At 33.8% G+C, this 253,893-nt stretch overlaps 1 protein-coding gene across 2 annotated transcripts; it reads right to left on the bottom strand.

Annotated features, from left to right (window-relative positions):
- Nucleotides 1-40,390: 40,390 nt before the first annotated feature.
- Nucleotides 40,391-253,309, bottom strand: LOC114333930 (protein limb expression 1 homolog). 2 transcript variants are annotated; one of them, XR_007695672.1, is made up of 6 exons: nucleotides 252,534-253,309; nucleotides 195,687-195,850; nucleotides 122,804-122,945; nucleotides 62,201-62,586; nucleotides 43,985-49,448; nucleotides 40,391-43,895 (listed from the first exon to the last, which is right to left on the bottom strand). XR_007695672.1 is itself a non-coding variant. In XM_050641226.1 (5 exons), the coding sequence occupies exons 1-5, from the start codon at nucleotides 252,724-252,726 to the stop codon at nucleotides 49,443-49,445; spliced, it is 891 nt and encodes a 296-aa protein (XP_050497183.1). In that variant the 5' UTR covers nucleotides 252,727-253,309; the 3' UTR covers nucleotides 40,391-49,442. The 2 variants fall into 2 exon arrangements, 1 of the variants encoding a protein (XP_050497183.1); XM_050641226.1 differs by having other exon boundaries at nucleotides 40,391-49,448.
- Nucleotides 253,310-253,893: the final 584 nt, after the last annotated feature.

The following is a 253,893-nucleotide window of genomic DNA, read 5'->3' as shown; positions in this document are numbered from 1 at the left end:
TAGAATAGAATAGAATAGAATAGAATAGAATAGAATAGAATAGAATAGAATAGAATAGAATAGAATAGAATAGAATAGAATATAATAGAATAGAATAGAATAGAATATAATAGAATAGAATAGAATAGAATAGAATAGAATAGAATAGAATAGAATAGAATAGAATAGAATAGAATAGAATAGAATATAATAGAATAGAATAGAATAGAATAGAATAGAATAGAATAGAATAGAATAGAATAGAATAGAATAGAATAGAATAGAATAGAATAGAATAGAATAGAATAGAATAGAATAGAATAGAATAGAATAGAATAGAATAGAATAGAATTTATTTGGTCAATATACAAAACTTGTTTTGTTTTTGATAAATCAAAAGAATAGTGATAAATATTACATACATACATTATAAAATTTTAGTAAAATTTAAATTTAAATATTATAACAAACTGATATTTAATACTAACAATTTTAGGAATGACAAACACACTAAGTAAAAACGTAAAAACTTGAAATAACATAAAATCATTCAATATTGCCAAAATAGGCAAAAACTCTGGCCAAACTAGCACTATTGTGTAAAAGCTGTACTTAGGTACTCTGTCTTTGAATAAAAACGATGCTTATAAAGTGTGATTTTATTTTAACTTTAAACGATTGTAAGTGGAGACTTTTTACTTGATCTGGCAAAAAGTCGTACAAACCAACATCAGTCAAATTTGTTATACTTTTTGTCAACCAAAATCGTTGTGCTCTAATAGCATCTCTGGATCTTGTATCGTGATCATGGAAGTTGGAGTTTATGTTAGAGCCCCCGCAAACTGCAGACTTTTATCGGCTGATAGTTTGGTCGGGTTGGGCTGTTAGTGCGCATACCGAGCCAACTAAACAGTCGGGTTGATAAAGGGGGCGCAGACTAGCAACAACTCTCTGCCAACTATTCTCGAACGATTTACTGAAGTTCGTATTTGACTGTTGAAGTGAGTGGTTGCATAATGAAAAAATTCTCCAGTTATGTTCTCATACAACGGAGGAGGAAAACCAAGAAAAGATTCCGAGAGTATTGGGTGCATCCAATTCTCAGTGATAGATTATTGAGTGGAAAATTTTACACGATGCATACTAAATTACTTGATTACCCAAAAAAGTTTTTCGCCTTTTATCGGAGTTAGGCAGGGATGTATTATGTCTCCATTACTCTTTAATGCATATTAGTGAAGCCATTTTTGAAGAAGAATTACTATCTCAAAGTGAAGGAATAATAATTAACGGAAGATCTACTAGCAACATAAGATATGCAGATTATGACAAATCATTATTGGAAAAAGAAAAACTCTCCTCCTTTAGCAGATGCATTTATTGATACAAACTTATTTCAAAATGATATTGTTAAACTTAATAAAATACCATTGTATGCACACAGTTTCGATTCTATAATTGACAAACCTATCACCATATTCCCTCGGTATTCAGATTGTAATATCTTAAACCAAGCCATAATAAAATCCATTGTGAATAGTCTCGGGTCGAACTTAACTAAAATATATACAGATGGGTTAAAAACGGAGGTAAATACAGGTTCGGCATTTTTTGTTTCAAACATAAATCATATTGAAAAGTACAGAATCTCAAATTATTGTTCCATTTTTACCGTCGAGTCTTTTGCTATTGAAAAGGCACTAAAATGGTGTGCAGCTCAAACATGCACGAATGTGGCAATAATTTCAGACTCAAAATCAGCATTAAGTACAAGCTATTAGCGGTCACCCAATAAACCAATTCCGAAATGCCTTAATTTTAAACATTAAAAAATTAATTATGGATCTTAAACAAAATAATGTAACTGTTTCGTTTATTTGAACGAAAGGACATTGCGGAGTCGAAGGTAATGAAATTGCGGATATAGCCGCAAAAAGTACTCACAGTTGCCACCATATTGACAAAGTATTTAATTTAAAAGATTTGAATAATGCTCTCAAACCTAATATCAGAAGAAAATGGGAAACTAATTACAAAAGAATTGCAAATAAATCTACAAACCATTATTTCAGTATTCACCCTACACTTCCAAAAAATATCCCTCATTTCACCTTTAATTATAATAGAGCACAAATTTCAGTATTAACTCGTTTAAAATTGAACCATGGTTGCTTTCCATCTCACTTATATAAAATTGGAATACTTAACTCTCCTGTCTGTAGTTGTGACAATATACATAACTAGCTTAGGACGTACGCAACGCGTATATAATATATTATATGTATAGCACTTCTGTTTGGATGGGGAAAAAGCATTTGGATGAGGTCGCGACCGTCATCGCTATGGTAAGATATTAGTAATTTATATACTATAAGTTGAATTGCCTATAAGTTCGATAGAAGTTATAAAGGTTGGAAGGGAGATAGTGTGTGTACACGAAGACGCTTGGTTCGCCAGAAGTTTTCACTTCTGTCACCACACCCACGAGTGCCTTAATTTTTTTTTAGATTATTTGGGTAATTATGAGCAAAAAAGGTCTCTTGTGATTTTTCTCTAGAATTGATTGTTGTCGAGTTATATGTGATTTAAAATTTGAAAAACGCGAAAATGGCCATTTTCAAGACTTGAGAACTCGGTTAAAAATTATTATTATGAAAGTCAGAAAGTGACTAAATCAAAGTTTTAATTTACCGAATCGGAATAATTTACCCAACGGGGGTGACGATACAGCCTGTACTAATACCATTCGGCGCTGAAATGGTATGTTTTTTTAATTCGTCAAAAAATCGTCACTATCTTTAACAAGGTTCTGAAATTGTTTTCTTGTGGAATGTCTAAATTAAGTATTATGTTTATATGGGGTCGAGTTGTAATTATTAATTCAATTATTGTTTTAATGAAAATTACATTTTTAATTAACTAATGTTTGACGTTTAGATTTTCACTCCGTATATCGTTCTCAAAAAAGATGATTCTCTAAATTCCGGGAAGATTCTATCTAGGTTTTGAAAAGAAAATATAATTAGATATATCTACCTTATTATTTATGATTATTAACTTATTTATTACAAAATTTTTTACTTTTTAGTTTAATATTTCGTTTATTTAATATTACTCAAAATGTTCACAGATTAGTTGTTTCTAAAAGTGCGTGATCCCAATTTTTGCGCCCTCGAAAGTTAGTGTGGGTTCAACGACAGCTGCGGCACCCGTTGTAGCCACGTCTATGTTAATAACTGGTGCGACTATTAACTGTTGATCTTAACTTTAACCTTTTCTTTTATAATTTTAAGGAGAAATAAATACCTGATCAGAGGACAATTCTGCCTACAGTGCGATAAACTTATAGCTTATTCAGCTCCAATCAAAGATTCACTAATTTGTAAATTGAAAGCAAGTTTGTTGAATCAATAGTAGCAAACGAAAGCTTATAGTTAAGAGCTAGAGCCGAAAAATCATCGTCATAAGTAATATGGAGTTTGGCATGTGAAATGTGTCTATTGTAGATTGTATGACCCCTTTCAGGCTGACACCTCAGTGGATACAGGAAGTAGCAATAAGAGATGAAAGGGAAAAGTCATTGTAGTAACTAAAGGTTTTCACCTCCTATTTTGTTAAACCTCCATCGATTTGCATGAAAATTGGTGACTAGTTAGAGCATACCTCAAGAAATAGAACTGATTTGGTACCAACTTGCACTTTTACCCTGGGGGCGGATACAACCCCTTCTCGGGGATGAAAACTGTTTTATTAAAAATAACCCCACAAACCGATAGAGGGACAAATTTTAAGTAAAATTTGTTATATCCTGTTATTAAAATAAATCAATACTTTTTGAGTTAGGGACCGTTCAAGTATTACGTAACGCAGGTTGGGGGGAGGGGGGTCAAAAATCTTCAAAAATTGCATTACGCAATAGTTAAACTCCCGTAAGAGTGCGTTACGTAGGGGGGAGGGGGGTTAAAAATCTTCAAAAATCGCGTTACGTAATACTTGAACGCTCCCTTATTAAATATCAAAGATTTCTCAATTTAAGAGCACATGCGTGATATTACGGATGATAAAAAGAACATATTAATTAATTGTATGTTAGTAAAATATTATTTTTATATTATTTCGATATTATAAATGTAGCAAAAATTTATTCGAATATGTCAAATGTACCCATTATTGGACACCCCCAGTTTCTGGACATATTCAGTTTAAATTGATAAAAAAAATTCAATTAAATATCGAAATAATATAAAAATAATATTTTACTAACATACAATTAATTAATATCGATGGTGAAAGTTCCCAACCTCCTATGTCAATTTTTGGATATTTTGTTTTGTTACCCTAAAATTTAAGGAGAAATATGTATTTTTACTGTTTATAAGCTCCTATGTCGTTGTTTCATATATGGCCATCTATAAGCTAATTAATGAAATAATGACATAGGAGCTTGTAAACAGTAAAAATACATATTTTCTTTAATTTAGGGTAACAAAACAAAATAGCCAAAAATTGATATAAAGTTGGGAACTTTCACCATCCCCATCCACGTGACTTATCCCATTGCTAGCTTCAATTGGGCTGTTAATTCTTCTTCTACTTTTACTTTTTTGTGTTGTTCTGTAGATATTTTCGATAGTTTTAATTATTCCCAGAAGTACCTCTCTTGCGTACAGTGAATGGATAAGGTCCCATAATTTGACCATGTCAAATGCCTTCTTCAGGCCCACGAAACACAAATATACCGGTTTGTTATATTTTAATGATTTCTTTTAAACCTGCTTCATTATAAATATTGCGTCGTGTTGTATTTTCATTTAAATTTGAATTAACTTATTTACACGAGGAAGGCAAATAGTCCCAACTCTAGTTATTTTGCCTTTTATCGCGATAGAAAAGAGGTTTGCTTTAATGAGTGCAAAAACTGGAGCCTAGTAGGGTTCGTCAAAAGTAAGAGAAGCTAGTGGCTCTACAGTCAATGGCTCGCAAGTTGTTCTACAATCAACAGCTCGTAAGTTGCCACTCAACCAACGGCTCGCTCGTTTGCCGGTGTAAAAGCCTAGCTGGTAAGGCTTTTTTCGTGTATGGACTTGGTGCAGTGTTAAATGCAGCTGAGAGCCCTCTTGAAGACCAAATGCAGGGATTGAATTGGTAAGTGGACCTCTTTGCGCCTCATTTAATTATTCTATTCCTTTTTTGCTCATGTTTAAGTTTTTTATTGAACCGGTGTCAGAGCTCCTTTAGAAAACAAAGAATCAGCCCCTATTTGAGATCCTAACATCAAAGATCGCACATTTTGGTCACTTCGAACGTGGATATTGTTTTTTTGAGGTGTTTTGATAGTCGGTTTTTTAAAGAATTTAAACTTTATTGCTTTTATAATTAATTGTTCAATTATTGTTGGGGTGGCTTGTTTTTCCTCGCTTGTATACAATATTGCTTGTTAACAATTAATTTTGAATAATATAATAAAATGTGTATTTTGAAATAACGCCCAAAAAACATTGCGTACAGTTTTTGATTTTTTTCTTGTGTAGCAGGTAATGTCAATTGGTTGACCTTGAATGGTTTTCAGGTATTCAATACATAGAATTTTGTGAGTTTTCAAATTTTAAAGTCCTCGCCTTTACGGCAGCTTGATAAGGATTCTTGTTTTTTGATAAATTTATTAAGTTTAATTGTTTAGGTCATTAAACTTGTAAAATATTAGCTATTTGAATTTATTTATAGTTAAAATTGCGTTCTCTTTATGCCAGTGGCAGCTTGACCAGGGGATCGTTGATTATTTGTATTTTTAATTTTATCGTTGATTACGTTAAACAAATTTTTATTCTTTTTTCTCCATAATGGCTGATAAATTGAAAAAATATACGTTTCAAAGGAGAATGGCAATGAACGATTTAGAAACGTTATTGCGTTTATCCAATTCTTCTCTTACAGAGGTTCATAAGCAGTCGCTTTTTCGTGTTCGGTACTCAGAGTTAGACGATGTTTTGGAGAGTTTTAATAAAAATCATCAAAACATCGTTACAAATCTTTTGAACTCTGAACCTACGGATGCTCAATTAGATTCTGAGGACATTATTCGTTCCCAATTTTTAAATGATTATTATCAGATCAAGGCTAATTTCGCGGATCTCTTTGAAAATGATGATAATAGTCAAAAAAATGAGCAAAATATCGCCGCTTCGAATGCAGTACAACCTCCTAGTAATGTTCGCTTGCCGCAGTTAGAATTAGTTAAATTTTCCGGTGAGTTTACGTCAGCAATTACTTTTTTTGACTTGTTCGATGCGCTTGTGCACCGTAGACCTGACGTTGATGATACGGAAAAATTAACGTATTTGATTCAAAGTTTAGAAGGGCCTCCTTTAAGGTTAGCTAAATCCTTGCCTTTAGCTAGAGAAAATTATGTTAGGATTTATGATAAATTAAAAAATAGGTATTTAAATAAACGTTTGCGTGCAATGGCACATTGGTGCAAAATTGAAGAAGCTCCCGCAACTATGTTTAAGAATTCTGATAGTTATAGTAATTTAATTGATACCTTTTCGGAAAATTTATCAGCTTTAGAAAATTTGGGTTATAAAATTTCGGATTTTGTGTTAGCTTACAAAATTCTCACCAAGCTTGACGAGGAGACTCACCAACGGTTTGAATTATTACATGGGTCTAGTGAAATGCCTACTTTTATTCAATTATCTGATTTCCTGGAAAGTCAATGCATTTCGTTTGACTCATCCTTGTTGTCGCCTTGTTCTCCCAAGGATTCTAATAGAAAAAATAAATCGCCTTCTAAACACAATGCAAATAAAAATGGTTCTAAAGTCAATAATCGCTATAGTTTTTTTTCGAAGCCTAATGCGACGACTTGTTTGTTATGTTCTGCCGATCACCATTTAAAAGATTGTTCTTTATTTTTAAATAAATCTCCTTATGAACGGTACAACGCTTGTAAGAGAATGCGTCTTTGTTTTAAATGTTTAGAAAAACACGATTCTCGTAGTTGTAGTGTCACCTCTCGTTGTGGTCATTGTAATTCATCCCACCATAGTCTTTTACATTTTAAAAGTTCTGAAAGTGCCACTCACGGCGATACTTTTATTGCTACCTCTCCGACTACTGCTTCTTCTGATGCTCAGGTTAATACTGGAACATTGAGCTCACACGCTGCATCATTAGGTAGTGTTGCCTCAAAAAACTCGAGCGTTTTGTTAGCTACTGCTGTGGTAGAAATTATGGATGGTTGTGGATTGTATCAACCTGTTCGAGCTTTAATTGATGGGGGCAGCATGACCTCTTTTGTATCTCAGTCTTGTATTCGTCAGTTAGGTATTAGACATTCTTCTGCTACCTTATCGGTACAAGGTATTGGTGCTATAAAAAGTACAGTGGTTGGTCGAGTTGATCTTCAGATAAAACCTGTGGATAGAGTGGATCCTATTTTTAATTGTGAGGCGTTTGTGTTGCCAAAAATTTGTGAGGACCTACCCGTTGTTAGTTTGGATGTTGGGCATTGGTCTTATACTGCTAATTTAAAGTTGGCAGATCCTCGGTTTCATCTATCTGGTAAGGTGGACTTATTGCTTGGAGCTGATATCTTTTCTCAGTTATTATTAGAAGGTAAAGTTCAAACTCCTAGAGGTATGCCTGATGCTCTTAATACCGTTTTTGGCTATGTCCTTATGGGTCCCTGTAGTTCGGTTGCTATGACATCTGCCACCTCGTTGTTTTGTCACGTGGATCAAATGGTTTCGTTGGAGGAGTCTGTAAGGCAGTTTTGGAGTTTAGAAACTGTTCCTGAAGTAGAATGTTCAGCTCCTGAAGATATTCTTTGTGAGAAAAATTTTGTTGAGAATATTTGTCGAGACGGCTCTGGTCGTTATACCGTTGCTCTACCTTTCAGGGAATTATCTCCTGTTTTTCCAGGAATGTTTGAGTTAGCTGTAAATCGTTTTCTTTCCTTAGAAAAAAGGCTTTTGAAAAATCCTAGTGTTTATCAGGAATATTGTACCTTTATGAAAGATTATTTGGATTTGCATCATATGGAGCTTGTGTCAGAAACTTCTCGTCCATTATCTTGTTACTATATTCCTCACCATGCTGTATTAAAACCTGATAGTTTGACTACCAAGTTGCGAGTTGTATTTAATGCTTCTGCTCGAATTGGAAATCAGAATTCTCTTAATCAGTGCTTGTTTACTGGAAAGAAACTACAACAAGATATTTTAACTATTTTATTGGGTTCTCGACTTCATAAATATGTCTTATCCACGGATATTAAGCAAATGTATAGGCAGATACGAGTTGAGAAAAGTCATTGTGATTATCAGAGGATTGTTTTTAGATTCTCTCCTGATGAAGAGTTACAGGAATTTCGGTTATTAACAGTTACTTATGGTGTATCATCAGCTCCTTTTCTTGCTTTAAGGACTTTGTTGCAGCTGAGTGAAGATGAAGGTAGAGAGTTTCCCCTTGCCGCTGAAGTTTTGCGTACGAGTACTTATGTTGACGATATAGTGTGTGGTGGTGATACCTTAGAAATTGCGCTAGATCTTCGGAATGAGTTGATATCCTTGTTATCTCGAGGTCAGTTTGAATTGCGTAAGTGGTCGAGCAATGATATGCGATTATTAGAAGGTCTACCGGAGTCGCATATTGGTAAGAAACCTATTTCCTTTGATGATAATAGTTGTTCGTCACCTCTAAAAATCCTTGGACTTGTATGGAATGCACAGTTGGATTGTTTTTCTTTTGAAGTGACAGCTCTGGACAAATCTTGTACTAAGAGAAGTATGTTGTCTGAATTGGCCCGAGTGTTTGATCCTGTAGGGTTTCTAGCTCCCATGACTTTGTTCACGAAGCACCTTATCCAACGTTTATGGTTGTCCGGAATCGACTGGGATGACTCTCCTCCAGACTCAATTTGTAAAGTTTGGAACCAGTATAAGGAACAACTGTTATCCCTTGCACAGCTTGAAATACCTAGGTGCATGTTCGTGTCCAGGTATATTTGTTGTGAGGTACATGGGTTTTGTGACAGTAGTGAAAAGGGTTATGCCGCTGTTATTTATTTGCGTTTTGTTCTACCAGATGGTCAGGTTTGTGTCTTTTTTGTTTGCGCGAAGTCAAAAGTGGCTCCCATAAGAACTGTAAGCATTCCACGTTTGGAGCTGTCCGCTGCAGTTCTACTATCTAAACTCATGCAGTTTGTAGTCAGAGTATTAGATCCTAAACTTAAAATCGCAAAATTTGTAGCTTGGTCCGATTCTCAGGTAGCTCTAAGTTGGATAAAATCCTCTCCTCATCGTTGGAAAACTTTTGTTTCTAACCGGGTTTCATATATACAGGAACGCCTTTCTCCTAATAGTTGGTTTTATGTTCCTTCTGCTCAGAATCCCGCTGATTTGGCTTCCAGAGATGTTTTACCTGCTCTAATGTTGGAGCAATCTCATTGGTTTGCAGGTCCTGAGTTTTTGTATAACACCGATCCCATTCCAGACGCTTCCTGTTGCTTTTCTGAGTGTGCTGAAATGCTTGATGAGGAGCGTACGGTAACTTTGGCTTGTGTTAATGATGATAATTTTCTTGAGAATCTATTGAATGACATTTCCGATTTCTCGTTTATACGACGACTTATAGCTTGGATCTTGAGGTTTGCTTTGAATTCAAAATTCCCCAATGATAAGAGAGAAGGTCCCTTAAGTTCAAAGGAACTTTATGAGTCGTTGATTATGCTAGTTAAATATACTCAACATCGATATTTTGAAAGGGAGTTCGAGGGAAATGTTTTTTCCAAACCTTTGCGAAAGTTGTCCTGCTTTATCGATGATCAAGGAGTATTACGGGTTGGCAGTCGTCTTAGATATTTGTCTGTTTCGATTGATAAGAAATTTCCTTGCATCCTACCTCGCGAAAGTCCATTAACTTATTTGCTGATTGATTATTACCATAAACGATACTGTCATGCTGGGCTGCGTACAGTTAGTTTTTTGCTTGCCCAGTCATTTTGGATTTTGTCTCCTAAGCGTGCTATACGCTCGGTTTTGTCAAAATGTATACAGTGTTGGAGGCCCAATCCTAGAAATTACCAACCTCCAATGGGTAACTTACCCCTAGTTAGAATTTCCCAGGTTAAACCCTTCCTGAATTCAGTATGGATTTTGGTGGACCGTTTTATGTTGTGATGAATCGCTATCGAGGAGCTAAATCTTGTAAGGTGTATCTTTGCCTCTTTGTTTGCATGGCCACCAAAGCTCTTCATTTAGAGTTAGCTAGTGATTTATCGAGTGAGACTTTTCTCTCTGCTTTGCAGCGTTTCATAGCTCGTCGTGGTAGGGTTGATAATTTATATTCTGATCGTGGCAGTAATTTTGTTGGCGCTGCTAAATACCTTAACCTCATGAAAAATGCTGCTTCAAATGAAAATATTTCCTTCCATTTTAATGCTGCATCTGCTGCCCACTTTGGCGGTTTATGGGAGGCGGGAATAAAGTCAGTAAAGACGCACCTAGCTCGCGTTATAGGCGATCAGATCTTGTCATATGAGGAACTAAACACGGTCGTAATTCAGATTGAATCGTATCTTAATTCTAGGCCCTTGACCCCTATAAGTTCTGATCCTAATGATTTGTCAGTTCTAACGCCGGGTCATTTTTTAAATCTAGAACCTCTTTCGGCTGTGTTTGAACCTCTTGATGGAGCGTATATTCCTGCATCTCATTTGATGAGATGGAAGTTAATAAATCAAATGCATTAAACTTTTTGGGAACGCTGGAGCAAAGAATATTTGCATACTTTGCATCAGCGCAGTAAATGGACTTCATCCGATAATTTAAAACCTATCGAACTAGGAACGATGGTCCTTATAAAGGATGATAATATCCCTCCGTCGCAATGGCGTTTGGGACGAATATCCCAAGTATTTCCGGGACAGGATGGAATTATAAGAGTTGCGGATGTTAAGACCACAAAGGGAATTCTTCGACGCCCCCTGGTCAAGCTGTGTCCTCTGCCTATCTAAATAATTCCTAGGTTTTTTTATTGAACCGGTGTCAAAACTGCTTTAGAAAACAAAGAATCAGCCCCTATTTGAGATCGTAACATCAAAGATCGCACACGTCGGTGCATGATTTTCCCGACCTAAAACCTTGTTGTTCTTCTGCATATGTTATAATTCTATTCAGTTTGTTTGTTATTACTTTGGTTGTTAATTTTAATGTTGTGTTTATTAAATTAATTCCTCTGTAATTTTCCGGGTCAGATTTGTCTCTCTTTTTAAAGAGAGGTATTAGGATGCCTAATTTCCATTCTTGTGGTATTCTGTTTTGTTTTATTACTTTTTGGATTAGTTTTAGATAATAGTTGTTTGGTTAAATCTTGTTCTCCTTACTTTAGAACTTCATTCGATATTCTGTCCTATTCTGGTAATTTTCCATTTTTGAATTTTCTTTATGCTTCCTTTACTTCTGCTTCCTCTTCAATGTTTATTTCTTCGTCTGTCAGAACTTCAGTTGTTGGTTCATTATCGTCACCTTTAGCAAATAGATATCGAAAGTCGTCTAATCATGTTTCCTTCTGAATGTGTTTAGTTTTTATTAATTCACTCATCTCTTTTCTTTGTCCTTTGATCATTCTCCATATTTATTTTTGTGTGCCGTAGAAGTCGTGTTCTATCTGCTTTTAGAAGCTCTGTCAATGTTCCCATTTTATTTGTCTGACTAAAGGACTTAATGTATTCGTTTCGTTTTTTATTCGTTTATGATGGTTATTTGCTTGTTGTGTTTGTTTTGTTCCGTATTGTAAAAAGGCTTTCATCTGTTCTTCACATTTTATCTTCACTTCTTCTCTAAACCATGGGGATTTCTTTTTTGATATGTTAGTATTCGTCACTTTCCTCTCTCCAAGTGATTTTTTTGCTGCGTTAATTATGTTATTTTTGAGATTTTTCCAGTTTTCCTTGACGTTATCGTTTTCTAATATTCCGTTCTCAGGAATCTTCTTTGATATTCTTTGTGCGTATAATTATTCCGTGCATTCCACAATTTAGTCCTTCGACTCTTATTTTTGTTTGTAATGGGGCTGCTCTATTCCTATCTCTAGTGTGGGCAGAGCAACACATGAACAATCAGGCTCTCTAAAAATTCAATTTTTTGGCGAATAAGAACTAGTTTCTAAAGCGATTTTAGTTTTTAGTTACAGTGTGTCAAAGAGGATCAGTGTTAATAGAAATAAACTTTTGAAACAGACTGTAAGTACAATAATATTAAATACAATATATAAACTTAAAACAACAAATAAAACTTTATTCAAAATCAAGCCTAAAAAAGTAGGTCATGAAAAAGCCACAGGAAGATGTAAAAGTGCGCCTTGAAAGACTCGATAGATCACGAAAAGAAAATAATGTTATAGTACAGGGAATGACAATAGATACGGGAGATAGAAGATTACTAAAAGAAACAATGGAGAACTTTATGAAAAAAGAGCTAGATCTAAAATATAAAGATAGAAGAAGCTGTGAAATTAAGAAACAAAACCTGTTTAGTCAGATTGCCAAACAAAGAGGAAAAAAAGTAATGCAAAATAAAAGAAAACTTAAAGAAGTGAAAGAAGAAAGAATATATATATATATATATATATATATATATATATATATATATATATATATATATATATATATATATATATATAAACAATGATTTAACGAAAAAGGAATTACAAATACAAAAAGAAATAGTCAAAATAGCAAATGATGAAATAAAGAAAGGAAAACGTGTCCAAATTAAGCACCATAAACTGATAATAGATGGACAGGAGTGGAAATGGAATAAGAACAAGAATCAGTTGGGGATTTTTCAAAACGTTTCAAAAAACTAGCAACTGATGAGAGAATACAAGACAATATTTATTTGGCGACGGACAAGGCCAATAAAAAGAAAATGGTTGGAGATAAATTGATGTATCAAAAAAAAAAGAAATAAATAAGAGCAGACAGGGAAACAAAAATAAAAAACGAAAGCAAAAAAATAAAAAAACATAAAAAACTGAAAATAAGCACATGGAATATAAGAACGATGTTGGCACCAGGCATAATGCTGGAAATAAGCAAAGAACTAGCTAAGTATAAAATAGATATTGCAGCACTGCAAGAGATACGGTGGGAGGGACAAGGACATATTGATAAACAAGACTTAACAATATTATACTCAGGAGGAAAGAAGCAAGGACAAAAAGCTAAGAGAAAAAGTCATAAACTTTAAACCGATATGTGAAAGAATCGCGTATGTAAGAATAAATAATAAACCATTCAATATATCACTATTAAACCTATACGTACTTACAGAAACAAGCAATACAGACGATAAAGACAATTTTTATGATAAGATAGAAGAAGAGATGAAAAAAAAAAAACAAAAAAGATGTTATAATTATACTAGGAGGCCTCAATGCCTAGATTGGAAAAGAGGATTTTTTACAGCAAATTGCAGGAAAACACACCGTACACAAAAACACTAATGATAATGGTCTAAGACTATGTAACCTAGCAACAAGAACAAACATGATAATAAGCTCAACAAAATTTGAACACCCTAAAATGCATAAAGTAACATGGAGGTCACCTGATCAGAAAACGTATAGCCAAATTGATTACATACTAATAAACAATAGAAAACAATCATCAATGAAGGACGTGAGAAAATTCAGAGGTTCGTGTGCGGATTCGGATCACTATATGGTCACAGCCACCATAAGACAAAAAGTTAAAATCCAAACGAAACAGAAAAATCAACAGAAAAAATGGAATGTCAATAAATTGCAGAATGCAGATATTAGAAAAAATATGAAGAAGAAGTAACAATGCAAATAAGAGGGAAATATAAAGCAGGGGACATCAAATCAGAATGGGACATGATCAAAAAGTCAATAGAAGAAGCTGCAAAGAAGCAGGTAGACAAACACCAGAAGAAAACAAAAAAGGAATGGTATAACAACGAATTTAAAGAACTAATAGCAAAAAAGGTGCAAGCAAGAATTAAATGGCTGAGAACGGATAAAGAGGAAAGTTATGAAACATTGAGAAAGGACGCTAAAAAAATTATAAGACAAAACAAAAGAAGATGGGCAGATGAAAAGATGCAAGAAATAGAACAGGAAAGAACAAATAGAAACACAAAACATTTCTATAAAAATATTAAAGAACAAACCAAAAAATACAAAGGTAAAACAAATGGAATAAAAAATAAAGAGGGAATAGTCATAGTAGAAGACAATGAATATAAGCAGGTATGGGCAGATCACTACAGAGAACTCTTGACGGAGGAATACAATGGAGAAGAAATGCATGAGGAAGAGGAAACAGTGGAGGAAGAAGCAGACGAAATACACATTGAAGTCTCAAAAGAGCCAACAATAGAGGAACTCGAGGAGGTAATACAGAGGAGCAAAAATGGAAAAGCTCCAGGAAAAGACGAAATTAACATGGAACTTATAAAATATGGAGGAAAGGAACTGAAGGAAAAGATACTATCACTATTGAAAAATATATGGAAGGAAGAGAAGATGCCGGCGGACTGGGAGATAGGGCAGGTAATAACAATACATAAAAAGGGAGACTAAAAAATTTGTGAAAATTATAGAGGAATAACATTACTAAGAACAACGTATAAAATATTGACTTCAATAATAAGAAAAATATTGTCGAAGATCACGAAGAAGAGAGTGGGACAATACCAATGTGGATTAACAGAAGGAAGATCGATATGCTATACACACGATAAAACAAATAATGGAAAAAGCAAATGAATACAAACTAGAATTTGAAATGCTATTCATCGACTTCAAACAGGCATTTGATTCGATTAAGAGAAAAGAACTAATGATTGCCCTGGAAAAATTAAAAATCACACATAAACTCAGAAAATTAATAAATATGACAACGAGAACTACCAAAATTAGCATAAAGACGCAAAGAGGTGAGACAGATGAATTCATTATAAATAAAGGAGTGAAATACGGAAATGCCTTATCCACGACACTGTTCAATCTAGCTTTAGAATATGTACTACGAAATATAAACAAAGGGAACCTAAGAACAAGAGGTGGACAAATAATCGCCTACGCAGACGACATTGTTATGATTGCAAAGAAAAAAAAACATAATGAAAGAAATGCTAGAAGAAATAAAAGAGAAAGGGGAGACAATGGGACTCAGATTAAATGAAGAAAAGGCAAAAATATTAAGACTAGGGAAAACAGCAATAAAAGGAAAAACCAAACTAGGAAATTCAGAGTTTGAAGATGTAGAAAATTTCAAATACCTGGGAGTGACAATAAGTAAAACGGGTGAAAGAATACCAGAAATAAAGGAAAAAATATTGGCAGCGAATAAAGCATATTTTGCAAATAAAACACCACTTAAAAGCAAAATACTGACTATTAAAACCAAGATGGACTGGCCAATCGGCTCTAAACGAGTTTAGTTGGTAAAAAGTTTTGCACCGACTTTTACTCAATTTTATGTGTTTAATCCAAAACATTAATTATTGTAATTTGGAAGATAAAGAAAATAAACAGTGGTGAACAGATTGGTGATATTTTCTCATTGCTGCGGCGGCGGGTTCCAGCCAACAAGGAGGTATTCCAGCGTTTGTTATTCAATTGTCTAGTTTTTTGCTGTCTGCTTATTAATAACAAAGTAATTAGTACGGTCAATTGCCTCGGCTTTTGACATACCAATAGGTAGGCAACATATTTTACAATATGAATTGCTGTTTGCGGATACTCCAGGAGAAATATAAACATTAATCTTGACCACTCCATTGCTTTTGACTACAAAAGCAATACAATTATGGATAATCAATCTACAGTCAATAATACCTCATCAATGCCTTCATCTAGTAACACTGAATCTTCAACACCCACATCATACGAAGCTGCTATGAAATCCAGACCGAAGCCTTCCTTCCCGAAAAAGGAACAAGCAATTATTTATCATTCAGAACAGAACTTAAAACTATTCGATTATGTAAAATCCACAGGTGATATTGTTGGTCCCAAAAATATAATATTTGCATCTAGGATCTCGAACAACCGGATTTGCATATACCTAAGCAAAGTTGAACTTATTGACCAGCTTATTTCAAACCATCCCATTGTTTCAGTAAACGGTCTAGACCTACCTATCAGAAGATCAGTTACTCCAGCAAAACGTATCCTAATCTCGAATGTCAGTCCCTCAATTTCCCACAATCTCGTAGAATCTGCTCTGCGCGGCATTAGTTTACAACTCGCTTCTCCCGTTTCTTTCTTAAAAGCTGGAATCCAAGGAGATGAATATAGCCATATTCTTTCATTTCGAAGACAAGTGTACATAATCCCACCTACCAAAAATTATGAGCTTCAGACCTCGCTACTCATTGAATTCGATTCCACAACAAACCGTATATTCCTATCTACTAAAAAGATGAAATGTTTAATATGTAAACAAACAGGTCATACAGCCGCAAATTGTACAAATTGTCAAAACACTAATGTTCCTTAATCTTCCGGTGAACAATAATGTGTGTGCGGTGAACAAACAAAAATGTCCCCTCCTATATAACAATTATCTGGTGAGCCTACACATGGACATAAGAGACCACTCTCTAGCCCACTGAGCACACCAGATTCCTCTCCTCTCGATAATCTTACATCTAATTCTCAAACTGAAAGCTTGTCATTGATGCCCCCTCCTAAAGATTTTTTAGCAAGTAACATAAAGCACGTAAAGAAAAAGTCAAAAATGGATCCGACAGATAAATCCAAAATATCAGAAAAATCTAAGCAAATAATGAGAGATCTCTACACCAACAACCCACAAAGTTTCTCTACTCCACTAGATAATCTCATAGCCTTTCTTGAGAAAGCCCCAGGAAGTACTAATCTGACAGAAGAAGCCCACCAATTTACTTCTAACATTAACTCGCTATTATCTGACATGTATGAAATTTATCCACACCTAACCACCAGAGGACTAAAAAATAAATTCACAAGAATATCAAAGAAGCTCAAACGGGAACTATCTGCACAAACAGACGATACAGGTAGCCTTTTATCAGAAACATCTATGGATACCTCTGACGGTGATGACTCAACCGATCATTTACAACAACCTGAAACATCCAAAAATCAATAACTTTCACACTATTTCAATGGAATTGTGACGGATTCTTCTGCCGCTTAGAAAGAATCCAACAACTTATTAGCGACACTAATCCAAATATATTATGCCTACAAGAAACAAATTTCAAACAAAATCATAATATTGTTCTTAAAGGTTATGAAGGCTATCATCACATAAGAACAGAATGCCTTAGAGCAAGTGGAGGAACCTCAATTTTTGTCGACCAAGACGTCTATTCAACACATTTACCTTTAGTTACAAACCTAGAAGCAATCGCAGTAACCATATGGTGCCGTAAGAGAATAACTATCTGCAGTATATACATCCCACCAAGTTACAATCCAACTGAAGCTGAACTAGTAGACTTAATTTTTCAACTTCCAGCACCATTTTTAATTGTCGGAGACTTTAATGCCCACAATATTTCATGGGGATCACAAACCACATACGGTAGAGGAAAAGTTGTAGAGAACTTACTAAACATTACTGACACATGTTTTCTAAATAATGGTTCCAATACTCATTTCAATATTTGCACCGGAAATTTCTCAGCGATTGACCTAAGCCTATGCGATTCCAAAACATATTCTTCTCTTACATGGAATATTGTAGATGATCTACATGATAGTAACCATTTTCACATCCTCATAACGAATAACGAAGAAAAATGATCAGAAACAATAGTTAAATGGAAGATTTCTAATGCGGACTGGGCAAGTTTTAGAACTGAGATTAACCATCAAATAGAACAATTTTCCTTCTCTGGTAACATAGATAATGATGTAGATAATTTTAACAAATTCATTATCTCTGCTGCTGACATTTACATAGGAAAAAGTATAATAACTACTAAAAGAAAATGTACTCCTTGGTGGAATGAACGTTGTACAACTGCCGTAAAAGAATACAAGAGCGCTTTTAATAGGTATCGTCGAAGCAAAAGTGAAGAAAACCTCATTAATTTTAAAAAGCTTAGAGCCAAAGCGAGGTATGTCTTAAAACAAAGTAAGAAGCACTCTTGGAAGAACTACGTTTCCACTATAACAGATAATACTCCTCCTTCTCAAGTATGGAAGAAAATTAATCAAATGAGGGGAAAAAATACACAGACAAAAATTCCAACCCGTGTTGAGCTGCCCCCCCCCCACTTGCAAAAATTAAAAAACAAATAGCCCTGATTTATGAGCTATTTATGAGCTCTCATATTCCGCAAACTAAAAATTTTGAGCTCGTTCCACTGAGCAGGAATTTAATACCCTAGTGGGGGGGGGCTGAGTCAGCCCCCCCACTACTTAAAAATAGGAATATTGAATCGGTTTTTGCGGCAGAATTACGAGCTATTTATGAGCTCTTGAAATTATATAGTTTCGATTTTTGAGCTCATCCCCTTCACCCCCAAACAACCCTTTAATTCAGGGGTTCCCAAACTGGGGGGGGCGCCCCCCCTGGGGGGCGTAAGGACATGTCAGGGGGGGCGTGAGACAAGTCGAAAATTAAATTAAATTCAGGTGCCTACCTAGTCTTTCTAAAATTCTAAATTAACCATGATGTTTAGAAAATTAAAACAAACCACTGTAACATCTGACTTTACTACATAAATTTGAAATCGAAGGCTTGAAAGAATGAGTTAGCCGTTCAATGTGGCAATAGCGCGCATAATTTGACAACCGAGCGTTTCCAAGCACTGCCTCCCTCCTTCCCTCCTAACCGCCAGACGCAGGCCAGCTAACCGCAGACGCAGCTCTTATCAATTGTGACTCAGTGTTTGAGATACCTTGGCGTAGCCTGCACTTATTTTTGCATTATAAAAGCGTACGTGTTGTGAAATTTTAATTGTGGTAGTTGACTTTTATTGATTTCGTTGATTTGAGTGAGGGAAGATAATTGTAGTCAAGATGAGCTCAGCAAAGAAACGCAAGTATAATGATGATTATATCAAATATGGGTTTATTTGTATGCGTATAGATAATGTCGAACATCCTCAGTGTGTAATTTGCTATGAAGTATTAAGTAATGATGCAATGAGACCTAATCGTCTTGAAAGACATTTGTCATCCAAACAACCCTTTTAAGGACAAACCAAAGGAATTTTTGCTACAAAATCTGAAAATTTAAAACGCATGAAGTTAGATAGTACTGGTTCTACTGCTCAGTCATCTGAAAAAGTTCTTGAAGCTTCATGTGAGCTATCACTTCTGATTGCTAAAGAAAAGAAGAGCCATATTATTGGAGAGACGCTTGTTAAACCGTGTTTGTTAAAGGCAGCTGATATTATTCTTGGAACGCAGAGTAAGCAAAAGTTATCTCAAATACCTCTTTCTGACAATACCGTGAAACGTCGCATTGATGATATGGCCGAAGACATACAAAACCAGGTAGTTGATGCAGTAAAACAATCGCCATTTTTTGCTATTCAGCTAGACGAGAGTACCGACATAGCACAATGTTCTCAGTTAATTGTTTATGTTCGGTATGTTGAAAATGATAGAGTGAAAGAGGAGCTACTCTTTTCTACAGAGTTGGAGATCACGACAAAAGCTATTGATGTTATGAAAGCAGTGTCAGACTTTTTTGACAAACAGGAAATCTCTTGGCAAAAACTAATCGGTGTATGTACGGATGGCGCGCCTTCAATGCTTGGTTCTCGCTCAGGATTTGTACAATTAGTAAGAGAGAAAAATGCTGATGTGACTGGGATACATTGTGTCATACATCGACAAGCCTTGGCAGCAAAAACTCTTTCAAATGAATGCAATGCTGTCTTAAAGTTGTGTATTAAAGTAGTGAATTACATAAAAAACAGTGCGTTGAATACTCGACTGTTTAAAACTCTTTGTGAAGATTTAGGAAGTGATCACAAAACACTGCTATTTCATACAGAAGTACGATGGCTCTCAAAAGGGAACATGTTAGCAAGATTATTTGACCTTCGAGATGAAGTAATCACCTTCTTGGAACAGCAAAAGCAAAATGAACTAAGCGTGGCCTTCAAAAAAAGTTGTACCCAAGTAATATTGGCTTATTTGTCAGACATCTTTGACTCGTTGAACAGCCTTAACTTAAAACTGCAGGGTGGAGACTCAAATATAATTTTACTCATCGTGATGCGATTAATATGTATATTGAGAAACTGCAACTTTGGAGGCGTAAAATATCAGCAAACCCCTGCAATTATTCGAGTTTTCCTAAAGTAGAGTCAATGTCAGAAGAAACACGCTTCAGAGATATTTATGAAGGATCAAGTTTGAAAATCCAAATATCAAACCATTTGGAGAGCCTAATTGAAGAGTTCCAGAAATACTTTCCAAACACTTGTGACGATAGTATTTTCAGAATGTCAATCGACCCATTCCATGTCAACATAGACTCCTTGCCTGAATCACTTCAAGAAGATGTTTTGCAAATAAAACATGATTCCTCTGCCAAATACAACTTTGATATAATGGACAAACCTTCATTTTGGTTAAAATATTTCAAAGTGTATCCTAGTGTATCACGGGAAGCTCTTCGTTTATATTTGCCTTTTTCAAGTACCTATTTGTGCGAAAAAGCATTTTCAACACTTGTGGCAATTAAAACAAAGTATCGAAATAAACTTGATACTGCTAGTGACTTGCGTTGTGCACTTACTAAAACTCAGCCACGAATAGGCATACTAGTAAAGAAAATGCAAGCCCATCCATCTCATTAACCAATCTAATCTATTTTTTCTTTTATTAATAATTTTTGTATTTTATTAAAACTGATATAATTGTATTTTATGGCAGTATGTATATATAAATAAATGTTTTGTTTTTTATGTAACACTTATTTGATTTTGTTTTGTTCCCAGGCATATACAATTTATTGTTAAGGGGTGGGGGGGGGCGCGAGAAACTTTCATTTCAACAAAAGGGGGCGTGGTACAAAAAAGTTTGGGAACCCCTGCTTTAATTGATTTAACTTAAGAGAAATATGCTGAGAAAACTTAAAATATATCGTATTGCGGATATAATTCCTATAGCTTATATACTCTAAGAATAAACTATTAAATCAAGGGCATTTCGATTATTGAGCTACAACCCCTTCGCAAGAAAACCACCCTATCTTCCCGGCTTAAGAGAAAGTTGTACTTAAAATGCGTTAAACTAATTATTTGGCGACTACATATCATTTAATAATTTATATGCTTCCAAATTACGCGCATTTAGATCAGTAAATTGCAATTTATTTTGTATAGTGCAGTCACTGAAGGTAAAAATCAACGATTACCTTCAATTTCGGTGAACCTTCATCGATTTTCACGAAAATTGGTCAGTGGTTAGAGGATACGTCAAGAAACAAAGGTGACATGGTACCACCTTGCGCCTTTATCCTGAGGGTGGATACCGCCCCTTCTCGGGGGTGAAAATTATTTTATAAAAAATAACTGCACAAATCAATAAAAGAACAAATTAAAAGCAAAATTTATTATATAAAGTTAATAAAATAAGTCAATACTTTTTAAGTTATTAAAGATCAAAGATTTTAATTATTTGTGAAAAAAATGCATGTTTTGAAGAGGTTTTTTGTAAATCACTGAACAACTGTAAGTTTTTACAAAAAAGTTAATAGTAGTTTAATTCGTATAGCTTATATTCTAAGAATAAACTCTAAAATCACGCGCCTTTCGATTATTGAACTACAACCCCTTCGCAAGAAAACCATCCCATATTCCCGGCTTAAGAGAGGGTTGTACTTAAAATAATTTAAATTAATTATTTGTCGACTATATATTGTTTAATAATTTATGAGCTCGCAAAATATACGCATCTCAATTATTGAATTGCCATTTTCTTTCTATAGTGCAGTCACTGAAGGTAAAAATCAACTGTGACCTTCGATTTCGGTAAATCTCCATTCATTTTCACGAAAATTGGTGAGCGGATTTTGATACTATCAACTTTTTCTGGATCTTATTTTTGATGGGTATTTCTAAGTACTTTGACAAGTATTTAGTACCTAAGTGTTATAAAATGCATCTTTTTCCCGTTATTTAAGCTTGAACCCTTAGATTTGAACAGTCGCGGAAAAAAATATACATTTAATTACCAATAACTTACTTTAAATTAACATTAAAGGTTTTTCAAGTAAGCAATTTATTATATTTTTTATTAGCTTAAATTTTAGTGATGAAAACTTTTTTGTAAAAACTTACAGTTTTTGAGTCATTTATGAAAAATCGCTCTAAAGCATGCATTTTCTTTTCAAAAATTAAAATATTTGATCTTTAATAACTCAAAAGTATTGATTTATTTTAATCACATTATATAACAAATTTTGCTTACAATTTGTCCCTCTCTCGATTAGTGGGGTTATTTTTAATAAAGTAATTTTTACTCCCGAGAAGGGGTGACATATACCCCAGGCTAAAACCCCAAGTTGTTATTGTCAATTCGTGAAAATAAATGGAGATTTACCAAAATCGAAGGTAATAGTTGATTTTTACCTTCAGTGACTGCACTATAGAAAGAAAATGGCAATTCAATAATTGAGATGCGTATATTTTGCAAGCTAATAAATTATTAAACGATATGTAGTGGCCAAATAATCAATTTAAATTATTTTAAGAACAACTCTCTCTTAAGCCGGGAAAATGGGGTCGTTTTCTTGCGAAGGGGTTGTAGCTATATAATCGAAAGGTGCGTGATTTAAGAGTTTATTCTTAGAATATAAGCTATACGAATTAAACTACTATTAACTTTTTTGTAAAAACTTACAGTTTTTCAGTGATTTACAAAAAACCTCTTCAAAGCATGCATTTTTTTCACAAATAATTAAAATCTTTGATCTTTAATAACTTAAAAAGTATTGACTTATTTTATTAACTTTATATAATAAATTTTGCTTTTAATTTGTTATTTTATTGATTTTTGCAGTTATTTTTTATAAAATAATTTTCACCCCCGAGAAGGGGCGGTATCCACCCTCAGGGTAAAGGCGCAAGGTGGTACCATGTCACCTTTGTTTCTTGACGTATCCTCTAACCACTGACCAATTTTCGTGAAAATCGATGAAGGTTCACCGAACTTGAAGGTAATCGTTGATTTTTACCTTCAGTGACTGCACTATACAAAATAAATTGCAATTTACTGATCTAAATGCGCGTAATTTGGAAGCTTATAAATTATTAAATGATATGTAGTCGCCAAATAATTAGTTTAACGCATTTTAAGTACAACTTTCTCTTAAGCCGGGAAGATAGGGTGGTTTTCTTGCGAAGGGGTTGTAGCTCAATAATCGAAATGCCCTTGATTTAATAGTTTATTCTTAGAGTATATAAGCTATAGGAATTATATCCGCAATACGATATATTTTAAGTTTTCTCAGCATCTTTCTCTTAAGTTAAATCAATTAAAGGGTTGTTTGGGGGTGAAGGGGATGAGCTCAAAAATCGAAACTATATAATTTCAAGAGCTCATAAATAGCTCGTAATTCTGCCGCAAAAACCGATTCAATATTCCTATTTTTAAGTAGTGGGGGGGCTGACTCAGCCCCCCCCACTAGGGTATTAAATTCCTGCTCAGTGGAACGAGCTCAAAATTTTTAGTTTGCGGAATATGAGAGCTCATAAATAGCTCATAAATCAGGGCTATTTGTTTTTTAATTTTTGCAAGTGGGGGGGGGGGCAGCTCAACACGGGTAAAATTCCAGCTATTTTACATAAAACTAATTTAGTTACGGATGACCAAGAAATTGTTAACGTAATTGCCGAAAATTTGTATCAACGGTTTAAAAATAAGTACATACCCAAACAAGCAAACCCTTCTGTACAATATCCTTCTCAATCACTCGAATTTGACTCTACTGTCTTAAACACTCCTTTTACACTTAAGAAATTATTAAATGTTCTTCCAACTTGTAAGAATTCGGCTGCAGGTCCCGACAACATCCCCTTCGTATTCCTCAAAAATCTCCCTACGTCTGCCATCAAAAAACTTCTAATACTCTACAACATAATATGGACCGATCAAAAATTTCCAACATTATGGAGGGAATCTATCGTTATACCAATCAAGAAACAAGACAAGTCCTCTACTAACCCAAATTCGTACCGTCCTATTTCACTAACATGCACCTTGTGTAAACTCCTAGAAAAACTAATAAACAAAAGACTAATATGGTATCTAGAAAAATACAAAATTTTAGATTCAGCTCAATCTGGATTTCGTCCGTCCCGAAGCACGGCTGACAACTTAGTAATGCTACAAACAGAAATCACAACCGCTTTTCAAAACAAACCAGATTTAATAGCAACATCATTTGATATCGAGAGCGCTTTTGATACTTTACTACATTCTACTGTATTAACCAAATTAAAGGAATACAATATTTCAGGAAATACATTATCTTTTATCGAACAGTTTCTCTCTTGTCGCCGCTTTAAAGTATTAGTTAACGGAAAAGCTTCCTCAACCTACGTTCAAGAAAACGGAGTACCGCAAGGTTCGGTTTTAAGTTCCACTTTATTTATAATCACTATCAATGATATTTGCAATAATATTCATAGCCCAGTGAAGTATAACTTATACGCAGATGACCTCATTTTATATTGCCGCGGTAAAGATACGTTCACAACTACAAATTTAATCCAAAATGCAGTAAATGAACTAATTTCTTGGTCTTCAAATTTTGGTATTAATTTCTCTGCTGAAAAATCAAAAGTACTCAAATTTAGTCGAAGAACACGTAGCATTATATCACCTCAAATTACATTAAATGGTACTCTGCTCACGGTATGTAATAAACACAAAATACTAGGTTTAATATTTGATAATCGACTAACATGGAAACCACAGATTAAAAATGTCAAAGTTAATTGCCCAACCAGATTAAATTTATTAAAATCTATAGCAAACCATCACTGGGGAGCTGATGAGGACGTCCTAATTAAGGTGTGCAGATCTCTCATTCGCTCTCGCTTAGATTATGGATGCTTTGTATACATGTCAGCATCAAAGTCTTATGTAAGAACTCTTGACACTATTCAGAATACCGCATTACGAATCTGTCTTGGAGCTTTCAGGTCCAGTCCCACCGAAAGCCTTCGTTGCGAGGCAGGTGAACTTCCTCTTTCACTTCGTAGGCAACAATTGCTTCTGACATACTTTGCTAGGGTGTCTTCTAATCGAAACAACCCTGTATATGAGCTAATTTGTAAACCCTATAACTGCACGCCCAATAATAAATATCAGACACTACCTCAAATTTTACTTCCTCTCTCACGACCTGTTGATTTATCAGTAACAGATACTCATATAATATCATCAACTCCTCCCTGGATTAACAATATCCCAAAAATTAACCTTTCGCTTAACAACTATCCAAAAAAATTAAACCAATAGCCAAATTCTGAGACAATCGTTCCTAAAACTGGTCAACACAAACTCATACGACGAGATTCTCTACACAGATGCATCTAAAACTGCAAGAGGAGTTGGGTATTCTGTAACAACTGCAAATACTGTTCTTCAGAATTTCTGCCTTGCAGCATCCAACTCCATCCATACAGGAGAACTATATGCCATCCTCCAAGCATTAAAATGGTTATCTAGCCAAACTAAAGCCAAAAACATTGCAGTATGTACTGATTCGATGTCCTCCATCGACTCAATTAAAAATATATACTCCCAACATCCATTAGTTCACGCCATACACGAAGAAACAAACCGTCTCATTTCTTCTGGAACAAATATTACATTCATCTGGACTCCTTCACACGTTGGAATTTCAGGCAATGAGACCGCCGATACTGCTGCAAAAGAAGCAATTACAGCCAAATCAGACATCAAACACGTTCAACTAGCATCCGATCTATAACCACTTTTCAGGTCCCAAATCAAAAAATCCTGGCAAAACCAATGGAAGAGATCAACCTCGAAATTATTCAAAATACAATCTACTGTCGAAACCTTTCAGCTACCTAACTTAAGCAGAAGAGACAAGGTAATCATACGCAGGTTGAGAATTGGTCACACACGGTTGACACATGGACACTTCATGGCTTCAGAGACATCAAGGTTTGTGAAAAGTGCAGTGAATCGCTAACCGTTCAGCATATTCTCACTCAGTGCACCGGGTTCGAACAAGAATAAAAAAAAGTACTCGATACAGGGTCTTAGGCTACGGCTCCACGGGCGAGAAATTGACGCTAGCAGTAGCGGTAAAATTACGGCAGCAGCACAGCTGTGAAATCTTGGCTCCACGAGAACGACAATTTACAACATGCATAGCGCCGCATCTTGGTTTGTAGTGGCTCCATGCAGGGTCGGCGATAAATTTTCATAGGTCCACTGACATCTTCTACGGTCTTTCGCATCAAGGAGTTACTTAACATTTGACAATTGAGCACATCTTCGTTTAATTCACAATGACTGTGGTCATCCATAATTTCCGTCACTATGTACGTTGTCCCCTTGGGTTTTTAAAATTGCTTTACATTTTTCTTTCGTCTGCGCACAACAAATTCAACGCTTGTCATCATGCCGTCATTTTTTAAAGATTTGTGAAAACGATATTTGAAGCCATTCAACACAATCAATTGTTTTCCTTTTTCACTAAGAACAACTTTCACAGAATTCATTTTGGCAATCAACTCAAACCGTATCTTATACAGATAGATCGAGCTCTATAGTGTTGCCCTTCCTTATTAATTTATTTATTTTTAGCATATAGGCAAAACGCTCGAACAGGTCGAATTTTAAAATAATCATAGTATATTATAGCATCAATGTTTCGAACTTTACGCGATCCTTCTTCAGGTGACAGGCATAACTTTGATTTTTTTAAATGGGAAAGTACATCATGTGACACCTCATTTAAAAGCTTTTGAAATACTGATTACAAAAATGTATAATACGTTAATCCTTAACGTATTATAATCCTTAAAGCGTAGGTGCAAAATTGAAAAAAGTAATTTTATTAACGTTTCGACGCCCAAATCGGGTGCCGTTGTCAAAATACAAAATACTACTGATTATTTTGACAACGGCACCCGATTTGGGCGTCGAAACGTTAATAAAATTACTTTTTTCAATTTCATTGTGGCTTATTTCCCATATAAATAGTTAATCATAAAAATGTCACAAGGAAATAGCTTCAGAAAAATATTACAGTATTATCGAGGGTCAAAAGCCCCTGAGAACTTCTATAATGTTTATTTTAATAAGTCACAGAGGTGAAAAAAAGATAAAATATAGTCTGATTTTTAATTTCAAATATATCATTCAAATGAAACTTCTTGTTTATTCTAAGGACTTTCAGCCCTCCGTATTAATGTAATCTTTCATTCTGTGTTTAATTTTTTCAAAAATTTGGTTTTTTCAGGATTTGAAAAAAAATGAATGCGTTTAAAAAGGCTTCGATCGAAATTTTGCGCCTACGGTCTCAAATAGGATTAAAGTATTATCCATTTTTGTAATCAGTATTTCAAAAGCTCTTTAATGAGGTGTCATATGATGTCCTTTCCCATTTAAAAAAATCAAAGTTATGCCTGTCACCTGAAGAGGGATCGCGTAAAGTTCAAAACATTGATGCTATAATATACTATGATTATTTTAAAAATCGACCTGTCCCAGCGTTTTGCTTATATGCTAAAAATAAATAAGTAATAAGGGGGGTAACACTTATTCCAGCGCACTGTATGTATTACATTACAAATTAAAAGCTATTAAAAGGTAATTAGAAGGATTACGATGCCCGGAATTCAATTAGACCATCTAAATATTTTGACCCTTCCTAATTTAGATATATTTATTGGACTCAATTTACCTCCGCCCCTGTAAATTACTGTAAAAATAGGTCTGGACCTATCCATCTGCGACATGACCTTGACGACGCGTCTTTTATCGATCTTGAGCGATAGTTTACAGCATCGTGGAGCCGCCCAGTATTATCGCTGTTGGTTTCATTTATCACTCTTCATTTTACTGCTACTGCTAGCGTCAATTTCTCGCCCGTGGAGCCGTAGCCTAACGAATGTGATCCTCAGTGACTTAAAACATATTCAGAATGTATTTGACTTTCTGCGTGAAACAAATATGTACTATAAAATTTAATGTTTCTTTTTAGGTATTTTCTCTCTATTGTAAACAATAATCTAATGTAACAACTTATGTAACAAAATTGGCCCAGTGTCAATAACCTTGTTGTTGAGACACAATAAACAAAAAAAAACCAAGATGAGAATGTATAACACCATAATTAGACCAATATTATTATACGCAGCAGAAACAATGACGATGACTAAAAAAGATGAAGAAAACTTAAGAATAGTGGAGAGAAAGATCATGAGAACTATACTGGAACCAATCAGAACAGAGGAAAATGAATATACAAGCCGAACTAATGCAGAGATTAGGAAAGTACTGAAAGAAGATATCGTGACCAAAATAAAGTAATGCAGAGTTATATGGTTAGGTCACATCTGGCGCGCAGGGGATGAAGCAGTGACATATGCTATAATAGAATGGAGTCCAGGAGGAAGAAAGAAAAGAGGAAGACCAAGATCAAAATGGTTGCGAGAAGTTGAAGAAGACTTAAAAAACGCAGGAGTCAGAGAATGGCGGAGAAAAACTAGAGACAGGAAAAAATGGAGAGAAATTGTTAAGAAGATAACATAAGCAAAAGGGACTGATCCTCCCAAGAAATAGGATCTAGAAAGATTTCGCGACTTAACCCCATATCGGGGTATACAGTCACCATATATATCATAGGGCTGCTCTCTTGGTTGTGAAATATTTCATGATAATGCTTATTTTACTTACATAATACTAGACTGTGGTCGCTACCTACATCTGCTGAGTTGAGGCATCTTACATCGATTATTTTTGATGGATGTATATCTCTGTTGGTCACTACATACATTCTTGAAGCTTGTTATATATATTATTCTTTGAATTTATTGAATTTGAGACTAACAAGTCTTCTATGTATTCTGCTGTTATGCTTTTTCAATGAACAAACCCTTTTGTAGTAATGTTTTTGTATAAAATTTTTTAAGTCAAAGAATTATTATTCTTGAAATTTCTTTTACCCTTCTAATCTTTTTCATAATATGAATGCTTTTGATATACCTACAGAGTGTTTCAAAAAGGTATGTCATAAATTAAATCACGCATTCCGGGGACAAAAATAAATTGATTGAATTCAACTTACCTTAGTACAAAAGTGTACTCAAAAAAGTTACAGCCCTTTGAAGTTACAAAAATGAAAATCGATTTTTTTCAATATATCAAAAACTATTGGATATTTTTTATTGAAAATGGACATGTATGATTTTTATGGCAGGAACATCTTACAACAAAATTATAGTAAAATTTGTCCACCCCATAAAAATTTTATGGGGGTTTTGTTCCCTCATACCCCCCAAACTTTTGTGTACGTTCCAATTAATTAATTATTGTGATACCATTAGTTAAACACAACGTTTTTAAAACTTTTTGCTTCTTAGTATTTTTTCGATAAGCCAATTTTTATCGAGATGCTGCTTCTTTTTAATATGTTTACATAAAAATTCTATGGGGGTTTTGTTCCTTTAAACCCCCCAAATGTTCGTGTACGTTCCAATTAAACTATTATTGTGGTACCATTAGATACACACAGTGTTTTAAAAACTTTTTTGCCTCTTAGTCTTTTTTTGATAAGTCATCTTTTATCGAAATGTGGCTTCTTCTTCAAAATACACCTAACAATGTAAACTATAAATAAATTTTCAGATTATTAACAGGTATATCATACAGGTACTTAAGGGGGGGGGGATGGTTTGAAATATTTAATTTTTTTTGTTATTTCAAATAAAAGTGCATACTTTCAAGAATATTCTCTGAAAATTTCAAAATAATCGGAGTAAAATTACCAGAGATACAGCGTGTTGAATTTCCCTACGTTCGACTCGCTTTGCGCGACTTCGCGCCAGAACGCTTGAGCGTGGTGAGAAACGTTAAACAACTGTTCGCCTTCTCTTTTGTAGATTACTCCTCGATTCAAAAAACATATTCCAATGTGCATCACTTTACGATTTGGCAGACAAATAAGAAGATGAAGATGCAGTTGTCAAAACTTTAAACGCATTTTTCTCAAAACTGCTTTTTCAAATGCGGTGGACATTGTAACTGAAAAACTGCTCGGCCGATCTACCTGATATTTTGCACAGATTTTCTTTAGACATTTCATGAGGTAACAACGTCGAGATATTTTTCTTTTTTTGGTTATTCTTTGTTCAACAATAATAAATCTGTTGATTTTCACAAAATTTTTACCAAAAATTTCATTTTTTTGATTTCTGAGTGATACCAAAAATTAAAAAATCATTAAAAATAAAAAACTCGACGTTGTGACCTTGTGAAACTCATAGCCTAATTAATAGGCCAGAGAACTAAGGATTTTCCCGTGACATCCGTTGATACAGCTATCTAAGAACTGCTTTGGGTAAATTTAGTTACAACAATATCCAATATAAAAATTATGCAAAAGATTTACCGTACTTTTTAACTTATAAACAATATATAAACAATTAAAAATCGCTGTTTGATTTTAAATACAAAAGGTGGAGACCGGTAAATTATATGAAATAGTGATATAATTTTTTAAAGAAGCATAGAAAATTCTTTAAAATGACAGTTTGCAAAGTTATTTTTGTTAATTTGTTGCTTAGTTATTGGGAAAATAGCTCCAAACGTCGATTATTTAAAAATGATTAATAACTTTTCTGAAAATAAACAAAAAACTTTAATTTTGCGTCAGAGTAGGAGCAATGTTACAAGAATTTTGTGATTAAAATTTCAAGAAGGTTCACTTAATAGTTATTGCAAAATTGCATTTGTTATTCCCAAAAAGGTTTTATCTACAACGTCATTATGCGTAAACTGTTAGGTTTACATAAATTCTAAAGGCACCAAATTAAAGAAAAAAGATCATTTTATTAAACTGAATCATTTAATGGTTAAAAAATGTATGCTAAACATTGTAAAATATTTTTGAAAAAGTGGTATGATTTTAAGCTTATAAACAATTAGAATAACTCAGACGCATTAACATATAGAAAGTTAATATTTTTCTATTTGACATGTTGGAATTTTTATACAAATTATAACAAAAAAAAATAATGCCCTTAGGCACTTAAGACCCGAGTTAACCATTTTTTTTTTCAAAAATTCACTGTGGCTTTGTTTATAAACATTAGGAAACTTACAAAGTAACATTTAAAAAAATAGAAGTTTAAGTATAAACAAAAAAAAATCAAGACGATTCTTCTGAAAGTGAGCCGTCCATGATGCGCCAAAAATGCAAGGTTTAAAAGCAAAGTGATTGTTTGATTTTACTGTCGAATAATGAATTCAGAACTAAACATTTACAAAAGTCGCAATAACTCCGGTTCCAATCAACGAAAATTGATGTTCTTTTTTTTAATTTGGGGTGCCTAGGTGCATAGATTATAAAAATACGATCAGCTAATTTGTGATTTGTTTATTTAAACCAGTATTTTGTTTAAACCATATAAAATAAATATTTTTTGCCAACTTTGATATTTTTATTATTGTTATTAGTATAAAATTTAATGAAATGATAGGTAACATAAATATTTATGTATTACGGTTATAAATAATATTATTTAACAGTAAATTTAAAAAAAAAATATTAATTTTTATTTAAAATCAAATGTATGCATTGTTAATTTTTCTTGAGGTATCCGTAGGTATATTTTTTGTGACAATTACTTTTCTTGACTAAACCCTACAAGGCTACGAATATTATAAACTTCGTATAATTATAAAATATGTTAAAATAAAATTAAGTTTTTCAATTTTTTCAGTTTTTCAAATTGATAAAATTTGATATTTGATAGTTGCATCTTAGGTTTCAGACCATGCAGAAATTTTTTATGAATAATACCTTTGTTTTATGATTACTTAATGAAAAAATAATAAACAAAATGGGTGTCGGTTTCAGATTTTTAATTCCAAACATCTTTTTGTAATAACAGTTTTTGATATTGTGAAATACTATAAAGCGGGATTTATAATTTTTGACATAACTGCTATAAAATTGATAATAAAAAAATGTGGTTCCAGATTACGTAGATACAATGTATAATGTATATTATTTATTTTTAGCACATAAGCAAAACGCTCGGATAGGCCGATTTTTAAAATAATCATAGTATATTATAGCATCAATGTTTCTAACTTTACGCGTTCCCTCTTCAAGTGGCAGACACAACTTTGATTTTTGTAAGTAGGAAAGTGCATCATGTGGCGTATCATTTAAAAGCTTTTCAAATATTGATTACAAAAATGTAAAGCAGTTAATTCCTTTTTGAGAGCGTAGGCGCAAACTTTCGGTCGAATTATGTATGTATATTTAAATCCATTAATTTTTTTTGATTCCTGAGAAAACTAATAAGTATTTTTAAAAAATTTAAACGCAGAATGAAAGACTACAATATTAGCGAGGACCAAAAGTCCCTTATAATAAACAAAAAGTTTTAGCGCGATAATTCGATGAAATACAATTATTTTGACATAATATTTAAAAGTCAGATCAGTAGACAATTACCATGGTATTGAATCGTCGTCATGGAAACCAATATCGTCGTCGTGGTAACCCACTATATTGAAAGTGTGGTTTTGACAACCTTGTCAAAGAATTAATTTGTGTATTTTCACTTCTAAACAAAAATTAATATAACTCTATTTTTTGTGGCTTTTTTCCAAACGTACAGCCCTAGAAAAAATATTGTTCCAAACTCATGCGGAAAGTGTCTTCCCCGCAATCTACTGCTTGCCCGAACTCCGCTATCGCGTCGTTCGGGTCAACGGCAGTCTCGTGCGTGAAAGTATCACTTTCCGCACTAGTTATGAAAATAACTATTTTTATCTGAAAATCATGTGTTTCGATTTTTCTTAAATTATGCTTATTATTTTTGGTACCATAGCTTTCTAGCTAACTACGGATGGAGCGGTAGATCGCGTACATATATGAAAAAAATAACAGGGATTGAAACGACAAAATGCAACGATCGTGCGACCATACACTGAATATGCAATCACATGCATAATAAACTAAAATAAAATAAAACATAATAAAATAAAATAAAAGTAAAGAAAATTACGTAAAATTAAATATAATTCGACCGAAAGTTTGCGCCTACGTTCTCAAAAAGGAATTTACTGCTTTACATTTTTGTAATCAATATTTGAAAAGCTTTTAAATGACATGCCACATGATGCACTTTCCTACTTACAACAATTAAAGTTATGTCTGACACTTGAAGAGGGATCGCGTAAAGTTCGAAACATTGATGCTATAATATACTATGATTATTTTAAAAATCGGCCTGTCCGAGCGTTTTGCTTATGTACTAAAAATAAATAATATACATTATATGTACATTGTATCTACGTAACCTGCAACCACATTTTTTATTATCAATTTTATAGCAGTTATGTCAAAAATTATAAATCCCGCTTTACAGTATTTCACAATATCAAAAACTGTTATTATGAAAAGTTGTTTGGAATTAAAATTCTCAAACCGACACCCATTTTTTTCATTATTTTTTCATGAAGTAATCATAAAACAAAGGTATTATTCATAAAAATTGCTGCATGGTCTGAAACCTAAGATGCAACTATCAAATATCAAATTTTATCAATTTATACCTATATATTATAATGAACCCATTAAAATTGACAAACTTAATTTTATTTTAACATATTTTATAATTATACGAAGTTTATAATATTTTTAACCTTGTAGGGTTTAGTCAAGAAAAGTAATTGTCACAAAAAATATACCTAAGCATACCTCAAGAAAAATTAACAATGCATACATTTGATTTTAAACAAAAATTAATTTTTTTTTAAATTTATTGTTAAATAATATTATTTATAACCGTAATACCTAAATATTTATGTTACCTCTCATTACATTAACTTTTATACTAATAATAATAATAAAAATTTCAAATTTGGCAAAAAAATATTTATTTTAAATGGTTTAAACAAAATACTGGCTTAAATAAACAAATCACAAATTAGCTGATCGAATTTTTATAATCTATGCACCGAGGTACCCCAAATTAAAAAAAAGAAGATCAATTTTCGTTGATTAGAACCGGAGTTATTGCGACTTTTGTAAATGTGTAGTTCTGAATTCATTATTCGGCAGTAAAATCAAAGAATCGCTTTGCTTTTAAACCTTGCATTTTTGGCGCATCACTGACGGCTCACTTTCAGAAGAATCGTCTTGATTTTTTTTTGTTTATACTTAAACTTCTATTCTTTTAAATGTTACTTTTTAAGTTTCCTAATGTTTATAAACAAAGCCACGGTGAATTTTTGAAAAAAAATGGTTAACTCGGGTCTTAAGGGCCCAAGGGCATTATTTTTTTTGTTTTAATTTGTATAAAAATTCCAACATGTCAAATAAAAAATATTAACTTTCTACATGTCAATGCGTGTAAGTTATTCTAATTGTTTATAAGCTTAAAATCATACCACTTTTTCAAAAATATTTTACAATGTTTAGCATACATTTTTTAACCATTATATGATTCAGTTTAATAAAATGATCTTTTTTCTTTGATTTTGTGCGGTTAGAATTTATGTAAATCTAACAGTTTACGCATAATGACGTTGTAGATAAAAGCTTTTTGTGAATAACAAATGCAATTTTGCAATGCCTATTAAGTGAACCTTCTTGAAATTTTAATCACAAAATGCTTGTAATATTGTTTCTACTCTGACGCAAAATTAAAATTTTTTGTTTATTTTCCAAAGAGTTATTAACCATTTTTAAATAATCGACTTTTGGAGCTATTTTCCCAATAACTAAGCAACAAATTAACAAAACAAACTTTGCAAACTCTCACTTTAAAGAATTTTCTATGGCTCTTCAGAAAAATTATGTCACTATTTCATATAAAATGCCGGTCTCCACCTTTTGTATTTAAAATCAAACAGCGATTTTTAATTGTTTATATATTGTTTATAAGTTAAAAAGTACGGTAAATCTTTTGCATAATTTTTATATTGGATATTGTTGTAACTAAATTTACCCAAATCAGTTCTTAGATAGCTGTATCAACGGATGTCACGAAAGAGGCCATTTAATTGCTAATTTCTCTGGTCTATAAATCTTTTTGAATTTTTTATTTCGTATGATCTAGTGACGAGTTCTGATGTCCACCGCAAAATCCATTTTTTTGTGAGCTGACTGTCAAAATTTGTCACCAATGGCTTATTTTTCAATATTTTGGACTAAATTTTTTTCTAAATATTCTTTGAATTGTACTTAATACGTTTATTTAATTTAAAAATAAAATAATTGTACCATAGCTTCGAAAAAAATTCACAAAAATGTGCCTGATATGTTGATTTCAATCCATACCCCCCCTTAACCATATACAAATATGTGGTGGATTCGACAAATATTCAAAATATCTCGATAAACACTGGCTTATCGAAAAAGTACTAGCACGCAAAAATTTTTAAAAACATTGTGTTTAACTAATGGTGCTACAATAATAATTTAATTGGAACGTACACAAAAGTTTGGGGGGGTTTAAGGGAGCAAAACCCCCATAAAATTTTTATGGGGTGCACAAATTTCACTTTAATTTTTTTTTTAAATGCTGCTGCCATAAGAATGCCACATGTCCATTTTCAATGAAAAATCTCTAAGAGATTTCGATATATGAAAAAAAAATCGATTTTCATTATGTAACTTCAAAGGGCTGTAAATTTTTTTGTGTACACTTTTGTACTAAGGTAAGTTGGATTCAATCAATTTATTTTTGTCCCCGGAATTCGTGATTTAATTTATGACATACCTTTTTGAAACACCCTGTATTCTGCCACTGGTTTCTTCCAGATTTTCAATCTGATTCTTTTTTCTTGTAGTATCTACTGGCTTATTATCCTTTTCTGTGTATAAATTACTGCTGTCGATGAGTGAACACTATGCGAGAAGTACTCTAAAGTTAAGATTTCCGTTAAGCCGGCCACTCACGGTACTGCGATGTCGTTCGGCAAGATAGTCGATGAAATCAATTCTGCAGTACTGCACCAGACAGGCCAGTCTGTCTGTGGTCAAATTGTACGATTTCGTTGGATGCACGGTCACATACGATCAAAATGTTTGCTAATTAGCCGAATTCGACAAAATTGAACGACGCCGCAGTATCGTGAGTGGCCAGCTTTAGACTGGGGCACGTGTCATCCATCGATCATGTTATTATTTATGTATACTTGGATTTGATTTCTGTTTTCTTTTGGAACGGCTTAAAAAACTGAGGCTTGGTGTTTTGGAAAAACCATGATTTATTCTGTTGCGGGATTTTACGCAGGTAAATTACTTTGATAGCTTAAAGTTTAGTACCTAACCAATTCAAGTAACCATCCTGTTTTTATATTGACGTCTTTCTTCCATTAAATTTAAAATTTCCTCAGTCATCCGTTATTAATTTTTTATCGGTTGCCGTCAGAATATATTTTTGACTTTTATCTATTTCTGTTTTAGTAATAATCATTTTGTATCCGTTTCAGTGTTTTGCAAAAATTGTTCTTTAACATTCGTTGATCGTACCCTCTGACCACTCTAGCGTAATCGCGACATGGTATGCACAAATAACAAACAGTACTAAACAACCATCACTATACAGTAACAAAACAGACTGGAGCATTTTCAAGACTAAACTAGATGAACTAATTGACATTTAAACATCCCATTGAAAACAGAAAGTGACATCTACGCAGCAGTAGAAAATCTTCAGAAATCTATACAAGAAGTTGCTTGGTATGCTACCCCTGACAGCTACCAAACAGAATTTAAAGAGCATTGCCCAACTGTAATAAAGGAAATGATTGATAGAAAGAGAAAAATAAAGGAGGAGTGGCGAAGAAAAAGAACACCTGAGAACAAGACAAAATTAAATAAAATCACCAAGGAAATTAAACTACAATTGCACAATATCAAAAATAATAAAATACAAGAATATCTTACAGGTTTATCAGCAAACGCAGATAGTGAATATTCCCTTTGGAAGGCCACGAGAAAAATCAAACACCCGAAACAACAAATACCACCAATACGGAACCAAGAGGGAAACTGGTGTAGAAATAATAAGGAAAAAGCCGAAGCATTTGCAAATCACCTCACTAATGTATTCCAGCCACATCCCATGGAAGATGGTGACACAGGAAGAAATAAATGACTTCCTGGAATCGCCCTACCAGATGGACTTACCTATACAAAAAATCACCTCTAAAGAAGTTAGAAATATTATCCAGCATGAAATCAGTCCAAAAAAAGTCCAGGGTATGACCTGATCAACGAGAAATACTGCAGCAATTGACATGCAAAGGTCTGAAAATGATAACGCAAGTATTTAATGCAATATTTAGGCTAGGTTACTACCCAGAACAATGGAAAGTTGCTCAAATTATTCTTATACCCAAGCCAGGGAAAAATAAAACTCAGGTGACTTTATACAGACCAATAAGCCTACTACCTGTTCTATCAAAAATCTTAGAAAAACTTCTCCTTAAACAATTATTCCCAGTTATAGAAGAAAGGAAACTAATTCCCCAACACCAATTTGGGTTCAGAACACAACACGGAACGATAGAACAGGTACATAGACTGGTAAAACACATCAGAAGTGATCAAGAAAATAAGGTATTGTTCTGCTGCATTCCTGGACATCCGTCAGGCCTTCGACAAGGTATGGCATGCTGGTATGCTCTTTAAACTAAAGAAAAACCTTCCCCATCCATTTTATCAAATCCTAAAAAGCTATATTTCCAACCGACATTTCCTAGTCAAGCAGGATAATGAATACACAAGCCTAAGACCAATAAAAGCCGGAGTACCACAAGGAAGTGTCTTGGGACCGATATTGTACTTGCTCTACACTGCTGACCTACCCACAAGTAACAGAACAACGTGTGCAACTTTTGCTGATGACACTGCTGTACTATCCTCTCACCATGATCCAAATACAGCATCCAGAATCCTTCAGAAAGACCTTAATAATATACAAAGATGGCTTAAAAAATGGAAGATAAAGGCGAATGAGAGTAAATCCATCCATGTAACCTTCACCATGAAAAGACAAACATGTCCTTCTGTAACACTAAATGAAACGCAGCTCCCACAAACCGATACTGTCAAGTACCTAGGAATCCATCTTGATAGGAGATTAACTTGGCAAAAGCACATTTTTACAAAAAGAAAACAACTAGGAATAAAATTCCGAGAAATATACTGGATCATCGGTCGTAAATCTAAACTAGCTCTTGAAAACAAACTGCTGATATATAAATTTATATTAAAACCAGTGTGAACCTATGGTATCCAACTTTGGTGGACAGCCAGTCAAACTAACCTAGAAATATTGCAGAGATTCCAGAACAAAGCCCTTAGAACAATGCTGAATGCCCCTTGGTACGTGCCAAACTATGTGATAGAGCAAGAACACAATGTGCCATCCATAAAAACAGTAATAACAGAATATTACAAAAAATATTCCAAGAGACTAGAGTCTCATCCTAACGAGTTAGCCAGCAACCTCACTGATGACCACAATGATGTACGACGCCTGAAGAGATTCAAAGTAGTGGACCTAGCAAGAAGATTCGAATAATCTGTGATAACTAAACTTTTTAACTTGTTTTAATTTAATTTATGTAAAGAGGGTGATCACTGGATCTCCCTCTACAGGTCAAATTTTCAATTTTTGTCAAAGAATTTACCTATTGTTCTTAGTTAAGGACAGATTGTAAATATTACAACATTAAAATAAAAAAAATTCGTTAGTCTATTATTGATTTCATCTCTTATACGTTGTATTACGAGTAGGTTCCTTAATTAACTTGTATCAATTTGTGCATCTGTCTTTCTTCGTTTAATTATTTTCATTTTGTGCCTTATTTTGGTCACTACCAGTGGCGGCTCGTGATTTTTACAATAGGGGAGGCGGGAGGCTATACCTAACTGTAAAATATCTAGACAAATTTGCACTAGCAAAAAAATGCGCCAAAAAATGTAATTTACGGCCCCATCTTTTGACCATTTTTTATTTACATTTCATAATATCATCCTAATTCATAATTTCATGATATCATCATTTTAAAAATAGTCTAATAGTAAAAGTTTAATACCAAAGTTTGTGTCGTTTATTTGTTAACAATTCCATCTATTTGTAAATAGATACCTATGCATATCAAAATAAATACAGATTTGAAGTTTTGCAGTCCATACATAATGAAGCTTCAAATTTTTTAAGATACTCAATTGAATTTTTTTAATTCTAAACGCGGCCTACTGCGAATTCAAAAACACGATAAATTACCGATATTTTGCTTTGAGTTAGAGATATCGGAAAAAGTTATTTGAGCAAGTTGTTCCAAATATTATTATAACCCCACATACCAAATTTCATAACAAAATTCGCACTTTTTTTCACAAGATTTTTCATTATTTTTAGTCAGGGCCCTAAAATTCGTTGTCCCGAGACGCACCCAACCACCCAACGGAGCTGAGAAGCTAATCTGCCTCCCTTGGTATATCTCCAGGCAGCGTGTGATGGCGCCGTAGATGCCACTGTTAGGAGACCGGGTCTCCTTAAACGCCTGCTGCGCTGCACGGAGCATTAGTAACTGAGAATGCTTGGCTTCTCGGCTCCGTTCGTGCATCTCGGGATAACCCAGGGTCCTGCCTACAATAATATGTAATAAAACTGAGACGCGATCATGCGTTCTAATGCTAATGCTCCGTACGTATGGATAATTAGTGATAATATGGAATTTACACGTTGTATAATAGTGAGAGTAATTGTTGTTTTCGCGATTCATGATAAACAAAACAGTATAGAATGTGTAAAAAATTTATGGGGAGGCTGAGCCTCCCTTGCCTCCTCTGACGAGCCGCCACTGGTCACTACTGTTTCTTACAATTCTGTTTTCTTGATCTGCTAGTGACTTTCACGTGTATAGTCTTCTCTTTGGCATTCTAAACAATGTGTAGGCTATAACAACATTGTTGTTTTTGGCAAAATTCGATAAAACTATCACCCTTTCGTTTCTGTTGCCCAGTCCATATCCTCCTGTATATTTTTCTACTTTTTTTCCCCAAACTTTGCTTAAAATCTCCCATTGTAATTATACCATCCTTCGTTTTAATGCATTTTAACGTTTTCGTAGAATTGAACACTAGGTTGGAATAAAACACTAGATATATTTATTTATAAAATTTATTTGATTAAATGTTTAAACATTTTTATTTAGCATTATACCAGCAAATAGCGATATGTAATCAGTCGATATTAAAAACTATAATAAAAATAGCATTAGCTTACATTACATAGATAACAAAACATAATCATTACATTTTTGTTTTTTAAAGCAGTTAAAAATTATTTGAGTAACAACCCTTATTCCACATTTTTAATGCTATTACACCTATCTAATACATTTATCACAGGCTAAAATGCGAAAACACTTATTTCACTAATAAAAGTAACATATTATACAGATGTGGTCTACCAGAAAAAGTGTTGGTTACATTACATCGAATTAATTTATAATTTAATTTGCTGTTTTGAATCTACAAGTATTTACAAAATTAAATTAGTATATATTATAGAGCTGGCGGTATCTGTTAAGGGATTTCCAAACCGTATATGCTATTTTTTTGGCTTCAATCGCTTCAAAATATTATTGGAAATTGAAGAAAATCGTCTGTGTAAAAGGTATATTTATATAAAACCCCAATAAAGGGCTACATTAAAATAAATATACCTTTTACACGGAAGATTTTCTTAAATTTTTGTAATTAATGGTATACAGCCAGTTAGAGGAAATTTATCTTTATGGATTATTGGAAATGACGAGTTCACTATGCGGATACTTCAAAAGGTCATAGACCCAGGCATTTAGCACAAAATAAATCGATTTTTAAATACAGCACCTAGAGACTTGAAACTTTTTGCATTGTGTCCAGGATGATGTCAGGAAAAAAATTTACTATGGAAAAATGTGTGAAAATGCATAATTGCATTTTAAAGTGCATGAAATAAATTTAAAAATACATAACAATGTTAAAATACGGGGTTTTTGGTGTCGCTGAACACGACTTGAGGGTGTCAGACAGGGATGTATACTATCTCCACAATTATTCAATATATATGGGGAGCATACTATGGGAAGAGAACTTGAAGGATGGGAAAAAGGTATCTCAATAAATGGTCATATAAATAAACAACCTACGTTTCGCAGACGACACATCCCTTCTTGCAAATAGCCAAGCAGAGCTGATTGACTTATACGACTGGTTGAAAACGAAAGTCAAATATTTGGTCTACAATTAAACATGTCAAAGACAAAGATCATGATAGTGGATAGACTACATAACAATCATCCACACATAACCACAATTGACCGGTTTGAGGCTGTGAGCTCATACTTATATCTGGGATCATTAATCACAAACACAGGGTCACTACAGGAAGAAATAAAACGTAGATGTGATCTAGCAAAAGTTGCCACAGCAAAAATGAACACAATATGGAAGGACTCAAATTTCAAGGTAGTTAAACATGAGGTTAATCAATTGCTTAATATTCCCAATACTGACCTACGGATGAAAATCTTAGACCATGAGAAAATAAGAAAGAAGAAAGATAGACGCCACTGAAATGTTCTGTTGAAGACGAATGCTACGAATTCCTTGGACCGATCATAGGACAAATAATTCAATTTTAAGAGAGCTAAAAGTTAGTCAACGACTCTCCAGTAAAGTCCATCTCCAACAATTAAAAATACTTTGGACATGTTATGAGAGCAAACACAGAAAACATGAAAATACTTATTATATAAGGGAAGGTGGAAGGCCGAAGATCACGAGGAAGATCTGGCAAGGGAATATGCAAGGAAGAGAAATATGCAAAAGACCTATGCATGAGTTAAAAGAAATAACCAGAGAGAGATCTTTGGAGACGGACAATACACAACATCACCTCGACTACTACACTCCCTCCGGGGGCTCAGGATTGAAGAGAAAGAACACGACTACGCCATCAGAACCGACCAACGGGGCACCTGGTGTCCAGGGTCACTGCTAAGGCACGTCGTTTGGAAATTTGAGGGTTATCGGCACTAAATTAATGCAATTAGATTATTTGGAGATTTTTGGAGTCGCTGAACACGAATACGCCATCAGAATCTACCCCCGGAACACCTGGTACCCAGTGTCACTGCTAAGGCACCTCATATTCTAGAGTCTCGAGGGTTTTCGGCATTAAATTGATGCAAACAGATTATAGTGGGGATTTTTGGGGTTGCTGAACACGAATACGACATCAGAACCGACTCCCGGAGCACCTGGTGCCCACGATCACTGCTGAGGACGTCACTTCTGGAGTTTCGAAGGTTTTCGGAACTGAATGCAAGTAAATAGATAACTATACTAAATTTATAATCAAGATGCAGTAAAAATAAACAAAACAAGACACGTTAAATGCTACTAGGAGCACTCCCGAATCATAATTTACAATGTATAAACTTTGGAAATCATGTTTTGGGATTTACAATGTATATACATTGTAAATTATGATTTGGGACTGCTCTTAGTAGCATTTAACGTATCTTGGTTTGTTTATTTCTACTGCATCTTGATTGTAAATTTAGTATAGGCGGTTTTTGGGGTAGCTGAATACGAATACGCCATCAGAACTGACCCCGGACCATCTGGTGACAACATCACTGTTAAGGCATGTCATCTTCTGGAATTTGGAAGGTTTTTGGGCACCTAGTGCACGGGGCGTCGGTTCTGATAGCGTATTATTATTCAGCAACCCCAATATCCCCGCCCCCCGAGTAATCTGTTTTTATCAATTTAGTGCCGAAAACCCTCGAAACTCTTTACTATTTTTCTGTATTTCTAAAGATTTGAGTCAACGTTTTAACCAGGTTGCACAAAAGAAAAAAGGTGAAAATTTATATCTACAAAGTACTTGGCACAACAAAAGTATTTGATAAAAAAAGCAGACTTCAAACTTTTGTACTCGGCGTTATCGAAATGCCTCCCACTTTTTCAGGTAAATATTTTCATACATGAAATGCCTCCCAGGTACAATCGAAATTCCTCCGTTTCTTTAATCATTTACGCTGATATTTTGTCTACTTAATCTCTGTATAATGACACAACGTTGCCAAATCATAATTTAAATAGGTAGTATCTATCTATTTTGATTTTTCTAATTCTTAATGCAGTGTACATAAAATTTGTTTCACGTAAATATTTCACAGTACGACATATTTCTTTTTAGAAAAGAAAGTTTTTATGGTATGTTTAACAGTAAATGGTTTAGTTCAATTAGTTACCACTATAAACATCCTGGATTAACCGATAATAGTATAAAAGGCCCGGTTTCAGGTAAAATTTATTTCAGGCTTTCTTATGGGAGTACCGTCTAGTAAGTGTTAATTGCAAAAGACCAACTCTGTCTACCTCGGTGGCTTATCGCTCCGGATGGGTCTTAACCATGGGACAGGTCAGATAAATTTAATAATATTTACGACCGCACTAATTGAACTCAACCATTTACTGTTGAACAAACCACACCCAACGATCTAATAACCAGCTTTTCTGGGAAATTCCAATTCCGATTATAATCTCTTCCAAATTTTTTATAGTCCATTTTATAAGTCCATTTTATAATTCCATAAATAGGTACTTTTACCTTAATCTTTTTGTTTGTTTATATTCTCTGGGCAATTCCAATTCCGATTCTAATCTCTTCTTAACGATTCCATGAATAGGTACTTTTACCTTAATCTTTTTGTTTGTTTATATTCTCTTTTGTAAATTGTGCTAATGGGCTATGTTGTATAAATTCTTGAAAGTTTATTAGTTCCTGCATCAGTCAGTTTGTCTATTTCAAGCTTGTCAGTTCGTCGATTTCAAGATCAAATTGTGTTTGTCATAACATCCGAAATAATGGAATCAACGATAAGAGTCAGTCAAAAGCAACGGCGGATCCAGCGACCTTGCAAGGGGCAATGAAATAAAAATTTTCTCGTCACTCGCGTACTCAGGATTCTTTTTCGGTATGGGCTGTTACTTTATTTTTCTTCATATACCATGTCCTTCTAGAACGTTGGTTACTATCATAGCTATCTAAATTTTATTCACTGCCACCCTAAATCAACCAAGAAAGTGCTTTTTCGTCCTGGACTGCGTTTGCCTTCTATTTTCACTTGCATAACATTTTGTAGCAGCCTATATTGGAAACTTCTCATTACATGTCCAAAATACTCCACTTTTCTCTTCTTGATGTCTTCTATAATCTCAGTAGTCTTGCTGAGACGTTCTAGTATTGTGGAGTTTCGAATCTTCTTCACCCAAGATACTTTTAAAGTTCTTTTATAGAACCATATTTCGAAAGCCTCGAGGCGATTTATCAAGTAGATCGATTTTATTCACAGTCCAAGACTCGGCACCATACAGTAAGACCGAGAACACGTACTTTGGAGAAGGAATTCTGTTTTATGTTTCATTCCGTTATTCAGTTTGTCAACAGGACTTAAAACTCACTATTTATTTTCAATCGTAATTATCTCTTTCTTAAAAAAAGGCGACACCAGGCGAAGTCTCAAGGAGGGGGCAATTGACCCCATTGACCCTCCCTTGGATCCGCGCCTGGTCAAAAGGGCAAACCTTTACTATCAATTGATGGTTTTACATTCGGTTTTCAAAAAATGTTGGCCAAAGATACAGTAAAACGGTGGACATGTACTAAAAAAACCTGCAAAGCATTTGTGAAAACACAGGGATGTGAAAAAGGGATGAAGTTTGGGCTGAACACTCTTCATCCTTACAAAGAACCACAAACCCATGCGAAAGTTTTCATTCAAAGTATGATTCTTCTTTCTACTGCCCTCATTCTAACATTAATAATTTTATTGATATAATTTTACAATTTCAAATAAATACCTACATTAAATTGTTGCGGAAAGTACAGCAAAAATAAATTTTCTAAATGAAAAAATTTTAGAATTAAGAGAATGTAAAATAAATTAGATTATAATTTGTCAAAGTAGTATCATATAAATTTAGGAAAACTATTTTGTAATTTTATATTTTTATACACATTTTGTAATATTTTCCAAATAAGTTTTTTGTGATGTTATTTTTAATAAATCTATAAAATACTTATTATGTTTTTGTATTTTTTGTTAAATTATTACTAACCAAAAATAATGGTTATTATAAAATATATTATAATGGTTATAAAACTAATTGCATATGTATAAGTTAGTTGAAATTTATAAATACCGTCTAGTGTGAATAATGTTTAATACATAAAGGTTGAAACTAAAATAAATTAAATAACAAAATACCAATTTTGCCAAAAACTTACAAAGGGACGAAGATGTGGCAACGTCTCACCTTCACATAAAGATTAGAAGCATGTAATTTATTTAAAGCTTGGGAGGCAATTCGTATGTGACCATTGTAGCGACAGGTAAGAAACCCTTTTTCGGGAGGCATTTCATATGCGGCCTTTGTACTACTGTTGTAAATGCCGGTCAACTTTGATCGATCATAATTTTGAAACTACTTGACCAACCTTAAAGTTTTTTTGATTACGCATCTTGCGCTGAACCTTCGATATAAGGAAAATAAATGTTAATTGACAATTGAAAAAAAGTTATTCTATTTGTTTATTTCAAGTATTTAAAAACTGCTAAACTTTTTTGTTGGCTCTGCATAATTTTGAAAATTAATTGTGTTGAGATTTAGTGTGAAATGTGTTTTTTATGTTAAAAAGAGTTTCGGTGTAAATTTTGAAAGTTCTTTTAGTTTGAATTTTTTTCTTTCTTCCATTCTTAACGTTTCGTATTGAATAAAAAATAAATTATTGAAGACATTTTTACTAATTTTGCAATAATAATAATTATTTTTTCAATTTGCAATCAATTCTGTCGGAATTAGGATAGGAAAATTAAATTGCAAAACCTCTATTATATTCACAACATTTTTCTAAAATACATAGATGCCGAGATATAGTAACCAAAATTAGAGAAAAAAATTTAATGTTTCCAATTTTTTTTTCACAAATTGTTTAATAAAAATTTTAGACCACCTTTTGACGTGTCCGCGTGGTTTAATTATTATTTTCAATAATACTTCGAATCGATTAAAGCAAAAATAGTATACGATTTAACCAAATGGGGGGTGTTTTAGAGCAGATACCGCCTAGACTAAAATTGGAGAGACCCGTTCATGTCAATTTTTTAATTATAAATGTATAGGTACATATTAAAAAACAGTATTGAGTAATAAATGATTATTTGGAGACTGGGGGACGTTAATAATTGATTGATTGTTTTTATTTAATTTATGACAGTTTTGATTTCTCTTCTTTCTTCATTAATTTATAACAGTCAAATGGATTTCCTATTTTTGAATCAAAGTTTAGATGCATTCATTTTTTGACTACCTTTTTGTTGGACCATTTTGATGTTTTTGACTATTATTGTATTTATACATGATGGTTTAGTTCTCACTCTATTATCTCTGTATTTTAATTTGGGTTTTTTAATTGTAGCCAATTGATTAATTGGAATAAATGGCAAATGGAGAATAGTCAACTTTGGAGACAAATCCCTAAATAGGTCGATTTTTATTTTTAAATTATCATTTGTTTGGCATATATTTCATACTAGTGAGGTTTTCCATCTGAGCATCTGAGCATCTAGCTCATTTAAAAGGCTACTTAATTATCTATTCAGTGATATAAACATTATTACAATTCTGCATAGAGGATGACCCAAAATTTTTTAATTTTATTATGGTACCGAGGTAGTAGTAGTGTTTATTTATCCATCTGTGACCTCTATATTGGGTCCATATTGTTGATATGAGTATTAGGCCTGGATCTCGCGTATCAAAAATAGTTGATTAATAGCTCTTCTTCTTCTTCTTCTTTTTCTTCTTCTTCTTCTTCTTTTATATAGGCAGTACTGCCTGTTTTTCTTCAACGGTGCCTTTCATTCTGCCCCCATAGGCGTAACCAGGACAATCCTAAGGAGGGGTTACAACTACTGGAAAGGGGGGGTTACAACTACTGGAAGGTCTCCGAGGGGTATGGTGTTAAGCATATAGAGCTCAAAGTACATCCCAATGGGAGGGGTTATAACCCCCAAAACCCCCCCTGGTTACGCCTATGTCTGCCCCTAAGTTGTCATTCCATCTTTTCCTTGGGCGTCCTATACTTCTCCTGCCTAACGGTGACTTGTCCCTGGCTATTCTTACGTGCTCATTATGTGCTCATTCCACTCTTCTTTTCTGTTCTTTACCCAGGTATTTATATTGTCTACCCCACACATGCGTCTGATTTCCTCACTTCTTACCCTATCCTGTAGTCCTTTTCCACCATCCTTCTTAAGATCTTCATTTCGTTGGTTTCCAGATGTCTTCGTGTTTTGCTTGTATCTGGTCTTGTTTCGACCGTGTAAGTCATAACTGGCCTAATAACTGACTTATATATTCGGGCCTTTGTTTCCAATCTTAGGTGTTTGTTTTTCCAAATTGTGTCGTTTAGGCATCCGGCCGTTCTACTGGCTTTAATTATTTGGTCTTTTACCTCTTCTTTGATATTGTTGTCGGCTGATAGAATAATTCCCAGATATTTGAAAGTCATTACTTGTTGTATAATTTGATTGTCTAATTCCAATTTGCATCTTATTGGTTCTTTGGCAATTACTAACCTTTTTGTTTTTTGGGCTGATATTTTCATATTCATTTCTTTTGCGTTAATTTTGAACTCGTGCAATAATCTTTGTAGGTCGTCTTCGCACTCTGCTATTAACACAGTGTCATCAGCGTAACAGAGTATTTTTATCTCTCTATTGCCCATTTTGTACCCTCTTTTTTTCTTCACTTGTTTTATTATTGCATCCAATATTATGTTAAACAGTAGAGGACTTAGTGAATCTCCTTGCCTGATTCCTGTGTTTGTTTCTATGGGTTCTGTTATTATTCCATTGACTTTCATTTCTATTTTATTTCTTACATATATGTTTTCTATCAGTTTTATGATATCCAGTGGTAAATTTTTCTCATATAGTAGGTGTATCACATCTTTTAATTTGGACTCTGATTAATAGCAAGCTGAAAATTTGTTAATAGCTTAACGGTGTCTAGTCGGACAAACTTTTATGTATGGGAAAATTGGAACAGGGGAAGTTTTAATTGTGGAACAGGTTAAAAATTGGGAACGTCAGACTACAAAAACGTCCCATGTATTTTGTCGGACAGAACTTCCAATTGATTTGTTACCCTTTCATTATACTCTTATGCAAAAATCAGACTGGTATTTATCATCAACTGGGCATTTTAATAAGTCCGACACGTAGAACATGTCAAATGACAGGAATTATGTTGGTGATAAATAGCAGTCTGATTTTTGCATGAGAGTTTAATGAAACGGTAACAAATCAATTGGAAGTTCTGTCCGACAAAATATATTGGACTTTTCGTAGCCTGACGTTCCAAATTTTTAACCTGTTCCACAATTAAAATTTGCCTTGTTCCAGTGTTCCCGTACATCAAGGTTTGTCCGACTAGACACCGTTAAGCTATTAACAAATTTTCAGCTTGCTATGAATCTACTTTTTTTGGTACGCGGGATCCAGACCTATATGCCAAAAAATCATGATTTAAAAAAATCGACTTGTTTCGGGATTTGTTTTTCAATTCACCTATTCTTGAAGACATTAATTTATTCCAAAATTTTATTCCTCGCTGTATATTATGTGACATTATTTTATTGATACTGACGTCATATAGTATATTTAATTTAAATAAAATTAAATACTACAAATCATAATAAAATTATGTAAGAAGTTAATTTTAAACCAGCATTAGTCTCACATGATTGTAATGATCAGTAATAAGAACTTAAACAAGATATAGTTGCATTTATAGGTTTAAATATGTTTATAATTTGTGACGTCAGCACCAATGAAACTGATCCTACATTACATTCATATTAATTATGTTATTTTTGAAATGGATAATCAATTTTACTTAGTAAATTATTTCTCGGCAACCTCTATACCTGTATGGGGATAATGCGTCTCAAAACAAAGGGAGCCGTTTCAGAACAGTCACAGGGGCTTTTCTTGAGATCAATCTTGATGTTTAAGGAACACCAGCCACAAAATTAGACGATATCTTCCTTTTTAATGGTGAATGTGGTTCCTCTTCAACATGAACGTATTTACAACTACAAAAAGAATATTTTATAATTTATAGTCAAATAGAACCTACTAAATCAAAGTACAAATTAATACTAACGTTTTATTCGGTTCCTTTTATAAACAAGTGCTCTAAGGACTAGCAAAAAACAACGAAACACTTTATAAAAATATACAAAAAGAAATTCGACGTAAAATACGAGAAACAAATAGTCAACTATTATAGCCTAAAGGCGGGTATACATATGCGCTCTGCTCGGTGTGCGAGCCGTTCGCGCGCAGCATATTTGTTAGATTAGTACGTGTTTTCAAGTGGCACACAAACGGCTCGCACACGGCGCACCACGATCTAACTTCTGTCGGCTTTTCAACAAATGCTTTGATGGTTCGCAATACGTATTTGGACGGGTTTGCGAGTGGTTTATTGGTTTTAGGGCGCCTGAGTTGAATATTTGTTAGTAATGGAGTGGTCGGAAGGAAATATCAAACTTATTGATGTTTACCGTGGAAAATGAGATGATGACATTGAATATATTTAAACATGTTAACTTGCAACCCCCAACTTGCAACCAACTTGCAACCAACTTGCAACTCAACTTGCAACCAATCGGAATGAAACCAAACACTTCTCGATGAGAATAGGAGAAGCTACTGCCGACGTCGGCCGATATCGGATCTGATCTGATCGGAGAAAAATGGATCCAATGTAGGCACCCACATTTAATACTAATTATCTACAATTACTAAATGTTCGTAAGTTTCCTCTGGATCGCGGAAGGTTCGTCAAAATGAAAAATTTTAACGAACATTAACCGCGCCACGAACGCGCGGCGCTCACACGGCGCGGAGTTCGCGGCGCGGATATGTATCTCCGCCTTTACATTATCACGAAATTGAAGAACTCGAACATATGTAGGTACGACAAGTTTAACATAATATATAAAAAAAGTGAAAGAAGTGGCTGGTATCTTCAATAAGAGACAAACTGCACTGCTACATGATGAATATGGTAAAGTAATATTTGAAGTAGAGGAAAAACTTAAAGAATGGGAAAATTACATTACGAACCTATTCGAAGGCGATAGGAGTTGTTCGCCTCGGATAAGTCATACAAGTCATAAAATCATCAAAAATTGGTAGAGCGACAGGTCGTAATGATATTCCAAATGAAATATACAAGCTTATAAATGATGCAATGTTTTAGAGACTATAACTTCGTTTTTCAATACCATTTATACCAGCGGACACCTACCTTATGGTTGATCCATTTCATTGTTCATAGCTCTACCTAAACAGGCAGCTCTACCTAAGAACACAACAGCAAAAACGTACTAATTATAGAACCAACAGTTTATTAAGCCATTTATTGAAAATTTTTAGTACATGGTACATTTAGTATATGTATATTAAATGTGAGGAATACCTAAGTGCCACACAGTTTGGTTTTCGTAACGGGTTTTTAACGATAGAGGTATTGTTTGGGATGAAAATACTTGCTCAAAGCTGTCGTGATATGTCTGTAGACAAGTACTGTTGTTTTATTGACTTCCAAGAGGCCTTTGACCGTGTGAAGTAATCTATATTGATAGAAGTTCTATGAGACATTGGCTTAGACAACAGATACGTTCGTATAATTGCAATATTAGTATAGGAATCAAGCAACATCGGTTTTAGTAGACGAATTAGAATCACAGGCTCTTAATATTAAAAGCGAAGTACGGTAGGGATGCCTCTTGTAGCCCCTGCCTTTAACGTTTACTCCGAAAGAATTTTCAGAAATGTACTTTCTGAAAAACAAGAAAAAGTAATTGTGAACGGTGAAGTCATCAATAATTGCGATGACACAGTACTCCTAGCTTCTACTCAAGAAGATCTGCAAACATTACTTGATAGTGTTGCTGAGAGCTGTAAGGAAGCAGGTCTGGATCTGAACATATGGAAAACCAAAATACTCATAATAAGTAAACAACAGAATATAAAACCGTCTATATATGCAAATAATACCAAACTTGGGCAAGTTGATCAAATTGTTTACCTCGGATATCAGTTAAATTGTAATGCAGAGAGAGTCACGGTGAAATTTGATCCTGAATAGAGCATTCCAAAGCCGCTTTTAGAAGGATGTTCAATGTATTATGTTGACCTATACTTGGGATTGAGGATCCCTCTACTTCGCTGCTGTGTGTTCTCGGTCTAACTTTATGGTGTCGATTCTTGGACTGTGGTTAAAATTCATCTAAATCGCCTTGAGGCTTTCGAAATGTGGTGCTATAGAATAATTTTATAAGTTTCTTGGGTGGAGAAGATTCGAAACTTCATAATACTAGAACGTCTCAGCAAGAGTACGGAGATTATAAAAAGCATCAAGAAGAGAAAGTTGGAGTATTTCGGACATGTAGTGAGAGGTCTCAAGTATAAGTTGCTACAGAATATTATGCTAGGGAAAATAGGAGGCAAACGCAGTCCAGGCCGAAGAAGGACTCCGTGGTTGAATAACTTGCGAGATTGGTATGGTATTGATACAAGCCTTATATTTAGGGCGACAGTGAATTAAATTAGGATAGCAATGATGGTAACCTTCTTCTTCTTCTTCCTTCTTGTATGTAGGCTCTAGCCTGTTTCTTCTTCAATATTAGCCTCCTAAATTGTTTAAGTTATCGCACCCTCTTTTTCTTGGTCTGCCAATACTTATTCGTCCATTTGGTGACTAATCTCGTGCTATTCGTACTATCCTATCCTCTGCCATTCTACTAATGTGTTCGATCCACTCCTGTTTCCGTTTTGTCACCCATCTATTTATGTCTTCTATATTGCATGATCTTCTTATGTATTCGCTTCTCTCCTTATTTAACAGACTTTTCCCTGATATTCGTCGGAGTATTTTCATCTCTGTTGTTTCTAGTAGTCGTCTCGTTTTAGATGTGTCAGGTCTTGTTTTCGCCGTGTATGTAAATATAGGTCTAATTGCTGGTTTATAGATTTTGGCTTTTGTGTCATGTCTTAGGTGTTTTTTCTTCCAGATTGTGTCATTAAGAGATCCCGCCGCTTTACTTGCTTTTAAGCTTTGTTGTTGTACTTCCTCTTCAACATCTCCGTAACTGGTTATATCTATTCCCAGATATCTAAACCCTGCTTCTTGCTTTATTATTTTTCCATCAATTTCGATTTTACATCGTAGTGGGTATTTGGATGTTTTCATACATTTGATTTTTTCTGCTGATATAATCATATTGTATTTCTTGGCTGTTGTATTGAAGATGTGCGTTAATCTTTGGAGATCGGTAACCAACGTCCTGAAAGCTATTGGTACATGAAGAAGAATAGGCGGCGTATTAAAATTACCTTCTATATTTCTAACCACTATAAACAGAAAAAAAAAAGCTTAGAAGTGAAGAAAGATAACTCGTTTACTGAAGGAAATATTGATAACATCCAGAGACTACTATCTAAACTAAATAAATAAAGATTACAAACAACAAACGTATTGTAAAGTAGTCACAAAGAAACGTATTGTAACGTAAGCCCACAGACTATTAGAATGTCAGATCTTAGAACTTTACGCCCGAAGCGACAACAGGAATTGTCGCGTTTTATTGACCGATAGAAATATTTACATATTGTAATGATGTTAGATATGCCGGTTTTCATTATAAGTGAAGCCGTGTTGACATGGGCAGTAGCAATAATGAGCAAGAGCCACACTGGTGGTGACATGAATCTAACTTCACGACTGTGGTAAGTAGTAATGCCTCGATCGTGAAGAGTGAAGAGAGTTTACACGGCAAATATACTGATGGCCAATAAAAAATGCAATACCTCGAAGGATAAATATTTTTTTAGATATTTATTTATAGAAGTATACGCCTACGGGGAAAATTTCATAATATTACAATTATTAATATCCATGCCCCAACAGAAGCAGCAGATGAACTAGTAATAGATCAATACTATGACCAACTACAAGTAGGTACAATGTGAAAACGTACAGAAGGGAGATGCAGTTATAGTCCTGGGTGATATGAACGCGAAGCTGGGAAGAGAGCTAATATATGCAGCAGAATTCTTTGGTAAGCATAGTTTACATAATATTACCAGCAATAACGGTATAAGAGTGGCACAGTTGGCAATGGCAAACAAACTCAGAGTGGTTAGTACGTGTTTCCCCCATAAAAATATTCATAAAGGAACCTGGATGATACCTGGTACTAATAAATTTAATCAAATTGACCACATATTAATCTCTAAGCGGTGGGCAACCTCCGTAACAGATGTTAGATCTTATAGAGGCGCAAATTGCGATCCAGACCATTTCTTGGATATATCGAAGATAAAACAAAGAATATCAATGGCAAGAAAAGAGAAAGGCGCCAAACAAAGAAAATGAAATACATATATGCTTAAAAACTCTAAAAAGAAGAATGAATACCAGCAGAAAATAAAATTAATATTAAATGAAAGAGAAGAACAAAACAACATTGAAGAAGAATGGAATGTCATCCAAACGACAATTACAAATACAGCAAAGGAAACATTGGGTGAAACCTCAAACAAAAGAAACGAGGGATGGTTTGACCAAGAGTGCCAACAAGTAATAAATTACAAAAATATAGCTAGATAGAAATGTCTACAAAAAAATTCCCGATTGAATAGAAGGGCATATGAAGAACTGAGAAAAGATGCAAAGAAACTATGTAAAAGGAAAAAGAGGGAAATGTTGAATAGAAAAATACAACAAAGAAGAGAGACTAGAAAATTTTACAAGGAAACCAAACAATACACGCAAGGATACATGACAAGAACAACAGTTTGCAAGGACAAAAATGGGGCAATTATCAGCGAGAAAGAGGAAATAATTAAAAGGTGGAAGGAGCATTTTCAAGACCCCCTTAACCCAGAAAAAGAACAAAACCAGGATGAAGAAATAATTCACCACACAGCAGAACAACTAGTTGAGCAACCAACATTGGAAGAAACGATAAACGTCATAAAACGTATCCATAAACTAATCGACCGCATATGGACACTAGAAGTTATCCCAGAAGATTGGAAAGTAGGAATCATAATTCCTATTTACAAAGAGGGAGACAAACGGCTCTGCAAAAAGTACAGGGGCATAACAGTTTTAAATGTCGTCTACAAAATATTATCAGGAATTATATACAGTCGCCTGGAATCGTTTTCGGAAGAAATGATTGGTGAATACCAATGAGGTTTCAGATCAAAGAGGTCAACTGTAGACCAAATACATATGTTAAGAACTATACATGAAAAATGTGTTGAATATAATATACCAATTTACAACTTGTATATCGATTTCAAACAGGCGTTTGATGGAGTAGATCGACAAAAGATGTTAAAGCAACTATCTATGTTAGGGATACCCAATAAGTTAGTTAAACTTATACGGATGACTATGAAGGGATCCAAAGCTTTGGTGAAAATAGATGAGGTTATGACAGACGCGTTTGATATTGAGAATGGAGTTAGACAAGGAGATGACTTATCAACAACACTTTTTAATCTAACTTTAGAAGCTGTTTTTAGAAAATTAGATATAAACGGCTGTATTAATAAAAGATCTATGCAAATATGCGCATATGCGGATGATGTTGCCATAATAAACCGCAACAAAAGGGTATTAAGCGAAAAAGCTATAGAGCTGAAACAGGAAGCTGCTACGTTTGGTCTATATATAAATGAAAGCAAAACAAAATATATGGAGTGCACACAGTCGAATCAACATGAGAATCTGAAGGTAGACAACCATACCTACGAATATGCCTCTACTTTTCCCTACCTAGGCTCAATAATAAATGACAACAACAACATCAGTCAAGAAATACAAGCACAGATTCTAAGCGGTAATAAGTGCTTTTATGCATACAAAGACTTAATGAACAGTAAATTACTGAACCGTGAGTCTAAGCTTAAAATCTGCAAAACAGTAATTAGGCCAGTCGTCACATATAGATGTGAAACGTGGACCCTCTCAACCAATGATGCAAATCAACTGCGAATATTTGAGCGCAAAATACTAAGGAAGATATTTGGACCAACCCAATGCAGCGATGGTACGTGGAGAATTAAAATGAACCATGAGCTGGATGAACTAATGCAGAGCGCAGATATTGTTAGATTTGTAAAGTCACAAAGACTAAACTGGCTCGGCCACCTAGAAAGAATGCCAGATAATCGAGCTGTGAAAGTAATCCAGAGATGGAAGCTCCAAGGAAATAGAACAGGAGGAAGGCCCCGTAAAAGATGGATAGACGACGCAGAGAGGGATCTTAAAGCCATTAACATCAGGCAGTGGCGAAGGAAAGTATCTGACAGGGCAGAATGGAAAAACATTGTTAAGCAGGCCAAGACTCACAAAGGGTTGTAGCGCCATTAGAAGAAGAAGAAGTAGATTTATAGAAGTATACATTATATTATTATTATTTGATAATATGTCATTATAAACAAATTTGCAACGTGATTTTCGTCAAAAAATTAATAATGAGTGGCTCCTGCTTGATTTTCTATACACTCATTTACTCTATGGGTAGGGTTACCATAATTTATTAAGGCCAAATCCGGGCAGGGGTAGTCCAAGGGGTTGTAGAAAATGTAAAATGTGAATTTGACTGTGTTGCTACCCCTACATTGTACCTACTAATATGCGAAATGCTTAGTTTGTACTGGGCTCAGGGATAGGATGTTATTCATCTGTTCTTTCGTACTTTTCAGAAGACATAATTTTTCTCAAAAGTGTCTTGTCATTTTTTATTTTGCCATGGAATTCGGAACATGACATTACAGAATTTGCTTTAATATTGAGAAGCTCCTTTACAACAGGCAGAGATTATCTTCCTCTTTCAGCCGTCCATATAAAATTCATCATCGAAAATATACGGAGTCGAAGTACCAGGCAGACAAAAGATGAATTCTCCTATTTTAAAAATATTCGTAAAAGAAACGTTGCGTTTAGAAAATGCTTCAAATTTTTCTTGCCATTTGTCATGAGTGTTTTGGGTTTCTTCTTTAGGTAGTAAAGTCCATTTAGGTTTCAGCTTTTTTAGAACTTGGAGAAGTGACGAGCGCTCATCAAATAATTCAGAAATTTCCCACCGTTGGGATAAGTGTTTTCCATTTTTTTTAGTAAAGAAAAAATCCGGACATTTCTCATATCCGGACGCCAATCCGGACATGTCTTTCAAATCCGGACTGTCCGGACGAAATCCGGACGTATGGTAACCCTATCTATGGGGCATTAATCGAATTTAAATGGTCTATATAATTTAGCGGAATACTCATCTAGATTGTCCTTTTGGCATGCCACAGGTCTTCTACGTTTGCTGGAGGACGTGGCAATTGATTTAGGTTTCGATCTACCATATCCCACATATTTTCGATGGGTGACAATTCAGTTGATCTTGATGGCCACTCCAAAGTCTATACCAGATTCTTGTATGAACTCCATGGTTTCATGGGCAATATGAGATTTTGCGTTATCCTGTTCAAATATTGCATTTAGGTATAATGGTATGTATGTAGGGATGTAAAACCAGTTGCATTACTTCACTAATATATCGTCGAGCTGTGAGAGTAACGTTAATAAGAACTAGAGGTGATCTTCTTCCTAACATATAGCTTCTTCTTCTTAAAGTTCCATCTCCTATCGGAGGTTGGATATTACAATGGCTATGGTCACTTTGTTGGCTGCTGTTCTGAACAGTTGTAATGAACTACAGTTAAACCATCCTCTAAGGTTCCTCAGTGAGGATATGCGTCTTCTTTCTATGCTTCTTCTTCCTTGGACCCTTCCTTGCATAATAATTCTCAGCAGCTCATATTTTTCTCCTCTGGTAATGTGACCCAAATATTCCAGTTTTCTTGTTTTTATACTGTTCATAATTTCTAAGTCCTTATTTAAACGTCGTTGCACTTCAACATTGGTAATCCTTTGAACCCACTGAATTTTCAATATTCTTCTGTAACACCCCATTTTGAACGAACGCTTTTATTTTTCCTATGTCTCTTCAATGTTCAAGCTTCCATTCCGTATAGTAATATAGAAAATATGTAGCATCTTAGAGCCCTCAATCTGAGAGGCAACTGAAGCTCTTTGTTTGTAAGCAGTGTCTTCATTTTTATAAATGCTTGCCTTGCAGTTTCAATTAGGACTTTAATTTATTTGCTTTGGTCATTTTTGGCATCAGCCCAGGTTTCCAGATATTTGTATGTCTTTACTTTTTCTATTTGGGTTTGCTCTATCATTAACCTTTCATTGCCATGTTGTGTTTTTGAGACAATCAGAAATTTAGTTTTTTTCTTGTTTATTTTTAGTCCATATCGAATACAATAATCGTTAATTCTATTTAAAAATTCTTGTAGAGATTCCGGGGTGTCTGCCATTATAACGGTGTCATCAGCCAATCTTATGTTATTTACTATTCTTCCGTTTATAGAGATTCCATCACTTAGCTCCGCTATCGCTTCCTGAAATATGGCTTCACTGTACACGTTAAACAGTAGCGACGACAGAACACAACCCTGTCTTACTCCTCTCTTTATATCAATATTCTTGGACTCTTGTTCTTCTATCTTTATATTGGCCTTTTGATTCCAATACAGTTTTATGATAATTCGTAAATCTCGTATGTCTATATCTCTGTTTTTCAATACATCTATTAGTTTTTCATGTCGGACCCTGTCGAACGCTTTTTCGATGAAACAGGAATAAATATCCAGGTTCATATCTAAGCATCTTTCAGAGAGGATATTAAACGCAAACAATGCCTCTCTTGTTCCAAGTCCTTTGCGTAACCCAAATTGGGTATCATCCATCCAACAACATATATCCATAATGCTTGGTTGTCTTGCAGTATGAAGTTCAACAGCGAAGTCTATATTTCTTCTCACCTCGAAAACTTCTTACCCTTTACGTCCATTAGAGCCCATCAAAGCGTGATATTTCTACTAGCATGAGATTAAAAACTCGACACGGAAAATATGAGGCACATCTGCATAAATTAGGAATAGTTAATTCATCAGTTTGCTTTTCTAATAATGTTTCGATTTGAAATTTGAATCATATTTTCTTTGAATACAAAATTAACGAGAGATATAATATAGACCAATTATATTACAATCGACGACAAACACAATTCGTATAGAGTATCTACTAAGTTGTCATGAAATGAAGATAATTAAATTACTGATTAACTATTTGAAAGAAACAAATATAGTCATTTAAATTAAACAGGTATAAATATAACAAAACTAATAGACTAAGGTAAAAACAAATACAAATCTGTGGCTAACGGACCTGCATCCAAGCCACCTTTTCACACACATACAAAGCCTTCTTCTTCTTAACGTGCCCTATCAAGTCCCCTTGACGTTGGCAATTAACATGGCGAAACTGTCTCTGTCTCGAGCTATTCTAAATAGGTGTTCTGCTTTCTTTATTCCTGTCCACTCCCGGATATTCTTCAACCAAGAGGCCTGCTTTCTACCAATTCCTCTGCGTCCTTCGATTTTACCCATCATAATAAGTTGAAGAATATTATACCGGTCTCCCCTTACCACCTGTCCAAAATAGGCCATCTTTCTATATTTGATGTTATCAAGCAGCTCGCGGGTAGCATTTGCTCTCTTAAGGACTGCCACATTTGTCAGCATAGCCGTCCATGGTATTTTCAGTATACGTCTGTGCAGCCACATTTCAAATGCCTCCAAACGGTTAATGGTGGATATTTTTAATGTCCATGCTTCGACACCATACAAGAGGACTGACCAAATGTAGCCCTTAATCATGCGCTTTCGAAGTTGAAGTTGCAAGGTATCATTACAGAAGAATGACCTCATTTTTAAAAATGTCGTGCGGGCCATCTCGATTCTACATTTTATCTCTTTATCTGGATCTAGTTGTTCAGTAATATGGCAACCAAGATATTTAAAACTGGGTACTCTTTGAATTATATGACCATCAACATATAACCGTGAATCTTGATGGGACAAACGGCTAAATACCATGTATTTTGTTTTTGAACAGTTTATATTTAGGCCAAACTCTCTTCCCACTCTGTCAATGGCATTTAAAAGGTGTTGTAATCCATTCATGTCATCACTTAAAATAACTGTGTCGTCTGCATATCTAATTGTATTTATCAGAATTCCATTAACTTTCACACCCCATTCCAAATTAAATATTCTATCTGAATATAAATTAAATAACAGTGGGGACAGTATACAACCCTGTCTGACACCTCTTTGTACATACAGAGCCATCCAAACAAAACCTAGATTCATCACTGAAGCAGACAAAATTTCATTGGTCATTCCAGTTTTGCCGAGCTCTGTACCATTCTTAGCGTCGAGCCTTATGCTGGTGTCAAAGATAATATATAAAAAACCTTTGATTAACTGTTTTTATTGAGACTACCCTTCCTCTAGCTGTAACCAAATCATCTCTTACTTCATGTACACTGCCCGTCTATTTCTGAGAGCAATGAATCTAATATGGCGCTAATCATGGCCTTGCAATATTCTAGGACATCCAGATCCTCTACGACGTCGATAAGTCTCATCATTGGACCATCTCAAAACTCTTAATACCGTTGATGGATTAGCTTCAACTCTTCGTGAAATTTCCTGTAAACCAAAACCAGCCTCTTTTATACCCACAATGCGTCCTTTTTCGAAGTCGCTTAAATGACGAAATTGCCAACGACCGCGAACTCTTGGCATTTTAAATATTTTGGGTAAATCAAAAACTATTTTGTGAAAAAAAAAAAAAAAGAAAAAAACTTTAGTTGCAGAAAAGATAGCGAGGTAAAAACTATAATAACATATAACGAGTAATACATATATATTTTTAGATAAGACTTACAAAGAAATACTTTTGATCCAAATAAATAACCGGATACAAAGTGTTGCATTTTTTGCCATCAATATATTTGCTTCAGTGACGAATATGCAGACCTTGGTGGCAGATGCATGTCAAGTTATGTGTAGAGTGAGAGCAGACAGGATTTCACAAAATTTGCCAAAAGAGAAGAAAAAACGATGGTTTACAAGGGACTGGATTCAACCGAGAAGTCATACTAATTTAATTAAAGATATCTCCAAGTAGCCTGAAGATTTTAAAAGTTTCCTTGGAATGTCGAAGCACCATTTTCAATATATTGAAGCCATGAATACTTATACGACGAAGCTCTCCTCAAAGAAAATTCCACTTATTGTCAGTATTTATTCCAAAGAATCGCGTAGAAGTTATCTCACAGATAGATCAATTTCTAGCCATATTTCCATTAAGAGAAAAGTTCATTATAAAATGCTCAGACGAAGCACAAATAAAATTATTATCAGGTATCTACCTCATAGAAAACATATCTTGTAAAATAGTTTTCAAAACCGCGACGACTCCAAGAAGTGAATTCATTATCCAGAAGACCAGCCCAACGTCCACAGCTATCCGCGAAATACTTCAGTACTCGACTTGCTTTTGTAAGGGAACACGAAAATTGGGATAGCGCAGACTGGAGTAATGCTTTGTACGCGCATGAGTCCAGATTTTGCTTGAGATCACCAGACGGTCGCGAAATAATGTGGACAAGAAAAGGGGAACGATTTGCCCAATGAAATATTGCCGACAGAATAACCTATGGAGGAGGCCCAGTTATGGTTTGGACTAGCGTAAGTTCTGATTAGCTTTCTGAGGCTTTCGATAAAGTACGCCACAAACAACTAATGGACGTCCTCAAAGCAAAACAAATACAATACAATGACCTTCGAATTATAACAAATCTATATTATAAACAGCAAGCACACATACGCATTAACGAACACACATCAGAAGAGTTCGAAATCAAAAGAGGAGTGCTACAGGGGTGTGTATTGTCACCACTACTATTCAATGCATACTCTGAAGAAATTATGAAAAGAGCTCTTGAGGGAGAAACAGCAGGACTAAAGGTAAATGGAACACCAATTAACAACATTAGATATGCGGACGATACTATCATAATAGCAGACAACCTTAAAGACCTCCAAAAGCTAATGAACAAGATAGTTGAGTATGGAGAAGAATATGGATTACCAATAAACATCAAGAAAACTAAATTCATGAGGATATCAAAAACCCAAAATAATGATGAAAGCCTGACAATTAAAGGTAAAACTTTAGAACAAGTAGAAAACTATAACTATCTTGGCACAATAATTAATCACACAAACGATTGCTCCAAAGAAATCAAAGTTCGAATAGAGAAAGCAAGAACAAACTTCAATAAAATGAGAAAGGTACTTTGTGCAAGAGAACTGAAATTAGACTTGAGAGTTAGCTTTACGGGATAGAAGCATGGACTCTTAACGCATCGACTACTAAAAAGTTGGAAGCATTTGAACTGTGGGTGTATACAAGAATACTGAAGATATCATGGACCGAGCATACAACAAACAACGAAGTCATGAGAAGAGTCAACAAAAGACTGGAAACATTGGAAACCATCAAGACACGAAAGCTGCAGTACCTGGGGCATGTTATGCGTAATGAGAGATACAACATACTTCAGTTAATTATACAGGGGAAAATCCAGGGCAAGAGAAGTGTGGGAAGGAGACGAATTTCGTGGTTGCGTAACTTGAGGGAATGGTACGGATGCACATCAACCGAACTGTTTAGAGCAGCAGTTCTGATGCCCGTTCTTACTTAGTTCTTGTGGATGACAGGTATATGATAACCGTTTTAGATGAGCATGTGGTACCTTTTACCTATTTATAATACTGAACTTACCTGACTATGCGCCAAGATCAGAATGTCTTTCTTTTCTTTGGGAAACCTAAGTTCTCGTCCAGCTAATCTAGCAGATTCAAGCTCTCTCTCTGCTTGATTCAGTTCCTTTCTAATCGATCCTGCACTCTCTTGTTCCCTAGCTATCCAGTCTAGTGCCATCTGTGATCTCATATCATCATCTAATGCTCTATTTGAATAATGGGCAACAACTTCTTGTCTACTACACTGCCTCTCCCGCATGGCTTTTAAGCTCCCATTCCAATGTAATAACTGAAAAACTGTCATTAATTCTTGAAATTCTAGCATCGTTCGGCCTTTGTTAGATTCCAACATAAACCTAAAGGCTCCGATACCTGTGTTTGGGTTATCGGCTTCTTCACTTTCACCTGTAACAGATTAAAAGATATTTAGAATATGAAAATATTTTAAAAACTTTTTACATTTTACAAAAAAATATACACTTTAGGCGGCACACATAGTGGAAACGGTTTCCGCTTACGGGCAAACCGCGCGGTTCTAGCGCGCGGGTATGGTAACACAGTGAAGACGGGTAAAAGCGAGAGAGATCGTTCAAATTTGTCAGTCGCGTCTACTACTTGTAGCAAAATGTCGTCTTCCGATGACCATATAATTGCTTTAGATTCTGTTTTGACTAAACTGAAAAGAAAGAGAGTTGGTGTACATCCTATTAATCGAGAAAGATTAATTTATGGAGAATATCATCATCTAGTTCAAAAATTAAAAGAAGATAATGAACGATTCTTCCAGTATATGAGAATGACTCAAGAGACTTTTAATTATATTTTGGAGAAAGTGGAGTATCGTTTAACTAAAAACTGGTGTAATTTACATAAATACATATTCATTGTAAAATCACTGAACTCGCGCGACAAAAAGAGGGAATAAACTAAATTCTCATTCGAGTAAACATTAAAACCGCGCGGAAAAAACTAAATTCTCATTCTAGTAAAAGCGGTCAGGCGGGTTAAAGCGGTTGGCCCGCGCGAACCTGCTTTGACTATGTTCGTGTACATTTAAAGACGTGCATCCATTTTGAAAACGTTTAAAAGCGGGTCCGCGCGGTTTAACCGTAAGCGGAAACCGCCTCCACTGTGTTCGCCGACTAAGCATCAAAATTAACGCACCACCTTAAAAATGGGACATTTTTTATGTCTCGTATTTCCTAAACGTGTTGTCCGATTTGAGTGTTTTTTTAGTATATTATAGCTTTATTCTTCAACAATATCGGTGTAATAATATTATTGCTACAGAAGTTAGTGTCATTGTATACCGGGTGTAACAATGATAGTGTGTTTTTTCCTCAAAGTTTGGAACACGAACACCCTGTGGAATATTCTATAATTTATAAAATATTGAAATTAAAACTCAACTGTTTGAGGCTTTCTTAACATTTTGCTTTTTGACTCATGCGCTTATGTGGGATAATAAAAAAGTTAGGTACTTTAACAACTAGCAATGTTATTCATCAATACAGAGTGTTTCTAAATAAGTGCGACAAACTTTAAGGGGTAATTCTCCATGAAAAAATAGTGACCGTTTGCTTTATAAACATATGCCCACAAATGCTTCGTTTTCGAGATAAGGGATGTTGAATTTTTTCTTACAAACTGACGATTTATTTATTGCTCTAAAACCTGTTGAGATATGCAAATGAAATTTGGCAGGTTTTAAGAGGTAGTAATTGCGCATTTGTTAACATACAATTAAGAATTTTTTATTCACTATTGGCGTGCATACGGGATGTATCTAAAATGTTTATACCCGTATGCACGCCAATAGTAAATATAAAATTCTTAATTGTATGTCAAAATATAAGCAATCACTTCCTCTTAAAACCTACCAAATTTCATTTGAATGTCTGAACCAGTTTTAGAGCAATAAATATATCGTCAGTTTGTAAGAAAAAATTCAACATCTGGTATCTCGCAAACAAAGCATTTGCGGATATATGTTCATAAAGCAAACGGTCATTACTTTTTCATGCAGAATTACCCCTTAATGTTTGTCGCACTTATTTAGAAACACCCTGTATTGATAACATTGCTAGTTGTTAAAGTACCTAACTTTTTTATTATTGAACATAAGCGAATTAGTCAAAAAGCAAAATGTTAAGAAAGCCTAAGGCTACAGTTGAGTTTTAATTTCGATATTTTATATACGCTAGAATATTCCACAGGGTGTTCCAAACTTTGAGGAAAAAACACACTATCATTGTTACACCCGGTATACAATTTCACTTGTTTAGCAATAATATTATTACATCGATATTCTTGAAGAATAAAGCTATAATATACTAAAACAATCACTCAAATCGGACAACAGGTTTAGGTAATAAGAGACATCAAAATTGTCCCATTTTTAAGGTGGTGCGTTAATTTTGATGCTTAGTGTAGTTTAAGGCAGCTTATGTTTTATTTCGGTTCAGAGATGACCCACCATCCCCATACGTCGGTTTCGGTCTCTCCAGTCGTCTTCAGTGGGGCTATATGAACACTTCTGAATTGAAACGAGACCAAGCTGTCTATTTAAGCAGTATCGCGTATCGTACGCTGTAGCGACATCTATTAAAGAAATGAGAAGTGCCAGATGTAAGCAATAAATCTGAAAATTCTCGTGGAATTTCTGGTAACATCCTTAATCTCTGCTTTTTACAATTTATAAGGTAAGGAGACGACGAATAAAGGACACGAACGGGACTCAACAATATGCAGTCACATTCCGTAGGAAAAATTCCAACGAACATTGATTCTGTGTACTCAAAATATGAGAAAAACGAATAATTAAAGACAGCTTATGTTTCATTTAGGTTCAGGGATGATCCAACATCTCCATAGGTCCATTTCGGTCTCTCCAGACCTCTTCTATGCTATGAAACATACGCTGTCTTTAATTGAAGGGCTTGGTGCAAAAACCAGCTAAAGACCATTTTTTCCAAAAATGAGATTTTCGCTGATTTTGACTCAAAAAAATACTCCGCATCGTTTGCTGCATGAGTTGTCCACGTACGGCTCTTTCATACTTTACGATTTTGGCCGTCACGACAAACGGTCATACGACCGTTTGTCGTGCTCATCGGACTTTCACACTTTACGACAGTCTTCATCTTATTGTCGTAGAGAGCACAAGGCGTAGAATGAATCGGGCAAAACTTTTGGCTTTATGGTTAATTTATCGCCGTAAAAAAGACAGAGACGTAATCGCCAACATTGGGTGCATCCAATCAATGGAAGAAGAGAGGGAAGAAGTAGGTTTATATAATACACTTTTTGGAGATTTAAGAAATGACCAAAATAAATTTTTTAATTATTTCCGTCAGTGACAAAGAGTTTCCTCGCCCTTCTTATATATTGGTAGTATTTAATTGCTTTCCCAATCTTTTGGGATCCTTTTCTCCTTCCATGCATATTTTTCCTTTGCATATTGTCCATAGCCAGTCTTTCCCTTTCTCTCTTAAGTATTTGATCATTTCTGGTGCAATTTCATCCTCCCCTGGAGCTTTACCTACCTTTAATTTTCGTATCGCCTCTACCAGTTCTTCTCTTGAAATCTCTCTTAGGTGTTCCCCCATATCATTTATTTCTCTCAGCCTTTCTTGCGGTGTACTTCTAAATGTTTCTTCATACAAGTTATCAAAATACAAAACACTAAATTACATAAATTTTGTTTTTATTCGCCCTGATCATCTTTGGTAATCCCAACTTACATATTAAGTTAAATGCTTGCTTTAAGGATTGTTGTCCCAGTTCAGTAGCAATATGTTGTATAAAAAAATATACAGTGCTAGTCAAAAGTCTGTACCCCCCTCGTATCTTTTAAACGGCTATACCCATAATACTGAAATTTGGAGGGAGGAAATAAACGGACGTAAGCTTCTTAACTAGTCATGACAGGTGAAGTAATAGTGACAGATGACGTTACAGAGCCACTGTGACCGATAATTTTAAATGGGACTTTATGGCAAGTGATACCTCGTTTGAAAGGTATTAAAATACCTATTCAGTCATACTAATTGTTTTGGGTTTAAGTTGATTTTGATTTTGGTGAATAAATTAAATTAATATAATATTGTAGTTTCGCATTTAATTAATAAAAATTCAAATGTCCGCCTATGGCTTTTTTGTCAAATAAGTTGACGTTTTTCAATTCTCTAGTAGTTTTTACGTCAACGTCAACCTTTTTGACAAGTAATCATAGGCGGAATTTTGAATTTTTATTAATTAAATGCGAAACTACAATTTTATATTTATTTCATTTATTCATCAAAATTAGCTTAAACTCAAACAAAATTAGTATGACTGAATAGGTATTTTCAATACCTTTCAAACGAGGTATCACTTGCTGTAAGATCCCATTTAAAATTATCTGTCACAGTGGCGCTGTTAAGTCATCTGTCACTATTATGTCACCTGTCATGATTAGTTAAATAGTTTACCTCCGTTTATTTCCTCCCTCCAAATTTCACTATTATAGGTATAACCGTTCAGAAGATACAAGGGGGGTACGGACTTTTGACTAGCACTGTATACCTATTTTGTTAATAAATACAATTCAATTAGTGAACAATAATTATTGTTATAGGGCTCAATTTTCATCTTTCAATATTTAAAAGATCCGTTTAAAAAACTGATTTTAGATTATTTAATATACCGATTATATTAATATCTACATATTTGAATAACCATTAATAAAACATGAATTTATATCTACGTTTATGTCACTGGACACTAAACTGTGCTATAAAAGAATCTTTAAAATATTAACAAGAAATTTTAGATATTCCGTATGAAACATTTATTATTTAATTTTTATAATAGGGTACATTGATAATAATGCCTTTTATAGTAGGGTACATTCCTCGGCACTTTGAAAAAGTCATAAAAATTTGTTAATGCTGAAATTTTTGTCCTCACAATAAGATAATACCAATCAGATGCTTACATTGCTTACCTATGTATTGTATCTATGTAGGTAAAAATTCCCCATCTATATTGTCTGCCATTATGTAGGTACGTGCCACTGGATTCACTGGTTTTACACGACTAACTGTCGTTAAGTATGGAAGCACTGATTTATGCCCGTGGTTCACTGATAGCACGGCACGACACAATCGTCATCCATTGCAGTGACATTGGACGACAGCCGAAGAGCAACGGCACGGCAGTTAGTCGTGGTCATCCTGTGTGAAAGGCTCCGTACATTGCTGTAATGGACTAATGGAATGTACGACAAACTGTCGTTACGACCGAAGTCGTAAAGTATGAAATAGGCCGTATATTGAATAGTTGGTTACCTACCTTAGGCCTATTTCATACTTTACGACTTCGGTCGTTACGACAAACGGTCGTAACGACAGTTTGTCGTACATTCCATTAGTCCAATACAGCAATATACGGAGCCTTTCACACAGGACGACCACGACTAACTGTCGTGCCATTGCTCTTCGGCTGTCGTCCAATGTCACTGCAATGGACGACGGTCGTGTCGTGCCGTGCTATCAGTGAACCACGGGCATAAATTAATGCTTCCATACTTAACGACAGTTATGTAGCACCAGAGAACCCAGTGGCACCTACATAATGGTAAACAATATAGATGAAGAATTTTTACCTACATAGCTACAATACATAGGTAAGCATCTGGTTGTTATTATTTTATTGTGAGGACAAAAATTTCAATAGACTTTGTGAGGACTTTGTCAAAGTGCCGAGGAATAGACCCTATTATAAAAGGCATTATTATCAATGTACCTATTATAAAAATTAAATCATAAATGTTTCACCGAGAATATCTGTTGTTAATAATTTAAAGATTATTCTATTGTACAGTTTAGTGTCCATGCACATAAACGTAGATATATATGTATATTCGAGTTTTATTAATGATTATTTAAATATGTATAGATATTAATATAATCGGTATATTAAATAAAATAAAATCAGCTTTTCAGACGGATCTTTTAAATATTGAAAGATGAAAATTGAGCCCAATAACAATAATAATTATTGTTCACTAATTAAATTGTATTTATTAATAAAATAGGTAATTTTTTCCTCAGTCTTTTAGTGGGTCAGCACACTGTGCGTCAAGGACACTATATATTTTTTATTCAACATATATTGCTACTGGACTGGGACAACAAAAATGGTACAACAATCCTTAAAGTAAGCATTTAATTTAATAAGCTGGGATTACCAAAAATGATCAAGGCGAACAAAAACAATATTTATGTAATTTAATGCTTTGTATTTTGATAACTTGTATGAAGAAAAATTTGGAAGTACACCGCAAGAAAGGCTGACAGAAACAAATCACATGGGGGAACAATTAAGAGAGATTTCAAGAGAAGAACTGGTAGAAGCGATACGAAATTTAAAGATAGGTAAAGCTCCAGGCTCCAGGGGAGGATGAAATTCCACCAGAAATGATCAAATCTTTAGGAGAGAAGGGGAAAGACTGGCTGTGGACAATATGCATGGAAGGAGAAAAGGATCCCAAAAGATCCGAAACTCGCCCGAAAAGGGTGAGGAAACTCTATGTCACTGACATGCGGAAATAATTAAAAAATTTATTTTGGTCATTTCTTAAATCTCCAAAAAGTGTATGATATAAACCTACTTCTTTTCTTCTTCTATTGATTGGATACACCTAATGTAGGCGATTACGTCTCTGTTTTTTTGTTACGGCGATAAATTAACCATAAAGCCAAAATTTTTGCCAGATTCATTCTACGCCCTGTGCTTTCTACGACAATAAGATGAATACTGTCGCAGAGTGTGAAAGTCCGATGAGCACGACAAACGGTCGTACGACCGTTTGACGTGACGACCAAAGTCGTAAAGTATGAAATAGGCCTTACGTGACCCATTCTTGTGCCAATCGGTTTGTAATTTTATTGAGAAAATCTATCCTTTTGATCGCAAAATCGGCTAGGTGCTGCATATAACCGGTTTTTGCCCCAACAGGTACTGAGAGCTATATAAAGCTATAAAAATAGTACATCATTTTCCAGAACCAGGACACAGCTTTCTACCATGTGATCGTGACTTTGGTACTATAGAACAGGGGTCACCAATTAGTTTCCTTAAGGGGCCGTTTCGAAAACCTCTGACACTTCCGGGGTCCGAATTTAATGCTACCTGTGTCTGGTGAAACAGTTAGAAATCGAGGAAGACACATGGGTTTAAATTACAATTTAACACCACATTTTATATTGTACAGTTCTTGTACTGATATATAATGTTATTATTAATACTAATACTGTATATACCATATTTAACAGTTAAACATCAGATTAGCACTGGTCTATTAGAACACTTTTTATAACACCTTTAGTAACTTATTAACTATTGCTAAACTTCAAACTTCAAATTTAACCTAGGACAACTGTATTGAAACGTATTTTAATTTAATTTTTAGCTTGTTAAGTTTCTTAAGGGCCTGACGATGGCATATATATTGTGAATGCCGAAATCGGTCGCCCACAAACTGCTTTAAATAAACACCTTTAATAAGATTGTGAGTATTAGACTCCTTGTACCCTAACATATTATACTATAATTTGAATTTAATGGCGGTCCGCACAAAACTAGCCCACGGCCCGGATGCGGACCGCCAATTGGTGACCCCTGATATAAAACAAAAAAAGCGCAAGAAAGAAATATTATATTTGCCTGAAGAGTGGCACTCTATGGCAGAAAGCCGAGGTAAAAAGTTTGTTGTTGAGCGTGTTACACAAGAAATGATTTTTGATGTTAATTCATTTTTGGAGGCACACTTTAAAAAGACTTCAGTTGTCAAGAAAAAACCATTTACAATATCCAAGTACCGAATATTTATTTATAATTCTACAATGCCAGAAAATGTGTGCGTTACAGAATCTCACAATCCTACTAGTGTAACCTGTTACCCTTTATTTAAAGACCCAGGTACATTCATAAACCTAAATACGATTCCATTGGCATATAAAGAAAAACTCCCACTTAAATACAAGAAATACAACAGTAGAACAGTATTATACCAATAGTAAAAAAATATCTACCTACTGCTTATCTTCCTTTTTTGACGCTATTACACGAGAATAAAATAATGCAGATAGTCATTATGACTAAAATACACTATTTTTACCCGCCATTTTGTATTTTATGTAACAAATCACATAATTTTTGTAGTGATTTACTTTAAAATATATACTACTATATTTTGTATTTACTTGCTATTTTAGTTTTTTCCTTACGTATTTCCTTAAATTTTCAGATTTTCTAGATTTTGGGAGCAAGAACCGTCCACGTGGAAATTTCAAAAAAAAAATTTTAACTTTTTTTCAAAAATCTCAAATTCAAAAAGTACTACATACAAAAGCTTTTGATTTCTGTTTTCCACAGAAAATATAAAATTATTAAATTTTATAAAACTACTCGACTTTCTCGTTTTTTTCGTTTTTCTCAAAACTATAAGAACTGCACGTAGCCGGTTTTTGCACTAAGATCTTCAATTTTTAATTTTACTCATATTTTGAGTACACGGAATCAACTTTTGTTGGAATTTTTCCTAGACGAATAGACGAAGTGTGACTGCATATTTTAGAGTCCATTTCGTCCTCTTTACTCGTCGTCTCCTTGCCTTATAAATTGTAAAAGGATGTTACCTGAAAGTGGTTCCACCAGAATTTTCGGATTTATTGTTTACATCTGGGACATTTCTTTCCCCAAAAAATATAGGTTTACACTGAGAGGTTTATCGAATTTAATTAAATAGGAAAAATTTTAAGCATGTTTGTTTAATAGAATTAAGGAAGTGTATGGTGGTACTCCACCCTCAGGAACATCCTAGGTTAGTTGGGGGTAGTTACCCCTATGATAGGGGTTGATGAAGTAAACACTACTCGCTGTATACGTATTTATTTACCAACTCTAAGTATAACAGTAAAGAGTTGGTGTGCTTACGGTATAACCATCTGATGATGTATTTGCTTTACGAATGATAATTGATAACAGATCGAATTATAATGAATCACGCTTCTTTTGCTGGATGTATAAGTAAAATGTAAGGTGTTGTTGTTTTGAATGCTGATACAGCGTGGCCGTGAATTACAATAATATTGACTAGCTGACAAAGCGTTATTGCCGATTAGTGTACTTGTGTTGAGAAATTTGTGTCACCTACTTAATTGAAAACAAACGTGGTGTTTGTTTTTCTAGGACATTTAAAAATTAAATGACTATGTCTTGCTTTTATTTTTGGATGCTGATAATCCTGATACATCCATCCCCTTACGGGAAAAATTTTCTGACTACCGACAAGGAAGAAAATTTTTGTAGATAGCGCCACCAACTGATTACTGTGTTTTAATCAATACAAAATTAAATATTTATTTCCTATAACTAATAAGTAAATACAGAAAAAATGTTCGAAACAACATTGTTCCCGTTTCACTTGCCACTCACTGTGTCCTCGGACTGTAAGCATATAATCTATTCTTATGTATTTCCTTGATTTTATTGTTTTCCATTTTGATCTTACAATTAACGTTATTTACCTCTGTTATTGTGAAGGGGCCTACATATAGACTATCAAACTTACCATTCTCTTCCCTTTTTACCAGGACTAGGTCTCCTATTTTAAAGTGTTGCGGTGTTGCTTTGGGCTTATTCTTTTCTTGCCGCTCTTTTTTTGTGCTTTAGTAAGAAGGTTCTAGCTCTCTCGTGTCCGCTTTGTAGAAGAAGTGTCCGATATCACGAATTCTTCGACATGTCTTCTTTTCGGTTTGTTAATTTGACATTTATGACATTGTTTAACGTATTTTCTTACGTCTTTTTCCAAATTTTTCCGTCTGAATCTTGCTTTTAGCTTCTTTATTAGTCTATTAACCCCTACGTGTCCTCCAAACATCGGGTGATTATGATATTCTTCTATTAATCTATGCTTTTATTTGTCATCTTCTATTGTTTCTGGTACTTAACATATGTATATTTCTATATTCTTCAATATTTTGTTTCCTTCTTTAATAAATTCATTAATTGTGCACAATTTAAAAATAATATCGTTTACGTATATCTTTACTTTACGTACTGCATTCCCTACTGTCAGCTTATCAAGCTGTGCCAACATTTTGATTTAAATCGAAATGATTGAATCATGTGGCTATGCTCTTGCTGCATTTTATTTTGTTTTCGGCCCTAATGCTCAATCTTGGTGAGATCAGTTCTGCTCCAAAAGACAAAATTGGTAGTCTATCCTCTAAATTATTTAGTACCTTTCTTACTGTCTGTTTGGAGGCTTCTGCCTGTAGTGTGAGTTCACTTTCTGCCTTCGTTTGCCTTAATTCTTTCTCCTTTTCTCTTGCTTGAGCTCGTGTTGTAGCTAGTATATGAGTGTTGTCTATGTATAAGTTCTTTAGTTGATGCAATGTTATTCTTGAAAAGCTGTCTGCGTAGTTATTTTTCCCTGTTAAATACTCTAATTCGAAATCGTATTCCTCTAAATCTAATCTGAACCTCGTGAGTTTTGAGGTTGGTTCCTTCATTGAAAATAAATGCGTTAGTGGTTTATGATCCGTTTTTACTAAAAACGTTGGTGCTCCATATAAATAACATTTGAAATGAATAATTCCCCATTGAATCGCTAGTAATTCCTTGATGATTATAGGTTTATTACATTCTCCCTTAACTACTTAACATTGAAAAGAGCCTGACATATATACCACCATATGGTCCATAAAGCTTGTTGCTACTCATTTATTCATAATACTTATCTCTCCTTTATTCCTGTACTTCGTAACGAACGCATAAATTCGATAGTCTTACGAGGTATAGTAAAATTGTCAAATAAAACAGTATGTCAAAAGTCAAAAATATTAAATTGCAATAAAAATCATTATATCAATCATTATAAATCATCATAAAAATCTGTTTGATAGAAATCGGTAAAAATAATAATTGGATAAAAAGTCGGTAAAGATAAAAATATATGCTAGTAAATATATAAAAATCATATAAAAATGTAAAAATGTATCAATACGTCCTATAGATAGCCATAATACTTGAAAAAAAATTCTCGATAATAGATTCTAGATAATAGATACCTAAGTAATTAAAAATAGATTAAGTAGATAAAAATAGGTAAAAATTAGATTATGTGTATCTTACATTACGGTTCTATTATTATTATATTATATGATTATACGAATTAGGACTATATCCTGGAAGTACCATAAGAATAAATAATATGGACTTACCACTTTAAACGTCTATGTTCGTATCACCAAAGTATTCGATGCACGTCACTTTTCCATACCATACTCTATTTCCACACGATGCTCCATACCATATTCCATTTTCCATAACCATACTCAGCTCCGTGTCAGGCCTAATGTCTCCATGTAGTTTCTATTTACCGTTTCTTGGACGGTCAAGGTACAGGACACCTTGTCCTTCGACGTTTTCCTTCCATACTCGTTCCAGACTTCCAGTTCCTGTGTTCTTCCCTGGTCTTAGATCGCCATATGGTGGTACTCCACCCTCAGGAACATCCTAGGTTAGTTGGGGGTAGTTACTCCCTATGATAGGGGTTGATGAAGTAAACACTACTCGCTGTATACGTATTTATTTAGCAACTTTAAGTATAACAGTAAAGAGTTGGTGTGCTTACGGTATAACCATCTGATGATGTATTTGCTTTACGAATGATAATTGATAACAGATCGAATTAGAATGAATCACGCTTCTTTTGCTGGATGTGTAAGTAAAGTGTAAGGTGTTGTTGTTTTGAATGCTGATACAGCGTGGCCGTGAATTACAATAATATTGACTAGCTGACAAAGCGTTGTTGCCGATTAGTGTACTTGTGTTGAGAAATCTGTGTCACCTACTTAATTGAAAACAGACGTGGTGTTTGTTTTTCTAGGACATTTAAAAATTAAATGACTATGTCTTGCTCTTATTTTTGGATGCTGATAATCCTGACACAAGTGGGACAAATGTCAGATGAATGGAGAAGCAGTATATTAGTACAGTTTTACAAAAACAAGGGAGATCTAGATAAATGTTGAAACTACAGGGCCATAAAAATACTTAGTCACAGCATGAAAATATGGGAGAGAGTAATAATTGATAGACGGACACGTAAAGAAACCGAAATATGCGATAATAAGTTTGATTTTATGCATTGCAGATCAACAACAGATGCAATTTTCATTATAAGGTAGCTAATAGAAAACAGAGGAGTAAAGAAACAAACGCTCATGTAGTATTCATTGATTTTTTTTTAAATAAACATCCCATTTAATTTGCAATTTGTAATGTTACAATACTAAAATGTTAATGACAGTTACAAAACATTTAGGAGAACTGTCCTGTGACAGTTTATTTTTACTGATATAAGGTTGTGTTCGAGAAACTTAACTATTACACAACACTACATTATAGAAGAGTACTTCTTCTTCTTTTGGCATCATAACCCTGGATGGGTTGCCTGTCTGGCTGTGTACTTCCATTCAGATCTCTCTTGTGCCCTTCTCCTCCATTGTCTTATATTTATGGTTTTCACGACAATCAATCATCTCACTGTTCTGGGCTTATAGAACAGTACTGAGGTTCGAAAATCTGACAGGCAGATCACATGGAATATGGATCCTTGACCTTCGTTGGATGGGACGTCTCATTAGGGGTTGAGGTAATTTTCTATGCATTCGCCATACTTCTGGACGAAGTAGGATATTTCTTCTTTGACAGATTTTATTTTAAGATCACGAGCAATAACACAGGTAGTTACGTACCATGGAGCGTTTAAGATAATCTTAAAAGTACTCTTGACTTGAATCTTTGTTGAATTTGGATATTTGAGTGGGACGTTGTCCTCCACAATTGAATTCCGTAGCTTACTATAGATTTTAGGACTTTAGGATAGATTTAATGTCATTTAATTAGCCAGGGTTTTACCCAAGAGATAACATCCAAGTGACTCTGCAAGATTTGAGAAGCAATGATAGGATCTTTGTGAGATGCCATAACAGCGGTATGATCTGCTACGTTGAAGCGGCTATATTTTTGCTAATGGGAAGATCAGATGTGTGAATGACTTAGAGGATCGGACCAAGTACATTCCCCTGAGGCACACTAGACCTTATTGGGCTTAGAGTTGTGGTTTTGTTTTGTTGTCTTATTTCAAAGTGCCTATTTTGAAAGTAGGATTTGAGGATAAGGAAAATATTGTTTGGTAAAATTTTTCTGATTTTGTAGAATAGTCATCGAGTCAAACTTTATCTACAGCTTGGGCGATGTCTAGAAGGGCAGCAGATTTGATGTGGATACAGGCAAATTAACCCAATAATCATTTATTTTGTTTGTTTTAGACCTAAGAGTAATTATTGATAGAGGGATACGTGAAGAAACCAATATTATCCAACGTAGATCAACGACAGACGCAATTCTCATTATGAGGCAGCTGATAGAAAATACAGGAAGACACAAACGCTCATGTAGTATTCATTGATCTTAAGCAAGCATATGATAGAGTATCTCGAGAGATTTTGTGGTGGGCGCGTAATAAGAAAGGAATTCAGTGACTATGTGAAGATTGTGACAACCATGTATGAGAGAGCAACAACTAGTGTTAGAACATGTGTGGGAGGGACTGATAAATTTCATGTGAAAGTATACACGAACGTATACTAACTAATCGCAAAATATTTTAAATATTTTAACTAAAGTATACACTAACGTATACTAACTAATCGCAAAATATTTTAACTTTCAATATTTTGATTGATATATTTTGTAGATTGATATATTTTGTATATCTTGTATTTTCTATAGCCTTTTAATTTTTTAATTTTCTTTCTTTTTGATATTTTTGTTCCCAGCATTCTACGGACAATTTTTTTATTATGTCACTCAAATACACACCGAGGAAGTAAAACCCATTGTACTGTATAAATGGGCACAGAGTTGACTAAACTCATACACTGATCGAGACACAGGTGACTCAGTGACTTGTTCCCTGCAAAAAAGCCTTCAAGCGCACCACCGGCGTACCGTTGTGATCTGTATGTAATGCACAATGACGTAAATATAAATTCATATTAAGCTGAAGTACCCAAGCGGAAGACCGTTGATATACGGGCCCTAACAAATGTTCGGACAAACGAAAATTTATTGAAACCATTCATCTTCCCAACATTGCTTATTGAATTAAAGAACGAGATCAACAATATATTAAAGTCTATCATTTATAATAAAATATTGAAATGGATTGGTTTCTATTAACTTTGAATTGCAGTGTTTTTGAAAACATAAACGAAAATATTGCAGAATATTGTGATAACTAAAGGTTTGGACAATTCTAGAAATTACTATTTTAACCCGGGAGTAGTCGCGCTCACTTCTGTAACGTCGATAGTCGCGTGTGAGATTCTATCTCAAAATACGAATTTAAAACAAATTTTTATTTTGTACTAATTTTATCTACTTTTTATATTGAAAATATATATTTCTAACAATTTTATTAAAAAAACCTGTGTTAAAGGCCACCTGCCAACATCGGCCACCTGTCCTAACGGCCAATTTAAAAATTTCCCAAACCAATTATATGTAGGCTACAAAAACTGGCAATAGCGGCCACCTTTCTATATCGGCCAATAGTCCTTTCATTTTTAGTGGTCGTTACTGACAGGTTTTACTGTATTACGAAAAAGGATGAAATGTGAGATTCTATCTAACGGCGCGACTACTCGCGGGTTAAAGCTAATTGGCTCTCCCCAAAGCCATAAATTCCACAAAAAGAAGAAGAAGAAAAAAAAATTTCTACGCATTACTACACCCTTCCTCGAGACACTTACGAAATTTTTTCAAAATTGCAAAATTTTTCATCAAGTTATCGCGAAAAAGGAAAAAAATTGAGATTCTATCTCACCGCGCGACTACTCGCGGGTTAATATGCGGTTACATCGCCACGCGCCTTTATAACAGCGTCAATTCTGTCTGACATTGTTCTTACTAAGGATTGACGCAAGTCAGGGTCGAAAATATCCCAAAACTCATCTAATTTGCTCTTCCAGGAAGCTTAAATGGAGGCAACCGAAAGTATTATGTGAATGGGATAACCGTGAACAATATTATATTTGCTGACGATACCTTAGTGCTTGCTAATTGTGGAGAAGACCTTCAAAGTGTAAGGAACAAAATAAAACAAACCGGTGATCAGTATGAATTAAATGTTAAGAAAACTAAATATATGATAGATAGCAAAGAGAATTATATACAGGATAATGGTATAAAAGTTGGAGAAGAGAAATTAAAAGCCGAATAGAACAAGCCCGAGCTACTTTTGTCAAAATGAAAAACGTACTTTGCATCCACGATCTTAGTATTCAGCTTAGCTTTAGGATGACATATTGCTATATCTTTCCAGTTATACTGTATGAGGTGTAAGGGTGGACTCTTAAGTGATGCTTGAACTATGCTTAAGCGCTTGGAAGCCTTTGAGATGTAGGTGTACAGTCAACTACTAAAAATAAGCTGGGCCGATAGGGTAAGAAATAAGGAGGTCCTTAGACGGCTGGACCAAACAACACAACTGGTCAATATAATAAAGAAACACAAGCTGAATACTTCGATCACATTATGAGATATCCTGAAAAATATGATTTTTTGCATCTGATCATTCAGGGAAGGAACCAAGGTAAACGTGGTCCTGGTAAAAGAAGAACATCATGGCTGAAAAATCTAAGGCAAAGGTACGGATAATCGACTAACATAATTATTCAGAGCTGCTGTTAATTAAGTCACGATAGCGAATATGGTAGCCAACATGATATCCAACGATCGATAACGTCATGGAACTAGAAGAAGAAGAAGCTATTCAACTCGGCGACGGTTCTTGGGAGATCATTTCGCAATTCAGTGGCGTACTGAGCAGGGGCCCGGGCCCCGCAGGGGCCCGCTTTAATGCGCTTTTTGCTTCTTTTGTTTCTAATTTGATGGGGGAAATTTTGAACTATACAAGTACACACATAGGAAATGTAACTGCTTAATAGATTTTAATTTTTGTGTAGGTACTTATAAATAAAAAAGGAGGAATACCTATTCCTCAAAAAATTTGAAAACAAAATTTATTGAAATACAGGGAACCCTGTTGTAAGATTCCTTACACGTTTTACCTGCTTTCCAAAGCCATGTTTCAACATTTGTAAAAAGACTAACCGACAGGGCCCCCTACACGTGATAACTCAAACACTTGTATATTAGCAAGATTCATGAATAAGATTTAGGTAAACTACAAAGTTGTAAATATCCATTGCAAGTTTTATACGGCCAAAAAAATAATCCCAATACAATAATCTCGATACTCGTGTATATTGAACCGTCATCATTCAGCCTGTATATCTATAGAGGTAGGTAATTCTTAAAAATTGAAATTAAATTCTAAATATAGACAATAGTGGTAAGAATAACAAGACACTATATTATATAGACACTAATTTCTTTTTAAGAAAATCTCGTCGTTCGATAAAAGATATCAACCCCACCGTTATCCAGGGGTTTTTTATATATATTTTTAAGCGTTTTATCTCCCTAGAGGTTTGTATGTAATTATTTAACTTATTGATATGTAAATGTATCATAGTATGCAATTTCATAATCTATTTTGTTGATATAAATTTTATTCCAATGTTCATTTTTTAAATGCTGTGTTAGTTTTCCGATATTAATGAGGTATTTAATCATAAGGTTTTTAATTATGACTGGAATTTTGGATGTAGAAAATTTGAGTTTCATTATTTATAAAAACTGCTGGCGTAAAGTGATCAATCATGTGAGTATAAAAAACGATAGGATAAATGTTAATTTACTGTTTTAATAGCCTATTGTTTTTTTTAAGTTTCTAACATCAAAAGTAAGTAAATTTCGATCAAAATAATGTTGGTATCTTTTTTTTGGTTGGTAAAAAAGTCGTGAAAATCACTATCTAATTAGCATCCGAAATGATATTACCGCTTCACAAATTACTTTACTTATTGTTTATACGATATGTAAGATTCGTTGGTTCAAAGTGCCTATTTTTGAAAAGGCTGTAGTCAAATGGGCTTAAACGAGTCGCTAACCACGAGTGTATTCAAAATTTGAACAGACATATCTTATAACCAATTTTTATCTTCAGGAAAACAAAAAGTCCAAAATATTCACAATAGCAAAACCTACATTTTTTATACTAGTTAAGACTTTTGGTATCACCAATAATTAATAAAGTTATTTTGAAAAAACAAAATTTTTTCATAATTATACATTTTTTTTAATTTAAAACCAAATTGTTTTCAAAAATGAGCACTTTGAAGCGGTTAAACTTACAGATCATATAAGCCATACATAAGTCAAGTAACTTGTGAAGCGGTAACGATTAATTTCAATTGGGATGCTAATTAGGGGTGATTTTTACGATTTGTGTACCAAAAAAGGGTCCTACTTTATTTTGAGCGTTACATAGTTAATATTGATGCTAGAAACTAAATTCCAATTTATCCAATTCCGGACTTATCTTGAACGTATGTTTTTTACCCAAGAAGGCGTAAAACATACGTAGAGTATCACAATAGGTATCACTTTTTTTGTTTGATCTGTTAGCTATGTGTATACCAAATTTCATCTCAATCCGAGCAGTTTTTTAAAATGTACAGCAAAAACCGTGAGTAAATGGACTATAAATTAGCTTGAGTTTTTATGATATATTTTATGATATAATATGATGATTTATATTTAATGTTTTGGGCGGGGGCCCGCATCCCAACTGGAACCAGGGCCCGCTGATCTATCAGTACGCTACTGTCGCAATTTCTGTTTCTGGACTGTTCAATGGCCATAGTAGGCCTTTAAAATGTTATTGTCTTGAAACCATTTTTTAGCTGCTGTAGCAGTATGGTATGCAGCTTGGAATATATAATTCAAGTTTGGGTAGAGAACGTAAACAGTACCAGGCTTGTATTCAAAATTTTTCAAATTTTGTTGATACTTTGCTGCGTTAATTGTGTCTTCCACCAGCTCATATCTTTCTAGACTCGCTGATGGCATTCACCACATTCACATTCAAATCATAATTCCTTTGGGAAACTTTACAGTTCTTTAGAATGCTTTATTTTTACTTCGGATAACCGGTTCTCGAAAGATCCACCTGCAAAAATGAAATTTCCATTCGTCACTGAATATGACTCTGGCCCAGTCATCGGCCCATGAAATCTTGCCCAATTGAAGCGATTTGTTCTTGGCTTTTATGTGAGCAGAGGTTTTTCTTTCGCCTAAAACATTACGAGTAATGAAAAAATTAACGATTTCAATTAAAAAATTACGATTTAATCTTATAACAACAGTCTCCCTTCTCTGGAGAATTCCCTTGTTATTTTTTTCCTGTTTCTGATTTCCATTGTGCTATGATAGCTCGTAAAATGTTGCGATGGTCCATTTTGCAAATTTTCGTAGACAGACTATTAATTGGATCTGTAGTAATCTATGGTTGTGACACCTGGATAATGACCAAAAAGATGAAGCTCAACTCAAGACATTCGAGAGAAAGATACTGTGAAAGGTATACGGCTCCGTTCAAGAGGAACACGGCCCATGGAGTATCAGGAGAAACGACGAAATTAATGAAGGGACCGATATTGTTAAAAGTCAGGGACTGTCAAGATTGGGACATGACCAGAGATAAGGACATGACCAGAGAAACTGTTTAGATTTTTGATGCATTTCACTCTTCTCATGTTTCCTGAATTTTTCCAAAGCTTTCTTCCAATTGTTCATGCCCAGTTTAGTGAATGACTCCTCCCCGCGACCAGACTTATGTTGACAAAATAGTCGGCATGGGTAACAAAATGCAGCGTCTGTAATGGGGCTATATTCGACCCAATTAAATTCACTGTACCAGGATTCTTTGAACTGCCTCGATTTGGATTGAATCTTGCTTACCTTAAAACAATCAACAGGCTGAAATGCTCCTTTTGCAATATCTGCACTTTGTACTCCCAATGAAGGATCTCTACTTTCGCCCTGGAATGTAGCATCACGATCTGGGCGTAAACAAGATGGCGATTCATCACCAACGCTACCTCCAGTGCTACTTCCCGCTAAATGTCTATCTTTATTTACACTTTCACTTGAATTTCCAAGTTTTTTAAAGAATGTTAGTACAGAGGACTGTTTCTTAGACATGATAACAAACGAACATCCGCAAAAATTACACAAACAATAGCAGCTCAGCTAGTAACAATAAGCTTATTGAACGAATAAAACGTGGCGACCACCTACACAACACAACACACGCGCACTGAGCTGGTATGATATCCCTCCGCCAGGCGTCGGCTGGGCTCGGGTGCATTCGATCGGCTGCTCCAGCTCGGGCGCAACCGGCCAGAGTCGGCTCACCGGCACTTGTAAATTTAGTTGTAACACGCGCATACTTTAAACACACAGAATCAAATTAGATGCATACAGAAAAATAGACTAACGGGGGATCTATATTAGTTATTCATTCGTAACTTTTAGTGTATACATATACGTAATTTAAAGATAATTTATATTATTTTTTTCTTTTTTTGCATAATGTTGGGGGACACGTGCCCCCCCGTGCCACCCCGGCCCGACGCCACTGTATGTATACATACACATAATTTATATATGTACAAAATTTATTTCAGCGAAGTGATGACGGTGGCAAATTCAATACTTTTTCCCCATCCAAGAAGTGCACAACGTCCCTAAAGAAATTTTCAATTCAAAAATTTATTTCGTCGAAGCAATAACGGTCGCTAAGTTACTACTTTTTCCTCATCCAAAAAGTGCACAACGTCCCTCAGGAAGTTTTCACTTCAAATATTTATTTCGTCGAAGCGATGACGGTTGCTAATTTAATAATTTTTCCTTATCAAAAACTGCACAACGTCCCCTAAGAAGTTTTACTTCAAAAATTTATTTTGTCGAAGCGATGAAGGTTCGCTAATATAATATTTTCCACATCCAAAAAGTGCACAACGTCCCTCAAGAAGTTTCCACTTCAAAAATTGATTTCATCGAAGCGATGACGGTCAATAATTTAATACTTTTTTACATAGAAAAAGTGCACAACGTCCATAAATAAGTTTCACTTCAAATATTTATTTCGTCGAAGCGATGACGGTCCCTAATTCAATACTTTTCCCCCATCCAAAAATTGCACAGCGTTCCTAAAGAAGTTTTCACTTCAAAAATGTATTTCGTCGAAGCGATAAAGGTCGCTAATTTATATTTTTCTCCATCCAAAAAGTGCACAACGTCCCTCAAGAAGTTTCCACTTCAAAAATTGATTTCATCGAAGCGATGACGGTCGCTAATTTAATGCTTTTTTCCATCGAAAAAGTGCACAACGTCCCTAAAGAAGTTTCACTTCAAATATTTATTTCGTCGAAGCGATGACGGTCCATAATTCACTACTTTTCCCCCAACCAAAAAGTGCACAACGTCCCTCAAGAAGTTTTCACTTCACGAATTTATTTCATCGAAGCGATGACGGTCTCGATGACGGTCGATAATTTAATATTTTTTTCCATCCAAAAAAGCACAACGTCCCTAAAGAAAATTTTACTTCAAATGTTTATTTCGTCGAAGCGATGACGGTCGCTTATTTATTACTTTCTTCCCATCCAAATTTAATAATTTTTCCCCATCCAAAAAGTGCACAACGTCGTCAAAAGAAGTTTTCACTTTAAAAATTTATTTTGCCGAAGCGATGACGGTCGCGATGACGTTCGCTAATTCAATATTTTTCCCTATCTAAAAAGTGCATAACGTCCCTAAAGAAATTTTTACTTCAAAAATTTATTTCGTCGAAACGATGACGGTCGCTAATTTAATACTTTTTCCCCACCCAAAAAGTTCACAACCACCCTCAAGAAGTTTTCATCAACTAAAAAGCAAAAAATAAAAAAAAATTTAAAAAATCTAACACATTCCTCAAAGAAAAGCGTGGCATCGAATAACCGGTTTTCGCCCCACGCTTTTCTTTAACGAATGTGTTGGATTTTTTCAATTTTTGAAGTGAAAACTTCTTTAGGGACGTTGTGCGATTTTTGGATAGGGGAAAAAGCATTGAATTCGCGACCGTCATTGCGACCGTCATCGTGACCATCATTGCGACCGTCATCGCTTATGCTATACAGGGTGTTTCATTAATAATTGTCCATATAGTAACTGGAGAAACCTTAGCACAAAATACAAAGATTTAACCTAAAACACTTAAATAAAATGTGGTTCCTTACTGAGTTACAGGGTGTTTTATCTAAAAATTTAAAAACTATTTTTGCTTAGCATTTTCAAACTATTTAACGTATCCTTTTCATACTTGGCAGGAAGTATAGGTACTGCAAAAGGTACTAAATTATGTTAAACAAACGTTTATTGCTATTACCAGAGGCGTACGACGGGGGAAAGTGTATGGTTGACCCTTTCCAAATTCTACGCCACTGGCGAAATTGCTATTTTAGTTCAATTTTTGGATTCTCCAATACTTTCTATCAAAATAATATATTCTTCATTCGTGACGATAAAGTCATTAGTTTTCGAGATATTTGAAGTTAAAAATGAAACGACACGATTATTTTGATCAGTGTATTGTGTCGCTTCATTTTTAATTTCAAATATCTCGAAAACTAATCATTTTATCGCTAAGAATGAAAAGTATATTATTTACATAAAAACTATTGCCAAATCAAAAAATTACACTAAAATAACAATTTCGTCAGTGGCGTAGAATTTGGGAAGGGTCAACCAGCCACTATCCCCTGTCGTACGCCTCTGGTAGTAGCTAGAAACGTTTATTTATCTTAATTTAGTAGGGTGTACAGTACATGCACTTTCTGCCAAGTATGATAAGGATACGCCAAATAGTTTTAAAGTACTGGGTACAAATAATTTTTAAATTTTAATCATTTAACTTCAAATATCTCGAAAACTAATGACTTTATCGTTACCAATGAAGAGTAAATTATTTACGTAGAAAGTATTGTAGAATCTAAAAATGGCACCAAAATAGTAATTCCTCCAGTGACGTAGAATTTGAAAAGGGTCAACCATTCACCATCCCCTGTCGTACTCCTCTGGTAGTAGCTAGAAACGTTTGTTTATCATAATTTAGTAGAGTGTCTAGTAGTCGCACTTTCTGCCAAGTATGAAAAGCATACGTCGAATAGTTTTAAAATGCTGAGCAAAATTAGTTTTTAAATTTTTAGGTAAAACACCCTGTAACTCAGTAAGGAACCACATTTTATTTAAGCGTTTTAGGTTAAATCTTCGTATTTTGTAATAAGCTTTCTCCAGTTACCATATGGACAATTATTAATGAAACACCCTGTATATTATTTGTATGTATATATAAATTGTATAGAAGTATTTAAATTTAAAATAAATGTAAAACCTATTTTAGGATGGGGAAAAAAGATTTATTTCGCGACCGTCATAGCGACAGTCATCTCTTCGACGAAATAAATTTTGTACGTATCTATATTATGTGTATCTATACATAAATTGTATAGAAGTATTTAAATTTACAATAAATGTAAAACCTATTTTTCGATAGGGAAAAAGGATTTATTTCGCGACCGTCATCTCTTCGGCGAAATAATTTTTGTACGTATATGTATTAAAGTAAAAACATCTTTAGGGACGTTGTGCACTTTTTGGATGGGAAAAAGTATTAAATTGGCGACCGTCATTGCGACCGTCATCGCTTTGAAGAAATAAATTCTTGAAGTGAAAACTTTTTGAGGGTTGTGCACTTTTTGGGTGGGGAAAAAGTATTAAATTAGCGACCGTCATCGTTTCGACGAAATAAACTTTTAAAGTGAAAATTTCTTTAGGGACGTTGTGCACTTTTAGATAGGGAAAAAGTATTAAATTAGCGAACGTCATCGCGACCGTCATCGCTTCGACAAAATAAATTTTTAAAGTGAAAACTTCTTTTGTGGACGTTGTGCACTTTTTAGATGGGGAAGAAGTATTGAATTAGCGACCATCATCGCTTCGGCGAAATACATTTTTGAAGTGAAAACTGCTTTAGGGACGTTGTGCACTTTTTGGATGGGGAAAAATTATTGAATTAGGGCCGTAATCGCTTCGACAGAATAAATATTTGAAGGGAAACTTATTTAGGGACGTTGTGCACTTGTTCGATGTAAAAAAGTATTAAATTAGAGACCATCATCGCATCGACGAAATAAATATTTGAAGTGAAAACTTCTTGAGGGACGTTGTGCACTTTTTGGATGAGGAAAAAGTAGTAACTTAGCGACCGTTATCGCTTCGACGAAATAAATTTTTGAATTGAAAATTTCTTTAGGGACGTTGTGCACTTCTTGGATGGGGAAAAAGTATTGAATTTGCGACCGTCATCACTTCGCTGAAATAAATTTTGTACATATATAAATTATGTGTATGTATACATAAATATCATAGGGCATACGCATCGCGTATATCGTATATGATATAGGTATAGCACTTCTTTTAGGATGGGGTAAAATCACTGAGCTCGTAATTTATATACTATAAGAAGTTTTCACTTCTGTCGGCACTCCCACGAGTGCCTTTATTTTTTTTTATTTTTTGCTTTTTAGTTGATTTTTTTATAATATTTTTAATTTTAGTCACTGGTAACTAAAGAAAAGCGTTTCTTAAAAATTGGTTTTTCATATATTTTTTTATTTTTTACTTTTTAGTCTTACACTTTTCCAACATTAAAATATATCGTCATGTTTATTAAAATATGTATAAAACATAAATATGTTTTACAAACATGAAAAGTAGTCGGAATCGGCAAAAAATTTGAAACTTTATTGTTTATTTATGAAGCATAACGTAAACAATTAACGTAAAAAGTGAAATTATGTATAGTTCATAATATAATTAGCTACAATCTGTTAAAGTTTCAAGTTTCTTCATTGCAAAAAACAAGAGAATTTAAGCATTTTCCGCTAAAATAGTTTTTTTATTTAAACAATTAATAAACATAAAAAAATTTATTGACTATTCGTGTATTATTCCCCCGAATACAATATTTAGTCATTTGCGTTGAAGAAAAGGCAGTCAAATTAACGTCCAAAGATTTGACCCAAACGATTGAACCAAAGAAAAGCATTTAATTAATACGCCAAATTGAATTTTAATGTTAATTGCAGCACAAAATTTCTCTACCGGTGGTTTTTCTAAGACTACGATAAAAACACGAATTTTTTGAATTCGAGTTTTGGTTGAAGTTTTGTTTCGTATCGTATTGAAATTTGACACGAATAAGCGCCTATTTTTATATAAACAAATATATGAGCGTTCAAAATTTGAAACTTAATTATTTATTGATGAAGGATAACGTAAAGAATTAACGTAAAAAGTGAAATTATGTATAGTTCATATCACTAGCTACAATCCGTAAAAATTTCAAGTTTCTACATTTTAAAAAACAAGAGAATTTAAGCATTTTCCATTAAAATCGTTTTTTTTATTTAAACAATTAATAAACATAAAAAAAAATTATTGACTATTCGTGTATTGTTCCCGCAAATGCATATGTCTGCAAATTTTCATTCATTTGCATTTAAGAAAAGTCAATCAAATTAACGTCTAAAAATTTGATGCAAACTATTGAAGTAAAGAAAAGCGTTTAATAATAAAATCAGATGTATTTACCATCGATGAGATACAACGGAAGTTACAATGGAGAAAGATGGGTAATAATTATAATCAGTGACATTAGAAGTGTTACACTCAGAGGGAATAATTTCTTGAACTTAATTTTGTGGCAACATAGTAGATTAACATTAAGAATGGAACGATAGAATTTTTATTACCATTTTTATTACCATGTAATAAAAAAAAATAAATACACTCTTGTAAACGACGAGGCATTGACAAAATGCGATGATCGATATCTACTTGTGGCACCTCGTTCCACGCAACTTTAACTTCATGAAATAACTTTACCAGAGTCTGTGGGGAATGGTACAAAGTAGACAGTCTCCTTCCCGTCATATCCCACACATGTTCAATAGGATTTAAATCCGGTGAACGAGGTTGCCATGGAAAACTGCCGCTTCAATTCTACAAACAATATGGAGATGCGCTTTGCCTTGCTGAAAAAGGATGTGTCGACGGCCGTCTAGGTAAGGCAGTAAAGTGGTTTGTAAGATGTCATCAACATAACGCGCAGCTGTCATACTGCCTCGAATTAACACAAGTGGTGATCAGATACCACAGGCAATAGCCCACAAACCATTACTGTCCTATATTCATGCCTCTCAACAGCAAACCTGATATCTCGTCGCTCTCCACGGTGGAGTCTTAAGGCTTGTTTACACGGGTAGAATAATGATGCAAGTACTTGATAGAGTAGAGTGACTCTACCCGTAAAAACGCTCAGCACAGTAGAGTAGCAAGTAGAGTGTATAGTAGGTGGTAGAGTAGAGTGACTAGCAACATGTGGCAAAGTAGCTCTACTCTACTACCACCACCACCACCACCACCACCACCACCGCCAAAATGTTCACTCGCCTGCGCACTCTACCCATGGAACGCGCTCAATTCTGGTAGAGTAGAGTAGGTAGGACAGTACATAGGGACGCTGTCATTCCGGCTGGAATTGTGTTTTGTACAAATAGTGAAAATGAAGTTCACCGAAGATAAAACTTTAAAACTTAGAGAGCTGTATGGCGAATACCAGTGTTTATGGAATTTAGGTAGTGTACACTACAGAAATAAAAGTATAAGGCAAGCTACGGAGGATGAAATCGTCGGAAGAATGGCAAAGGGGGCTTTGGAGTAAACGCGCTCAAGCAAAAAATTAAGAATTTAAGGTGCACTTATAATCAAGAGTGTTTAAAAATACAAAAATCAAAAAAAGCGCGTTCACTATACTAGCATCAGTACTATACTTGTACTCTCCTCGTGTGAACGGTATCAAGCCATTTTTGGTAGAGTAGCGAGTAGAGTCTACTCTCTTCGCTACTCTACTCTCCTCAAAACTCTACCCGTGTAAACAAGTCTTTACCATCCTACGACCATCAGGTATTCCTAAACAAAATCGCGATTCATCTCTGAATGCTACATTATGACATTCTGCCACACAATGCTTCTGTTTTCTGCACCAATTCAAACGTTCATGACAGTGCAGTCAAAAAAGCGCTAGTCGTGGGCGGAATGAAACCAGTCCAAAGGCTCGAATGCCATGGTAGTAACGGGTCTACCTTCTACTCAAACCATTGGTCAGCGATTTGACACGTGGTAGCAAAACGGTCTCGCAGAGACAGTAGCCTAAAGCGCCTATCTTAATGCTTTGTAGTACGCCTCGGTTGACCTTCTTCGTGTTCCTATACCTTCATTACTCCACACACGGCCCACATGCATAACCGTCATTGCCGTAAAATTAACACAACGGCGAATTTCGCGATACGACAAACCCATATCTCTATGGGCAACAATTCTACCTCTGCCAAAATCGCTAACATGATGGTAATTTTGTTGTCTTCGAACTCAAGGCATTTCCTTACACTGAATACAATTAGACTGAGGAATAATAACTAAAAATTTCTGTACCAGCCGGTCTTCATAAATCGGTCTCTTGACAAAAAAATTAAAGATAAAACTCTATTTTTACAAAAAGTATAAAATATACAACATTGATATTGCTATACTAGCATCCTTTGAATATAGTCATTCTATTGCCAAAAAATTAAGTTCAAGGAATTGGGCCTTATTCTGGGACTAACACTTCTAATGTCACTGAGTATACAGGGTGATTGATTAGTAGGGTAAAGCTCAATAGCTCCGCTATAGTAATAGATAGCAATAAAAGTTAATAACAAAAGTTTTAGCCACCTTTGAGCTTCACATTACAAAATTAGTTAGAATGTTTCATTCGATAACACAGTGGCAGACCAAACTTATGTTTTTTTAAATGGAACACCCTATATTTTATTTTAAATTCGAAATCCTGCTAACTTCTCCATCACAAAAATATAAAGGTTTCTTATGTTATACATATATTTACAAAGTTATAACCAATTTTATATGAAAACTCGTAACAAGTTCAACTCCCTGTATAAATAAAAATAAGCAAAACAACAATGGTTTATTAATGCCATATTTTTCAACGTATTGTCAAAATTTTCAAGAATGGTCGATATTGCTAATTTTCTTTATATCAAATACAGGGTGAGTCAAAACGCAAGTACATTATTTTCTCAGTAATTTTAAATGGAACACCTTGTATTTTATATCACTATTGAAAAGTACCATTACCGTACTTTAATTTTTAGATAACATTCCCTATGTCTAAATTTATTAGTTTTCGAGATATTTTCATTTTTCAATGGACCAATAGCGTGGCCACCCAAATCACCAGAATTTAATAAACTGGACTGATTTTTTTGGGGTTACGTTAATAATGCAGTTTATAAAATACCTCCAACAACAAGGGATGAGATGAAAAATAGAATACAAAGTGTATTTCGATGTGTTAATTTACAAATGCTCCGTAGAGTAAGTAGCTCATTCAATGATCGTTTTTAGGCGTACATAAATGTGTTAGGAGATAATTTTGAACGCCTTATGTAATTAAATATTTAAAATATTTTATTAAAAGTAGCTTCTAATTTTTTCAAACATGTTTTTTTGCAAAATGTATTACTGATAAATTATGTTTCGTTCTTTATTTGTTACATTGTTACATTTACATACAAAAGTAGTGTTTAATTTTCTTCACAAAATATTGTATTTTGTGTTTGTGTGTTTTTTTTGTAAAATTTATTACTAATTTTCTTTGTTTATTTGTTGAATTTACATAAAAAGATGGTTTTTAATTGTTTCAAAAATGTTGCATGTAGTGGTTGTGTTTTTGTTTGTAAAATGTATTACTAATAAATTATTTTTATTTCTTTATTAGCTACAGTGCTATATTGATTACCGGATTGACAATCGATAATCTTCAATTGTCAATTCAGTCATGGCTTACTTAAAACTTAGATAAATTTAAACACCTAAAATAATTTGCTCTGAAAAATGAAAATATCTCGAAAACTAATAAATTTGGGCATAGGGAATGTTATATAAAAATTAAAGTACGTTAATGTTACTTTTCAATAATGATATAAAATATAGGGTGTTCCATTTAACATTACTGAGAAAATAATGTACTTGCGTTTGGACTCACCCTGTATTTGATATAAAGAAAATTAGCAATATCAAATTCTTAAAAATTTTGACAATAAATAAAAAATATGGCGTTAATAAACCATGGCTGTTGTGCTTATTTTTATTTATACAGTGAGTTGAACTTGTTACGATTTTCGTACAAAATTGGTTATAAATCTGTAAATACCCTGTATAACATTACAAACTTTTATATTTTTATGATGGAGAAGTTAACAGGATTTCGAATATAAAATAAAATATAGGGTGTTCCATTTAAAAAAACATAAGTTAGGTCTGCCACTATGTTATCGAACACCCTGTAACATTCTAACTAATTTTGTAATGTGAAGCTCAAATGTGGCTAAAATTTTTGTTATTAACTTTTATTGCTATCTATTACTATAGCGGAGCTATTGAGCTTTACCCTACTAATCAATCACCCTGTATAAACTTTAATAAAACACAACACAGCACAAACTTTAATAAAACAATAGTTTTGGTTTTATCATTTAAAATAGATGCCATATTGTATAATACCTGTTTTATGTCTAAACATGGTCTTTCTGTTTTCTTCAGAAATAATTCCATGTTTTATTGGCTGCGGCAGTATTTTATGATTAGTTATATAGCATATATTTGAAACGCTGTTAAAAAGATAATGTGTGTAATTATAAACAGCGAAGCACATGGTTATCGATAGTATCTGCAGATTTTCTAAGCGCAAGGATAGTACTGAAGACTTTCTGCTCACCACTCATCTCAACGCGCTGCTAACAATTTATCTGGAACGCATCTGCTGGCATCTTGCCAGGGTCAGTCTATAGGTTCCCAAAACATTCAATCACTAACTTTTTCAGATGCATATAATACACTCCTGGTCAAAAAAATCCGGACACCTTAAAAATGGGCCATTTTTGATGTTTCGAATTTCCTAAACCTGCTGTCCGATTCAAGTGAATTTTTAATATATTATAGCCTTATTCTTTAAAAATATCGATGTAATAATATTGTTGCTAGACTGCTAGACAGGTAAGTTGTCATGTATACCGGGTGTATAAATTAAAGTGTGTTTTTTTCTCAAAGTTCGCCATACCCTGTGGAATATTGTAGCATTTATAAAATACTGAAATTAAAATGCAACTATAGCCTCAGGGTTTCTTAACATTCTGTTTTCTTATTCATTCGCTTATGTTGAATAATAAAAAAAGTTAGGTACTTTAACAACTAGCTGTGTTTTTCATCAATACAGGGTGTTTTTAAATAAGTATGACAAACTTTATGGATTAATCCTGCATAAAACAATAATGACAGTTTGCTTTATAAACGTATGTTCGCAAATGCTTCGTTTCCGAGATACGGGGTGTTGAAATTTTTCTTACAAACTGACGATTTTTGTATTGCTCTAAAACTGATTGAGATGTGCAACTGAAATTTGGTGGGTTTTAAGAGGTAGTTATTGTGCATTTTTTGACATACAACTAAGAATTTCATATTCATCATTGGCGCGCATACGGGTAATATGACCGTACGGGTAATGGTCTGAATTTTTTATAGAAAAAATTTGTACGCCACTGGGATATTTCAAATTAAAAATCATTTTTAAATTCCTCGTTCAATTCACAACAAAAATCTTTCTTGTATTTTTTTATATGAGGTGCCGTTTTTATGCAAAAAAATAAAACATCTTAACGCTTACAAAGTATTCGGGGTAGTTTCCATATGCATAGAAACTTATTTCAAATACTTTGTAAACGTTAAGATGTTTTATTTTTTTTTTAAACGGCGCCCCAAATGAAAAAATGGCAAGAAAGATTTTTGTTGTAAATTGAACGAGGAATTAAAAAATGAATTTTAATTTGAAATATCTCAGTAGAATACTAATTTTTTTATAAAAAATTCAGACCATTACTCGTGCGGGTCATATTACCCGTATGCGCGATAATGGTGAATATAAAATTCATAGTTGTATGTCAAAAAACGCGCACTAACTACCTCTTAAAACCCACCAAATTTCCTTTGCATATCTCAAACGGTTTTAGAACAATACATAAATTGTCAGTTTGTAAGAAAAATTTCAACACCCTGTATCCCGGATACGAAGCATTTGCGAACATACGTTTATAAAGTAAATTGTCATTATTATTTCATGCAAAATTACCCCTTAAAGTTTGTCATACTTATTTAAAAACAACCTGTATTGATGAAAAACGTGGCTAGTTGTTAAAGTACCTAACTTTTTTATTATCCAACACAAGCGAATGAATCAAAACACAAAATGTTAAGAAAAACTGAGGCTATAGTTGGGTTTTAATTTCAGTATTTTATAATTGCTAGAATATTCGACAGAGAGTGACGAACTTTTAGAAAAAAAAACACAGTTTGATTAGTACACTCGGTATACAATGACAATTTACCTATTTAGCAACAATATTATTACAACGATATTGTTAACGAATAACGCTTTAATATATTTTAAATCGGACAACACGTTTAGGAAATTCGAGACATCACAAATGACCTATTTTTAAGTTGTCCGGATTTTTTTGACTAGGAGTGTAATATAATAGAATATCTTGGAGGACTTAAAGGAAAACAAATATTTTTGAGATGTTTCATTATTATTATATCAATATTGAGAATTGCGTTGAGTAATAATAAATTAAATTTTTAACGAAATCCTAAACCTTAAACATGAAACTAAAAGCAAAGATGCAGTTTTATGTTTATATAAATATGTATGTTTATTAATAATTATACAACATAGGTAAATACAGTAAGACTTACTTGCTAAGTTAGTAAGCAAATGATAATACTATATATATATATATATATATATATATATATATATATTTATTTTTAGCATCTTATGACGTCCCCCCATGTTAAACCGTAGTCTCTCGTGGCTTCCAGGTCTTCGTGAACTCCGATATACGGTTGCCACGAGGACTTTCCCTAAAATGTATCGCAAATGAAAGGTACCACTTCCTACAATGCTTACACAAAATATTGGCCGGACGTCCTCAGTCACGTTATCTGTATAATAATATACACATTACTTGGAGCAATTGCCGTCAGGCGCGCCATGTTCGCTTGCTGTATATCTAAAATCACTTTAACGGTTTTGATGGCATCCAAATATATATTTATTCAGTTTTCGGTTGTAGTGGTCTCCGTATATTTGAGTTTATGTCCTCATGGCTTCCACTGCGCTGTTGTCACCTCAAATGTTGGAATTTAGACTTCGGATATTTTTATAATTGCTTATTGTAGTATGTTGAAAAAAATATTGTTGTGATATATTAATGATATTTTTTTGTATAATTAACAATGTATTTTTTTTCACTGCAAAAATAAAAAATTAAAAAGTATGTTCATTAAAATTGATGAATTTATCATAACCAGTTGCCGAATCTGCTGGTCTAATTGCTCAATTGTAACATATTATAGAAGTGTTAAAATTGAATTCTTAATTTTTTATTACAAAACTTTTACCTCGACAGCGTAGGGTACAAGAGGGCGGCTTAAGTAAAGTAAGTACAAAATTTTTAATAATATAATTTGTTCAACTAATAGGTGCAAAGGTGTCTGGAAAATAATAAAAATGTTTAAAACATTGCTTACTTATTTCATACACTCAATGTATTTTTTTATGTAAGGATATAGAAAATAATATTTTGAAAAATATTTAAAATATAGTAGTAAGTCTTAAATTTCACATTACATAAAGTAGTTAAGTCTGCTAGTCTACAAAATTAAAAACAAATAGAATACATACTTAAAAAAAATTAAAGCATTCATGCCATACCAAACGAACTACATTCTTACATATTTTAAAAAGAAAAATCTTTAATTTTGCCTAACCCGACTAAACTATCGGCAGGTAAAAAGTCTGCAGTATGCGGGGGCCCTACTGTTGAAATAGATTAGAAAATTAAAATAAACTTATCTACCATTATGAAATTCTAATTTGACACAAAAAACTGTATCCTGGATTAAGAACAAGTGTGTAGAATACTCTCGTGAATTAAGAAGCGTTTCTACTGTAGGGTGACCATATCATAAATTTGAAAAAAACGGGACACATCCAAGCAGCAGTAGCGCACCTATAATTTTTCTCTGGGGGGAAGGGGGTTGGCTTGGGCGTCGAAATTTTTTTCTATATTTTGTGAAAGACAAGTTACATTTTCCTGCTATTATTTATATATTTTTCATATGCCCTGGGGGAAAGGGGGTTTAACTCCCAAACCCCCCCCCCCCCCCGGGTGCGCTACTGCCAAGAAGGGTTTGGAGCGATAATACACAAACAGGGATTGAAACACCGTCTTTTAGCTAATTTGGAACCTATAAATCCTTTTCAATTTTAAATGTGTAATTTACGTACGATCAAGACTGCGAAACGCAGAAAACTAAAAAACTACGCTAGAATGACGTGGATAAACAACCAATCCGTCAAAACAAAACAGGGAAGAATAAAAAATAGCGAGAAACACAGCAAACTCAACAAATAAAAAGAAGAAAAATGACGGGTTTCGCTGGAGGACATTAAAAAAGACAGAAAACCATCAAATATAACAATTTTACAAAAAAGTCAGATAAAAAAATACGTCCAGCATTAAAACAAGAGTACTAAAAAACAAAAAAAAGAGAAACCCTGTTTGAAGACAAACAGATCAGCAGAATATGAGAAGAATATTACGAAAAAATGCTATTCGGTATGAAGGAAACAGATGAAGAAGAACAAGATAACAACGAAGTAGAAATTTTCACAGAAGAAAACGTACAAAAACACATATTAAAAACATAGAAAACGGAAAAGCAGCAGAAGAAAATGAAATAACAGTGGAAAAAAATACAGAGGAAGAGAATTACATAAGGAAATAAACCAGCTAAGACAACAAAAAATATGAACAAAACAGACTACCAGCCGATTGGAACGCAGATATTATAGTAGGTACCTATATACAGTAAAACCCCGCAAATCCTAACTAATTGGGGGGACAGCCTGTTCGGATTCCGAAAAGGTCGGATTATCCGAAAGTTAGCCTAACTAATAATTGAAAGTTTACTTTGTCGTTGATTTTGAGTCGCTGTGCCTGTCTCTCTCCCTCTTCCACCCATCTCAGATTGATGTCACTGATGCAGAGCCAGTGTCATCATTTGTGCTTACAAAACAGTCCATGTTCAGTCCAGATATAACAAAAAATTTCAAGGTGATTCGTCAATTAGTTTACATTTTATTCAATTTGTTTAATAAAAAATCCTTTTCTTTGCAATGATAAAGCATGCTTTTCTTCATAAAATAATAATGATACAGCAATTTTGTGGAAACTACATGAAAGAAGAATACTTATGTTTTCAAAGTTTTTAAAAAAATAATAAAAACTCATTTTTATCATTCCGAAAATATTTTAGTAATGTTGAGTCATTTTTGGCTTATAAACAATTTGAATAACTTTGTTAGTATTGACTGCAAACTAAATTAATCGACTAAGGGATGGAAAAAACCTACCGGTTATAACCTAAACCCAGTTTTTTAATTCGAAACAACCGGTTTTACCGGTTGTTTTTTTGTCCCGGTTATAACCGGTTTTTTTCTTTTTAAAGTAATAACCATTGAAAAACCGAATAAGTTGCCTGTGGAAAAAAATTAATTTAGAGAAAAATGAAGAAATTTCTATATATTTTCGATCTTAATCATATAATATTATAAATAATAAATGCGAAGTAATTAACCCAAACAACCATAATTCAACTTTTATTTACTAATAGAGAACTGGACGAAAGTGTCACATCAGCTTTTATGAAACAATTTTGAGAATAGTTATTTAGATTAATAAATATTTCAAAGACTGGTGAAATGGTGCATGTGATGATAATATTTACATAAAAGTACGTGATCTGCTTGAAATCGATATTCCAACCATCATCAGCTAAAAAATTGTTTATACTTGAGTACTTAAACTTGAGACTCTTGTATAATGTGAATACCGAAATACGATTAGGAATCTCCATTATGTAATTTTTAAACAATAAATAATTCTTACGAAATAAATGGTAGGTATTATACAAACGTATTAAAAAATATTACCTACTGAAATTTTTTGATGGCAATATGAGAAGTAAATACTGAATTGGTTTATCGAATTTATTTTGTAAAATACCTATAAGTCATTTGGACATTTTTTAAAACTTGATAGATCCAAGGGACATTTTGATAGATCGATAGGATCATCACTTTTGGGAATATCCCAATTATTGACAACGCAATATACGCCGACGCCGTCTAAAACGAGCGACGAATCAGAGATTGGGGTACTCTGGCCCATTTTTAGGGTAACTTGAAAGCGCCTGGGAAAATTTTTATAGGTTGAATTGGTTGGGGAATTTTTCGGGAGGAAAATTGAGCAAACTAAAGTGCAATATAAATGTAACATTATAACTTATTGAGTATTTGCTTTTGATTAAAAAAAACCGAAAACCTGTTTTTGGAACAACCGATTTTTTGACCGGTTATAACCGCCAGGTTAAACCGTAAGTTAAAAAAACCGGTATAACCAAAAACCGGTTTTTTGTTCAACAAGCGCCATCCCTAGACTTTAGGATTTAAAAAGCTGGTACTTTTACATTATTATTATATTATCGGTTTATAACGTTCTTCGTCTTCCGATACCCGTTCGCCATTCCTCTCTGTCCGTACATTGATCTACTTGCAAACCTCTTTCATCCATGGCTTTGTTTATTCCTGCCTGCCAACTTTTCCTCGGTCTACCTCATCTTCTTCTATCTTGCAGTTTCCATTTTTGCCCTTGTTTTGGGATTCTGTCTTCATGCATTCTTTATACGTGACCAAACCATCGTAGTTGTATTTCGTTGGTTTCGTCATTTATTGTATGTGTGACCTTCATTATTTCTCGTATCCGTTCATTGGTGACATGTTCTCTTCTTGATCTTCCTGCAGCCCTTCTCCAGAAATCCATTTCGATGACCTCTAACATTCGTTTTGATTTTTCCTTCATATGCCATACTTCGCAGCTGTATGTTATAATGCTTTTCACTACGGCGATATAGACCTTTTTCTTGTTTTGGTTGTTTACCTGCTTGTCACAGAGTACTGAGTTTAGGAGCCTAATTGCTTTCCTGCCCTGAATGTTTCGTTCTTTAACAGCTCCGTCTAGTGTTCCATCATTCGTGATTTTCATATTCATACCCAGGTATTTATATTCGTTACATTTACTGATTGTTTCTCCTCCTTCTATAGTCGAGGATATGAAGCATTTTGACTCGCAATTTTTTCGTCCAGCATGGATTTACTTGAAATTTTCACAGAAGGTAGGGCGTAGGGAATAGGCCAAGGATCATTTTCTATATCATGCCGCTGTACGCTAAAAGCTTGGGGTGGTTGCCACCCCATCTCGGGGACGGGAAATTTTTATTGCATTTTAACCATGTAAATCGATGTAAAAAGTAATTCTAAGAAAGAAATGTTTTTTACATTTTCTTCGTAAAACTAATATTTTTCGAGTTATTCGCGCTTGAAAGTAACAGTTTTTCGACGAAAAAATCGACTTTTTTAGAGGGTTTTTTGAGAATACCTCGAAAAATATGCATTTTATCAAAAAATACTGTAGATATGAAAAATTTATCTTTTAGTAACACAAATTACCCCTGTAGTTATCACATTGTTTTCGATCTGTACTTTTACATAAATGTCAAAAAAAACTTTTACCTTGATTAATTACGGTCAAAGTTAGGCACTTTTTTTTATTTAATTCACAGCTAGTTTCTTTATAACAATTAAGAAACCTAACTAGCGCTATTTTAAAGTTCAAGGTATGTATATAGTTTATGTGTAAAAGTTTGAGTAAACTTGAACAGAGTTGTTAATATATCTTTAAAAATGACGTCCTAACGAAATCGACTCGTGGTCTGTGGAGCGGAATTATTAAAATCCGTGCACTCAAAAAATGAAATTAACTTTTCAAAGATATGTTGCGCTTAATATCTCCGGAGTTTGTTGATGGACTTTGATCATTATTTTTTTAATTTATATATACCTGTAGTTTTGTAGAGTATGTTATGTACACATATACCCACCTAACAATACAAAATGTTATGTATACATATACAAGTATATGTATACATATATAATTTCATAAAAATCGTTCAAGCGGTATCGGAGGATTATGGCAACTAACATTACGACAGGAGAATTTTATAGATGTAAATAAATAGATAACTATTAATAAATAGGGATTGGTGGTAGAAAGGTGAAAATTAAGGGTTTTATATATTTTTAATGGTACATAATATAAAATGAAGGTAGACAATTTTCTCCAAAACAATAAAAAAGTGGCAGGGGGCAACCCCCCTTATAACGTATGGGTGTAAATAATAGATTACCACCTATTTTCAGTCCTACAGAATATACGTGTAAAATTTCATAAAAATCGGTCAAGCCGTTTCGGAGGAATATGATAACTAACACTGTTACAGGAGAATTTTATGTACATAGAAGTAACTGTGAATTAAATAAGTAATAAAAGTGGCTAACTTTGCTCGTAATTAACCTAGGCGAAAAGTTTTTTTTTGAAAATTCGTGTAAAAATATCAGCTTTTCAAATCCCAACGCAGATTTAGTCAATATGTTAATATGGTTATTAAAATTGTTTAGAAGCCAAAAATGATTCTACTTTCGTAAAATGTTTTCAGAATGCTAAAAATGACTTCTTATTGATTTTTTAAATAAGTTAAAAATATAAGTATTCTTCTTTCCTGTGGTTTCCACAGAATTGCTGTATTATTATAATTTTCTGAACAATAACATTGCAAAAATTTTGTGATTTTTAACTCTTTGTGATAAACAAATCGAATAAAATTTAAACTAATTGACAAATCGTCTTCAAATTTATTGTGCATTATGGACTGTTTGACTCAACATTTCATGCAATATCAAAGTCTTAATTTCATTTTTATAACAATTTTTTTATAAGTTATAACAATTTTTTTATTTTCGAAATTTAGTTTTATTTTGCAATTTCCGAAGTAACAAATAATCGGATCAAAATTTAAAAAATTTTAAACCTTTGCTTATCTACTAAAAGGTGAATAATCTAAATAAGATATTTAATTACCTTATTTTTACCTGTAGCGATTTAAACGAAAAACTGTCATATTTGACCCTTATTTGTTAATTACTAAAATTCTCGTCCGAACTGTGACGGGCATTGTTGTATTTATAATGTAATAGGTATAACTCCAAAAAACCCATTTGCAACCTGGCTGGTCAAGTGTCCCGACAAAAACCTTATTTTTCTGGACTATTGCAACTAAGAGAAGAAAGAAAGAAACTTAAAAAAAATGTTACAAAAGAAGCAACCGAAGAAGGAAAAAGCAGTAGAAAGGAAATACAAAGAAAAAATATAGCGGTTAAAAAGCAAGCCAGGAAAGACAAAAGATACTATGTATATGATATGGTAAAAATGTCAGAAAAAGCTGCGCAAGAAAACGACCTGAAGATACAGTACAATATCATCCGAAATTTGACAGGGAAAACACTAAACAGTAATAAACAAATCAAAGATAAACAAGGAAATATAATTAAATCAGAACATAAAATAATACAAAGATGAAAACAACACTGCGAGGAAATATACTCCAAACACCAGATATAGACGAAGATAACGTAATACAGGAAATAAACATTAGAACAATTGAAATTACGAAAGAAGAAATACAAAACACACTGAATCAACTAAAAAAATGGCAAAGCCGCTGAAAGCGACAACCTACCGATAAATTTAATAAAGGCGGGCGCAAACAAATTAGTAGAAATGTTACACAAACTCAAGATATGGGCCGACCAGGAGCTCCCACAGAAATGGAACGAGGGTGTAACCATTAAGACACCAAAAAAGGGCGATTTAAATAAATGCGAGAATTGGCGAGCAATAACACTGCTAAGTGCCACATTCAAACTAATGTCAAATATCATATTGAATAGACTGAAGCCAGAAATAGACAAGAAACTAAGACTAAGAAGCAACCAAGAAGGCTTTCGCGCAAAACGCTCCACTATCGACCACATTTGTACTCTATCAGCACCTCTGTATCTTGTACCTGTACCGCTGTATCTCCTGTACTCTATAATTATCTTGGAACAAGCTAGTGAATGGCAAAAAAATATAAACATAATGTTTACTTTGACTTTGACTTTGAAAAGGCATTCGATAGTATTAACAGAGAACAAATGTGGAAGATTCTAAAACTATATGGACTACCGATAAAATACATCAACTTAATCAGACTATTTGACAAGAAATATACAGCCAGACTAGAACATGCAGGAAAAATGGTAGTAGATGTAGTTATACAAAGCGGAGTTAAGCAAGGATGTGTGCTATCCCCGACATTATTTCTAATAATAACGGACTGGATCATGCAGAAAGTAAGCAATAATAAAACAGGTATTAGATTGAAATTGCATGACTAGTTGGAGGATTTGTAGTTCCCAGATGACATTTTTCCCCTAACCGAACATAGCAGCCATAAGCAAAAGAAGCTTGCAAAATACTCCAGGGTAATGGGCCTGAAGATAAAGACAAAAAAAACAAAACTTAAAAAACAGCAACCAAGAAACTAAAATTAAAATACAAGGAAGACAAACACAGGAGGTAGATAACTTTACATATTATCTGGGATCAACCATGGAAAAAAAGGCGCTAGTCGATCAGATGTAGAAAAAAGGATAGTAAAGGCACAATATGCACTCATTATATATTCATAATGCATTAAGGAAAATCTTGAACACACGCGATATATCAGAATTAACCAAAATCAAAATATTTACAGGAAGAGACAGGAAGAAACAACTAGCAAAAAATTAAAAACCTTTATAAATAAATCGTTGAGGAAAATCCTAAAAATATACTGGCCAGATAAAATAAAAAACATAGATCTACGGAGAAGAACAAAACAAGAGAAAATAACAGTCACGATTAAAAATAGGAAATGGAAATGAATTACACGGACTCTGAGGAAGGATCGAAATAATATAACCAAACAAGCACTCGAATACCAACCAGACGAAAGAAGAAGAAGAGCAAGACCTGATAATAGCTGGAGAAGAACTGTAATAAGTGATCATGAAAGAATTGGCCTGAGATGGAGAGAAGTCAAACAGAGAGCGAGAAACAGAGAGCAATGGAAAATACTTGTATAGCAAATTTCGAAAGAATAAAACAGATAAGGATGCGCTGGGAAGGGATTACAGGAAGAGAGAGAGAGAGAGAGAGAGAGAGAGAGAGAGAGAGAGAGAGAGAGAGAGAGAGAAACAGTACCGATTATTATCAAAATAAAATTTAATAATATACCTAACCTAATTATCGAAAGGCTCATCAAACAATTATTAACTTTAAAAAATAAAAATTTGTCAAGGGTATATAGTGGTATTGTTAAGTATATTACAATATAACTTATTCCATCGAAATCTTCCGAAATCCATAATCTTCTTCCATCGAAATAAAATAGAAAATCTAAAAGTTTAGAAAATACATCATTCATAACTACACCCAAGAAATAAGTTTTTCTAACCTGATTTAAGAGTATAAAAAAACGAAAACAAACAATGTACAGCAAATCCTTATCGCATATCCGAGCAAAACCACCTAATTGGCAAAAGTTATAAATAGAATTTGTCTGGGTTCTACAACTAAATTTGCACTTAAACACGACCAAGGTTAAATATTTTACTTGATATTATAAGTACGTTGTTGCCAGTATAACGGATGCCAAAACGAGCGCTAACTGTATGAAATTATTCTTGTTAATATACACGCTGTATATTGATCGGAAGTCACGAAGAGTCAAAACTATACAGAAGCCACGAGGGACGCAAATACAATATATATATATATATATATATATATATATATATATATATATATATATATATATATATATATATATATATATATATATATAATCGGTTTAAAACGTCCTCCGACGTCTTCCGATGCCCAATCTCCATGCATCTCTATCTTCCCAAAGGTCTTCGTCTAAACCTCTCTCTCGGATCTCTCTGTCTATTCCTTCTCTCCAGCTCTTTCTGGGTCGGCCTCTTTTTCTTTTTCCATTTGGTGACCAATCTAGAATCTGTTTGGGCAGACGGTGTTCTGGCATTCTCTGCACATGTCCATACCACTTTAATTGTTGTACTCTTATATCTTCGACAATCGTATGTGTGACTCCCATAATCTCTCGTATACGTTGGTTATTAACTCTTTCGAGTTTTGATTTTCCTGCGGCACGTCTCCAGTAATCCATCTCCGTGGCTTGTAGTGTTCTTTCAGTAGTTGTCTTTAATTGCCACACGTCACTTCCATACATTACTATGCTCTTTATAATAGTGTTGTATATTCGATGTTTATTTTTTTTGGATATATGTCGATCCCAAATAATACTATTTAGTTGCGATATGGCCCTTCTACCTTGAATGTTTCGTTTTTTTTTTTTTTTTTTTTTTTTTAGATATTTGTGCTTATATTATTATATACTAAGGATTTACACAGTTTTCACTGCTTTCCTTCACTCACCCGTTCTCTCCAGCTCTATCTGTCTTGCCAGTCCCCTTTTTGTAGATTTCTTCTCTCCATTGCTTCGTCCACTTCATCTCTGAAGGATCTTCGGGGTCTGCCTCTCTTCCTTTTCCTATCCTCCACACTGTTCTTCTGATATGTCCGTACCAGGTTAATCTCTTCTGTTCGATGTAGTCTATAGGAGGGAGCCAATTTGTGTTATGTAGAATGGGTTGTGTAGGCATAGTTATGGGTAAGTTTATGAAACACGGAGAACTCATGTTTGTTTTTAAGTCTGAGAATTTTTACTTCTAGCAAATATAGGGCTCAATTCTGTTCTGGTCCTATTGTAAATTCAATGTGACTATGAAGTGAATTAATGTAAGCCAAGAATTGGTCAAGTTATTTTTTGGCAGCCTACCATAGTATGTTAGATTGTTAGATAGATTAACAGAAGTTCTCATGTCAAAAAATAACTTCGAGATATAATTGAATATCATTGAACAAATAGCAGTAAGCAATGGATACAAGGAACAAATAATGAACAAAATTTTAAACCAAAAATTGCATAAGAAAGCCCTGAAATTAGTCTTTCCACCACAAGAGAAAAAATCCAGTGCCTTCTGCAGGCCAAATATCAACTTAACTAGCCAAACACATAAAAAAGAAAAGAATAACACCAGCCTTCAGGACAAACAACAACTCCAGCAAAGGAGTGGTGTATATACACAGTGGTGTATATTTACATACATGTGGTAATTGCCCAAAAACTTACATCGGTCAAACTGGTGGAACCTTTAACAAACGTATAGCAGAACAGAAATGTTTTCAATAATTTAAAAATATATTCTGCGTACGCACTTTACCTTCTATTCTAGATCATAATCATTCCGTTAATGACTAATTTTAAGCAATTCTTAAGGCTTAAGCCTTAAGCTATTTTTATTAGAATCTGTGGAAATTAATAAATTAAAAAATTCAGACATAATTCTGTATGACTAACTGAAGACAAACAGCTCCCCACTCCTCAACCTATTCAGTTAAGACTATAAAGTGCAAGAGTGTAGTAAAATCACATCACTTTGCGAGGTTATGGGTACAGCGGAGCGATGACGAGGCTGATCTCCTCGTACTTATGCGGCCGGAGCTTCAAAGTTCGGATAGAACAAGTCCTGTCCGAGCTCGGAAACCCGGAGGTAGGAGTGCCACAGGGAGCGGTCCTGGCACCTCTGCTGTACACAATATACACCGCTGACGTACCTAGAACACCAGGTACCCTAATGAGCCTCTACGCCGACGATCCAGCGATAGCGGCCAAACACAGAAACGTAGACATCGCAGTGACCAACCTGCAAACAGCGTTAGAAGACATCGAGGAATGGTGTATAAAATGGAAGATAGCCATCAACTCCGAAAAGACGCAAGCGGTAGTATATAAGAAAGGAAGACAACAGCCAGAAGAACAGCTGACGGTGCTGAACAACCCCATCGAGTGGAAAAATGAAGCTAAATACCTGGAAGTCATCATGGACAAAGGATTAACCTTCCAAAAACACGTAAAAGCCACAGTCCAGAAGGCTAACATGGCGAGAGCAACTTTAAGAGGACTCACAGGAAGAAAAAGTAAACTAAGACTAAAAACGAGGTTAAGACTAATAAATAGCATAATACTACCGGTATTAACATAGGCATCTCTCGCATGGGGGCAAGTATGCAACACCCACAAAAAGAAGATACAAGCGGTCCACAACAGCAGCCTAAGAGAAGCAGCCAGAGTCCCAAGATACGTAGCAGAAAGATTCCTGTTCAGAGAACTACAACAGGTAAGAGTCACCGAAATGATGACAGATAAGGCAAGAGTCAAATTCGCGGAGCTGGAGCACCACCCAAGTCACATACTGTGAGAGATGCTAGGGTATGACGCTTTCCACCGATGGAAGCGCAAACGGCCTGAACAGCAAATAGTGGATTAAAGTGAATAATAAAAGCAAATAATGAGTGATAAAGTAAAGAAAAAAGTAAAAGTAGTAGATAGTTCGTAGCTCGAAACACCAAGTGCCGAAGAAACACGCAGAAGTTCTTGCGCAAGAAATTGTGCAATTAATTGCGCAATTACTTGCATCGTGTAAAGTGGCTATTAGGAATTTTCCACCTCGAGTATAGCTTTGATGTGATAATTTATTACAAGACAGTTTCATTTAGATTTTTTTTACTTATTTTTGGTGTTGGTGCTTGTATACAGTGCTAGTCAAAAGTCCGTACCCCCCCTCGTATCTTTTGAACGGTTATACTTATAATAGTGAAATTTGGAGGGAGGAAATAAACGGATTTAGGCGTCTTAACTAGTTATGACAGGTGACGTAATAATGACAGATGACGTTGCAGCGCCACCATGACAGATAATTTTAAATGGGACCTTATGGCAAGTGATACCTCGTTTGAAAGGTATTGAAAATACCTATTCAGTCATACTAATTTTGTTTGAGTTTAAGCTAAGTTTGATGAATAAATGAAATAATAGAAAATTGTAATTTCGCATTTAATTAATAAAAATTCAAACCTCCGCCTATTATTACTTGTCAAAAGGGTTGACGTTGACGTAAAAACTATTAGAGAACTGAAAAACGTGAACTTTTTTGACAAAAAAAAACATAGGCGGACATTTGAATTTTTATTAATTAAATGCGAAACTACAATTTTATATTTATTTCATTTATTCACCAAAATCAAAATCAATTTATATCCAAAAAAATTAGTATGGCTGAATAGGTATTTTCAATACCTTTCAAACGAGGTATCACTTGCCATAAGGTCTCATTTAAAATTATCTGTCATGGTGGCGCTGCAACGTCATCTGTCACTATTACGTCACCTGTCATGACTAGTTAAGACGCCTACATCCGTTTATTTCCTCCCTCCAAATTTCACTATTATAAGTATAACCGTTCAAAAGATACGAGGGGGGGTACGGACTTTTGACTAGCACTGTAGTGTGGTTTCATGTTATCTTATTCAGGTGAGTGTTTTTTAACTTATATACTCATACTGAAAAATGTATTTTGTGGGTGAGGAAGTTGTCTTAAAACAGATTTTTTTAAATTATTGTAAATAACAACCCACTTCTAAATTTCTAAATATTTAGAGCAGTTGCAAAAATGAATTGATTTTCGGAGGCACACAAGGCAGACATACATTTAGCAGTATTATTTATTTATATGTGTGTATTTCCATGGGTTAATTAATGCTTCAGTTGATGATGGTTGTGATAAAATATTCTTTATCAAAAGTATCCAGTTTTATAATTTGATATTCTTTCTTTATAGAAGCGGCAATATAAAGCCAAAAATGTAGTGATAAGAAGGTGGCGGAGCAAGAAATTGGACGATGGTTGAGGAGAGCCGGGGATCGCTTAAAAACTTTCAAGGAAAAGGAATCAGAATAAAAATTGAATTTAGTTTTTTAAAAAATAATAAAGATAATATATTCACCTATATTTACTTTTATTTACATAAATCATCATAAGTGTGTATAGTATGTACATAATATATAGGTATATATAATATGCACTAGGTACATACCTTCAATACGTACTAGGTACGTACTTTCAGTACGTACTAGGTATGTACCATCAATTGGAAAATGTACGTCTTATGTACGTATTAAGTATGTACTTCGTACAGCAAAGTACGTACATTGTACATACTTTATGTCCCATCAGTACGTACTTAGTTTGTTTTATGTACGTACTTGTGCTTACTGGGTGGCCGAGCCAGGTAGCATTCAGCTACCAAAAAATATATTATAGCAAATCAAGTTACATACAAGTTGTAGTGTCGTATTTAACGATCCAAGAAGAAGAAATTTATGTATTATAATACTCCAGTGAAATAAGGCAAAAATATACCATGTTCGGGACACTTGAGCAGCAAGGTTGCAAATGGATTTTTTGGGTACTATATACCTAATACATTATCAATACAAAAAGGCCCATCACTGTTTGGACGAGAATTTTAGTTATTAACAAATAAGTGTCAGAAATGGCAGTTTTTTCGTTTAAATCGCTACAGGTAAAAATACGTAATTAAATATCTTATTTGGAGTATACATTTTTAATAGATGAACAAAGGTTTAAAATGGCAGTTTTTGAATTTTGGTCCGATCATTTGTTGCTTCGGAAATTGCAAAATAAAACTAATAAGACTAAAATTTCGAAAATCAAAAATTTGCTCTAACTTTTGCGAAAATGAACTTAGACTTTGATATTGCATGAAAAGTAGAGTCAAATAGTCCATATAATATGCAAAAACTTCAAGGTGATTCGTCAATTAGTTTAAATTTTATTCAATTTGTTTATCCCACAGAGATTTTTTGCAATGTCATTGCTCAGAAAATGATAAAGATGCAGCCATTTTGCGGGTACCACAAGAAAGAAGAATACCTATATTTTCATAGTTGTTAAAAAAAATCACCAAAAATCATTTTTACCATTGCAAAATCCTTTTACTAAATAAAGTCATTTCTGGCTCATAAATAATTTTAACAACTTTGTTAATATTAACTGTAGACTAAATCCACTTTGTTATTTGCAAAGCTAATATTTTTACACAAATTATCACGAAAATAATTTCGCCTAGATCAGCTAAGGTCAAAGTTAGCCACTTTTTTTTATTTAATTGACAGGTACTTTGTTTATAACAAATAAGCAACCTAACTAGCGCCACTTTGAAGTTCAAGGGCTATAGTTTATGTGTAAAAGTTTAAATAAACTTTGAACTTCAACAGAACGGTTAATAAAGCTTTAAAAATGACGTCCTAGCAAAATCGGCTCGGGGTCGGTGGAGGGGAATTATTAAAATCTCTGTATTTAAAAAATGAATTTGATTCTTTAAACATATTTATGCTGCGATTAATATTTCTGGAGCTTGTTGATGGATTTTGATCATTATTTTTTAAATTTGTATATACTCGTAGTCTTGTAGAGTACGTTATGTACACATATCCCCAACTAACACTACAAAATGTTCCCTTATCACTTATCACTCAGGGATATGAAAAATAGATTACGACCGATTCTTAGGCCTACCGAATATACATATATAATTTCATAAAAATCGGTCAAGCCGTCTCGAAGGAGTATGGCAACTAACACTATGACAGGAGAATTTTATAGATGTAAATATACAGATGGCTAAAAAATAGGGGTTGGTGATTCAAGGGCGAAAATTAAGGATTGTGAGTATTTTTTAATGCTACAGTCGATAATTTTGTCCAAAAAAATAAAAAAATATATATCGGGGGGCAAACCCCCTTATAACTTATGAATATGAAAAATAGATTACAACATATTCTCAGTCCTACAGGATATACGTGTAAAATTTCATAAAATCGGTCAATCCGTTTCAGAGGAGTATGATAACTAACACTGTTACAGGAGAATTTTATATTTATAGAAGTAGTTGTGAATTAAATAAACAGTAAAATTTTGTTTTTAAAAATGTTTGTAAAAATCTCAGATTTTCAAATCCCAAGGTAGATTTAGTCCACAATCAATATTAACAAAGTTATTCAAATTATTTATAAGCCATAAATGATTCTACTTTAGTAAAATGTTTTCGGAATGGTAAAAATGACTTTTTGTTGATTTTTTAAATGCGTTAAAAATATAAGTATTCTTCTTTCATGTGATTTCCACAGAATTGCTGTATCATTATTATTTTCTGAGCAATAACATTGCAAACAAAGCTCAGTGGGATAAACAAATTGAATAAAATTTAAACTTATTGACGAATCGTCTTGAAATTTTTTGTGTATGATATGGACTGTTTGACTCTACTTTTTATGCAATATCAAGTCTTAAGATCATTTTCGCAAAAGTTATAGCAAATTTTGGATTTTTAAAATTTTAGTCTTATTTTGCAATTTCCGAAGCAACAACCCGTGTTAAGCTGCCCCCCCTTGCAAAAATTAAAAAACAAATAGCCCTGATTTATGAGCTATTTACGAGCTTTCATATTCCGCAAATTAAAAATTTTGAGCTCGTCACACTGAGCAGTAATTTAATATTTTAATGGGGGGGGCTGACTTAGCCCCCCACTACTCAAAAATAGGGATATTGAATCAATTTTTGAGGCAGAATTACGAGCTGTTTGTGAGCTCTTGAAATTATATAGTTTCGATTTTTGAGCTCATCCACTTCACCCCCAAACAACCCTTTAATTGATTTTACTTAAAAAATACATGCTTAAAAAATTAAAATATATCGTATCGCTTACATAATTCCTATAGCTTATATATTCTAAGAATAAACTCCTAAATCATGCGCATTTCGATTATTGAGCTACAACCCCTTCACAAGAAAACCACCCCATCTTTCCGGATTAAGGAAGAGTTGTACTTAATTGAATTAAATTAATTATTTGGCGACCACATATCGTTTAATAATTTATGAGCTCCCAAAATACGTACCATTAGGTCATTAAATTGCAATTTCTTTTGTATAGTGCAGTCACTGAAGGTAAAAATCAACTATTACTTTTAATTTCGGTGAACCTTAATCGATTTTCACGAAAATTGGTGAGTGGTTGTTAGAGGATACCACAAGAAACAAAGGTGACATGGTGCCACCTTGCACCTTTACCCTAAGAGGAGATACCGCCCCTTCTCGGGGGTGAAAATTATTTTATTAAAAATAACTCCACAAATCGATAGAAGAACAAATTATAAGCAAAATTTGTTACATAAAGTTATTAAAATAAGGCAATACTTTTTGAGTTATTAGAGATCAAAGATTTTAATTATTCGTGAAAAAAATGCATATTTTAAAGCGGTATTTCGTAAATCACTGAAAAACTGAAGTTTTTACAAAAAAGTTAATAGAAGTTTAATTCGTATAGCTTATATTCTAAGAATAAACTCTTAAATCACGCGCATTTCGATTATTGAGCTACAACCTCTTCGCAAGAAAACCACCCCATCTTCCCGGCTTAAGAGAGAATTTCACTTAAATGAATTAGATTAATTATTTGGCGAGTACATATCGTTTAATAATTTATGAGCTCGCAAAATACACGCATTTCAATTATTTAATTGCAATTTTCTTTCTATAGTGCAGTCACTGAAGGTAAAAATCAACTATGATCTTCGATTTAGGTGAACCTCCATTCAGTTTCACGAAAATTGGTGAGTGGATAGAGGATACCTCAAGAAACAAAAGTAACATGGTACCAACTTGCGGTTTTAGCCTGGGGTAGAGATGTCACCCCTTCTCGGGGGTGAAAATTGCTTTATTAAAAATAACCCCACAAATCGATAGAGGGATAAATTCTAGCAAAATTTGTTACATAACGTTATTAAAATAAATAGTAATCCGTATCAGCAAACGGACGAACGATAGGTTGTAGAATGGTGTCGAGGTATTTCTGAGCTATAAGGCACATCAAAGAAACATAAAACGGGAAACATGAAACGTGAAACATGAAACGTGAAACATGACACGTGAAACATGAAACGTGAATAATGAAAAAAATAAATTGTGAAGAACGAAACCGTTTCATGTTATATACTAATCAAAGAAACAAAAATAATATATTTGATATACTACATTTTTTATTTCCTCTATTCATTCAAGTGTGTACAAACTTATCAGTCTTTCAACTATTTTTTATACAACAAAAATAAAATTTGTATAGTCAACAATGGAAAGTAATGATGACGAGGTCATTGCTTTTGTGGTTATTACTCTTTTATTACTGTCCAAAAATCATAACCATAGTCAAATTTGGTAAAAAACGAATTAAATAACCATTTTGCCAAATTTCAATCATGTTATAGAATGAGTATTTAACCATTTACATTGTTTTATTGTGGGTCCTGGTTTAAATAAAAACGATATTTTATTGTCATTGTCTATTCGAGTACCTCTCCAGGTTATATTATATTTCAACTCTTCATTCTGCCCCACCACAGAAACCAATGTAATATGAAGTTCTTGGTCGGCATTCATTTACGCACGTAATCAATTGTTTAAAACAATGAAACTGGAACCGAAAAATAGAACACGACCTATTTCATGAAACACGTTTCAAGAAGATAAAAAAATGTTTCATGGGCATGAATCACACTCGTTTCATAGATGGGCGGACGTCTATTTGTTTAGCAGTGTTTTATTTACGGGAGTTAAGGGATCGGACTTAACAACAATATATCAATCGATCCAAAAGTCAAGCTCACCTGCACGAGTGGTAGTCTAAAAATACCCGGTGCCTCCTGCTACATAACAGACGAGGCTCTGGCGACCGAGTATGAGTGGGATAACCATACAACAGTTACAGGGAAACAAGGAAATGTGATCCATACAACTCACCAACCCGCCTGTCCAGCGTGGAGTTTTAAGGCTTTTTTTTCCAAACTAACAATGTCGAACTTACAACAAAGCGGAAATGTACTCCAGGTGGGTAGGAGAAATCCGGAGTCCCACATCGGGAAACCGATCAGTCTTAAGGATTCTGGGGGAGGCAAAAGCTCGACAAGGACAAATCAGAGAAAACGGAAAAAGAAGAAATGCAACAGAATACCCATAGCGACATATAACATCAGATCCATGGCTCAAGATGAAAAGCTGTACGAACTCGAAGAGGAATTAACTAAAATCAAATGGGACATTGTAGGATTGTTAGAGGTCAAAAGAAGAGGAGAAATGTGTATAGAACTAGAATCAGGAAATCGCCTCTATTACAAAGGAAAGGAGGACGAAACATATGGCGGAATAGGATTTCTGATCAAAGAGAAAATTATACAAAACGTAATCGAGTATAAGAGCATATCAGATAGAGTAGAATATATCATACTAGAAATTAACTGGAAGGCAAGAATGTAACTAATACAAGTATATGCCCCAACAACAACACATGAGGAGGAAGAAATTGATAAATTTTATGATGACATCACCACAGCAATGGAAGACAAAAATTTAAAAACAACAATCGTTATGGGAGATTTTAATGCAAAAATCGGAAAGAAAATGAAAGATTTAGAAACAAAATAGGAAACTATGGACTTGGATCAAGGAATATTAGGGGTAAAAGACTACTAGAATATTTAGAACAACAAAACCTTCATGCAATAAATACATATGTACTTTAAAAAGAAGCCAGACCGAAAATGGACATGGGTCTCCCCCAATGGGGTGACAAAAAATGAAATAGGCTACTTCCTCTGCCAAAATAAACGAACCTTCTAAGACGTAACTGCACTTAATACATTCTCAACTGGCAATGACCACCGCATACTACGAGCCAAAATAGAAATAAGCAAACTAGAGACGCAGAAAGCTAGAAGAAAACCAACGGCTATTGACAATAGCAGAATAAGACAAAACGCAGAAGAATATAGATAGACTTTAAGGGAAAACTATAAACAACAAGTAGCAAAGGATAATTCAGAAATTAATAAGATTAATGAAGAAATGAAAGAAAAACTCTTAGAAGCGGGAATGAAAACTGCCAAAAAAGTAAGAACAAAAGAAAATAGATTAAGTAGCGGGACAGTTAAATTAATGGAAAGTAGACGAAAACTAATAAGCGACAACAAAAGAAACACAGTAGAATACGTAGCACTAAACAAACTTATTAGGAGAAAAAGAAGAGAAGATCTAAGAAAACACACTGAAAATGAAATCGAGAAAGTAATTGAGAGAAATAAGGGCCTAAAATGCTTACGACTAAATTTAGGGAAACCACTATTTATTTCAATAAAGGATAAAACAGGACGGGAAGAGAGGAGAAAATATAAGATATCAGAAGAAGTAGAAAGGTTTTATAAAGAACATTAAAAGAAAGACGGAAACCTCAACACTCAGGAATATATTAAGAAAATAATCACGAATGTAAACTCAGAAACATTACCAAAAATAGAGAATTATGAAATAGAAGCAGCACTATCACAATTAAAGAACAACAAAGCACCGGGGCCAGATGAAATCCTTGCTGAAATGTTGAAAGAAGTGAAAGAAGAAATCTTACAAACATTAAGAAATCTATTTAATCATTGTCTACATAAAGGAGAAATACCCGACGAATGGAACGAAAGTCTTACAATCCTTCTCTTTAAAAAAGGCGACAGAAAGGACATAAAAAATTACAGACCCATCTCATTGCTGTCGCAAACGTATAAACTATTCATGAGGATTATCAACAACAGGCCAACACACAAATTGGACTCATATCAACCAGTAGAGCAGGCAAGATTCCGAAAGGGATATAGCACCACTGACAATCTTCTAACAATTAAGACACTAATAGAGAAAGCTAACGATTACCATATATATATATCTGCACTTAGCGTTCGTTGACTACGAAAAAGCATTTGACAGAGTGGAAATGTGGGCAATAGAAAAAGCTATAAACAACTCTAGAATAGATTCCAGATACAGAATGCTAATACATAATATACAGTGATGAGCGCGCTAATAACCGGCAAAATAGCACAAAAGATGGAAAACATAATACATTGCGAAACAAAAAGAGACGAAACTAGTGGAGATGGAAATGATCGTTATAAACGTAAAAATTAACATTAGATTACACATAGTTTCCCACCTTTAGATGTATCCGAGGAGTATGACAACTGTCACTGTGACAGTAGAATTTTATAAAATACTCCTGTCACAGAGGTCTAAAGGTAGGAAATTATGTAATATAATGTTATTTTATACGTTTATAACGATCATTTCCACCTCCACTAGTTACATCTCTTTTTGTTCTCAACGTATTATGTTTTCCATCTTTTGCGCTATTTTGCCGGTTATTAGCGCGCTCATCACTGTATATAAGAAAGCAACAATGACATTACAATTGGAAGAAACAACAAAACTCATACCAATTAACAGAGGAGTGCGACAGGGAGATGTTATTTCTCCTAAACTATTTACATTAGCACTGGAAGATGTTTTCAAAACAATAGAATGGACAAACATGGGAATAAACATAAATGGAAAGAAACTAAACCACCTGAGATATGCAGACGATGTAGTAGTCATAGCATCAAGTTTTGAAGAACTACAAACCATGCTAACCGAACTAGCAAATGAATCCGAACAAATAGGTCTAAAAATGAATTTTGCCAAAACAAAAACAATGACAAACACACAAGACAATAGAAACGTAATACTAAACGACACCACAATAGAAGCGGTTGATGATTATATACAGGCTGTCCCCGAAAATAGTGCGTTCCTATAAGGTATGGATATAATACACAATTTAGAACAAAAAAGTCCTATAATATGTTTTTCTAAAGTTAACCGTTTCCAAGAAAAAAATTACATTCTTCTCCATATAAGCGAATTTTATTTTCATAAATTTAACTGACATGGCAATGTGTCATAGAAGAACTTGTTGTGACTGTGAAAATTTAGCCAAATCCAACCACTTGTTCTTAGTTTATTTAGCAGTTTATTTACTATTTGAAGTGTGATTTTTGGGGTTGTTGACATCGGTAGGTACCTACCTGCAAAATAATTATTTCTTGCTTTAATAATGTGGCATCTTTGCTATTATGTGAATTAATTAAGGTTTTATAATTAAGGCTCGAAATTTTACATAAATTATAACTTTTACTTAAGTAACTAGGGTTTAATTCCTAAAATGTAAATGCACTTAGGAAAAATTATTTGTAGCTAATGTTTTTCTGAAATCTATTGAACTATGGAATAATTTTACACTAATTGATAAAATGTCAATTATTTACCATGAGAAACACTTTATCTTTTTACTAAACTAGTAGTATGTGATTATTAAGCTTCACATAAGCAATTAAATACAACAGACAACGTTTAATAATTCTAATTTAGTTTTTTTTAGATTATGCTCGGACTATCAGTAGTTTGTTTACTTGTAATCTAAAATTAAATTAGAGGTTTGTACTTAATTGACAATCATTTTTATAATAAATAATCTAAGTGAGCTTCACCTGCGCGAGCACATGCATCGATACGACGAATCTAGTTGTTAGTAATGCCATAGTTACTCCCAATCCTAAGGTGTAACACCATCGTGCCAATGGGATGCATGGTACAGGGAGTAAAGTGTATCTGAAGCGATGCCCTAGAGAGATGGCGAACTCTAGGGGAATATAGCCTTGGTGCGGTAAGGGCGCACTGCCGTACTCGACATTTATTTCGACCCTACTCGTGGGAACAATCGTGGAACCAAAGAGAAACATTAAACAAGCGGAGAGGGACTCAGAAATGGGCGACCTCTCCGAAGAAACAAGAATGGAAGCTGCGGGAGCAGCAGACCATATAGAACACACGGACAAGGGAGCTGTGGAAACAGCAGACCATGCCGAGGAGAGAGGTATTGAAGCTGACCAGCTAGAGACAAGCCTCGAGAAACTAAGTCTCGGGACAAAAAAGCTATCTGGGGCTCAAAAACGGAGGCTTAAGAAAGCCGAAAAAATAGCTGCTGGGACGTGGGTTAAAGAGAACCCACATAAGACCAAAGGCCAAAAGGGGAAAAGTGACCAGACCACAGGAGTGAAAAGGACCCGGTCTGACAACTCGACCCCAACAAAAAACCCCGAGGCCAAAAGACCGAAGGGAATTACGAAACAAGCAGCTAACAACGCGACCAGGAGCGGTAATACGCAGACTGGCACAGTTGCTAGCGCTAAAGAGGTAAGGGGCAGTAAAACGCAGACTGGCACTTACGGCGAAGTGACAGACAAACTGAGGATGGCGGTGGTAGACAGACGTCATCCTGAGGTAAAACTGAACCAGGAACAAGCAGAACTGGTTCGAACAAAACTGGAAGAGGCAGTGGATAAGGCACCCGGCGGAAGTCAGAATCCACTGCAGTTCCTAAGAACTACATTCAGCGCGGGGATTCTGTGGATCGGTACGAGAGCTTCGGGATCTCTGGGAGTCGGCGGATTTGAAGTTGATCGAATCCAAGGACTTGAGAAGACCGATTGTGCTTGTGCACGTGCCTGAGACCGGCATAAGCGAAAAAGTGTTCAGGAGTCGCTTGGGCAAGCAGAATGCAGGGCTCAATACGACAGACTGGACACTGAAAAGCCAGAAGGTCGAGGGGCAAGGAGAAATCCTTGCGTACTCGATCGACAAGGTCTCCTTTAGGGCTTTGAAGCAGACCCAACTCAAGGCCTTTTATAGGATGGGAAGGGTAGCATTCAAGATCGTGCGGGAGACAGATGGAGATGACAAAGGTGAGAGTGATCCAAGCCAACCTTCAACACAGTAAGGCAGCTTCGGCAGAACTTGCTGTGGCGATGGAAAGGTTTGATGTTGCTCTCATCCAAGAACCCTGGGTAAACCAGGGTAAAATAAAAGGTCTCTCAGGAATAAGTGGAGAACTGATTTACAGTAGATCCGCTGAAGTACCAAGAACCTGCATAATAGCTAAAAGCAACATTAAGGTACTGCCGTTAACTAATTTCTGTTCTAGGGATCTAACAGCAGTAATACTAAAAGTTACAGAGGGAGGTAGGATGAAGGAGATAATACTCGGATCAGCCTATCTGCCCTATGATGATCCTAACCCACCACCACCAAGGGAATTGGAGGAGCTGATGAGAGACTGCAGAGGCAAAGGATCACAGATAATCATCGGTTGTGACTCCAACTCACATCACATCAGCTGGGGGAGCACCGGAAACAACGAAAGAGGTGAGCACTTACTACAATTTATTATGGAACATAATTTAGACATACTAAATGTAGGCAACAAACCTACCTTTGTGACTGCTAATAGGAAGGAGGTTATCGATATAACGATGGCGACTGCATTTGCAAGCAGCATCGTTAGGGACTGGCATGTGTCTGATGAGGCGAGTTTCTCAGACCACAGACACATATACTTTGAAATAACGGGCTATGAGCACGAAACAGAGACTTATCGAAACCCCAGGAAAACTGATTGGGAAGCGTATCAAGAAGACCTGACATATAGTTTTCGTGGGGCTATAAAGAGGATAAGGAACACAATAGAGCTAGATATGGCTACTGAACAATTTCAGGATATAGTCATAGAAGCATATAAAGATAACTGTCCCGTAACAGTGAGGAGCTCCAACAGGAAAGTGCCCTGGTGGAACAATGAACTTGCTAAAAGAAGGAGAGATGCGAGAAAAGAATTCAATTCTGCCAAGAGATCAGGCGAGTGGAGCGAATATCGCAAAGCTCTGACTGAATATAACAAGGCTCTACGGAAAGCCAAAAGAGAATCATGGAGGAAGCACTGCGAGGAGATAGAACAGACTGCAGTAGTGGCTAGACTCCAAAAGGTTCTCTCGAAAGAACCTAAGAGCAATATCGCCACGCTCCAAATGGAGTCAGGCGATTACACACAGACCAGTGAAGAGACGCTGAGGGAACTCTTCAATGTTCACTTCCCTGGGTCGGTCACCAGAATGATGACACCAGAAGTTTTACAGCAAGAAGGACCAGTTACCATGAAATATGGAAATAGGGGAAGCTGGAGAGCTGCAAAAGAGATGGTGACACCAGACAAAATAAAATGGGCAGTAAGTTCATTTAAACCATATAAATCACCGGGAACGGACGGGATTTATCCTGTACTTTTGCAAAAAGGTACAGAAGCAATGTACAAGCAAATGTGTACAATACTTCGTGCAAGTATTGCGCTGGGGTATGTACCGGTTACTTGGAGGTCGACAAGGGTAGCATTCATACCTAAGCCTGGTAAGGGTGGACGTATGACTGCGAAGTCCCTTAGACCAATAAGTCTGATGTCCTTTGTACTAAAGACATTGGAAAAACTGGTAGATAGACATATTAGGGATGGAATATTGGTTGAAAGACCAATAGAACAAGACCAATATCCATATAGGCCAGGTGTATCAACAGAAACAGCACTGCACCATCTAGTACGGAGGGTGGAGTACGTTCTGGAAAACAAAGAGGTGATGTTGGGAGCCTTTCTCGACATAGAGGGAGCCTTCAACAACACCTCATTCGATGCAATCACAAAGGCTGTCCGGCTGAAAGGAGTGGATGAAATAAGCTGCAGGTGGATAGAATGCATGCTTAAAAGCCGCGTGGTATATTCGACACTGATGGGCGAGACCATGTCAGCACGGGTTGCCAGAGGATGCCCACAGGGAGGTGTATTATCTCCGTTAGTGTGGAATCTGGTTATGGACGGACTGATTGGAACGCTCAACAGGAAAAAATATAATGTCCTGGGCTATGCAGATGATTTTGTCATTCTGGCTCAGGGCAAGTTCAATACAACTGTCAGGGATAACATGCAACAGGCCCTGAATGTAGTATCAAAATGGACAAGTGAGGTAGGATTGTCCGTAAGCCCTCACAAATCCAAAATAGTAGCCTTCACCAGAAGGACAAAATTAGAGGGAATAGGACCTGTGAATCTCATGGGGATCTCCCTAAAGGTGGAGAGGGAGGTAAAATATCTCGGAGTCATAATAGACTCAAGGCTTACCTGGAATCAACACCTGGAACGAATAACCAAAAGAGCGATGGCCACTTTAATGGTGACCAGACGCACACATGGCAGAACATGGGGACTTAAACCGGACATGATGTATTGGATATACAACATGATGGTAAAGCCCACAATAACGTATGCAGCATTGGTCTGGTGGCCAAAGGTGCAACAGAGAAATGCTATAGAGAAGTTAGGCAAGATACAAAGGCTTGTCTGTCTCAGCATAACAGGAGCAATGAGAGGCACACCAACTGCAGCAATGGAAGCCTTACTAGACCTTCCTCCGTTACATATCACAGTGAAGGGCGAGGCAAGGATGGGGTTACATAGACTGCAGGGTAATCAAAGCAAAATTGCAGTGGGCAAAGGACACTGCAGCATCAATGATATATGCGGGGATCCAATATGGGAGATGATAACAGACCATTGTATCCCCAAATATAAAATGGAAATACCTTTTCAGGTGGAAATACACTCCAGAGAGGTATGGGAAGATCCTGGCAGACATCTGAAGTATGAGGGCCACACCTGGTATACAGATGGGTCCAAGACAGAAGAGGGTTCGGGATCAGGAGTATATAGTGAGGATAGGAACTATAACGGTTCCATCCCACTAGGAGAATATACCTCTGTATTTCAGGCGGAGGTATATGCAATCCTGCACTGTGCACGGATAAACAGATTGAGGACTTATACTAATAAGAGAATCAATATCTGTTCAGACAGCCAAGCGGCCTTGAGGGCTTTAAAGAACCCAAGGATAACCTCAAGGCTTGTATGGGAATGCCGCGAAGAACTTGACACCCTGGCGGAACATAATGAGGTAAAACTCATTTGGGTGCCTGGACATCAAGGGATCGCTGGTAATGAAAAAGCTGACGAACTTGCTAGACGAGGATCAGCAACAGGATACTTCGGTCCAGAACCGGCACTGGGAGTGCCCAAAAGGACAATCAGAGACCGATTAAGAGGCTGGATACGAAGACAGCACAAAGAATACTGGGAAGAAATTCCCACGCAAAAGCATGCGAAGAGATTTATACCTCAGACATGCGCAAAAAGAGCTGAAGAACTGTTCAAAATGAACAGGAATCAGCTCAAAATTATTACAGGTTTCTTAACTGGACACTTTCCAGTAAAAGGACACCTACACACGATAGGACTATATAACGGAGATCTCAGCTGCAGACTATGCAATAGAGAGACCGAGACAGTCAGACATTTATTGTGCGATTGCGAGGCGCTGGATCGTAAGAGACAAGCAATATATGGAGACTGCAAACCAAGTCCGACAGTGTATGGCACTAACCCAATGGACCTTTACAGGCTAGTAAAGGGCACTGCATTATTGGATTGGGTGTCATGAGAACAAATGGAAGGAAGCACAATAAGCTGAAAAGCTGCAGTGCCACCGGGGTGCATGCACGGACGGCTTCCGGAAGAAAAAAAAAAAAAAAAAAAAAAAAAAATGCCATAGTTAACTAAAAACGCGTTCCTCTAATTTAGCTTATGTTTGGATTTCATGTCGGTTATCATACACTAACGATTTCAGATGCCCACAAAAATAAAAATCCAGTACATTGAATTCGGGACTTCGTTGGTGGCCACAGAATGAGTCAATTCCTACCAATTCAACGATGAGGATAAGTGGTATCCAGAAGATTTTTCACAGCTCTGGGGCTCCGTCGTGAAGAAATTACAATTCACGTCGTGTTTGCAAAGGCACTTCAAGAAGTATCGGAAAAACATTTTACAAGAAATTTATAGGCCTCTATGGTTAGTGTTCTGGGTAATTCATAAAATACTGCACCCTTTACTCCTTATGTATCCTTTAAAATGTAACGATATAATATTTTTAATTCCCAAAATACCTACTTGTTAAGAAATAAGAAAAACACCTTCTTTTGGTACAGAATAAAACTATATAACAATTACGCCAAATTTTCAATGTCAATAACTTCAAACAAACCAAATTCTTGGTTTGTTTGATGCAGGGGCGTCGTTTGCATGACTGAAATTTACAAAAAATACATCAATTTTCATCATTACATCATATATAATGTATTGTATATATAATGCTTGCCCCCCCCCCCAATCAAAATTTCAAATGACGCTCCTGGTTTGATGTGAGGGGACGACCAACCCACAGGGTGAAAAAAATGTAAACACTAGACCCCTGTTTGGTTGATATTTACATTATTTTACCTACCAGATACAACTGACCTACAAACCTACTATTTTTAATTGTGACCCTGTCTATCTTTAGATGTTTGAATTGGACGTTGTTATCAGACTTTAATTTGCATATCAAAATGTATTTTCGTTTTTTGGCCAAACGGCTGAATTTAGAAAAAAATGTTATAAAACTTTTTTGCTCTACATTGTGATTTTTACCTATACCTGTGACGAACGTACTATTTTCGGGGACACCCTGTATATCTGGGACAGATAATAAAAATAAATAAGGAAAACCAAACAGCGGAGGTAAACAGAAGGGTCAGATTAGCCTGGGCAGGATTTCGGAAATTAAAATGGGTCCTAAAGAATAAAAAAATACAACAATACTTAAAAACAAGAGTGTTTGACCAGTGCATACTCCCAATTCTCACATACGCATGCCAAACTTGGACGTTTACCAAAGCAAACATGGATAAAATAATGAAGACACAAAGAGCCATGGAGAGAGCAATGTTAGGACTAAAATTAACAGACAAAAAGCAAAACAACTGGGTAAGAAATAAAACAAAAGTCAAAGACGCAGGACAACATATAGCCAGGCTAAAATGGAGCTTCGCAGGTCATAACGCTAGAGACCAACGGACAATAGGTGGAATATCACGACACAACAATGGAGATGAGATGGGGAGACGATATTAAAAAGAAAAAACGAGGTCCGTTCTACCAGAGACTATTATTCCACTTCATACCATTATTGTACCACCTCTGTATGTATAAACGTCCTGCACATGTTTTAAGCGTTGTACATTTCCAGATCGTCTCCACACTCTTAATCGACGAGAATCTGGAAGAAATGCAAATCTAGATTCTTCGAAGAATAAAACTGTAGCCCAATCATTTGCATCCTTGACATCACTATAATCTTGTAGCGCGATTTCCTTTGGAGACAGGTGCCACCTCAATGGTCTTCGTCATGGAGATTGTCTTTATGGAGACGATTTCTTACAGTATCACGCTCTATAATTACCTGGTGTGTGCGCTGCAAGTCGCTAACCAATTCAGGTACTGTAATTGTTGGTTGTCTCCTCCCGGTTAATACTAAAAATCGGTCTTGAGCTGCAGCTCAAGCTTATGATAATAACAGTGTAATTTTTACACCCCTTAAAAATTTTTATTGGGGTTTTGTTCCCTTAACTCCCCCCCCCCCAACTTTTGTGTATGTTGCAATTAAATTATTATTGCGGTACCATTAGTTAAACACAATGTTTTGAAAACTTTTTTGCCTCTTATTATTTTTTGGTAAGCCAGTTTTTATCGAGATATTTTGAACATTTCTAAAATCCAACACATATTTTTACATGGTTAAATAAGATTATAGACACCTGGTAATAATATTACATTTTTTTAATTTACATTTTTTAGGTACATTTTAAAACATTAAGAAAGAAGCCGCATCTCGATAAAAATTAACTTATCGAAAAAGATATTAAAAGGCAGAAAAGTTTTAAAAACTTTGTGTTTAACTAATGGTACCACAATACTAATTTAATTCGAATGTACACAAACATGTGGGGGGTTTGGGGAACAAAACCCTCATCAAATTTTTATGTAAACATATTAAATAAACCACACTTCCATAAAAACTGGCTTATCGAAGAAATACTAAGAGGCAAATACGTTTTAGAGACATTGTGTTTAACTAATGGTACCTCAATAATAATTTAATAGGCACGTACACAAAAGTTTGGGGGGTCTAAGGGAACCAAACCCCCATAAAATGTTTATGGGGTGTACAAAATTCACTGTCATTATTTTTAAGATGTCCCTGCCATAAGAATAGCACTTCATTTTGTAGCTTCAAAGGGTTGTAACTTTTTTATGTGCACATTTGTCTGTACTAAGGTAAGTAAGTTCAATCGAACTACTTTTGGTCCCAGAATATGTGATTTAATTTATAAGATGTCCCTGTCATAAGAATAGCACTTCATTTTGTAACTTCAAAGGGCTGTAACTTTTTTTATGTGCACATTTGTATGTACTAAGGTAAGTTGGGTTCAATCGAACTATTTTTGGTCTCAGAACATGTGATTTAATTTATGACCTGCCTTTTCGTTACGTCATGTATTTTGTATACCTATAAATAAATGATTATAAACTTACCTTTAAATGACGACTGAGCTTCCGCAACAGCTTTTTCAATAAAATCATCTGATATCCTTCTAGATGGATGTTCATTAAAAACGGAATTCATTAAAGCTATTTTCGCTGCACTTCGGCGTGCCTCGGCTTTCGTCGGACAGTTCTGTAAGCATAGGGAAAAAATTAATTAACTCAGCTATTTCAAAAGTGTGGAATATTTCAAAAATAGAAATACAAAAAGGTGTTCGACAAGGGTGTATACTCTCATCAGTATTATTTAATATACAGGCTGTCCAGAAACTCTACCTACAAACGAAGACAGGAGATTCTTCAGATAATTTTGAGACAATTTAGCTCAATTCACTTAGTCCGAAAATGCTTCCTAAGAGAGTTAGAGCTCTTTGAAAATGGCGTCTTGTAATTATTTTTTCTTAAATACCTCCAGAACACTGTAATTAAGAAAAACTAAGATTGGTACGCATATTTATCTTCCAGAGATAAATCGATTCCATCCATTGCGAATTTCTAGTACCGATCATAGGCGTCCGTTTTGGGTAGGGCAACGGTTAGTTTATCATATAACATTTTTGTCTTTAACTTTTAAGCATTTCTGACACTGGATTATTAAATTGTGCGGTATTTTGGTACTAAAAGGTACTCTTGCTTTAAGTCGGTGTGACTCACGGTTTTCTAGAAAAATCGATTTTAAAATTTTCGTACGAAAAAAAAAATGAAAAAATTTTTCAAAAAAAAAACGGTGTTTTACCAACTTAAAGCAAGAGTAACTTTAAGTACTAGAATATCTCATAACTTAATAGTCTTGAGTCAAAAATGCTTAAAAATTAAAGACAAAACTGTTATGCGATAAAATAACCGTTACCTACCCAAAATGGACGCATACCACCCGTACTAGAAATTCGCAATTAATCGATTCATCTCTCAAATATAAATAAACGTACCAGTTTTTGGATTTCTAAATAGTATTTTTTTGAAATTTTTTTTGGAAATTAAAAAAAAAATTAAATCGATTTTTCTAGAAATCGGTGTATCCTATGGACTTAAAACAAGAGTACCTTTTAGTTGTAGAATACCTCACAATTTACTAATTCAGAGTCAAAAATGATTAAAAATTAAAGATAAAAAAGTTATGCGATAAAATAACTGTTGCCCTACCCAAAACGGACGCCTATGACCGCTACTAGAAATTGGCAATGCATGGAATCGATTTATCTCTGGAAAATAAATGCGTGTACTAATTTTCGGTTTTCTCAATAGAAGCGTTTTGCAGTTATTTACGAAAAACTAATTACAAGATGCCATCTTCAAAGAGCTCTAGCTCTAGCTAAGGAAGCATTTTCGAACTAGGTGAATTGGGTTAAAATATCTTAAAATTATCTGAGGAATCTCCTGTCTTCGTTTGTCGGTAGAGTTTCTGGACACCCTGTATACTCGGAAAACATATATTAAGTAAAGCAATGGATGAACAAAACGTAGACATTAGATTAGAATCAGTGGCGTAACAAAATCCGTCGGTGCCCCCCTGCAGAATTGGAAATGGGGCGCCTTTAAAAAATTACTAAATGCGCCATGTGTAACAAAAACGTATGTGTTATGAACGTGAAATACGGCGATACCGTGTAATTTTCAATGCCACCACCGAAGTGGTCCAGTCAATACTTTTCGAGTTATTTACAAGAGAAAATGTTCAACATTGTTCTACAAAAAAACCACGTTTTCAGGCGGTTTTTTGCAAATAACTTAAAAAGTAAGTATTCATAATGTAAAAAGCAAAAATGTAGCTTAGACAAAAATGAAGTCTATCGACCAAGTAAATGCAAATTTGTAGCTCCTGAAAAATTGTTCTTGTTCGTCAAATTCCAAATCGAATATTTCAACGTGAAATAACCAAAAAATGAAGCACTTTTCGGGGAAAACGCATTAAAACATTTTTTTAAGTTTTAGGTATTTTTACTTTCTATAAAAATCTCTATCATCAAAACTAAGTGAGTTACGCTCAAAATACAGTTAAAGCCTTTTTTGGAAAAAAATTTGAAAATCTCCCCCTATTTAGCACTCCAAATAAAACTAATCATTACCGCTTTACAAATTACTTAACTTTTTTTTATATGACCTGTTATAAGTTTCATCGGTTCAAAGTGCTTATCTTTGAATGGGTTTTATTTGAAAGGGCTCAAAAATGAACATTCAGTCACATTAATGACAATTAATGTTGTACAACTTGTCACAAAGACCACCAAGAGACAGGTTTAGCAAATATTCAGGTGAATATATCAATAAACTATTACCTCCCTTTTAGTTAATAAACTATTAGTTAAAATGATTTAAAAAGACAGTTATATTCATGAAATAATCTCAGCGAATTACACTCGATCTTTAAAATTATTATCGACTTGTTGCCTCGTGACACTTTAACATAATTTTACTCCCATTCGGGTCGTAAAATTAAAACTGTCAAAGTGTCACTCGGGAAACAAATCGATAATTTTAGAGCTCTCGTGCAATTACTACTGATAATTCCACTTCAAAACGGTCATTTACTGGTGTAAGGGTTTATCAACATCCAAAATTGAGATCAACACATATTCATTTAATTCTTAAATGTACTAGAAACGAAAACCAAAACATACACATTTGTTTACATTTTTATTGGGTCACCTAGTTTTGTTAGAAGCACCAGTCGACGATATTGCATAGTCAACTAATTCATATTTTCGTATGTCATGGCCACGCTGAGTCGACAATATAAACAAACTAGATGTTATAAGTTTGTTTATATAAACACGAAGGTATGGTGATTCATTCTAATTCATTCGTATTATTAAAAAGAACATTCTTAATCCAGATGCTCTAGCAGATGGTTTTACCGCGAGCACATCAGCTATTTACTGTGGTCTTTATAGTTGGTTATAAATAAGCAGTTATACATATTGTTTAATTCAGCAACCCCTATTGGTAGGGGGTAACTACCCCCAACTACCCTAAGATGTTTCCCGAGGGTGCATACCCGCATATGGCGATCTAAGACCAGGGACGAACACGGGAACTAGCAGTTTGGAACGAGTATGGGAGGAAAGTCGTCCAAGGATGAACTCCAGGAGAAGTGAACAGCAACTTTATCGTCAAGAGTAAGGACGTCAAACCCGATACGGAGCTGAAGGTGCTGCTTTACATAATTACGGCTGTTCTGATTCTTAGATTGGCGTGGTCACTATGGAAGGCCCACAGAAGGAACCTCAAAATGAACATTCATCGTGGACTGGCGAGATCAACAGCGAACATTGACGTTTAAAGTGGTGAGTCCATATTATCTGTTCTTATGGTTTTTCCATGATATAGTCGTAATTCACAATATAATAATAATATAATCGTAATTTAAGATACACATAATCTAAGTTTCACCTATTTTTATCTACAAATTCTATTTTAATTACCTTATTGGTATTATAGGGAATTTTTTTTACAAATATCATGGTTATTTATAGGACGCAATGATACATTTTTATATGATTTTTATATATTTATTAGCATATATTTTTATCTTTACCGACTTTTATCCAATTATTATTTTACCTACTGATTTTTATGACATTTTGATTTGACTACTGATTTTTATGGTGATTTATATTGATTGATATAATGATTTTTATTGCAATTTACTATATTTTTACCATTTTTGACATAATATTTTTTATATATATTTACTATACCTCGTAAGACTGTCAAATTTATGCGTTCGTTACGAGTACAGGAATAAGGATAGGAAAATTATGAATAAATGAGTAGCAACAAAGTTACTTGGGAAGACTTCATCAAAATAGTTGAGGAGATTACGCAAGAAGTAGTAAGACAAAGTAGAAGGGTCTTGAAGAAGAAAGTACCTAAATCTAAGGATATACAAGAAGAAGTAACGACACAGTTAATTAAATTATATAACAAATTCACACACTTAACGAAGAAAAATTGGGAAGCGCTATCGGAGAAACAAAGAGAAGCGTGCAACAAATATTTTGGAAGAATCAGAGACAAACTTATACGCTCATTTCAAGCTGTAAACTTAAGAACAGTAGTTCCAAGTTCAATACATCAGCCTATCGACAAGGAAATAGAAGAAGAACAAAGCGACGAGGAAATAGAAGAGGAAAAAAGTGACGAGGAGATAGAAGAGGAAAAATTGACGAGGAAATAGAAGAGGGAAAAAGCGACATAAAACAAGATATAAAAATATTATACATGGCTCTGACAATCAACGAATTTTTTAATATTGCAAGCAAGGTATTGCCCAACGAGTTTGATGGAAGTGCAGGGAAACTACAACCATTTTTAGACGCACTAGAACTACTTGGAAAAATAGCAGAAGGACATGAACAAACAGCGATAACATTAATAAAGACAAGATTGACCAATAAGGCTAGAAACCTGATAACTACAGAGGATACGATCCCACTTATAGCCGCGGCACTGAAGAAAGAATTAAGAGGCGACAATCCGAAAACGATAATAGACAAATTACCAAAGAAAAGGCAAGGAAACAAAAATGCAGCAGTGTACGCATCTGAAGTAGAGGAACTAGCGGAACAGTTAAAGGTAGCATACATAGCGGAAGGAATTCCATTGGAACTAGCGAAAAAATACACAACGGAAACAGTTGTAGCAACAATGAAACGGAATGTTAATACGGATAGAGCTAAGTTAATACTGGAGGCAGGTAATTTCACAACACCGCAGGAAGTAGTATCCAAATTTTTATCGATTGATACGACAGAGGAGAATACACAGGGAAGAGTGTTTAATTATAGGAAGAATTATGAAAATAGGAGAGGACAGCAGCAATACCGAAGAGGATACCATAACAAATACGATAGAGGAAGAAGAAATAACTTTGGACAACGGAACGAAGGAGAAGCAACAGAAAACCAACGGAATTATTCGAACAGAGGATATAGACAATTTAACAACCAAACGTACAGAGGGAACCAGAGAGGAGGACGTAACAGAAACGTAAGGCTACTGGAGTTAGAGGACAGCCAAGAGGAACCAGAAAACCAGCAGTTGGGGTTTTAAATGGACGAAACAAGGAAAGTACACAGTCAGAAGTGGAATATAATATTTACAACTTCGACTTAAACCTAACGAATTTTGTACGAATGAAAACAGGAATCCTAGAACATACAAATACATTTATCATAGACACAGGAGCTGATATTTCAATACTGAAATGTTCACAAGATTTTATGAAGGAACACGTGAAACCAAACACAAAGGCGAAAATAAAAGGAGTAACTAAAGGAGAATTACAAACAATGGGAGAAGTTGAAACAACACTAGAAGTAAAAGGATCTCGATTTGAGCATGTCTTTCAATTAGTTGAACCTAGCTTTCCTATTCCAACCAACGGAATCATCGGGAGAGACTTTATTTCAAAATTTCAATGCATACTAGACTACGCTAACCTTAAAATGAACATTAAAGAGGACAACGATTGTTACATTAGTACGAACATTTTGGATGATATAGATAATGACACGATAATAATACCGCCTAGATGTGAAACTTACAGAGTCGTAAAAATTTTTCAAACGCTGAAGAACGACAGGATAGTGGAACAACAGGAAATACAACCAGGAATATTCATAGCGAGAGCAATTATTTCAAGTAATAATCCGTAAATCAAAATTTTGAACACAACCTACGAAAGAGTAAAAGTAGAGACAAACGCAATCAAAACAATAGACATTAAATTATTCAACATATATAGACTGATCAACGACAGCAATGATAGGAAAAAGGAATTACGGGAATCATTGAAGTTAGATATTCCAGAGTACATACGCGATAAATTAGTATCTTTATGCGAAGATTATTCAGATATATTCGCCCTAAGGCATGACATGCTAACATGTAACAACTTCTACGAACAGAAACTGAGAGTTAAAGATCAAACTCCGGTATATATTAAAAATTATAGGACACCTCATGCACAAACAGAGGAATTAAACCGTCAAGAACAAAAACTGAGAGACCAAGGAATAATAGAACCGTCCACATCAGAATACAACAGCCCAGTAGTGCTGGTACCGAAAAAAGCGATAGATGGAAATAAAGCATGGATATTATGCATAGATTTTAGACAACTGAACAAGAAAATAGTCACAGACAAATCTCCTTTACCAAGAATAGACTCGATATTAGATTAACTAGGAAGAGCAAAATGGTTTTCAGTTATAGACTTAATGTCAGGTTTTCACCAAATACCATTAGAAAAATCATCTAGGAAATACACATCGTTTAGCACAGAAAATGGATCATTTCAATTTACCAGATTACCTTTTGGATTAAATGTAAGCCCAAATAGCTTTTCAAGGATGATGTCAATAGCATTTTCAGGATTAACACCAGACAAAGCATTTCTTTACATGGACGCTATAGTAGTAATAGGAATTCGAGACACGTCGAAAATTCAATTTGAAACTTAACCCAGGAAAATGTCAATTTTTTAGAAGAGAAGTAACATATTTAGGACATGATCTTTCTCAGGAAGGAGTATCACCGGACAAAGCGAAATATGCAACGATTGAACAATACCCGACACCTAAGACAGCGGAAGAAACAAAAAGATTCGTAGCATTATGTAACTATTATAGACGTTTTATTCAAAATTTTGCTGAAATATGCAGATCACTCAACAGATTATCGAGAAAAGGAGTAGAATTTTTTTGGTCAGAAAAATGTGAGGAAGCATTCAATAAGCTTAAATCGTCATTGATGAAACCACCAATCTTAAAATATCCAGATTTCAATAAACAATTCATCCTAACAACAGACGCATCCAACGAGAGTTGTTCAGCAATTTTAAGTCAAGATTATAACGGAATAGACCTACCAATAGCATACGCATCAAGAAGTTTCAATAAAGGAGAATGTAATAAGCCTATAATCGTTAAGGAATTACTAGCGATTCATTGGGGAATTAATCATTTCAAATGTTATTTATATGGAGCACCAACATTTTTAGTCAAAACGGATCATAAACCACTAACATATTTATTTGCAATGAAAGAACCAACTTCGAAACTTACAAGGATCAGATTAGATTTAGAGGAATACGATTTCGAAATAGAGTATATAACAGGGAAAAATAACTATGCAGACAGTCTTTCAAGAATAACATTACATCAACTAAAGAACCTATACATAGAAAATACCCATATATTAGCTATAACACGAGCTCAAACAAGAGAAAAGAAGAAGGAAGCAAGGCAAACGAAGGCAGAAAGTGAACTCGCACTAAAGCCAGAAGCCCCCAGACAGACAGTAAGAAAGGTACTAAATAATTTGGAGGAGCATAGACTACCAATTTTGTCTTTTGAAGCAGAACTAATCTCACCAAGGCTGAGCATTAGGGTCAAAAACAAAATAAAATGCAGCAAGAGCATAGCCACAGGATTCAATCATTTCGATTTAAACCAAATGTTGGCACAGCTTGATAAGCTGGCGGTAGAGAATGCAGTACGTAAAGTAAAAGTATACGTAAACGATATTATTTTTAAAGTGTGCACAATTGAGGAATTTATTAAACAAGGAAACAAAATATTGAAGAATGTAGAAATATACATATGTGAAGTACCAGAAACAATACAAGATGACAAAGGAAAACACAGATTAATAGAAGAATACCATAACCACCCGATGTTTGGAGGACACGTAGGAAATAATAGACTAATAAAGATGCTAAAAGCAAGATTTAGATGGAAAATTTTGGAAAAAGACGTAAGAAAATACGTTAAACCATGTCATAAATGTCAAATTAACAAACCGAAAAGAACACATGTCGAAGAATTCGTGATATCGGACTCTTCTTCCAAACCATGGGACATAGTATACATAGATACGATAGGTCCATTCACTAAAAGTAACGAAGGTAATAGATACTGTATAAAAATGTTATGTGAACTTACTAAATACGCGGTCAGCATACCCGTGTGCAATAAAGAAGCAGAGACAATAGTCCGAGGAATTTTTGATCATTTTATACCAACATACGGACTCATGAAGCAAATAAGAACAGACCAAGGCACAGAGTATAAGAATGAAATAATGCAGGAACTAACAAAGCTACTTAAAATAGAGCACAACTTCTCAACGGCATACCATCCACAGTCCATTGGAAGTTGCGAAAAACTGCACAGAACATTAAACGAGTACGTAAGAGCATTCATAGACGAAGACAGAGAAAATTGGGATGTGTGTTGCAGAATGTTCACATACTGCTACAATACAACCCCTAACGCGTATCATGGTTACACACCGTTTGAACTGTTATATGGCAGGAAGGTTAACCTACCAGAAGACCTTACACAGGAGTTTCAACCATGTTACAATATAGATGCTTACTACAATGAGTTACGTTACAAACTACAAAGCGCACACGAGAGAGCTAGAACCTTCTTACTAAAGCACAAAAAAGAGCGACAAGAAAAGAATAAGCTCGAAGCAACACCACAACATTTTAAAATAGGAGACCTAGTCCTGGTAAAAAGGGAAGAGAATGGTAAGTTTGATAGTCTTTATGTAGGTCCCTTCGCAATAACAGAGGTAAACAACGTTAATTGTAAGATCAAAACAGAAAACAATAAAATCATGGAAATACATAAGAATAGATTATATGCTTACTGTCCGAGGACACAGTGAGTGACAGTGAAACGGGAACAGTGTTGATGTAGAACATTTTTTTGTACCTTACTTTATTTACTAATTAGTTATAGGAAATAAATATTTAATTTTGTATCGATTAAAACACAGTAACCAGTTGGTGGCGCTATTAAACAACAATTTTCTTCCTTGCATGTAGTCAGAAAATTTCTCGAAGGGGATGGATGTAAGGGTTTATCAACATCCAAAATTGAGATCAACACATATTCATTTAATTCTTAAATGTACTAGAAACGAAAACCAAAACATACAGATTTGTTTACATTTTTACTGGGTCACCTAGTTTTGTTAGAAGCACCAGTCGACGATATTGCATAGTCAACTAATTCATATTGTCGTATGTCATGGCCACGCTGAGTCGACAATATAAACAAACTAGATGTTATAAGTTTGTTTATATAAACACGAAGGTATGGTGATTCATTCTAATTCATTCGTATTATTAAAAAGAACATTCTTAATCCAGATGCTCTAGCAGATGGTTTTACCGCGAGCACATCAGCTATTTACTGTGGTCTTTATAGTTGGTAATAAATAAGCAGTTATACATATTGTTTAATTCAGCAACCCCTATTGGTAGGGGGTAACTACCCCCAACCACCCTAAGATGTTTCCCGAGGGTGCATACCCGCATACTGGGCTATTAGTGTATTCATTGAGCGGCCGTGGGGTAACGGCATAATAGCTGGCCTCATACGCCAGTGTACGTGGGTTCGATCCCTGCCAAAGACAAACCATTTTCATTTCCAATAATGACACGAGCCGTCTCACCGTGCCTCGGAGAGTACGTTAAGCCGTCGGTCCCCCTGGGCTAGTGTACATCGACACTAGTTACTTGAAACAGGGTTAAAGATGTAATTGGCGCTGGAACTATCCGAAAGGATCTCCCCGGCAAAAATGCCATACGATATTATTATTATAGTGTATTCATGCGCTGTTTATGGCAACTTACATTTTTCATCTTTATTGGTATAGAATATAATAGAAAGAAAATTAATAAACGACTACATTATTACATAGTATTATTCTATGAGATGAACAACTTTCTTCGTGCACTACTATCAGCGAATATATCTACAATTTTATTAATACATACATACAATACATACATACGACACATTGTAACAATGTGATGGGCAACTTCATTTTCAATACTGCGTTGCTTAAATACGTTGCGTATGTATGCGCAAAATAATATAACAATAACACATTTTTACATATTATATGTGTTAGACGACAAGATGAGACCCCTGACAAGATGGGCCAGCCCGCAAGCTTCATGCTGCGGGGGCCTCTGTTACGCCCCTGATTAGAATTAATGGTATGATTATAAATAACCTGAGATACGCTGATGATACAGTTCTTTTAGCCAAATCACATGAAGACCTACATATACTGCTTAATAAAGTGACCGCAGTAATAAAGAAGTAATAAAGTGACTATCGCTCAACATAAGCAAGACTAAATATATGATAATAACAAAGACAATTCAAGATATTCATGAGATATATGCATAGAATAAGCCTAGGTACAAATACTTAGGAACAATCATTAACGAAAACAATGATAGTTATCAAGAAATATGAAACAGAATTGAACAGACCAAAAGCACATTTACAAGAATGAAGAGGCTTCTCTGCTGTCGGGACTTAAACCTTGCGATTAACGATTGCTGAGGTGCTATGTGCTATTGATATTATACTACGGGATGGAAGCGTGGACACTGAACAAAAAAATTGACATGAGGAGACTGGAGGCATTCGAGATGTGGATGTACCGAAGAGTACTGAAGATCTCTTGGGTAGTTAGAATAACCAACGTAGAGGTAATAAGACGTATCAATAAGGAAAGAGAATTACTTCTTACAATTATTAAGAGAAGAAAACTGAGATATATGGGACATGTGATGAGAGGAGATAAATATCTAATACTTCAGGTAATTATATGCAAGGTAATCATATACTCCATCCTCATGCAAGGAAGAAGATCCATAGGAAGGAGACGTAACTCCTGGCTGAAGAGCCTTAGGGCCTGGTATGGATGTAGTAACAACGAATTATTTAGAGCCACGGTCTCAAAAATCAAAAACGCTCTGATGATTGCCAACCTTCGAAGCGGAGACGGCACCTAGAGAAGAAGATGATTTCAAAAGTGTGAGTGTCCCAGGAAACGAAACCGAAAAAGTACTTGATAAATAGAAAAACTACTGCCCGCGGTTTTTGAATTGGAATATATGAGGGAAGTCGATAGAAAAGGCTCACCGTCTCGTGGGTATCGAAATTTTGATTGCGTCATGGTTGTTTATTAATATTTCAGCACAAAATCGACATTTTCAATATTTTCAATATTTTGAAAAAACTACGCATTGTAGATGAAAACATTCAACAGACGACTTTCTTGAAAATACTTGCTCTTTTAAATGAGATTTTCTAAATTAAAAAATGCTTATAAACAAAAAGGTTATTGCAAATTAAACGCGAAAGCAGGTATTTTCTTCAATTGTTTATGATTATTAAAATAAACAATAACAATATTTAAAACAGATTTCACAATATGAGATTTTGTGTAGTTACTACAGGTTGTAATAAAAATGCAGGTCATAAATTAAATCACATATTTTTGGACAAAAATAGTTCGATTGAACCTAACTTACCTTAGTACAAATGTGCTCATAAAAAAAGTTACAGCCCTTCAAGTTGCAAAATGAAATTGATTTTTTTCAATTAATAGAAAACTATTAAAGATTTTTTATTGGAAATGGACATGTCGCACTCTAATGGCAGGAACATCTTAAAAAAATAACAGTGAAAGTACACTCCATAAAAATTTGATGGGGTTTTGTTCCCTTAAACCCCCCGCCCAAACTTTTGTGTACTTTAGAAACAAATTATTATTGTGGTACCATTAGTTAAACACAATGTTTTTAAAACTTATTTATTTGCCTCTTAGTATTTTTTCGATAAGCCAGTATTTATCGAGATGCGGCTTCTTTTTTAATATGTTTACATAAAAATTGTATGGGGTTTTGTTCGTTTAAACCCCCCAAATGTTTGTGTATGTTCCAATTAAAATATTATTGTGGTACCATTAGTAGTTAAACACAGTACTTTAAAACTTTTTTGCCTCTTAGTATTTTTTCGATAAGCCACCTTTTATCGAGATGTGGCTTCTTTTTCAAGATGTTTCAAAATATACCTAAAAATGTAAATCTATACAGGGTGAGTCATGAGGAACTGTACATACTCCTACCTCGTATAGAGGCTCCTATGGGGAATAACAAATGACCATTAAAAAGTGTCTGCTCCGATTGTTTAATAATATACAGGGCGAGTTTCGCATTTTGACAGAAATTTGTAGTCGTCATAATTTTTGAACGGTCAGATCGATGTGTCTCTTATTTTGGTCAATTGTTACACTATCACCGCCTAATCAACTGATTTATTCAAACTAGAAAAAATCAGGTCCGGCTTTAAAAAATTAGTTCGTTTGGGCCTTAGAAAAAATTTCACCCTGTATACGCTTTTTGAGAGTTGAGAGCTCTAATATGAATTTTACAAATTAGACAAATAGGCAATTAACATGGCATATTTATTTTTTCCCCACACGATTACTTAACTTTTTATAAAACAATCTTTGACTATGAATAATTAAAAGTTTGGTAAAGTGAACCATAGATTTAAAAAAATTAACTTTTATTACAAAAATTATTATTTTTTGAACAAATATTTATTTTATGTTACCACCGAATCAACTGATTTATTCAAACTAGATAAAAGTCAGGCCCAGATTTAAAAAATTAGTTCGTTTTGGTCTTAGAAAAAATTTTAACCTAAATATGAAAAAAAAAAAATGAAATCACGGTTTAACTCGCTACAACTCTGTTCCATTTTAATATTTTTTTTTCTGAAATTTTTACAGCACATAAATATCTCTTACCATTGTGAAGACTATGAAAATTGTTGTAGACTTTCAGTCTTCTTCTCGTAAAAGTTATGAAGTCCAAAAAAGAAGTGTTATGGGGAGTTTTTGATCTAGACGTGTTATAGAAAATAAATGGTGAAACTTTTAATTTTAAGAAAAGCGTTGTTTCATTTTTTTTTATTTTTATTGTAAAATTGCGATTTTGACAAATTTGATTTTTTTAATAAATAATCGTGTGGGGAAAAAATAAATATGGCATTTTAATTGCCTATTTGTCTAATTTGTAAAATTCATATTAGAGTTTTCAAAAAGCGTATACAAGGTGAAATTTCTTCTAATACCCAAACGAACTAATTTTTTAAAGCCGGACCTGATTTTTTTCTAGTTTGAATAAATCAGTTGATTAGGCAGTAATAGTGTAACGATTGACCAAAATAAGACACACATCGATCTGACCGTTCAAAAATTATGACGAATACAAGTTTCTGTTAAAATGCGAAACTCGCCATGTATATTATTAAACAATGGAAGCAGACACCTTTTAATGTTCTTTTGTTATTCTCCATAGGGGCCTCTATACGAGGTAGGAGTATGTACAGTTCCTCATGACTCACCCTGTATAAATAAAAATGAATGTTTGTATGTACATATGTATGTACCTTATAGACTCGCAAACTATGCATTTGATCGTATGATGATCTTAATAAAAGTTGTTGTGCATGAACCCGGGAATGTTTCTGAGTTGGTACGATCAACCTAAGTGAAAAGGGGGTTGCCCCCCGAAATTATTTTTTATTTTTTTGGACAAACTTTTTTTTCTTAATTTTATATGATGTAGAATTAAAATCTGCATTCAACCCTAAATTTTCACTTTTCTATCACCAACTGTTATTTTTTAATAGCCATCTAAATATTTGCCTCTTTTATATAAATAAAAATGAATGTTTGTATTTATATGTATGTATGTACATATGTACCTTATAGACTCGCAAACTATGCATTGATCACGTGATGATCTTAAACCAAGTTGTTGTACATGAAAATGGTAACCCGTACCCTGAGTGGGTACAACCAAACTTAAGTAATCATTATTTAAAAGCATTCACCACAAAAATACTGTTTATCAGAAAAAAGTATACACAATATTTTTGAGTATTTTTTTGGCTTGCTGGTAATTTTTAGTTATTTAACTTTTAAACATTATTTAGTTCTAATGCGGTACGAAGTTCGCCGGGTCAGCTAGTTATAAATCAATTTTCAGATTATTAAAAGGCCTCTACAATCGTGCTTAACCAGATACAAATATGTGGTAGCTTCGACAAATTAATATTCAAAATATCTCGATAAACACTGGCTTCTCGAAACAGTACTAAGAGGCAAAAAAGTTTTTAAAAACATTGTGGTTAACTAATGGTACCATAATAACAATTTAGTTGAAACGCAAACAAAAGTTTGGGGGGGTTTAAAGGGAACAAATCCCCCATAGAATTGATATGGGGTGCACAAATTTCACTATAATTTTTTTAAAGATATTCCTGTCATAAGAATACCACATATCCACTTTTAATAAAAAAATTATATTTTGCGATATATTGGAAAAAATCTATTTTCATTTTGTAGCTTCAAAGGGCTGTAACTTTTGTTATGTGTACATTTGTACTACGGTAAGTTAGGTTCAATCAAACTATTTTTGGTCCCAGAAAATGTGATTTAATTTATGACCTGCATTTTTGTTACACCTTGTATATGTGGAAAACATAATATAGATCGGCATATAAGATATGTATGGATTTTTATTATGTGTCTACACTTAAAATTCTTTAAGTGAATAGGTTGAGGAGCGAGGACATGTTTGTCTCAAGTTGGTCATACAGAATTATGACTGTTTTTTAATTCATTAGGTAATTTCCATAGATTCTAATAAAGATAGCTTAATGCCTTTATTTTGAATATGGAGTAATTTATTCTGTTCATTAAATTTAAATTAAAATTACAATTAACTTAAATTTAAGACAAAAACTTATGTGATGTGATAAAATAACCGTTGCCCTACCCAAAACGGACGCCTATGACCGGTACCAGAAATTCGTAATTTTTTGAATCGATGTATTCCTGGAAGATAAATAGGCGTACCAGTTTCGTGTTTCTAAGAAGAGTTTTGCTAGAGGTATTTAAAAAACGCTGTGTCTGACGCGAGCCAAACGTCATCAAGCCGGTGACGTCATTATTTAGCGTGCGCTGTGATTGTTTTTTTGGTACACGCTAACTTGTGTCGCATAGAGATTATGTTTTTGTCTAATCGCAATGAAGATACTGGAAGCAATAGAGACTGTTTGAAGAGAAGGTCATGAAGTAGCCATAAATGTAATTCCTAGTAGCACTGACGAAAATACATATCAAAGCATTACAAATAATGAAGATCCAAATGATTTTTGTGACATTTTATATGCAAATAGATATGGTCAACTCTATAACTATGGGTTCCATTACATCTCGTAACGCGACAGTTCGTAACCAGATAAATGGTAACGGACAATTCGTAACAGCGACAGTTCGTAACGGTGACACTTCGTAACGGCGACAGATCGTAACTATACAAATTCGTAACGGAAAATTCGTAACGGACAATTCGTAACATCCAAATTGAATTATTCTGTTTATTTTTGTTTCGTGGAGACTAACTGTTTTACAGTTATAAATGAAATTATGTTTATCAATTTAATGAATCAGTATCATCAAATCAGGATCAGTATCACAAGGTTTATTATAATACCATGTAATTATAAACTTTTCTTTACAAAATGTTTACTTAGAAAGTTGGGAAGTCTAAAGACGGTTGTCGGCTTAAAGATTTCACGAGTTACTTCATTATTTCTCTCTAGGTATGTATATTCAAATTTAAGGAACAATAAGAGGGATACACTTTTAAAAATATTGTTAAAAAATTGTATGTACATATTTAAATATTTGTTTGTGTTTAAAGACTTTTTTTATTTCGATTAACGTGTCTCGGCTGCTGCGGCCATTGACACAAGGAACTTTATTACAATAACAATAAATAATTTAGTTAAATTTACAGTAGATGGTATACTTTACAATGTTTAAGGAACTCTATCACATTACACATTTTGTTGTTAGAGTTTAAAATAATACACAAATTTCCATGGATACCATATTTGGTCCGTCCTGCTGCGTAGTTCATTCCACAAGAATGTGCTGTACATTTAGTCGAGTGTTGCAGTGTTGGCAGTTTGGAGATTCTTCGGGAACCATCAAGTATACATGGGCTAGGCGGGTGTGCCCAATTCGGAGCCTTCTGATGATGGTCTTCAGTTTTCTTTCCATTTTTACCAGTCTAGGTCCGAAAATGCTTGGTTGGATGGACTTTAATTGGGCAATTTAATTGCAAAGTGTGCACGTTAATGAGATGGGTCTAAATGACATAGTTGTATTGGTAGAAGTATCATTTTTCTTGAGTGGAATAGTTATAGCTTGTCGCCAAAATGATGGAAATTGGTTACCTAGCCACATGTTCTTATACAATTCTAGTAACTTTATTACGGAATATTCATGAAGATGTTTTAGAAATATCGATGGAATGTCATCCGGCCCTGCAGTACTTTGATTTAGGGGATTAACAGCTTCGAGTAATTCGTCGATCGTTAGTGGGAGATTGAGAGGATGATCATCGAAATTTGGATTCTTATGTACAAAACATTTATTTGATATGTTTATTATTCCAGCAGCGTTGTTATTATGTTTTGTTTTATTTGAGAAGTATTTGGCAAGTGTATTTACAATCTGGTGATCATCAGTTACCCATGACATTATTATCTTCTATAACGGCTGGAATTTTATATGTTGTATACCTACCTTTTATCTGTTTTATTTTAGTCCATATTTGACTAGGAGGTGTGTCAGAAGTTATGCTACTGATGTATTTGTGCCATGAGTCCTTTTTGCTTTCTTTGACAATTCGCTTAGATTTAGCTCTTAGTTTTCTAAAATTTATTAGCTCCGATTGGTTTCTAGTTTTACGAAATCGGTTTAATGCTATTTTACAATCTTTTACAGCTAGTTTACACGATTCATTCCACCACGGAACATTTTTTTTAGAGAGATCGATGTGGTATTTACCGATACATTTTTCAGCAGAAGTTATAATGCAATTGATCAACATATTAAGATCTTCATCAGCAGAGTTCATAAAAGACATTTGATCCGTCTGTTCCTTGACAGTTAAACTAAATAGATCCCAGTCAGCGTGAGCAATTTTACACTTAATTTTACTTTGTCTGTGTGAATTATCATTGTTAGAAATTAAAATGGGAAAATGGTTGCTGCCATAGGCTTGTAATTTCCAGAGCAGTTAGGGTGTGATGTGGAGGAATATATACGTTACAAATTACAATTTTATTTGGACACCAGGCATCTACGGCGACGGCTTCTAGAGTTGTTGTTAAGTGGAATTCTTGGTGGAATATGTCTGTAGAAATAAATACCACTTGTCCGGTTACGAATCGTCGCGTTACGAGATGTCTGGTCACGATAACTATGCCAAAAGACATCTTAGACTCAAATTTAACTGGTTTGTTGATTATTTGAAATTATTGTTAAAATAAACTTGTTAATATAAATCAATAATATTTATTTTTTCTAAATCCTAATGAAAATTTGGTACCTAACAAAAGTATGATTTTCATAACTACGTTTTATTTGTAATCTTTTTAAATTAATACATATATTTTTAGCTATAAGTGAAATAGTACCGCCCAAAATTAAAATAAAAGGAAGACCTAAAGGGGCCGACTAAACCGTTATTGGATTAAAGCGAAAACGAATTAAAAATAATTTTCTGAGCTTTGACAATAATAATTATCTTACGTATAAAAATTATTTTAACAGTATTTTGTACATGTCATGTCAACTAAATGTATCTTTTGCTAACCTGAATATATAATTTTATATATGTACACATTGATTTATTTATTTAAAGTTTGAGACATCTGAATAGTTCTGCTTCCCTTCCCTTAATCACAAATAATTTTATATCAAACAAACACTAAACATACCAAAAAATTGGAAAATTAGCGTGTACCAAAAATACAGTCACTGCGCACGCTAAATTATGACATCAGTGGCTTGATGACGTTCCGTTCGCGTGTATCTAACTTTTTTATTTGCGTACAAGTTAGCGTGTACCTAGACACAGCGTTTAAAAAACTAATTACAAGACGCCGCCTTCAAAGAGCAATAGGATAGGAAGCAGCATTTTCATTTTCTAGACAAAATATTTCCAATTATTAATGAAACACCCTGTATAGCGAATTCAAGCCTACTACAATCGTACATCGATCTATATAAAAAAAAACGAGACTTCCCACAACAAATACAAAAAACTTAATAGGAAAGTGAAGAACGTAAACTGAGAACTCCAACATGAAACCAAACAATCAGAAATGAAGAGACGAAAAATAATAAGTAGGTATTGGAAAAGTCGAACTGTTTGCACGGTGTAACACATACAGTCGGAAAAATGAAAGAATACCCATGAACGAACATATAAAACACGTTGTATTTTCCTGTCACCGTGTCACAAAGAAAATTGTCCAGTGCAAGTACATGTAACAATAATTATTACATGTACTTGCGCTGGCCAATTTTTTGTGTGACACGGTGACAGGAAAATACAGCGTGTTTTATATGTGCGTTCATGGGTATTCTTTCATTTTTCCTACTGTATCTACAATAAACACTCCTCATATTTTCATTTCAATCAGCTACTACTACGAGAAATATTACGAATAACCTGAACGAACCGTTAAAATGTTAATATGTAATGTACCTATATAAAAAAGAAATACGGTAGATAATATGAACTACAGTTCAATAGAACTCTTCTAAATTTTATTTATAAATTTCATATTTATATAGTCCAGAGAAATAAGGTTTTTGTCGGGACACTTGAGCAGCCAGGTTGCAAATGGGTTTTTTTTGGTACTATACAGGGTGAGGCAGATAACTGGCCTATTAGAAATATCTCGAGAACTAAAGGCAACAGAATCATGAAAATTGGAATACAAGGGTTTTAAAGGATGATCTATTAAATGAAAAGATTTTCATCTCTTTGCAACTTCCGGTTATACCGGAAGTTGCTTATAACTTCGTTTTTTTTAAAACGGACACCCTGTATATTTTTACATTTTTGGATTCTCTTCGATGTCTTCTTTCTAAAAATATGAGGATTTGTAATGTTATACAGGGTATTTTAAAAGATAATTACGTTTTTTTTTTATTAATTTCGTAGCAATATTCACACCCTGTAGAACTGTAGTAGTTTGACAACTAAAACTCTACTTACGTTCAAATGATTTTTAATATAGTCTACTATTGTTAAAAATCATTAGTATAGCTAAATTTTTAATTTTAGTATACAGGGTTGGTCGAAACTCGGAATGAGTATTTTCTGAGTTTTCTTAAATGGAACACCCTGTATTTTAGTATTGTAATGAAATGATATTTTATGGTACTTTTTTATTTCTTAAGCATTCCCTATACCTAACTGCTTTAATTTGTGCTTAATAGTTAGTCGCACCAACAATCTTAACTACGTAGGTATTTTGATAGCTAAACCATTATTGGTAATTTTAAGGATCAGTCTGGATTAATATGTATTTATTTCTGAAAAATTATTTGTGATTGAATATTTTCACGGCCAACCTAATAAAATTTTACGTATTTTTTGTTGCAATTAATGTTTAGTTTGAATCACCAATAACTCACAAATTAAAGCAGTTAGGTATAGGGAATACTTATAAAATAAAAAAGTACTATGAAATGTCATTTCATTACAATACTAAAATACAGGGTGTTCTATTTAAGAAAACTCAGAAAATATTCATTTTGAGTTTCGACCAACCCTGTATACTAAAATTTCAAAATGAGCTATACTAATGATTCTTAACAATAATAGACTATATTAAAAATCACTTGAACGTAAGCAAAGTTTTTAATGTCAAACTATTACAATTCTACAGGGTGTGAATGTTGCTACGAAATTAATAAAAAAACGTAAATATCTTTTAAAATACCCTATATAATATTACAAAATCTCATATTTTAAGAAAGAAGATATTAAGGAGAATCCAAAAATGTAAAAATATACAGGGTGTCCCATTTAAAAAAGCCAAGTTATAAGCAACTTTCGGTATAACCGGAAGTTTCAAAGAGATGAAAATATTTTCATTTAATAGATCATCCCTCAAAACCCCTTTATTCCAAGTTTCATGATTATGTTGCCTTTAGTTCTCGAAATATTTCTAATAGGCCAGTTATCTGTCCCTACACACACTCAAAAATGTTTTGCATAATGTAATATTTTCAAAATTATCCACCAAATCTGGTGAAATCTATTTTTTTTAACAGAATACTTTATTATATATATAAAATTGTATGTTTTGAAAAAAACAATAAACAAAATTTAAAGGATTAACAATTTATTATTATTATTTATAATATATATTATAAATATATTTTTTTAAATTTGTACAGATATAGGAACTAATACTTAATATGCTGTATTTCTACCTCTTGCATAAATGCAAGACTGAATGCGATGTCCCATGCTTCTTATAAGTGTATTAATGTAGTTCTGGTCCATGGTGCCTCATTCATCAATCGCTGTTTTTCTAAGGTCTTGTAGTGGCCTTGGGGGTGGCTGCCGGGACTGAAGTTTTCTTTTGAGCATATCTCATCTGTGCTCAATGGGATTTAGGTCAGGTGAGCAAGGTGGCCATTGTAATCTGACGATATCTTCTGTCTCTAAAAAATCTGCCACATGTCTCGTACGATGGGGAGGCGCATTGTCGTCCATAAAAAGAAATTCTGAACCAACAGCTCCTCGCCACAAGCGAACAACAGATCTAAGAATGGTATCAATATAAATTTGTCCATTCATGTTACCAACAATAGGAATTAAAGGAGTTTTATTATTTAGCATGATGCCGCCCCCAAACATTATGGAGCCACCTTGATATGGGACTCTTTGGACAGCTTGGTTAAGTCTATCCTGTCGATTTGGGTTCCTCCAAATCCTAATTCGGCGATTATCTGACAAAAGGCTAATTTTGGTTTCATCAGAAAATAACAGGTTTCCCCATCTGTTGTCATGCCATTGTAAATGTTCATTGGCCCATTCCAGTCGAGTCCTTTTCTGCTCTAACGTAAGCTTTGGTGCAAACAATGGTCTTCTTGTAAATAAATTCGCCGACTGTAACCTGTTTCTAATAGCCTGATCGCAAATTACAATATTATGAGCTTGCTGAAGCTCTCTTCTAATAACTGGGGAAGTCATCGAGGGGTTTCTCCGGGCAGTTAACGTTAAAAAGCGTTCTTGGACATTGGTAGTAATTCTGGGTCTTCCGCTTTTTGGACGATCGCTAACAGAATTCGTCTCTCGATATTTTTTCACAATCCTAGACACATCACTCTGATTAACTCCAACCCGGACAGCAACGTCGACTTTTGTGCGGCCTTCCTCAATAAAAGTAACGATTCTAACTCTGTTGAACTCAGATATCATTTGTCTATTCATTTTGTTCACTACAAAGTGAATAAAACTCAAACCAATTTTTACAAATATCGGTTTTCGAAAACTGATGAACGCAATATGAATACTGAGAATCTTTGCCACGATTAAGAAACAAAAAACAAGCAATAAAATATATTATTTTAGCAGACAAAAAAAAATCAGTGCAAAAATTTTTAAATGAGAAACGTTCAGTGGCGTTACAGATAATATGCAAAACATTTTTGAGTGTGTGTATATACTATATACATAATACATTATAAATACAAAAATGCCCGTCACAATTCGGACGAGAATTTTAGTTATTAAGAAATAAGGGTCAAAAATGGTAGTTTTTTCGTTTAAATCGCTACAGGCAAAAATAGGGTAATTAAATATCTTATTTGTTGTATTCATCTTTTAGTAAATCAGTAAAGGTTTAAAATTGCAATTTTTGAATTTTGGGCCGATTATTTGTTGCTTCAAAAATTGCAAAGTAGGACCAAAATTTCGAAAATTCAAAAGTTGCTATAACTTTTGCAAAAATGAACTTGAGACTTTAATATTGCGTTAAAAGTAGATTCAAAGAGTTCGTATAATAAACAAAAAATTTCAAGACGATTCGTCAATTAGTTTAAATTGTATTCAATTTGTTTTTCCCAGAGAACTTTTTTTGCAATGTTATTGCTCAGAAAATAATAATGATACAGCAATTCGGTGGAAACCGCATAAAAGAAGAATACTTATTATTTTCAACGTATTTAAAAAATCACTGAAAAGTCATTTTAAAACATTCCGAAAACATTTTACCAAAGTAGAGTCATTGTTGGCTTACAAATAATTTGAATAAGTTTGTTAATATTGACTTTGGACTAAATCTACTTTGGGATTTGAAAAGCTGATATTTTTACACGAATTTTCAAAAAAAAAACTTTTCGCCTAGGTTAATTACGGCCAAAGTTAGACACTTTTTTTTTATTTAATTCACAGTTACATATACAGGGTGTTTCATTAATAATTGTCCATATAGTAACTGGAGAAACCTTAGCACAAAATACGAAGATTTAACCTCAAACACTTAAATAAAATGTGGTTCCGTACTGAGTTACAGGGTGTTTTAAAAATTTAAAAATTATTTTTCTCAGTATTTTAAAACTATTTGACGTATCCTTTTCATACTTGGCAGGAAGTATAGGTACGACGGGGGAAAGTGAATGGTTGACCCTTTTCAAATTCTACGCCACTGCCGGAATTGCTATTTTAGTTCAATTTTTTGGATTCTCCAATACTTTCTATGAAAATAATATACTCTTCATTCATAACGATAAACTCATTAGTTTTCGAGATATTTGAAGTTAAAAATGAAATGATACGGTTATTTTTAAATTTTAATCATATGAATCATATCATAACTTAAACAAAGTAACTGTGCCCTTTCATATTTAACTTCAAATATCTCGAAAACTAATAACTATCGTTACCAATGAAGAGTATATTATTAACGTAGAAAGTATTGGAGAATATAAGAATGGCCCTAAAATAGTAATTACTCCAGTGGCGTAGAATTTGAGAAGGGTCAACCATTCACTATCCCTTGTCGTACGCCTCCGGTCGTAGCTAGAAACATTTGTTTATAATAATTTAGTAGGGTGTACAGTAGTCGCACTTTATGTCAAGTATGAAAAGGATACGTCGAATAGTTTTAAAATTTTGAGCAAAAATAATTTTTAAATTTCTAGATAACACTTTGTAACTCAGTAAGGAACCACATTTTATTTAGGTGTTTTAGATTAAATCTTCGTATTTTGTGCTAAGGTTTCTCCAGTTACTATATGGACAATTATTAATGAAACACCCTGTATACATAAAATTCTTCATAAAATGATGTAGCATTAAAAAATACATACAACTCTTAATTTTCACCCTTCTATCAACAACCCCCATTTTTTAATACCCATCTATATACTTACATCTATAAAATTCTCCTGTCACAGTGTTAGTTGCCATACTCCTCCGAGACGGCTTGATCAATTTTTATTAAAATATATATGTATATTCAGTAGGTCTGAGAAGCGGTCGTAATCTATTTTTCATATCCCTGATTGATAAAGTAGGTGCTCCCCTAACATATTGTAATGTTAGGTGGGGATATGTGTACATAATGTACTCTACAAGACTACGAGTACATACAAATTAAACAAATAATGATCAAACATACACAAGCTCTGGAGATATTACTCGCAGCATATATTTGAAGAATCAATTTCATTTTTTGAGTGCACGGATTTTAATATTTCCCCTCCATCGACCCCGAACCGATTTCGTTAGGACGTCATTTTTAAAGCTTTATTAAACACTTTGTTAAAGTTCAAAAATTACTCAACCTTTTAAATACATATAAATTATATACCTTGAACTTCAAAATGGCGTTAGTTAGGTTGCTTAATTGCTATAAACAAAATAGCTGAGATTAAAATAAGTGACTAACTTTGACATTCATTGATACAGGAATTTTTTTTGTAATAATTTGTGTAAAAATATAAGCTTTAAAAATTTCAAAGTGAATTTAGTTTACAGTTAATATTAACAAAGTTATTCAAAGCCAAAAATGACTTTACTTCACTTAAATTTTTTTGCAATGGTAAAAATGATGTTGATTTGTTATGAATGAATGAATGAATGATTGTTGATTTTTTATTAAAAATAATGAAATATTGTTCCATAAGCCTCATGGGATAAACAAATTGAGTAAGATTTAAACAAATTGATGAATCATCTTGAAATTTTTTGTGCATTATAAGGACTGTTTGATTCAACTTTTCATGCAATATCAAAGTCCTAAATTCATTTTCGCAACAGTTATAGCAAATTTTTGATTTTCGAAATTTTAGTTTTATTTTGCAATTTTCGAAACAACAAATGATCGGACCAAAATTCAAAAACTGCCATTTCAAACCTTTGCCCATCTACTCAAGGATAAATACTCGATATAAGATATTTACTGTTTATACCTGTAGCGATTTAAACAAAACACTGCCATTTTTGAACCTTATTTGTTAATAACTAAAATTCTCGTCCGAACTGTGACGGGCCTTTTTGTATTGATAATGTATTAGCTATATAGTACCCAAAAAATTTATTTGCAACCTGGCTGCTCAAGTGTCCCGAACATGGTATATTATTTTTGCCTGATTTCCCTGGAGTAATAACAGTCATGTGCCAGTAATTGAAGACGAAAGATGTACCATCAAACAGCTGTTCGCTTTAGACCAGGGCATTTAGCACTAAAAACACAGTAATAAATCGATTTTTAAATACAGCACCTAGAGACTTACAACTTTTTTCATTGTGTTCAGAATAACGTCAGAGAAAAATCAGAGAAAAAAGTGGATGGAAATGCATAATTGCACTTTAAGGTGCATAAACATGTATTAAGCGAAGATTTTGTTATTCAGCGTTTTTTTTGGGGTTACTGAACACGAAAACCCAATCAGAACCGACACCCGATGCACCTCGTGCCCAGGGTTACTGCTAAGGTACGTCATCTGGAGTTTCGAGCGTTTTCGGCACTAAATAAAATTGATGCAAACAGATTACTCGAGGGTTTCTGGGATGGCTGAACACAAATACGTCATCAGAAGCGACCCCCCGGGCCCCTGGTGCCCAGGGTCACAGCCGATGCACGTCATTTTCTGGAGTTTCGTGGGTTTTCGGCACTAAATTGGTACAAACAGATTACTCGGGAGGTTTTTGGGGTTGCTGAACACGAATATGATATCAAACCCGACCCACGGAGCACCTACTGCCCAAGGTGATGTGATATATGTGCACGAAATATTTTATAATTTCGAAGGTTTCCAGTTTTTGAAGGTCGATTCTAATGACATATTTCTGTTCAGCAATCCCAAAAACCTCCGAGTAACCTATTTGCATCAATTTGGCGTACCAGTTTCGTGTTTCTAAATAGAAGAGTTCTGCTGGAGATATTTAGGTATTTAAAAAAACTAATTACAAGACGGAATCTTCAAAGAGCGCTAGCTAGGGAGGAGAATTTTCAGACTAGGTGATTTGGGTTAAACCAGAATATTTTGAGCCAAGTATACCAGTTAAAATATTTCCAATTATTAATGAAACACCCTGTATAGCGAATTCAAGCCTACTATATCGATCTATATAAAACAAAACGAGACTTCCCATAACAAATACAAAAAACTTAATAGGAAAGTGAAGAACGTAAACTGAGAACTCCAACATGAAATCAATCAATCAGAAATAAAGAGACCTGTAAAGGAGATGAAAAATAATAAGCATTGGAAAAGTCGAACTGTTTGCACGGTCACGCACGGTGTTAACACGTATCTACAATAAACACTCCTCATATTTTTATCTCAATCAGCTACTACAAGCGAGAAATATTACGAATAACCTGAACGAAGCTGCGAAGCGTTGAAATGTTATATATACGTAATATGTATATAGAAAAAGAAATAAGGTAGGTAATATGAACTACAGTTCAATAAAACTCTTCTGAATTTTATTTATAAATTGCATATAACATAGTCCAGGGTTATAAGGTTTTTTCCATGACACTTTAACAGCCAGGGTACTAAAGCGATTTTGCGACAGGTAATACCTATAAGAACAAATTGCAACTATTTCCTGCGTAGGATCTGGCGGCCATTTTTATTTATAAACAATTTAGTGACAAAAAACGGTTTTTTTCCCTTTTTTCTTAGTCCAGACATCTTCGAAAGAATGGAAAAATCTTTAAAATGGCGTATTAAAAAGTTTAATATACTCATTTATTTTTAATATAATTACGAAAAAAGTCGAAATTAAAAAAAATAATTTTGCAATAACTATTGTAAAATAAGTGTATAGCTTTCAAATTTTCTGTCAAATAAGGGTTCTTTGGTGTTTAATATGTATGTGACAAAAATTTCAAAGCAATTTATTCAATTGTTTAAATTTTATTGAAATTGTTTATCCCAGACAGCTTTTTTTTGCAATAATATAAGTTAGAAAAAAAAAGATAATGTTAGAACATTCTACAGGTGTCAAATGAAAGAGCATGAGCTAAATTTTTCAATCGGTTTAAAAAAAGTGAATAAAAATGCATTTATTAGTAATAAATAATTATGTAAAAGTGTGGTAAATTTTTCCTTATATACTTTTTTTTATAATAAATTATATATATTTTTTACAATTTTTTATCGATTATCATATACATAACATTACTTGGTAGTTGTGCACCTAAAATATTGTAAAAAAACTAATTTTTTTGAAAAAAATTATTCAAAAAGTTTATATCGAAAAAATTTACCATACTTTTACATAATTGTTTATTACTAAAAAAAAGGAATTTTTTATTCACTTTTTTTAAACCAATTTTAAAATTTAGCTCATGCTCTTTCATTTGACACCTGTAAAATGGTTCTAACATTATTTTTTTCTGACTTATGTTATTGCAAAAAGCTCTCTGGGATAAACAATTTGAATACAATTTAAACAATTGAATGAATCGCTTTGAATTTTTTGTCACATATTAAGCACCAAAGAACCCTCATTTGACAAAAATTTCAAAGCTGTACACTTATTTTTATAATAGTTATTGAGAAATATTTTTGTTTGAAAATTTCGCCCTTTTTCACAATTATATTAACAATAATTTCCCAATTATATTAACATTAAACCTTGTGATACGCCATTCTAAAGCTTTTTCCTCGAAGATATTTGTGCTACGAAAACCATAGGTCTTACTGTTTTTCATTAATTTGAAAACAAAGGCAAAATGTCCGTTTTTTGACACTAAATTGCTTATAAATTAAAATGGCCGCCAGATCCTACGCAGGAAATAGTTACAATTTGTTCTTATAGCTTTTACCTGTCGAAAAAACGCTTCAGTACACTCAGCGTATTCGCGCAGCATGCACTGAAGGTATCCTGAACTTACCCAGAGGGAGATCGCCTGCGCATTAGGTTTTCGGAGGGAAATAATCGACCTTATTGAACGTCCAATTTTGTAATGCGCAGGCGTTCTCCCTCTGAGTACGTTCGGGGTATACAGCGCGAATAGGCCTACTGGCTGTTGAAGTGTCACGAACAGGGTATATTTTTGTCTTATTACCCTGGCCTAACAGTCGTGTGCCGGTAATTGAAGGCGAAAGACGTTTTTTACAGCAATTCGCTTAGACCAGGGCATTTAGCATTAAAACACCGCAATAAATCGATTTTTAAATACAGCACCTAGAGACTTGCAACTTTTTGTATTGTGTTCAGGATAACGTCAGAGAAAAAAGTGGGTGGAAATGCATAATTGCACTTTAGAGTGCATAAACATGTCAAAATAAGTATTTTAAGCGCAGATTTTGTTATTCAGGGGGTTTTTGGACAATCAGACGCAATCAGAACCGGCACCCGATGTACCTGGTGCCCAGGGTTACTGCTAAGGTACGCCATCTGTAGATTCGAGCGTTTTCGGCAGTAAATTGATGCAAACAGATTACTCGATGTTTTCTGGGAGGGCTGAACACAAATACGTCATCAGAACTGACCCCCGGAGCCCAGGGTCACTGCCGACGCACGTCATTTTCCGGAGTTTCGTGAGTTTTCGGCACTAAATTGGTACAAACAGATTACTTGGGAGATTTCTGGGGTTTCTGAACACGAATATGACATCAAAACCGACCCTTGGAGCACCTAGTGCCTAGAGTGACTGATGTGCACGTAATCTTCTGTAATTTCGAGGGTTTCCAGTTTTTGGAGGTCGATTCTAACAACATATTTGTGTTCAGCAATCCCAAAAACCTTCGAGTAACCTATTTGCATCAATTTCATATCAGTTACCCTGGATACTAGGTGTTCCAAGAGTCGGTTTTGATACCATATTCGTGTTCACCAACCCCCAGTAGCGTAGCTAAAGATTGAGGGCCCCCCCCCCGCAATAATTTTTGTGGGCCCCCGTATTATAAACATAACGACAACTAATAACACTATAATTATTAAAATCTGTGCAAATGACAATCGGCCTTACTTTAATAAGTCTTCGTCAGTTAGTGTTATAAATAGAATATATTTTTTGGGAATAGACATGAAAACCTATTATACATGTCTCTTATGCTTGGTTGTACCAACAGATCAGCCCACCAACAGATCCAGCTTAGCTATGCTCATCTTATACTTTAATACTTAGGCCACACTAGCATCTAATACCGTTAATTATCGCATTATTTGCATTAGAAATATGTCAAATAAAGCGATAATGAATCCAGCATATGGATTTACATTTATATTTAAGCTTAAAGTACGTCTTAATCTTAATGTTTGTTGGTGCAACCAGGCATTAATCTGACAAACCTATTAGTACGTTGTTACAATATTATATCTAAATTTACAATTAAACCCTTTTTTTGCTACAAGTGATTTTTCGTCGCAGCTAAGCTTATCGTAAAATTGTTTTATACGTGTTATCCGTTTATTTTTAAATTCCGGTATAATACCCCACTATTCTGCTATTCCTGCAGCTTCTACTAAAGTTTCGGAAAATGAATTTCTCATTTCTCGATGATAATCTGGAGTTTTTTTAAGTTGTGGCCGTTAACTCTGTTATTTCATGCAGATCGCAAAAGTTTTGATGTTAGATTCATCATCATCATCATGGCATCTACACTCCTAGCGGAGTGATTGCCGCCCTCTTTGGGCTCTTCCGATTCGTTTGTCGCGGTGAATCAATCCGTATTAACATTTTCGTTTTACAATTGGTTGTGTGACATGGCATCTTCTACAATTTTCCTCCATTCGTTCCTGTTTTTGCTTCTGGTTACCCATTCTCTGACTCCCATCTTCTTAAGGTCCTCTGACCACTATCTGGTTTTCCCATCTAGTTTTGGGTCTTCCTCGTGGTCTGCCTGATACAGGTCTCCATTTGGAAATTTTCTTGATAACGGCTTCTGGATTCCTCCTTTCTATATGTCCCATCCATCTGAGTCTCTGTGCCTTGATAAATCTGACGATTTCTTCCTTTCAGAAGTTCTCTTACTTCGTGGTTCATGAGTTTTCTAAATTCATTATTGCCTAAGTTTAGTGGTCCTGCTATCCTCCGAATTATCTTTCTTCCTCTTTCTGGGTCAGACACATTACTTCAGCACCATATGTGATTACTGGTCTACTTGCTGCTTTGTAAATTTTCAGTTTTGTATTCTGAGTTGTTAGGTTAATAAAGTTAAGTATTTTAGATTGAACAGTAATGTTAACGGCAAATTCAAAATTATTCATATGCTCTAATAATGCATTAGCTTCTAATTTTTCATCGTTTTTTAGACAGCAATGAAATTTTCGTTAAAGGTTCCATTACTTTTTGTAAAGTTCGACGCAAAGCCGTAAGAGCAAAGAGCATCATCATGTCTGGATGACCTGCGGGTTTCACAGAATCTTTTAAGTGTTGGCAAACGCGATGAATCCACAGTTATGATAGTACATAGTACATGCCATATTTTAATACTTGCACTAAAAAACATTATCTCTTAATTATGTCGTAAGAAACACCAACTCCTGTACAGCAGCAACGGCATCATTCAACACTAGTTTCAGATTATGGGATGCACATGAATACAGGAGACGGATCACGAAAGTCGACTCGACTAAATCGACTTAACTCGTTATCGAGTCTATTGAGTTATTCACGAACCTCGATTTTATTTTATTCATTTTATTTTATTTTACTCGATTTTATTCACGAAAATCGAGTTCCTCGATTGTACCTAACTTCTGTTCAGTTTATGTAGGCAACCGAAGACACGTTCAAAACGTTTATTTTCGTTGTTTAGGGCTGTGTTTTAGGGTTAAAATTGTCGTTATTGTTGTTACGGTTGATTTAAATTGAAATAACAATGTCAACTAGACCAACCCCAAAACAGTGGGAAATTTTATTAGATTCATTTGAGTCTAACCCTGAAAAGGTTTCTGGAAGAGCTATGGGTCCCAATGCCAAACATATTATAAGAAATAAGTGGGAAACTCTTGCTACCCAGCTTAATACTAATAAACCAGTTGAAAAATGGATAAAAGTAAGAACATATTTAGTTATTCTAAATATGGCAAAAATCATTTAAAATAATTATGCTTTTCAGACTTGGACCGATTTTAAGTCGGCATTGAAAAAGAAGGCTGCAGAAATAAAACCTAAAAGATTAGTTTTTGTAGAAAATAATTACATATTAGAGTTTTTATATAAAAAAATTTTAATTTCGTCCAAAACACACTAATCATAACTTTCAAAACTGGTTAACTCGACACCTTTAGGGTTGTCGAGAGATTTTGGTAGAGTCGAGTCGATTGATCGAATGTCGTGAAACAAAGTTCCCGATTATCGAGTTAACTCGATCGACTAAAGTCGATAATCGAGTTTCGTGATCCACCTGCAGGAAACAGTTTTTTCAATGTCAGTTATGCGCCTTTGTACGCCTGAATATACACCACTCATAACGCTTGCCCCATCATATCACTTTCCTCTGTAGTTGTGTATGGAAAGGTTCTTTGATTGTATAAATTTTAAAATTCCATTTACAAGACCTTCTGCACTTGAGTCTAATATGCGAATAAATCCCAAAAACTTTCAACAACTTCTGCTTTGGAAAGTAAATTATTTTCATCGCAAGTTATTCTTACATACCGGAAAATAAAACCAAGCTGATCATGTTTTGAAATATCTTGAGTGGTATCAAGAATTCTGTGGTCTCAGGGTAAAAGTTCTTAAGTCAAAAATCATCGTATTGAGATTCGACTCGGGAAATCGCATTATTATTTCTGTATGTTTTAATTGTTGTATACGACTTAGGATTTTTTACCCACAAATATAGATCGCCATCTATCCGTTTGTCCACTTAACTCAAAATGACCAAAACTTGACTTAAGAACTTTTACCCTGAGACCAAAGAATTATTGAATAAAAACAACTTTTTTTAATTAAAGTAATAAAGGGCCTAGCCGGGTAAGATGATGAAAAGTGCCCCCAGCTCGATTCGAATTCCATATAGGTCACCGCTTAGCATATATAGTGAAACTAACTTTCTGAAATTTTTAGCCCCCTAGGTGGTCACGTGACCCACCTAGAGCCTAATTAGGCTTTTTATGTTTTTATTTTTTATCTCAGCCGCATCGAGAACTAGCGAAAAACTTTAAATAAAAAATTTGTAAGATTTAAAAAGTTCTGTGCGAAAATTTTTTTTTTAATTTTTGGCGGGAAATTAAAATTTTAGAACGATTATAAAATTTTAAATGAGTATAAAAAAATAACTAAGACATTCGTTTTCACGAAAAAAATATATAACATGTATTTTTGCATAATATTTCACCCTGAATTTTTTCAAATGTTTATAATTGGTGAAACGCACCTTCAAAAATAAAAAACCGCATTTTTTCGTTTTTTTTTCGTTTTTTGATATAATTTTATACATATTTTTCAAAAAAGGTAACACCGTCACTGGAGCAGGTAAAAAATTTAAAAAGAATTGGGGTTTGCTTAATAAAAATTTTTTGTAACACCATCCATTTTCAAGATACAGGGCGTTGAAAAAACAAAATTTTACATATTTTTTACGATTTTGCCGAAACTACTGGCAACATTGTATTAAAACTTGGCGGGTTTTAAGAGGTAGTTATTGTGCATGTTTTGACATAGAATTAAGGATTTGATATTTATCACTGGCGCGCTTAGGGGTAATGGTCTGGACTTTTCAAAGAAAAAAAGATAGTACGCCACTGACATATTCCAAATTAACAATTATTTTTAAATTCCTCATTCAATTTGCGATAAAAAAACTTTCTTATCATTTTTTCATACAAGGCGCCGTTTTGCTGCAAAAAATAAAATATCTTTACGCTTCCAAAGTATTCGAATTAGTTTTTATAATGGACGTACGAGTTTACGTATGTAGATGTAGAAACTACTAATAGAAGTTCGAATACTTTGTAAGGGTTAAGATGTTTTATTTTTTGAATAAAAATGGCGCGTCGTATGAAAAAATAGGAAGATAGATTTTTTGTCACAAATTAAACGAGGAATTCAAAAAGGATTGTTAATTTGAAATATGTCAGTGACGTACTATCTTTTTTCTTTAAAAAGTTCAGACTATTACCCGTATACGCGCCAATTATAAATATAAAATTCTTAATTGTATGTCAAAAAATTCACAACAACTACCTCTTAAAACTCGCCAAATTGTATTACAATGTTGCCAGTAGTTTCGGCAAAATCGTAAAAAATGTGTAAAATTTTGTTTTCTTCAACGCCCTGTATATTGAAAATGGATAGGAATACAAACAATTTTTATTAACCAAACCCCAATTATTTTTCAGTTTTTTACCTATTCTAGTGACGGTATTACCTTTTTTGAAAATATGTATAAAATTATATCAAAAAACGAAAAAAAAAAACCGAAAAAATGCGGTTTTTTATTTTTAAAGGTGCGTCTCACCAATTTTAAAAATTTGAAAAAATTCTGGGTGAAATATTATGCAAAAATACAGGTTATATATTTTTTTCGTGAAAACGAATGTCGTAGTTATTTTTTTATACTCATTTAAAATTTTAAAATCGTTCTAAAATTTAAATTTCCCGCCAAAAACTAAAAAAAAAATTTTTTCGGACAGAACTTTTTAAAGCTTACAACTTTTTTATTTAAAGTTTTTCGCTAGTTCTCGATGCGGCTAAGATAAAAAATAAAAACTTAAAAAGCCTAATTAGGCTCTAGGTGGGTCACATGACCACCTAGGGGGCTAAAAATTTCAGAAAGTTAGTTTCACTTTATATGCTAAACGGTGACCTATATGGAATTCGAATCGAGTTGGGGGCACTTTTCATCATCTTTCCCGGCTAGGCCCTTTGTTTTCAGTTTCTTGAGCCAGCAAATTTATAACTTCGTTTCGTATTTGAGGGCTCAAGGAATTTATTTTCAAGTTATTGTTTTTATTGAATAATTTAGCTAAAACAGGATCATATGTAGCTAGTAAAAGAATCACCGACAAAAATTACCTTTTTGGAATTCACTTTTATCTAAACTCCCAACATGTCCACGAAACGCTAAATTGCACCCGGAAAAACTAAGAGTTACGTCAATTACCCACTTCATTACTTCCTTCAAAATTCCCTATTTTGACGCTTATTAGGAAAATATGTCTTGGTCCCCAATTTAAAGAAAGTACTAAGTATTAAGCTTAAAGACTTTAAGGGGCCCCTCCTAACGTCGGGGCCCCCCGCCTTGCAGACCCTGCGGTCCTGTCAGCTACGCCACTGAACCAACCCCAAAAAACCCACCGAGTAATCTGTTTGTATCAATTTAGTGCCAAAAACCCTCGAAACTTCAGAAAATGACGTGCCTCAGCCGTGACTGTGGGAACCTGGGAACCAAGTGCTCCGGGGGTCGGTTCTGATGACATATTCGTGTTCAGCGATCCCAAAAACCTCCGAGTAATTTGTTTGCATCAATTGAGTGCCGAAAACCCTCGATACTCCAGACGACGGATCATAGCAGTAACCCTGAGCACCAGGTACTTCGGGGGCCAGTTCTGATTATGGATTCGTGTTCATTAACCACAAAAATTCCCTGAGTAACAAAATCTTGCCCTTTATATACTGATTTTGACATGTTTATGCACTTTTGTATGCATTCTATGCACTTTAAAGTGCAATTATGCATTTCCACCCATTTTTGTATAGTAGACTTTTTTCCTGACGCATTATCCTAAACAAAATGCAAAAAGTTACAAGTTTCTAGGTACTGTATTTAAAAATCGATTTATTTTTCCTAGAGAGTCCGAAAATAGTTCCTAAATAAAAAGTCTACATACTTTACCGATAAATTACGGCTTTGAACCGTCTATACACGCTCTATCAAAATCACCTGACTATCGGGGCTGACAGCGTCGGGTATGACTGTTGGAGCGTGTGTGGGCTTGTCGTACGACAAAAATGAGTAATCCTGACAGTCAGGATGACCCATATTATCGGCTTCTTTTGCTTTGTTTTTTTTAACAATCTTAAAAACTGAAAAAAAAATTTTTTTTCATCGATCATAAAAAGTTCTTTTGAGTGTTTCCAAGTTAAAATACATACAATTGACAAGTGACCGAGATAATTGCAAAAACCCCTTATTTTTGCAGGAATTTATAAATGTTAATAATTTTGTGTTTTTGCATAATGACATGTAATATAACAGCTCAAAATTATGGCAGTTAATGAGTTATTACATACATATACGGGGTTTAAAACGGCCTATGCCGCATCCCCACACCTTACCGCCATGTATTCCTATCCTAGACGTCCTCTTCCTCCAAATCTCAATGTTTCATGGCTTTTCTTAAATTTTCATTACAGAATAGCCTTGGTCTTCCACTATTTTTCTTACCAAAGAGTTTCCACTTTAATAACTTTTTTGTCCAACACTGTTCATCCATCCGAAGCATGTGACCAAACCATTCCAAGCTCTTCCTCTCTATTCTGTCCACTGCAGTGTCTTGGGCGTCCTTTCGTCTTCGGATTTCCTCGTTACGAACTCTCTCCTGTCTCGAAACTCAAGCACTTAGGTGCAAGTATTCCATTTATACTGCATTGATTCGTCTCTGGACTCTGCTGTTAACGTCCATACCTTACTCCCATACATCAGAACTGACTCCACGAAAGCCTTTCCTATTCGAATTTTTGTTTTTTTGGTGATATTTTTATCCCACCAAATGGAATTTAAGCATCCTATTACTTTTCTGCTTTGCTCTATTCTTCTTCGAATTTCTGTTTTCCCAGACCTTCTCTACTTACTATAGCACCCAGGTATTTAAACTCGTCCACCTGCTTTAAAGTATTATCGTGTTTTATCAATATTTCAAAGCTAGAATCAGAGTTCACGACCAGATATTCTCTTTTTGTGACATTAACCTTTAAATCATAAATCAGCGCTATTTGTTTTTTAATTTTTGCAAGTGGGATGGGGGGGGGGGGGGTAAAATAAAGACAAAGATCGATTCAATATCCTTATTTAAGTAGTGGAGGGCTGACTTAGCCTCCCCCCCACTAAAAATTAAATTCCTGCCCAGTATAACGAGCTCAAAATTTTTAATTTGCGAAATATGAAAGCTTATAAATAGCTCATAAATAATTTTTAATTTTTGCAATTGGGGAGGGGCCAGCTCAACAGGGGTAGGGTAAAGACACACTTTTTTCTCCTTTATTTAGAAATCTATCAAAAATGACAATAAGCGTTTTTGTTGACAAATAATTATGGCATGTACAGGATGCTTCATTAAGCACTGTGTTTTATAATGTAGCTATTGCTAACTTTATGGCATTGCCTCTACTATTTACAATTTTTCACAAATCACGTGTATAATCAATTGGCAGACGTCAAACTTTTGCTTTATTTGGAAACCTTTTTGACGTCACACTATCACGGTCCAATTAGAAATGCAATTTCCGACGATTGAAGTTGATCCGCCACTGCCGTGAGTCACTTTAGAAGGAATGGAATAAGTGCTGTTGTTGTTATATTTGTCCGAGTACCATTTTCTACGGCACACGGAAGAAAACAATTTCTCATCAGCATACGGTTCCAGTGCCGTATTTTCCATTAAGCCAAATACGCAAAGGCGTCAGGCGGCAAAATATGAAAGGCGGCGAAGACGTACCGCCAAAGAAGGTTTAAAATTTTTTGAAACGGTGCAGAACCTATTTACATTTTTTTAATACCGACAAGAAATAATGGATATTTTTTTGTCCAGAAAATACCGTTTTGTCGGTCAAGATCTCAAAGTGAACGTTAGGGACCGGCAATAACTATTTTTATAACAAGGGAGGAAAGTGCTACTTTTCCTCCCGAGAATGATGTTTACTGCCGGACGCGTAGCGGAGGGCAGTAATCATTCAAGGGAGGAAAAGACACTTTACTCTCATGTTATACATATGATTTTTCCACTTTCCTCAAATAACAAGTCATTTTTTCATTTTTAAATCATTTGTTTATGTAACTAACTAACAAAATTTATTAAAAAACTAAAACTAACAAGTAGGTACAGTAGAACTGTCAACTGTCAAATATTTAGTCAAAGTCAAATTATTAATATAAACATTGTTAAATCAAAATAACGATTTACTGTTTTTCTCTATTGTGCAAAATATAGGGTGTTCTATAAATAAACGTTAAAATGTATAGATATTTAAGTAATAGATAATTGAATATTGTATAGGGCGTCAATAAGTTATTTCATCAATGACATACCATGACTCCACTTACTTTTACTCCCTAGGGAGTAAAAGTACAACTTTGCTCCCTACAATCAGGTCCGGAAAAGAAATTATTTCGCTGGAGGGAGGTGGAAATAGCTATTTGTATAACAAGGGAGGAAAGTGCTACTTTTCCTCCCGAGAATGAAGTTTACTGCCCGACGCGTAGCGGAGGGCAGTAATCATTCAAGGGAGGAAAAGGCACTTTACTCCCATGTTATACATATGGTTTTTCCACCTTCCTCGGATAACAAGTCCTTTTTTCATTTTTACTTAATTTATTTATGTAACTAACCAACAAAATTTATTAGAACTAAAACTAACAAGTAGGTACAATTTAATTGTCAACTGTCAAATATAAGTCAAATTATTATTGTAAACATTGTTAAATCAGAATAACAATTTACTGTTTTTTACCATTCTGCAAAATACAGAGTGTTTTTAAATAAATGTTAAAATGTATAGATACTTACGTAATAGAAAATAGATACAGGGCGCCAATAAGTTATATTTCATGAATGAAATACCATGACGTCACTTTTACTTTTCCTCCCTAGGGAGGAAAAATATTTTTCCACCTACCTCTACCGAAAGTATACTTTTCCGGACCTGATTGTAGGGAGCAAAGTTGTACTTTTCCTCCCTAGGGATGAAAATATTTTTCCTCCCTAGGGAGGAAAAGTAAGACTGACGTCATGATATTTCATTCATGAAATGTAACTTATCGACGCCCTGTACAATATCTATTTTCTATTACGTAAGTTTCTATACATTTTAACGTTTATTTATAAAACACTCTCTGTATTTTGCAGAATGGTAAAAAACAGTAAATTGTTATTTTGATTCAACAATGTTTACATTATTAATTTGACTTATATTTGACAGTTGACAGTTATATTGTACGTACTTGTTAGTTTTAGTTCTAATAAATTTTGTTGGTTAGTTACATAAATAAATTAAGTAAAAATGAAAAAATGACTTGTTATTTGAGGAAGGTGGAAGAACCATATGTATAACATGGGAGTAAAGTGCCTTTTCCTCCCTTGAATGATTACTGCCCTCCGCTACGCGTCGGGCAGTAAACTTCATTCTCGGGAGGAAAAGTAGCACTTTCCTCCCTTGTTATACAAATACCTATTCCTCCCTAGGGAGGAAAGTATTTTTCCTCCCTAGGGAGGAAAAGTAAAAGTGACGTCATTCATGAAATATAACTTATTGACGCCCTGTACAATTTCTTTTTTCTATTACGTACGTATCTATACATTTTAACGTTTATTTATAAAACACCCAGTATTTTGCAGAATGGTAAAAAAAACAGTAAATTGTAATTTTGATTTAACAATGTTTACATTAATAATTTGACTTATATTTGACAGTTGACAGTTTTATTGTACCTACTTGTTAGTTTTAGTTTTAATAAATTTTGTTGGTTAGATACATAAATAAATTAAGTAAAAATGAAAAATGACTTGTTATTAATTTGAGGAAGGTGGAAAAACCATATGTATAACATGGGAGTAAAGTGCCTTTTCCTCCCTTGAATGATTACTGCCCTCCGCTACGCGTCGGGCAGTAAACTTCATTCTCGGGAGGAAAAGTAGCACTTTCCTCCCTTGTTATACAAATAGCTATTTCCACCTACCTCTACCGAAAGTATACTTTTCCGGACCTGATTTTAGGGAGCAAAGTTGAACTTTTCCTCCCTAGGAAGGAAAATATTTTTCCTCCCTAGGGAGGAAAAGTAAAAGTGACGTCATGGTATTTCATTCATGAAATATAACTTATTGACGCCCTGTACAATATCTATTTTCTATTATGTAAGTATGTATACATTTTAACGTTTATTTATAAAACACCCTGTATTTTGCAGAATGGTAAAAAACAGTAAATTTGTTATTTTGATTTAACAATGTTTACATTAATAATTTACTTGTTAGTTTTAGCAATTTTAGTTTTAATAAATTTTTTTGGTTAGTTACATAAATAAATTAAGTAAAAATGAAAAATGACTTGTTATTAATTTGAGGAAGGTGGAAAAACCATATGTATAACATGGGAGTAAAGTGCCTTTTCCTCCCTTGAATGATTACTGCCCTCCGTTACGCGTCGGGCAGTAAACTTCATTCTCGGGAGGAAAAGTAGCACTTTCCTCCCTTGTTATACAAATACCTATTTCCGGTCCCTATATTTTATTTTCCAATCGCTATTTCATAACACAGACTGCCTTGATTACGTTACTAGGACAACAAACAACTTTGCGATTTATTATGAAGTGACAAGTGCCAGTTGATTTTTAATTTGTTGGTTGTCAAACACTTGTTTGGCGAGTTCGCAAATTTATAAATATGGATTCAGATTTTGAATTGTCCTACACAGAAGATGAAATTCCAGAGGAAATTTTGGAAGCAGCAAAGAAAGCGACTTTCGATATGTGCCAGAAAAATCAAAACTCCGTTACGGGAAGTCGTACGACGCATTTAAAAATCATTTTATTATACAGCGTGTCCAATTAAGTCGGCATCATATGGGAAACTTTTTTATTCTTAGATTTATGAAAAAAAGTTATTCTTTATAAAAAGTTGTGCATGGTCTAAAACTTAAAATACAACCATCACTTATCAATTTTTTTAAGCCGCATAAGAGTTATGTCAAAAAATATGAATTTTACTCGAGAGTAAAGTAGCTTTATTTTTCACAATATTGAAAATTGTTATAATGAAAAGTTGTTTGGAATTAAGAACTATATTTTAATATGCAATTTCATCCTTCTAATTGAAAAAAAAATTTGAATTTTTTTTAAGGATAACCAACATTATTTTCAGTTATTTAAATTATGATAACTCTTTGATTATTAATTTTACGAAAAAAATGTATATTTATAAAAAGTTATTCATGGTTAAAAGTCTTGAATACAACCATCTAATATCAAATTTGATCAATTTTATACGAGGTGTGTCAAATAAGATGAATTTCTATCAATAATAAAGTACCTTTATAGTTCAGAATATTTCAATAAGAAGGATGTAATTACATATTGGAACATGATTTTTAGTTCTATACAACGTTACATAATCGCAATTTTCAATATTGTGAAAAATAACTGTATTTTATTTAAGTACTCTTAAGCGAATTCATATTTTTTTATATACCTCTTATAAAATTGATAAAATTTGATATAACATGGTTGTATTTTAGGTTTTAGACCATGCAGAATATTTTATATATAACTGTTTTTCGTAAAATTAATAATAAAAGAGTTATCATAATTGAAATAACTGAAAATAAGTTGGTTTCCATAATTAAAAAACAAATTCAATTTTTTTTTTAATTACAAGGATGAAATTGTATATTAAATATTAGTTCCTAATTCCAAACAACTTTTCATTATAACAATTTTCAATATTGTGAAAAATAAAGCTACTTTACTCTTGAGTAAAATTTATATTGTTCGGCCTACCTCGTATACAGCTTTAAAAAAAATGATAACTGATGGTTGTATTTTAAGTTTTAGACCATGCACAACTTTTTATAAAGAATAACTTTTTTTCATAAAACTAAGAATAAAAAAGTTTCCCATATGATGCCGACTTAATTGGACACGCTGTATAAAGTAAAATAAAATAAAGAATTAAATTTGCAAAAAAAAAAGATGAAGCTTTCGATGCTAATAGCATTATTAATAATATTTAGAAAATATTAAAATATTACTAAAAGATTTTTAAATCGAAAACTTATTGGTCCATTTCCTTGGTAACACCTCCAAGGCTTCTAAAATTTGCAAGCCAAATGGATGCTGAAGCGAAGAAGACAAGAGGGAATTAAAAAAACTTACAATTCACGACCCCGTCTGTTCAGCTGGTAAATTCCAACAGAAAATGGACCTAGTTATTCGAAGGAGTAAAGACGAATATAAAAATAAAATAAAAATTTGGAGAACAAGCCTACGTTCTCTCCGATGAGGCTCCAATAAGAGCCGAAAATCGCGATTCAGGGGACTGGACTGCGCTCCGTATTCTAATTGAAAAGTAAGATTGTTTTGCCTTCGCATTGCAACTGAATTAAAAATAAAATTTTTATTTTATTTTTATAATTAAATTTGCATCAAAGTGTCAGTCAAAAAAAAAAAATAATGTACGTCATGCGACCGAAAATTAATGTTTTTCAGGTCTCCCCAAGCCTCCAGGTTCCAGGGCTCGACCTGAAAAACACCACTTACCGGTCTTGTAATGTAAATAACAATTTCTCAGCATCTATTCGCCGTTGGGAAATTTTACTTTCCAATTTAAAAACTGGCGCTAATGTTCCAAAACGGGTCAATCGAACAAGATGGTCTGCATGCCATGATGCTGTAGTGAGCTTATGCCAGAGTTTGAGCGAATATTTAAATACTTTGACAACTGGATCGATCCCTGAAAAACCAACGGTCCGAGCGGAAGCAACTGGAATAAAAGGTGGCTTAAACCGATTCGAATGTGCCTTTATGACGGTTTTCTGGAAAGTAATATTACAGCGAAAAGACCCAGATGCAAAGTTTACTGTAATAAAACAATTAAAATAATTGAAATAAAATAATAAACAATATTTTAAATCCAAGACTTTTCGTCGAAAGAAACCGCTTTCTGGTTACATCCTGAATCTCTGGCTTTATAAGCACGGAGACGACGAATATAGAAGAAAGTAGAAAGGACAATGGTCACGTATCTTGGAGTCTTGGATCAAAGTCTTGGATTTAAAATATTGTTTATTATTTTATTTCAATTATTTTAATTGTTTTATTACAGTAAACTTTGCATCTGGGCCTTTTCGTCGTCTTCCTAGTTTTACTAGAGATGTCGCTGTTTTGCGTCTCAAAGGTGGAATTACTGCATCGCGGTGATTTCCCTTAAAAAGGCAGGATTGTTGATTTTTGTTTCAGAGTTGGGACTGCATAGCTACACTGATGAAGCATAAGATGCAGAAATAGCTATCTGTATATGGTGGTCCAGCTCTGAATCAAATTAAAACAAAACTGCCTTTCTCCCTCTCCCCTCCCCCTTTATATTACAGCGTTTTGATAAGCTAAATAAAATACTTCAAAGCGTTGATACTAACACTAAAGGCACAACTACTCTTTTTTTATATTTGATAAATTTTGTAAGGTCTTTACGAAATACTGAAATGTGTGAAACGTATCTTCAAAGCTAAAAACTCTATGGACGAAAATTACGATGATAGTCGACAACGAAATCGAAGACGTAAACTTTTTCCAGATGAAAATAGGGATGGTGACACCACTCTCACTGGTAGGGAGCAATTAAAGGTACGATATGCGGCAAAATAAACAGTACTGAAATTCGTATGCCTCAAATTTGTATGTGTCAGGCGCTGAAACCTGAGTGGTTTCCGAACGTCTTTATAACTTTTGTGAATATCGTGATATTAGGTGCTTCAGAATGGTTCTCAGTAAGGCAGAAAACATTTTTATGGAGGAGTACTATTTTCGGTCATACGGAAAAAGTCACGAAAACGGTCCAAGCTTAAAATCAACAATTGTTTCAACAGGACAGGGCAACCTGTCATACTGCCAGGAAGACTCTTCGAATACTGCACGATTATTTTGGGAGTTGCCACTCACCAGAACTCGCCACCAGATGCGTACCTATGGGGAATGCTAAAGGAGTCAGACAGATCCAACATCTGCATCTTTCGGAATTGCGGACTAGAATTACAGATTTTTTTGTGCCAGAGGCAGTAAAAACCAACCAAGACATAAAAAAGATTAACTCAGATTACATAAAAGGCATAAATAATAACTTATAGGCATTAAGTTCCGTTAATTTTCCTAATTAGCGTGTTTATTGGTTTGAATTTGTCTTTCTGTGGTTTCGGTTTTCTGTCAGCTAATATTTTTTTATGTTTGAAAAATTTTTTTCTTTAATTTTTGACCTTGTTAGGGGGAAAATGTCCTCATTTTCCCTCCACGTAGATCCGCCACTATCCAGAGGGCATCTTTAACACCTGTTTTATCTGGAACGTGCGTCGTCGTGAATAATGTTTGCAGGGATATATCATGTATACTAGATATATAAATAATCATAAACATTTCAATATTTATTTCAGTACTGTTTATTTTGCCGCATACTGTAGAAACATATTTTTCTATAGTTGATAGAGTTACGATAGAATTGAAAAAAGATATGAAGCATATGAAAATATTTTCAAAAAATTTAAATTCTTTTTGTCCATTAACGAAAGTTCCCACGAAGAGTTAATAGAGTGTGCCAAGTACCTGTAACAATGCTATCAGGAACATTCATTTCCACAATAGACGAAGCAATAAAGCACTAAAATCGGCCTTACCTCCGAAAAAAAAAAGGACAAGACGGATCTTAATAATTCTTTTTGCATTCGATTCGTGAATGCGCCAGGAAACTTTGTGAACCAGAGCCATGATATAATATTGAAAAACTGCATACAAAAAATGCATTATTATAGTGCATCTCAAACAGACAATAAAAAAAATTCAGAACTCGTCAATTATCGGCGGAAACGAGTTCAATTTTGTTACTTGGGGGTTTTTGGGGTCGTTGAAAACGAATATGACGTCAAAAGTGATCTCCGGAGTACCTGGTGCCCAGGGTACCTACTGTTTACCTCGTCTTGTGAAGTTTTCGGCAAATTCATTAAACATTATTCAAAAATCATTACTCGGGGGTTTTTGGGGCCGCTAACGACGAATATGACATCGGAAGTGATTTTTAGGAGTACCTGGTGCCCAGGGTACCTACTGTTTACCTCTCTTGTGGAGTTTTCGTCAAAAAATTTATTAAAAAATTAGTCAAAAATATTTACTCGGGGGTTTTTGGGGTCGCTAACGACTAATATGGTATCGGAAGCGATCTCCGGAATACCTGGTGCCCAGGGTACCTACTTCTTATGGAGTTTTCGGCAAATTCATTAAAAAATTAGTCAAAAATCATTAGTCACGAGATAAACAATCTTGTAAACCAATTTTTATTAAACATCAAATTTTAACTTTCTACTGCCTATATATCTATAAATAGTTGGTTTTTAATTCCTGGGTTTGCGGTCTGTTATAAATAAAACACTTGATTTTGCTTAGACGTTTCGGCTGTTTGCCATTTTCAATAAGCACTTTTAATTATTAAACATTACACTGTTAACAAACATATTTTATATACCATACACGTAATATTTTGAAAATTTTAAAAAATACACATCGTGTTTCTCTAAGATGTTATGAGAGAATGCCAGGCATTGGGCATATGGTAAAAGCACTTCACAACGGTTTTGGATGGTGGTCGTAAAACCAAAACGATAATATACAGGAGATCAAGTTACATAAGATACGAAAGAAATAAATCTGACTAATGTTTAACTTTTAATAATGGGAGCAAGATTTTTTGTAGTTATGATCTGACGTGCTATAAGAGGTAGCACGTAACAAAAAAATAAAAATGCCGTGTTTAACGTGTTTACCAATGGTGTGCTTACAACCACACTTAATTTATCAAATTGTGATATATATTGGAGAGATCTTTAATATCAGTTTTATTATTGATACAATTTTGGTCTTTCTTTATGTGGATCATCTCCAATATACATCTTTTGTTATAATTTTGCTCTTTTTCCTAAATCTTTTTTTGCTAAATTATAACAAAAGATGTATATTGGAGATGATCCACATAAAGAAAGACCAAAATTGTATCAATAATAAAACTGATATTAAAGATCTCTCCAATATATATCACAATTTGATAAATTAAGTGTAGTTGTAAGCACACCATTGGTAAACACTTTAAATACGGCATTTTTATTTTTTTGTTACGTGCTACCTCTTATAGCAACTCCACAGAGTTGCAGTTTGTATCATTACATTAATTTTGTTTAGCCAGGATATATGTCAGCGTCCTAAGCTTCTTCTGTCCAGTATCTTTTCCTATATAACGATCTACATAAACACATATCTCATTTCTCATAACATGTTTCCAAATAATGTAAATTTCTTATTGTAATTGTATTTAATATCTCATTTTTCTTTATTTCATTCGGTTACAAAACGTGGTTGTCTCTTAATCTTTTGAACCAAGGTTATTTTTAAAAATCTTCTATATGCCCACATATCAAATACTCTGTTCTATTATAATGTTCTATCATTAATGAGTATCCTTGTTTTAGCGTTCAAGCCTCTGTTCCATATAAAATACAAAAAAAAATACGCACCTCAGTATTCATATTTCGAGTTACATACTCAGATCATAACTACAAAAAATCTTGCTCCCATTATTAAAAGTTAAACATTAGTCAGATTTATTTCTTTCGTATCTTATGTAACTTGATCTCCTGTATATTATCGTTTTGGTTTTACGACCACCATCCAAAACCGTTGTGAAGTGCTTTTACCATATGCCCAATGCCTGGCATTCTCTCATAACATCTTAGAGAAACACGATGTGTATTTTTTAAAATTTTCAAAATATTACGTGTATGGTATATAAAATATGTTTGTTAACAGTGTAATGTTTAATAATTAAAAGTGCTTATTGAAAATGGCAAACAGCCGAAACGTCTAAGCAAAATCAAGTGTTTTATTTATAACAGACCGCAAACCCAGGAATTAAAAACCAACTATTTAAAAATTCACGGTCAGGAAATAAGCAATATATATCTATAAATGTTTACTTTATGTAAAAGAGGAAATAAATGCATTTCCAATAAATGCAGACAATCACTATTACAATACAAGAAGTGCTGAATCTTTACGAGTTCCTAAACACAGAACATCCAAATTTCAAAATAGCTTCAGATATATGGGACTGACCTTATACAACCATTTGCCAAAAACTGTGAAAGAAATACCACTTTCCACTAAATTTAAAAAAAAATGTTAAAGATTTACTCTTAAGAAAAGCATATTATTCTATAAATGAATATCTGGAGGACAAACTGCAGTAGCTTCATATTTTACTTGTAAAAATGTTATTTTATATATTTTATGTTTTGTCAATTTTGTTACACTCTGAATATTGTATTATAGACATTAATGTTTTTTTTATACTGAATTCTGTAGTGACGTATCCTATACATTTATTTTGAATGTCTTAAATGATCAATAAAGATGGCTATGACTATGACTAAACAGTAGGTACCCTTGGCACCAGGTACACCGGAGATCACTTCCGATATCATATTCGTCGTCAAAGTTCCCAAAACCCCTGAGTAATGAATGTTGACTAATTTTTTAATGAATTTGACAAAAACTCCAGAAAACGAGGTAAACAGTAGGTACCCTGGGTACCAAGTACCTACTCCGTAGAACACTTCCGATGTCATATTTGTCGTCAGCGACCCAAAAACTCCAGAGTAATTATTTTTGGCTATTTTTTTAATGAATTTGCCGAAAACTTCATAAGAAGTAGGTACCCTGCGCACCAGGTATTCCGGAGATCGCTTCCGATACCATAATCGTCGTTATCGACCCCAAAAACCAGCGAGTAATTATTGTTGACTAATTTTCTAATACATTTTTTGCCGAAAACTCCACAAGACGAGGCACCAGATACTCCAGAAATTACTTCCGATGTCATATTCGTCGTTAGCGGCCCCAAAAACCCCCGAGTAATGATTTTTGATTAATTTTTAATGAATTTGCCGAAAACTCCACAGGACGAGGTACACAGTAGGTACCCTGGGCACCAGGTACTCCGGAGATCACTTTTGACGTTATACAGGGTGTCTGCGTAACTTGGAACCACATGGGAAACTTTTTTAATATCAATTTTACGAAAAAAAGTCATTCTTTATAAAGTGCTCTGCATAGTCTAAAACCTAAGATGCAATCATCAGATATCAAATTTTGTCAACAGTATACGAGGTACCTATGTCAAAATTATGAATTTCGCTCAAGAGCAAACTACCTTTATATTTCAAAATTTCAAAAAATTTTATTATGAAAAGTTATTTGTAATTAAAAACCATATTGAAATATGCAATAACAGCCTTCTACTTGAAAAAAAAAAAATTCTGAAATTTTCCTAAATTACCGATTTCGAAGATCATTTTTATTTATTAGACATGTAATAACTCTTTTATTAATAATTTTAGGAAAAAAAGTTATTCGTCATAAAAATCTGTGCATGGTCTAAACCTCAAGATGCAACCATCAGTTATCCAAGATTGTTAATTTTATACGAGGTGTGTCAAATAAGAAAGAATTTCTAAATTCTTTCTAAATTCATATTATTTGACACACCTCGTATAAAATTAACAAACTTGGATAACTGATGGTTGCATCTTGAGAATTTCTAAATTCTTTCTAAATTCATATTATTTGACACACCTCGTATAAAATTAACAAACTTGGATAACTGATGGTTGCATCTTGAGGTTTAGACCATGCACAGATTTTTATGACGAATAACTTGTTTTCCTAAAATTATTAATAAAAGAGTTATTACATGTCTAATAAATAAAAATGATGTTCGGAATCGGTAATTTAGGAAAATTTTAGAAATTTTTTTTTCAAGTAGAAGCCTGTTATTGCATATTTGAATATGGTTTTTAATTACAAATAACTTTTCATAATAAAATTTTTTGATATTTTGAAATATAAAGGTAGTTTGCTCTTGAGCGAAATTCATATTTTTTGACATACCTCTTATACCGTTGACAAAATTTGATATCTGATGATTGCATCTTAGCTTTTAGACTATGCAGAGCACTTTATAAAGAATGACTTTTTTTCGTAAAATTGATATTAAAAAAGTTTCCCATATGGTTCCAAGTAACGCAGACACCCTGTATTAGTTTTCAGTGACCCCAAAAACCCTCGAGTAACAAAACTGAACCCATTTCCGCCGATAATTGACGAGTTCTGAATATTTTTTATTGTCTGTTTGAGATGTACTTTAAGACTTTTTGTATGCAGTTTTTCAATATTATATCATGGCTCCGGTTCACAAAGTTTCCTGGCGCATTCACGAATCGAATGCAAAACGAATTATTAAGATCCGTCTTGTCCTTTTTTTTCGGAGGTTCAGTGCTTCATTGCTTCGACTACAAAAGTGTTTGCATTTCTCCGAATTATATATTAAAAAATATTTAAAAGTATTTAACGTAATTTCTGAAAAAATTACTCTACCAAATATGCGTTTATATATTCGGGCTCATAATTTGTAAGCCGTTTTTTCTAATGTCGAAATCGCCTTGCGCATATGTGTGGTCTCCATTGCTGTCACAGTTTGCTTGTCGGAGCGGTCCTTTTCAACACTTTTAAACTGTTAAAAACGTACTTCAGATCAACCATGGAGCAAGACAGGCTCAATTCCTTGAGAATATTGACAACGGAATCTGATTTGACAACAACCTTAGATTTTGATACGATTATCAAATCATTTGCATCCATGAAATCTCGACGAAAAATAATGTGATTATCATACATACTGATCTACATGCATTTTTTGAATAAAAATCTAGTTTTGGGGTGTTGTTTCTATTTGCCTAGTTAACTTATAGGGGCGGCATTTTAAACTAGCGTAGGGCGAAAAGTTGGTAAATCCGACACTGTGCGGTTCATATTGCGAGCTTTGGTCTTGTTATAATACTGAATTGTTTCTCATTACAGCATCACGACTGAATGCAAAATTGGTGCAGTAGACAGCTATGTTCCTATTTGAATACAAATTTGTGGGTGGGGATCTTTTATCTTTGTCACAGTTCCTACTAAAATCATATCCCATGAACTCAATAAATTAACTAGCTCTAAATATGTCAAAAGTTACCAGTTGTAACATATCGAATAGGACCTTTATAAGGATTTTCCAAAGTGTACCCCCCGGGAAGATAGGCTAAATCACTTCACCCCCAGAATTATTTTTTTTTAATTTCTTTTCTTGAACATTTCACCCCCTACCCCCTCTACCCAACACTAAAAACGTCATTTTTTCGTTTTAATTTCTTTAGGTGAAGTGCAATCAATTTAAAAATGTAAAAAAATTCACACGCATAATTAAAGCTTTTACAAAACATATCTTTTATTTTTATACACCTGTAAAATGTAAAATGTAAAATGTAGAAGTAAAATGAGCCTCCGTTCGGATCTCCGGGTGAGGACTATCTCAGGGGGAACACCATTACAGGTTAGAAAAATCAGGATAGGGTCTTGGAATCTTGGTAGTCTTACAGGTAAGAGTCTGGAGTTAGTGGATGCGCTCAAACGAAGAAGAGTTCAAATTGCTTGTATTCAAGAAACTAGGTGGAAAGGACAAAGGGCGAAAGAACTAGATGATGGATATAAATTGTGGTATGTAGGGAGTAGTAACACTAGAAATGGAGTTGGTATAATTGCTGATAGTGAAATGAAAGATAACGTAGTAGAAGTTGTAAGAACGAGTGATAGAATGATGTCAGTGAAATTTGTAATTGAAGAGGTATTGAATGTTGTGTGTGTGTATGCTCCTCAAACAGGTCTGGGTGAGAATGAAAGAAGAGCTTTCTATGACCAATTAGGAGACGTACTGAGTGATATTCCAGCAGAGGAGAAAGTTATAATAGGAGGTGATTTCAATGCACATGTGGGCCAAGCCAAGACAGGATATGAAACAATACATGGGGGATTAGGTTTTATAACTAGAAATGAAGCTGGAGATGACATGCTAGAATTAGCAACAGCATTGAATATGGCGATTGTTAACACATTCTTTAAAAAGAGAGAAACTCAACTTATTACCTACAAAAGTGGACAACATCAATCCCAAATAGACTACTTCATGATAAGGAAAGAAGACATACGTGAATGCAAGGACTGCAAGGTAATAGTTAGTGAGACAGTAAACCAACAACATAAGCTGCTTGTTCTGGACATCGAAGTAAAAAGCGAAACTAAACAAAAATATCGGAGAGGACCACAAAAAATCAAGTCGTGGATGCTAAAAGAGGAGAAGGAAGGTCTATTCAGGGAACGAATAGTAGAAAAAATATGTTGGAACATGAAAGGAAGCCCTAACACAATTTGGAGAAAAACGGCAAATATTATTAGAGAGACGGCTATTGAAATACTTGGGAAAACGTCAGGAAAGAAGTTTGAGGATAAAGAGACTTGGTGGTGGTCAAATGAAGTACAAGGAAAAATAAGAGAGAAGGGACAATTATATAAAAAGTGGCAAGAAACCAGATCGGACATAGATCTTCAAAACTATATGGTCGCCAAAAAGGAAGCGAAAGTAGCAGTAGCAAAAGCTAAAGCAGAAGCGTATTCAAACCTATACGATCAACTTGATACCAGGGAAGGCGAAGCAAAGATATATAAAATAGCCAAACAGAGAGCAAAGAAAGCAAGAGATTTTAATAAGATTAGATGTATCCGAGATGAAAATAATAAAATACTAATTCACGAAAAGGATGTCAAAAAGAGATGGAGAAAGTATTTTGACAGTCTATTAAATGAAGAATTTGACAGACAGCCTGTGGAGTTAACGGAGACAGTAACAGCAATGGTTACCAGAATAACAAACGAGGAAGTGGCTCAAGCGCTCCAAAAAATAAAGAAAGGAAAAGCAGTCGGACCAGATGATATTCCTGGGGAAGTATGGAGAGCATTGGGAGAGACAGGAATAAGTTGGCTAGCAGGTCTATTTAATAGAATTATGGAAGTTGGACAAATGCCAGACGAATGGAGAAGCAGTATATTAGTACCTGTCTACAAAAACAAAGGAGACATACAACAATGCACAAACTACAGGGCTATAAAACTACTTAGCCACACCATGAAAATATGGGAGAGAGTAATCGATAGACGGATACGTGAAGAAACCGAAATATCCGATAATCAATTTATCTTTATGCAGGGCAGATCAACAACAGATGCAATTTTCATTGTAAGGCAACTGATGGAAAAATACATTAATAAAGAGACCAACGCTCATATGATATTCATTGATCTTGAGAAAGCATATGATAGAGTTCCTCGAGAGATTCTGTGGTGGGCACTCAATAAGAAAGGAGTCCCTGGCGAATATGTAAAGATTGTGAGAGATATGTATGAGGGAGTAACGACTAGTGTTAGGACAGGTGTGGGAGAGACTGATAAATTTCAGGTGAAAGTAGGACTGCACCAAGGATCGGTGCTTAGTCCTTATTTATTCTCATTAGTTTTGGACGAGATAACAGCTAAACTACAGGGTAGTATTCCATGGTGCCTAATGTATGCTGATGATGTAGTGTTGATAGGAAATAGTGAAAGAGACTTAGAACAAAAACTGGAACAGTGGAGACAAGCTCTATAGGAAAAAGGTTTAAAACTTAGTAGGACAAAAACAGAGTATTTGGAATGTTCATTTAAAGATGGAGTTACTACAAATAAAATGGTATCTTTGGACGGTGAAATGATTGTGAAAAGCAATAGTTTTAAGTACCTAGGATCGGTATTACAGAGTAATGGAGAAATAGATGGAGATGCATGCAGTAGAATTAGGGCTGGATGGATGAAGTGGAAAGAAGCGAGTGGTGTGTTGTGTGACAGAAAAATTCCAATGAAACTGAAGGAAAAATTCTATAAAACAGCCATAAGACCGGCTATGATGCACGGAACTGAATGTTGGGCAGTGAAAAAGAAAGAGGAACAACGAATGCATGTGGCGGAAATGAGAATGCTTAGATGGATGAGTGGAGTGACAAAGAAGGATAAATTTAGAAATGAGTATATTAGGGGAAGTCTAGGTGTGGCACCAATTGATGCCAAAATGAGAGAGCATAGGTTAAGATGGTTTGGTCATGTTCAACATCGAGACGTTAATCACCCAATACGAAGAATAGCTGAAATGCAGATTCCTGGAAGGAGTAGGAGAGGAAGACCAAAGAAGACCTGGGGGTAGACGATAAGGCAGGACATGTTGGTAAAGGGGATTAACATTGATATGACCCAAGATAGAATTTTGTGGAGAAATGCAATTAGGGAAGCCGACCTTGCATAGGGATAAGGCAAAGAGAATGATGATGATCTTTTATTTTTATACACCGTAACAGTACTTTCGATCGTGACAGTACTTTTACAATGTCAACGGGTAAAATTGCACTTTTATTTCTAGGTTAGAATTTTCCGACATTATATAGTGAAAATTTTATTTTATATTTATTTATTTTTTCATTAAAATATTTTCTTCTTCTTCTTCTGGTAGCACTACAACCCGAGGTGCACAACTCGCTTCCATCTCGAACGGTCGTCCATGATAGTTGGATCAGTGGGTAGCCTCATTGTTCTTAAATCTCACCATATATTGTCTCTCCATCGCATTCGTGGGCGTCCTAAGGGTCTTCTTCCTGTGGGGGCTTCCTCACAGATCAGCTTGGCAAGGCGGTTATTAGGGAGTCTATGGACATGGCCAGCCCATCTTAAACGCTGAGATTTAATTTCTTGGACTACGTCGCTCGCCCTATGCATCTACCCCAGCATTTGTTCTCATTCGGTATTTGTTGCTATTAGGGTTGTGATAAGGTCCAAAGATTCTGAGGATTTTTCTCTCAAAACATCTAAGTTTTCTTTCAATTGCTTTAGCCAGAGTCCACGTCTCACAACCATACATGAGCACCGATCTAATCACTGTTTTATATATTCTGATCTTTGATGCTCGTGTTATACTCCAGGGAAATAAGGCAAAAATATACCATGTTCGGGACACTTGAGCAGCCAGGTTGCAAATGGGTTTTTTGGGTACTATATACCTAATACCTAACATATATTATACATACAAAAATGCCCGTCACAGTTTGGACTAGAAATTTAGTTATTAACAAATAAGTGTCAAAAATGGCAGTTCTTTCGTTTAAATCGCTACGGGTAAAAATAGGGTAATTAAATATCTTATTTATACTATTATTCTTTTAGTAGATGAGCCAAAGTTTAAAATGGCAGTTTTTGAATTTCGGTTCGACAATTTGTTGCTTCAGAAATTGCAAAATAAAACTAAAATTTTGAAAATAAAAAATTTGCTATAACTTTCACGAAAGTGACCTTACGACTTTTATATTTCACAAAAAGTTGAGTAAGGAGTCCAAATACTGCACAAAAAATTATAAGACGATTCGTCAATTAGTTTAAATTTTATTCAATTTGTTTATTCCAATGAGCTTTTTTTTTCGCAATATTATTGTTCAGAAAATAGTAATGTAATAGCAATTCTGTGAAAACCACATGAAAGAAGAAAAGTGATGATTTCAAAGTGTTTTAAAAAAATCATTAAAAAGTCATTTTAATTATTCCGAAAACATTTTACTAAAGTAGGGTCATTTTTAGTTCATAAACAATTTGAATAACTTTGTTAATATTGACTGTAGATTAAAACTACTTTGGGATTTAAAAATCTGGTATTTTTATACGAATTTTCAAAAAAATACTTTTTGCCTAGGTTAATTACAGTCAAAGTTAGCCACTTTTTTTATTTAATTGACTGCTACTTTGTTTATAACAATTAAGCAACCCAGCTAGCGCTATTTCAAAGTTGAAGGTATATAGTTTATGTGTAAAAGTTTGAGGAAACTTTAAACTTCAACAGAGTTGTTAATAAAGCTTTAAAAATAACGTTCTAACGAAATCGATTTGTGGTCAGTGGAAATGAATTATTAAATTCCGTGCACTCAAAAAATGAAACTGATTCTTTAAACATATGCTGCGATTAATATGTCCAGAGCTTGTTGATGGATTTTGATCATAATTTTTTTAAATTGTATGTACTCGTAATCTTGTAGAGTACGTTATGTACGTAAATCCCCACTTAACATTTCAAAATGTTAGGGGGAGTTCCCCTTATCACTCAGGGATATGAAAAATAGATTACGACCGATTCTAAGACCTACCAAATATACGTATATAATTTCATAAACATCGGTCAAGCGGCCTCGGAGGAGTACGACAACTAACACTGTGACAGGAGAATTTTATAGATGTAAATATATAGATGGGTATTAACAAATAGGGGTTGGTGATGGAAAAGTGTTAATTAAGGGTTGTATGTATTTTTTAATCCTACATCATATAAAATTAAGATAGACAATTTTGTCCAAAAAAATAAAAAAAATGTCAGGGGGCAACCCCCCTTATTCTCAGATTAAAACCTATTCTCAGTCCCATAGGATACACTTGTAAAATTTTATAAAAATCGGCCAAGCCGTTTCGGAGTAGTATGGTAACTAACACTGTTACAGGAGAATTTTATGTATATTGAAGTAACTGTGAATTAAATAACAAAAGTGGCTAACTTTGACCGTAATTAACATAGGCGAAAAGTTTTTTTTTGAAAATTTGTAAAAAATACCAGCTTTTGAAATTCCAAGGTAAATTTACTCTACAGTCAATATTAACAAAGCTATTCAAATTGTTTTCAAGCCAAAAAAGACTCTACTTTAGTAAAATGTTTTCGTAGTGACAAAAATTACTTTTTAATGATTTTCTTCAATAATTTGAAAACAAGACTATTGTTCTTTCATGTGGTTTTCACAGAATTTCTATATAATTATTATTTTCTGAACAATAACATTACAAAAAAAAGCTCTTTGGGATAAACAAATCGAATAAAATTTAAACTAATTGACGAATCGTCTTATAATTTTTTGTGCAGTATTTGGACTCTTTGACTCAACTTCTTGTGAAACATAAAAGTCGTAAGGTCAATTTCGTGAAAGTTATAGCAAATTTTTTATTTTCGCATTTTAGTTTTATTTTGCAATTTTCGGAGCAACAAATGATCGGACCAAAATAAAAAAACTGCCGTTTTAAACAATGGCTCATCTACTAAAATAAGAATACTATAAATAAGATATTTAATTATCCTATTTTTACTTGTAGCGGTTTAAACGAAAAAACTGCCATTTTTGACCCTTATTTGTTAATAATTAAAATTCTCGTCCGAACTGTGACGGGCATTTTTGTATGTATAATGTATTAGGTATATAGTACCCAAAAAACCCATTTGCAACCTGGCTGCTCAAGTGTCCCGACAAAAACCTTATTTCCCTGGAGTATTAGGGTCTTAGATTTAATAGTATTGCGAACGCTATACACATTGTTGCTCCGAGGTATTTAAAACTCTCCACTCTTTCAAAGTTATATGGGTCTATCGTAACATTTTGCCCTATTCTAGCTCGTCCCTTTTGTCTGATGATGCACATGTATTTGGTTTTCTCTTCATTTACCCTTAAACCAGTTTTCTTTGCTCCTACCTCCAATTTATTGAAAGTCTCCTTCTGTCGACTGTGTTTTCCACAATGTCAATGTCATCCGCGTATGCTAATAGTAATTTTGGTCCATTAACTGTCAGTAATTCTGTTATAATTTCAATTTGTGCTGTTCTTACGACATTCTCCAGGATTATATTTAAAAAGAGAGGTGACAGCGCATCTCCTTGTTTCAGACCACTGCTTATTTCGAACTATTCTGAGAGTTTGTAACCTATCCGTACTCTGGATCTACAGTCATTTACGCATATCTTAACAAGCTGGATAAGTTTTTTTTGGAACTGAAAGTTCTGCCATTGCTTTCCACATCTGATCCCTTTTAATACTATCGTATGCTTGTCCGAAAAATTTGAAGAGATTATGGATAGTTCTATTGAATTCCCATCCTTATTCAAGCAGCTGCCTTAGAGTAAAAATCTGATCTATGGTCGTTCTATTTTTTCTGAAGCCGGCTTGGTACTCCCCTATGAAATCTTCTACAAACGGTGTGAGCCTACTTAATAAGATATAGGAGTTTGATAATATGTACATATTTTATATGCCGTATTAAGTAAGGAGATGCCTCTATAATTAGAGCACTTGGTTTTGTCACCCTTTTTATGGATGGGGATTATTACATTTTTGTGCATTCTTAAAATATTTTAAATATTAATATTCTGGCAAATATTTATATAAATATAAATATTCTCGTAACTGTCATATTTAACTTAAATGTCATGCAATAATTCACGACATTCTTAAAATCCGATATGATGTCAAAATTAATGACGCACTAAAAGAAAGGTTTGGTTTGAACTTCAACAAAATTAAGCTTTTTGAAAAATATTTCCGGAGTGGAAATCGAAACGTCAGATTTTTTAGTTGAAAATCTAATTTTCATTATAATCACAGTGAATAGACGAGGGCATTTCAGCGGCGGATCCAGCATCATTAAGAGGGGGGGCCGATTGGCTAAATTTCTATATACAGTAAAACCTGTGTTACCGGCCACCTGCCAAAATCGGCCACCTGTACTAACGGCCAGTTTAAAAATTCACCAAACCAATTATAGGTAGACTACAAAAACTGGAAATACCGGCCACCTTTCTATATCGGCCAATGGTTCTTTCATTTTTAGTGGCCGTTACTGACAAGTTTTACTGTAATAACAATAATAATAATAATAATTTGGCTTTAAGAATACGAAGACAATGAAGAATGCAAAATACCCTAACAATATCGATTATTATGTCTACTACTGGACTCATTCCGAAGAACCTCCTCGAAAACATAAAAAATCTGAGTCTCTAAATGAATATCTTTATAAGACCATGCAGAAAGCTGTACATATTACTCTCGAGTGCCAGATGTGTATGAAAATTGTTGGGAGATACTCCAGTGCAGCATACCACGTCACCTAGGTCTCGATAACACGGAAAAAGTCACACCAGAGCTCGATCTTTTTGTTACCGCAGGTATCGGGATGAGTAAATTTTCCTCTTAGAGAGAGTGTGAACAGTATGGCTAAATCTGGATAATAATAAAAATAATCATGTAGGCGTAAAAATGTAGATAATACAAAAGTATATTTAAAAATTTTTAATTTTTCATACAAAAATGAAATCATTTCATTTTATATAAGTACTTAATTTGTAATAACATATTGATAATGAATAAAAAATTGAATAAAAAAATATGAAAAAAAAATTTTAAGAAACGCTTTTCTTTAGTTACGAGTGACCAAAATTAAAAGTATTATAAAAAAAATCAACTAAAACCCAAAAAATAAAAAAAAATTCAAAAAATCTTACACATTCGTCAAAGAAAAGCATGGCGCGTCTTCATCGAATAAACGGTTTTCGCCTAACGCTTTTCTTTACCCGTGTTGAGCTGGCCCCCCCCCCACTTGCAAAAATTAAAAAACAAATAGCCCTGATTTATGAGCTATTTATGAGCTCTCATATTTCGCAAACTAAAAATTTTGAGCTCGTTCCACTGAGCAGAAATTTAATACCCTAGTGGGGGGGGGGCTGAGTCAGCCCTCCCACTACTTAAAAATAGGAATATTGAATCGGTTTTTGCGGCAGAATTACGAGCTATTTATGAGCTCTTGAAATTATATAGTTTCGATTTTTGAGCTCATCCCCTTCACCCCCAAACAACCCTTTAATTGATTTAACTTAAGAGAAAGATGCTGAGAAAACTTAAAATATATCGTATTGCGAATATAATTCCTATAGCTTATATACTCTAAGAATAAACTATTAAATCAAGAGCATTTCGATTATTGAGCTACAACCCCTTCGCCAGAAAACCACCCTATCTTCCCGGCTTAAGAGAAAGTTGTACTTAAAATGCGTTAAACTAATTATTTGGCGACTACATAACATTTAATAATTTATAAGCTTCCAAATTACGCGCATTTAGATCAGTAAATTGCAATTTATTTTGTATAGTGCAGTCACTGAAGGTAAAAATAAACGATTACCTTCAATTTCGGTGAACCTTCATCGATTTTCACGAAAATTGGTCAATGGTTAGAGGATACGTCAAGAAACAAAGGTGACATGGTACCACCTTGCGCCTTTACCCTGAGGGTGGATACCGCCCCTTCTCGGGGGTAAAAATTATTTTATAAAAAATAACTGCACAAATCAATAAAAGAACAAATTAAAAGCAAAATTTATTATATAAAGTTAATAAAATAAGTAAATACTTTTTAAGTTATTAAAGATCAAAGATTTTAATTATTTGTGAAAAAAATGCATGTTTTGAAGAGGTTTTTTGTAAATCACTAAAAAACTGTAAGTTTTTACAAAAAAGTTAATAGTAGTTTAATTCGTATAGCTTATATTCTAAAAATAAACTCTAAAATCACGCACCTTTCGATTATTGAACTACAACCCCTTCGCAAGAAAACCATCCCATATTCCCGGCTTAAGAGAGGGTTGTACTTAAAATAATTTAAATTAATTATTTGTCGACTATATATTGTTTAATAATTTATGAGCTCGCAAAATATACGCATCTCAATTATTGAATTGCCATTTTCTTTCTATAGTGCAGTCACTGAAGGTAAAAATCAACTATGACCTTCGATTTCGGTAAATCTCCATTCATTTTCACGAAAATTGGTGAGCGGATTTTGATACTCAACTTTTTCTGGATCTTATTTTTCATAGGTATTTCTAAGTACTTCTAAGTGTTAGATAAACTTATACCTAAGTGTTATAAAATGCATCTCTTTCCCGTTATTTAAGCTTGAACCCTTAGATTTGAACAGTCGCGGAAAAAAATATACATTTAATTACCAATAACTTACTTTAAATTAACATTAAAGGGTTTTTCAAGTAAGCAATTTATTATATTTTTTATTAGCTTCAATTTTAGTGATGAAAACTTTTTTGTAAAAACTTACAGTTTTTGAATCATTTATGAAAAATCGCTCTAAAGCATGCATTTTCTTTCCAAAAATTAAAATATTTGATCTTTAATAACTCAAAAAGTATTGATTTATTTTAATCACATTATATAACAAATTTTGCTTACAATTTGTCCCTCTCTCGATTTGTGGGGTTATTTTTAATAAAGTAATTTTCACTCCCGAGAAGGGGTGACATATACCCCAGGCTAAAACCCCAAGTTGGTATTGTCAATTCGTGAAAATAAATGGCGATTTACCGAAATCGAAGGTAATAGTTGCTTTTTACCTTCAGTGACTGCACTATAGAAAGAAAATGGCAATTCAATAATTGAGATGCGTATATTTTGCAAGCTCATAAATTATTAAACGATATGTAGTCGAAAAATAATTAATTTAAATTATTTTAAGAACAATTAAACTATTATTAACTTTTTTGTAAAAACTTAAAGTTTTTCAGTGATTTACAAAAAACCTCTCCAAAACATTCATTTTTTTCACAAATAATCTTTAATAACTTAAAAAGTATTGACTTATTTTATTAACTTTATATAATGAATTTTGCTTTTAATTTGTTCTTTTATTGATTTGTGCATTTATTTTTTATAAAATAATTTTCACCCCCGAGAAGGGGCGGTATCCACCCTCAGGGTAAAGGCGCAAGGTGGTACCATGTCACCTTTGTTTCTTGACGTATCCTCTAACTACTGACCAATTTTCGTGAAAATCGATGAAGGTTCACCGAAATTGAAGGTAATCGTTTATTTTTACCTTCAGTGACTGCACTATACAAAATAAATTGCAATTTACTGATCTAAATGCGCGTAATTTGGAAGCTTATAAATTATTAAATGTTATGTAGTCGCCAAATAATTAGTTTAACGCATTTTAAGTACAACTTTCTCTTAAGCCGGGAAGATAGGGTGGTTTTCTTGCGAAGGGGTTGTAGCTCAATAATCGAAATGCTCTTGATTTAATAGTTTATTCTTAGAGTATATAAGCTATATGAATTATATCCGCAATACGATATATTTTAAGCTTTCTCAGCATCTTTCTCTTAAGTTAAATCAATTAAAGGGTTGTTTGGGGGTGAAGGGGATGAGCTCAAAAATCGAAAGTATATAATTTCAAGAGCTCATAAATAGCTCGTAATTCTGCCGCAAAAACCGATTCAATATTCCTATTTTTAAGTAGTGGGGGGGGCTGACTCAGCCCCCCCCCCCCACTAGGGTATTAAATTCCTGCTCAGTGGAACGAGCTCAAAATTTTTAGTTTGCGGAATATGAGAGCTCATAAATAGCTCATAAATCAGGGCTATTTGTTTTTTAATTTTTGCAAGTGGGGGGGGCCAGCTTAACACGGGTCTTTTCTTTAACGAATGTGTTAGATTTATTCAATTTTTTTTATTTTTTTGGTTTTTAGTTAATTTTTTTTATAATACTTTTAATTTTGGCCACTCGTAACTAAAGAAAAGCGTTTCTTAAAAAATTTTTTTTCATATTTTTTTATTTTTTACTTTTTAGTCTTACACTTTTCAAACAATAAAATATATCGCCATGTTTATTAAAATATGTATAAAACATATTTATAATGTACTAACATAAAAAGTAGTCGGAATCGACAAAAAATTTAAAACTTTTTTGTTTATTTGTGAAGCATAACGTAAACAATTAACGTAAAAAGTCTTATTTTTAAAAATTCTTGTAGTTGATGCACTAACAAAAAATGACATGTGAAATTATCAACAAAAAAAAAAGAATCTACTTAAAAACATAAAATTGTAATATTTTTCGATATAAAAAAATTTGAGAGGTACACCCAAATTTTTCAAGGTATACACCAACAACTCCAAAAAACAAACCAAATAAGATTTTGTTTAAAATTTATCATCAAACTTCGGAGATATGTTTATATACACATTTGTCAAAAAAAAAACGATAAATCGATATTTTTTGATATATTTTCGCTTAAACATAAAATATTTACACATATGATTGAAGGGTTTCAAAAAAACAAAATGAGACTTATAATTAAAATGAAAAAAGTTTATGCCATAATTACAGGGGAATAGCGCTACTAAACGTTGCGTATAAAATACTTGCAGTACATATAAAAGACAAGGTAACACAAACGATAGATAATGACATAGGAAAATATCAATGTGGATTCAGAAGAGGACGCAGCACAGTGGATCAAATTTTCCTGCTACGTGAAATACAAGCGGAAAGCTACGAATACGGAGAATGTACAGTGGCCCTATTCACCGACTTGAAACAAGCTTGGGACAGGGTAAAACGAAAAAAAATATACAAGGCAATATGTGAAATTAGAATTAGTGAAAAATTAGTACAAATGATAAAAGTGACACTCAGAGAAACAGAGAATAGGATTAAAATAGATGGAAAGGAAAAAGGAAACAGATAAGTTTAAGGTCAGTGAAGGGCTGCGACAAGAATACCCACTGTCGTCATTGTTGTTCAGTATCCTTCTTGAAATTGTCATTAGAGAAGTCGAAGTTGAAGTTAACAGGACACAACTTGTATATTAACGAAAACACCAATGCTTGGCATTCGTTGATGACATAGTACTGATAGCCAGAAGTAAACAAGAAATAAAAGAAATACTAAAAAACCTAGAGGTGATAGCGAAAAATAAAAGGATATGCATAAACCAAGAAAATATACGGAATGGACAAAACGAGAAAAGATACAAGGACAATAGCTGACGATAAGCACAGAAGAAAAAATATGTAAATACGAAGAAGTAGAAAGATTCCAAGATCTAGGAGCAATATTCACTAGGATACCAAATACGAACGAACAAATCCAAGTAAGAATTACGACTGGTTGTATCTTTGCTCTAAACAACTTATTAAGAAGTAAGAACATATCTAGAAGGGTTAAGATAAGAATATATAAGACAGTGATAAAACGTATAGTATTATATGCCAGTGAAACATGGACGATGAACAAATCCGAACAAGCCCTACTGAAACTGTAGAAAAGAAAAGTCCCCAGGAAAATATTTAAAGTAAAGGTATGGAATTGAATGTGGATAAGAAGACTAGATGTAGAACTGGAGACGATTTATGGAGAACCGAATATAGCAGGGATCATAAAATCACAAAAACTGAGATGCTTGGTAGCTTGGGACATATCCAAAAGATGCCAAACACGAGGCTTCCCAAAAGAATTTTAACGGGAGGTATAGCATAGCAGGAAAGAAGGAGAAAGGTAGACCGAAAACCAGATGGAAGAAAGATGTTTAAAGAGACAGAAGAACTTAAAATTACAAATTGGAAAAATAAAGCAGCAAGGAGGAAAGAATGGAAAATAATGATACCAAATACGACCCCCTACTCCATCCCCTGGAGGTGGGGTAGGGGCTCAATTTAAAATCGTAAATGGAAACCCCCAGTTTTTATTGCAGATTTGAACTTCTTACGTAAAAGTGAGCAACTTTTATTCGAGACATTTCTTCAAATTCTGGATATATGGCGCTATAATATATAACATATAGAAATATAATAATATAGAAATAGTTTTTCTTGATCAATACACTTCCAGATGAAAAACTAAACATCACGTGTTTAATATTTTTCAAAAACCTACCAAATGACATCCTGTCGTGTTTGGTGGTATTCGACAGGATTTTGGAAAATATTAAACTTGTGTTTTTTGATTTTTCATTTGAGAGTGTTTTTAGATATATTAAACCATTTCTATAAATTACCTATGGTATCACGATTAATGGTTTTCCGATTATAGCGCCATCTATCCAGAATTCGAAAAATGTCTCGAATAAAAGTTGCTTACTTTTACGTAAGGAATCCAAATCTGCAATTAAAACTGAGGATCTCCATTTAATATTTTAAAGTTACCCCCATCCCACTTTCAGGGGGTCGAGTGGGGGGTCGAGTTTGGTATCATTTGATAGATTTTTAAAAATTATTGAACACATATATTTAATTTTTTCGATTCGATGTTCATTTCGCGAAATATTCAACGTTCCGCTAATTTTGGGTTGGGACACCATATACATAATACATAAAGTTGATGAAAGAAAAATAAATATAATATGTAGTGAATTATCATTAAAATTTGAAAAACCTACAAAATGAGACTTTATAAGTTAACAACTTACAGTAGTTCCGGAAATGTAATAATGAATTAAACGAATGTAATTTTCAAAAAATCAAAATAACTACTTTACTTTTTTCAATGCAAACAAATTCATGTCGAAATAGTTTTAATGTTATTTCGTAATGGGAAAGTACATCATGTCATGTGACACCTCATTTAAAAGCGTTTGAAATACTGATTACAAAAATGGATAATACCTACATGCGCAAAATTTTGGTCAAATACTTTTTAAACACATTCATTCTTTTCGAATCCTGAGAAAGCTAATACGAGAATTTTTGAAAAATTTAAACGCAGAATAAAATACATATTACATTATTACCGAGGGCCGAAAGTCCATTAGAATAAACAAAAGGTTTCTTGTGAATGATATAGGTATTTGAAATTAACAATCATACTCAATTTTCTCTTCTTTTTCACCCCTGTAACTTATTCAAATAAACATTATAGAAGTTTTCAGGGACTTTCGTCCCTCGGTAATAATGTAATCTTGCATTTTGTGTTTAAATTTTTTAAAAATACTTATTAGTTTTCTCAGGATTATAAAACAATGAATGCATTTAAAAAGCATTGGACCGAGATTTTGCACAAGTATTACCTATACATTTTTGTAATCACTATCTCAAAAGCTTTTAAATGAGGTGTCACATGACGTACTTTCCCATATGAAGTTTAAAATTTAATTAATTACCATAATTTTATATGTGGATGATTGCATCCCGCGACATAAATGACTATCTATCGTACTCGTGCATAAATACTCACGTCTATCAAACGTGATATAGAATAAACTTATATAATATACAAGACATACATTTCATGCATATAAGACATAGGTACCTTTTTCCATAAAACTCTCGAAAGTAGAATTGGTATTTACTGCATCATCGTTGATTTGTATCGGACGCACTGAAACATCGCATGACTTGTTTTGAATGCTCTCAGAACTTAAATTTGATCCAAGATCAGTAGGTCTCATAGTATGAGCTATCTGATAAGATGTACCTTGTACATATTTATTATCTTCATTACTATTAATATTATCACTATCACCCAAATTACGTTGATTTTTAAAAAAATAATCAGCTATATTGCGACATTTCAATTTTTTACTTTTCAAGTTCTCGGTAGAAGCTTCTTTTCGTTTATTTGACATTTTATAACTCTTCGTAAATCACAAACTATTAATATAAAAAAGAAGAATAAACTCAAAATAATATTAATCACTCTAACAATTTACAAACTAAGATCTGTACGAATCAGTATTAGAGATGTTACTTGCATCGATAGACAAAATACACTAAACTAATGACTAATAATTAATAAGCAAAGGGTGTTCTTTTTTCCTGGTCAGCAATCGTTTGAACATAATACATTTATATTTTCGGCAAATTAATATAGTTTTGCTGGGCGCGCTATTTTCGAGAGATTTTCGAAGAATCCGTTATCTGCAACCGATTTTATAATTATACGAGGGTGGACATGCTTAGGTATGCGTTCACAGTATATACATACATATTTGTTTAAATATGCTTATTGTAATCATTTTTAATTCTTAATGTATACCTAAGAATTATAAATTACTCATTTCCGAATACACTGGCGTCACTGGCCCGTTTTAGACAAGTCTCATACTAATAAAATATATTTATATGTAATTCATATAATATTGTAATTTTAAAACATGTATAATTATCCATTTGAAAAATCAATGAATGTTTTTGTAATCTTTATACAGTAAAACCTGTCAGTAACGGCCACTAAAAATGAAAGAAACATTGGCCGATATAGAAAGGTGGCCGGTATTGCCAGTTTTTGTAGTCTACTTATAATTGGTTTGGGGATTTTTTAAACTGACCGTTAGTACAGGTGGCCGATTTTGGCAGGTGGCCAGTAACACAGGTTTTACTGTAGTAAAACCTGTCAGTAACGGCAACTAAAAATTAAAGAACCATTGGCCGATATAGAAAGGTGGCCGGTATTGCCAGTTTTTGTAGTCTACTTATAATTGGTTTGGGGATTTTTTAAACTGGCCGTTAGTACAGGTGGCCGATTTTGGCGGGTGGCCGGTAACACAGGTTTTACTGTATTATAATTAAAAAAAAATAAATCACTTGGGTTGAGAGGGGGGGCCGATCGCCCCCATCGCCCCCCCCCTGGATCCGCCACTGGGCATTTAGCACAAAGTAAATAAATTTTTAAATACAGCACATAGAGACTTAGAGCAGTATTTTGCATTATGTTCAGGATGACGTCAGGAAAAAAGTCTACTATTCAAAAATGGGTGGAAATGCATAATTGCACTGCAAAGTGCATAAAATGCATCCAAAATTGCATAAATATAAAAATAAAGTCAAAATCAGTATACTAAGGAACAAAATTTATTATTTGAGGGGTTTTTGGGGTAATACAATTACGCAATCAGAACTGACTCCCGGATCACCTGGTGCCCAAGGTCAGTGCAAGAGACGTCATCTTCTGGAGTTTCGATGGTTTTCGGCATTAAATCGCTGCAAACGGATTACTTACGGGTTTTAGCTATCACTAAGTACTAATATGCTATCAGAATTGACCTACGCAGTACCTGGTGCCCAGGGTCGCTACTAAGGCACGTCATATTCTGGAGTTTCGAGGGATTTCGGCACTAAATTGATGCAACTGGACTATTCGGGGGTTTTTGAGGTGGTTAAACACGAATATGCCATCAGAACAGACCTCTGGATTACCTGGTGCCCAAGGTACGTCATCTTCTGGATTACTCGGGGGTTCTTGAGGTCGCCAAATACGAATATACCATCAGAATTGAATTTCGAAGTATCTGGTGCCCAGGATCGCTACTAAGGCACGTAATCTTCTGAAGTTTCGAGTGTTTTCGGCATTAAATTGATGTAAACGGATTACTCACGGGTTTTTGGGGTCGGTAAACACGAATATGATATCAGAACGGAACTCTGGAGTACCTGGTGCCCAGGGTCGCTACTAGGACACGTCATCTTCTTGGGTTTACAGTGGTTTTGGCCTTTAATTGGTGTAAATGGATTACTGGAGAGTTTAAGGTCGCTAAACACGAGTATCCCATCAGACCGACCCCCTGTGCACCTGGAGCCCAAGGTCACTGCAAGGGACGTCCTCTTCTGGAGTTATGAGGGATTTTGGCATTAAATTGATAAAAATGGATTACTCGGAGGGTTTTGTGGTGTTAGACACAAATATGCCATCAAAACAGACAACCGGATCACCTGGTGCCCAAGGTCACTGCAAGGGATGTCATCTTCAGGAGTTTCGAGGGATTTCGGTATTAAATTGATGCAAACGGTTTACTTACGGGTTTTTTGGGTCGCTAAACATGAATATGCCATCATAATTGAACTTCGGAATACCTGTTCCCAAGGGTCGCTACTAGGGCACGTCATCTTCTGGAGTTTCGAGGTTTTTTGGCATTTAATTGATGCAAATGGATTACTGGAGGGTTTTTGAGGTCACTAAACACGAATATGCCATCACAAAAAACACCTGTGCACCTGGTTTCCAAGGTGACTACAAAGGACGTCATCTTCTGAAATTTTAAGGAATTTCGGCATTAAATTGATGAAAATAAATTACTCTGGAGTTTTTGAGGTCGGTAAACAGTAACATGCCATCAAAACAGACCATCGTAGAAGCTGGTGCCCAGGGTCACTGCAATTGGCGTCATCCGCTAGGCGAGGTTTTCGGTACTATATTGATGCAAACAGATTTTGGGGATGCTGAACACGAATACCACATCGGAACAAACACCGGGGGGGGGGCTTGGTGCCCAAGGCACGTCATCTTCTGGAGTTTCGAAAGTTTTAGGTACTCAATTGAAGCAAACAGATTACTCACGGGTTTTTGGGGTTGCTAAATACAAATACGCCATCAGAAGAGAAACCGGAGCATCTGGGCCTAAGGCACGTTAGCCTCTGGAGTTTCAAGGGTTTTCGGCATTAAATAGATTCAAACGGATTAGGTACTCATGGATTTTTGGGGTTTTTGAAGACAAATACGCCGTCAGAACAAACACCGGAGCATATAAGGTATATAATCTTACGGAGTTTAGAAAAATTTTGGTACTAAATTGATAAGCGAATATCTCATGGGTTTTTGGGTTTACGAAATACGAACTCAACTATGTTGTTCTATTTAAGTTTTTTATTTAATTCCTCATGTAAGCCACATTCATGTTCAACAACCCCAAAACCAAAAAGTAATCCATTTTTCATCAATTTAGTACCGAGCAAATGTTAAACGACCCAATAATCAGACTCGGATGAATGGACGGATCACTCGGCAACGAAAAAAGCAACGAAAAAGGACTATGAATTTTGGAACGTGGAACGTTCAAAGCCTCTCAAATAAAATGGATGAAGTTATATTAGAGCTAAAATACATGAAAATGGACATCGCAGTAGTGACAGAAACTAAGAGGAAAAGCCAAGGATCACAGAAATTGGGCTACTATGATCATTTTTATAGCGGAGTTCCAAAACACATAAGAGCTCAACAAGCAATATCGATTTTCATACGCAGAACATTAAGAAAGCACATAACATCGTGGGAAGGAATAAATGAAAGAATGATAAAGGTCAACATGAACATACATGGCTATAGAATAACTATTTTGGGAGTATATGGTGTAAACGAGGACGCACTGGTAGCTAACAAAGATGAGTTCTATGAACAGCTGAACGATGAAATCGTCAAAATAGGAAATGCCAGAGAAATTATAATATTAGGAGACCTAAATGGAAGAACAGGCAATAAAAATCAGGATGACGTAGTAGGCAGATACGGCGAGGAAGTACTCAACAATAATGGAACAAGAATAATTAACATCTGTAAACAGAACAATTTAAGAATTATGAACGGCTTCTTCCAGCATAGATGCATTCATAAATATACTTGGACCCAACCTACTATGAACCAGAAAAGTATAATTTATTATCTTTTGATAAAACAACGGAGTCGAATGAAAATTAACGATGTAAGGGTTTATAGAGGAGCAACATGCGGCAGTGACCATCATCTTCTAAAAGCGGAAGTACTGTTCCCTGGAATGAAATCTCAAAAAAATCTAAATCCACAAGAACAAGTAGGAAACAAATTGGAACCAAAAAAGAAATACAACCTAGAAAGCTTACAACAAACAAGCATAAGAACGCTATACGAAAAGCGACTGGACGAGAAACTGAAAGGACAATATACATTTATAAATACGGAACACCTTCATATACATATAACACAATGTATACACGAAGCTGCATATGAGGCATTGGGGGAGTACAAAGACAACATAAGAAATAAACCATACTGGTGGGACTTAGAAATAGGCACCGAAATATACGATAAGAGAGAAAAGTACCGGAAATATATGAGTACACAGAAAGATTCCGATAAGGTTTTATACAAAGCAGCACAAGCAAGAGTGCGGAAAAAAATTACACAGAAGAAAAACGAAACGTGGACAAAAAAATGCAATCAACTTAACGCCTATATAGGGGGGACAAGAAACACAGAGAGCTGGAAATTCCTTAAAACGTTGAGAACAGATACCAAAAGGGATATAATAACACCGATTACTCTGGAAAAGTGGGATGGCTATTTCAAGCAGTTACTAGTAGAAAATAGAGAAGATTTTATTAAAAACGAAGATCACGAAAGTTTCAACGTAATTGTCAGTGGATCACCGATTCGGTTAAGACTGGAAGAAGTACGAAATGCATGCAAATCCCTAAAAAATAGAAAAGCGTCAGGGCCTGGAGACATAGCACCAGAACTGCTCAAATATGGTAGCAACACCCTGTATGAATACCTAAGAGATCTATTTAATAGATGTATGAATGGCGAAGTCACACCAAAAGAATGGCAATTGTCTGTAATTTCTACAATACACAAGAAAGGCAGTAAAAATATATGCGATAATTACCGGGGAATATCTGTCACAAGCACCATCAGCAGAGTTTACGGAAAAATTATCAAAAATAAAATAGAAGAAGAATACAAGGACTTAGAGGCCGAAGAGCAAGTCGGTTTCCGCGCTGGCAGATCCACCACTGACCACCTATATTGTGTAACACAGTTAAGAGACAAACAAATAGCCTACAATAAAGAACTGCATTTAGTATACATAGACTTAAAAAAAGCATACGATACTGTACCACAAAGTAAACTTTGGGAAGCCCTCGAAAAAACTAACATTAGTCTGAACCTCATTAAAACTGTAAAAAATCTATACCAACATAATATAACAAAAGTTAAGCTAGGCAAGGAAATCTCGTCAGGATTTGAAGTGAATAAGTGTCTTAAACAGGGCTTCTGCCTATCGCCGACACTATTTAAAATATATTTTGAGCAAGTTTTGAAATCCTGGAAAAGGAAATTTAAGAATATGGGTATACCGCTAAATGATGATAACATGCTATACACTCTATGTTTTGCGGACAATCAGATTCTTATGGCCCATGATTATCACGATATTGAATATATGACCCGAAAAATCATAGAAGAGTACCGGAACTGGGGTTTAGAAGTGAATACCAAGAAAACGGAATATATGTGCGTTGGAGGTATACAGCAGGATCTAGCGTTGGAAAATGAAATAACTATTAATCACTGTCAGGAATATAAATACTTGGGTCTTAAAATTACACAAGATGGAACGTTGGACAAGAATATCCAAGAAAGGTGCACACAAGGAAGGAAAGCTATCGCATTATTGAACAAAATCCTATGGGACCAAAGTATCTCCAAAGAAAATAAACATAACATCTATAACAGCATTGTTAAGAGCATTATAACATACAGCAGCGAAGTTTGGCCACTTAAAGAAAAATCCGAAAATATGCTCAGAACAACTGAAATGGACTTCTGGAGAAGATCTGCTGGTATATCAAGAACACAAAAAATCAGAAATACAAGAATATTGGAGATAATGGATGTAAAGCATACAATAATAGACGATATAAAAACAAAGGAACTAAGATGGTTTGGCCACGTACAACGTATGGAAGACGACAGATTACCCAAGCAAGTGCTACGATGGGCACCAAAAGGACGGCGGAAAAGAGGAAGACCTAGGAAAAGCTGGATAGAAGGAATCCATAGGGAAATCAGAGAAAGAGGCTTGAACGAAGACATGTGCTACGATCGAGAGCAATGGCGATTGGGAATCGGAAGACGTCGTAGAACGTTATGAACCGATTATATATATATATATATATATATATATATATATATATATATATATATATATATATATATAATCCAACCCAAAATGGGGGATGTGTGAATTATTCGTAAGGGGATTTCTCCACATTCTCTATTTCATTTGATTGATATCGTACGAGTGGTCGTTAAACCAATAACTTTTCATCTTATATATATATATATATATATATATATATATATATATATATATATATATATATATATAGTACCGAAAACTCTCGAAACTCCAAAAGATAACGCGCTTTAGGCACCAGATGCTTCAATGTTTGTTCTGATGGCGTTTTCGTGTTAAGGTACCTAAGAAACCCATGAGTAATCCGTTTTTATCAATTTAGTACCGAAAACACTCAAAACTCCAGAAAATGACCTGCCTTAAGCACCAGATGCTGCGTGGGTTTGGTCTGATGGCATATTCATATTCAGCAACCCCAAAAACTCAAAAATAATCCATTTGCACTAATTTAGTACCGAAATCTATCGAAACTACAGAAGATAACGTGCCTTACGCACCAGGTGCTCCGGTGTCTGTTCTGATGGCGTATTTATGTTCAAAACCCCCAAAAACCCATGAGTAATCCATTTGCATCAATTAAGTAACGAAAACCCTCGAAACTCCAGAAGATGACGTGCCGTAGGTACCAGGTGCTCAGATGTCTGTTCTGATGACGCAATCGTGTTCAACAACGCCAAAATCCAATTAGTAAGTAATCCGTTTGCATCAATTAAATGCCGAAAACACTCGGAACTACAGAAGATGACCTGCATTAGGCACCAGGTGCTCCGAGGGTGAAATCTGATGGCGTATTCGCGTTCAGCAACCCCAAAAACCTATGAGTAATCCGTTTGCACCAATTTAGTACCGAAGACTCTCGGAGCTCCAGAAGATGACGCCCCTAGCAATAACCTTGGGCACCAGGTTCTCCGAGATTCGGTTCTGATGGCATATTCGTATTTAGCGACATCAAGAACCCCTCAGTAGTCCATTTGCATCAATTTAATGTCGAAATTTCTCGAAACTCCAGAAGATGACGTCCTTTGCAGTAACCCTGGGTACCAGGTGCTCCGTGGGTCTGTTCTAATGGCATATTCGTGTTTAGCGACCTCAAAAACACCCCGAGTAATACATTTGCATCCATTTTATGCCGAGAATCTTCGAAACTCCAGAAGATGACGTCCCTTGCAGTGACCTTGGGCACCAGGTGATCGAGATGTCTGTTCTGATGACATATTCGTGTCTAACGACTCAAAACCCCCGAGTAATCCATTTTTATCAATTTAATGCCGAAATTTCTCAAACTCTAGAAGAGGACGCCCCTTGAAATGAGCTTATGCTCCAGGTGCACAGGTAGTCGGTGTTGATGGCATATTCGTGTTTACCGACTTTAAAAACCCGTAAGTAATCCGTTTGCGTTTGCATCAATTTGATACCGAAATCCCTCGAAACTCCAGAAGATGACGTCCCTTACAGTGGCCTTGGGCACCAGGTGATCCTAAGGTCTATCCTGATGTCATCTTCGTGTTTAACCACCTCAAAAACCCCCCGAGTAGTCAGTTACATCACTTTAGTGCCGAAATCCCTCGAACTCCAGAAGATGACGTGCCTTAGTAGCGACCCTGGGCACCAGGTACTGCGTAGGTCAATTCTGATAGCATATTAGTACTTAGTGATACCTAAAACCCGTAAGTAATCCGTTTGCATCGATTTAATGCCGAAAACCATCGAAACTCCAGAAGATGACGTCTTTTGCCGTGACCTTGGGCACCAGTTGATCCGGGGATCAGTTCTGATGGCGTAATCGTATTCAGTGACCATCAAAACTCCCCAAATAATAAATTTTGTTCCTTAGTATACTGATTTTGACTTTATTTTTATATTTATGCAATTTTGCATGCATTTTATGCATTTTACCGTGCAATTATGCATTTCCACCCATTTTTGAATATGTTGTTCTGAAGCTATTTCCTTGTGGCATTTTTATAATAAACTATTTTTAATCGGAAATGTAATCGAATGAACTATCTTTTAGTAAAGTCGTCCCAGGAACGCAACTCATAAATATTGGCGATATCATTTTAAAGTCTTCTACTTTAAAATGTATAATATACGTCTGAATTGCCAATATAAATGAGTCAGATTAAATAAATTATTAGAAGAATTTTTTTACTTAGCAACAACATTTTTATATATTTTAGTAGTATTTTGTATTTTGACAACGAAACCCGATTTGGGCTTCGAAACGTTAATAAAATCATTTTTTTGGTAAAATTGTGGCTTATTTCCCATTAAAAATAGTTCATTTTTGAATAGTAGACTTTTTTCCTGACCTCATCCTGAACATATTGCAAAAAACTGCAAGTCTCTAGGTGCTGTATTTAAAAATTTATTTATTCGGGTGCTTTTAGTCCTAATTCCCTGGTCTAGAATCATAATATTAAACCGGTGGCACCCAAAATCCCGACAGCCAAAATCCCGACCGCCAAAATCCCGACATCCCACAATCCTCGCATAAGCAAAAATCCCTACCACCACATTTGGAATATTTATGGTTTCCTTTTCAAACGCAATACCAAATCATATATACATAGAGTATTGAAATTGAAAAATTAATTACTTACTAATAAGTACGGGTATTAATTATAATGTATTTTAAAAAAGAACATTATTAAACACTTCATTTTATAATGTAAAAGCTATACTTACTTAAATGGACGTTTGTAGTGACTTGATAATATCCTATTATATGAAAGTAAACTTAAATTGAGGATTTACATATTCAACTATTTGGCAAAAAAGAAAAATAATGTAATTCATGTTAGAAATTTTATTTAGAAAATGAGTTCATATTAATTGGTAAATACTTTTTTTTAGTAACAAAACATAAAGAAACAGATGTCCATAAATAAAAAAACCACAAATAAATGTAATTATATATGTATGTCAAAAAAGAAATTATTAAACCTTGACCGAAACACAGTATAAAATTTATAATGATAAGTTATGAGAAATCCCGCGAAGAAAATCTAAAACAGGTCTATTTGGACAATTGCCCATTATTCTGTTTTCTCTTTCAATTGTTTTTTTTTTTCTACGTTTTGGTGCAGGCTCTCCACGAAGTACATATTCCACTTGATAATCGGTTTGTTGTTATTCTTTTGAAATTCTGAAATTATTCTGTACACTCCATCATGTGTCGGGATTTTGACTGTCGAGATTTTGGCGTGTCGGGATTCTGGGGTGTCGGGATTTTGGCTTGTCGGGATTCTGGCTGTCGGGATTTTGGCTGTCGGGATTTTGGGGTAGACCTCATTTAAACACATTATTTAACTTGCACGTGCCACAAGAAAACAGTTGCAGAACCCCATATTATAAAACTTTTTATTTAATGATTGTATTATAAGTATATTACCTGAAAACTTCCGAAGCAGGAACCTCCTGGTAGAGTTACGTAACACACGTAGGGTTGTGCATTTGAGGGAACAGATTCATATATTACAAGGGCACCATTCCGAAGATCAGCTCCTCTGGCTTGTTTCATTTGCCAGAACTCTTGTAGAGCTTCGACCACATTTACTATAAAACAATGCTATTATGGATGTTGTTGTATTAAGAAATGTATCTGTTAGTCCAGTCGTCAGAGACAAAAATGTCACTGAACTCTAAAAATCATACTAAGCTGAATTTTGCTGGGGACATCAATTTTGGGAACCCAAAAAAGATGCAAAAAAGTTTTATTAGCACTTTTTGTGTAAAATAAACCGCTCTCTCATAAACAACACTTGAAGTGATCGGCGATTTTGAATGTCAGTTAGCACGTGAAATCAATTTTTTAAATAAAGTTTGTATCAACTTGACGGTAAAAATTGGATGTATTTTGATCAGTGTTCTATTGACAAAAATCAAAATGCATTTTAAAAGTAATGAAAGCAGCTTACGTATGCAATGTTTGCATTTTGCCGCAAATGAAGTCGGTTTCTATAAAGCTGTTAAATAAATAAAGGTTTCACGACTTTTGCCATTTTTTACGATACTCATACGATCAATAAAATTTATCACTGCCATTGATCAGTCGCTATGGAATTTCCATTGTTATAGCCTATACAGGGTGTAACAAAAATGCAGGTTATAAATTAAACCACATATTCTGGGACCAAAAATAGTTCGACTGAACCTAACTTACCTTAGTGCAAATGTGCACATAAAAAAAGTTACAGCCCTTTGAAGTTACAACATAAAAATTCATTTTTTCCAATATATCGAAAACTATTAGAGATTTTTTATTGAAAATGGACATGTGGTATTCTTATGGCAGGGACATCCGAAAAAAATAATAACAGTGAAATTTGTACACCACATAAAAATTTTATAGGGGTTTTGTTCCCTTAAACCCCCCCCCCTCGCCCCACAAACTTTTGTGTGTGGGAATACTGCAGTAATAAATTAAATTATTACTGCAGTACCATTAGTTAAACAAATGTTTTTAAAACTTTTTTGCTTCTTATATATTCTTCGATAAGCCAGGTTTTATCGAGATGCTGCTTATTTTTTAATATGTTTACATAAAAATTTTATGGGGGTTTTGGTCACTTAAACGCCCGAAATGTTTGTGTACGTTCCAATTAAATTATTATTGTGGTACCATTAGTTAAACAAAATGTTTCTAAAACTTTTTTGGCTCTTAGTATTTTTTCAATAAACGATTTTTTATCGAGATATTAATATGTTTCAAAATATACCTAAAAAATGTAAATTCACAATAAATTTTCATATTATTAACAGGTCTCTATAATCTTACCTACCATGTAAAAATTTGTGTTGGATTTTACAAATTTTCAAAATATCTCGATAAAAACTGACTTATCGAAAACTTATAAAGAGACAAAGAAGGTTTAAAAATATTTTGTTTAACTAATGATACCACAATAGAAATTTTATTGGAACGTACACAAATATTTGGGGGGGTTTAAGGGAACAAAACCCCATAAAATTTTTATGGGGTGCACAAATTTCACTTTTATTTTTATTGAAAGATGCTATTGCCATAATATTGCTACATGTCCATTTTCAATAAATACTCTCTAATAGTTTTCAATATATTGAAAAAACCGATTTTTATTTTGTAACTTAAAGGGGCTATAACTTTTTTTATGTGCACATTTATACTAACGTAAGTTAGGTTTAATCGAACTGTTTTTGATCTCAGAATATGCGATTTAATTTATGACGTCTATTTTTGTTACCCTGTATGTATAGGGTGAGGCAGATAAACAGCCTATTAAAAATATCTCGAGAACTAAAGGCAACAGAATCATGAAAATTGGAATGAAGGAGTTTTGAAGAGTAGTCTATTTAATGAAAATATTTTCATCTATTTCCTACTTCCGGTTATACCGGAAGTTGCTTATAACTTCGTTTTTTAATGGGACACCCGTATATTTTTATATTTTTGGATTCTTCTCGATGTCTTATTTCTTAAAATATGAGGTTTTGTAATATTATATAGGGTAGTTTAAAAGATAATTACGTTTTTTTTTTATTAATTTCGTAGCAACTTTTACACGCTGTAGAATTTTAGTAGTTCGACGTCAAAAACTCTATTTATGTTCAAATGATTTTTAATATAGTTTACTATTGTTAAAAGTTATTAGTATAGCTAAATGTTGAATTTTGGTATACAGGGTTGGTCGAAACTAGAAATGAGTATTTTCTGAATTTTCTTAAATGGAACACCCTGTATTTTAGTATTGTATTAAAATGATATTTTATGGTACTTTTTTATTCCTTAAGCATTCCCTATACCTGACTGCTTTAATTTGTGGTTAATTCTTAATTGCACCAACAATCTTAACTACGTAGGTATTTTGATAGCTCAACTATTATTGGTAATTTTAAGGATCAGTCTAGAATAATATATATTTATTGCCAGACAATTTTTTGTGATTGAATATTTTCACGGCCAACCTGACAAAATTTCACGTATTTTTTGTTACAATCAATGTTTGGCTTGAATCCCCAATAATTCACAAATTAAAGCAGTTAGGTATAGGGAATGCTTAAGAAATAAAAAAGTAGCATAAAATATCATTTAATTGCAATACTAAAATACAGGGTCTTCCATTTGAGAATACTCAGAAAATAATCATTCCGAATTTCGACCAACCCTGTATACTAAAATTAAAAATTTAGCTATACTAACAATTCTTAACGATAGTAGACTATCTTAAAAATCATTTTAACATAAATAAAGTTTTTGATGTCAAACTACTACAATTCTACAGGGTGTGAGTGTTGCTACGAAATTAAGAAAAAAAACATAATTGAAATATAATGAAATTTATTATGTATACCATTGTGAAATTTGCTACCGGCTGCCAAGGTGTGAGGGACCAGGCACCTGGCAGAAATTGTGCGACTGAATCCAAATTTTCATTTAATTTAAGAAAATGTCAGCGAATTGGTACATGGAACGTCCAGGGACTGATCCAAAACCCTGGAAAGTTACACATAATTGAGAAAGAAATGGCAGACCACAATCTTTCGGTACTGGGACTCTCAGAAACTCAGAAACTGGAGAGGAAAAGGGCATTTTAAAACAACTGCTGGCAACGTCGTCTATTTTTCAGGCCCAGATAACAATAGCCCAGATAAACTTAGCGACTACGTAATTGGATATAATACTATTGATGACAGGATAATGTTGTTCTGAAGTTATTTTCTTGTGGCATTTTTACATTTTTAACTATTCATAATGGGAAATAAGCCACAATATTATTAAAAATGATTTTTATTAACGTTTCGACGCCCAAATCGGGTGCCGTTGTCAATACAGTAGTATTTTGTATTTTGACAACGGCACCCGATTTGGGCGTCGAAACGTTAATAAAAATCATTTTTAATAATATTGTGGCTTATTTCCCATTATAAATAGTTAAAAATGACAGGATAATATCCATTAAAATGAGAATATCCACCAAAACCCTACACCTTGTCCAGGTATAAGCTCCTACAACAGCTGCACAAGAAGAAGACATCAAGAGGTTCTATGGTTGTCTAGAAGAAACTGTTCGCGCTATTCCGAATCGTGAACTCGTCATAATTTTTGGAGATTTTAACGCCAAAGTGGGGTCATCTAATAAAAATATTGAAGGAGTGCTGGGCAAAAATGGACTGGGACAGAGGAATGAGAATGGCGACCGTCTAGTGGAGTTCTGTGTAGAACAACATCTTACAATTACAAACACGTTATATTAACATCATCCACGGAGATTATACACATGGCGCAGCCCAGATGGACGAACAAGGAATCAAATAGACTATATCCTAATAAGATCACGATGGAAGTCGTCGTCCATCAACTGTAAAACATATCCTGGCGCAGACTGTGGAAGCGATCATCAACTCCTGGTATTGAACGTTCGACTTCGTTTTAAAGTCCCCAAAAGAAGACCCCAGGGAGAAGTCATGTCTCTAAATTCATCAAAAATCAATGACTTCCAACAAAACCTAGAAGAAGCTCTTTCTTTAGACCAAGTAGATAGTGACCCTGAGAGCACTTGGATCTATCTCAAAGATAAGGTAATCGAGGCTGCAAAAGACTGTGAGGCAGCGGTTTCCACTGGCCGTAAGCCATGGATATCCGATAATACGTGGACTGTGATTCAACGCAGAAAAGAACATAAAACTAGGTACGGAACAAACGATCAATACAGAGCGTTATCGAGAGAAATCAGAAAACAGTGCCGTAAAGATAAAGTTGATTACATCTCTCAAATATGCAGAGAGATAGAGGAACATGGCTATAGAAATGAACCGAGCGACTTATTCCAGAAGATAAAACTCCTTACCAGAGAATTTAAACCTCAAACGTGGTCTGTAATAGATAAGGAAGGAGGAAGGTAATTTAAAGACCGATACTGATGAAATATTGGAAACATGGCGAAACTACTGTGGCGAGCTATATAAAAATAACGAGGTATCAGCAGAAAATCAGAGGCCTTCTGACTACCCTAGAGAACCTACTGTCTTACTAGCTGAAGTCAAAGATGCAATTAAATCACTAAAGAGAAATAAATCCCCAGGCATTGATTCAATACCATGTGAAATACTACAGTTACTAGGTGACAAATGATTACATATCATCCATTCCATCTGTGTCGCTGTTTGGAATTCAGGAAAATGGCCATCTGATTGGAGTACCTCAATTTATATTCCACTACACAAAAAAGGAACTATTACCAGATGTGAAAACTACCGCACACTGTCACTAATAACACATGCTAGTGAAATCTTGTTGCATATCATCAAAAACAGATTAAAAACCTATCTAAATTACCAAAAACCTCAGGAACCAGCGGGGTTTGTAAAGGGTAAAGGTACAAGGGAACAAATCCTGAACCTGAGACAACTCACTGAAAGTCTAGAGCATTTCAAGTACCTATGATTATATGCTTCGTTGACTACCAAAATGCATTTGATTGTGTAAGCTGGATAAATCTGTGGTCAATTTTAATAGAAATGGGCGCACCAATGCACCTGGTGACACTTATTAAAAATCTGTACCAGTCTAATATAGCGACAGTACTAGATCAAAAGTTCTCAAACCAATTCAAGACCGAGAGAGGTGTTAGACAAGGATGCGTGTTGTCACCTGACTTATTTAACATTTATGGTGAACATGTCATGAGGATGGTCTTAGAAGAATGGGCCGGTGGAGTAACAGTAGCTGGTAGGAAAATCAATTTAAGATTTGCTGATGACAATACACTTATAGCAGCAAATGAGCAATAAATGTTTGATCTTCTGCGAAGAGTTGAGTACGAAAGCAATAAAGTTGGTCTGAAAATCAATAAAGCTAAGACAAAAATAATGGTGGTCGACAGATTCGACACTATTCAACTGACTAACATGTTACAGGACTACCAGATAGTAAACACCTTTGTCTATCTCGGGTCTAGTATAGCTAACGATGGTAACTGTGAAGCACAAGTTCGGAGACGTATTGGTATGGCAAAAAATGCGATGAGTCGCCTAATTAAAGTTTGGAAAGACAGATCTCTCAAAATATCAAGATGAGACTGGTGAATGCCCTTGTATTCTCAATATTTCTATACGAAGCAGAGACTTGGACTCTTCGCGCATGCGAGCGCCAAAAAATTGATGCTTTTGAGATGTGGTGCTGGAGAAGAATGCTGCGATTCTGTTGCCTTTAGTTCTCGAGATATTTCTAATAGGTCGTTTATCTGCCTCACCCTGTAGTATTCAAAACATGAAATTTCGATTTTGAGTTTTAGTAACAAATATGAGGCATTTGAAATATGCATAAAACTGCTTCCACGAAGAAGGCATTGGATGGAATTTGTAGCTGAAGTTGTGTAGTTTTGAAAAACGTACTTATGCAATCGACAAGAAACAGTTTTAAACGTTATAGGTCGTAAATTCAGCGTTTTTTAGCATATTTCAAATGCCTCATACCTATTTGTTGTCAAAACTGTTTTGAAGATTATTCAGATTTAAATTCTAACAATGGTAATTCCATAACCACCGGTCAATGGAAGTAATAAATTTTATTGATTGATTGTAATGATCTCATAAGAATCTTAAAAAATGGCAAAAATCAAGCAACGTTTATTCATTTAAAGGCTTTACAGAAACGAACTTCATTGGCGACAAGATACAAACAATGAGTACGAAATTTGCACTGTTCAGCTTTTGATTTTTGTCAATAGGACACTCTGATCAAAATATATCGAATTTTTACCATCGAGTTGATACAAATTTTGTTTAAAATATTAATTTCGCGCGTTTAACTGACATTCAAAATCGCCGGTCGCATCAACCGTTGTTTCTGAGAGAACGGTTCATTATAAATAAAAAGTGCTAATAAACATTTTTGTTCAAAATTATCTCAGCGACATTTCTTGTTTGAAACATTTTTTCTACGACATACAGATACATATAGGGGGGTTTTAGGGAGAAGCCCATGGGTAGGAGTGGTTAACTTTTTGGGGTGTCAAAATTGACATTCTCAGCAAAATTCAGCTTGTTTGTATGAGTTTTAGATGTCAAATACGACTGACGATTGGACTATGTGTTAATATTAGAATATAAAAACTTCTAGATCTTAATCTTACTTATACACAGTTTATTTGTCTTATTATAATAGAAATGACATTAAGTGTTCAATTATTACAATAAAAATAGTTATTTTAAAAATGACCTCCAAACTACACCAACGTTACATTTTACATTAGTCATCAATGTTTGCTTTAAATATTTGAAGAACCGATTTTTATACATTCTAATAAAATTCAGATGAAAATATTAACCTTATTCATATTTATTTCATAAAATTGACACATAAATACAAAAGGCAGTATTTTAGTGAATTGTAGCTAGAAATAAACCAGAAAAATTAGCAAATAATTTTTTCGTGATACTCTTTGGCAAAAATAATATCTATAACAACTGCTTTTGACGAATTTGGTTATCTTGGTGGCAATGGCAAAATGGCAATCTTGATCTTATTTACAGAAGCCAGGAAAAGATGCACAGATGTTGTGCTGAGCCAGGTTCTGAGATTCTTTAACCAAAGAAGATTATCACCTTGGTGATAACCAAAAAGCAATTTGGTGATAACAGTATGTAATAAATGAAATATACGAAAGATTAAACGTCAGTTTTTACTTGCAAACAATACATACTATGTAAGATCTTTATTTGATTTTAAGTACTAAAGGCGAAGACCGGTAAACTACATGAAAAAGTGATACAATTTTCCACATGAAGAGAAGTATCCATTCTCAAATTTGGTCTCGAGGTAAGGAAGTACAAAACTCAAAGAAGTACCACAAAATGTATATATTAATAAAATGGTCATATAAGGACGCGTTTCGGCTCTTCACGAGCCATCATCAGCTTAAAAATATAGGAGCAAAGACAAAACTGACCTACAATGTAAAATGGAAATTTTAAGCATGTGGTGATAACGCCCACCTCAGTAAAGGAACTTATCAGACCAGGAAGGAGGAAGAATCTACTAGTTTACATTTTTATGGTTCTATAGACTTCATTATTAAAGTTTTTTGTTTTTTATATGTTGTATTAACATTTAGTTAATTTGAATGTAATTTTTTTTTTAAATTCTTTAAGACTTCCACGTTGGGAGGAACCATCTTGCGAACAGATCAGGTGTAAGGAACTTTCCGGTGAAATGTCAAATTAATGTCAGTGATGACCGATGATATGTAGTACTCTAGGTACTTCATCCTACATGTCATCGGTCATCACTGACACTAATTTGACATTTCACCGGAAAGTTCCTTACACCTGATCTGTTCGCAAGATGGTTCCTCCCAACGTGGAAGTCTTAAAGAATTTTTTAAAAATAAAAAAAAAATTGCATTCAAATTAACTAAATGTTAATACAACATAAAAAAAACTTTAATAATGAAGTCTATAGAACCATAAAAATGTAAACTAGTAGATTCTTCCTCCTTCCTGGTCTGGTAAGTTCCTTTACTGAGGTGGGCGTTATCACCACATGCTTCAAATTTCCATTTTACATTGTAGGTCAGTTTTGTCTTTGCTCCTGTATTTTTAAGCTGATGATGGCTCGTGAAGAGCCGAAACGCGTCCTTATCTGACCATTTTATTAATATATACATTTTGTGGTACTTCTTTGAGTTTTGTACTTCCTTGATACAATTTTACTGACAAAGTATAAAAAGTCCTTTAAAATGAGTGTTTGTAAAGTTATTTTTGTTAATTGGTTGTTTAATTAGATGGTTCTACTATTTTCAAGAAAACTTTTACAACGCGATTTATTAGACTTACTAGTCAGTGGTCTTTGCAGAATATCGCACGTGCAGTTTTGAAAAGGGAGTATGTCGTAAATATCGTTGAAAAGCTTAACTTTAATGTTTAGTTTTTCTTCATAAAGCCTTCATATCATATGATCCTGAGGCTTTTTTTGGCTTTTGAATAGTTTGATAGCGTGAATAACTTCTTTTTTCAAAATACTTGTGACACTCAACTGGTCTGCCAATTGGGTTGGTTTTGTGTTCTCTAGTCGTTTAATAGACCAAGCTGTAATCTGCAAACTGTAGTCATTCAGACTTTTTTAGACGCTACAATTTGCTTTATTTTGTAGAAGGAAAGTACTGTTGGCATCTACAAATTTTTAGGGTGACCCATAACTTTTCAATACCTCCTATATATACCACATCACAGAACGTATGGTTTTTTTCTTCTTTATATACCTACTGCTCTTATAGCGCTGTAGTTGAGTTCCTTCTTTTAGCTATAATGAGCCTTAGTTTAATATTGGAAGTTAAGGCACTATGATCGGACCCCACATTTGTTCTAGATTATGTAGTGACCTTGGGAATAGGCCCAGAGTAGCATATCTCATCATCACAAATATCAGAATTACTAAAAGAACCACTCTGAAAGTGATCCAAGTATACGCTCCAACCAAAAGCCACGATGAAGAAGTAGAATTATTTTATGATGAAATAAGAACAGCTATAGAAACAAATAAAGCAAATTACGAAATACTATTAGGAGATTTTAATGCTAAATTGGGCAAAAAAGAAGAAGATTATGAACATTTAATTGGTAATTATGGCTACGGGAAAAAACCGAGCAGAAAATGGACATGGATGAGCCCCGATAAAAAGACAAAGAATGAAATAGATTATACAGGATGTCCCGAAAAGATTGATCATAATTTATAACACACATTCTGGATTGTTCGGATTGTTCTGGACAGTTCGATTGAACCTAACTTACCTTAGTACAAATGTGCTCATAAAAAAAGTTACAGTTCTTTGAAGTTCTTCTTAAAGTTCCCTCTCCTATCGGAGGTTGGATATCATAATGGCTATGGTCACTTTGTTGGCTGCTGCTCTGAACAGTTGTAATGAACTACAGTTAAACCATTCTCTAAGGTTCCTAAGCCAGGAGATGCGTCTTCTTCCTATGCTTCTTCTTCCTTGGATCCTTCCTTGCATAATAATTCTCAGCAACTCATATTTTTCTCCTCTGGTAATGTGACCCAAATATTCCAGTTTTCTAGTATTTATACTCTTCATAATTTGTAACTCCTTATTTAAACGTCGTAGCACTTCAACATTGGTAATCCATTGAACACACTGAATTTTCAATATTCTTCTGTAACACCACATTTCGAACGCTTCTATTCTTCTTATGTGTTGTGTCTTCAATGTCCAAGCTTCCATTCCGTATAGCAATATAGAAAATACGTAGCAACTTGGAGATCTCAATCTGAGAGGCAACTGAAGGTCTTTGTTTGTAAGCAGTGTCTTCATTTTTAAAAATGCAGGCCTTGCAGTTTCAATTCGGACTTTAATTTCTTGGCTTTGGTCATTTTTGTCATCAACCCAGGTTCAAAGATATTTGTAGGTCTTCACTTTTTCTATTTGGGTTTGCTCTATCATTAACCTTTCATTTCCATGTTCTGTTTTTTTTTTTGTTTTTCAAGTTACAAAATGAAAATCGATTGCTTTCAATATATCGAAAACTATTAAAGATTTTTTATTGAAAATGGACATGTATCATTCTTATGGCAGGATCATCTTACAAAATTATAGTGAGATTTGACCCCCATAAAATTTGTATGGGGGTTTTGATCCCAAACTTTTGTGTACGTTCCAATTAATTCATTCTTGTGGTACCATTAGTTAAACACAACGTTTCTAAAACTTTTTTGCCTCCTAGTATTTTTTCGATAAGCGAGTTTTTATCGAGATTCGGCTTCTTTTTTAATATATTTACATAAAAATTTTATGGGAGTTTTGTTCCTTTAAACACCTCAAATGTTTGTGTACGTTCCAATTAAACTATTATTGTGGTACCATTAGTTAAACACAGTGTTTTTAAAACTTTTTGCCTCTTAGTCTTTTTGTGATTCCTTTTATAGAGATGTGGCTTCTTTTTCAAAATATACCTAAAAATGTAAATTATAAATATGTATATATTTTCAGATTATTAACAGGTCTCTATAATCGTACTTAACCATAATATACAAATATGTGGTGGATTCGATAAATATTCAAAATATCTCGATAAACACTTGCTTATCGAAAAAGTCCTAATAGGCAAAACTGTTTTAAAACAGTGTGTTTAACTAATGGTGCCACACTAATAATTAAATTGAAACGTACACAAAAGTTTGGGGGGATCAGGGGAACAAAACTCCCATAAAATTTTTATGGGGTATAAAAATTTCACTTAAATTTTTATTTAAGATGCTGCTGCCATAAGAATGCCACATGTCCATTTTCTATGAAAAATCTCTAAGAGCTTTCGATATATGAAAAAAAATTAATTTTCATTTTGTAACTTCAAAGGGATGTAACTTTTTTTGTGTGCACTATTGTATATAGGTAAGTGATATTCAATCAACCTATTTTTGACCCCAGAATATGTGGTATAATTTATGACCAATCTTTTCCCGACACCCTGTATTTTAACGAAAAATGGAAACCTAGTAAAAGACGTATCGGTATTAACTCAGTTTCACCTAGGAAGTGACCATAGACTAATAAAAACAAAAGTAATAATAAGCAAAAAAACTAGAAATAAAAATAATACATAAAAAAAGATACAAATGGACATCTGAAGAAATAAAAAATAGTGAATTTAATAAAAAGAAAATGCATGCATTAAATGAAGTTAACATGCAGCAGATGAACTCCAATGATATTGATGATTTGAATACACTTATAACCGAAACAGTGAACAAAAGCATTCTGCAATTGAAAAAACCAAAAACAACACACAATGAATTAGACGAAGAAATATTACAACAAATAGAAAAAAGGAGTTCTGAATTCTGAGTCCTTTGTTATTTATCACTCTAATGGAATTGCAAAATAATGCAGGGGTAAGGTAAAGAGAACTAGGGTAGGGGTGTATAAACTTCAACAAGTTCACGTGTCAGAGTTGATATATGCCGATGACCTGATAATTGTGGCAAAATCAGAAAAAGACTTGCAAGTGAATGTGAATGTTTGGAATGAAGCCTTTAAGAAATTTGGGATGAAAATAAATATTGAAAAAACAGAAGCTTTAGTAATATCGAAAACTCAAGAAAATATAAATGTAAAGCTGAATAATGAGACCATTACACAAGTAAAGGACTTCAAGTATTTAGGATCAACAATGAATGGACAAGGAAATATAGAACCAGAAATAAACAGCAGGGTAATGAGTGCAACAAAATTATACTATGCACTAAATAAAAGTTTTATTAGGAAGAAAGAAGTAAGCCTAAAAACAAAAATGAAAGTGTTTCAAATTGTATACGAGCCGGTGCTACTCTACGGTAGTGAAACGTGGACAGTGAATGACAACATCCGTAGTAAAATTCAAGCATGCGAAATGCGATATTTACGTGCGGTATCCGGGGTGACCAGACGTGATCGTATAAGAAATGAAGACATACGTGAAAGGTGCGGTATTGGAAGGACCTTAGACACTATTAGACAGACTTGAAACGAAATAGTTATCGTGGATTGGACATATGGCGAGAATGAGTGAAGGCAGAACTGTAAAGAGGGTATCGAAAGCGGCATCCGACAACAAACGAAGAAGAGGCAGGCCAGCAAGAACGTGGAACGCAGATATTGGAAAGGCTTGCGTAAAAAAAATATTGGGTGGAGAGAAGCAGAAAGACTAGATACTGACCGGAAGGCATGGAGACGTCTGATTTCTCCACTTACCTCGACACCGTAAGGTACAAGAGGACGGTTTAAGTAAGTAAGTAAGAAAAAAGGAAGATCTTAAATAAATCTAACAAAAAGGGTGCCGAAGAACCTAAAGAACTTAAGATTAGAAAAGGAATCAGAAAACAAAAAAGGAAATAAGAAGAAAAATGATTAACAACAACTATTGAAAAAATAAGAGTATGAAATGCATCAGACCGACACTAGGACGACGTCAGATAATATCATTAATGGGAAAAGATGAAAATGAAATCACAACTAGAGAAAACATACTGAAACGAATAGAAGAGTTTCACACGGAACTTTACAGGACACATCAACAAAACGATGAAATGCGACCAGCACGGAAATTAATAAAAAATGTTGGATCGGACATAATGCCAAAAGTAACAATTTCAGAGGTAACTACAGCATTGGAAAACATGAAAAGAAACAAAGCTGAATATAAGGTAATAAATATCAATGGCCGATATTTCAGTAATCTACGATTTGCAGATGTCATAATACTGATAGCTACTGACCTACAACAACTGCAAACCATGCTTTTAGGATTACATATAGAATCTTCTAAAATATGACTGAAAATGAATTTAAACAAAACAAAAGTCATGCACTCCGAAGTAACCGTGACAATAATAAACGACAAAGTTATAGAAAAAGTTGACGAGTATAATATATACTTAGGATAAAAAATAATACTAAATGGGGAAATTCAAACGGAAGAAATAAAAAGAAGAAGAACGTTAGCATGGACAGCATTCGGCAAGCTGAAATATATACTCAGAAATCAAAAAATTCAGCTACATCTTAGATCCAAAGTTTTTAATGCATGTATTATTACGATATTAACATATGGAGCTCAAACATGGACAATCACAGAAAAGAATATGAATATACTCAGAGTCACTCAACCAACACGCGATGGAAAGAGCAATGTTAGGCATATCACTTAAGGACAGGAAAACAAATACATGGATGAGACATAAAACCAAAGTTACCGATGTGCTACAAAATCATTAAAGTTGAAATGGGAATACGCTGGACATGTAGCTAGTATTGTAGTAGCCATTTGTAAACAGTATAGTATTCTATGCCATTTGTAAACAAATGGCCTAGCACAACTCTAACCTGGAGACCATACCAACACAAAAGACCCAGAGGCAGACCTCCTATGAGATGGACAGATGATCTGAAAGGGACTGCCGGGAAAAATTGGCTAAAAGTAGCATACAATAAAAAACAATGGAAAGGAAGACTTGCAGAAGCTTATGTCCAGATGTGGACATGAATGGCTAGACGAAGAAGAAGAAAGAATGAATAACATTTCTGAACCTCCTATTTATTGTCACGTGGTCTATTTGATTCAGGAAGATCCCCAACAATATTGATCAACCAAATTACAAGAATGTGCAAAAGACCTATGTATGACTTAAAATAAATGGCCAGAGACAGATTATTGGACATGGACAATAGATCAAGATCACCACTAGACTTCTCACTTCCTCCAGGGAACCAGGACTGAAGAGAGGTCTATTAATACTCTACAATATTTTGATGCCCATCTAAAGAACGGACCTAGTACAAATTATGTATGTAAAATATCCTGGTTAGCAACTAGATGACTAGATATTTTTTATGAGATCGTTGTGACTAGAAATTTTAAGTTGAAGACTTGTACGAATATCTTGCCTTTGTCGTTTCCCTGCCCAGGAACATATTGTCCGACTATTTTTTCTATAGCTTCTTCTTATATATTAGCCTTTAATACTAAGCTTCATATAGTTTCATATATGAAGCTTCATTCAAATAAATAGTTATAAGTATAACTTATAACAATATAATAAGCTTCATTCAGCTGTTAATAAAATCGCTCTACTGTTTCTTCTGACTAAAGATTGGCACGCACGAGGAGCTATACCTACCCACTATAATAATATATACACTGCGGTGCAAAAATATCTATCCACTAAAAATTTGATCATTTTTGATGTTTCAAGTTTCCTAAACCTGTTGTCTAAACGTTATAGCCTTATTCATTGACAATATCGCTGTAATAATGTTGTTGCTAGATAGTCAATCTGTCACTGTACACCGGGTGTACGAATCAAACTGTGTTTTTTTCTCAAAGTTCGCATCACCCTGTGGACTATTCTGGCATTAATAAAATACTGAAATTAAAACGCAACTATAGCCTCAGGTTTTCTTAACATTTTGACTTTCGACTCATTCGCTTATGTTGGATAATACAAAAGTTAGGTACTTTAAGAACTGGCCATGTTCGTCATCAGTACAGGGTGTTTCTAAAATATTTGCGCAAAACTTTAAGGGGTAATTGTACATAAGAAAATAATGACAATTTGCTTTATAATCATATGTCCGCAAACGCTTCGTTTCCGAGATACGGGATGTTCAATTTTTTTACAAACTAATGATTTACTTATTGCTTTAAAACCAGTTGAGATATGCAAATCTTTGGTGGGTTTTAAGACATTGCACATTGCACATTTTTTGACATACAATTAAGAATTTAATATTCACCATTGGCGCGCAAACGGGTATTATGACTGATAATATTACCCGTACGCACGCCAGTGGTGAATATAAAATTCTTAATTGTATGTCAAGAAATGTGCAGTAACTACGTCTTAAAACCCACTGAATTTGATTTGCATATCTTAACTGGTTTTAAAGCAATAAATAAATCGTCAGTTTGTCAAAAAAATTGAACATCTCGTATCTCGGAAACGAAGCCTTTGCGGAAATATGATTATAAACCAAATTGTCATTATTTTCTTATGTAAAATCACCCCTTAAAGTTTGTCGCACTTATTAAGAAACACCCTGTACTGATGACGAACATGGCCAGTTTTTAGTACTTAACTTTTTTTATTATCCAACATAAGCGAATGAATCGGAAGACAAAATGTTAAGAAAACCTGAGACTATAGTTGGGTTTGAATTTCAGTATTTTATAAATGATGGAATAATCCACAGGGTGATGCGAACTTTGAGAAAAAAACACAGTTTGATTCGTACACCTGGTATACAATGACAGTTTAACTGTCTAGCAACAATATTATTACATCGATATTTTCAATGGATAAGGCTATAACGTGGTAAAAAATCACTTAAATGGGACAACAGGTTTAGGAAATTCAAAACATCAAAAATGACCAAATTTTTAGTGGATCGATTTTTTTGCACCGCAGTGTATATTACAGAAATATCGCTTACCATAATAGTAATGAGTGCGCCTGCATACAAGGAACCATAATATATATTTTTATACGTACAATATAATATTATACAGGGTGTTTCATTGGGAAACAGAAATACTTGAATGGTGAATAGAGGTCACTGAGGCAGTTCTAGATATACTACATTTATTGCCTCATCGACTTTTATAACCGAGTTACAGGGTGTTTTGTCGATTTTGTCGATTTTTTTCTGGACCCATAACTTTAGAACCACCATGTATATTTTTTTGATATTTGGTACACATATGTCTTATTTAGAACCCAAACCATCCAACTACTAATCACAAGAAAACTCCCACAGGTCCGGACTAAAAAAATAAATTTATTTTTACCTTGAAACAACATCCTGTATACTGAAATTTTCAAAATCCGTTTGCATATTTGAAAAGAGCACAAAAACTATGTTCAATGGCTCGCTTCAATTTTTTGGCCAGTCAATTTAATGACTTTAATTTTAAAAATATATTGAAATTTTTAAGAACTCGATTAGAAAGCAAGTATTCTAACTTTTAATAATAAATTATTAAAGTTGATGAACAAATACTGATTTTAAAAATAATTAATACATATTTACTACATTAGAACGTCCGATTTACTAATCACAAGAAAAATTTAGGTCCGGATTAAAAAAAAATTATATTAAAATTTTCAAAATGCGTTTGCACATTTGAAAGGAGTATAAAAAACAGAGTGTATAGGTTTATTTTAATTTTTTGAGCAGTCAATTTAATGAATTTAATTTTGATATTAAATATATTGAAATTTTTAAGAATTCTGGAATTAAAAACTAGGTTCTTAAGCACTTTTAATAATAAATTATTAAAGTTAATGAATAAATACTCATTTTAAAAATAATCAATAATCATTTACTACATAGGAATGACCCGCTTACTAATCACAAGGTAAATCCAGATCCGAATTAACAAAAAAATATAAAGTTATTGTGACCTTGAAACAACACCCTGTATATTAAAATTTTTAAAATATTTAAACATTTGAAAAGAGCACAATAAACTAAGTTTAATGACTAGCTTCAAATTTTTGCAGTGACAGTACTTTTGAAATTATATTTAAATTTTTGTTAGAGTTCTCCGAGTTCTTAAAAATTTCGTGATAATTTCAAAATTAAAGTTATTAAATTTTCTGCGTCGAAAATTGAAGCGAACCTATAAACGGAGTTTTTGTGCTCTTTTAAAATGTGCAAACGGATTTTTAAAATTTCAATATACAGTGTGTTGTTTCAAGGTCACAATTGGTCTATATTTTTTGTTAATTCGGACTTGGATTTTCCTTGTGATTAGTAAATCGGTCGTTCTTATGTAGTAAATAAGTATTAATTATTTTTAAAATGAGTATTTGTTCTTTAACTTTCATAATTTATAATTAAAAGTTAATAATACCTGCTTTTTAATCTCAAGAGTTCTTAAAAATTTCAATATAATTTCAGAATTAAAGTCATTAAATTGTCTGGCCAAAAAATTGAAACGAACCATTAAACTTAGTTCTTTATACTCTTTTTAAATATGCAAACGGATTTTGAAAATTTCAATATACAGGGTTGTTTCAAGCTCACAATAAATTTGTAATTTTTTTAGTCCGGACCTGGATTTTTCTTGTGATTAGTAGTTGGATGGTTTGGGTTCTAAATAAGACATATGTGTACAAAATATCAAAAAATGTACAGGGCGGTTCTAAAGTTATGGGTCCAGAAAGAAATCAGCAAAATCGGCACCCTGTAACTTGGTTATAAAAATCAGTGACTCAGTGACCTCTGTTCACCATTCAAGTATTTCCCTTTCCCAATAAAACACCCTGTATAAAGTAAAGGATATCTCGAATATGCCTCGTCAATTTTAATTCATAGTCAAATTTGATTTTTTTATAAAAAATAAGTAATCGTGTGGAAAAAAATAAATAGGCCATTTTAATTGCCTATTTGTCTAATTTGTAAAATTATTATTAGAGTTTTCAAAAACCGTATACAGGGTGAAGTTTTTTCTAAGACCACAACGAACTATTTTTTTAAAGCCGGACCTGATTTTTTTTCTAGTTTGAATAAATCGGACAGCTTGTATATTAGTGCATCCTATGTAACCTACAGCTGAATCTTATGTTTGTGCGTCACAGTGTTGCCATACTTTTTTTATTTCTTTCATAATTTCAATCAATGTAAATATCAAGCTTATAATCCAAGGATTATGTCCAAGGATTTGACCTAGGACTTCCGGTTTTAGAAATGCGACCAGAAGTACTGTTTTAAAGTCACTAGAATAGTACAAGTGATATATTATTGGACGCGCCTTCACAAGACGAGAACAAATATATACTTTGGGTTTTATTACTGTCTGTCCGTCTGTCTGTCCGTCTGTCAAAGCCTATGTCAAATTTCTCACCTTTAGTACCATCCTTGGATGATAAGCTTTCATTAGATACCTCATTTATTATTCAATCTGGTATAGTGACGAAGGAATTATATTCGCGGTCGGATGGACAGACAGCCTAGGTCAAATTTCTCACCTTTAGTACCATCCGTAGATTATAAGCTTTCATTTGACATCTCAATTGTCATTCTACCTGGTATAGTGACGGAGGAGATTTCTAGTCTCATCGTGTTTGAGAAATCGGCATCTAACTTCACTTGAACTGCAAATCGTCTGAGCAAAGTAAGAAATGTGGATGTAAGCAGATAGAGAGTTCGTCGACGACTTCTAGAGGGTAATTTATTATCCAGAAGGCCAGCCCTATCTCCACTACTATTCACAGAACATTGCAGAGCTCGCCTTGCCTTTGCAAGAGAACATAAAAACTGAAGTGATGCAGATTGGAGCCATGTATTGTTCTCAGATGAGTCCAGATTTTGTCTGAGGTCATCAGAAGGCTGAAAAAGGATTTGGAGAAGACAAGGAGAGCGATATTTTCAATACAATATTGCGGTTATATATGCGGGACTATAAGTTATAGGGGGGGGGGGCTCCATGTTATGATTTGGGCTGGTATAAGTTCAGAAGCTCATACTGGTTTAGTTATTGTGTATATACGTTCTATGACAGCTGCAAGATACCTACATAGAAAGTATTTTAGATTAGCATGTGGTACCTTTTGCTTCTTTCATTGGACCTTATTTTATTTTTATGGACGACAACGCGCGTCCTCACCGTGCTGGAATCGTCAACCAATATATAGAGGAGTTGGGAATTGTCTGTTTGAACTGGCCAGCTTGCAGCCCCAATCTCAATCCCATAGAGCATATATATGGGATACGATGGGAAGACGTCTTCGAGCACGAGTACCTCGTCCAAACAACTTGGCTGAACTTGGAGCGGCTCTTCAGAAAATATCCAGGACCAACTGGATCAATTTGAGATCCAGAGGTTGATTACCTCAATACCGAGACGTCTACAGGTTGTTATAAGGGCCCGAGGGGGAAACACTAGATATTAATTAACTATCAATGTTTTTTTTTAATTTCAGGAAGTTTTGAATATTCTTCTGTTTTCGAGTTTTGGCGTATTTCTCTATAAGTAAATGATTTTTTTTCGATAATCTGTAAAAATTATTTTAATTTAACATATACTTTTACATCTATACCTGATTTAAAAGATAAATCATCAAACGTTTTCTTTCTTCAACAAAAAATACCAATGGATAGATTTTTTTGCAACTGAGTGTATATCTGGTATCGTATGTGTTAAATTCGTTATTTCGTAAGCCTGCTACTTTAAGGAAAAATTCCGAAACAGGTTGATTTTTATTTTTAAATTATGATATTTTGGCATATATATCATACGAGTGACGTCATCCATATGCGCGTGATGACGTAATCGATGATTTTTTAAATGAGACTAAGAATCGTATGATGGGTCATTCAATTCTGTATTCAGTAATATAAATATTTATATAATTTTTTATACAGGATGTCCAAATTTTTTTTAAATAAAATTAATTGACAAAAAAAGAAGAATATATGTTATTTTGTTTTATTGAAAATACATTTTACTGTTGTCAGAAAACAGAAAAAATATGTATTTAACAAATAAACATTGTTTTTCACTTAAATTCAATGTTCAAACCAGCTCCCGCCAACCACCTGCCTCATGGAAGATTGAACATTTAATTTAAGCGAAAAGCAATGCTTGCTTGTCAAATAAACATTTTTTTATGTTTTCTGACAGAAGTAAAATATATTTAGAATTAAATTAATTACATACTTTCTTCTTTTTTTGTCAATTAATTTAATTTAAAAAAAATTTTTGGTTACCCTGTACAAATAATTATGTTAATAGTTATATTACTGAATACAGAATTGAATAACCTTTCAAATGAAATATCACGCGAACCCTAGTATCATTTAAAAAAATCTTCGATTACGTCATCACGCCAATATCAATGACGTCACTCGTATGATATACAGGGTGTTTGGTAAGAATGGCCCATATCTTAACCTTATACTAAAATATGCCGATTTAAGCTAACTTACCTTAGTACGAAAGTTGATAATAACCGAAATACAGGGTGGCAATGTTAAACTTTTATATTATTTATTCTCGAATATTTCCTACCACTCATGGGATAATAACACAAAATTTGGTAAGCGGGGGTTTTTTGGGACGAGAAATCTAAATTCGCCACCAAAAATGATGTATTACCCAGATGGCGCCACATACGCCTTTCAGCGCTCATTTAATAGGTTCAATTTTTTTATTACCCACTCTACATACTTTTTTGATCAAAACTTTTATTCTCTTAATATTTTTACTTAAAAAAAGGTATATATACTACATGCATCTCGCTAAATTCAGCCGTTTTCGAGATAAACGCATTTTAAGCTGCGAGGCAATATAATTTTTTGTAAAATATCATTGTAGTTACACCCGAAAAATAACCATAACCATAAAAATTTACAAAAATGTATTTCAAATTTCTTCAAGTGGAATTTGCGATGTAATGACATAGATATGAGAACTGGCACAATTATTATGGTTTCAAGTTTATTTTTCGGGTCAAACTACAATAATATTATTCAAAAAATTATGTTGTATCGCAGATTTAAAATGTGTTTATCTCGAAAAGTTTCTCGTTGAGTTTAGCGAGATGAATGTAGTATACCTTTTTTAAGTAAAAATATTAAAAGAATAAAAATTTTAATTCAAAAAGTACGTAGAGATGGGGATAAAAAAAATTGAATGTATCAAATGATCGCTGAAAGACGTATGTGGCGGCCTCTGGGTAATACATCATTTTTGGTGGCGAATTTAGATTTCTCATCCCAAAAAACTCCCGCTTACCAAATTTCGTGTTGTTATGCCATGCCTGTCAGGAAATATTCAAGAATAAATAAAAGAAAAGTTAGAGTTTGACACCCTGTATTTCGGTAATGATCAACTTTCGTACTAAGGTAAGTAAGCTTAAATCGACCTATTTTTAGCTCAGGAATCTAATGGTAAGCTATGACCCATTCTTTACTAAACACCCTGTATATGCCAAAATATCATAATTTAAAAATAAAAATCGACCAGTTTTGGGACATTTGCACCATACTGTATATTATAGTATAGCTCTCCGTGCGTGACAAGCTGAGATATTAATTAACATAGTTCAAAGTTTCAAATATGTAATGTTTTTTCGCATGCACTTACTTAATGTGGTTTTTGTTTGGTTTATAGCAGTTCCAATACGCTAACAATAACTCTCAGTGCTATGTATATAATTTACTGATTTAAAAAGATATTATAAAATAATTATAATAAAAGAATACATTTTTATCTAAAAAGGTTCTGAAACTGCTTCCTTGTGACACGTCTAAATATTAAATATTGTGTTTATATGGGATTAGCCACAGTTGGTTGTAACGACAATTACATTTTTAACTAGCTAACTTTGACGTTTCAATTTCCACTCAAGAATTCGTTTTCAAAAAGATTATTTTAAGATAATAATCTTTTAAAAATAAAAATAGTTTGAAAATCAAACTTTCAATTTACACAACGGTCTAAATTGAAATAAGCTCAGATTACTAGTCAGAATCTTGAAATTGAATGTTTAAACTTTAATTTAAGCACTTGGCAACCTCACAAATAATAATTATAAGTTTATAATTATAATATTATAACATTAATTATAATATTAATACACAATAGTCCAGAGAAATAAGGATTTTCTCAAGACACTAAAATATCCAGGTAGCTGACTACTTTTTTAGTTATTGGAGACCTATAGGAAGAAAACCTACCTCTTTGCTGCCTAGAGTTCGCGTCCGCTTTTTAATTATTAACAATTTAGTACAAAAAAACGCGATTTTTCGATTGTTTGCACTCTGTTAAAAAGCTAATTAGTTGAAATAAATTTACAAAAGTTGATTTTTTAGAACCCTGAAAAAACTTCAAAATGATGTTTTTGAATGTTAAAAAGTCAAAATTGTTGCTTCGCAAATTGCAAAATAAATGAAAATCTCATTGATGCCATTTTATAGAATAAGATGATAAGCTTGATATCGAAATGAACAGACTGAGCTCCAGATATCCCCCATTGTTAAGGGCCACCTGCCTACATCAGGAACATTTCGACCTCACCAACGCTTGGAGAAGACAATGGGAGAGCGACTCACCACAGGAATCACACCAAATGGCCTGTATCGATCAGAAACCGCCAGGCTTTGAACTGCCCCGAAGTACATGGACGGCGCTGAACAGAATAAGAACAGGTACCGGTAGATGTGCTCATAGCTTGCATAGATGGGGAAAGGCCCTTACTCCTGAGTGTGACTGTGGTGGGCAACGGCAGACCGTCCGCCACATTATTGAGGAATGCCCCCGAAGGCGGTACCCTGGAGTTTTCGATGAGTTCCTAAATGCGACCAAAAATGTTTTACATTATATTAATACATTCGATGTTCGTTTGTGATACTTCATGTAATGTTTTATATACTTTTTTTAAATTATGTGTTCTTATTGCATCTATGTCATACGATAAATAAATAAATAATAGAATAAGATTTGTATTTTTTGTTTAAAAGTTTGCACAAACATTATACCTTTACAGGGCCCCTACGAATGTTCAAAAATGTAGTTAAAATAGTTACTAGGGATACCTACAAATCCACTGAGTTGAAATACCGAAAAATAAATTTCAAACTAATACAATTTTCTGTATCTCCGGATCTACTCAATAGATTTTGATCTTTCTTTTTAATCTGCATATAATTTCTACAAACATTAGAAATATGTAATTTGATTATAAATTTATTAATTAATAGACAGTCTAATTTGTTTAAAGAGTTCTCGAAAAAATAATTTTTTTCCAAAAATCTATTTTTTTAATGATAGTATCATTAATGGTCATAGAAAAAGTTAAAGTACACTTTAATAAATAAATTATTTTTATTAAATCCTTATTTATTGAAAATTATTTATTTATTAAAGTATACCTATATTTTTCCAAAAATTGTTTAAATAAATTAGACCGTTTATTAATTAATAAATGTCTAGAAACATTGCATATTTGTAATGTAAACAAAAGTACATACAAATTAAAAAAAGTAAAATCAAAATCCATTGAGTAGATCCCGAGATATAGAAAATGTTTGTAGTTTTAAGTTGTTTTCTTAGTTTTTGAAATCGTGCATTTATCGGCTCCAAGCTCCCTCTTCACTTACCACGAGTAGTCACCATTTGAACTACATTTTTAAAAATTCGTGTAAAATACCAGCTTTTCGAATATTTAAAAAGACTTTTTCTACGGAAAATATTTTTAAAGTTCTAATAGTAATTCTAAATGTTTGTAAATTACAAAAATTTAAAAAAATTTGACTATATTAGATAATTTTTTTATCTTTTATATATTTTCTACTTTCCTTTATTTTTTTATCACTCTTCTACTTTCCTTTGGCATACTCAGAAATGTTGTTGCAAAACAAAGGTCTCTGGGATAAACAAATAGAATAACTTTTAAACTAATTAATGGACCAGTCTCAAATTTTGAGGGTTTGTTAAGTACCCCAATACCCAACTTTGGGTGAAACACTAAAGTGCTAAGTTAATTTTAAGTAAAAGTTATTAACAAATGAAGATTTTCACTTGTTTTGCAGTTTGCTAAGCAACAAATTAACTTTTTAAATTTAAAAAATCGGCAGTTTGAAGGTTTTTCAATGTTCCAAAAAAATTTTAATTTTGTAATTTTATGTCAAGTATTTAGCTATTTAATTGAGTGCAAAAATCGCGATATTTGCACTAAACTGTTAATAATTAAAAAATGGCCGCGAACTGTAGGCAGGAAACAGATAGGTTTTCATCCTATGGGTCTACAATAACTAAAAAAGTTGTCAGCTACCTGGATATTTCAGTGTCCCGAACATGGTCTATTTATTGCTTATTTCCCTGGAGTATAGAGTTATCAGTCTTATCACGCATCAAAAATCCGTATTTTATCGGTTATAACTCGAAAACTATCAGCTTTAAAGAAAAATGACAAGAGACTGTTTAAAATGACCCAAAAAACCCAAAAAAAATGATCGGAGTAAAAAAATATGTTTTATGTATGTTTTAAAATTTGTTTAAAAAAATTGTAACAATTTTTTGTTTCGCCCGAACCCTTATAATTTAGTAATGCATTAGTTAGGTCGCTCTACTCAAGTTACGTCGGATTAGAAAAAAATGAAGAAAATTACTCTATATGGGAAATCAAGAAAATATATTATTTAACGTATCCGATTTTGAACTTTGGAATTATATTTTCTTCAACCTAGTTTTTGATTGGGATTTTGGTATTTTTTATACGTAATAGGTACCGATCGTTTTTATTATTATATCTTAGGAGTCTCTTGATGATATGAAAATTGGTATTTTGAAAGAGGACCGAAATAAAAAGGGTAATGGTTCTAAGATTACAATCCTATTGTTTATAACTTCTTCGCAAATGCCGGTCAACTTTGACCGGTTGTATCTCAGGAACCACTCCTCCTTAGGAACCTCCTCCTCTTAGGAACCACTCCTTTTAAAAGAAGCGTTCTTTCCAACACCGTTATCTTAATTTCATTTAATCTAATAGTTGCCCAGGTATTCTATTTGTTTATAAGTCAAACAATTATGGTTTGTTTAAAACATTCCTGATACTGCTCAAATAGTCCAATTTCAATTCTGTAAAGTACGTTAGATAGGTATAGTGCCGTTTTATACGAAAATCATAGTTATTCTGGTGTATCATAATTATTCTTGTTATTACTGCGACCGAAATTTTTTAATTAACAATTTAATTGTTGCTAAACTATTAGTTAGATTGTTGCTAGCTTTCGGATAAAATATAATCTACTACAAAAAAGATTTTATGTCACCAAGTTATTGAATTATTGATAAATAATTACTTCCCTAAAATTTTAGTTGAAAATCAAAGATTTTGTTTGGAAAACCCGAATTCTCCGAGGAAAATTAAATTGCAGTGAATTTGTATGTGAGTGTTTTTGCTTTAATGTTAAAATCTTCGGAGTTACAGAGCAATAATTGAAAAAAAAGATTTCGAGACGCTAATTTGTTTATAAATAAAATAGCAGACTTTATATTACTAATATATGCAATCCTAAGATTTGATTCCAGCATACCCGACAAATAAATAGCTGGTAAATATCTTTTTCCACCTACCTCTACCGAAAGTATACTTTTCCGGACCTGATTGTAGGGAGCAAAGTTGTACTTTTCCTCCCTAGGGAGGAAAATATTTTTCCTCCCTAAGCAGGAAAAGTAAAAGTGACGTCATGGTATTTCATTCATGAAATATAACTTATTGACGCCCTGTAAAATATCTATTTTCTATTACGTAAGTTTCTATACATTTTAACGTTTATTAAAAACACCCCGTATTTTGCAGAATGGTAAAAAACAGTAAATTGTTATTCTGATTTAACAATGTTTACATTAATAATTTGATTTATATTTGACAGTTGACAGTTATATTGTACCTACTTGTTAGTTTTAGTTCTAATAAATTTTGTTGGTTAGTTAAATAAATAAATGAAGTAAAAATGAAAAAATGACTTGTTATTTGAGGAAGGTGGAAAACCCATATGTATAACATGGGAGTAAAGTGCCTCTTCCTCCCTTGAATGATTACTGCCCTCCGCTACGCGTCGGGCAGTAAACTTCATTCTCGGGAGGAAAAATAGCACTTTCCTCCCTTGTTATACAAATAGCTATTCCTTTTTTTTACTAATTTTCCCAGATTATTACGTTACATCTTTCATTAAGTTGATAATTCACGTTGTGGACATTCTCAATTATTATATGTATTTCTAATTTAATCTAATTCCTCCAAAAACCAGCAAATTTCCATAAAACCCAGCCATATTAATACTTTTTGCTTTAGTTTTCCTTGAAATTAATTGCGACCTATCGAAATTTAATGACGTCCGTTACTTAGTTCAATTGAAATCCATAACGATCGCAAAGTCGCATTTCAACGTCGCCATATTGATTTCGACCTGTTTTGAGTCGAAATTTGAATTAGAATCAGGGCCCTGTACTAAATTCCGGATCCGGACTCCGGATCTGTAAAATTAGAAGGGTAATCGGTAGCAAGGTATACACTGTAATGCACTGGTTCGACAACGACAACGGCATTTCATTTTACGTGACATAGCCAGACAGCAAAAAATAACAAACGCGGCATAAATTTAGTATGAACTTTAACTCGTACTACTGAATACGTACAAAAACTGGATTTTCACAGACTGAATACACAGAGCCGCAAAGCACTTTTTCTCCTTGGAAATTAGCCCACATGTATTTTGTCTGAACGTATCCACCTCGAAAATTACCATTTGTTCGCCTTGTAGGCTTTCTTCTGATCTTAATCTTAACATTTACTATATACACTAATTTTTGGTAATCTTTATTGTTTACACACATAACAATTTTACCGGACTTGTTTCCTTTTTACAGAACAAGGAAATTAGCTTATAAAATAATTTTTGAGCTTAAATGTTTTTTTAAAGTGTAAGTTAGTTTTAAAAATATCGAATATCTATATGACCTACTTATTCTATGTGTTGCTATATTCAAAATTTCTGCAATTTTGTAGGACATGTCTCCTTTTTAACGAACAAGTGAAATTAGCGTATAAAATAATATTTGAGCTTAAATATTTTATAAATGTTAAGAATATCGAATGTCTATGATGATGATGAGGACACTTTATGAAACCGCGTTTAGGCTTTCCCCTTTTCAAGGAATGAATATATGTGTATATGACCTACTTATTCTATTTGTTGCTAATATCCAAAATTTCTACGAAAACTAAAAGATCCAAATTATTTGATCACAAAAGATTAAACAGCAAATGTCTCAATTTGAAAAAAAAAAACGTGCATTCAGTACAAAAAAGATGAAACCATTAATCCGAAAACCAAATGTGCCAATAAACCAGAGCAATTAGCAGAAAAAAAAATCGATTTTTAAATACAGCACCTAGAGACAATGCAACCTTTTGCATTGTATTAAGAAAGACGCCAGGAAAAAGTCTACTCTACAAAAATGGGTGGAAATGCATAATTGCACTTTAAAGTACATAAACTGCATCCGAAAGTGCATAAAAATGCCAAATAAGTATATTAAGGGCCAAATTTTTTTATTCAGAGAGTTTTTGGGGTCACTGAACACGACCACGTAATCAGAACCGACCCCCGAAGCACCCGGTGCTCATGGTTACTGGCAAGACACGTTCTCAAGGGTTTCAAGGGTTTTCGGCACTCAAGTGATATAAACAGATTAGTCGGAAATTTTTGGGGATCGCTAAACATGAATATGTCATCAGAGCCGCCTCCAGCGCACCTGGTGCCCAGAGTCACTGCTGATACACGACATCTTCTGGAGTTTCGATGGTTTTTGGCAATAAATTGATACATACAGATTACTAGGAGAGTTTTTGGGTTATTTAACACGAATATGGTATCAGATCCGACCCTCGGCGCACCTAGTACCAAGGGTGAGTAATATGCACGCCGTTTTCTGGAATTTGGAGGCTTTCCGACACTAAATTGATGCAAATAGATTATTCGGGGGTTTTTTTGGGATTGCTGAACACGAATATGCCATCAGTACCCACCTCCAAAAACTGAAAACCCTCAGAATTCCAGAAGATGACCTGCATGTCAGTCATCCTGGGCACTAGGTGCTCTAAGGGTTGGTTTTGATGTCATATTCCTATTTAGCAACCCCAAAAACCATCCGAGTAATCTGTTTGTATCAATTTAGTACCGAAAATCCACGAAACCTTAGAAGGTGACGTGCCTTAGCAGTAACCCTGGGCACCAGGTGCATCCGGGGTCGGTTCTGACTGCGTATTGGTGTTCATAGACCCCAAAAACCCCCTAAATAACAAAATCTGGTCCTTGCTATACTTATTTTGACATGTTTATGTACTTTTAGATGAATTTTATGAACTTTAAAGTGCAATTAAGTATTTCCACTCATTTTTTATAGTAGACCTTTTTCCTGAAGTCATTCTAAACACAATGCAAAAAGTCTCTAGGTGCTGTACTTAAAAATCGATTTGCTAAAGTGCAACAATAATAATGATCGGCACTGACTCCGAAAAGCAGCGTGCACCTTGGAAGTGCCCTAGTAAAGTAGCAGATTAAATATAAAATGCTTAAATGTTAATTTGAAAAAGTGGTTAATCATAGTATTAGGTGCATTGTTACTTTAATAAATAAAAAAATACATCATAATACACACATCATAATAATCACCTATATTAATAGCTTTAAGTCAATAATTGAAGAAAAAAAAATCTTTTGTGTAAAAGGTATATTTATTTTAAAACCCCAATAAAGGGCTACATTAAAAAATAGAACGTTTTCACCTTTGTATTCTTTCACCTTTCTCTTTGTGAAGACAGAGAAATCGACTCAATCACCCACATGCTTCGTGGAATAGTCATATAATGCCTTAAGGCAGCGATACTCAACCAGCGGCCCGCGGGCCGCATGCGGCCCTCTTACGTTTTTTATGAGGCCCGAAGACTAACTAAAAGGCCCTGTAAATGATCAAATTGTTTTGAACTCAAGTAAGACAGTTGGTGGTGGCTTTTAGCATTTACTTGCGACATAACAGAAAAACTTGGCGAACTTAATCGTCGTTTACACATTAAAAGGTAAACATAAAATATTTTCGTAGTTGACAAAAATAAAGTATTTGCTTTCGTGAATTTCGTGAATTTCGTGAAAAACTTTCCGACATTGGTGAAAGCTCAACAAGATGGAATTGATGTAGTTCCAGAAAACTATGCTACTTATTTCTAATTTTCTAGTTTTCTTGAGCAATGAATTTCACAAAAGATTTAATGATTTATGAAACATTAGGAACTGTCTTCTATTAATGGAAAATCCCTGGCACTTAGAAATAGCCGCTAAGTACTATACAACTTGCGGCCGTTTGGATTTTAATAGCACAAACTTGTCACATGAACTAATTAATTTTAAAAATGACACAACTCTGGAGGCAATTTTTAAAGAAAAACAAAACGCAAATCAATATGAAGAAATCTGGAAATTAGTACCGGACACTACCGGATAACTATAAAACTCTCAAAAGTTGCGCTTACTTGTTCCTCACGTTGTTCGCTTCATCGTACCTGTGCGAATCCTCATATTCAGAAATGAAATATGCAAAAAAATGTTTACCTATCCTGACACTGATTCACACCTGGACGACTGTTATTTCGTAAGCGGGCGACTTTAAATCCTGAATCAGGTCGATTTTTATTTTTAAATTATGATTTGTTTACATATATATCATACTATCGTCATCCATCTGGGCGTGATGACGTAATCGCTCTTTTTTGAATGAGAATAGGGGTCGTGTGCTAGCTCATTTGAAATTCTCTATATAGTAATATAAACATTAACATAATTAAGTATACAGTATGCCCAAAAATTTTTTGTTTTGAATTCAATTAATTGACAAAAAAAAAGAAAAATGAATGTAATTTATTTACAAAATGTCGAAACCCAAAAGACTCCATTTTCAAACAAATAATTGTTTAAAAATAATAAAATCTTTTGATTTCTTAGTTCGGAAACAGATTCTCTCTTATACCTATTCCCATCCTTCTAAAAATTGCAAGGAAAAGGGTGATGAATGTATAGACATGGGGAGTCTACATAGTTGCACTCCACAACATACCAATTCACCGAGGTAAAGATCAACAAAATCTGCTTCCTAGTACTCGATACGTGAGTAAAACCGTGGGTAGATAAAAGGCATTATATTTAATTTCGATTCAGAGATCATTACCATCTTTCTATGGACCATTTCGAACTCTTTTGTTCTCATCAGGAAAGCAACTGTAATGATGCTCTGTTGATGCTGATAGAGCATTATTACAGTTGCTTTCCTGATGGTAATTTATTTAATTTAAAATAAATTTTACTGCTGTCAGAAAACAGAAGAAAATGTTTATTTGACAAGTAAACACTGCTTTTCCCTTAAATCCAAAGTTCCAACTGCCAAGAGGCAGGTGTTTGGAAGCTTGAGCAATAAATTTAAGCGAAAAGCAATGTTTATTTGTGAAACAAACATCTTTGTCTGATTTTTGACAACAATAAGCTAAATTTTGATTTAAATAAATGACATACATTCTTATTTTTGTGTCAATTAATTTAATTCAAAACAAAAATTTTTTGGGCATCCTTTTTTTTTCTTCCTTATTGGCTTTGGATTACTTGATCCATTCAGCCACGATAGATAATAAATTACTGTTTGCTACAATATTCCAAATATAATAAGATTAAGTACATGTGCGCACATATAATACTTATGCACGTTTTGGGCTTCCTGTGAATAACCTTTTAAATGAGCTAGCACACGACCCCTATTCTAATTTAAAAAATCATCGATTACGTCATCACGCCCAGATGGATGACGTTACTAATATGATACATATGCCAAAAATTGTAATTTAAAACTAAAAATCGATGTTTCAGAATTTTTCCTTAAAGTCGCCGGCTTACGAAATAACGAATTTATTCCTTTCATTTGCACCATACTGTATATTACTTCACATAGATTGCGGCCCGCAAGCTGTGGCAATAGCTGCTATGTGGCCCAGGGAAAAAAGGTTGAGTATCGCTGCCTTAAGGTATCTCTATAAATTTCATCCATCGCCACGATTTATTATACAACATGTCAATGTAAGACTCTTAGTCGATATGTTAAGGGCTTTAACCCATGTATTTTTGGCCCAATGTCCGGCATTGGCCTATCAGAGGAGGCAGATCCTGAGATCGGTAGCTACGCAGCCCAGCCAGGTGAGGGAGTTGCCTCTTAAGAGACTTGTGACTTTCTTTTTCTTGCAAAGAACACTGATGATGCTCTCTTTAGAGCAAAAACGTTCTATTTTTTAATGTAGCCCTTAATTGGGGTATTAAAATAAATATACCTTTTACACAGAAGATTTTTTTCTTCAATTTTTGTAATTAATGGTATACAGCCAGCTACAGGAAATGTTTTCCTTATGGACTTTAAGTCAATGTTAGCAGCAAATCCAAAAATAAATTTGTGTTGTTTAATCTTTTTTGTTGTTTTGTTGATTAATGTACCAACTTGACGGTAATGCTAATAATAATGGATATAAAAAATTTAACAAAATTTCAATATGCGTTTTTTGTCTATAAGATAAAAGTAATATTTCTTTATTGGTACTTTATTTTCGATGTCTATGTGGATTTTTATTTAGTTTTGCAATTGCCAATAATGGAGAGACATCATTTGCGTGCTATTGGGATGGTTCAAGCTGACAGAAGTCAAAGAGACGTTGCTGAGGTACTCCACACGAACAGAAGTATCATTTATCGTTTGTGGTTGAGGTTTCAAGAAACTGGTGATGTTGCTAAACGTCATACAGGCCGTACAAGGACAATCAACCAGATTGAAGACCGTTTTATTAGGTTGCAGGCTTTGCGAGATCGCACTGTAACAGCATCATTATTACAAATGAGGCTGCAAGAGACCCATCAGGTGTTTGTAAAGTGGCCAAACCATTAGATATAGACTGCATGAAGTAGGGATAATGCTCGATGATCTGTGAGAGTGGGCTCACAGAGGAAATTGCGCTCATCGACTTAAGTGGACACAAGAACACGCAAATTGGGTTAGACGTCACTGGGCCTCTACTTTGTTAACAGATGAGTCCCGATTTGGATTTGCACCAGATACAAGACGGACAAGAATTTGGAGACGATCTGGCAATGCTGAACGATTGGCCACTGTGAAGGAGGTTCATAGACAGCAAGGCGGCAGTATAATGGCATGGGGTGGCATCAATCTTGGTGAAAGAACCAATCTTGTTCATCTGGAATGGTTTCTAAATGCAACATATTACTGCGTTATTATTCTCGAACCTATTGTTGTATCCTTTGCCCAAAAAGCTGGTCGCCAATTTTAATTATTGCACGACAATGCGCGTCTGCATACGACTAGGGTCGTGCGAACATTCCTCGACAATAATGAAATTGGGGTTTTACCATTACCTGCACAGTCGCCAGTTTTAAACCCAATGAAGCATGTATGGCATATATTGGGCAGACGCATTTTACAACAAAATATTACGTTCAATACAAGACAGCGATTGTTTGAGGGTATTTCAATGGAGTGAAACAGAATACTGCAGCAAGGCATTTGCCATCTAATCATTAGGACAGTAATCAACGACTGTGTAGAGGTCATACACAATAATAACTTAACCTAAAGACTACTCTGTTGGGAGATGAGGGGCAACAAATTAGTTTTTTGATTTTTTTGTTGTTACTATTTTTGGACTTATGGAGTTCTCTTTTAATTTTTCTTAAGAGTTATTGCGATAATTCTAAGAAAACAATGTTTATTTTATATTCGGGACACTTGTTTATAACTTTTTTTTTTTTAGAAATATTTGAAATTCTTCTGTAATCTCTCATTTTCTTTTTTTTTGTCCCCTAGATTATTATTTTGATGCGTGTATAAATAAAATAATCCGTATGATTTATCGAATTAGAAATTTATCATAAAAAATAGACAGTTATGTTGTGTGACAGATATACATTTTAACACAACGTATTTAAACATTCTTGGAACACACATAAAAAATAAAACATTTGACTTGGTAACGAATAAATATTCAAGAAATCTCATGTTTAGTAATATTCAGAAATTTTCCATGTTTCCGTAAAGACATTCATTAATTTCTAACATACATGCACTGTTAGATTCTTAATTAATAATTTACATGACATTGATTAAATCCATTAAATTGCAAATTGCACCTTGTGACTAAATAGGTTTGAACTAGTCTTTAAAACAGTTTGTTGTACTATGTATGTACAGCTAGCAAAATATGTTTTCTTTGCTTTATTTTGCCAGATGTCACACAAAGAACTAGATAGAAGACGAACCACGGAAGCATGTAAATTTTTATTAAATCTAAGAAACTCAGGTAACTGTAATAGTAATTTAGAAACTGTTCCTGGCAATTTTCAAAACAAAGAAACTAATATCAAAAACAAGAATCCCCCGATCGACCAGGTGATCGATTAAAATGAGCTCACCAAAAACCTGCATGAAATTATGAAAACTGTGAAGGGTGTATATTATGTTACCGGCCAAACCCGATTTCGGCCCAAACCGGATTTGGCCTAGGCCAAACTAGTTTATTCTGGTATTGTGATATTAATACGGATACTGCAGGACCCACTAATTACGGCCTAGTATAAACATTATATTATAAGTACCTACAAAGCCAAAATAAATAGATAAACTGAATAAAATACTCTGTAATTGGAAAATAAACATTTTTATTAATACGATAACGAATCGTCTTTAAAATTAACGGACACTTGGTAATACAAACAATCATATTATAAAAAATAATAAGTGTTTTATATAAAAGCAATAATTATAAAAAAACGACTAAAATCCTTTATATAAGGTATATTTGTTAAAATTCCCTAAAAAGGGGCTACATCACAGGTACATTTTAGGGAATAATAACAAATATACCTTTTATAAAGGATTTGAGTCGTTTTTTGTAATATATGGTATACGCTAACTACAGGAAAACTTTTTCCTCGTGGATTTTCAATAATTATAACTCATGTAAAAAAATTATTATTTATTTTTTTATGAAGTGTTTTGGTGACACTTAGACTTTACTCCAGGGAAGTAAGGTTTTTGTCGGGACACTTGAGCAGCCAGGTTGCAAATGGGTTTTTTGGGTACTATATACCTAATACATTATACATACAAAAATGCCCGTCACAGTTCGGACGAGAATTTTAGTTATTAACAAATGAGGGTCAAAAATGGCATTTTTTTGTTTAAATCGCTACAGGTAAAAATAGGATAATTAAATATCTTATTTATAGTATTTTTCTTTTAGTAGATGAGCCAATGTTTAAAACGGCAGTTTTTTAATTTTGGTCCGATCATTTGTTGCTTCGAAAATTGCAAAATAAAACTAAAATTTCGAAAATAAAAAATTTGCTATAACTTTCGCGAAAGTGACCTTACGAATTTTATATTTCACAAACAGTTGAGTCGAAGGGTCCAAATACTGCACAAAAAATTATAAGACGATTCGTCAATTAGTTTAAATTTTATTCAATTTGTTTATCCCAAAGAGCTTTTTTTTGTAATGTTTTTGTTCAGAAAATAATAATTATTTAGAAATTCTGTGAAAACCACATGAAAGAACAATAGTCTTGTTTTCAACTTATTGAAGAAAATCATTATATAGCAATTTTTGTCACTACGAAAACATTTTACAAAAGTAGAGTCATTTTTGGCTTGAAAACAATTTGAATAGATTTGTTAATATTGACTGTAGAGTAAATTTACCTTGGAATTTCAAAAGCTGGCATTTTTACACAAAATTTAAAAAAAAACTTTTCGCCTATGTTAATTACGGTCAAAGTTAGCCACTTTTATTATTTAATTCACAGTTACTTCAATATACATAAAATTCTCCTGTAACAGTGTTAGTTACCATACTACTCCGAAACGGCTTGGCCAATTTTTATGAAATTTTACAAGTGTATCCTATGGGACTGAGGATAGGTTTTAATCTATTTTTCATATCCATAAGTTATAAGGGGGGTTGCCCCCCTGACATTTTCTTTTATTTTTTTGGACAAAATTGTCTATCGTAATTTTATATGATGTAGGATTAAAAAATACATACAACCCTTAATTTACACTTTTCCATCACCAACCCCTATTTGTTAATACCCATCTATATATTTACATCTATAAAATTCTTCTGTCACAGTGTTAGTTGTCATACTCCTCTGAGACCGCTTGACCGATTTTTATGAAATTATATATGTGTATTCGGTAGGTCTTAGAATCGGTCGTAATCTATTCTTCATATCCCTGAGTGATAAGGGTAACTCCCCCTAACATTTTGAAATGTTAGGTGGGGTTTTACGTATATAACGTACTCTACAAGACTACGAGTACATACAATTTTAAAAAATTATGATTAAAATCCATCAAAAAGCTCTGGAGATTTTAATCGCAGCATATGTTTAAAGAATCAATTTCATTTTTTGAGTGTACGGATTTTAATAATTCATTTCCACCGACCACCAATCGATTTCGTTAGAACGTTATTTTTAAAGCTTTATTAACAACTCTGTTGAAGTTTAAAGTTTACTCAAACTTTTACACATAAACTATATATCTTTATCTTCGAAATGGCGCTAGTTGGGTTGCTTAATTGTTATAAACAAAGTAGCTGTGAATTAAATAAAAAAAGTGGCTAACTTTGACTGTAATTAACTTAGGCAAAAAGTGTTTTTTTCAAAATTGGTATAAAAATACCAGCTTTTTAAATCCTAAAGTAGTTTTAATCTACAGTCAATATTAGCAAAGTTATTCAAATTGTTTATGAACTAAAAATGACCCTACTTTAGTAAAATGTTTTCGGAATGATAGAAATGACTTTTTAATAATTTTTTTTTAATATTTTGAAATCATGACTTTTCTTCTTTCATGTGGTTTTCACAGAATTGCTATTACATTACTATTTTCTGAACAATATTATTGCGAAAAAAAAGCTCATTGGGATAAACAAATTGAATAAAATTTAAACTAATTGACGAATCGTCTTAAAATTTTTTGTGCATTATGTAGACTGTTTGTCTCAACTTTTCAAGCAATATGAAAGTCTTAAGGTCATTTTCACAAAAGTTATAGCAATTTTTTTATTTTCGAAATTTTAGTCTTATTTTGCAATTTCTGAAGCAACAAATGATCGAACCGAAATTTAAAAACTGCCATTTTAAACCTTGGCTCTTCTACTACGAGAATAACAGTATAAATAAGATATTTAATTACCCTATTTTTACCCGTAGCGATTTAAACGAAAAAGCTGCCATTTTTGATACTTATTTGTTAATAACTAAATTTCTCGTCGGAACTGTGACGGGCATTTTTGTATGTATAATGTATTAGGTATATAGTACCCAAAAAACCCATTTGCAACCTGGCTGCTCAAGTGTCCCGAACATGGTATATTTTTGCCTTATTTCCCTGGAGTACTTAGAATTGGGAAGTATAATTGCCTTTTTGCACTTGCGTCTGTTTGTGCAACAGTTTTTATTCTAGCTGCATTTGACAAAACCTTGTCCGTATCAACTGAATCTCTCGTAGCTGCAAACCTTGGCGATATGTTAGAGATAATTTATCTAACTTTTTGGGATATTAATCCCTCTAAAAGGTTTTTAATTACTTTCATATCAGAATGCGACATTTGCCATCACACTTTATTAGAGCTAGTAGATATAAACTAACGCATTGAAATATCGTTAAGGGTTGTAGCTACGAGGGGTTAAGTTGGGTCAGGACAAGGTTTGGTCAAAATGTAGCTGCAATAAACACTGTTCCACAAACAGATGCAAGAGCAAAAAGGCAATGATAATCCGCAATTCTAAGTGTCGCCAAAACACTCCATAGAAAAATAAATAATGTTTATAACGGAGGTATAATTATTATTGCTTTTATAAAAAAAACACTGATTATTTTTATAATTTGTATTACCAATAATTATTGTCCATTAATTTTAACGATGCGTCATTATCTTTTACTAAATCATCATCAATGGTGCTACAGCCCTGTGAAAGAGCCTCGACCTTCCCAATTCTATTACGCCAGTCAGTCCTATCCATTGCCAACCGTTGCCAGTTTGCTGCGCCTATTTTTCTCCCATCCTCATCTACACCATCCTTCCATCTAAGTTTTGGCCTACCCCTATTTCTACTTCCCACAGGTTGTGACATAAGGATTCTTCTAGGAGGGTTGTTATGCTGTGATCTTGCTAGATGACCTGCCCATCTTAGTCTTCCTATTCTTATAGGAGATACTACGTCTTTACCACCAAATATATGTTTATATCTGTGGTGTACCTCGTAGTTGTACGTCCTCCTCCAAATACCATTTTCACAGATGCCACCGAATATTGCTCTCAGGATCCTTCGTTCAAATATAAGCAGTAGTTTTCATCTGCCTTGGAGATGGTCCATGTCTCCGATCCATATGTCAACACTGGTTGTATAAGGTTGTTCTATATGGTTATTTTTGTTTTTTGGCTTAAGTTTCTGCTTCTCATATGTCTACTCAGTCCAAAATAGCATTTGTTCGCTAGGATTATCCTTCGATTGATTTCTTCCGTCATGACGTTCTCCTTGGTGATCAGGGAGCCTAAGTATGAGAATTTGTCCACCACTTCAAAGGTAGAGTTATCAACAGTGAATTGGTGAGCGATGTTTCTGGCTGTATTGTTGGGTGTTGATGCCATCATCTTATTTTTCTCCTCGTTTACTTTCAGGCCCATATTTTTTGAGGCATTTGAGACGGTGGTGTACATTTCTTCTAGTTTGCTTGTTGTGCCGTCAACTAGGTTCACGTCATCTACATATGGCAAAATTTGGAATGATTTATTAAAAACATTTCCTCTGTTGGCTATTCGGGCATCTCTGACCGCCTTTTCCAGAGCTATGTTGAAGAGGAGACACGCCAGCACATCTCCCTCTCGCAGCCCAACATTCGTTTCAAATGCCTGTTATTGTTCGCCCTGTATTTCGACTTTGCAAACAACTTTACGCATTGCAGCCTTAACCAATATTATCAGTTTATCAGGGATGTGGAATTCATCCACGGCTTCATACAATTTATTTCTTAGGACACTATCATAGGGCGATTTTAAATCTACGAAAAGATCTTTTACTAAAAATGATTGTTTTCCAATTACAGAGTATTTTATTCAGTTTATCTATTTATTTTGATATTGTAGGTATATTATAAAGGGCTTACTAGTTTATCCTGCAGTGTCCGTATTAATATCAGGATAAACTAGTTTGTCCTAGGCCAAACTAGTTTATTCTAACGCGTTCAGGACAAACTGAAGTTTGTCCTGAAATCGGGTTTGGCCGGTAACATAACATATAAATAAAAATCAAATATTTTTTTTTCATTCCCATTTCAGAAGCCAACGAGTAAAGTACTCCTCTCTTATCGTCTCTGCTAATAGTGTATCATATAAAAACTAGTTAGTTAATGTGCTGTGTTTACCAACAAAAATACTGGTAAGGCGATTTTTAATTAACAGCAAATATCGACAACCAAAAAATTAGGCCAGTTCTTACTGGCCATACATATTTAATATTTTGGCATCCAGAATATTAAAATCAAATTATGGCATCAACATCATCTCAAACATCATCACAAACAGTACAACCCAGCTTCGCCGCAGTAACAAAAATCACACCAAAAAAACCTACAACAGCAATATCATGTCCCAGTAGAAGTTTCGCCATCGTTATGAACGCTCTTCCTGACGTCGTGCTATTTGAATACATCAAGGCAATCGGCGAAATTGTTACCCCTAAAGAAATAACCTTTGCTTCACGAATTTCTAACCAGCGTATATGCATATATCTTTCTTCCTTATCCGTAGTGGATAATCTTCTGCAAAATTATCCGACCATTACTGTTAGAAATCAAACAGTATCTATTCGCAGACTTATTACACCTGCAAAGAGGCTACTACTGTCCAACGTGAGCCCTTCGATCCCGAATTCACTCATAGAGCAAGCACTTAAAGAAGAACTTCGATTAAAACTTGCTTCTCCTATCTCTTTTATCCGATGCGGCTCACATGAGGATGAATACGCTCACATTTTCAGTTTTCGACGCTCTATCTATATTATACCGGATAAAGAAAACTTTGAATTAAATACCTCAATTTTAATATCGCATGAAAATAACAATAATAGAATCTTTATCACTTCGGATAAACTTGAATGTTTCTTATGTAAACAATCTGGACACACTGCAGACTCCTGTTCTAACCCTCAAGAAATATCTACCAATCTTTCTCAAAATACAACTTCTAGCCTAATCCCATTTGAAACTCCTTCTACTATGTCTCGTCATTCCTCCTCCTCAAAAGAAGAAATCAATCCAACTAATAACGACTTAATAACTCCAAATGAACAGTCTCTAATGTCAGTGTCCTTACCTTCAAATCCTTGCATCAAAAGAACTTATTCTACCGACACAAGTCTCGAATCACCCACTTTATCGGTTACTGATAACCCCCCAGACTTAAACCCTATAAATGATAAATCTCCCACAGCCTTTGCAACTCCTAAAACAGCTCCTAAAAAGAAATTAAAAACTGATGACAAAGAACTTGGTAAAATTACTCCCTCTGCTCAATCAACTATTGAACAATTAATTAGTGCTAACCCAGAGAGATTTTCTTTGACAGCATTACAGCTTATTGCCTTCCTGGAAAATTCCTTTGGTAGCAGTGATCCTCTCAAAGAAGCTCATAACTTTACCACCAACATTAAGTCTCTTTTAGAAGACCTTACGCAAATATATCAAGCTGTATCTGATAGATCGCTTAAAAATCGAATTACAAGATTATCTAAAAAGCTTAAGATCACATTAAATCCCGTAGACGCTGACGAAGTTGCAAACCTTTCATCCAATAATTCATGTACCTCCAACACCAATGATACCGATCTTTTCTAAAAATAATACAAAAGTCACTTTATTATGGGTACCATCCCATGTTGGCATTAGTGGTAATGAAAAAGCCGATTGCCTTGCCAAAAAAGCTGCATCATCGATGGATACCATACTTAATGTACAAATCTGTAATGATCTAAAAGCCAGACTGAAGAAGCACACTCTATCCACCTGGCAAATTCACTGGAATAAAATTACTTCAGTGCTGCATAAAATTAAGCCCTCAGTGAACCTATTTACCTGCCCTAGTTTATCTCGGAAAAACATGGCAATCTTACGAAGACTGCGTATAGGACATACCCGTAACGCCAACAGCTTGGTATTAGTCCTAACTTCAAAGATATCCTCAACAGTGCAGACCAAATCAACAAGGTTATCAAATTCCTCGAGAAGAATCAACTGTTAAACAAATTATAATTATTGTTAACTGATCTTTTTTTACTTATGTTAACTACTACTAATGTTAACTATATATTTATAATTTGTAATTTATAATATTACCATGTAAACTGTAACTCGTGCTAATGGCCATAGATGTCACATGCACGTTAATTTAAATAAAAAAAAAAAAAAAAAAATATTTTTCGAACCTGAAATCAATTGGATTTTGTAGGATTTATGAGAAAATATTAACATTATTTACCTAATTGGGTGGAGTAACTCGAGTATCTGAAGCATGGAAGTTTATAGGAAACCTCAGAAAAGTCACAAACGAACAGGGAGATTAAACCCCATAAGTAAAGGGTGATTCATTTAGAGGTATTTTTTTCAAAAAGAAAAACAATGAAAAAAACGAATTTTATTTGAAAATCTTTATTATCATACAAAAGCACCATTCTTTACAATTACTTCTTAATTTCTTTCAAATGTTGACCGTGGCTGCAATTAAAATGGTCCATTCTGAAGTTCCAATGACGCGTTGGAGTATCCTCAGTCGTAGCCGGTATATTCATGTAGACTGTAGACTTTGAACTTTCGATAGCCCCAAAGGAAAACGTCTAGAGGTCTGATGTCACTGGATATAGGCGGCCAATTCAACTTACCGAATCGTTCTCGTGGTAAAGCCATTGGCAAGTGGCGCCATATTTTTGGAACCAAATGTCATCCAAACCACGAGCTTCAATTTCAGGTACCAAATAGTCCGATATCATGGCGCAATAACGGTCTCCATCTACAGTAACATTCTGGCCGGCATGTGTTTTAAAGAAATATGGACCGACGATTTCACCGGCCCATAAACCACACCAAACTATTGTTTTTTCTGGATGTAATGGCAACTCTTGAACCTCTTCGGGTTATTCATCAACCTAAATACGGGCATTTTGTTTATTCACCTCCCCATTAAGCCAAAAATGGGCCTTATCGGAAAACAAATATTTTTTCCAAAACAGTGGATCTTCTGCCAGATTATCGAGAGCACTTAGACTGAAACAGTGACGACTCGGAAGGTCGACGGCGACGAATCGATTCTTCGTTATTTTCACGTATACAATCCGCTACCGCCACTATATTTTCTTGAGTACATGATGAACGTGGTCTATTTCGTCGCGTGTTATCCAATAATGAAAACTGGGTTTCAAATTTGCTGATGGTATAGCGAATTGTGCGCTCGGTAGGCCAATTATGTGGACCATAAGTTGCTCTAAGCTCACGAAACACATTCCTGATTGGACGTCTATTTTCGTAATAAAGCTGAATAGTTTCTAGACGTTTTGCCGGGCTAAGTCTTTCTAGTATGAAATGTCAAACAATACTGAATAAAAACGAAACGCAACGTCAGGTCATACGATTCATGCACGATCTCCCATCAAATCCCCACAGAAAAAAGTACCTATAAATGAAACATTTATAACAGAATAGGAGGATAATTACAAATCCCTATTGACCGGACCAAGATCAGATTGCGAAATAAATTATAGACTTCAGAACAGATCCAATAGACGAAGACGAAGTACAGCCAATCAATGTGGACGAGATAAGACGAACCTTAAGACAAATAAAAAACGGGCAAACTACAGGACCTGGAAACAACCCCATTGAATAAATAAAATTCGGACCGTCAATACTAATATTATAATTGTTGGCGGAGATCTTTAATAAACGTCTAATCAAACAAGGAAATATTCCAGAAGATTGGAGTTTGGCGTGTATAAAGTAACAGTTTAAGGCATCACGGGGCCCTAGGCGGCCATAAGAAGTAGGCCCCTTTATAGCGACCATTTACTTAAAACAAATTTTGGGAAGTAGTTACTCCAAAAATAAATTACGACAATTTAAAAAGATCGTTTTTCTTTATGTTACATTTCGCAACAACTGCTCATTAATAGTCCATATATCCCAAAGAAAAAAAGGGATATTGTGTCGATATGTGATTTTGCCCTGGGTATGAGTGCCACCCCTTCGGGGGTGAAAAAACATACATTCAAAATAAGTGCGGAAATGGATAAACTGATTGATTCTAAATAACTTTTATTCTATCGAGTTTTTTCACTAAATCAATACTTTTTGAGTTATTTGCGAGTGAATATGTTCATTTTTCAACAAAAAAAAAACACGTTTTTGGACGGTTTTTCGCAAATAACTCTAAAATTAAGTATCTTATCCAAAAAATATTCGTAAAAAAATATAGCGTATAAAAAATTTAAAAAAATGGTGTATGTATGAAGTATGTAGACCCAGTATAAACAGAACTGGAGCTAATGAAAAGTAGGTTCTTATTCGACAAATTACAAATCAAATATTTCAACGTAAATATCCAAAAAATTAAGTACTTTTCGGTGAAAAATCATCGCAACTTTTTTAACGTGTTAGTTTTATTTTTGTTTTTTTTTTAACAAGTTTCAAGTATCAAAATTAAGCAAGTAAAGCTTAAAATAATGTTGATTCCTTTTTTTGGCAAAAATCTTGAAAACTCATGAAAATCTTGAAAAAACTTAATAAGTATATCATTTAGATATATGATCTGTAAGTTTCACCGGTTCACAGTGCTTATATTTCAAAACACTAGAATATAAAGTAAAACAAATTTTTTGAAATTTTGAAAAAAAATGTCTTTCTTTTTCAAAATAACTTAAAAATTATTAGTGGTACGAAAAATCTTAAAGAGTAAAAAAATGTAGGTTTTGCTTTTCTGAATATTTCAGATTTTTGCATTTTGGAAGATGAAAATTGGTTAAGATATGAACGTTCAAAATTTTGCATACCCTGGGTACAGAATTTTTCATTTATTAAAGATTAATAAATGAAAATAGTATCTATCCTTGTGGGATCAGTACTCACCGGAGGGACTGCAGACATTCGGATACAATTAGCGTCTCTTTGCATAAACAATGACGACTTTGCTAAGTAACAAGACATTTACTCAACACACACACACTACCCATTACACTAGGTACCTGATTGGAAAAATCCACTGTACCATGCCAATGGCCATTAGTTGTCGAGGCATTAAGCCAAATAAAAAAAATTGCATACAGTCCTGATTAGTGACTTGTTCAAGCCGTTTCTACTACAGCCCTTTTTTTAAATATGTACTTTATACCGATAAAACTCACAGAGCATATAAACAATACATAAACAAAGTAGCTTGTGAAGCGGTAAGGATTAATTTCATTTGGGATGCTAATTAGAGGGATATTTCACCAGTTTTTTTTTACCCAAAAAATGGGATCAACTTTATTCTTAGCGTATCTTGCTTACTTTTTATGTTAGAAAATTTTTAAAAAACAAGTATAATGCTTTTTTAAACATTTAAACAAGTTATGATGAGTTTTCCATGAAAATTGCTTAATTTTTTGATTATTTCACGTTGAAATATTCGATTTGGAATTTGACGAATAAGAACCTACTTTTCATTAGCTACAACTCTGCTTCTACTGGGTCTACAGGCTGCACACATACACCATTTTTTCATTTTTTTTAAAGCTATATTTTTGCTAAGAATATTTTTTCGATAAAATACTTACTTTTTGAGTTATTTGTGAAAAACCGTCTAAAAACGTGTTATTTTTTGTTGCAAAATGAAGATATTCACTTGCAAATAACTCTAAATGTATTGACTTGATGAAAAAACTCTATTGATCAAAAGTTGCTTAGAATTAGTCAGTTTATACACTTCCGGACGTATTTTGACGGTATATTTTTTCACCCCCGAGAAGGGGTGGACTCAACCGTAGAGCAAAAACACACATTGGCACAATATCCAGGGCCGCGTTTAGGTCAATTGCCGCCCTAGGCAATTCTCTAGTAGCCGCCCTTCAAACATGTACCATTTTTGCGAAAAAAAATGCAAGCAGAATTTTTTATTTAGGGAGCGTTCAAGTATTATGTAACACGATTTTTGGTATGAATTGGTGATTATGGTATGAATTCACTTTTGACCGGTGAAAATAAACACAGAATGTTTTACATAAAAATGAAAAATTATGATTATGTATAATTTGCAATTTGCACTAGTATAAGATAGGAATGTGTTGCGATAGCAGTAGCCGTTATTTTTTAACTGTTATTTCACTGAAGCTATTTCACACTGTTACATCATTTTCATAACAACTGAAATATTCAGGTAGCTGACTACTTTTTTAATTATTGTAGACCTATAAGAAGAAAACCTACCCGTGTCCTGTCTAGAGTTCACGTCCGTTTTTTTAATTATTAACAATTTAATTTGTATGTAATTTCTACATACATTACATATATGCAATTTTATTATAAATGTATTAATTAATAAAGGGTCTACTTTGTTTAAACATTTCTTTAAAAAATTATTTTTTTCCAAATACATACCTATTTTCTTAATCATATCATTATAGTATGGTATAACTAGATCCAAACCCAGGCATCCAAAGTGAAAGTTATCCTCCAGCACCAAATTTTTCTATATGGTCTACATAATGTTCAGAAAAAAGTCACACCATTTTGAGCGTCGGGTATGGGGGGAAGAGGGGGGAGAAATCGGTAAATTCGTAGTTTTTTAAGTTTTTCGTCAATATTTCTAAAACTATGCGGTTTAGCATGAATAACCTTCTATACAAAAATGTTCTACATTTTTGAAACAAAAAAGGTCCTCTGCATAATCCGTCTAAAATGAACGGCTCCAAAGTTATGGAGGTAGTATAGTATAATTGGTCCAAAAAAGGCCTAACCCAGACATTAAAAGTAAAAGTTTTCCTCCAACACCAAATTGTTCTGTATGGTCCAGATATTATTCAGTAAACAGTTACACCATTTTGAGCGTCCCGTTTGGGGGGTAAATAGAGGAGAAATCGGTAAATTAGTAGTTTTTTATGTTTTTCGTCAATATTTCTAAAAATATGCTTTAATGTTCTATACAAAAATGTTCTACATTAAATTTAAGACGAAAAAGGTCCTATACAGAGTTGTTATAAAATCAACGATTCCACAGTTACGGAGGGTGAAAGGTGGAGGTTTTCGATACATTTTATATTTTTTGAGCAATTTATAATATTTTTACTGATTGAAATAAATTTTCTTTAACAGGATTTGCTATTTCAGTGGCCGATGGTATGTTAGTGATAATCCGTTGAAGAATTAAACGTCAACCTCACCACCCAAAATCATCTTCAATTGCCCAAAAAATATAAAAAGTATCGAAAACCTCCACATTTCACCCTCCGTAACTCTGGAACCGTTGATTTTATAACAATTAAGGATAGGACCATTTTTGTTTTAAATTTTATGTAGAACGTTTTTGTATATATAACATTGTTTACGCTTAAACATAGTTTTAGAAATATTGACGAAAAACGTAAAGAAGTTACTAATTTACCGACTTCTCCCTCATCTCCCCCCAAACCGGACGCTCAAAATGGTGTAACTTTTTACTGAACAATATGTGGATCATATAGAACAATTTGGTGTTGGAGGAATACTTTTACTTTGGATGTCTAGGTTAGGCCTTTTTTGGACCAATTATATTATACTACCTCCGTCACTTTGGAATCGTTCATTTTAGAAGGATTATGTATAGGACATTTTTTATTTCAAATTTATTGTAGAACATTTTTGTATAAAATGTTGTTCATGCCAAACCTCATAGTTTTAGAAATATTGACGAAAACTTAAAAAACTACGAATTTACCGACTTCCCCTTCTCCCCCTCTCCCCCCCAAACCTGACGCTCAAAAAGTGTACCTTTTTTCTGAACATTATATGGACGATATAGAACAATTTGGTGTTCGAGGATAACTTTCACTTTTGATGTCTGGGTTATGTCATTTTTTGAATCAATTCTATCATACTATTAATGATCATAGAAAAAGTTAAAGTATATTTTAATAAATACATTATTTTTATTAAATAATAATTTATTGAACATAATTTATTCATTAAAATATACCTTTAACTTTTTCTATGATTAATAATGATAGTATCATTACAAAAAATGGATTTTTGAGAAAATATTATTTTTTCAAAAATTATTTAAAAAATTAGACTGTTTATTAATTATTAAATGTCTAGGCAAATTGCATATTTGTAATTTACACAAAAGTACATACAAATTAAAAGAGGAAATATCAAAATTCATTGAGTAGATCCCAAGATATAGAAAATGGTAGTAGTTTTAAGTTGCTTTTTTAGTTTTTGAACTGTTTTAATTGTTGACCTATAGGATGAAAACCTACATGTTTCCTGCCTAGAGTTCGCGTTCGTTTTTTAATTATTAACAATTTAGTGCAATCAACGCAGAAGCTCAGAAGTTTAAGCCAAAAATCAAACTAACAAGATATAGAACACTATAGAATCTTATTAGAGCTAACATACGGGTCAGATACTTGAACTATCTGCATATCGTCTGCTCGTCTTCGAAAGGAAGATACTAAGAAGTATAATGGGCGCAATATATAAGAATGGTATATGAAGAAAGCGATATACTTTCGAATTGTACTAGAAGTACAAAGAAATAGTAAATGGTAGAGGTATAATATCCTTCATATGAATAGGTAAGCTTAGATAGGCTGGACATGCGGACATATGTGTCAAATGAAAATTACCCACCAATATGAACCCTATTAGCGATACCACTTGGAAATAGGAGTAGCAGTAGACCCTCGACCAACACTGAAATGGGTGTGGACGAGGATCCGAGGAAGATAGGCGCAGCAAAATGACAGCGCTTGAAGATGAAGGTCGAAGCTCAACTAGAGCTGTAGCACCACTAACCATAGTGCTTCCTCATGAGACTTTTTTTATTCAGTTCTTCATGTCGAGTTTAACAACTTTTCTAATAAGGAATTATTTTTGGGATTTGGCGTTTCGTAAATGTAGAGGTTTCTATACTTTGGGGCGTCCGACAACTGAAGTACCTTTAAAAATTTGTCGAACAATAATACCAGTAAATTGTAAGTATTTTAAGTATTTTTATCCGACAATTCTGCAAAAAAAAATCATAATTTTTGCTTTATTCGTGCGCCACCCCCCCCCCCCCATATAGGGGGTGCACGAATCATAAATAATTATGCCCTCTCACGAAAATCTCCACATTTATGCAACGCCCCCTTTCCGAAAATTTTTCGTATCAAAAAAGTTGTTAGACTCATGACATGAATAACAATAAAAAAGTCTTAAATGTGTTTTAAGTATTGGTCCTAGACCTTTAAAGCTTCGTTTCGTTTTTTAACCGACTAAACATAATTTCCAGTAGCATTATTTTAAGAATTAAATTGGATTATCTTTCATCATTGCTTTAGGTGGCATGTGCTATCTATTCTTATATCTTTTCGATTCGAACATATGTCGATTTTTTTATATCAATAATCTTTTGTTCTAATTTCCTAGGAAAATACTCAGAACATAAAACCAATTTGTTATTACACAATGAAGGTGAGATGATTAAAAATTTTGCATTTCCAATACGGAAAAATAAATAGTGAATAAATCACCCAAGAAAATACCCATTTTGAAGTTATACTTGTTTAGGCGCGATTGGGAGTGAATGCAAAAGTGCGCGAAGTCATCAAAATTGTTGGTGCCACGCGCAGATACATTATACGTTAGCTCTGATTGGGTATTCTAGTCTAAAGGCTAAGCGGAGAGTCTAATATTTTAATAATTTAATACTAAATAGCCCATGAAAAAAACATGCTATAAATTTTTGTCGAAAAACGACATATTTAGAGCATACGGTTCCTCACGAGAAAAGCAATTGCGGGGACGACACTTCCGTTCATAAAAAATGCCTTATTAACGTTTTTTTTTTTTTAATTTTTGGTATTATTTTAAGTATTAAAATTAGTTTAATATTTAAATAAAAATACAATTAAAATGTTCAAAATATAATATTTGTTTCGTTGAAATCATAAAAATAGAAGTATAACTTCTTACGTGCGTACAAAGTACATACACTCTTTTTTAATTGAAGTGGTACTAATTTCCTCTGAAAATACTCAGAGCATGAACACAATTGACGGACAACTGAGATGGCTAAACATTTTGAATTTTCAATAAGGAAAAATAAATAGTCAATAAATAAAAAGGGCACCCAAAAAAACTACAAAACATTGTTTAATTAAAATGGTACTATGATATTTTTTAACTGAGTAAATACCATTTTCCATGGCATTATTTTAAGAATAAAATAGTGTTAATCGTTTTTCATCTTTTATCAGTGCTTTATGTGATATTTTCCTTTCTATTCTTTCACATTTCTGTATTATTTTTTTGTCGATTTTTTTATATCAATAATATTTTCTTCTAATTTACTATGAAAATACTCAGCCCATAGAACCAATTTGTTATTACAAAATTGATGGACAACTGAGATGATTAAAAATTTTACATTCCCATCATCATCCTCTTTGCTTCTCGCTTCTTTCCACTTCATCCATCCAGCCCTAATTCTACTGCATGCATCTCCATCTATTTCTCCATTACTCTGTAATACCGATCCCAGGTACTTAAAACTATTGCTTTTTACAATCAGTTCACCATCCAAAGGTACCATTTTATTTGTAGTAACTCCGTCTTTAAATGAACGTTCCAAATACTCTGTTTTTGTCCTACTAAGTTTTAAACCTTTTTCCTCCAGAGTTTGCCTCCTCTGTTCCAGTTTTTGTTCTAAGTCTCTTTCACTATTTCCTACTAACACGACATCATCAGCATACATTAAGCACCATGGAATGTTACCCTGTAGTTTCGATGTTATCTGGTCCAAAACTAATGAGAATAAATACGAACTAAGCACAGAGCCTTGGTGCTTGGTACTTTCACATGAAATTTATCAGTCTCTCCCACACCTGTCCTAACACTAGTCGTTACTCCCTCATACATATCCCTCACAATCTTTACATATTCACCAAGGACTCCTTTCTTATTGAGTGCCCACCACAGAATCTCTATCATATGCTTTCTCAAGATCAATGAATACCATATGAGCGTTTGTTTCTTTACTCCTGTATTTTTCCATCAACTGCCTTATAATGAAAATTGCATCTGTTGTTGATCTGCCCTGCATAAAGCCAAATTGATTCTCGGATATTTCGGTCTCTTCACGTATCCGTCTATCAATTACTCTTTCCCATATTTTCATGGTGTGGCTAAGCAGTTTTATAGCCCTGTAGTTTGTACATTGTTGTATATCTCCCTTGTTTTTGTAAACAGGTACCAGTATACTGCTTCTCCATTCGTCTGGCATTTGTCCAACTTCCATAATTCTATTAAATAGGCCTGCTAGCCACCTTGTTCCTGTCTCTCCCAATGCTCTCCATACTTCCCCAGGAATATCATATGGTCCTACCGATTTTTCTTTCTTTATTTTTTGAAGCGCTTGAGCCACTTCCTCGTTTGATATTTTGGTGACCATTGCTGCTACTGTCTCCGTTGACTCTACAGGCTGTCTGTCAAATTCTTCATTTATAAGCTGTCAAAGTACTTTCTCCATCTCTTTTTGGCATCTCTTTCGTGAACTAGTATTTTATTATTTTCATCTCGGATACATCTAATCTGATTAAGATCTCTAAAATTTTACATTTCCAATAAGGAAAAATAAATAGTGGATAAATAAAATAAGCCCCAAAAGAACTTCAAAATTTTTTAATTGAAGTGGTACTTACTATGATATACGTTTTAATTATTCATACTTTTATTTTCTCATGTATAACAGTCAGAGAAAAAATATACAAAAATAAAAGTAATAACTTAATTTTCATTGACAGTACATGGAATAAAAGAGATACATGATGTCAAGAAAATGAATAATTTAATAATGATTCTGAATATACTTTCTTTGTATAAAAACTACATATTTCCAACTGTCTTCAGATGAAACAACAACACATTTTATATTTTTTATACATGAAGGAAAGAATCACCAAAATAATATATATAAAATGTGTAATATAATTTGCCTTACGAATTCTAGAACAAACAATAACATTCTAGTAATAGTCTAGTCGCAACATAAGGGGTCCCGTGGAAAATTCTAGCTCGCCGTGATTTGATGGTGGTATTATAGGTTTTTTGGGTCGCTGAATTCAATGGAAGTGGTCTGGAAGCCCTAATTTTATCCGATTCATTGTTATTAACAAATTATTGTAAAATTAGGTATATTTCAGGTATTATTAGAAGCCCTGTAGGTCCCAAAATATGTTCTTATTTTGTTAATAACAAAATAAACAAAAAAGTTTGTAGTCTTTTTCGTAGTATTTTTGTACGCTTATCGATTGCCACTAGTCGGGATAGCTTAAACCACCTTCCGACTTTTTTATTAATAAATTATTGCAAAAATAACTGTTTATAGTACGTTTACTCACGGTTTTTGCTCTAAATTAAAAAAAACTACTTGAACTGACATGAAATTTGGCATGCACGTAGCTAACATGTCAAAAAAGTGATAGTGTGCCGATCTGTGCTTTTACCCTGGGGGTGAGTTTCGCCCCTTTTCGGGGGTGGAAAAAGATACCTTTAAAATAAGTCCGGAAGTGGATAAACTGATTAATTCTAAGCAACTTTTGTTCTATAGAGTTTTTTCACTAAGTCAATACTTTTCGAGTTATTTGCGAGTGAATATGTTCATTTTTCAACAAAAAATCACGTTTTTAGACGGTTTTTCGCAAATAACTCAATAAGTAAGTATAAAAAATTTAGATAACAAAAACATAGAGTAGCAAAAATATAGACTATAAAAAAGTGAAAATACTGGTGTATGTGTGAGGTCTGTAGAACCAGTAGAAGCGGAGTTGTAGCTAATGAACAACAGGTTCACATTCGTCAAATTCCAAATCGAATATTTCAACATAAAATAACCTAAAAATGAAGCACTTTTTGAGAAAAATTCATTACAACTTAAAAAAAAAATTTAAAAAAAAAGTTTAAAAAAAATCTTTAAAAGCTTAAAAAAAACTTTATTTTTTGTTTAGTGAAAAAACTCTAGGTATAGAACAAAAGTTGCTTAGAAGTAATCAGTTTATCCACTTCCGGACTTATTTTAAAGGTATCTTTTTTCACCTCCAGGGTAAAAGCACACATCGGCACACTATCACTTTTTTGTTTGACATCTTAGTGCATGTTATCATTTTTTTTGTGCATGCCAAATTTCATGTCAATTCAAGTGGTTTTTTAAAATATAGAGCAAAAACCGTGAGTAAACGTACTATAAACAGTTATTTTTGCAATAATTTAATAATAACAAAGTCAGAAGGTGGTTTAAGCTATCACGACTAGTGGCAATCGATTAAGCGTATAAAAATACAAAAAATACTATGGAAAAGACTACAAACTTGCTGTAGATAGCGCATTACTTCGAACTTTTCGGCGAATAAACAATTATTTTGTTATTAACAAAATAAGAATATATTTTGAGTAATCGGGACTAGTCGCATTCGATTCAGCGACCAAAAATACACCAGCGAAGACAACACTATCAATTTATTTACAGGGCTTTTAATAATACCTAAAAAATACCCAATTTTATAATAATAATTACAACTAAACGGGTAATATTTGGGCTTCCAGGCCACTTCCATTGGATTCAGCGACCCAAAAACCTATAATACCACCATCAAATCACGGCGAGCTGGAATTTCCCACGGGACCCCTTATGTTGCGACTAGACTATAAATAAAGAATAAAGATTGACTAATCTGAAAACTTAATACGTAAATTATTAGGTAAATAATAAGGTATTAACCTTGTTTAAATTCTTATGTGGCTCAAGAGAAAACAATGTACATCAGTATATCAATATGTCTATATCAGTATATCAATGTATATCAAAATATCAGTAGGTAATACAAAGAGTTTAAATATAATTTATGGGTTAAAGTAACAAAAGCAACAAAGAATATTTTAAAACTAACTCTATTCTTTAAGCTTTCAGTATAAATAAACAATGTGTAAGTATTTTATAATTTAAGAGACAAAATAAAAGTATTTTAGAAGTTTTTAAAAATGAACTACAAAGAAATTAAATATACAGTATGTCCCTGTAAGTTGTATAATATGGAAAACTTTTTTATTATTAATTTTACGAAAAAAAGTTATTTTTCATAAAAAGCTCTTCATGCTCCAAAACCTAAGATTCAACCATCAGATATCAAATTTTATGAATATTATAGGAGGTGTGTCAAAAAGTTTGAATTTCACTCAAGAGTAAAGTAGCTTTATTTTTCACAATATTGAAAATTGCTATTATAAAAAGTTGTTTGGAATTAAAAACTATATTCTAATATGCAATTACATCCTTCTAATTGAAGTTTTTTTTTATTATGGATAACTAACATTATTTTCAGTTATTTCAATTATTCTGATAACTCTTTTATTATTAATGTAAAGACGGAAATAGTTTTGTACACACTTATGACAACAGGTGAACAGGGAAAAGTGTACTTTTGAAGTGTGTAAAACAAATAATTCCTAGCTGAGCGCTTTCGGCTTATAAAGCCATCTTCGGGGCTATGGTCAAAAGGTTCAAAATACCACTATGAAGAGAGATGGATCCCATGTACGATATACAAAAAATACTTCTATTACTTGTGCAGTTTTTTAATGATGGAAAAAATATAGAAAAAAACCTTGTCTGTCTGTTGAAAAAAGGTGGTCAATTCTTGCTGTTCTTAGTAGGAAAAGATGAAAAAACATATATATTACAAGCACAAAGGACTTTCACGAAAAACTACATTACATATAACAAAAATTTGATCATGGTAAGGTCAAGAGACCTTACCATCTGATGTGTGCTGTGTCAGTATGAAGAATTCTTCTGAAGAAGACATGGAATTCTTCTTATTACATGGGATCCATCTCTCTTCATAGTGGTATTTTGAACCTTTCGACCATAGCTCCGAAGATGGCTTTATAAGCCGAAAGCGCTCAGCTAGGAATTATTTGTTTTACACGCTTCAAAAGTACACTTTTCCCTGTTCACCTGCTTTTATTATTAATTTTACGAAAAAAAATTGATTCTTAATAAAAAGTTCTGGATGGTCTAAAACCTAAAATACTACCATCTTATATCAAATTTTATCAATTTTATACGAGGTATGTCAAAAAAGATAAACTTAGATCAAAAGTAAAGTACCTTTATAGTTCAGAATATTTCAATTAGAAGGATGTAATTACATACTGAAACATAGTTTTTAATTCTAAATAACTTTTCATAATAACAATTTTCGATATTGTAAAAAATAAACGTATTTTACTCTTGAGCGAAATTCATATTTTTTGATATACCTCGTATAAAATTGATAAAATTTGACATAAAATGGTTGTATTTTAGGTTTCAGACCATGCAGAACTTTTTTAGAAAATTAATAATAAAAGAGTTATCTGAATTGAAATAACTGAAAATAATGTTAGTTATCCATAATTCTTCAAAAAAAAAATTTAATTAGAAAGATGTAATTGCATACTAGAATATAGTTTTTAATTCCAAACAGCTTTTCATAATAGCAATTTTCAATATTGTCAAAAATAAAGCTACTTTACTCTTGAGTGAAATTCAAACTATTTGACACACCTCGTAGAATATTCAAAAAAATTTATATTTGATGGTTAAATCTTAGGTTTTGAACCATGCAGAGCTTTTTATGAAAAATAACTTTTTTTTGTAAAATTAATAATAAAAAATTTTCCATATGGATACAACTTACAGGGACATACTGTAGAAATAAAATTGTGCAACCAAAGAAATCAGAACAGTAGTACTTTTATTTTATTTTAGTACATAACACAAATAGTTTAAATATAATTTAAGGGTTGAGGTAACAAGAGTAACAAAGAATATTTTAAAAGTAGCTCTATTCTTTAAGTGTTCAAAATGAATAAACAATGTATAGGTGTTTTATAAGTCAAGAGACAAAATAAAAGTATTCCATAAGTTTTTAAAAATGAACTGTTACAAAGAAATTTAATAAAGAACGAAAATTATTATGTAACCAAAGAAATCAGAACAGTAATAATTTTATTTTATTTTAGTAGGTAATAAATTAAATAAATTGATTATGTATTTAAAGAAATCAGAAAAGTAGTAATTTCATTTTATTTTAGTAGGCAACAAAAAGAATTTATAAGGATTTTATAATGTAAGAGACAAAATATAAGTATTCCAGAAGTTAAAAATGAACTACAAAGAAATTTAACAAAAAAATAAATTTATTATGTACATATTTAAAGAAATCAGAAAAGTAGTAATTTTATTTTATTTTAGTAGGTAACACAAAGAATTTAAATATAATTTAAGGGTCAAGGTAACAAGAGCACAAAGGATATTTTAAAAATATGGAATTCTATTCTTTAAGTCTTCAAAATAAATAAACAATGTATAAGCATATTATAATTTTACCGACAAAATAAAAGTATTCCAGAAGTTTTTAAAAATGAACTACAAAGAAATTTAATAAAGAAATAAAATAATTTTAATAATTATTATTATGTAGGTAGCCAAAGAAGTCGGAACAATAGTACTTTGATTACTTATAGCTCTGGTAATTTGTATTGGGGACTAAGTATGTTAAGGTTAAAGGGTTAAAGTAACAAAAGCAACAAATAATATTTTTTAAGCAGCTCTATTCTTTAAGTGTTCAATATAAATAAACGTTGTATAAGCATTTTATAATTTGACAGACAAAATAAAAGTATTCCAGAAGTTATTAAAGATGAGCAACAAAGAAATTTAACAAAGAAATCAATTTATTATGTAATTAAAGAAATCAGAAAAGTGGTACTTTTATTTTATATTAGTGGGTAGCACAAAGAGTTTATATCTAATTTAATGGTTAAAGTATCAAGAGCGACACAGAATATTTTAAAAGTAGCTATGTTCTTTGTGTTCAATTCAAATAAACAATGTAAGTATAAGCATTTTATAATTTGACAAACCAAATAAAAGTTTTCTAGATGATTTTAAAAATGAACTACAAAGATTTAATAAAGAAATAAAATTATTACGTAATTTGTAAAATAATTTTATAATTTGACAGCCACCATAAAAGTATTCCAGAAGTTTTTAAAAATTAGCTACAAAATAATTTAACAAAGAAATTAATTTATTATGTAATTTAAAGAAATCAGAACAGAAGTAGATACTTTTAGTTTAGTATGTAACACAAAGAGTTTAAATTTAATTTAAGGGTTAAGTTAAAAAGAGCAACAAAGAATATTTTGAAAGTATGTAGCTCTATTCTTTAAATTTTCAAAATAAATAAACAATGTATAAGCATTTTATAATTTGACAGACAAAATAAAAGTATTCCAAAAGTTTTTAAAAATGAGCTACAAAAAGAAATTTAACAAAGAAATAAATTTATTATGTAATTTGTAGAAATCAGAACAGTAGTGACAGTAGTAAATACTTTTAGTATAGTACGTAACACAAAGAGTTTAAATATGATTGAAGGGTTAAGTTAACAAGAGCAACAAAGAATATTTTAAAAGTATGTAGCTCTATTCTTTAAGTGTTCAAAATAAATAAACAATTAAGCATTTTATAATTTGATAGACAAACCAAAAGTATTCTAGAAGTTTTTAAAAGTGAACTACAAAGAAATTTAAATAAAGAAATAAAATTATGTAACCAAAGAAATCAAAACAGTAGTTGTACTTTTATCGTATTTTAGTAGGCAACACAAAAAGTTTAAATATAATTTAAGGGTTAAGATAACAAGATCAACAATGAATATTTTAAAAGTACCTCTATTCTTTAAGTGTTTAATATAAATAAACAATGTATAAGCATTTTATAATTTGACAGACAAAATAAAAAAGTATTCACGAAGTTCTTAAAAATGAACAAATTTAATAAGGAAATAAAATAATTATGCAACCAAAGAAATCAGAACAGCAGTACTGTGTTATAACACTGGTAATTTGTATTGGTGACTAAGTATGTGTAAAGGGTTTAGGTAACAAAAGCAACAAAGAATATTTTTTAAAATAGCTCTATTTTTTAAGTGTTCAATATAAATAAACAATGTGTAAGCAATTTATAATTTAAGAGACTAAATAAAAGTATTCCAGAAGTTTTTATGACTGAACTTCAAAGAAATTTAATAAAGAACTAAAATTATTATGGAACCAAAGAAATCAGAACAGTAGTAGATAATTTCATTTTAGTACGTAACACAAAGAGTTTAAATATAATTTAAGGGTTAAGTGAACAAGAGCAACAAAGAATATTTTGAAAGTATGTAGCTCTATTCTTTAAGAGTAGAAAACAAAGTATAAATATTTATTAATTTGACAGACAAAATAAATGTATTCCAGAAGTTTTTAAAATCGAACTACAAAGAAATTTAATAAAAAATAAAATTATGTAACCAAAGAAATCAGAACAGTAGTACTTTTATTGTAGTTTAGTAGGTAACACAAAGAGTTTAAATATAATTTAAGTGTTAAGATAACAAGAGCAACAAGGAATATTTGAAAAGTAGCTCTGTACTTTAAGTGTTTAATATAAATAAACAATGTATAAGCATTTTATAATATGACAGACAAAATAGAAGTAAGTATTCCAGAAGTTTTTAAAAATGAACCATAAAGAAATTTAATAGAGAAATAAATTTATTATGTAACGAAAGAAATAAGCACAGTAGTAAGTACTTTTGTTAGTTATAAGTCTGGTAGTTTGTATTGGTGACTAAGTATACGTGAGTTTGTTAGATTTGCGAATAAAAGTTTTTAGTTGCGAATTATAAATTGGATTTGATTTGGTGTATTTAAATATAGAATTAATGTGTGGGTACGTTACCTCGATAGCTGACATCATCGTAAAGTTGAAGCATGGGAGCCGTTGACGAACAAGTCCATTGGGGGTCCGGGTACACCATCATGTCAGTCCTATTCTTTGTAGCTGCATTAGCCGCAGTGACCCCGTCAGCATCGCCAGAAGGTTCAAGAATGCGCCGCGAAACAAGATCGCGGCTTGCACATGCACTTCGCATTAATAAGTACCACTGGTAGTGCCACTGGTATGGTGGGCGCGCTCACTTTTTGTTTTTTGCGTTTGCATCCCGTTCCTGTGCACCGAGTAGGTGAAGGTGATAGCGTCCTGTCCCTGGCTGTTGGCTCCAATTTACATCGAAGCTACACAAGACAAAGCTTTCGTAATCATAAAAATAAAATAAAACGAAGATAAAAAAAGACGAAATAAAGGTAAAAGCGATCTTGTTCCCAAAATCGTCCGGCAAGCCGGCAAGAGCCCGAGCCGTCGAGAGCCGACAAGAAGTGTCAGTGCCCTGCTTGCGACTGTGATTGCCTCTGCCTATCCCTGCGACTGCCTGCGACCGTCAGATGGTAATCGCGACCACCTTACTGCACAAATGCACACTACTGAGTAACGAGTCTACACTCCAACATCACCATCTGCTTCGCCGTTTTCTTCCTCTCGCTTTCTTTTCCTCGACGTGATCCGTTTAATCCCTCTTTCTTCTCCCTGTTTCTATGCAATCGATCGCGACTTTCGGTTTAATGTCGAACTCGCGAATGTAAACGGTCTTACTTCTCTTAGTATGCTTGTACGTACGTACGTCCATGCTCTGCCAATGCGAGTGTTAGTACCAATGTCGATGTGTTCAGGCCCGAATCCGGCCACTGCTGCTTTTCTTTTTTCGGTACTTTATTATGAATTTTAATTTGACTTACTTTCATTTAAATAGTCGCTTCTAACAAAATGTAAAAACTATAAAGAATAAAAATAGCATATATCCACTTAAAGTGAATGTTAGATCCCAGTTAATTTTTTTAGGTAGTACTTGCTGAAATATTAAATATATTATCTCAAATTTTAATGATGTAAATCATTACTAGTGAGGGACAACAAGGTTTTCGGAAAAATAGGTCCACAATAGACGCCATAGTCATAGCCAGACAAATTGCTGAGAACAAGGGCGGATCCAGCTAGGGGGCCATGGCCCCCTCCGAGAATTTAAAAAAATATAAATTTAAATATTTGCAGTTAAATTTTTTTAGTTTTAAACACATATAATATATGTATAAAACAGAGGATAAATATGTCTTCTGGACTAGAACTGAACAAAAGCAGCAACGGAAGGTTCAATAATGACGTAGAATATTTTGTAAATCAAAATGTTAATAATGTTACAAAGTGC

Source organism: Diabrotica virgifera, chromosome 10 (genome assembly GCF_917563875.1).
Source record: "Diabrotica virgifera virgifera chromosome 10, PGI_DIABVI_V3a".
Taxonomy (NCBI): Eukaryota; Metazoa; Arthropoda; class Insecta; order Coleoptera; family Chrysomelidae; genus Diabrotica; species Diabrotica virgifera.
The sequence above is the reverse complement of the archived record's forward strand: the minus strand, read 5'-3'. Positions and strand labels throughout refer to the sequence as shown.

Excerpts from the sequence above, each read along its gene's own strand:
- LOC114333930 (XM_050641226.1), bottom strand. The coding sequence starts at position 252,726 with ATGCGAAGTGCATGTGCAAGCCGCGATCTTGTTTCGCGGCGCATTCTT. Across the intron at positions 122,946-195,686 it reads CCTGCTTCGGAAGTTTTCAG|AACTGTCCGACGAAAGCCGA; the intron begins GTAATATACTTA and ends CTATGCTTACAG. Across the intron at positions 62,587-122,803 it reads AGCTCAGTCGTCATTTAAAG|GTGAAAGTGAAGAAGCCGAT; the intron begins GTAAGTTTATAA and ends AATCTGTTACAG.